This window comes from Chrysemys picta, chromosome 4 (assembly GCF_011386835.1).
Source record: "Chrysemys picta bellii isolate R12L10 chromosome 4, ASM1138683v2, whole genome shotgun sequence".
Lineage (NCBI taxonomy): Eukaryota > Metazoa > Chordata > Testudines > Emydidae > Chrysemys > Chrysemys picta.
Window position 1 is genome coordinate 7,196,006 of NC_088794.1, and position 283,379 is coordinate 7,479,384.

Below are 283,379 nucleotides of genomic sequence, written 5' to 3' on the forward strand. Positions count from 1 at the left end.
CAGGAACACTAACACACGTATCCCTAACACAATGATACCAGCTCAGCCAGCACTCCAGGATGCTTCCCCCTTGGCTGGACAAAGATGCCCCTCCTATGGACTTCCCCCTTTTTACATTGATACAAACAAGTTACATATTATGCACCTGATGTCGCTAGTTACCACCTGTGGAGATAAAAGAAGAGGGAGGCATGCGTCAGGCCCCTAATTGGGCCCTGGGTGATCGCTACTTCCCACCACCCAACACAGATGTAATGAGGTTGAGTAGTGCCCAGATAAAAAAAAAATTAAAACTACTGATTATTCTTCAAAAAAAGGTTTTTAATGACTTTCAATTATAAAGGCAACACAGTCAAAATAAGAAAAGCAAGAATAAAGACCAGCACTGAATAAGGATTAATATAAATGGTAAGTTATACTGAAGACAAGCACAAGTACATGTAAAGTTATTATTCATTAGCTATTTACTACTATCTTAACACTATAGTACTGGTACAACTTGAGATCAATTCTGCTCGAGCAACCAGACTTCTTTACTCCATAACCTTACCCGGCATTCGTCTGAAAATACGTTACCCTTCAGTCGGCCGTTTTTCGAACTGGCCAGGTACAGATGGTCGCGAAGTGCCCGTCCATGCAGTTCAGGGGGTGTGCGTCAGGTTTCCATTATGACCAAAACACACACAGTCCAGTGCCTTCATACTTTTTATCTGATCTGTCGGTCGTGTCTAAAGAGGCCAGCCAAATCTTTAATGTGGTTAGCATTGTAGCTTTAACTGTACAATTTATCATTGTTGACATTGAATTTCATTGTGTTGGCTGTAGGCCAGTTCTCCAATGTATCGAGATCCCTCTGAATTTTAGCTCTATCCTCCAAAGCAGGGGTAGGCAACCTATAACACGCATGCCAAAGGCGGCACGCGAGCTGATTTTTAGTGGCACTCACACTGCCCAGATCCTGGCCACTGGTCCAGGGGGCTCTGCATTTTAATTTAATTTTAAATGAAGCTTCTTAAACATTTTAAAAAAACTTATTTACTTTACATACAACAATAGTTTAGTTATATATTATAGACGTATAGAAAGAGACCTTCTAAAAACGTTAACATGTATTAGTGGCACGCGAAACCTTAAATTAGAGTGAATAAATGAAGACTCGGCACCCCACTTCTGAAAGGTTGCCAACCCCTGCTCCAAAGTGTTGGCAAGCCCTCTTGCTTTGTGTCATCTGCAGTCTAGATCAGTAAGCTCTCTCTTCCTACATCCAGGTCATTAATCAAGATGTTAAACAACACAGGGTCCAGAACAGATCCCTGCGGCACCCCCCTTGACACCTCCCTCCAATCCGACATCGTTCCTTTTGAAGAAGTTGGTTAAAAATAACATTTTAAAATTAGACTTGTTCTAAAACCTGCAAAACAAAAAGAGTGGCTGGGCTAGTGCTTAGGGTACTAGCTTGGCATATAGATGATATAAATTCAGTTGCCTGCTCTGCTACATATTTCCTGTGTGACCTTAGGTATGTTGCTTAGTTTCTCTGAATCTCAGTTCCCATCTGTGAAATGGGTACGGATGTGTGAGGGTAAATACATTAAGGATTATGAGTTGCATCTACAGCACAGGGGTAACGGGGGCTGCAGAGGCAACTTGGAGTGCTGAAGAATTGTTTCCCCACTTTCTAAGCAATCAGCCACTTAGCAAGCACATACCTTAGCCCCTTCCACTTTTCTCTAGCCTGCCTGCCCTTGGCAGAGCTCTTTGAGGGCTGGGTGCAGCTTCCTTTTGTGTAAATGGGGTGGCCTTTTACGTTCTTTTAGCACAAAGAGCTGGAGGCGGGGTGGGGGCGGAATCACTTGAAAGGCAGAAAGAACAGGAGTACTTGTGGCACCTTATTAGAGACTAACAAATGTATTATCAAGATAGCCCAGTACAGACAGTGTGATAAAAAGTTTGAAAATACTTACATGTATTATTCTTAGTTTGATAAGAAGTGTGAGAATATTTACATGTATTATTCTCACACTTCTTATCACACTGTTTGTACTGGGCTATCTTGATTATCACTTCAAAAGTTTTTTTTCTCTTACTTAATTGGCCTCTCAGAGTTGGTAAGACAACTTCCACCTTTTCATGCTCTCTGTATGTGTATATAGATCTCCTCACTATATGTTCCATTCTATGCATCCGAAGAAGCGGGCTGTAGCCCACGAAAGCTTATGCTCAAATACATTTGTTAGTCTCTAAGGTGCCACCAGTCCTCCTGTTCTTTTTGCGGCTACAGACTAACACGGCTGCTACTCTGAGACCTGTCATTGGAAGGCAGAAGTGCCAAGACTGGTCAAGTAAAGCTGCAGCCGTCCAGCACCCAGGGTTTGAAAACAGCCTCAGGCAGGCGTGGGCTCGAGGCAGAGGAAAGGGAAGTTCAGATTGAAAAAGATCAGGCTCAGATGTTTGTCGGAAATGCAGGAGATGCTGAGCCAGATAAACGCCCATGGAGAGAGAAGTTCAGACTGTTTGAAAAGGGTTATAAATCTGTTCATATAGAGGCCACTCTGCCACGCCCCATCCAACAGGCCACTGCATCTCAGCACCAGGCAAGGGATCCTCGTATAAACTGCCCCTGCACCCCACTCAGAGAGAGCTGCACCTCAGTGCCGAGCCAGGGCTCCTTGTGCGTTATTGCTGCATGGCTGATACCTAGCTACGGTATCCCACCCCAGAAGCAGCTGCATTTCAGCACTAGGTGAGCAATTCCTGGGCACTGTGGCTGTGCAGATAGCTTGTAACCCTACCCAGATGTGGATTCCCAGACAAAAAACTCTGTTAATGCAGAGTTATGGTTGCCCCGTGGTATCTCCTGCCCTTTCAGAGCATCGAGTTCAGCTAAGCTCAAACTTAACAAAAACCAAGAAATGAAGAGTTAAGGCACATGCCCTTGTAACCTTAACTCTGCCCCCTGGAGTTGGTAATAGCCAGTGGGAATTATCTGCATTCACTTCAGGTGCATTCACTGTGCTTGGTGCAGCTGTCTTGATTAGAGGGCACAGTTTGGCAGTGCGATGATTGTGAGAGGAGGCAATCTGGGGGGCCCTGCCCCTCTGAGATTGTGTGTGAGCCCCTCTCCCTGACCTCCGGATGTATGACCAAAGGAAAGAGGTGCACATGTCCCTAGGGAGATCCAGTCTGCCTTCTCAAGTGAGACCAGGTGCCCCTCCCCAATTCGCTTTTATAAGGGGACTGTTGGCCCCTTACTGAAACTTAGTGAGGGAGGAGGTGTTTTTTTTGTTTGTTTGTTTTTTGTTTTTGGTTGGCATCTCCCAGTATCAAAACAAAGGGGAAGGATCGATGGGAAATCAGGACCCTGAGACTGACAGTCCCCAGGCGCAATGGGAAGAGACCAACGCTCCAGGTCAGCCTTCCTCAGCGGCATGGGGCACGGGTCACTTGCTGGAGGATTCTCTGCACCTTGAAGTCTTTAAATCATGATTTGAGGACTTCAGTAGCTCAGACATAGGTTAGAGGTTTGTTACAGGAGTGGGTGGGTGAGATGCTGTGGCCTGCGTTGTGCAGGAGGTCAGACTAGACGATCGTAATGGTCCCTTCTGACCTTAAAGTCTATGAGTCTATGATTGACAGGGCAGGCCAATGCGGAGTCAGGGTCCCATCGTCCACATGAGTTGGAGCAGCCTGGGTGAGAGTGGAGGTGAGAGCAGGAGCCCGAGCTGAGCTGGGGAGCGGAGCCGCTCCAATGGGAGTAGAGGAGCAGCCCAAGGAGGTGCACTGCACGCAGAGCAGTAGCAGCAGTACTGAGGGAGAGTGGAAAAGGAGCTGGAGCCGGGGCTGGAGCAGTCCGTCTCCAGGTGCGGGGAGCAGTTGGCGAGAGCGAGGGGGACCCTGGGCAGCAGGCCCAGTACAGGGAAATGCCCCCAGCCAAGAGGCTTTGCAGACCAGACTTGGAGCGGGATTGTAACCCAAACGGGGAACTGACACTGGGGAGAAGGGCCCAACCACCTAGAGCCTGAGGGCGTGTGGCCACTGCCAGAGCAAGTGTCCGACCCGCATCATCCCTGCAGCACAGCCAGGCCCTGGGCCGGAGCCCGGGGAGGTGTGAGGAACAGACTGTGAACTTCCCCTACCTTCCAGAGACGGCTGTTTGTGATGTCCCCGTGCCCCGGAGCGGGGTGACGTGTTTTCCTTTAACCTTTCCCATTTTTTCCTTTTATTTTTCAATGAGTTGCTGTTTAATAAATCGTATTTGCTTTGAACTGTATGCAATGATCAGTGGGTCAGGGAAGCGTCTGGTGTGAAGAGAGCACCCCGGAGTGGGGACACCCTAGCCCCTGCCCTAAGTGATGGGACAAGACTGGGGGTCGAGCCTCCAGGAATCCTGGGCCCAGCCTTGTCGGGGTTTAGGAGGACTCTGCCACACAGGAGAGTGGAAGGGGAGCCCTCAAGAGCAGGGAGGCCTCTGGGTAAAGGAAGTGGGAGCGAGGACTCAGATCCTTTTGTTAGCCCGTTTCACCGGGATAGTGCAGAAACCAGGAAAGTTCCCCACAATAGTGGGACGATTCCCCCGCTTACACTTTATCATGGGACGAGGATCAGGCCATGATGTGAAATGTTTGGCGTGTGCAGTTGCATACAAGGCTGGTGAGAGAAATCTCAGCCCTGACGAGTCATAGCTGGCTGGCAGATCCCTTGGCTTTCTGCCTGCACACGCTCTAGGTAACCTGTTTGACGCACAGGTGTTAAGTATGTGCCTCACTAGAGAGCCAAACATTTTCAAATGCTGTTTGCAATGTGGGTCTCCCCAAAGGGGAATTGGGTGCCAGGCACTTGCTGGGCTAAACGCTGAGCGAGCATGGTCAGGGCAAAGGTTTGATCCTCAGATCTGTTAAAAAAAAGTGTCTAGACTTTCTAAGCAGTTTTATTGGGACGGGGATCGGTATCTCAGGACCCCCTTGATCACAAGATTAACTTCACCCTGCACATCCAATTTCAAGGTACAGTAACAACTGCCACGCCCCACCCCAGAAGCAGCTGCATCTCAGGGTTGGGTAAAGGAAACCAGTATAAACAGCTCCCACCGCCCATCCTAATGGTGGCTGCATCTCAGCACTCGGTGAGGGATCCCTGTGTAATCAACTCCCATGCTCCACCTCAGAGGCAGCTACATTTCAGCGCTAGCTGAGGGCTCCCTGTATGAACAGCCCCCTGTGCTCCACCCCAGATGCAGTTGCGTCTCAGCACTGGACAAGAGGTCCCTGTACAAAGGCACAGCCTGGAAAGGGCTTTGTTCTTGTGCAGGTTTACAGGCATGAAGAGATGAAAGATGGTCTCACTGCATATTTTCAAAGAGGAACAGGGTCTCCTGGCTCCATCGGTAGTTTCACCTCTTCCCCTTCTCTGTGCTGGATCAGAGAAGTGGTGTGCGTGGGGCCACAGCTGGGTCCCAGATTACAATCAGGGAAGATATAAGTCAGGCTGATTCACTGATTTCTCATCTGTCTGTATTTCCCAGCCTATTTCTGTATGTCTCACTCTCCGGCTTTGTTAATAATAGACATTTTGCCTTAACATTTCCCCCTATTGCTACCACTGGTGCTGAAATGCAGCTGCTTCTGGAGTGGGGCAAGGGGACTGTTGATACAGGGATCCTTTGTCTGGCACTGAGATGCAACCACTGTTTGGGGTGTTTGGGGAGCTCAGTCTGACTCTGATTTTCAGAGGGCGAGCACTGAGCGCTTTCGGGGGAATCACTTTCCATGTACGGGGGTCTCCCCCAATTTGACTCCCATAAAAATGGAGACACCCCTAATCACTCGCTGCTTTTGACAGTGATGGCCACTGAATCCTCAGAGTAACTGGCTAGAATCCCTGCTCTCTGCTTAGCCAGGTCTTCCACTCACCCCTCACCCTCTCCTTAAGTCAGTTATTTGCTTCTTTGATTCACCTCGGGAAACCTTTTCTAAAACCAAAGGAAACCCAGTTTGCTTTAGAGAAGTGACTGCTGTTAAAATGCCCCTTTAAAGTAATATTTTTATCCTTTTTTTTTTGAAGGGAGGGCGTGTCTATTGTAATTTTGGGGATCTTTATAAACACAGAGAGGGGAAGTAAAGGGATTGGCAAGTTTTCAACTTAGCAGGAAAGAGAGAGATCTTTTCTCCACAACTTCACAGGACATTATAACCCAGAGGTCTTTCTCCCACAGTTTCATGAGTTGTCATAACCCAAAGATCTCTCTCCTGCAGCTTTGTGAGTTGTCATAATGCAGAGATGTCTCTCCAACCGTTTCAATCATTACGAGGAGCTGAGAGAGACTTAATGCAGGAAATCTACTTGTGGCAGGATCGGGGCCTTCTCATTATGTAGCTTTTAAGGGAGGGGTGTTTGAAACAGGCCTGTGTTTTCTTCTTTTTTTTCTTAATTAATTTTTAATCCAATTCTGACAGTTCTCCGCTGATCAAAAACCTCAACAGAAAACTGTCTGGGGGTAAATAAACAATCGAAATAAGCATCGAGAACCAGAAGAAATTGACAATTTTTATAAAAACAAACAAACAAACAAACAAACAAACAGAAAAACACGTTTTTTTTTACCAGAATCAAAATCAAGGCCCCATTGTGATGGGAGTCCCCCTGTCCAGGGTACAAGGGCTATCTATACAGGGATCCTTCACCTGGCACTGAGATACAGTTATCTCAATTTGGTGTTTTTTTTGGTGGCAGTGGTGATGTAACAATCTGTAGTACCTATTTAGGTCACTAATCCATCGAGGTCTCAACTGGAGATTAGGACTTCCCACACCATATGCTGGAATCCAGGTTGGCCAAGATGTGGCCACTGACCAAGACTATGCTGATCATGTTGCCTTTCTCATGGAGAAGCCGGAGAATTTCAGCCTTGTCTTTCAGGGCTTCCAAGATGCTCCCAGTTGAACATCTTGTGGTAGAAGACCAAAGTCTAAAACCTCAGAGCTGGGCCACCAGAACCCCCCAGAGCAGGTCAGGTCAAGCACTGAGGAGAGTGTGGATGAGTTTATCTGCCTAGGCTGCATGCAGAGATCAGATGCCCTCTGATAATTAGGAAGCTATGAAGGCCATGTCTTGTCTATCAATGCAAAAACTTCTCTGCACTGAGACCAAGTTCAGGGTCTATCAAACCTGTGTCCTACTTGCATTAATGTATGGGTCAGAAACCTGAACCCTCTTATGGGCAGTCTTGTAGTGGCTAGAGAAATTCCATACGTGCTGTCAGCGTCAAATCCTGGCCATAAAGTGGTTTGACTTTGTGTGAAAATATCACAGTCTCACAAAGATCTGGCCTTTCTTCCTTTGTTCCAAGCAGCGTCGCATGCTCTTCAGCAATTTCACCAGGATGGATGGAAACCTCAGCTTATCATGTTCTCAACTCTCCATCGATGTGCAGAGGGGAGCACATCCTGACCCCACCTGGTGAATTCTCAAGATTAAACCAAATGTGGGAACTTCACTCTACAATGCCTGGGACAAGACCATCAACCATGGTCACTCTGGCTGGTGGGAACAGTCTTTAGTAGACTATGCATGTTTGATGATGATGATGATTGATTACCTATACAACTGTTACTAAAGGGTAAAAAGAAAGAGGCAGGTCCAAGGGTGTGTATGTGGGTGTGTTGGTTTCTGGACAGTTGTGGGTGGGGGAGGATCTCAATGCAGTTGTGTATAATTGTGTGTGTTTGTGTATGTGGTTCTCTCAGTGCAGTTCTGTCTGCGTAGTGCAGCTTTGTGCATGATTGTCTCATTGGGGAAACGTGGCGTTTCCACTGTGGATTTGTGTAAGGTTGTATCAGCTTAGAAGTGTGCAAGGTTGTCTGTGTGCTGGGATATATGTATATACATATCAATATCCATTGTGATTCATATCTCCATGTAATATGTTATAGGTCAGTGAGGCCTGGTATGAATGACGCGTGCTTGACATGAATACGTGCTTTGCAAGTTGGCAACCAAAGCAAGGACATAAGGCCAAGGACTAGTAGAACTATTTGTATAAAAACAATCTTGTTATGTTCCAAGAAAAATACAGAGAATCAGCAGAAAAGGAAACAACACCAGCTGGACTGATATAAAATTGTATACGAATTGGAGTCAATGGCATGCCTTGGATCATGGCAGCCCACCCAAGATTTTCTCTTTGGAGTTGAGTGGGTAGAAGGCCTAGTAAACAAAGGCAAAGAACCAATGATGCATCAGAATGGGTTATAAATGGTTGCCTATGATTTCTGCAAATCAGAGTCATTGATTAATCCAGAGTCCCGTGTGGATATAGATGTGGTTTTTGCTGGCTCCCCGCATCTTATGAACTTAGGATCAGAAAGAATCTCAACTGGCCTTTGGGACCATTCTAACCTTTGGACTCTGACATAGTATGTTTGGGGTGTGAACATGGAGTGAGTAAGGTTTGTTCTGTAATCAATAACGAGCATTTAGAGTATTGTCCAGTATCTGCCTGCTCCCCATCCCGTAGGGAGACCTCTATTGTGGGGTCCAACGTGTGGTGAAGAATGCGGAGGCGGGAGAGATATTAAGGAGTGATGGATTTTGAGACGGGGTCTTACAGTGTTGGGGGAGTCCTTATTTAAGACTAATAAGGGTGACTCCTTATTTGTGAAATTTGTAAAAATTTGTGCCAAAAAAACACGTGGGGAGGTACCATGTGGTGTTAGTGTTAGAATGTTAAAACACTGTTTAGGAAGAGAAGTAAAGGAGTGGAAGAGGCACCCCAGTGGACTAAAGTTAAAACCCCTTCTCTTAGAGAAGGAGATTATTGCATTTGGGACGTGCCCTTGGATGGAAAGTGCAGTGGAACCAGATGTAATATTTGATACCTTAGAAAACATGTTTGAGAAATATGTGCAGCTGTACAAGCCTAATGCCAGTAAAAAGCAAGCTGCCGTAGTATGGCTATTGTGGCAAGCTGTAAAAAAGGCAACTGCGTGTAAGGGGGAAGTCTGTGCAGAGTTACAAACATTACAGGAGAATTTTAAAATTTTCCAGGAAAATTTGGAGCAGGAAGTGAGGCTGGCACAGATAATGCAAACTCAGAACAAATGGGGAAACAAAATAGGGAATTGGAGAAAAGAATGATGGATTGGGAAAAGATCAAAGCAGACAAAGATAAATTAGACCAGCAAGTGATAGGAATGAAACAGTTAATTCAAGATTTGACTAAGGAAAAGGAAGAGGAGATCGCAAGTGTTTCTCACAGGCTGTGCCAGAAAACTGTAGCAGCATTGAAAAAACAAGTGAAAATACAGGAACTGCAGGTTGTGGCTGTGTGTCAAAAAGAGAGAGATTTGGATTTGGATTCCAATGATATTTGCTATGGAGAGGATCTGCGAGGGGGTCCAGAGAGAAGGGAATTTGATCAACCTCGAGAGGGGCTTTATACTAAGTTGAGGGAAGAAATAAGAAACTTCCTGGGAGAGCCTAAGCTAGGAAAGTCTGTAGCAGTGATCGAACAGAGATCAACCATTAAGGATACAGCGGGGGAGATCGTGTCAAAGGAGACACAAATAATTCCTGCGAGTTCATCAGACTTACAGTTGAGGTAAAGTCATTAGGCCCAGTGGATATAAAAAAATTAGCTACATGGCTAGTACAGTGGGCAGAGTTAGGAGGAACAGAGAATTTAAATATGAGTGAATCTTATAGGTTAATCAGGGCAGCTCCCACTGGAGAGATTAGACAGGCAGCAGATGGAGTGAAAAATGCTTTGGACAGGTAGCCAGAAACCCACCAACTGATACCATAATTTATTGTGCTGTTAAGAAAAGAGAGAAGTCAAAGACTCATGAAGGTATTATCCAGTGCAGATTACATGAAGCCTGGGGATTCACCCAGGATTACCTGTTAAAGAGAATAACATTGGGATTATTGGCTGGAGAAATACAACTGGTGACTAATTCCAGGGCAGAGGTCGCCAGACATCTCACAGCTGATTCTTTGATGGCAGTTGATTTGAATCAGAGGGAATTTTGGAATGACGTGTTTGAAGGACTGGATAGAAATTTATTAGGGATGTCTACTAATTTGGTGAAGCAAGCAGCCCAGGATGAGGGGTTAACTGTTATGAATGCAGTGGAGCATTGGATAGTTTGCCAACGAATGATGCCAGGAAAGCCAGGTAGAAGGATTGAAACCCAGAGTACCTTTTGATGAAGCAATAACATATTCAAATGAGAGTGCTTATAGATCAGGATACCATGAGAGAGGAAGAGGCCGTGGTAGAAGACAAAACACCCCACCCCAAAGAGGTAGAGGGTGGAATAATCAAAATGAGCCCCAGAAGGGAGCAGATGTGACTTGGAATATCGCTTGGAGGTATTTGAAATTGAGGGGAGTAGATATGGAAATGTTTAAGGAGCAGAAAAAGGTTGCAGCCGTGCAAGCTGAGGGTTCAGGGAAACCCGCTCTATGGGGAAGCCCCGATGACAAGTAGCTCCCACTGGAAATCGGCCCTCAGGAGTGGGAGATGGTAACTAGACTAAGATGGGATTCAAAGGGGAGGCCAAGGACAACTGTCACTGTGGGAGATAATGGACCCGAAGATCCCTATTGGATAGTGGGACTGGTGTAAATAGAAGTTGTGATTTGACTCGATATGTGTCAGAGATTATTACAGCAGCCTCCTTTATTGGGGAAGGGTGACAGGAAAAATGTATCATTCAATAGAAATAGCTACACTGAGAGAGAGTGGGGGATGTTTCTTGTAAAGAACAAATGCTTCAGATAGATCCAGCAGCTAAGCCAGTAATATTGGGGACTCCGTTTTTGAAGAGGAATCGGTTGGTTTTGGATTTAACTCATGCAGTTCTGTGGCGTGTGCCTGGCTGGACAGAAAGCGGCCTGACAGCCGGGTACATGCCAAGAACATGTGCTGCAGAAGCAGGGGAGGAGATTATATTGGATCAACAGGATGTGGGGAAAGGAGTTCCCCCGCGTAGGGATTAAGAATAAAGCGGAATGTGGTCAAATCGAAGCCTGTGTTAAAATCGTGGGGGACAAAGTGCCACCGCAGAGACAATAGAAATCTCCTGTGCCAGCAGAGGCAGGAATTGAGAAAACAATGGAATCATTAGAACAACAGGGAGAGTTTAAAAAGGGGAATTCCTCATACAATAGCCCAATTTGGCCAGTATTAAAAGCCTCAGGAGACTGGAGACTGACAGTGGATTTTAGACAAATTAATAAAGCTGCCCCCCCCCCCATGGCACCAATAGTAGCAGATCTACTTCAAGTGATGGCAAGAATACAGGGGGCCCCTAAATGGTTCCCTGTCATAGATTTGGCAAACTGTTTTTTCGCCATCCCATTGCATCCCGATTCCTGGGCCCGCTTTGCGTTGACTTTTAAGGGACAACAGTACTTGTTTAAAAGAATTCCCCAGGGCCTACACTGAGCTCCAGCTATTGCACACAAACATGTGGTGCAAATGCTGGATCAATTATCCAAAGAGGATCGGGAGAATGTCACCTCTTATGTAGACGACATATTAGTTGGGGGGACACTGAAGAGGAGCTGGCTGAGTGGACGAAAAAGTGTTGTAGACTCATCCAGGAAACAGGTTTCAAGGCTAATAAAGAGAAAGCCCAACTAGTGCAGAGGAGAGTGAATTATTTGGGGGTGACCCTCGGGGAACAAGGAATTCAGGTAGATCAACAAAAGGTGAAATCAGCAATGAATTTACCAAGGCCAGAGGATTCTCATGTGTTGAGGGTGATATTAGGAGGGTTTAACTATTTAAGGAAACACATGGACTTTTGACACTATAACTGTCCCTTGTGGTGTTTACTAGAAAAGAAAGGAGAGTGGGAGCGGGGGCCTGAACAAGAAAAAGCTTTCTGTCATTTAAAACAAGCCTTGCTGCAAGCATTGAAATTTCCAGATAAACAAGCCATTTGTGATTAAGTTGGCAGCAACCCAAGAAATTCTAGCCTCAGTACTAATGCAGGAGATTGACAGGAAGTTAATACCAGCCAGGCTCCCAGTAGAGAGTCAGGAGCCGGGCAGCACCCGGGCTTCCTGCGGGGAGTCGGATGGGCACAGCCCAGCTCGGAGTGAGGAGTGGGGAGCCCAGGCAGCAGCCCAGATGGGATCGGGGAGCTGGTAGAACAGGGGCTAGAACCCTCCACCCACCCCAGGCCACAACCCCAGCTTCTGAGTGGCTTTCTTGTCAATGTCCTGGCTCCAGCACAGAAAGAAAGGCCACCAGCTGATGTAAGTAGCCCTCAGTGTCTACACGGACACTGCGTCGCCCTAACTACACCGACATTAACCCTTCGCCTCTCGCCGAGGTGAAGTTATGATGTCAGCGTAGTACGGCACTTTCATCGGCAGGACAAGGCTGCAGTGTGGATACTGACATAATTACGTGGATGTAAGCTGCCTTACGTTAATCTAACTCTCTACTGCAGACCAGGCCCCCGTGTAGCCAGGGGTCTGTCTTTCTCTCCCTGTGTAGGTTTTCATGTCTCTCTGTTTCAGTGTAGGAGTGTGTGTGTGTCTCTCAGCGTCGCTTTGTGTTTCCCTGTCTGAGTGTAGTTGTGTGTTTGCGAATTTAGTTGTGTGCCTCTGCATGTCTCAGTGTAGCTGGGGGCTTGTGTCTGTCTCGGCGTGGCTTTGTGTGTCTTTTTGTCTGAATGGAGTTGGGTGTGTGTGGCTGGCTCAGTGTAGCTGTATGTGTTTCTGTCCGAGTGTATCTGTGTGGGACTGTCTCAGTGTCATTGTGCTTGTCTTTCTGCCTGAGTGTAGGCATGTGTGTGTGTGTCAGTGTATCTCTGTCTGTTTGTCTCTGGTCTGTGTAGTTTTGTGGTTCTGCCTCTCTCAGCGTAGCGGTGTGTCTGCCTCAATGCCACTTAGTACAGTAGAAGCCCAGAGTTTCAAACACCTTGGCAACACAGGTTGGTTGTAACTCTGAACAAAATGTTATGGTTGTTCTTTCAAACATTTACAACTGAACACTGACTTAATACAGCTTTGAACCTTTACTATGCAGAAGTAAAATGCTGCTTTTAACCATCTTAAATTAAATGAAACAAGCACAGAAACAGTTTCCTTACCTTGTCAAATCTTTTTTGAAACTCTCCCTTTATTTTTGAGTAGTTTGCGTTTAACACTATACTGTAGTGGTTTTTTTGTTGGTTTTTTTTTGGTCTCTGCTGCCTGATTGCACTTCCGGTGCCAAATTGATGTATCGATAACTTGTCAGTTTGTATCTCTGGTGTTGGTAATGCCGAGGTTCTACCGTATGTCCACCTATGTCAGTGCAGCTGTTGATGTGTCTGTCTGTCCATCTGTCTAATTCAGTTTAGTTTTCTTCCCTTCTTTCTTTGACTTCTCCCTGCATCTCCCCTGAGTCCAGTCCAGTCCCCTCCCCAGGGCTGGTCTCACCCTCCCTTCACATGACACTGATTGCACTTCTCTTTACTCTGGCACTCCGCTGCTTACGCCGCAGGCGGTGCCTTCAAATCTCACACCTCCTGGCACAGGCTTCCTGCACCCTTCACTGCCTTCCTTCACCCAGCCCAGGATGGACCCCCTGCCTCTGCTCATCTACCTGTGCACAGGTAAGTACTGGCCAGCAGGATGGGGTAAAGCTGAAGTCCCCCATGCAAGATGCCCGGTGTGTACATCTCCAGCAGGGGGATGGAAGCAGCTGGACTGTCAGGACACCTTGGTTCTGACCCTGGCTCTGAGAGAGGAGTGGGGTCTGGTGGGTAAGAGCAGGGAGGGGCTGGGAGTCAGGACTCCTGGGTTCTTTCCTTAGGACTGAGCAGAGGGTGCAGGCAGAGCAGGTGTTCCTCCCCCACTGAGCCTCAGCCCTTCTAGCTGGTTTGGGTGGGTAGCTTTGCCCAGGACCCCCAGCAGTGGGGTCAGAGCACTTCCCGAGAGACCCCCATCTGCCCAACTGCTCTGGTGCAGGCTGTGCAGAGATGCTGATCTCACCCAGCAATTTCCAGGAGTGGCTGGAGGGGATATCCAGGGGGACCCATCAGGGATCTGTAGGGGGTTTGGCTTGGGGGATTTGGGTGGGGAAAAGGGTAACATGGTTAGTTGGGGGTGGATTGGCACTGACTTAGCTTAACAGACCTCTCACACTGAACTCCTGTCTCCCAGCCCCACCTGCTCCAACCCACCAGAGCCCACTCCCCTCCCAGGGCTGGGGCGAGAACCTAGGAGTCCTGATTCCCAACCCCACTGGCTCACACCCACCAGACCCCACACTCCCTTTAGAAAGGAGTGTCTCTCTCCAAGTTTCCCAATTTGAGTTCTCTAATACAGACAATGGTCCTGACTCTCCCATCCCCCACCTCTCTAGACTTTTGGTCAGAGACGCATTTGTCCAAGTCACTCCCCCCCCCCCCACACCCTGTCCCAACACACCCCACGCAACTCCCTTGGGCCACCCACTTCCTCAGAGCGGTGGTGTCATCACAGCTGTGCTTTCTAGGGTGGAGGAAAGTAATTGTAACTTACCCCCTGCACTTGCCTGGGGATAGAACTCAGGAGTCCTGATTCCCAGCCCCACCCCCGCTCTAACCAGCAGACCTCTCTCCCCTCCCAGAGCTGGGGGTAGAATCCAAGAGCCCAGCACCACCTCCCCTGGTTCCCCTTCCCCAGCCTCTGCAGCGCCTGACTGGTGCCCCTCCCAAGTGGGTTGCACCAGAGGACGAGTTGTTTCCCAATTGCTTTGCAGAGCCTTGTAGGCGTGGGGGAGCCACTCTGGTACCAGCAGAGTCAGGACTAGGCAGAAGATGGAACAATTGCTTAGAGCTCCGAGCAGCTCAAGGGGGCCTAGGGTGACCAGATGTCCAGATTTTATAGGGACAGTCCTGATTTTGGGGTCTTGTTTTTATATAGGATCCTATTACCCCCCACCCCCGTCCCGATTTTTCACACTTGCTGTCTGGTCATCCTCAGGGGGCCCCCTATTTTGTTTTTTAGCATGTGTTTGTATGTGGGGGGAAATATGCCTGCTGAGGGCCCCGCCTGGAGACAGAGCAGCTTGGGACACTCCCTGTGAGCACACACACACCACACCACACACACTTCCTTCCTCTGGAAAGTCTTGCCAACCCACCCCCCGGACTCCTGGGTTCTACCTCCAGCGATAGGAAAGCAGTGGGGGCTAATGAAGGAGAGTGGGAGGGGGGTGGGGTGGGCATCAGGACTCCTGGGTTCTTCCCCTGGCTCTGGGAGGGGAGGGGGGTTTTGTGGGTTGTCATGGTTACTTACCAGAAGGCCTCACACTTTGGCCGAGCTCACTGAACTTTCTGGGGGCTCCTCATATTCTCCCAGCCCCCTCTCTTGTGGGACCCCCCTGAAGCCCTCCACCCCCTGCCAGGGGCTCTGTATGCCCATTATTCCCTTTCTCCCCTGTGTTCACCAATCCCCCATGATCTCTTTCCCGCTCCCCTTCCCCCATACAAGAGGACCCCAATCTCCCCCACCTGCCAAGGGTTCTGGGGGCTCCATTTCCCCATCTCCACCCCCATGCCAGGATCAAGTGTACATCCCCATTGCCCCCTTCTCTCCCCCCCCCCACGCCTTCTCTCTCACCATTCTCGGTTGATCGGTTGTTCAGGGTGTCACATGTGATGCCGGGATGAGGGATGGCGGAAGGTGTTCTAGACCGAGCTAGCCGAAGCTGCAGGCTCTGCTAACCAGATGCCAGGGGGTCTGTGTGTCCGCCATTTCCCTCCTTCCAGTTTTCTGGTTTTCCCCAAACCCACAGGGTTCTGCCCCCTTGAGACCTGAAACATTCCCTGAAATTTTGGACGTGATCAGATGTGACGTTCAAAGCGCATCATGACGCAGACAGACACACAGATACCCGGACTCCAATTCTACGTATTCCTGTAGGGCTCAGCCAGGGACCAGCACCCCACTGTGCTAGGGGCTGTACAAACACAGAGCAAAGAGATGTTAGAGCAGGGTGCGGGGGAGGGGCTGGGAGTCAGGACTCCTGGGTTCCATTCACTAATCTGGGAGGTGAGTGGGCTTTGGTGGGTTGGACCAGAGGAGGCTGGGAGCCAGTCCCACAGCCTGGAGGGGCTGGTGCCTAAGGCCCACCACTGGCCCCACTCTGCATAGGGGAAGCTCTAATGGATGAGTGTTTAACCCCTGCAGTGCTGGCACCAAGCCGTGGATTCAGCGTGGACGTGGAGGTACCCATCACCTTCAAGGAGGCAGCAGTGGGGTTTGGGCAGAGCGTGGTGCAGTTCGGGAGTGCCGGAGCCGGGGGGTAAGGGCCAAACGTGGGCTCAAGGCCCTACATGACTTCTGCCCACCCCTGAGGGGCCTGTCTGTCTGGGCTGCCCTGCCTGGCCCCCCCCCCCCAGTGATGATGGGGCGCCCCTGAGCCCCTCTTTTCTCTCTCCCACACAGGCTGCTCGTCGGGGCCCCACTACAGATGGGAGAAGTGAATGAAACTGGCAAAGTCTACAAGTGCGACCCGGGCTCCAGACGCTGCCAGGAGATCCCCATTCAGAGTAGGGCCACCCGCTGCTATGGGGTCCAGTGGGGCAGGCTGTGTGGGGAGGGGACTTGGAGCCAGGTCTCCTGGGTTCTATTCCAGTTTCTGGGAGCAGAGTGGGGTCTAGTGGTTTAGAGAGGTGTTGTGTGGGGAGGCTCGGAATCAGAATTTGTTCTGTGTCGAGCTCCGGGAAGGAAGTGGGGTCTAGTGGGTTAGAACAATGGGGGCTGGGAATCAGGACACCTGGGTTCCATTTCCATTCAATTGCAGGGGTATGTACAATGACTTCCTCTCCTCCGCCACCTATCTGGGAAGGAATTGAGTCAGAAGAGCCATGTGGGGGTGGGGGGTGGGGAATGACTCAGAGAAATGATGGGCTAAACATATCCAGCCACAAGATTTCTCAACCTGGTGCTGGCGTGTGTTTCCTCTCAGGGCCCCCGGATGCAGTGAACATGTCCCTTGGATTGTCACTGGCTGCCCGAGACTCCAATCTCCTGGTGGGTACCACATCCAGAGGGGTTGGGGGTTTCTGGAGTGGCTTGTTTATACCAGGGTATCACCCAGAATTAAGTTCAGTCATTTGCCCAGAATTCCACAGACTGGTCCTCCCCGCAACAATGTTTGTGAGATAGATTGTCAGCGTGGTGATGCCCTAGAGTGGGTGATAACCTGGTGATATCACAGCCACCTGAGCACCTGGGGAGCTACCATCACAAAGGAAGATGTGACCGCGGGATGTGAACGCCTGTGCGCTGTCACAGGGAGGTTGATAACTGGGTGACATTTGGAGGGAGGATGGATTGATATTGCAGGAATGGGTGAGGTCACCACAGCTAGAGCAACTGTGTGGTGATGTCATGGTGGGGATGGTAAGTGGGGGAGGTCACTCTGACTGGAACTGTGCATTTTCAAAATATTATTTATTGGGTGTATTATGGTAGTGCCCAAGAGCCCCAGTCATGGACTAGGACCCCTTTGTCCTAGGTGCTGTACAAACACAGAACAACAACACGATCCAAGGGTGCTTACAAGTGTAAGCGGGGGAATGGTCCCGCTATTGTGGGGAAATTTCCTGACTTCTGCACTACCCCGGTGAGGTGGGCAAGCGAAAGGATCTGAGTCCCCGCTCCCACTTCCTTTACCCAGAGGCCTCCCTGCCCTTGAGGGCTCCCCTTCCACTTTTCTGTCTGGCTGAGTCCTCGTAACCCCAACAAGACTGGGCCCAGGATTCCTGGGGGGCTCGACCCCCAACCCTGCTGTGGTTACCTAGGACAGGGGCTAGGGTGTCCCCACTCCGGGGTACTCTCTTTACACTGGGCACCTCCCTGACCCACTGATTATTCCATACAATTTAAAGCAAATACAAGTTGTTTAATTAACAATTAATTTAAAGAAAAGAACAAGGAAAAATGGGAAAGGTTAAAGGAAAACACATCACCCTGCTCTGTGGCAGGGAACATCACAACCAGTGTCTCTGGAATGTCAGGGCAGGTCACAGTCTGCTTCTTGTAGGTCCCAGGCCTCCTTCTTAGGCCCAGGCCGTGCTGCAGCGACGCTGCGGGTTGGACACTTGCAATGGTGGTGGCCACACACCTCCGGGCTTTGAGTGGTGGGACCCTTCTTCCCAGCGTCAGCCCCCCGTAGGGTTAAGGTCCCCCTCCCGGTCTGGCCTGCAAGGGCCCTTGTCTGGGGGTGTCTTTCTGTGCTGGGCCCTTTGCCCAGGTTCCCCCTTGGCCGGCCCCACTTGCTCACCACACCTGGCTCTGCGGCTGCAGCTCTGCTCCCAGCACAGGATCTGCTCTCCCCGGGCTGCGTCTCTGGCTCTGTGGCTGCAGCTCCACTCCCAGCACAGGATCTGCTCTCCCTGGGCTGCGACTCTGGCTCTGCGGCTGCACCTCTGCTCCCAGCACAGGATCTGCTCTCCCTGGGCTGCGTCTCTGGCTCTGCGGCTGCACCTCTGCTCCCAGCACAGGATCTGCTCTCCCTGGGCTGCGTCTCTGGCTCTGCGGCTGCAGCTTTGCTCCCAGCACAGGATCTGCTCTCCCTGGGCTGCGTCTCTGGCTCTGGATCTGGCACGGTTCTGCTCTCCAGCTCAGCTTGGGCCCCTGCTCTCTCCTTAGCTCGGCCCCACTCAGTCTGACTCAGGCCATTCCAGTTCACACGGAGGACGGGACCCCCTCTGGCCTCCTGACTCCCTGATTAGCCTGCCCGCCCTGTCAATCAGGCTGATCTGGAGCATTGGCCTCTCCCCATGGTTCCTGGGGACCGTCAGTCTCAGGCTCCTGATTTGCCCTCGACCCTTCCCCTTTTAGTGCTGGGAGCTAGCCAACCAAAACACCCCCACTGAATGTTAGTAAGGGGGCAACAGTCCCCTTACATTCCCCCTTGCTAAAATACTGCCACATTCACAATATTCACACCGGTACATCCGGGCCCCATGGTAACAACATAACCCATGTCATTTCTTTCTGACCTCCTCAGCCCTTGGCTCGCATATGCGATCACACGCTCGGCCCCCTCTTGCTTCTGGCTGAGCACCGCACCTAGGCCGTGCAGGCTCCCGTCTGTTGTCACTATAAATGGCAGGCTAAAGTCAGGATATGCAAGCACAGGTGGTGACATCAGCCGATGTCTTAATTTGTCAAAAGCTGTCTGACAGGCATCATCCCACACAAAACATTGATCCCTTCCCTTCCTTTGGGCAGGCTGGCCCACTAGTCCATATAGTGGTGCAGCAATGTGTGCAAACTTTGGAACAAATCGTCTGTAATAGCTCATGAAACCTAGAGCCTGCCGCACTTGCTTGGCATTCTTGGGGACCGGCCAATTTTCCAGCGCCCTGGTCTTCTCTTCATCTACCTGGATTCCATCCTTTGAAATTACATGGCCCAAGAATTTGACTTTTTCACGTAGGAGGCAGCACTTACTTGGCTTCAGCTTCAATCCATGTTCCTTCAATCGTGTGAAAACCAAGTCCAATTTTTCCATATGACTCTCAAAATCCTTGGAAAACACAATAACATCGTCCAGGTATATCAGCAAAGTGTCTAAGATATAGTCTCCTAACACCCCCTCCATTAGTCTCTGGAACGTAGCAGGTGCATTACACAAGCCGAATGGCATACGTGTCCATTTAAACAGCCCAAACGGAGTCGTCACTGCTGTCTTTTCCCGGTCTCGTTCTTCCACTGCAACCTGGAAATAACCAGAAGTTAAATCGAGGGTTGAAAACACTCTTGCACTTCCTAATGCATCCAGTGACTCTTCCACCCGGGGTAGCGGGTAGGCATCCTTGTGCGTTACCTCATTCAGTTTCCTGTAGTCACAGCAAAATCGCACCCCACCATCTTTTTTTATTACAATCACTGCGGGTGATGCCCACGGACTGTGGCTTTCTTTAAGGACACCTTGAGTCACTAGGTCCAGAATGTGTTTTTTTACCTCCTGGAACACTCGTGGTGAGATCCGCCGGTGTCTCTGTTTTATCGGGACAGCATCTCCAGTGGCTATTTGGTGTGTCACTGTGGTGGTGTAACCAAAGTCCCGCTCATCCCTGGAAAAGACCTCTTGATGTTTCTCCAGTAGCGCCCGCAAACGGCCAACTTGTGTAGGGGTTAGCTGTTGGAGGTCCACTTGGACTGGAATGGGTAGCTCTCCATCAGGTGCCGCTTGCGATGTGGTAACCTGTGTGCCTTTTTTTACTTCTATCACCCGCAGCTCATCCCCATTTTCTTCCAAGGCCACCCCCAATGGGGGCACCACTCCTTCAGGACGGTGTACCTCTGCCACTCTGGTTCGGGGGTACAATTTTATGGCCTTCTTACTTGAGTTTAACAGCCTGACTGGCACTTTTCCTTTGCTGGCATTAGCAAGTACATTTGCAACCAGGAGCCCATTAGGGAGACTGGCCCCAGGTGTTGGCTCGACAAGCACTCTGTATCCGTCAAAGTCGCTTGGCACCCGGCAGCGCCCATCAATAATCTTCTCACTCCAGGGAGGTATAACCACCTTCTGTCTCCCTGCCACCTTAACATAGCCAATTTGTCCCGTTGGACCCGGGAAACGTCCATGTCTCTCCACTTGGGCTAGTACCTGCTTCAGTGTAGCGTCCTTCCTAGGCTGCCCGTGACGGTTCATCTCCAGGGTTCCTTCTCCTACCAACAGTAATTCTTTCAGCTCTCTTATAATATTCATCCCGAGAATTCCCGGTACTCTGTTCTCCATTAAAGTCTTTCCTGAAGCTGTGTCCTTTAGGATAAAAATGCATTTCCCAGGGATTGTTCGACCCATGTACCCTACATCAGCTTCAAGACACCCCACCACAGGGATGGCAAGTCCATTAGCTGCCGTTAGCTGTACAAATCGGGTATTATGCATGGTCAGATCTCTCTCTTTTAAGTAGTTTCGGAAATATGATTCAGAAATAGTGGTGACTTCTGAGCCAGTGTCTATCAAACAGCGGGTTCTCACCCCTGCTATGGTTATATCCACTGTCAAGCAGTCCCCGAAAGCTCGGCCACAGAAGTCGTTGAATACACTAACATCATCAGGGTCCTTTTCCTTGCTGCTGACACACTGCCCTTTTCCTAGGGACAGCCGTAGAAACCCTTCAGTCCCCACTTGGCCTTCTGATGGTTGGCTGCTTGCTCCCGGTGCCTTTTGAATTTCAGGCGCCTGGGACTCCAGTCTCCTTCTCAGTGTACAATCTCGGCTAGTATGTCCTGGCCTTTCGCAAGTATAACAAATGTATCTTCCCAGCTCGTCCTTCAGTGGAGATCTTCGGGATCCTGGGGCCCTTGGATATCTTGGCATATTAGTGGGAGGTTTTCCTTTCATCACCTCAGTCATCACTTTCAGCATCTCCCCCTGCTGGACCGCCAGTTTTTGGACAGCTTCACTCAAGCTTTCCAATGTTAGCTGTGTTTGGGGCAGGGCCTTTTCCCCAGCAGCTGCATTCACAAGGCCGCCACTTCGTGTACGGGGGTTAGTCTTTGCTGTCTCTGCCACAGGAACTTCCTCTTCTTCTGACCACATAATAGCAGCCTGCATGAGTTCATGGAACTTCTTACTGGGCTCTTCCTTAAACCTCCTTTTCATTTCACGGCGGAGGGAATCATCCTGGAGCCCCAGCACTAACTGCTCTTTCAGAACCGTATCTGGGTCTGGAACTCGCTGAGGGTCTCGCCGCTCCACTCTGCTCATTTTCTCCTGGAGGTCATATGCATATGCCCGGATAGTTTCACCGGGCTCCTGCTTTCTCTCAAAGAACTCCTTTAGTCGGGTTCCAATAGGTACCTTGTCCCCATACACTTCTAGGAGGAGTTCAAATATCTTTTCCACATTTTTTTTGTCTGCCACTGCCATGAACTTTACTGTGGCCTTGGCCTGGCCCTTGAGGTGCTCCTCTATGAAGTCCACATGATCTTCTTCAGGTACTCTTAGCACACGCAGAGCCGCCTTCACAGACTTGACCCACTCCTCTACTGTAATGTCTCCTGGTCTAGTCGGGAAGCCACCAAACTCCGTGACCTTCCGCTCCCGTGGGACATAAATAGTAGGGGGTTTCTTAGCTTCTGCTGTCTGTTGCTCTATTACTGCCTTGGCCAGCGATAAGGCTTCTCTCTGTTCAGTTCTAGCTTGCTGTAATGCCTCCGCTTGGTCTGATAATCTGCGCTGAAGTTCAGCAAACTGGGTTCGTAGTTCTTCAATTCCAGCCATGGTAGGGTGCTCAACTAGGCCCGGACCATGCTACTAGAACTTAACCAGAAAACCAATGGGATGGACCCTGTGGATAGGATCCTGTTCGTGACGCCAATTATGTAAGCGGGGGAATGGTCCCGCTATTGTGGGGAAATTTCCTGACTTCTGCACTACCCCGGTGAGGTGGGCAAGCGAAAGGATCTGAGTCCCCGCTCCCACTTCCTTTACCCAGAGGCCTCCCTGCCCTTGAGGGCTCCCCTTCCACTTTTCTGTCTGGCTGAGTCCTCGTAACCCCAACAAGACTGGGCCCAGGATTCCTGGGGGGCTCGACCCCCAACCCTGCTGTGGTTACCTAGGACAGGGGCTAGGGTGTCCCCACTCCGGGGTACTCTCTTTACACTGGGCACCTCCCTGACCCACTGATTATTCCATACAATTTAAAGCAAATACAAGTTGTTTAATTAACAATTAATTTAAAGAAAAGAACAAGGAAAAATGGGAAAGGTTAAAGGAAAACACATCACCCTGCTCTGTGGCAGGGAACATCACAACCAGTGTCTCTGGAATGTCAGGGCAGGTCACAGTCTGCTTCTTGTAGGTCCCAGGCCTCCTTCTCAGGCCCAGGCTGTGCTGCAGAGACGCTGCGGGTTGGACACTTGCAATGGTGGTGGCCACACACCTCCGGGCTTTGAGTGGTGGGACCCTTCTTCCCAGCGTCAGCCCCCCGTAGGGTTAAGGTCCCCCTCCCGGTCTGGCCTGCAAGGGCCCTTGTCTGGGGGTGTCTTTCTGTGCTGGGCCCTTTGCCCAGGTTCCCCCTTGGCCGGCCCCACTTGCTCACCACACCTGGCTCTGCGGCTGCAGCTCTGCTCCCAGCACAGGATCTGCTCTCCCCGGGCTGCGTCTCTGGCTCTGTGGCTGCAGCTCCACTCCCAGCACAGGATCTGCTCTCCCTGGGCTGCGACTCTGGCTCTGCGGCTGCACCTCTGCTCCCAGCACAGGATCTGCTCTCCCTGGGCTGCGTCTCTGGCTCTGCGGCTGCACCTCTGCTCCCAGCACAGGATCTGCTCTCCCTGGGCTGCGTCTCTGGCTCTGCGGCTGCAGCTTTGCTCCCAGCACAGGATCTGCTCTCCCTGGGCTGCGTCTCTGGCTCTGGATCTGGCACGGTTCTGCTCTCCAGCTCAGCTTGGGCCCCTGCTCTCTCCTTAGCTCGGCCCCACTCAGTCTGACTCAGGCCATTCCAGTTCACACGGAGGACGGGACCCCCTCTGGCCTCCTGACTCCCTGATTAGCCTGCCCGCCCTGTCAATCAGGCTGATCTGGAGCATTGGCCTCTCCCCATGGTTCCTGGGGACCGTCAGTCTCAGGCTCCTGATTTGCCCTCGACCCTTCCCCTTTTAGTGCTGGGAGCTAACCAACCAAAACATCCCCACTGAATGTTAGTAAGGGGGCAACAGTCCCCTTACACAAGCTAAGTTTAAGACGAGACAACAGATAGATACAAGCAGACAGATGGGAGGAGAACAAGGAAACAATGAGATGATATTGGTCGATGTGATCGGCAGTGGTCTCAGCACACCAGTGGCCTCATTGTTGTTAAGTTTTGTTGTAGGCCTCCCGGCAAAGGAGAGCTTGAAGGAGGGTTGTGCAGGAGACAAGGCAGTAGTTTTGTGGCCGTTTCCAGGGAGCTCGTCCCAAGTGTAAGGGGTGGCGCGAGAGACAGCACAAAGGGGCTGGTTGGAAAACATAACAACTGGGCAATGGAGGCCAGCACGAGGGGCCAATCAGAGATGCGACTTGACAGCTCAACACAAACTGAGAGATGATAGGTCGGGGGGATGGAGGGGGAAGAGGCTGATAAGGGCCTAGAAAGGGAAGAGCAGCAGCTTGTGTTTGATGTGATAGAGAAGAGGGAGCTAGGGGAGGGCTGCAAACAGAGGGGTGACGTGGTCACAGCAACATTCTGATGGAGATGAATGGGGCATTGTTGCCATGGCAAGGGGTGAATGGCCTAGGACATCGTGTAAGGTGGTGGTAGCCAGGTGCCACTAGAATGACTTGCGATGGTGTTGTGAGGGCGACGGTAAGCAAATGACATCACCATGACTACCATGACTGTGACGATGTTCTGGAGGAATGGGGGTGACCAGACAATGCAATGAAATAGCAGGGAGGATGGTAGACCGGTGACATCACCATGGTGACAGTAACTGCAGAATGACATCACAGGGAGGGTAATGACAGTGCAGACATAACAGGGAGAGTAGCAACCTGCTGGGTGATGTTGACATGGCAACAGTGACTGGACGCTGCCATAGCAGGGACTGTGGGAACCAGGTGATGTCCCTGTGTGACTCCCCTGTCTCCTCTCTGGGAGTCTGAGTGCTGGGTCCTGGGGTCCCATCTTCCCCAAGGGGGTCCCCTGCCCTGGCAGGGCCTTTCTTTGCATATCCATGTGGGGGAGCAGGCCCTGGGCTCTCTGCTTCACCCCAGGGTTCTCATCGCCTATTGACCCCGTCCCTCTCTCGTGCCCCAGGTGTGTGGCCCCACAGTGCACCGGGCCTGCGGGGAGAACATGTACGTCAATGGCTACTGCTTCCTCCTGGACCAGAGCCTCCAGCAGCTTCGGCGCATCCCGGACACCCTGGCAGGTGAGGGGCAGCCCCCTGGGCAGGAACCAGAACTTGGAGGTCACGCGGGGAGGAGAGGAGATGGGTCTAGGCGGGCCCATGGGTCTGATATGGGTTGGGATAGCAGGCTAGGTCAGCTCATTGGTTTGATTTAGGATGTCAATAGGAGCTGGGAGTCAGGACTCCTGGGTTCTGTCCCAGTTCTGGGAGGGGGGTGGGGTGTATTTTTTTCATCCCAGTGCATGTCATGTTCTACTCTCAGGACCTCTCAATGTCAGGGAAGGGATGATATTGCGACAGAGGGGCCCATTGGTCTGATCCGGGGTTGCAGGGAGGGGGCAGGATACCAGGTTAGATGGACCCAGAAAAGCAGACTTTGACTCCCTCAGGGAATTGATGGGCAGGATCCCCTGGGAGAATAACATGAGGGGGAAAGGAGTCCAGGAGAGCTGGCTGTATTTTAAAGAATCCTTATTAAGGTTGCAGGAAAAAACCATCCCAATGTGTAGAAAGAATAGTAAATATGGCAGGTGACCAGCTTGGCTTAACAGTGAAATCCTTGCTGGTCTTAAACGCAAAAATGAAGCTTACAAGAAGTGGAAGATTGGACAAATGACCAGGGAGGAGTATAAGAATATTGCTCAGGCATGCAAGAGTGAAATCAGGAAGGCCAAATCACACTTGGAGTTGCAGCTAGCAAGACAGTAACAAGAAGGGTTTCTTCACGTATGTTAGCAACAAGAAGGTCAGGGAAAGTGTGGGCCCCTTACTGAATGAGGGAGGCAACCTAGTGACAGAGGATGTGGAAAAAGCTAATGTACTCAATGCTTTTTTGCCTCTGTCTTCACGAACAAGGTCAGCTCCCAGACTGCTGCACTGGGCAGCACAGTATGGGGAGGAGGTGACCAGCCTCTGTGGAGAAAGAAGTGGTTCGGGACTATTTAGAAAAGCTATATGAGCACAAGTCCACAGGGCCGGATGCGCTGCATCCGAGGGTGCTAAAGGAGTTGGCGGATGTGATTGCAGAGCCATTGGCCATTATCTTTGAAAACTCATGGCGATTGGGGGAGGTCCCGGATGACTGGAAAAAGGCGAATGTAGTGCCCATCTTTAAAAAAGGGAAGAAGGAGGATCTGGGGAACTACAGGCCAGTCAGCCTCACCTCAGTCCCTGGAAAAATCATGGAGCAGGTCCTCAAGGAATCAATTCTGAAGCACTTAGAGAAGAGGAAAGTGATCAGGAACAGTCAGCATGGATTCACCAAGGGCAAGTCATGCCTGACTAAGCTAATTGCCTTCTATGAGGAGATAACTGGCTCTGTGGATGAGGGGAAAGCAGTGCATGCATTATTCCTTGACTTTAGCAAAGCTTTTGATACGGTCTCCCACAGTATTCTTTCAGGCAAGTTCAAGAAGTATGGGCTGGATGAATGGACTGTAAGGTGGATAGAAAGCTGGCTAGATCATCGGGCTCAACGAGTAGTGATCAATGGTTCCATGTCTAGTTGGTAGCCGGTATCAAGCGGAGTGCCCCAAGGGTTGGTCCTGGGGCCGGTTTTGTTCAATATCCTCATTAATGATCTGGAGGATGGCGTGGACTGCACTCTCAGCAAGTTTGCAGATGACACTAAACTGGGAGAAGCGGTAGATATGCTGGAGGGCAGGGATCGGATACAGAGGGACCTAGATAAATTAGAGGATTGGGCCAAAAGAAACCTGATGAGGTTCAACAAGGACAAGTGCAGAGTCCTGCCCTTATGACAAAAGAATCCCATGCACTGCTACAGAGTAGGGACCGAATGACAAGGCAGCAGTTCTGCAGAAAAGGACCCAGGGGTTACAGTGGATGAGAAGCTGGCTATGAGTCAACAGTGTGCCCTTGTTGCCAAGAAGGCTAACGCCATTTTGGGCTGTATAAGTAGGGGCATTGGCAGCAGATCGAGGGACATGATCATTCCCCTTTATTCGACATTGGTGAAGCCTCATCTGGAGTACTGTGTCCAGTTTTGGGCCCCACACTACAAGAAGGATGTGGAAAAATTAGAGTCCAGCAGAGGGCAACAAAAATGATTAGGGGGCTGGAGCACATGACTTATGAGGAGAGGCTGAGAAAACTGGGATTGTTTAGTCTACAGAAGAGAAGAATGAGGGGGGATTTGATAGCTGCTTTCAACTACCTGAAAGGGGGTTCCAAAGAGGATGGATCTAGTCTGTTCTCAGTGGTACCAGATGACAGAACAAGGAGTAATGGTCTCAAAGTGGTAGTGGGAGAGATTTAGGTTGGATATTAGGAAAAACTTTTTCACTAGGAGGGTGGTGAAGCACTGGAATGGGTTACTTAGAGAGGTGGTGGAATCTCCTTCCTTAGAGGTTTTTAAGGTCAGGCTTGGCAAAGTCCTGGCTGGGATGATTTAGTTGGGGATTAGGTCTTGCTTTGAGCAGGGGGTTGGACTAGATACCTCCTGAGGTCCCTTCCAACCCTGATATTCTATGATTCTATGACCCATTGGTCTGGTATAGCTTTTTCTACTGGGTTTTTTCCATGTTTGTGGTGCTGAGTCAGGAGTCGGATGTATTTCTTTCCTGTCCCTCTCAGAGTGCCCCAGACGTGCCACAGACATAGCGCTCCTCATCGACGGCTCGGGCAGCATCAGACCTTATGACTTTGGAAAGATGAAGACGTTTCTTTCTGAGATCATGAAGCGTTTCCGCAGCGCCGACACGCAGGTAACAGGCAGAAGCTGAACCCTGACTACGTACCCTGCCCCTTGCAGTCAGTGCTGACCCTAATACCCCAGTGTGGCGCTAGGGGGCGCTGTGGTGCAGGGAGCAGCAATGGATTTTGCATCCAAAACCAGGAATAAATTCCTGTAGAACCAGCTACATCCTGACCGCCTGCCCCAGCCCTTAACTGAGTCTAATTCCTGCTTTTCTGAACTTCCACCCCTGGGTTGTTTTTCTCTTTTCTCCCCTGTCTCCTGCAGTTCGCCCTCATGCAGTACTCAGATGAATTTAAACAGCACTTCGACTTCTCACAGTACAGAAGGAGCAGGAACCCCGATAGTCTTGTCAGGTTGGTCGAGCAGCTCAGGGGAACGACGCACACAGCCAGCGCCATCAGGAAAGTGGTGTAGGTATTGCCCTCCTCCCCATGCTGACTTCACAGGGAATGGGCTGCAAGGACATACAAGCTAAGGGACAGGGACTCAAGACTCCTGGGTTCTATCCCCAACTGTGGGAGGTGATTGGGGACCAGTAGGTTAAAGCAGGGGGAGATGCTGGGAGCCAGGAATCTGGGGTTCTATTGCCAGCTCTGAGCCTCTGTTGCTTTAAGCAAGTCACGTCCACGCCCTGTGCCTCAGTTTCCCCTTCCGTAAAATGGGGACATGACAGTGGCCTCCTTCGTAAAGGACTTTGAGATCTGCAATGCCAAAGCAGTGGATGAGCACTAGGTGTTATTACGTATCAATAACCCTCCCATGCCTTCCCCACCCCCCTTTTCCAGGCGGGAGCTGTTCACCTCTAGGAAAGGAGCTCGGGATGAGGCCACCAAGGTTCTCATTGTGATCACAGATGGGGAGAAATATGAAGATCCACTTTCTTATTCAGACGCCGTCCCAGAGGCTGAGAGAGCTGGAATCATCCGCTACGCCATCGGGGTGAGCTGCGACTGTGCGGAGAACTTGTATGGATCTGAACCTGTGTCCAGGTTCCCATCAGATAAGGGAGAAGAACTGACCCTGGCTTGTGACCGGGTCAACGTGTGACATTAGAGGAGAGCTGGAGCTCCTCTATTGTTAAGGTTGATAGGAATTTTCCAGTTACAGGTCAGGTTTTCTAACTGCCCTATGGTCCACGTGCTGACTCAGATTGTTTTTGAAATGTGTTATGCCTCATGAGGATGCAGGTTAGGATTAGTGGTCCAAATTTGGGGTTACTTGAGTAAGGGGTTCCTGAGATACAGCCCCCCAGTTAAACAGCAAAATCACCAGTTCTTTTCTGCACACACCTGAAGCTCAAAAAGTGGCTCTGAACTTCCCCAAACTGATCTCAGTCACTTGACGTTTATCTCTGCAAGTGCACGGCCCCCACTGCCCCTCTGGGGGAGACGTATTCAAAAGATTATTAATCTTAGACACTGGATGCCTAGAATGGCACATGCCAAACTGCTGAGCCAAAGAGATTGAAATGAGCATCAAGATCTAGGGCTCTTGTGAAGCAAGAGGGTATTTATGTGGCTCAAGGTGACAGCAGGTTGCCATTCACCCTGAATTGGTCCCGTGCCCTGTGGGTTCAATTCTTGCTATTGGCTAATGTTCCTGTCATTCTGCAGTGTCTCCCTTTGGATTTTTTTGCCCTGAGATCAAAATTTCCAGCTGAAGAACCATATTTGAAAGTGCTCGAAAACCCACATGAATGCTCTGAATTTGCATAAGAGGTGTGGTCAAGGGAATCAGTATTTTTTAAACAGACAGCTGATGAAAGACAGTAAAGGAAAATGTAATAGTGTCTCCTGAACAATGGAACTGAGCGTGAACAATAGAATCATAGACTTTAAGGTCAGAAGGGACCATTATGATCATCTAGTCCGACCTCTTGCACAACACAGGCCACAGAATCTCACCCACCCACTCCTGTATCAAATCTGTGTCTGAGCCATTGAAGTCCTCAAATCATGGTTTAAAGACTTCAAGGTGCAGAGAATCCACCAGCAAGTGACCCATGCCCCACGCTGCAGAGGAAGGCGAAACCCCCGTGGGACCTCTGCCAATCTATCCTGGAGGAAAATTCCGTCCCAACCCCAAATATGGCGATCAGCTAAACCCTGAGCATGTGGGCAAGACTTACCAGCCAGACACCCAGGAAAGAATTCTCTGTAGTAACTCAGATCCACCCCATCTAACGTCCCATCACAGGCCATCGGGCATATTTACCGCTAATAGTCAAAGACCAATTAATTGCCAAAATTAGGCTATCCCATCCTACCACCCCCTCCATAAACTTATCAAGCTTAGTCTTGAAGTCAGATATGTCTTTTGCCCCCACTGCTCCCCTTGGAAGGCTGTTCCAGAACTTCATTCCTCTGATGGTTAGAAACCTTCATCTAATTTTAAGTCTGAACTTCCTGATGGCCAGTTTATATCCATTTGTTCCTGTGTCCACATTGGTACTGAACTTAAATAATTCCTCTCCCTCCCTGGTATTTATTCCTCTGATATATTTATAGAGAGAGCAATCATATCTCCCCTCAGCCTTCTTTTGGTTAGGCTAAACAAGCCAAGCTCTTTCAGTCTCCTTTCATATGACAGGTTTTCCATTCCTTGGATCATCCTAGTAGCCCTTCTCTGTACCTGTTCCAGTTTGAATTCATCCTCCTTAAACATGGAGACCAGAACTGCACACAGTATTCCAGATGAGGTCTCACCAGTGCCTTGTATAATGGTACTAATACCTCCTTATTTCTACTGGAAATACCTCTCCTGATAAATCCAAAGACCTCATTAGCTTTTTTCACGGCCATATCACATTGGCGGCTCATAGTCATTCTGTGATCAACCAACACTCCAAGGTTCTTCACCTCCTCTGTTACTTCCAACTGATGCATCCCCAGCTTATAACAAAAATTCTTGTTATTAATCCCTAAATGCATGACCTTGCACTTTTCACTATTAAATTTCATCCTATTACTATTAATCCAGTTTACAAGGTTATCCAGATCTTCCTATATGATATCCCGGTCCTTCTCTGTATTAGCAATACCTCCCAGCTTTGTGTCATCCGCAAACTTTATTAGCACATTCCCACTTTTTGTGCCAAGGTCAGTAATAAAAAGATTAAATAAGATTGGTCCCCAAAACGATCCCTGAGGAACTCCACTAGTAACCTCCCTCCACCCTGACAGTTCACCTTTCAGTATGACCCGTTGTAGTCTCCAGTTCCTTATCCACCTTGCAATTTTCATATTGATCCCCATCTTTTCCAATTTAGTTAATAATTCCCCATGTGGAACCGTATCAAATGCCTTACTGAAATCGAGGTAAATTAGATCCACCGTGTTTCCTTTGTCTTAGAACTCTGTTACCTTCTCAAAGAAGGAGATCAGTTTGGTTTGGCACGATCTACCTTTTGTAAAACCATGTTGTATTTTGTCCCAATTACCATTGACCTCAATGTCCTTAACTACTTTCTCCTTCAAAAATTTTTCCAAGACCTTGCTTACTACAGATATCAAACTAACAGGCCTATAGTTACCCGGATCACTTTTCCCCCCCTTTCTTAAAGATAGGAACTATGTTAGCAATTCTCCAGTTGTATGGTACAACCCCTGAGTTTACTGATTCATTAAAAATTCTTGCTAATGGGCTTGCAATTTCATGTGCCAGTTCCTTTAATATTCTTGGTTGAAGATTATCTGGGCCCTCCGATTTAGTCCCATTAAGCTGTTCGAGTTTGGCTTCTACCTTGGATGTGGTAATATCTACCTCCATATCCTCATTCCCATTTGTCATCCTACCATTATCCCTAAGCTCCTCATTAGCCTCATTAAAGACTGAGGCAAAGTATTTGTTTAGATATTGGGACATGCCTAGATTATCCTTAACCTCCACTCCATCCTCAGTGTTTAGTGGTCCCACTTTTTCTTTGTTTGTTTTATTCTTATTTATAGAAGCTGGGTTATTCCATTAACTTCCTTAATGCAGCGTTAAGGTTTCCCAGTGCTGCTTCATGCCCTTCCCGACTGTGGAGAGTGGCTGCACTTAGGCCTCTGAAATCCATGAAATACACAGTTAAGGCAAACACCCTCACAACCTTAACTCTGCGATCTTTGAGGCATACCCCAGCACACCAGGAACACACACAGGCCCTTACATAGGCTACAGAGTGCTGGGCGCAGAGCACGTGAGCACTAGGGGGCCAGGCCCATCACCTTCCGTTTGCCAAGGCAAAACTCGGGTTTAGAGTCATAGATTCCCAGGCCAGGAGAAACATTTGCAATAATCTAGTCTGAACTCCCGTGTAGCACAGGCCAGAGAACTGCCCCAAATAATCCATGCTGGAACCAGAGCAGATCTTTCAGAAAACCAGCCAGTCTTGAAATAAAAATTGCCAGAGATGGAGAATCCACCGTGGCACGTGGTGAGCTGCTCCAATGGTTAATTCCCATCATGGTTAAACCTGACACCATCTTTCCAGTCTGAATGGGTGTAAATTCCGCTTCCAGCCACAGGATCTTGTTCGACTTTTGTCTGCAGCTTTTGTCAGGCCCAGCGACCAGGAGGTGCCTGACTCCACTGCTGAACCGATTGCACACAACCCACCCAGACCAGCGTGGTGGTCCCAGCCCTTCACTCCTTGCCCTGAGGCGTCCCCCAGAGACATTGCAGCACTCACCCCTCACTACAGCCTGGAGATTGAGTCATGCAGGGCCCCAGAGTGCTGACAATCCCCATGGCAAGAAAACCCCTGTGCCCCACTGCTGATACAACCGACACAACTCGGTGCTGAAATGAGGCAGGCTCCATAACTCCAGGCACGAGGGCCCCTCTCCTCACATCACAGTGACACTTGTGCCAAGCTGCTCCAGCGGCCCCCCAACCCCCACTCACCAGAGCAGCACATGGCGCTGGCTGAGCCGTGCCTCTCGAGGGCCCAGCAGGGCTCAGGGCGGGTGGGTGTTGGTCCAGAGCTCTCGGCTGTGATTGACGCTGATGCCCTGGTCTCCCCTGTTCCTCCCTCTACTCCGTGAAGGTCGGCCAGGCCTTCTCCAGTGCTGCTGCCCAACGGGAGCTCCAGGAGATCGCCTCTCAGCCCAGCAATGAGCACGTCTTCCGGGTGGACAATTTTGACGCCCTCCAGGGCATCCAGAGCCAGCTGCAGGAGAAGATCTTCGCCATCGAAGGTACCAGAGCCGGGGGAGGGGACGCAGTGGCCCCGGGGCTCTAGAAATGGGTTTTCAAGGCCGAGATGGGACGGGGAGCAGCTGGGAATCCAGAGCTCAAATAGGCCCCAAATAGTCTCTCTTTCCCCATCCAACATCTATCTACTGATCTATCTCCATATATCCCCCAAATGCCTTTCTCATCCGGGGGCCACCGGGCAGGGGCCTGGCTGGCTCCAGGGGTTGAGGAATGGGATACGGGGACTTCTCTCTAGGGGGCGCTGGATCCAATTCAGCCTCGAGGTGGGGAGAAGGGCTGGCTCAGGGAATGGGACACGGGGCCTTTACCGTCTATGATGGTCTCTCCCGTGTCTGTCTGTCTCTTCTCCCAGGCACCCAGTCCCAGAGCGGCAGCTCCTTCCAGCTGGAGATGTCTCAGGAAGGATTCAGCTCCCTGCTGTCTCCTGTGAGTGATGCCTGGCCCCAGGGCGTCTCCCATGGTGCCGTGCGCTGGGGCCCTGACAGCGCTTTCAAGCTAAGAAGGAGCTGGTTGGCCTAGTGCTTGCAGGGGAGACAACCCTTTACTAGCCCAGAGTGCTGCGGGAGCAGTGCAGGGGACACCCTCCCCTCCCACTCAGGGTGGGCACTAGGGGGCTCTATGTGCAGCGGGGGCCAGTAGGGGCCCCGTAGGGGATGCTCACTCCCATGGCCATCAGCACTGACCCCAGTGTTCTAGCATGATGCTAGGGGGCGCTGTGCTGCAGATTCTGGCCTTGTCTAGTAAATACATTCTGCACTGTGGGTTTCCTGTAATCAGTCCCCTTTGCCGTGCGTGTCGGTTTAGGACGGACCTGTGCTGGGAGCGGTGGGAGCCTATGACTGGTCCGGCGGGATATACCTGTACGGGAGCAGCGGGGAGCCGAGCTTCATCAACGTATCCAGAACCTCCACTGACATGAATGATGCTTACCTAGGTAAGAACAAACCCACCGAGCTTCCCTTACCTATTTAAACAGCCCCCACACCCCACCCCAGAGGTGGCTGCATCTCAGTTCTGGGAAAGTTCTGTGCAGCACTGTTGTATGGCTGTTTCCCATCTCACCTCCCCACGTCCCTCTCTTCCTTTGAGGTTATTCGTCTCAGGTCATCACAGCCAATGGGCAGAGCAGCTACGTGGTCGGGGCCCCTCGCTACCAACACGCCGGCAAAGTCGTCCTGTTCAGCCGAGATACCAAGGGCGGGGAATGGACAAATAGATCGGAGGTGTTCGGAGAACAGGTATGGAGAGCATTACTGGTAATATGGAGTGTGGGTGTGAGAGAGAGAAGGCTGGAGGAAGCCTGTAAGATTTTGACATTGTGTAATATTTGTGTTTGGATCAGGGGCGGCCAAACTTTTTGGCCTGAGGGCCACATCGGGTTTTGGAAATTGTATGGAGGGCCGGTTAGGGGAGGGGGCCATGGCCCGGCCCCCACCCCCTATCCGCCCCCCGGGGACTCCTGACCCATCCAACCCCCCCGTTCCCTGTCCCCTGTGTGAAATGGGCAACTGGCTGCTTAGAGTAAGGCAGCCGTGCACATGCCCTGCCCTTGAGGCAGCAACATAAGGAAATTCTACTGCAAAAAATTTAGGCACCAAGTCAGGTTAGGCACCTATAGGGGTTAGCAGTAACCATGCAGAGGTTTTGTGGATCATAATGGCACCTAAGTCTGGGGGTTAGGCACATAAGCACCTTTGTGTATCTGGGCTAGAGAGACTCAGGCAAGGAAAAAACGTTGCTAGTGATATTAACAGTGTCTGGAAAGGATCATACTACACTAACAAAGTGAATTTCTCTAAGCTCCAACTGCCTATACATTCCAGCTGAACAGAATTTATAACTGTGGCTCAGTCAGTGAATAAACTTTACTCGTGCTAGCACAACCTCTAAAAAGAATTGCACCACAACTAGCATTCAGCATCTCTCCAAGATCTAACTGCCTATATATTCAGGAACACTTCCAGCGATAGCGCCACCTGCTGTGCAACAGGAGGGTGACTCTAAGGATGGAATGAGGATTGGGACTGAATCCTTATCCCCATAGGGTGAGAAGGGTCCCAGTGGGAGAAGAAGGAGGAAGTGACTAAATTGAAGGGGTTACTTATCTGCCTCTCCAGATCGGCTCGTATTTTGGGGGAACACTGTGCGCTGTGGACCTCGACAGAGATGGGAACACAGACCTGGTTCTAATTGGAGCCCCCATGTTCTATACACCTCTGAATGGAGGACGGGTCTATAATTGCCTGATTAACTGGCCGGTAAGAAAGAGGATGGAGCCAGAGGGAAGATGGATGGCCTGGGGTTCTTCTTTGCCTGGACTGCCATGGGGTTGTGATGCTGGGACAATTAGCATGGTAGTAGCAGGTGTGGTGCTCCAGGGAGCAGGGTGGGGGGATCAATAGGGGACGCTCTTCCCTGCCAGTCAGTGCTGGCCCCAATGCCCCAGAGTGGCAACAAGGGGCGCTGTGCTGCAGAGAGAGGGAAAGGGGGTCAGTAGGGGGCACTCTCTGCTGATAGTCAGTGCTGATCCTTTTCCCATGTGTCTCTTCGGATAGGGCCTGCAGAAGATGACACTGATCTGCAGTAAGACACTGCAAGGACAGACGGGGCAGGCGTTCGGGCGCTTCGGGGCCAGCATGTCTGAAATCGGGGACATCAGCGGGGACGGTCAGACGGACGTGGCCATCGGGGCCCCCATGGAGAATGACAATCGCGGGGCCTTGTACATCTTCCATGGGGGAAAGGGAGGCCTCAGTCCCCAGTACAGACAGGTGAGCCCAGCTCCTGCGGGGAGGGGTCACCACAGATCCTGAAAGAGACATCATGGGGCCCCATGGTCCCCTAGTGCCTATTAGCCTGTAGCAGCTACTTTCCCATCCCTCACCCTCTGCTGCCCCCTAGTGCCCATTATACAGTACAGCCGCCCCTTCCCCATCCCTCACCCTCTGCTGCCCCCTAGTGCCCATTATACAGTACAGCCGCCCCTTCCCCATCCCTTACTGCTCTCTCTGCCCCACAGCGCATCGAGGGGTCGCTGTTTCCCAGCAGGCTGCACTACTTTGGCCAGGCTGTCAGTGGCGGGACAGACCTGACGGGGGACGGACTCCCAGACATCGCGGTGGGGGCACAAGGGCAGATCCTGCTGCTGAGGTGAGTTACTCTCTGTCATTTCACTGCTCCACATGGCAGTCGCAGACAGCGACAATACATGGGGGTTTGGGAGCATGTGTGTGTCACTGCTGCCCCCTGCTGGAGAATGGCACAATGACAGCTCTGCTGCTCCCTTCTCTGTCCCCCAGCATCTCCTCTAGCAGAGCTGCGTGTCCATAACCCATCTCCCTGGGGTGCTGTGAGCACATCCAGGCTGGGTGGGAGGCTCTGGAGGGGAAGGAGGCCTGGCCCCATTGCAGGGAGCAGCTGGGTGATGGTTCTGTTCCTCCCATGGCAGGTCCCGGCCAGTGCTCAGAGTCAGGGTCTCCATCAGCTTCCAGCCCCCCACGATCCCCACCTCGGCCTTCGACTGCCAGGAGCAGGAGCAGCTCAACACGAAGGCCAGCAGTGCAAATGTCTGCTTCACCGTCACTAAGAGCACCATGGACAGCCTAGGTCAGACCAAACCCACCCCCCCGAGCCAGTCAGTCCCCTGCCCTGGGGTTGGATTAGAACCAGCGCCCTCTGGGGGGAAAGGCCCCATGTCTCATTCCCCACCCCCATGAGCCAGCTAGTGCCCCATCCTGTAACTGGATTGGAGCCAGTGCCCCCTAGAGGGGGAAAAACGTAATCCATTTCCACCTCTTGACCCAGCCAGTCCCTCTGTCCTATGGCTGGATTGGAGGTGGTGCCCCGTAGAGGGGAAAGCCTCGAATTCCATTCCCACCTCCTGAGCCAGCCAGTCCCAGCCCTGGGGCCAGATTAGAGCTGGTGCCCCCCTAGAGGGGAAAGGCCCCATGTTCTGTATCCCATTAATGATCCTGCTCTCTGTCTCTCTGACCCTCATTTCTCCTCTGTGGTAGGCAATGGGATCTCCAGCACCATCCATTACAGCCTGTCCCTGGACCCCGGGCGGACGAAGATCCGAGCCGCCTTCGACTCCACCGGCTCTGTCCTGAGCAGGGAGCTGCGGCTCGGCATTGAGAAGAAATGTGAGACGTATCAGATAAAGTTACCTGTGAGTGCTGGGGTCCTAACTCCTTCCCCTCCTGCTGTGTCTGCCCCTCCAACCCTGCCCCTTGCTCCCAAATCACCCAGATAACAAACCTCTCTATAGATCCCACCTTTGCTCATGGGTCCCTACGTGTCTCTCTGTCTCCCCAGCTCTGCCCTGAGGACACACTGACCCCCATCACCCTGCGTCTCAACTACACCCTGACGGGGGAGCCCATCGCTGCTGCCGGCCGCCTCAGACCCATCCTGAGTGAGGACTCCGCGCTGGTGTCTGCAGGCTCGGTAAGGCCTCCGGAGCCAGGCAGTGGTGACTGTCTGCAGAGGTTTTAGTGTGTGTGCTTTTGGTTACAGTGCCTGCGCAGACTGTATCAATGCTTGGTGCTAATGAGTGAGGTTGTGGTGTGGGTGAGTGTTTGAGGTTTTAGAGGTTGTGTTGTTGGTGACATTGTTGATTCAGACAGTGGTGATCTTGGTGAGGTTGTCGGCTGAGGTTGTAGTGATTGTGTTGGTAACGTTGATTTAAACTAGACTGTAGTGGTTGTGATGGCAGTGTGAGGTGAGGTTATAGTGGTTTTGTTGTTGTTGACATTGCTGGTTCAGACTATACTGATCTTGGTGACTGTGTGAGGCAGGGTTGTAGTGGCTGTGTTGTTGATGCTGATGTTGGTACAGAATATATTTGTGGTGGTGGCAGGAGCGGTGCCAGGGTTTTTGGCGCCCTAGGTGGGGGTCCTTCTGCGCTCCTGGTCATCGTCGGCAATTCTGAGGTGGGTCCTGCAGCGAGTCAAGGACCCGCCACAGAATTGCCGCCAAAGACCCTGAGCGCGGAAGGACCCCCCGCTGCCGAATTGCCGTCAAGGGTGGCAAAATGTCGCCCCCCCCAAATCCTGGCGTCCTAGGCTACCGCCTATGTTGCTTAAATGGAAGCTCCGGCCCTGGGTGGTGGGGAGATTGTAGTGATGTTGGTGAGTGTTGATTGAGGATGTTGTGGCTGTGTTGTAAGTTAGACTGTTAGGAGTGTACTGGTAGGTGGTTGCAGTTTAGACTGTAATGTTGGCGGAAGTGTAGTCTTAAGTAGAGTGGGTGAGTTATTGTGACAATGTTGGTTCAGATTGTGTTGATGCTAATTGTGGTTGTGGTTGAGACTATAGAGGTGTTGCTGACAACAATGGTTGTGATTGCAGTGTCCACATTGTTGGTAACAGTGTTGTTTCAGACTACATTTTTAGTGGTGGTTGATGAGATTGTAACAGTGTTGGTTACAGTGTTGGCTAAGATGGTAGTGGTTATGATGCTGGTAACAGTGTTGGTTAACACTTTATTGGCTGTTGTGGTGATGACAGAATTGGTCGTGTGGTTCAGTGTTAGCAGAGGTTGGTGCAGCTACATTGCTGGTGACACTGTCAAATCAGTATTGGGGCTGGTGGTGGTTGAGGCTGAGAATGCAGTGGTGCCAAGGACAGTGTTGGGGGTGGTTATTGCGGGTGTGTTCATGGTGACGGTGTTAGTTCAGACTGTACGGGTAGTGGTGGTAACAATTAAGGTGGTAGGGTGAGTGATAATGTTGACTGAGTTTCGCTCGCACCCATCCTGCTCTCTGATTCCCCCCCTCCCCCCCCCGGATCTCTCCCTAGCTCCCGTTTGAGAAGGACTGCGGCAGTGACAAAGTCTGCACTGATGAACTACAAATTTCCTTCAATTTCTCAGGGTAAGTCACCCCCTCTGCCTCCTCCCCCACACTCTATGGTGGGGCCCGTTTACTCCATGAGGACTCATATCATGCCATATTTTCATATGGCTTCTGAGTGCGCACCATTATAGGAAGGTCACAGAGCTGTCAGGGCACTGCTCTGAGGAAGCTCACCCCTTTCTCTCCCCCTTAGCTTGAGTACCCTGGTGGTGGGGGTCACCCCCGAACTCACCACCACCGTCTCCATCCAGAACCGTGGGGAGAATTCCTACAGCACCACGGTGCAGTTCTTCTACCCGGCTGCGCTGTCCTACCGCCGGGTCCTGCTGCTCCAGGTACCACCCAGTCCCCCCAGGAACTGCAGACATGGGGGGCAGGACACAGGGGATGGATGTGAGAGATCAGCTGGTGCAGAAAGCAGGCAGGGGCTCAGTAAGGGGTGCTGTGCTGCAGGGAGCAGGCCAGGGGCTTGTCAGAGGGGCGCTGTGCTGCAGGGAGCGGGCGGGGGGCTCGGCAGGGGGCGCTGTGCTGCAGGGACCGGGCAGGGGGCTCGGCAGGGGGCGCTGTGCTGCAGGGAGCAGGGGAGTGGCTCAGTAGGGGGCGCTGTGCTCCAGGGAGGGGATGGGGGGCTCAGCAGGGGGCGCTGTGCTGCAGGGAGCGGGCGGGGGGCTCAGCAGGGGGCACTGTGGCTCCATTTCTCACTGGCTGGTCCCTGTGCTCAGTCTAACAGGAGGGCCATGGCCATTAGGTGCAACTCGGCCGTGGGCTCCAAGGAGCAGACTCAGAGGAACAGCACCTGCCACATCAACCACCCCATCTTCTGGAGCGGGGCCGAGGTAGGGACGGGCCCTGGCCTGTGAATTCCCCAGGGGTGAGCCCAGCTGGGAGCAGAGAGGGGCAGTTCCCTGGGGTCAGCCCAGCCTATGACAAGAGATGTGCTGGGGAAAGCGCCCGGAGAGCCCGGCGAGTCAGTGCAAACAGAGCCCTGAGGTCACTCCGGGGCTCGGATCAGGCCCTGCCGGGACTGCAAACCAAGGGCCAGATTTGTGGGGCTGGAAATCAGGCCTCACTGGGGGAGAAAATAATGAGGGGAGGGGCTGTTCCCTTCCCCTTTGGGGTCCTTAAAAGAAGCGACTTGGGAGCGGGGGCGGGGGAGGCGACCATTGCTCAGTAAAAGACAAGGAAAGGGGAAGGAGCCAGCGTCATTGTCACGGCTGCCGCCGCACCCGTCCCCTCGGACCCAGCGTGACACCATTGGGCCTTCGTCATCCTGATCCTGAGAGGTGTCCTGACCCGACCGTGCCAGGGCCAGGGAGACGGACCCACCTGCCCCTGCCCCCAGTGAGATCCAGACACCACCTGGGACGGGAGACTTTGTCTCCCCACCCCCGTCCCATGGGCCCCTTCCCTTCCCCGCCGTATTTCTTCTCTTCCCGCTCCCCTCTGTCTAAGGAGCGTCTGGCTGAGCCGGCCAAGCCTGTGCGTTGTGCTCGCTGCTGTGAGCCTGCACCCAGGACGGCGGCTAAATCCAGCGTCCGCGCCAGCCCGAGGCTGGTACCGCTTGCCAGCTCTCGGCGCGGCTGATCCGGGGTCTCTGCGGCGGGGGGGCTGCCAGCGAGAGGCAGCAGCCGCAGCAGAAGCTGCATTTTCTCTCTGTGCTGCTCTTTGCTCTCCCCACTGGGGCCTTTGCCGGGTTGTGCCCTGGGAACCGGGGCTGGGCTTTAACCACAGCGCCCAGGCTGGCTCCAGCCCCTCCACTAACCTCCTCTCCTCCCCCAGCGGCCACGTATTGCGTCCAGTTATCGGTCAGACAGTGGGGGGAGGATAAAACGCTCTCTCCAGCGATAGGCACAGGGGGGAGGGGGGAGGATAAAAGCCTCATTGAACATGTTACATTGCAAAGGCCTTAGCTGATTTCTTCTGTGTCTGTAATAAAAGGATGGTGAATGGGGTGTTGCCACGGCACGAAGCCGGCTGAGGTCTCTGGATACCAAACCCCAAACCGGACTAATGCTGTTTAACGTTGGGCAGGGACAGGGTCATGTTAACACCTTTGCTTCTCTGGGCCCATTTATTCCATCTAAGTTCATACAACAGTCCCCCTGATCCCCTGTGCCTGCCCCGGCCCCGCAGTCTCTGGCAGTTCCCCAGGCCCTGACTTTCACCCCCTTGTGTTTTCCAGGCCGTCTTCGTCGCCACCTTCGACGTGTCCTCTGAGGCTGACCTGGGGGACAGGCTGCAGATGACGGCCAAGGCCAGCAGGTGAAGGGGGCTGTGCAGGGCCAGGGGGTGGGGTGGGGGCCGTGCACGGAGCAGGACAGGGCAGTGGCCTATAGTGCAGTCTCCCTGCACAGTTATCTGCCTGTGTCTCCTCACATCTCTCTCCTTTGCCCTCCCCTACCCGCAGTGACAATGGCGTCCCCACCACCGAGCGCATGATTCACCGGGCGGAGCTGCCAGTCAAGTACGGCATCTTCATCATCCTCACCAGGTAGGTCAGTGTGGAGACAGATGGGAGAGCGCCCCCTGCTGGGCCCCCTGTTCCCTGCAGCACAGCACCCCCTAGTGCCGCACAGGGTCATAGGTGCCAGCACTGATTGCAAGGTGAAAGCGTCCCCTACTGAGCCCTTCCCTGTAGCACAACGCCCCCTTCTGGACATGACACCCCACCACCACTCTCCAGCCCCATCTATCACACTCCCGCCTCTCTCGTTCCTTCCATCCTTTTCTTCCCCCAGTCTCGAGGAGTCGACCAAGTACGTCAACTTCTCCTCCAAGGAGGAAGGGACAAGTGTGCCAGTGACACATCGGTACGAGGTGAGGCCGGTGGCACAGAGTGTGAGGGGGGAGATGGGGAAAGAGGGAGGGAATGGAACTGGTTGAATGGGATCAAGTGGATTAAAGCACGGAAGGGTGGCGGTGGGGCAGGGCAGGGAGCCAGGACTCCTGGGTTCTATCCCCAGCTCCGGCAGGGAAGTGGGGTCTGAGGGTCAGAACGGAATCTGGGGATCAGAGCTCCTGGGTTCTCTTCCTGCAGTGCCCTATGGCGAGTCTGTTTCTTTCAGGTCAAGAACCTGCGGCAGCGAAGTGTCCCCATCTCGGTCACGTTCCAGTTCCCCGTGGAGCTGAGCGGGGTCCGGGTGTGGGACGCCTCTGAGGTCGTCCCCTCCAAGGTACCTGCCTCTCCCTCCCTTGTGTGTGTGTGAGATGGGCCCAGTGACACCTGCTCTGCCCTACAGTGCCCCCTGCTGGGACAGGCTGTTTAAAGGGGAAACACACCATGTCTCCACCCCCTAAACCAGCCAGTCACCTGTCCTGGGGCCGGATTGTATTCGGTGCCCCCTAGAGGGGAAAGGCCCCGAGTCCCTTTCCCACCCCCATTAACACCGTGTCTCTCTCCCTCCCCAGCCCCAGCTGGCTCAGTGCGCCAGTGAGGCTGAAACGCCCAGTTCAAAGGACTTTGTGAAGCAGATGAGCGAGCACCCCCTGCTGGTGAGTACAGGCTGGCATGGATCCAGCAGCCCCTTCTCCTCCGCACTAACACAGACAGCAAGTGGGGGGCTGAGCTGGGAGAGAGACCCCTGCTATAGACAGACCCAGACCCTCATGGCCATGCTGAGCCCCTGCACGTCCCCTGACTCACCCGGAGATATCCTTCCGCCCCCAGGACTGCTCCGTGGCCACCTGTAAGAAGATCCAGTGCAGAATCGCCTCCCTGGAAATGCAGAAGCCGCTGGAGTTCACGATCAAAGGGAACGTCAGCTTCCAGTGGGTCTCCAAGGTATGAGAGCTGCCTCTGCCTCCCAGCACCAGATGAGGGATATCCCTGCCCCCTGTGTGAACAACTCCTATTCCCCTCCCCAGATGTGGCTGCATCTCAGTGCCGGGCAACGGATTGCCCTTGTGTGAACAGCCTGTAAATTGCTCTGGGTCCCCATGGGAGGACACTCCGGGCTGGTTTGTATCATTTCCAGTCAGGGACGGTGAATTTCTCTGTTCCAGACACAGCAGCAGAAAGTGAGTCTGGTGAGTGAGGCCCGGATTGAATACGAGGAGAAGAAATACACCCAGAAGGAGGGATTCATCCAGCGCCAGGTACCAGAGTGACTGTGCCCGGGATAGAGAGAGCATCGGCTAGTGGTTAGAGCTGGGAGCCAGGACACCTGGGTCCTGTCCCTGCTCTGCAGGGAGAGTGGGGTCCAGTGGGTTAGAAGAGGGAGGGTGGATGGTGTCAGGACTCCTGTGTTCTCTCCCTGGCTCTGGTGGGGAGTGAGACCGAGTGGATACAATCGGGGTGGCTGGGTGTTAGGACTCCTGGGTCCCCATCTCACAGCTCCTCTCCCCCAGGTGCAGACGGTGGTGGAGCGCTCCGAGGTCTATAATTACCTGCCCATCATCGTGGGCAGCAGCGTGGGGGGCCTGGTCCTGCTGGCTCTCATCACCGCAGCCCTCTACAAGGTGAGGGGGGCAGGGCTTGGACCCCTCCCCCACTGCCCATCACCCTGGGGGCGGAGCCTGTGGCTCTCCCAGCTGGTGGGAGAGGGGAGAGGGAATTTACTTTGTGGGCTCCCACACCCCATCCCCATCCCCCCCCCCACCAGCTGTTCCTGTCTGGCTGGTTCTCACCATCTCTCCCCTCTCTGTCTCCTTCCAGTTCGGCTTCTTCAAGCGCCAGTACAAGCAGAGGTTGGAGGGTGATGGGGCCGAGCCGGCCCAGAGCGATGCCTCCCCTCCCCCCGACGCCCCCAAACAATAGCCCCGCCTACATCCCCTCCCCTGGGCTGCTTCAGATCCACACACCAACGTGACACGCTGGACTTGGAACATCCCTTCAGAGCCTCCATGGGGGGCTGGGACCAGGACTCCTGGGTTCTCTCCCAGCAGTGGGAGGAGAGTGGGGTCTAGTGCATTAGAGCAGGAGGGGCTGAGTCTCTCTCCACCTCAGTTTCCCCACTTGTAATGTGGGGATAATTATCCTGCCATTTTCTATTTATACTGGGAGCCGTTTGGCGCATGGCTTGACTCTCACTGTGAAGATGGCGCTCCCAGAGTAAAGGGGCGCCTTGATCTCAGCTGGGCTCTGTGCGGCATCAGGGTCCCTGTCTAAGTCAGGGCCTTGAGGTGCTACTGGGTAACATCTAATAAAGCCAAGCTCTCGGAGTCATTCGCCTGCCTTGCCTGAGGTCTCAGGTCGTTTCAAACCATCCCCAAATACAGCAGGTGCGTTTGTGGGTGGGAAAGGGGGATGTGGTGCGGTTCCGGGCCAGACTTCCAGGCTACGCGAGGGGATGAAATCACTTGCACAACTTATTGTCACTGGGTGCTCTGCTTGCCGCTCGACGGTGCCTCCTCCTGGCCACTCTGGGGATTACCTCTGCCCGGCTGACGCCCCTTCCAGTGGTTGCATCCTGTTACTCTCTGGCACTCTCAGCCCGCAGCCCCTCTCTCGCTGGCTGCTACCTCTTCATGACTTGCCCCTCCGGCCAGCTCACTAAGCGGGTTCCTCTGCCGGGGTAGGATACTTTCCAAATCTCTCCAGAGAAACCACACTCACCTGTCATCACACCCGCTGCCCTGACCCTGTCCCTCCTGCCATGACCCAGATAGCCTGCTAGCTGGCTGCCCCTGGCAGTACCCCCCAGCAGGGGAACCCAGACCTGCCCTCTTCTCTCAGTTCCACCCCAGGGCCCTTTACCAAGCAGTCAAGGTCTTCATCTTCCCTAACCTCACTGCTCTCACCCCAGGACCACTTTCTACCTTGCTTCCCTTCATCCTAGTCACAGTCCTCTCTCCTAGGTCTCATGGATTCCTACCCCTCCTTTCCTCTCCCTTCCCTGCCACGCCTCACCCTGCAGCTCTCTCTCTGGTACCAGTCTCTTGGCTTGATGTAAATCCTGCCTGGTCCCTCACAAATGAGCTTGCATCCAATTAGCAGCCTCCTCAAAGCCTAAATCTGTCCCGTTTGCCACTTAATTGGGTCTGCCTGGCCTAATTCAACCCGCTCAGGGCCGGTGTGGGAAGTAAGTCCCTTCACCCTGATTGAAAAGGACAAAACAAATTGACTCCCCAGCAGATTTCCCCCGTGGAACTCCATGTCACATGAGGTGAGGAGGCCAAGCGCTGTGGTTAGAGAGAATGAGAGTTTGGTATGGACACTGAGCTGTGTGAGGTCAGTTCATAGGAGCTGCAAGACCTAGCACAAAGTGATGGTAGCTAGCGATCAGTCTGGTCGTCTTATCGAAAGGAAGATAAACAGGTGACTTGGTTCTGGTGTTAGGAGAAAATCCCACGTTCTAAAGAGCTCTGGCCCTGGGCTCACCTCCCACGTTGCCTCTGACACCACTCCAGCCCCCAGCTGCACAGCCAGACCCCAGGCTCCAGCCACGGGCCCACCCCCCTCCATTGCCCCAACCCCCGCTGCTTCCTTCAGCCCTCCATCCAGCCCCCCCATCCTCCCTGCCCCACCCCCATCTAGGGCTTAATTTGTCTCCCAGCTTGCCGGGGCTGAGTAAGTCTGCCGTGAAAAGTGATATTAACAAATATACAGCTATCAGTTTTCACAGTAGCAGACTTACTAGCTAGCAAGTCAAAAAAATATCAACCAAAAAAGCAAAACATGCAAAGAATATTATTTGTGTTTTTATTCTGTTTAGGTCCAGTAAAGAATGAAGACAACTGTACATTATTTTTATTATTGAATCTCAAAAAAACATAAATAAATTACAGTGATTTGGACCTGGGTATGTGCATATTTGTTTGTTTTTCCTAAAATTAATTAAGTAGTTTAGGAAAAACTGTCAGAGCGGCCACCAGCAAGAGTTGGTGGCTGCACTCTGAGGCCACCAACAAATTTGTTGTGAGAACCCCTGTCAGGGTTCCCTCCCCACTCTGAACTCTAGGATACAGATGTAGGGACCTGCATGGAAGACCCCCTAAGCTTATTTCTACCAGCTTAGGTTAAAAACTTCCTCAAGGCACAAATTCTTTCCTTGCCCTTGGTATCGCTGCCACCACCAAGTGATTTAAACAACATTCAGGGAGGGCCACTTGGAGCCCTACGTCCCCCAAAATATCCCCCCAAGCCCCTATACCCACTTTCCTGGGGAGGCTTGAGAATAATATCCTCACCAATTGGTTACAAAGTAAGCCCAGATCAACCCCCCTGGGTCTTTGAGACACTGATAAATAATCAGGTTCTTAAAAGAAGTTTATTTAAAAAAAGATAAAAGAATCACCTCTGTAAAATCAGGATGGAAGATAACTTTACAGGGTAACAAAAAGATTCAAAACACAGAGGATTTCCCCTCTAGGCAAAACTTTAAACTTACAAAAACAGGAATAAACCTCTCTCTTAGCACAGGGAAAATTCACAAGCTAAAAAAAAGATAATCTAATGCATTTCCATGCTATTACTTACTATTTCTGTAATATTTGATGCTTAGTTCAGATATGGCTTAGGGAGATGTATTTTCCCTGCCCCTGGTTCCTCGCTGACCCGGAGAGAACAAAGGAACCCACAACAACAAACCTTTCCCCACAGATTTGAAAGTATCTTCTCCCCTTATTGGTCCTTTTGGTCAGGTGCCAACCAGGTTATTTGAGCTTCTTAACCCCTTACAGGTAAAGGAGGGATTAACCCTTTACCGGGTAAGGAGGGATTTTATGCCACCCTTAGCTGTATGCTTATGACAACCCCTGATCTAGTCTGACCGCCTGTCTAACACGGGCCATAGGACTGCCCTGAATTCATCCTGGTTGAAAAAGAGTAGTGGATCTTTCAGAAAAGAGCATCCAATCTTGAGTTACAAATTGCCACTGACGGAGAATTCACTGTGGCCCTTAATACATTGTTCCAAATGTTATTTACCCTCCCTATTAAGAACATTACACCGTATCATAGAACCATAGAAGATTAGGGTTGGAAGAGACCTCAGGAGGTCATCTAGTCCAACCCCCTGCTCAAAACAGGATGAACCCCAACTAAATCATCCCAGCCAGGGCTTTGTCAAGCCGGGCCTTACAAACCTCTAAGGAAGGAGATTCCACCACCTCCCTAGGTAACCCATTCCAATGCTTCACCACCCTCCTAGTGAAATAGTTTTTCCTAATATCCAACCGAGACCTCCCCCACTGCAACTTGAGACCATTGCTCCTTGTTCTGTCATCTGGTACCACTGAGAACAGCCGAGCTCCATCCTCTTTGGAACCCCCTTTCAGGTAGTTGAAGGCTGCTATCAAATCCCCACTCACTCTTCTCTTCTGCAGACTAAACAAGCCCAGTTCCCTCAGCCTCTCCTCGTAAGTCATGTGCCCCAGCCCCCTGAGCATTTTCATTGCCTTCCGCTGGACTCTCTCCAATTTGTCCACATCCTTTCTGTAGTGGGGGGCCCAAAACTGGATGCAATATTCCAGATGTGGCCTCACCAGTGCCGAATAGAGGGGAATAATCACTTCCCTCGATCTGCTGGCAATGCTTCTATTAATGCAGCCCAATATACCATTAGCCTTCTTGGCAACAAGGGCACACTGCTGACTCATATCTAGCTTTTCATCCACTGTAATCCCCAGGTCCTTTTCTGCAGAACTGCTGCTTAGCCAGTCAGTCCCCAGCCTGTAGCGGTGAATGGGAGTCTTCCTTCCTAAGTGCAGAACTCTGCACTTGTCCTTGTTGAACCTCACCAGATTTCATTCTGAACCCTATCTCTACCCTCCAGCATATCTACCTCTTCCCCCAGCTTAGTGTCATCCATGAACTTGCTGTGGGTGCAATCCATCCCATCATCCAGATCATGAATGAAGATGTTGAACAAAACTGGCCCCAAGAGAGACCCCTGGGGAACTCCAGTTATTTCCAGTCTGAATTGGTCTAGCTTCAACTTCCAGCCACTAGCACTTGTTCGAACTTTCTCTGTTAGACTAAAGAGCCCCCTGTTATGAAATTTCTGTTCCCCATGGATTAAGTCTCCCCTTAACCTGTTCTTTGTTAAACTAAATACATTGAGCTCCTTGAGTCTGTCACACGGGATTCCAGCAATGGTTACACCAAGGCCAAATGCAGAGGTACAATAACCTCTCTGCTCCTGCTCACGATTCCCCTGTTTATCCATCATGCCCTGCCATTCTTCCCTTCAGGGGCTCGGCCCCATGTCAGAAACCAGTGACATCAAACAAAGGTATCACGCATAGGCTCCGACTCCGCGGGTGCTCCACGGAAGAAAATTAGCAGGTGCTTAGTGCCTACCAGCAGCCAGCTCCCTCCCTTCCCCCTAGTGCCTCCTGTCCCCGGTGGCCCTGCCGATCAACCCCCCCCCCCCCAGCTCCTCCCGCCTGCTGCAATCAGCGGTTCCACGGCATGCAGGAGGTACTAGGTGGGAGGGGGAGGAGTTGGGAGGGGAGTGGAGAGGGCGGAACTGGGCCGGAAGAGGCAGGGTGGGGGCTTGGGAGAAGGGCTGGGATGGGTGTACGGCAGGGGTGGGGCAGGAGTGCGAAGAGGCGGGGAAGAGGTCGGGTAGGGATGGGAGAAGGGCTGGGATGGGGGCGGGCATGGGGTGGGGCAGGGACTAGGGGGGGAGGGGGCGGGTGGGGGCGGGGCCTGGGGCGGAGCGGGAGGTTGAGCACTCCTGGGGCCCGGAGGAAGCTGGCACCTGTGGTGTCACAGCTCCACAGGCCTGGTGCTCTCACACGGCTCTGGAACAGTCCCTGGGAGGAGCCCTTCGCGTGTCAGCCCCATTCGGGTCACGCTCTCTCACTGGGGTGAGCCACTTGGCTTCACCACCTCCTGGGACTGAACCACGGAGCCTTCAGCACCCCTGCGACACACCGCGAGCTCCCTGCAGCGAGTCTGCCTGAGTTGGACACCTGAGAGAGACGTGTACCCCAAAGGGAGCAATGCCGTGACCCCCACCTTCAGCAGCCGCAGTGACTCTCGGCCAGCACTGCAAAAACAGTGGGGTTATTAGATGTCTGGAACGCAGCCTAGAAACTCAGTGATCAGCCCAGAGCACAGAGCCCTCTGACCCCTTTTCTGTCCCAGTTCAGGGAGCCTCCTGCTTCCAGCAGCCCACACTGAACAACTCCCCACCGGGCCTCTCCTCAGTCCTTTGTTCAGTCCTCAGTCCCCAGAGCCGGCTCCTTCCGCAGCAAGCCTGCGCCCCAGCGCCCAGCACAGAAAGACCCCGGAGACTGATGTGCCGTCTCCCCACAGGGACGGAGGGGCACACTGGCAGGGTGCCGAGTGGAGGCTGGTCAGATCTCCTTGGGGGGCTGCCCGGGCTGCCCCCACCTTGGGGACACACGAAGGCAGACTTCCCAGTGTTCCCCTCTCCCCACACCAACACCCCCCGTGGCCAGGTGCCAGTGCCCTGGCTTGACCCCTACCTCACCCCAGGTGCTGGTGCTCCTGCCTCTGCCCCAGATCAGGTATCTCCCTCCACCAGGACCCATGGTGGCTGGTAGGTAGGACGAGGCTGGGGCGGGGAGTTCTGCCTACTCCCCAGCTTGCAGCCTAATCTTGAGCACGGTGGTAGCATCTCCAGCCCCTTCTGTGGGTCCTGGTTCTGTCTCTGGCCCCCGGGTGTGTGCACACCCCTGGTGGTGGTGGTGGTGGTGGTGGTGGTGGTGGTGGGGAGCACAACTGGGTCCTGCTCTCACCTCCACAACAGCAGTGGGGGTAGAAAACACTGGGGCAGGAGGAGAAACATAGATCCACTCTCCCCATATGTTCATTGCAGGGGCGATTGTTCCCCTCATTCTCCATGCCCTGCAGTGATTGCTACACCGAGCCCACTGAGCAAGTGACTGTGGCTCTAACCAGAATGAGCTGAGCTCCCCGCTTGGATCCATGCCACGTCCCTCAGGGCGTGTGCCCCATCATTTTCACCAGCGATAGTGACAGACGGATGCATACGTTTTCCACAGTTTCGCCATCTAGTGGCTGCGGTTCCCTGAGAGAGTCTAAAAGGAGATTTTCCATTAGCTCAGCAAGCAAGAGGCCGCATGAAAGCCCACACTCCCATTCCTGGTTCCTCCAGGTAGGCATGCAATTTAGCTCAGCTGGGAGAGGCTTGTGTGTCTTGGGTGTTTGAGGGTCCTCAGCCCCGCTCCCCAGGAGTGCGTGGAAAATTCAGCTCGGCTGGCAGAGCATTTAGTGTTGATCAACCAGGATTCTTCCCGTTCATCTGACTGTAAGGTCTGGCGTTCCCCCCTGTGCTGGGTGCTGCACCCACACCCAGTGAGAAACACTGCCTGGCCCAAGACAGAGAAAGGGGGGAAAGAGGCACAGAGCGGGGATGTGATTTGCCCAAGGTCATGCAGCAGGAGCCCGAAATAGAATGCAGGTCTCGGGAATACCAGTCCATTGGTCCACATGCAGCTAGAGTGGCTGGGACAGAGACCAAAGACAGATTAGAACTACCGAGGGGCAGCACAGAGACTGAACAGACATAAACGCAGTCGATGCTTATAACTGGGCCGAATTTAGGTGGATTTTCACGGGAATGGCAAAAGATACAAGGGCCTCCCATTTTGCGAGCCCCTGTTCCAAAGCGTGGGGGCCCCAGCACTTTTCAACAAAACAGCTGTAAGTTTATTTTTTTTAACATGGGCTAAACAATGTAAGAACAGAAGAACGGCCATACTGGTTCAGACCCATGGTGCATCTAGCCCAGTAGCCTGTCTTCCAACAGTGGCCGATGCCAGATTCTTCATAGGGAATGAACAGAACAGAGCAATTATCAAGTGATCCATCCCCAGTCGTCCGGTCCCAGCATCTGGCAGTCAGAGGCTTTGGGACACCCAGAGCATGGGGTTGCATCCTTGACCATCTTGGCTAATAGCCATTGATGGACTCCATAGACTCATAGTGTAGCAAGGGGGCATGGCCTCCCTCCAAGATTGACAGGGAGGAACCACCATCTGCTTCCTAGTGGGCAGAGCCAGGAAGACCACACCTACCCTGCCGGAAGCGTGGGGGCGGGACAAGAAGTACAAAAGTCGGGCCCTGCAGCTCATTTGGGTTGAAGCTCCTGAGGGAGACAGATACGTCTCCCCCACTGAGGAGGACTTCTGTGACATCAAGGACTCGCCTGAGCTTCCAGCCACTGAGGAGCTGCTGGGCCTACCATTGGCCGTATATCCCAGAGAGATGGAGGATGACCCCGGGATCCAGTTACATCCCGAGGGGAGGGGAGGCAGTAGCCCAGGGACAGCTGACTGTAGTCTGGCTGCATTGCTGCCTGAACCCAGGTCAGAGTATTGTGGCTGGATTCCCTGCTGACCCAGTAGCAGAACACTCCACCACTGTTAGTGCCCTGGGCTGGGACCCAATGGAGTAGGGTAAGCCCAGGTCCCCCTATCCCCCTGCTGGGAACCCCACCGCTGAGTGGCCGCCTCCCCACCTTAAGCCAGGAGGCCTGCATTTATCTGCTATCTGGCAGAGCCAGGATGTCAAAGTTCCTAGACTGATTACTGCTCTGCCCTGCCTGAGGGCCAGAGACCTTAGACATTTTGGTTCCCTGTCTTGCCTAAGGGCCTGGGCTCCCAGACTATTGACTATTCCGTCCTGCTTGAGGGCCAGAGCCCTAGATTGTTTGAGGCTTCCCCTGCCTGAGGGCTTCAGTCCCAGAGACTGATTACTGTCCAGCCCAGCTCAGAGGGCTCTGAGTGCCAGAGAAAGCTAATTTCTCCTTTTTCACACTGCCTTTCTAGGAACAGGACAACGAGGGGGCATGGCCTTTCTCCAAGATTGACAGGGAGGAACAGCCACGCACTCTTACACATCATAGAATCACAGGACTGGAAGGGACCTCGAGAGGTCATCTAGTCCAGTCCTCTGCACTCAAGGCAGGACTAAGTATTATCTAGACCAGGGGTAGACAACCTATGGCACGAATGCCGAAGGAGGCACGTGAGCTGATTTTCAGTGGCACTCACACTGCCCGGGTCCTGGCCACCAGTCCGGGGTCTCTGTATTTTAATTTAATTTTAAATGAAGTTTCTTAAACATTTTAAAAACCTTATTTACTTTACATACAACAATAGTTTAGTTATATATTATAGACTTATAGAAAGATCTTCTTAAAACGTTAAAATGTATTACTGGCACAGAAAACCAGTTTTAAATTAGAGTGAACAAATGAAGACTCGGCACACCACTTCTGAAAGGTTGCCGACCCCTGATCTAGACCATTCCTGACGCATGTTTGTCAAACCTGCTCTTAAAAAGCTCCAATGATGGAGTTTCCACAACCTCCCTTGGCAATTTATTTCCGTGCTTAACCACCCCGACAGGAAGTTTTTGGTAATGTCCAACCTAAACCTCCCTTGCTGCATTTTAAGGCCATTGCTTCTTGTCCTATCCTCAGAGGTTAAGAAGAACAATTTTCTCCCGCCTCCTTGTAACAACCTTTTATGTACTTGAAAACTGTTAACATGTCCCCTCTGTCTTCTCTTTTATTACAGACTAAACAAATCCAATTTTTTCAATCTTCCCTCATAGGTCATGTTCTCTTCTAGACCTTTAATAATTTTTGTTCCTCTTCTCTGGACTCTCTCCAATTTGTCCACATTGTTCCTGAAATGTGGTGCCCAGAACTGGACACAATACTCCGTCTGAGGCCTAATCCGCACAGAGTACAATGGAAGAATGGGAACGGTTTTCCAACCAGTTTTGGACCCACCTTATAGTTGTTCCATCTAGGCTGTATTTCCCTAGTTTGTTTATGAGAAGGTCATGCGAGACAATATCAAAAGCCTTACGAAAGTCAAGATATACCACATCTACTGCTTGCCCCCATCCACAAGGTTTGTTACCCTGTCAAAGAAAAGCTATTAGGTTGGTTTGACATGATTTGTTCTTGACAAATTCATGCTGACTGTTACTTATCACCTTATTATCTTCTAGCTGTCTGCAAATTGATTGTTTAATTATTTGCTCCATTATCTTTCTGGGTACTGAAGTTAAGCTGACTAGTCTGTAATTCCCAGGGTTGTCCTTACTTCCCTTTTTTTTATAGATTGGCACTACATTTGCCCTTTTCCAATCCATGAACTTATCTAATTCTTTTTTGAACCCAGTTATACTTTTGGCCTTCACAACATCCCCTTGCAAGGAGTTCCACAGGTTGACTGTGCGTTGTGTGAAGAAATACTTCCTTATGTTTGTTTTAAACCTGCTGCTTATTCATTTCATCAGCTGACCCCTGGTTCTTGTGTTATGTGAAGGAGTAAATAACACTTCCCCATTTGCTTTCTCTGCACCATTCATGATTTTATAGACCTCTATCATATCCTCCCTTCATTGTTTCTTTTCTAAGCTGAACAGTCCCAGTCTTTTAAAACTCTCCTCAGATGGAAGCTATTTCATCCCCCTAATCATTTTTGTTGCCCTTCTCTATACCTTTTCCAATTCTAACATATCTTTTTGAAATGGGGTGACCAGAACTGTATGCAGTGTTCAAGGTGCCAGTGTACCATGTATTTATATAATGATATTACGATATTTTCTTTCTTATTATCTCTCTCTTTCTGAATGGTTCCTAACATTCTGTTACTTTTTTGATTGCCACTGCACATTGAGTGGATGTTTTCAGAAAATTTTCCATGATGACGTCAAGATCTTTCTTGAGTGGCGACAGCTAATTTAGACCCCATCATTTTGTATGCACAGTTTGGATTATGTTTTCCACTGTGCATTACTTTGCATTTATCTATTTTGAATTTCATCTGCCATTTTGTTGCCCAGTCACCCAATTTAGTGAGATCCTGGGACACTTTGTACCTCATAGCAGCATCCACCCGCCCATTCACCACTGTCATATAATTAGAATATGTTTCCTACAAAGGATGCCTTGTGATCTATCATTTTATCATTGTTGAACATGAATATCCTGTTGGATTATATGTGCTATTATTGCATGGGAAGTTATGAAGTTTTCACTATGCGTGTGTTACTGAAATATATTGTGAGGTTGGGATCACCCACAATCAGAATAGCCAGACATGCTGATGGCTCATTAAAGGAAATCCACTCTCCCAACAGCCAACCCAGAAGACTTCTTAGAGAGCGCACATAGACAATAGAGACTGCTTGACCAGTGGGGGTGGACCCTCATGTCAAAAGTATAGATCTTTCCAGTAAGCTGGATGAAACTATAAAAGAGGGGAAGTGACATCATCACTTGGCCTCACCGCCCCCTCATGGCACTGATGGCTAAATGCAAGTTACCTACACTCTAGAAAACATTAATATCGGCATTGAGTTAACACTAATTGGAAAAACTGAAAGGTTAAAAATGGTGCACAGATATAAAGAGATGTTTTCTAGCAACTCAGAGGAGGCACGCTTGCTAGATCACTAGACAGATCACTAGACAGATCCACAAAGTGTTAAAATGTGCACCGAACTTTGCAAAAGCACCTGTGGGTAACAGTAAAATGTTTAGCAACGCTTGGGAGCTGAGTGGTCAAAACCCGAAGAGCACCTTGGGCACACCGCCTCTGCATTAGTCAGTGACTAACACTCCTGCAGTAAATTAAGGGGGGAAGTGTGACACTCTGTACCCCAAAGTAGCACCCTGGAACCTCCATATTCACCACTGGCCGGAGCAGCTGCAGTCCACAGCCCTGGCAGCTGGTGCCACTGGCCCCAGGCACCGCCCCTGCCAAGCAGCACCCCTCCCCAGATGCTCCTCCCCAGCAGCGGCCCCCTCACACACACCCAGCACCCCCCACCCCGAGATTTAATCAGGGGTATTTTTAATATAAGTCATAGACAGGTCATGGGTCGTGACTTTTTGTTTATTGCTCCTGACTTCTCCATGACTTTTACTAAAAATACCCATGACTAAATTGTAACCTCACTCATGAACTATCAATAGAGAGGCTCCAGCCAATTATCCGCAGCTCTTCACCCTTTCACCCCAGAACTGTATCACGTTCCACTGGTCAGAAGCCTGGCCAGTGTAAACTCATTACTTAGTGCTCCTCACTCCGTGTAGAATGGACAGGCGCCAGACTTCCTAATCTGAGCTGAGATTCTCCAAGCACTTCAACCAAAACCACACTCTTTTAGATAAAATATAGAACAGATTTCTTAACTACAGAAAGATAGATTTTAAGTGATTATAGATAGGAGGCGAAGAGATTAATGTTGGTTACCTAAGAAATAAAAATAAATTGGCAGTTTAAATTCTACCTTTAACAGACTAATCAAGGTTTGAATAAGACTCTCACACCACTGGATGTTACAGGCAACTCACAGTTCTCAGTACTCAGACTGAACTCCCTACCAGCCTGGGACCAATCTCCCTAGTTCAAAGTCTTTATCTGCCAGACGGTCTTCCAGGTGTTGAGATCTCAGAGGAGCATGATTCCTTAATAAAGTGAATTTTTTGTTACACAAATGCAGTTTAAGTTGCTTGACACCCCAGACAATGGTATAGATCGCTTTTTCAATGACAGCATAATTCTGGTCAGTGGGTGTGTGAGGGTAACTCTGGTAGACATTGTGAGGTGTTCAGACACAATGATCATGGGGCCACAGATGCAACTTTCATGAGTTGCGCAAAACTATGTCCCCTCTCCGCTCTAGTCCTCAATCGCTGGAGCTCGGCTAACACACGGCTCCACTCGCTCTCATAGCCCTCTGACCTTTCATAGAATCACAGAATATCAGGGTTGGAAGGGACCTCAGGAGGTCATCTAGTCCAACCCCCTGCTCAAAGCAGGACCAATCCCCAACTAAATCCTCCCAGCCAGGGCTTTGTCAAGCCTGACCTTAAAAACCTCTAAGGAAGGAGATTCCACCACCTCCCTAGGTAACCCATTCCAGTGCTTCACCACCCTCCTAGTGAAATTGTGTTTCCTAATATCCAACTTAGACCTCCCCTCCTGCAACTTGAGACCATTACTCCTTGTTCTGTCATCTGCTACCACTGAGAACAGCCGAGCTCCATCCTCTTTGGAACCCCCCTTCAGGTAGTTGAAAGCAGCTATCAAATCCCCCCTCACTCTTCTCTTCTGCAGACTAAACAATCCCAGTTCCCTCAGCCTCTCCTCATAAGTCATGTGCTCCAGACCCCTAGTCATTTTCGTTGCCCTCCGCTGGACTCTTTCCAATTTTTCCACATCCTTCTTGCAGTGCGGGGCCCAAAACTGGACACAGTACTCCAGATGAGGCCTCACCAATGTCACTCACTTTCTCTAGCTCATCTGCACTTTGCAGAGGTCTTTGCATATCCCGCTCAGCTGTCCTTTGTCTGAGATGGGCAGCTGCTTATGTTTTCTTTTATCACCACAAACAGCTTTGGTCGGAGAGCACAAAAGGGAGGGAAGTGCCACGACCACAACCGCGATGCTGCGGATGTGCAGCATCCAGGGTTTGGAAACAGCCTCATGCATGCACCAGATCTGCCTTTCTCGAGGGCAGACGAAAGGGAAGTTTAAATATAGAGATCAGTCCCCGGTGTTTGTAAGAAACGAGCAAGAGCTGGTGAGAGATAGAGACCGACGGGGAGAGAAATCGAGGCTGTAAGAAAAAGGGGCACCAGATATAAACTCTTTTTATACTAGATACAGCATCCGCTCCTGCCAAGCCTCACCTCAGAGGTGGCTGCATCTCAGTCCCAGGCATCGGATCCCTGTATAAACAGCCCCTCTACCCCACTCCAGAGGTGGTTGCATCTCAGCACCAGGGGAAGGATCCTTATGAACAGCTGGAGATCTCAGTTCTGGGTGAAACATCCCTGTATGAACAGCCCCCACCCCAGAGGCGGCTGCATCTCAGTGCCAGGCAAGGATCCCTGTATAAACAGACCTCATGCTGCACCCCAGAGGTAGTAGCAACAGGTGGGAATTTTAAGGCAAAAGGTCTAGTGCAGAGAAGGCCAGAGAGAGAGAGATGTAGAAATAGACAGGGAAATGCAGAGAGTCCAGAACTCAGTGAGTCATCCTGGTTTATAACTTCTCCTATTATAATCTGGAACTCAGCCCGGGGCCCTGCACCCCACTGTTCCCAGAACCAAATCAGCACAGCGTGGGAGAAAGGGATGTAGTAAAAGCTCAGATTGAGTTTTATGGAAAGAGGATTTGGCTCTTTCATACCCTCATGCCTGTCAACCTGCACAAGAACAAAGCACTTCCCAGGTTATGCATTTATACAGGGACCCCCTGCCCAGTGCTGAGATGTAGCTGTTTCTAGCATGGTGCACCATGGCCTATTGATACAGAGATCACTCAGCTAGCACTGAAATGCAGCTGCCTCTGGGGTGGGGCACAGGGACTGTTTATACAGGGATCCCCCACCCAGTGCTGAGATACAACTGGCTCAATTCAATAATTTTTTGTTGATACACCAGGCTATACAATGGCTACCAAAGTGTAAACAGACAGAGAGAAGCTCAAGAGTTGTGTTGTGTTGTGTGTGTGTGTGTGTGTGTTTTCTGGACTCTTGTGTGTGAATCTTGTCCCCTCCCCAGGGCGGGTCTCTCTCTCCCTTCGCAAGGCACCAATCTCTATTCTCTTTCCTCTGCACTCAGCTGCCTCCTCGGCAGTGCCCTCAAACCTCCCGGGACACCGGTCCCAGCAGTCAGCCCACCTCCAGCTTCCCCCCGTACCCAGCCCAGGATGGACCCCTTGCATCTGCTCATTTACCTGGGCACAGGTGAGTTGCCAGCCGGTGAGGTGGGGAAAAGCTGGGGCCCTGCGTGCACCTGCTCATTGCCTAACCTTCGAGAAGGGGAAGGGGAGCAGCTGGGCTCTCAGGACTCCTGGGTTCTGCCCCCAGCTCTGGGAGGGGAGTGAGGATACAGCGGGGAGCTCAGAACAGTCCCACAGCCAGGAGGGGCTGGCCCCTCAGCCCCCACCAGTGGCCCCTTCTCCATGGGGAAAACGGTAATATGTGGCTGTTTGACCCCTGCAGTGCTGGCACCAAGCTGTGGATTCAGCGTGGATGTGGAGGGACCCATCACCTTCCAGGAGGCAGCCAGGGGATTCGGGCAGAGCGTGGTGCAGTTCGGGAGTGCCAGAGCCGGGGGGTAAGGACCAAACACAGGCTCAGAGCCCTACAGTTACGTGCCTCATATCCACCCCTGAGAGGCCCATCTGGCTGGGCTGCCCTGCCTGAGCCCCTCCACTCAGGGGTGACGGGGCGTCCCCTGAGCTGCTCTCTCCCCCACAGGCTGCTCGTCGGGGCCCCGCTGCAGACGGGAGACGTGAATGAAACCGGCAAAGTCTACAAGTGCGACCCGGGCTCCAGACGCTGCCAGGAGATCCCCATCCAGCGTAGGGGCACCCTGTGCTGTGGGGTGCAGTGGGTTAGAGCAAGGGGATCTGGGAACTAGGACGCCTGGGTTCCATCCCCAAGTCTCAGAGGGGAGTAGGGTCTAGCGGGTGAGATCAGGGGAGGCTGGGAATCAGGACTCCTGGGTTCTAATTTCCATGCAACAATTTGCCATCACTTCCCCGCAGTGTGTGTGTGTGGGGGGGGGGATGCACAAGGCAGAGGGGGTGTGAAATGACTCAGAGATATGCAGGACTAAACATATCCAGTGACAAGGTTTCTCACCCTGGTGTTGGCGTGTTTCTCCTCTCAGGCCCCCCCGATGCTGTGAACATGTCCCTCGGATTGTCTCTGGCTGCCCGGGGCTCCAATCTTCTGGTAGGTACCGCCCCTTGGGGTGGGAAAGTGGCGCGGTCTGTGGGTTGTACCCAGGGGGTTGGGTCAGTCTCTGCCCCTGTCCCCCGGAATTCCACGGGATTCTCCTCCCGCCAGCAATGGGAGCGGGATGAAATGTCAGCACCGTGACATCATAGGCCCTGACTGACTGTGCACCCACCACATGCCAGATGGGTAATGTTAGCACAGGACTTGAGTGCCTGTGTGCTGCTGTCACCAGGAGGCTCACGGCTGGGTGACACCGAGGGGCGTGGGGGGGAGGAGGAGATGGGATGATATCACAGGAGGGGGTGATCTTCCCACAACAAGAGCTATGTGCACTAATGGCAAGTAGAGGGTGGTCACCGGATGATGTCACCAGATGATGTCACCATGGAACACAGCATTGTTACCATGGTGTGGGATGATTGACAATGCGTGTGTAGCCTGGTGCTAACCACTAGAATGACTGGACCATGGCCTTGTGCAGAAGATGGTAACTAGATAACAATGGTGTGACTATGGAGAGGGTGTGATGTTTGTCTGGGGGATGGTGGGACCCAGAATGGTGCACTGAAACAGCAGGGAAGAGGAGAACATCGCCATGGAGATAGTGACTGAGACGTGATGTTGTGAGGGACGGGGGTAACCGGGTGACATCGCCATGGGGACAGTGACTGTGCGATGACATTGTGAAGGGTGGGGGTAATTGGGCGATGTCACTCTGGGGACAGTGACTGGGCACGGCCATAGCAGGGAGCGTGGTAACTAGGTGATGTCCCCCATTCTCTCTCTGGGAGGCAGGTGCTGGGTCCTGGAGTCCTGTTTGCCCCATGGAGTCCCTGCCCCGGCGGGGCCTTTCCCTGCATATCCATGGGGGGAGCAGACTCCCCTCACCCCCAGTGCTCTTCTGAGGGGGCGCCCAGTGACCCCGTCCCTCTCTCGTGCCCCAGGTGTGCGGCCCCACGGTGCATCGGGTCTGCGGGGAGAACATGTACATCAATGGCTACTGCTTCCTCCTGGACCAGAGCCTCCAGCAGCGCCGGCGCATCCCGGACACCCTGGCAGGTATGAGGCAGCCCGGGAGCGGCACCAAGGGGCCACCCATGGGGGGGGGGAACTGGGCTAGATGGACTTTTTGATCTGATCTAGCTCTTTCCACTGAGTTTTCTCCATGTTTGTGGAGTTGAGTCAGGACGTACTTCATTCCTGTCCCTCCCAGAGTGCCCCAGACATGCCCCAGACATTGCGCTCCTCATCGACGGCTCGGGCAGCATCAGACCTTATAACTTTGGAAAGATGAAGACGTTTCTTTCTGAGATCATGAAGCGTTTCCGCAAAACCGACACGCAGGTAACAGGCAGAAGCTGAACCCTGACTACGTACCCTGGCCCTCACAGTCAGTGCTGACCCCAATGCCCCAGTGCGGCGCTAGGGGGCGCTGTGGTGCAGGGAGCAGGAATGGATTTTGCATCCAAAACCAGGAATAAATTCCTGTAGAACCAGCTACATCCTGACCGCCTGCCCCAGCCCTTAACTGAGTCTGATTCCTGCTTTTCTGACCCTCCACCCCGGGGTTGTTTTTCTCTCTTCTCCCCTGTCTCCTGCAGTTCGCTCTCATGCAGTACTCGGGTGAATTTAAACAGCACTTCGACTTCTCACAGTACAGAAGGAGCAGGAACCCCGATAGTCTTGTCACGTCGGTCGAGCAGCTCAGGGGAGCGACGCACACAGCCAGCGCCATCAGGAAAGTGGTGTAAGTATTGCCCTACTCCCCGTGCTGACTTCACAGGGAATGGGCTGCAAGGACATACAAGCTAAGGGACAGGGACTCAAGACTCCTGGGTTCTATCCCCAACTGTGGGAGGGGATTGGGGACCAGTAGGTTAAAGCAGGGGGAGATGCTGGGAGCCAGGAATCTGGGGTTCTATTGCCAGCTCTGAGCCTCTGTTGCTTTAAGCAAGTCACGTCCACGCCCTGTGCCTCAGTTTCCCCTTCCGTAAAATGGGGACATGACAGTGGCCTCCTTCGTAAAGGACTTTGAGATCTGCAATGCCAAAGCAGTGGACGAGCACTAGGTGTTATTACATATCAATAACCATCCCATGCATTCCCCACCCGCCTTTTCCAGGCGGGAGCTGTTCACCTCTAGGAAAGGAGCTCGGGATGAGACAACCAAGATTCTCATTGTGATCACAGATGGGGAGAAATCTGGAGACCCACTTTCTTATTCAGACGTCATACCTGAGGCTGAGAGAGCTGGAATCATCCGCTACGCCATCGGGGTGAGCTGCAACTGTGCGGAGAACTAGTATGGATCTGAGCCCGTGTCCAGGTTCCCATCAGATAAGGGAGAAGAACTGACCCCCTGGGTTGTAACTGGGTGAACATGTGACATTAGAGGAGAGCTGGAGCTCCTCTATTGTTAAGGTTGATAGGAGTTTTCTAGTTACAGGTCAGGTTTTCTGACTGCCCTATGGTCCACGTGCTGACTCAGATTGTTTTTGAAATGTGTTATGCCTCATGAGGATGCAGGTTAGGATTAGTGGTCCAAATTTGGGGTTACTTGAGAAAGGGGTTCCTGAGATACAGCCCCCCAGTTAAACAGCAAAATCACCAGTTCTTTTCTGCACACACCTGAAGCTCAAAAAGAGGCTCTGAACTTCCCCAAACTGATCTCAGTCACTTGACGTTTATCTCTGCAAGTGCACGGCCCCCACTGCCCCTCTGGGGGAGATGTATTCAAAAGATTATTAATCTTAGACACTGGATGCCTAGAATGGCACATGCCAAACTGCTGAGCCAAAGAGATTGAAATGAGAATCAAGATCTAGGGCTCTTGTGAAGCAAGAGGGTATTTATGTGGGTCAAGGTGACAGCAGGTTGCCATTCACCCTGAATTGGTCCCGTGCCCTGTGGGTTTGATCCCTGTTATTGGCTAATGTTCCTGTCATTCTGCACTGTTGCTTTTTGGATTTTTTTGCCCTGAGATCAAAATTTCCAGCTGAAGGGCCGTATTTGAAAGTGTTCTAAAAGCCACATGAATGCTCTGAATTTGCGTAAGAGGTGTGGTCAAGGGAATCAGCATGGATTAAACAGACAGCTGATGAAAGACAGTAAAGGAAAATGTAATTGTGTCTCCTGAACAATGGAACTGAGTGTGAACAATAGAAGCTGGGTTATTCCATCAACTTCCTTAATGCAGCGTTAAGATTTCCCAGTGCTGCTTCCTGCCCTTCCCGAACGTGGAGAGCGGCTGCACTTAGGCCTCTGAAATCCATGAAATACAGTTAAGGCAAACACCCTCACAACCTTAACTCTGCCCTCTTTCAGCCATGCCCCAGCACACCAGGAACACACACAGGTCCTTACAGATGCTACAGAGCGCTGGGCGCAGAGCACATGAGCACTAGGGGGCCAGGCCCATCACCTTCCCTTTGCCAAAGCAAAACTCGGGTTTAGAGTCATAGATTCCCAGGCCAGAAAGGACTTTTGCAATAATCTAGTCTGATCTCCCGTGTAACACGGGCCAGAGAACTGCCCCAAATAATCCCTGATGGAACCAGAACAGATCTTTTAGAAAACCAGCCAGTCTTGAGATAAAAATTACCAGAGATGGAGAATCCACCGTGGCCCGTGGTGAGCTGCTCCAATGGTTAATTCCCCTCATGGTTAAACCTGACACCTTCTTTCCCAACTCAATGGGTGTAAATTCCGCTTCCAGCCATTGGATCTTGTTCGACGTTTGTCTGCTGCTTCAGTCAGGCCCAGCGGCCGGGAGGGGCCAGACTCCACCTCTGAACCGACTGCACACAACCCACCTAGACCAGCGTGGTGGTCCCAGCCCTTCACCACTTCCCCTGAGGTGTCCCCTGGAGACATTGCAGCACTCATCCCTCACTACACCTTGGAGATTGAGTCATGCAGGGCCCCAGAGTGCTGACAATCCCCATGGCAAGAAAACCCCTGTGCCCCGCTGCTGATACAACGGACACAACTCGGTGCTGAAATGAGGCAGGCTCCATAACTCCAGGCACGAGGGCCCCTCTCCTCACATCACAGTGACACTTGTGCCAAGCTGCTCCAGCGGCCCCCCAACCCCCACTCACCAGAGTAGCACATGGCGCTGGCTGAACCGTGCCTCTCGATGGCCTAGCAGGGCTCAGGGCGGGTGGGTGTTGGTCCAGGGCTCTTGGCTGTGACTGATGCTGATGCCCTGGTGTCCCCTGTACCTCCCTCTACTCTGTGAAGGTCGGCCAGGCCTTCTTCAGCGCTGCTGCCCAACGGGAGCTCCAGCAGATCGCCTCTAAGCCCAGCAACGAACACGTCTTCCGGGTGGACAATTTCGACGCCCTCCAGGGCATCCAGAGCCAACTGCAGGAGAAGATCTTCGCCATCGAAGGTACCAGAGCCGGGGGAGGGGACGCAGTGGCCCCGGGGCTCTAGAAATGGGTTTTCAAGGCTGAGATGGGACGGGGAGCAGCTGGGAATCCAGAGCTCAAATAGGCCCCAAATAGTCTCTCTTTCCCCATCCAACATCTATCTCCTGATCTATCTCCATATATCCCCCAAATGCCTTTCTCATCCGGGGGCCACCGGGCAGGGGACTGGCTGGCTCCAGGGGTTGAGGAATGGGATACGGGGCCTTCTCTTTAGGGGGCGCTGGATCCAATCCAGCCTCGAGGTAGGGAGAAGGGCTGGCTCAGGGAATGGGACACGGGGCCTTTACTGTCTATGAGGGTCTCTCCTATATCTGTCTGTCTGTCTCTGCCCCCAGGTACCCAGTCCCATAGCAGCAGCTCCTTCCAGCTGGAGATGTCTCAGGAAGGATTCAGCTCCCTGCTGTCCCCTGTGAGTGATGCCTGGCCCCAGGGCGTCTCCCACGGTGCCGTGCGCTGGGGCCCTGACAGCGCTTTCAAGCTAAGAAGGAGCTGGTTGGCCTAGTGCTTGCAGGGGAGACAACCCTTTACTAGCAGTGCGGGGGCACCCTCCCCTCCCACTCAGGGTGGGCACTAGGGGACCCTATGCTGCAGCTGGGACCAGTAGGGGCCCAATAAGGGGTGCTCACTCCCCTGGCTGTTAGCACTGACCCCAGTGTCCCAGCACGATGCTAGGGGGCGCTGTGCTGCAGGTTCTGGCCTTGTCTAGTAAATACATTCTGCACTGTGGGTTTCCTGTAATCAGTCCCCTTTGCCGTGCGTGTCGGTTTAGGACGGGTCTGTGCTGGGAGCGGTGGGAGCCTATGACTGGTCCGGTGGGATATACCTGTACGGGAGCAGCGGGGAGCCGAGCTTCATCAATGTATCCAGAACCTCCACTGACATGAATGATGCTTACCTAGGTAAGAACAAACCTACAGAGCTTCCCTTACCTATTTAAACAGCCCCCGTGCCCCACCCCACAGGTGGCTGCATCTCAGTCCAAGATGAGTGTCCCAGTATAAACAGCACCTGTGCCGCATCCCAGAGGTGGCTGCATCTCAATTCTGGGAAAATTCTATGCAGCACTGTTGTATGGCTGTTTCCCATCTCACCTCCCCACGTCCCTCTCTTCCTTTGAGGTTATTCGTCTCAGGTCATCACAGCCAATGGGCAGAGCAGCTATGTGGTCGGGGCCCCTCGCTACCAACATGCCGGCAAAGTCGTCCTGTTCAGCCGAGATACCAAGGGTGGGGAATGGACACCTGGATCAGAGCTGTTAGGAGAGCAGGTATGGGGAGCATTACTGGTAATATGGAGTGTGGGTGATTTTGACATCATGTAATATTTGTGTTTGGCTTCACCTTCAGGAACGATTCAATCAGAGAGCCTCAGGCAGGGGATAAACTGGCTGGTTTAGAGAATTGCACCGCAGCTGACATTCAGCATCTCTCCCACATCCCACTGTTGTTACCTTCACTTAGGGTCTAGACAGAACTCATGAGACGGATATGGATGGAGGCCCAGACCCACCAAGGGACATAGATGTTGTGATGCTGCAGGGAGGCACCTACCCCTTCCAGCGATCCATGAAGCAGGGAAAGATAGGCGCTCTTCCACCTAGCTCACATGTCAGGCCTCATCCAGTCGGCATGCTGAGAGCCAACAAGATCTTCACAAATCAGTCAAAGGAGATGAGGGAGGGCCTCCCTTATAGCAAATTCATGGCCATGAAAAATGCATCTTGGACCATGAAATCTGGTCTACCCTGTGAAATCTGGTCTTTTGTGTATTTTTACCCTATACTATAAAAGTATCCTAATCTGTAGGGTAAAAGTATACAAATGTAAACAACATTTCCCCAACTGGCATTCCCTACCCAAAGAGGGTCCCAGTATTGCCACCCTTAATTCTGTGCTGCTGCTGGTGGGAGCGCTGCCTTCAGAGCTGGGCACCCGGCCAACAGCCACCGCTCTCCGGCCACCCAGCTGTGAAGGCAGCGCAGAAGTAGGGTGGCAATACTGTGACCTCCCACAATAGCCTTGCGACCCCCTTTTGGGTCGAGAGCCCCAGTTTGAGAAATGCTGAATCTTAAGGGCTTTGCTTGTTTATATTTGGTCGTTTTAATACATATTCATATTTTGTTACAACACTGTGAAATTTAAGATTTAAATATCGGAAACTGTGAAATTAAATATTTTTAAAATGCTGTGACCGCGAAATGTACAAAACTGGACTGTGAATTTGGTAGGGCCCTACTTATAGCCTGGGGCTTAGAGTCCTCACCTAGGTCACAGGCGACCACTGGTTCCAGCCCTTGCTTTGCTTGATGAGGAAGAAGATTTTAACCAGGTCTCTGCCACCTCTCAGGGAGTGCTCTGACCCCTGGGCTGTAGGGTGGTTCTGATTTGTACATGTTCTGCGGCCCAACTGATATTTAATTAGTCAATTAAAGTGGAACAACTTTAACAGGCGAGACTCAGGGAGCCCACATCAGAATATCCCACAGCTCAGGGGTTAGGGCTTTGACATGAGAACTAGCAACCCCCTGTTCAACTCCTTCTCCTCTGACCACACGTACCAGATGGTGCCCTGCAGGTGGAGTGCCTGTCTTCCCCCAGTTGGTGGATCATGCCGGGGTGTGATGGGAAATGGGCAACTGGCTGCTTAGAGTAAGACAGCCGTGCACATGCCCTGCCCTTGAGGCAGCATCATAAGTAGCTTCTACTGCAAAAATGTAGGCACCAATTCAGGTTAGGCACCTATAGGGGTCAGCGGCAGCCAGGCAGAGGTTTTGTGGATCACAGTGGCACCTAAGTCTGCGGGTCAGGCACATAAGTACCTTTGTGGATTTGAGCCAGAGAGACTCGAGCAAGGAAAAAAACATTGCTAGCGATATTAACAGTGTCTGAAAAGTATCACACTACACTAACAAAGTGAATTTCTCCAAGATCTAACTGCCTATAAATTCCAGCTGAACAGAACTTATAACAGCAAAAAGAACGAGGTTTTTACTTTGTGTAATGACCCATCTACTCCCAGTCTTTATTCACGCCTAATTTAATGGTGTCCAGTTTGCAAATTAATTCCAATTTTGCAGTTTCTCATTGGAGTCTGTTTTTGAAGTGTTTTTGTTGAATAATTGTGACTTTTGGGTCTGTAACTGAGTGACCAGGGAGGTTGAAGTGTTCTCCCACTGGTTTTTGAATGTTATAATTCTTGACGTCTGATTTGTGTCCATTTATTCTTTTGCGTAGAGACTGTCTGGTTTGGCCAGTGTACATGGCAGAGGGGCATTGCTGGCACATGATGGCACATATCACATTGGTAGATGTGCAGGTGAACAAGCCTCTGATGGTATGGCTGATGTGATTAGGTCTTATGATGGTGTCAAACAGAGACAAATACCTACAAGATCTCTATCAAGTCTTCTTAAAACTACAATACCCACCTGCTGAAGTGAAGAAACAGATTGACAGAGCCAGAAGAATACCCAGAAGTCACCTCCTACAAGACAGGCCCAACAAAGAAAATAACAGAACGCCACTAGCCGCCACCTTCAGCCCCCAACTGAAACCTCTCCAGTGCATCATCAAGGACCTACAACCTATCCTGAAAGATGATCCCTCACTCTCACAGATCTTGGGAGACAGGCCAGTCCTCGCTTACAGACAGCACCCCAACCTGAAGCAAATACTCACCAGCAACCACACACCACACAATAAAAACACTAATCCAGGAACCTGTCCTTGCAACAAACCCTGTTGACAACTCTGTCCACATATTTATTCAAGGGACACCATCATAGGAGCTAACCACATCAACCACACTGTCAGGGGCTCGTTCACCTGCACATCTACCAACGTGATATATGCCATCATGTGCCAGCAATGCCCCTCTGCCATGTACATTGGCCAAACTGGACAGTCTCTACGCAAAAGCATAAATGGACACAAATCAGACATCAAGAATTATAACATTCAAAAACCAGTTGGAGAACACTTCAACCTCCCTGGTCACTCAGTTACAGACCTAAAAGTCACAATTATTCAACAAAAAAACTTCAAAACCAGACTCCAATGAGAAACTGCAAAATTGGAATTAATTTGCAAACTGGACACCATTAAATTAGGTGTGAATAAAAACTGGGAGTGGATGGGTCATTACACGAAGTAAAAACTATTTCCCCATGCTAATTTTTCCCCTATGTTCCTCACACCTTCTTGTCAACTTTTTGAAATGGGCCATCCTGATTATCACTACAAAACTTTTTTTCTCCTTCTGATAATAGCCCACCTTAATTGATTACTCTCATTATAGTTGGTATGGCAACACCCATTTTTTCATGTTCTCTGTGTATATATATCTTCCTACTGTATTTTCCACTGCATGCATCCGATGAAGTGGGTTTTAGCCCACAAAAGCTTATGCCCAAATAAATTTGTTAGTGTCTAAGGTGCCACAAGTACTCCTCCTTGTTTTTGCTGATACAGACTAACACGGCTACCACTCTGAGAACTTACAATTGTGGCTCAGTCAGTGAATAAACTTTACTCGTGCTAGCACAACCTCTAAAAAGAATTGCACCACAACTAGCATTCAGCATCTCTCCAAGATCTAACTGCCTATATATTCAGGAACACTTCCAGCGATAGCGCCACCGGCTGTGCAGCGGGAGGGTGACTCTAAGGATGGAATGAGTATTGGGACTGAATCCTTATCCCCAGCGGGTGAGAAGGGTCCCAGTGGGAGAAGAAGGAGGAAGTGACTAAACTGAGGGGGTGGCTTCTCTGCCTCTCCAGATTGGCTCGTATTTCGGGGGAACACTGTGCGCTGTGGACCTCGACAGAGATGGGAACACGGACCTGGTTCTAGTTGGAGCCCCCACGTACTATACACCTCTGAATGGAGGGCGGGTCTATATCTGCCTGATTGACTGGCCGGTAAGAAAGAGGATGGAGTCAGAGGGAAGATGGATGGCCTGGGGGGTTTTCTTTGCCTGGACTGCCATGGGGTTGTGATGCTGGGACAATTAGCATGGTAGTAGCAGGTGTGGTGCTCCAGGGAGCAGGGTGGGGGGATCAATAGGGGACGCTCTTCCCTGCCAGTCAGTGCTGGCCCCAATGCCCCAGAGTGGCAACAAGGGGCACTGTGCTGCAGAGAGAGGGAAAGGGGGTCACTAGGGGGCACTCTCTGCTGATAGTCAGTGCTGATCCTTTTCCCATGTGTCTCTTTGAATGGGGCCTGCAGAAGATGACACTGAACTACACCGAGACACTGCAAGGACAGATGGGGCAGGCGTTCGGGCGCTTCGGGGCCAGCATGTCCGAAATCGGGGACATCAGTGGGGACGGACTGATGGATGTGGCCATTGGGGCCCCAATGGAGAGCAACAATCATGGGGCCTTGTACATCTTCCATGGGGGAAAGGGAGGCCTCAGTCCCCAGTACAGACAGGTGAGCCCAGCTCCTTCGGGGAGGGGTCAATGCAAAGCTCTGAAGAGACATCACGGGGCCTCACGGGCCCCTAGTACCTATTAGCCTGTAGCTGCCGCTTTCCCATTTCTTATCCTCTGGTGTCCCCTAGTGCCCATTATACAGTACAGCCGCCCCTTCCCCATCCCTCACCCTCTGCTGCCCCCTAGTGCCCATTATACAGTACAGCCGCCCCTTCCCCATCCCTCACCCTCCGCTGCCCCCTAGTGCCCATTATACAGTACAGCCGCCCCTTCCCCATCCCTCACCCTCCGCTGCCCCCTAGTGCCCATTATACAGTACAGCCGCCCCTTCCCCATCCCTCACCCTCCGCTGCCCCCTAGTGCCCATTATACAGTACAGCCGCCCCTTCCCCATCCCTCACCCTCTGCTGCCCCCTAGTGCCCATTATACAGTAAAGCCGCCCCTTTCCCATCCTTCACACTCCACTGCCCCCTAGTGCCCATTATACAGTACAGCCGCCTCCTTCCCATCCCTCATCCTCCGCTGCCCCCTAGTGCCCATTATACAGTACAGCCGCCCCTTCCCCATCCCTTACTGCTCTCTCTACCCCACAGCGCATCGAGGGGTCGCTGTTTCCCAGCAGGCTGCACTACTTTGGCCGGGCCGTCAGTGGCGGGACAGATCTGACGGGGGACGGACTGCCGGACATCGCGGTGGGGGCACAAGGGCAGGTCCTGTTGTTAAGGTGAGTTACTCTGTCGTTGCACTGCTGCACATGGCAATCACAGACAGTACCAGTACATGGGCGGGCGGGTGTGTGTGTGTGTCACTGCTGCCCCCTGCTGGAGAATGGAACAATGACCGCTCTGCTGCTCCCTTCTCTGCCCCCCAGCATCTCCTCCAGCAGAGCTGTGTGTCCATAACCCATCTCCCTGGAGTGCTGTGAGCATATCCAGGCTGGGTGGGAGGCTCGGAGGGGGTCTAGCCCCATTGCAGGGAGCAGCTGGGTGATGGTTCTGTTCCTCCCATGGCAGGTCCCAGCCAGTGCTCAGAGTCGGGGTCTCCATTAGCTTCCAGCCCCCCACGATCCCCACCTCGGCCTTCAACTGCCAGGAGCAGGAGCAACTCAACACAGAGGCCAGCAGGGCAGAGGTCTGCTTCACCGTCACTAAGAGCACCATGGACAGCCTAGGTGAAACCAAACCCACCCCCCGCTCCCCTCCCCACCAAGCCAGTCAGTCCCCTGCCCTGGGGTTGGGTTGGAACCAGCGCCCTCTGGGGGGAAGGTCCCATGTCTCATTCCCCACCCTGCTGAGCCAGCCAGTCCCTCTGCCCTATGGCAGGATTGGAGCTGGTGCCCCCTTAGAGGAGAAAGGTCCCATGTTCCATATCCCATTAATGATCCTGCTCTCACGTCTCTGACCCTCATTTCTCCTCTGTGGTAGGCAATGGGATCTCCAGCACCATCCATTACAGCCTGTCCCTGGACTCCGGGCGGACGAAGATCCGAGCCGCCTTTGACTCCACTGGCCCCGTCCTGAGCAGGGAGCTGCAACTCGGCATTGAGAAGAAATGTGAGACGTATCAGATAAAGTTACCTGTGAGTGTGGGGGGTTCCCAGCTCCTTCCCCTCCCGCTGTGTCTGCCTCTCCAACCATGCCCCTTGCTCCCAAATCACCCGGAGAACAAACCACTCTATGTATCCCACCTTTGCTCATGGGTCCCTACGTGTCTCTCTGTCTCCCCAGCTCTGCCCTGAGGACACACTGACCCCCATCACCCTGCGGCTCAACTACACCCTGACGGGGGAGCCCATCGCTGCTGCCGGCCGCCTCAGACCCATCCTGAGTGAGGACTCCGCGCTGGTGTCTGCAGGTTCGGTAAGGCCTCCGGAGCCAGGCAATGGTGACTGTCTGCAGAGGTTTTAGTGTGTGTGCTTTTGGTTACAGTGCCTGTGCAGACTGTATCAATGCTTGGTGCTAATGAGTGAGGTTGTGGTGTGGGTGAGTGTTTGAGGTTTTAGAGGTTGTGTTGTTGGTGACATTGTTGATTCAGACTGTGGTGATCTTGGTGAGGTTGTCGGCTGAGGTTGTAGTGATTGTGTTGGTAACATTGGTTAAATTAGACTGTAGAGGTTGTGATGGCAGTGTGAGGTGAGGTTATAGTGGTTTTGTTGTTTTTGACATTGCTGGGTTCAGACTATACTGATCTTGGTGACTGTGTGAGGCAGGGTTGTAGTGGCTGTGTTGTTGATGCTGATGTTGGTACAGAATATATTTGTGGTGGAGGGGAGATTGTAATGGTGTTGGTGAGTGTTGATTGAGGATGTTATGGCTGTGTTGTAAGTTACACTGTTGGGACTGTACTGGTAGGTGGTTGCAGTTTAGACTGTAATGTTGGTGGAAGTGTAGTCTTAGGTAGAGTGGGTGAGTTGTTGTGACAGTGTTGGTTCAGACTGTATTGATACTGATTGTGGTTGTGGTTGAAACTATAGAGGTGTTGCTGACAACAATGGTTGTGATTGCAACGTCTGCATTGTTGGTATCAGTGTTGTTTCAGGCTACTTTTTTAGTGGTGGTTGATGAGATTGTAACAGTGTTGGTTACAGTGTTGGCTAAGACGGTAGTGGTTATGATGCTGGTAACAGTGTTGGTTAACACTTTATTGGCTGTTGTGGTGATGACAGAGTTGGTCGTGTGGTTCAGTGTTGGCAGAGGTTGGTGCAGCTACATTGCTGGTGACACTGTCAAATCAGTATTGGGTCTGGTGGTGGTTGAGGCTGAGAATGCAGTGGTGCCAAGGACAGTGTTGGGGGTGGTTATTGCGGGTGTGTTCATGGTGACGGTGTTAGTTCAGACTGTACAGGTAGTGGGGGTGACAATTGAGATTGTAGGGTGAGTGATAATGTTGACTGAGTTTTGCTCCAATTCCCTCTCACCCATCCTGCTCCCTGATTTCTCCCCCCTCCCCCCCGGATCTCTCCCTAGCTCCCGTTTGAGAAGGACTGCGGCAGTGACAAAGTCTGCACTGATGAACTACAAATTTCCTTCAATTTCTCAGGGTAAGTCACCCCCGCTGCCTCCTCCCCCACACTCCATGGTGGGGCCCGTTTACTCCATGAGGCCTCATATCATGCCATATTTTCATATGGCTTCTGAATGCGCACCATTATAGGAAGCTCACAGAGCTGTCAGGGCACTGCTCTGAGGAAGCTCACCCCTTTCTCTCCCCCTTAGCTTGAGCACCCTGGTGGTGGGGGTCACCCCCGAACTCACCACCACCGTCTCCATCCAGAACCGTGGGGAGAATTCCTACAGCACCAGGGTGCAGTTCTTCTACCCGGCTGCGCTGTCCTACCGCCGGGTCCTGCTGCTCCAGGTACCACCCAGTCCCCCCAGGAACTGCAGACATGGGGGGCAGGACACAGGGGATGGATGTGAGAGATCAGCTGGTGTAGAAAGCAGGTAGAGGCTCAGTAGGGGGCCTTGTACTCTAGCAGGCAGGCAGGAGGGTCGGCAGGGGGCGCTGTGCTGCAGGGAGCAGGCAGGGGGCTCTGTAGGGGGCTCAGCAGGAGGCGCTGTGCTGCAGGGAGCGAGTGGGGGGCTCGGCAGGGGGCGCTGTACTGCAGGGAGCAGGCAGGGGGCTTGGCAGGGGGCTTGGCAGGGGGCACTGTGCTGCACGGGGCAGGCAGGGGGCTCAGCAGGAGGCGCTGTGGCTCCATCTCTCACTGGCTGGTCTCCCATGGTCAGTCTAACAGGAGGGCCATGGCCGTTAAGTGTAGCTCGGCCGTGGGCTCCAAGGAGCAGACTCAGAGGAACAGCACCTGCCAGATCAACCACCCCATCTTCTGGAGCGGGGCCGAGGTAGGGACGGACCCTGGCCTGTGAATTCCCCAGGGGTGAGCCCAGCTGGGGGCAGAGAGGGGCAGTTCTCTGGTGTCAGCCCAGCCCATGACAAGAGATGTGCTGGGGAAAGCGCCCGGAGAGCCCGGCGAGTCAGTGCAAACAGAGCCCTGAGGTCACTCCGGGGCTGGGGTCAGGCCCTGCCAGGGCTGAAAACCAAGGGCCAGACTTGTGGGATTGGAAATCAGGCCTCACTGGGGGAGAAAATAACAAGTGGAGGGGCTGTTCCCTTCCCCCTTTGGGGTCCTTAAAAGAAGCGACTCAGGAGCGGGGGCGGGGGGGTGACCGTGGCTCAGTAAAAGACAAGGGAAAGGGAAGGAGCCAGCGTCATTGTCACGGCTGCCGCCGCACCCGTCCCCTCGGACCCAGCGTGACACCATTGGGCCTTCGTCATCCTGATCCTGAGAGGTGTCCTGACCCGACCGTGCCAGGGCCAGGGAGAGGGACCCACCTGCCCCTGCCCCCAATGAGATCCAGACACCACCTGGGACGGGAGACTTTGTCTCCCCACCCCCGTCCCATGGGCCCCTTCCCTTCCCCGCCGTATTTCTTCTCTTTCCGCACCCCTCTGTCTAAGGAGCGTCTGGCTGAGCCGGCCAAGCCTGTGCGTTGTGCTCGCTGCTGTGAGCCTGCACCCAGGACGGCGGCTAAATCCAGCGTCCGCGCCAGCCCGAGGCTGGTACCGCTTGCCAGCTCTCGGCGCGGCTGATCCAGGGTCTCTCCGGCGGGGGGGCTGCCAGCGAGAGGCAGCAGCCGCAGCAGAAGCTGCATTTTCTCTCTGTGCTGCTCTTTGCTCTCCCCACTTGTGCCTATGCCGGGTTGTGCCCTGGGAACCGGGGCTGGACTTTAACCACAGCGCCCAGGCTGGCTCCAGCCCCTCCACTAACCTCCTCTCCTCCCCCAGCGGCCACGTATTGCGTCCAGAGCTGCTCAGACGAGTGGGGGACGATAAAACGCTGTCTCCAGCGACAGGCACGGGGCCGGGGCTCGGGGGACAGGGGGAGAATAAAAGCCTAGTTGAACACTTTATATTGCAAAGGCCTTAGCTGATTTCTTCTGTGTCTGTAATAAAAGGATGGTGAATGGGGTGTTGTCACAGCACGAAGTCGGCTGAGGTCTCTGGATACCAAACCCCAAACTGTTAACGCTGTTGGGCAGGGACAGGGTCATGTTAACACCTTTGCTTCTCTGGGCCCATTTATTCCATCTAAGTTCATACAACAGTCCCTATGATCCCCTATGCCTGCCCCGCCCCCGCAGTCTCTGGCAGTTCCCCAGGCCCTGACTTTCACCCCCTTGTGTTTTCCAGGCCGTCTTCGTCGCCACCTTCGACGTGTTCTCTGAGGCCGACCTGGAGTACAGGCTGCAGATCACGGCCAAGGCCAGCAGGTGAGGGGGCTGTGCAGGGCCAGGGGGTGGGGTAGGGGCAGTGGGTGGGGGCCATGCACGGAGCAGGGCTGCAGTGGACTATGGTGCAGCCTCCCTGCACAGTTATCTGCCTGCATCTCCTCACATCTCTCTCCTTTGCCCTCCCCTACCCGCAGTGACAATGGCGTCCCCACCACCGAGCGCATGATTCACCGGGCGGAGCTGCCAGTCAAGTACGGCATCTTCATCATCCTCACCAGGTAGGTCAGTGTGGAGACAGAGGGGAGAGCGCCCCCTGCTGGGCCCCCTGTTCCCTGCAGCACAGCGCCTTGTTGCGCTGCATGGGGTCATAGGTGCCAGCACTGATTGCAAGGGGAGAGCGCCCCCTGCTGTGCCCTTCCCTGTCGAACAACGCCCCACCACCACTCTCCAGCTCCATCCATCACACTCCCATCTCTCTTATTCCTTCCATCCTTTCCCTTCCCCAGCCTCGAGGAGTCGACCAAGTACGTCAACTTCTCCACCGAGGAGGCAGGGACAAGTGTGCCAGTGACACATCGGTACGAGGTGAGGCCGGTGGCACAGAGTGTGAGGGGGGAGCTGGGGAAAGAGGGAGGGAGTGGAACTGGTTGAATGGGATCTAGTGCATTAAAGCACAGATGGGTGGAGGTGGGGCTGGGCAGGGAGCCAGGACTCCTGGGTTCTATCCCCAGCCCTGGCAGGGAAGTGGGGTCTGAGGGTCAGAGCGGGATCTGGGGATCAGAGCTCCTGGGTTCTCTTCCTGCAGTGCCCTATGGCGAGTCTGTTTCTTTCAGGTCAAGAACCTGCGGCAGCGAAGCGTCCCCATCTCGGTCACGTTCCAGTTCCCCGTGGAGCTGAGCGGGGTCCGGGTGTGGGACGCCTCTGAGGTTGTCCCCTCCAAGGTACCTGCCTCTCCCTGCCTTTGTGTGTGTGTGAGATGGGCCCAGTGACACCTGCTGTGCCCTACAGCGCCCCCTGCTGGGACAGGCTGCTTACAGAGGAAACACACCATATTCCCACCCCCTAAACCAGCCAGTCACCTGTCCTAGGGCCGGATTAGAGCCGGTGCCCCCTAGAGGGGAAAGGCCCCGTGTCCCTTTCCCGCCCCCGTTAACACCGTGTCTCTCTCCCTCCCCAGCCCGAGCTGGCTCAGTGCGCCAGTGAGGCTGAAACGCCCGGTTCAAAGGACTTTGTGAAGCAGATGAGCGATCGCCCCCTGCTGGTGAGTACAGGCTGGTGTGGATCCCAGCAGTCCCTTCCCCTCTGCACTAACACAGACAATTTGGTGGGGGGGCTGGGCTGGGAGAGGGACCTCTGCTATAGACAGACCCAGACCCTCATGACCATGCTGAGCCCCTGCACACCCCCTGCCTCACCTGGCAATATCCTTCCGCCCCCAGGACTGCTCCGTAGCCACCTGTAAGAAGATCCGGTGCAGAATCACCTCCCTGAAAATGCAGCAACCGCTGGAGTTCATGATCAAAGGGAACGTCAGCTTCCAGTGGGTCTCCCAGGTACGAGAGCTGCCTCTGCCTCCCAGCACCAGAGTAGGGATATCCCTGCCCCCTGTGTGAACAACTCCTATTCCCCTCCCCAGAGGCGGCTGCATCTCAGTGCGGGGGAAGGGATTGCCCCTGTGTGAACGGCCTGTAAATTGCTCCGGGTCCCCCTGGGACGATGCTCTGGGCTGGTTTGTATCATTTCCAGTCAGGGACGGTGAATTTCTCTGTTCCAGACACAGCAGCAGAAAGTGAGTCTGGTGAGCGAGGCCCGGATTGAATACGAGGAGAAGAAATACACCCAGAAGGAGGGATTCGTCCAGCGCCAGGTACCAGAGTGACTGCGCCCGGGATAGCGAGAGCATCGGCCAGTGGTTAGAGCTGGGAGCCAGGACACCTGGGTCCTGTCCCTGCTCTGTAGGGAGAGTGGGGTCCAGTGGGTTAGAAGAGGGAGGGTGGATGGTGTCAGAACTCCTGTGTTCTCTCCCTGGTTCTGGTGGGGAGTGAGACCGAGTGAATACAATGGGGGTGGCGGGGTGCTAGGACTCCTGGGTCCCCATCTCACAGCTCCTCTCCCCCAGGTGCAGACGGTGGTGGAGCGCTCTGAGGCCTATAACTATCTGCCCATCATCGTGGGCAGCAGCGTGGGGGGCCTGGTCCTGCTGGCTCTCATCACCGCAGCCCTCTACAAGGTGAGGAAGGCAGGGCTTGGACCCCTCCCCCACTGCCCATCACCCTGGGGGCGGGGCCTGTGGCTCTCCCAGCTGGTGGGGGAGGGGAGAGGGTATTTACTTTGGGGGCTCCCAGACTCCATCCCCTCACCAGGCGTGAATCCATCTACTTCTGTCCGGCTGGCTCACACCATCTCTCCCCTCTTTTTCCTTCCAGTTCGGCTTCTTCAAGCGCCAGTACAAGCAGAGGATGGAGGGTGAAATGGCCGAGCCGGCCCAGAGCGATGCCTCCGCTCCCCTCAACGCCCCCAAACAATAGCCCCGCCTACATTCCCTCCCCATGGGCTGCTTCAGATCCACACACCAACGTGACACGCTGGACTTGGAACATCCCTTCAGAGCCTCCATGCGGGGCTGGGACCAGGACTCCTGGGTTCTCTCCCAGCAGCGGGAGGAGAGTGGGGTCTAGTGCATTAGAGCAGGAGGGGCTGAGTCTCTCTCCACCTCAGTTTCCCCACTTGTAATATGGGGATAATTATCCTGCCATTTTCTATTTATACTGGGAGCTGTTTGGCGCATGGCTTGACTCTCACTGTGAAGATGGCGCTCCCAGAGTGATGGGGCTGCCTTGATCTCAGCTGGGCTCTGTGCGGCACCAGGGTCCCCACCTCAGTCAGGGCCTCGCGGTGCTACAGGGTAACGTCTAATAAAGCCAAGCTCTCGGAGTTATTCACCTGCCTTGCCTGGGCTGATCACGGAGTTTCTATGCTACGTTCCAGACAGCTAATAACCCCGCTGTTTTTGCAGTGCTGGCCGAGAGTCACTGCGGCTGCTGAAGGTGGGGGTCACGGCATTGCTCCCTTTGGGGTACACGTCTCTCTCAGGTGTCCAACTCAGGCAGACTCGCTGCAGGGAGCTCGCGGTGTGTCGCAGGGGTGCTGAAGGCTCCGTGGTTCAGTCCCAGGAGGTGGTGAAGCCAAGTGGCTCACCCCAGTGAGAGAGCGTGACCCAAGCAGGGCTGACACGCAAAGTTGCTCCTCCCAGGGACTGTTCCAGAGCCGTGTGAGAGCACCAGGCCTGTGGATCTGTGACACCACAGGTGCCAGCTTCCTCCGGGCCCCAGGAGTGCTCAACCTCCCGCTCCGCCCCAGGCCCCGCCCCCACCCGCCCCCTTCCCCCCAAGTCCCTGCCCCACCCCATGCCTGCCCCCACCCCAGCCCTTCTCCCACCCCTACCCAACCTCTTCCCCGCCTCTTCCCACTCCTGCCCCACCCCTGTCGTACACCCATCCCAGCCCTTCTCCCAAGCCCCCACCCTGCCTCTTCCTGCCCAGTTCCGCCCCCTCCCCCGAGCGTGCCCCCACCTTGCTCCTCCCACTCCCACCTAGTACCTCCTGCATGCCATGGAACTGCTGATCACACTGGCCCAGAGCCACACCACATCCCCCTTTCCCTCCCACAAATGCACCCGCTGTATTTGGGGACGGTTTGACCCCTCTTCTGTCCCAGTTCAGGGAGCCTCCTGCTTCCAGCAGCCCACACTGAACAACTCCCCACCGGGCCTCTCCTCACTCCTTTGTTCAGTCCTCAGTCCCCAGAGCCGGCTGCCCCCTCCTTACGCAGCGAGCCTGCGCCCGAACGCCCAGCACAGAAAGACCCCGGAGACCGTTGTGCTCTCTCCCCGCAGGGTTGGGGGGGCACATTGGCAGGGTGCCGAGTGTAGGCTGGGCAGATGTTGGGGCGCTACCCGGGTTGCCCCCACCTAGGGGACACATGGAGGCAGACTCCAGGCCAGGGGAGGCTGATTGGCAAAGGATTGGGTGGGTGTGACTGGGGCCACCTCACCTCCCATTTTGCAAGCGCCTGCTCCAAAGCGTGGGGGCGCTAGCGCTTTTCAACAAAACAACTGTAAATTTATTCTTTTTAACATGGGCTAAATAATAGAAGAACGGGTATAGTGGGTCAGACCCATGGTCCATCTAGCCCAGTATCCTGTCTTCCAACAGTGGCCGATACCAGATTCTTTATAGGGAATGAACAGAACAGGGCAATTATCAAGTGATCCATCCCCAGTCATCCAGTCCCAGCATCTGGCAGTCAGAGGTTTAGGGACACCCAGAGCATGGGGTTGCATCCTTGACCATCTTGGCTAATAGCTATTGATGGACTTATCCTCCATAGACTCATAGTGTAGCAAGGGGGCATGGCCTCCCTCCAAGATTGACAGCGAGGAACCACCATCTGCTTCCTCGTGGGCAGAGCCAGGAAGACCACGCCCGCCCTGCTGGAAGCGTGGGGGCGGGAGAAGAATTACAAAAGTCGGGCCCTGCAGCTCATTTGGGCTGGAGCTCCTGAGGGAGACAGATACGTCTCCCCTGCTGCTGTAGGGGGACACTGAGGAGGACACTGAGGAGGACACTGCTGTAGGAGGACACTGAGGAGGACACTGCTGTAGGGGGACACTGAGGAGGACACTGCTGTAGGAGGACACTGCTGTAGGGGGACACTGAGGAGGACACTGCTGTAGGGGGACACTGAGGAGGACACTGCTGTAGGAGGACACTGCTGTAGGGGGACACTGAGGAGGACCACTGTTGCATTGAGGATTCGCCCGAGCGTCCAGAGCTGCCAGCTACTCCAGACATCAAGGAGATGCTGGGATTACCATTGACTGTATATCCCAGTGAGATGGAGGATGACCGCGGGATCCAGGTACACCCCGAGGGGAGGGGAGGCAGTAGCCCAGGGACAGCTGACTGTAGTCCGGCTGCATTGCTGCCTGAACCCAGGTCAGCGTATTGTGGCTGGATTCCCTGCTGACCCAGTAGTGGAACGCTCCACCACGGTTAGGGCTTGCATCCTCTTCTCAGCTCAGTTTACAAAGGCGAGTGTGTGTCCTCTCCACATTGAGGGACAGGCGGAGTCGGTAATGAACTTACACTGGCCAGGCTTCTGACCAATGCAAGACAGCACAGTTCTGAGGTGCATGACTGGGGAACTGGGTGGAATTAGCAGGAGCCTCCCTATTGATGGTTCATGAGAGGCTAAGAGATCATTCATGTAACTCAGCTGGGTGTGTCCCTGCCTGTGGATGGCTGTGTAAGTGCAGTGCCTGTCAGAGGTTTGTGGCTTGACACAGCATCACAGAGTGCGAGGGATACCCCAGATTGGAGGAAGAGGGGGCTCAGCGGTCCACAATCCCGGTTGCACCCTGGGAACCCTGTCACAGTGATGCAGCAAGCAGGGTGCAACGCACAGCTTGTTCTGAGTGAGATTTGCACTTCATACACTTGTGTAGAGACATGAAGTGAGACTTTAAGTGTGGTGGCTGAGACCAATCCAAGAGAAGGTTACCAGTTTGTGGTTTTCTGTTGTTTATTTCAGGAAAGGGAAGTAGGGAAAGATGAGTGAGAGCGATGCAGTTGCTAAGTTAGAGCCGTACAGACTCCAGGTGGCCGAAAGGGAGAGAAAACACCAGCGAACCTTGGAGCTGAAAGAAGCAGAGGCTGCCAGAGAGGAGACTGCACACAGAAGGGCTGTGGAAACACAGGGTGCCAGGGAAGCCGAAGCACATCAGCGGGCCCTAGAACTGCAAGCCAGAGAAGCTGACGAAAAGGAAAAAGTGCAAAGACACCAATTGGACTTGCTAAAGAAGCAGAACCAGAATCCTCCCACTCCACTGATTCCCCCCTCTCCAAATATCCACAAATGGGAACAACGGTGTCCTGAATACAGAGACAGATGATGTGGCACAATATTTAACCGCTTTGGGGAGGCTGTGTGTGATTCATCAGATTCCTGATGACAAGAAAATCCCCACTTTGGTTGCCAAGTTAACTAGTAAAACTCTGGATATACTCAATGAAATGCCAATTCAGGATGCTTTAGACCAGTGGTTCTCAAACTTTTGTACTGGTGACCCCTTTCACATAGCAAGTCTCTGAGTGAGACCCCCTTTGTAAATTAACAACACTTTTTAAAATATTTAATGCTGTGATAAATGCTGGAGTTTGGGATTCGGAGTGGAGGTTGACAGCTCGCGACCCGCCATGTAATAACCTCATGTCCCGCTTCGGGGTCACAACCCCCCATTTGAGAACCCCTGTTTTAGATTATAGTAAACTCAAAGAAACAGATTTCAGCGTACCCCTGAAACATGTAAGGTGACATTTAGCAATATGAAGAGAAATACTGGTACGAGGAATGGGGAATACATGAATGGGGAATACTGGTACGAGGAATGGGGAATACATGAATGGGGAATACTGGTACGAGGAATGGGGAATACATGAATGGGGAATACTGGTACGAGGAATGGGGAATACATGAATGGGGAATACTGGTACGAGGAATGGGGAATACATAAATGGGGAATACTGGTACGAGGAATGGGGAATACATGAATGGGGAATACTGGTACGAGGAATGGGGAATACATGAATGGGGAATACTGGTACGAGGAATGGGGAATACATGAATGGGGAATACTGGTACGAGGAATGGGGAATACACAAACCAGACAAAAGGTTTGATGGGAAAATGGGTGAGGGGCAATGGGGTTGAAAGCTTTGAACGAATGTTTGACCGTGTTGTTCAGGAGCATTTCCTAAGCAGATGTAAAGATGATGTTAACAGCGCCTAGGGGGACACGTGGACGAGATGGTGTCTCTAGCTCATGCCTTGCAGCATGTCCAGGCATCTATGGAAAGTAAACCACAGAAAGAGGGGTTTAAACCTGGTGGGAAGCAGGGTTCCTGTTTTACCCCTGGGAAGAAGGAGGGTGGCTGGGAGGCTGGGCACTCACCTCCCCAAAACCATTCCTCTATTCCCCATCCCAACTCTCCTGTGAAAACACAAGAGCTCAGAAGGTGCTATCACTGTAATTCCACTTGAGGAATAAATGCCCTCTGCTGGGAGCAAGCAGGCAGCAAATAGCCCATGTGAATGCTGCTGCCCTGAGTTCAGAAGCCTCAGACGCCTGCCACGTTTCAGACTGGTTTTGTGGGGTTAGCCGCCGCAGAACCAGGCAGGGAGCGTAGAAAGGCTGTCAGGACTAATGACAGGAAATCCCTTGCATGGGAAGATACAGATACAGCAATTTCTGTGGTTAAGCGGAGTATAATTCAAGAAGGTGACATATTGCCAGGACAGATGGAAGAGCTTTTATTAGCAGGAGGTTTCAGGACTCTTTTGCCTTTGGCCAAATTACACATCGAAACTGAGGGTTTAGAAAGTGGATTGAAGGTGGGGGTAGTGGAAAATAACCCACTGACGTGTTAATTGGGAATGATGTTTTCCACGTAGCTCTGGCTGTTAAGGTGTTTATGCACAGCAAGAAGGGATATTATGCTGGGACCCTTGAGGAAGAGGGTAAAGTCCCAGGAACTGCTGAAGGAAAGGGAAAGAGTCTTTAATTCCTTTGCAGCAGGGCGAAAAAACAGGTGTGGCGGAGGTTGACTCCTCCACTGCAGCTGAAGGCAACACCACCTCAGGAAGGGAAGGGGTGTAGTGCCTGTCCGTGAGAAAACTGTCCAGATTGTTAGCTGCCAGCACGTTTCAGCTGAACAAGGGATAGATCCCCCTCTAGAGAGCACAGAGAGATGTCCTAGAGGGGGCCCAGAGAAGGAAGGTGGGGAAAGAATAGTAGCACCTGAATGTCTCCTCGCTGGTCACTTGGGAGAGGATGCCCAGGACAGAGTGGCCGATGCAGCATCTGTGCACCCAGGCACACAGCCCGTGGCTCAGGGTTTGAGAGGGAACTGTGTGACCAACTTCCTGGAGGGGAGCAGACACACAGCTGACCTCTTGGGGATACAGAAAGAGGTGACGGAGGGTACCCCGATCCTGGTCCCAGTTCTTCAGGACCTTGGTCTTGATATGCTTGTGGAAAGTAACTGTGTCTCTTTAATTCAAGATGCAGTTCCCATGCCTGTGATAACAGAGGAGTTGATGCCAGGAAGTTTCCAGGCCGTGGTTGTTTCTGAGAATGCAAATCACCCAGCTAGCAGGGAGGAGAGGGACTTCCCCTGGGCTCGTAAAACACAGAAAGCAGCTTGGGGAAGGCTGCTGGGAAAAGGTGCATCTGATCAAAGAGTAGACACTCGTAGCCCAGAGATCAAAGATCACAACCCTCTAGGAAAAGGGGGCGGGGAAGGTCCCAGTGCTGGAGCAGGGATCACAGGGAAACCCCAAGAGGGAAGATGGATTTTTTGCATGGGCACAACCCTGGGGCTGGGAGACAGCTCCACAGAGGGCCAGGAACATGCCCCTACATCCTGGCCTCACCAGACCCTGGAGTACCAAAGCCCCAAAGATGCAATTGGATTGAGAACCTGTACTGAAGGGGACACTGAAGGAAAGAAAAACCAGTAACTGAACACATGCTAAGGTTCAGGAAGAAGTTGAAAGACACATTGGGTATTGAACAAACCAAACTGTCTAAACAGAAGGCACGGTATGATACAAATGCCTACCTGTGATGAAAGATTTGATGTTACTGATAAGTCTCATGACAAAGAATTTGGTTCTGATGGTAAATCCCTTGAAAAGGTGCAATATACACAATTGTGGAGACAAGTTTTTTCACCTGCTAGGAATGGTAAATAAGAACACACCCTGTGTTAAGAAGCCCTATGGTGACGCTGCTTCTCAGCTACTCCTGGTAAACAGGCTTGAAGCTTGGCACAGCAGAGAAACCATAATGAACCTGGTCTGCCGTGTGGAAGGGGAAACTGAGGCACACCACCTCATGGCATTGATGGCTAAATGCAAGTTACCTACACTCTAGAAAACATTAATATCAGCATTGAGTTAACACTAATTGGAAAAGCCGAAAGGCTAACTATGTTGCACAGATACAAAGAGATGTTCTCTAGCAACTCAGAGGAGGCACGCTTGCTAACTTTTGATATCACTAGACAGATCCACAAAGTGTTAAAATGTGCACCGAAGTTTGCAAAAGCACCTGTGGGTAACAGTACAGTGTTTAGCAACACTTGGGAGCTGTGTGGTCAAAACCTAAAGAGCACCTTGGGCACATTGCCTCTGCATTAGTCAGTGATTAACGCTTCTGCAGTAAACTAAGGGGGGAAGTGTGACACTCAGTACCTCAAAGTAGCATCCTGGAATTTCCATATTCACCACTGGCCGGCTGGCCGGAGCAGCTGCAGTCCAAGGCCCTAGCAGCTGGTGCCACTGACCCCGGGCGCCCCCCCCGGCCCAGCAGCACCCCTCCCCAGAGACCCCTCCCCAGCAGTAGCCCCTTCACACACCACCAGCGCCCCCGCCCCAAGATTTAATCACGGGTATTTTTAATATAAGTCATAGACAGGTCACGGGCTGTGACTTTTTGTTTATTGCCCCTGACTTCTCCATGACTTTTACTAAAAATACCCATGACTAAATCATTGCCTTACTCATGAACCATCAATAGAGAGTCTCCAGCCAATTACCTGCAGCTCTCCAACCTTTCACCCCAGAACTGTACCACGTTCCACTGGTCAGAAGCCTGGCCAGTGTAAACTCATTACTTAGTGCTCCACTCACTCCGTGTAGAATGGACAGGCGCCAGCCTTCCTAATCGGAGCGGAGATTCTCCAAGCACTTCAACCAAAACCACACTGTTTTAGATAAAATATAGAACAGATTTCTTAACTACAGAACGATAGATTTTAAGCGATTATAAGTATCAGGTATAAAGATGAAAGTTGATTGCCTAAGAAATAAAAATAAATTAGAGGAATGGTTTTGGGGAGGTGAGTGCCCAGCCTCCCAGACACCCTCTTTCTTCCCAGGGGTAAAATGGGAACCAGGCTTCCCACCAGGTTTAACCCCTCTTTCTGTAGTTTACTTTCAATAGGTGTTTAGCTCTGCTCAAAGGCATCAGCTAGAGAAGCCATCTCATCCACAGTGCTCACATTTTTGTCCCACAGGCACTGTTTCACATCACCTTTACATTTAATTAGGAAATTCTCCTGAGCAACAAGGTCCAAGTTTTCAACCCCTTTGCCCCTCCCCATTTTCCCATCAGCTCTTTCATCCTGTTTACATATTCCCCATTACTCATACCAGCATTTCCCTGAAGATTTCTAAATTTCACCCTGTATGTTTCAGGCGTATGGAGATGTACCTATACCCATCTCATAGAGCTGGAAGGGACCCCAAAAGGTTATCGAGTCCAGCCCCCAGCCTTCACTAGCAGGACCAAGTACTGATTTTGCCCCAGATCCCTAAGTGGCCCCCTCAAGGATTGAACTCACAATCCTGGGTTTAGCAGGCCAATGCTCAAACCACTCAGCTATCCCTCCCCCCACTATATGCCACTCAGGAATCATAAGAGAGAAGCCGAGCAAATCACCCTAGTTTCAGCCCTGCACCCCAGAACGGTACCATCTTGCACTGATCAGAAGCCTGACTAGTATAAGCTCATTACTTAGTTCCCTCCTCTTTTTGGAGTGGGCACGCACCAGCCTTTGTAATCTGAGCTGAGATTCCCCAAGCACTTCAACCAAAATCACACTGTTTTAGATAAAATATAGAACAGATTTATTAACCACAGAAAGATAGATTTTAAGTGATTATAAGTAGCAGGCATAGAGATCAAAGTTGGTTACCTAAGAAATAAAAATAAATTGGCAGTCTACATTCTACCTTTAACAGACTAAGCAAGGTTTGAATAAGATTCTCACCCGACTGGATGTTACAGGCAACTCACAGTTCTCAGTACTCAGGCTGAACTCCCTACCAGCCTGGGACCAATCTCCCTAGTTCAAAGTCTTTATCTGCCAGACGGTCTTCCAGGTGTTGAGATCTCAGAGGATCATGATCCCTTAATAAAGTGAATTTTTTTTGTTACACAAATACAGTTTAAGTTGCTTGACACCCCAGACAATGGCATAGATCTCTTTTTCAATGACAGCATAATTCTGGTCAGTGGATGTCATTTTTTTGCTTCAGTGTGCAATGGGGTGTCTCTTGCCTCCCCACTCTGTTTTACATCAGCGCTGCACCAAATCCAATAGTAGAAGCATCAGTGCACACCAGGAACGGTTTGTTAAAATCAGGATGGACTAAAACAGATAAAACTTCTTTTATATTCTGAAAACTTTTTTCACAGGCCTCTGTCCAGACTACCTTGTCCAGTTTTCCCTTTTTCGTACGATCTCTTATGGGAGCCACAATATCACTAAATCCCTTTACAAACAGAGGTTAATAGTTGGCCAGACCAATAAAGGACTGGGAGTTGCTTCTTTGTTTTAAAAGCGGCTTTTAATGGTTTCTGCTCTTAATGAACCGGAGTGAACAATCCATTGCCCAACCTGTGTCCTAGGTAGGAGACCTCTGCAGACCCCATCTTGCATTTGGAGACCTTGACAGTGAGATTGGCTTCTCTCAGCCTTGTAGCACAATGCCACATGGTACAAGTGATCTTGCCAGGAGCTACTGAAAATAGCCAAGTCATCTAGATAGGCTTTGGCAGATGTTTGTAACCCTGCAGCACCTCGTTAATAAGCATCATGAGGGTTGTGCCAGACTTCTTTCAATCCAAAAGGCAACACCTTCAATTCCTACAAACTATGAAAGCAGATTTTTTTTCCTGGGCATCAGCATCTAAGGGAATTTGCCAGTACCCACGAGTTAAATCCAGCGTGCCTATGAATTTTGAGGACATGGAAGACAGAAAATCAATTCTCTGCTGTGCTAACACTTCCTATGTGAGCTCAGGCAAGTCACTTTGTCCATGCCTCAGTTTCTCCATCTGTACAATGGGGATATTTACCTTCCCCCACAGGAGTGTGTGAGGGTAACTCTGGTAAACATTGTGAGGTGCTCAGACATGATGATCATGGGGCCCCGGATGCAACTTTCGTGAGTTTTGCAAAACTGTGTCCCCTCTCCGCTCTAGTTATCAATCGCTGGAGCTCAGCTAACGTACGCCTCCACTCACTCTCGTAAACCTCTGACCTTTCTCTAGCTCATCTGCACTTTGCAGAGCTCTTTGCATATCCCGCTCAGCTGCCCTTTGTCTGAGACGGGCAGCTGCTTATGTTTTCTTTTATCACCACAAACAGCTTTGGTCGGAGGGAAGTGCCACGACCACAACCGCGATGCTGCGGATGCGCAGCATCAAGGGTTTGGAAATGGCCTCATGCATGCACCAGATCTGCCTTTCTCGAGAGCAGACGAAAGGGAAGTTTAAATATAGAGATCAGCCCCGGTGTTTGTAAGAAATGAGCAAGAGCTGGTGAGAGATAAAGACCGACAAGGAGAGAAATCGAGGCTGTAAGAAAAAGGGGCACAGATATAAACTCTGTTTATACTAGATACAGCGTCCGCTCCTGCCAAGCCTCACCTCAGAGGTAGCTGCATCTCAGTCCCAGGCATGGGATCCCTGTATAAACAGCCCCTCTACCCCACTCCAGAGGTGGTTGCATCTCAGCACCAGGGGAAGGATCCTTATGAACAGCTGGAGATCTCAGTTCTGGGTGATACATCCCTGTATGAACAGCCCCCACCCCAGAGGCGGCTGCATCTCAGTGCAGGCAAGGATCCCTGTATAAACAGACCTCATGTCGCACCCCAGAGGTGGTTGTAACAGGTGGGAATTTTAAGGCAAAAGGCCTAGTGCAGAGAAGGCCAGAGAGAGAGAGAGACGTAGAAATAGACAGGGAAATGCAGAGAGTCCAGAACTCAGTGAGTCATCCTGGTTTATAACTTCCCCTGTTATAATCTGAACCCCGACCGGGGCCCTGCACCCCACTGCCCCCAGAGCCAAACCAGCATAGCGTGGGAGAAAGGGTTTTTTGGAAAGAAGATTAGGCTCTGTGGGACCATCTTTCATATCCTCATGCCTGTCAACCTGCAGAAGATCAAAGCAATTTCCAGGCTTTGTTTATTTATACAGGGACCCTCTGCCCAGTGCTGAGATGCAGCTGTTTCTAGGGTGGTGCACAGGGGCTGTTTATACAGGGATCCTTCACCCAAGGCTGAGATACAACTGTCTCAATTCAATAATTCTTTGTTGATATGCCAAACTATACAATGGCTACCAAAGTGTAAAAAGTCAGAGAGAAGCCCAAAAGTTGTGTGTGTGTGTGTGTGTGTTTTCTGGACACTTGTGTGTGGTGAGGGTAGTTATAGATGGGAAGGTCTCAGTGCAGATGTGTGTGGTTGCGTATGTGGTTCTCTCAGTGCAGTTCTGTCCATGTGGTACAGCTTTGTGTGTGGTTGTTTCACTGTGGGTGTGGGTGAGGTTGTATCAGTGGAGATGTGTGTAAGGTTGTGTTTGTGGCTGCCTCACTGTGGTTGTGTGTATGGCTGAGGGTGTAGTTGTCTCGGTGTGGGTTGTGTGGGATTGGCTCACTGTGGCTGTGTGAAAGGCTGCATGTGCCATTGTCACTGGCTTTGGCTACACACACAAGTTGCCCTAGTTTAAGTGGTATTGTTTCAATCAAACCAGCACAGACCCCCTGAGTGGACACTCTGACCTTGTGTAAGCGGGGGAATGGTCCCGCTATTGTGAGGAACTTTCCTGGCTTATACACGACCCCGGTGAAGTGGGCTAGCAAATGGATCTGAGTCCTCGCTCCCACTTCCTTTACCCAAAGGCCTCCCTGCCCTTGAGGGCTCCCCTTCCACTCTCCTGTCTGGCAGAGTCCTCGTAACCCCGACAAGGCTGGGCCCAGGATTCCTGGGGGGGCTCGACCCCCAACCTTGTCTTGGTCACTTAGGGCAGGGGCGAGGGTGTCCCCACTCCGGGGTGCTCTCTCTGCACTGGATGCTTCCATGGCCCACTGATCATTACACACAATTCAAAGCAAGTACAGTTTATTAAACAGCAATCAATTCAAACATTTAAGGAAAAAACGGGAAAGGTTAAAGGAAAACACGCCACCCCGCTCTCTGGCACGGGGACACTACACCCAGCGTCTCTGGGATGTCCGGGCAGTTCAGTCTGTTCCCCACAAGCCCCTGCCCAGGCCCCGGCTGTGCTGCAGAGACGTTGCAGGTCGGACACTTGCTCTGGCGGTGGCCACACGCTCTCAGGCTCTAGGTGGCAGGACCCTTCTTCCCAGCGTCGCCCCCGCCCCATCGGGGTTACGATCCCCCTCCGAGTCTGGCCTGCAGAGCCTCTTGGCTGGGGGCGTCTCCCTGCGCTGGGCCCACTGCCCAGGGTCCCCCTCCTCTCCCCAGCTGCTCACCGCACCCGGCTCCGGACGGCTCCAGCCCCAGCCCCAGCTCCAGCTCCACTCGGCCTCAGCACGGCTGCAGCTGCTGCTCTGCCTCCAGCTCCCTGGGCTGCTTGTCTGGCCCCCTAACTCCGGTGGCTGCAGCTCTGCCCCCAGCGCAGGTCTGCTCCCTGGGCTGCTTCTGTGACTCCGCTCCCAGCACTGACCTGCTTCTCTGGCCCAGCTCTGCTCCCCAGCTCAGCTCGGGCCTCTGCTCTCTCCTTAGCTCAGCCCCTCTCTGTCTGACCCAGGCCAGTCCAGCTCACACAGAGGACAGGACCCTCCTGACACCCTGACTAGCCTGGCCCCCCGTCAATCAGGCTGACCTGGAGCATTGGCCTCTCCCCATTGTTCCCAGGGACTGTCAGTCTCAGGGTCCTGGTTTCCCATCCACCCTTCCCCTTCCTTTTGGTACTGGGAGCTAGCCACCAAAACACCCCCACTGCGTTTTCATAAGGGGACAACAGAGCCCTGACACTTGGCTTAGGCGCGGCATATTGGCCAAGTGAAGCGAGACCCTACACTCAACGTGCCCTGAGTGTGGGGGGCCAGGGGCCCGGCTGGATCAGGCGGGGGGCGGCCGGGTGGAAAAGCTTTGCCTACATAAGCATCAAAGGGGTCACCTTCTAGCTGCAGCTCAGCGTACCTGTAATCCTGGTCAGGACTAACTTTCTCCTGTAGCCGTGCCCTCGCTGTAGGGGTGGGTCTGTCTTTCTCTCCCTGTGACTGGCTGGCTCAGGGCAGTTTTGTATGTGCCCGTGTCAGTCAGTGTTGCTGGTGGTGTGTCTGTCTCTTTCTTTTTTCTTTCACCTGAGTCCTGTCCCCTCCCCAGGGCGGGTCTCTCTCTCCCTTCGCAAGGCACCAATCTCAATTCTCTTTCCTCTGCACTCAGCTGCCTCCTCGGCAGTGCCCTCAAACCTCCTGGGACACCGGTCCCAGCAGTCAGCCCACCTCCAGCTTCCCCCCGTACCCAGCCCAGGATGGACCCCTTGCATCTGCTCATTTACCTGGGCACAGGTGAGTTGCCAGCCGGTGAGGTGGGGAAAAGCTGGGGCCCTGCGTGCACCTGCTCATTGCCTAACCTTCGGGAAGGGGAAGGGGAGCAGCTGGGCTCTCAGGACTCCTGGGTTCTGCCCCCAGCTCTGGGAGGGGAGTGGGGATACAGCGGGGAGCTCAGAACAGTCCCACAGCCAGGAGGGGCTGGCCCCTCAGCCCCCACCAGTGGCCCCTTCTCCATGGGGAAAACTAATATATGTCTGTTTAACCCCTGCAGCGCTGGCACCGAGCTGTGGATTCAGCGTGGATGTGGAGGGACCCATCACCTTCCAGGAGGCAGCCAGGGGGTTCGGGCAGAGCGTGGTGCAGTTCGGGAGTGCCAGAGCCGGGGGGTAAGGACCAAACACAGGCTCAGAGCCCTACGTTACGTGCCTCATATCCACCCCTGAGGGGCCCATCTGGCTGGGCTGCCCTGCCTGAGCCCCAGCACCCAGGGGTGATGGGGCGTCCCCTGAGCTGCTCTCTCCCCCACAGGCTGCTCGTCGGGGCCCCGCTGCAGGTGGGAGACGTGAATGAAACCGGCAAAGTCTACAAGTGCGACCCGGGCTCCAGACGCTGCCAGGAGATCCCCATCCAGAGTAGGGGCCCCCTGTGCTGTGGGATCCAGTGGGTTAGAGCAAGGGGGTCTGGGAACTAGGACGCCTGGGTTCCATCTCCAGGTCTGGGAGGGGAGTAGGGTCTAGTGGGTGAGAACAGGGGAGGCTGGGAATCAGGACTCCTGGGTTCTAATTTCCATGCAACAATTTGCCATCACTTCCCCCCAGTGTGTGTGGAGGGGGGGGGATGCACAAGGGAGAGGGGGTGCGAAATGGCTCAGAGATATGCAGGACTAAACATATCCAGTGACAAGGTTTCTCACCCTGGTGTTGGCGTGTTTCTCCTCTCAGGGCCCCCCAATGCCGTGAACATGTCCCTCGGATTGTCTCTGGCTGCCCGGGGCTCCAATCTTCTGGTGGGTACCGCCCCTTGGGATGTGGAAGCGGCGCGGTCTGTAGGTTGTATCCAGGGGGTTGTGTCAGTCTCTGTCCCTGTCCCCCAGAATTCCACGGGATTCTCTTCCCCCAGCAATGGGAGCGGGATGACTGTGCACCCACCACACGCCAGATGGGTAAAGTTACTACAGGACTGGAGTGCCTGTGTGCTGCTGTCATGGCTGGGTGACACCGGGGGCGGGGGGATGGGCTGATATCACAGGAGTGGGTGATCTTTCCACAACGAGACCTCTGTACGCTGATGGCAAGTAGAGGGTGGTCACCGGATGATGTCACCATCACCGGAACACAGCATTGTTACCATGGTGAGGGATGAATGACAATGCGTGTGTAGGCAGGTGCTAACCACTAGAATGACTGGGCCATGGCCTTGTGCAGAAGATGGTAACTAGATAACAATGGTGTGACTACAGCGAGGGTGTGATGTTTGTCTGGGGGATGGTGGGACCCAGACTAGTGCACTGAAACAGCAGGGAGGAGGAGAACATCGCCATGGAGATAGTGACTGAGACGTGATGTTGTGAGGGATGGGGGTAACCGGGTGACATCGCCATGAGGACAGTGACTGTGCGATGACCTTGTGAAGGGTGGGGGTAATTGGGCGATGTCACTCTGGGGACAGTGACTGGGCATGGCCATAGCAGGGAGCGTGGTAACTAGGTGATGTCTCCCATCCTCTCTCTGGGAGGCAGGTGCTGGGTCCTGGAGTCCTGTTTGCCCCATGGAGTCCCTGCCCTGGCGGGGCCATTCCCTGCATATCCATGGGGGGGGGAGCACACTCCCGTCACCCCCCAGTGCTCTCCTCAGGGGGCGCCCAGTGACCCCATCCCTCTCTCGTGCCCCAGGTGTGCGGCCCCACGGTGCACCGGGTCTGCGGGGAGAACATGTACGTCAATGGCTACTGCTTCCTCCTGGACCAGAGCTTCCGGCAGCGCCAGCGCATCCCGGACACCCTGGCAGGTATGGGGCAGCCCTGGGAGCGGCACCAAGGGGCCACCCATGGGGGGGGGAAACCGGGCTAGGTGGGCCCTTTGATCTGGTCTAGCTCTTTCCACTGAGTTTTCTCCATGTTGGTGGCGTTGAGTCAGGATGTATTTCTTTTCCGTCCCTCTCAGAGTGCCCCAGACGTGCCACAGACATAGCGCTCCTCATCGACGGCTCGGGCAGCATCATACCAGAAAACTTCAGAAAGATGAAGACGTTCATCTCTGAGATCATGAAGCGTTTCCGCAGCACCGACACGCAGGTAACGGGCAGAGGCTGAACCCTACTTACCCTGAGTCCTGCCTGAGGGCGAACTCCCAGTCCCCAAAAAGCAACAGAGGGTCCTGTGGCACCTTTGAGACTAACAGAAGTACTGGGAGCATAAGCTTTCGTGGGTCAGAACCTCACTTCTTTGAGGTTCTGACCCACGAAAGCTTATGCTCCCAGTACTTCTGTTAGTCTCAAAGGTGCCACAGGACCCTCTGTTGCTTTTTACAGATTCAGACTAACACAGCTACCCCTCTGATACTTGATCCCAGTCCCCAGTGTCCCAGTGTGTTGCAGGGAGCAGCAATGGATTTTGCATCTAAAACCAGGAAAAAATTCCCACAGAACCAGTAACATCCCGACTGCCTGCCCCAGCCATTAACTGAGTCCGATTCCCTCTTTTCTTACCCTCCACCCCTGGGGTTGTTTTTCTCTCTTCTCTCCTGTCTCCTGCAGTTTGCCCTCATGCAGTACTCGAACAGATTTAGAAAGCACTTCGACTTCTTCCAGTACAGAAGGAGTCGCGACCCTGATGACCTTGTCAGGGCAGTCGTGCAGCTCAAGGGTTGGACGCACACGGCCACCGCCATCCAGAAAGTGGCGTAGGTATTGCCCTCCTCCCCGTGCTGACTCCATAGGGAATGGGTTGCAAGGACATGTGAGCTAAGGGATAGGAACTCAGGACTCCTGGGCTCTGCCTCTGTCCCCAACTCTGGGAGGGGAGTGGAGACAAGTAGGTTAAAGCGGCGGGGAGGGTGGGGGGGGGGAATGCTGGGAGCCGGGACTCCGGGGTTCTATTGCCCGCTCTGAACCTTTGTTATTTTGTGACTTTAAGCAAGTCACATTCCCTCCCCGTGCCTCAGTTTCCCCATCAGTAAAATGGGGACATGACAGTGACCTCCTTTGTAAAGGACTTTGAGATCGGCAATGCCAAAGCAGTGGACGAGCACTAGGTGTTGTTACGTATCAATAACCCTCCCATGCATTCCCCACCCCCCTTTTCCAGCCGGGAGCTGTTCACCTCTGGGAGAGGCGCTCGGGATGAGGCCACCAAGGTTCTCATTGTGATCACAGATGGGAAGAAAATTAGCGACCTGCTTTCTTATTCAGACGCCGTCCCCGAGGCTGAGAGAGCTGGAATCATCCGCTACGCCATCGGGGTGAGCCGCGGCCGTGCGGAGAACTAGTATGGATCTTGGATCTGAGCCCGTGTCCAGGGACATTGTGTGTGTGGGGGAGGGGAGCGGGGGGGAGCAGTCCCATCAAGCACAGGAGGGCACCGGCACAAGGGTTTTGGAGACGAATGGAAGCCAGGTTGTAACTGAGCCGGGTGTGGCGCTGTAGCAGAGCTGGAGTTTCACTAGCCAGATTCTATCTCGTTAAGGCTGTTCCCCGCGCCCGCTATTGGTCAGGTTGAGCAGCGTTGTCTAGTCAAAGGTGGGGAATTCTCGCTGCCCTCCAGTCCACATGCCCACTCCGATGGCCTTGCCATTTTGTGTGCTGCCAGGGGATGCAGGGTAGGGTTAGTGACCCGCATGTGGGGTGACTTGACCCAGGGGTTGCTGAGACACATTCTCCCACCGACCCAGGATTGGACAAAATCACCCCGTTCTCAATACTGTTATTTCATTTTCTGCCCACACTTGGGGCTGAAATAATGGCTCTGGTCCTCCCCAAGCTGACCGGTCACTCAATCCTTATGTCAGCTAGTGCACGGCATCTATTATCCCGTTGAACCAATGATTGGCCTTAGAGTGTAGATTATCACAGCACAGCTCCAGTACATCCCACGCCCACACCCCAGAGTGGCACATGGTGCTGGCTGAGCCGGGCCTCTCGAGGCCCCAGCAGGGCTCGGGGCAGGAGGGTATTTGCCCAGGTTCTTGGCCTATGACTGACGCCGATGCCCTGGTCTCCCCTGCACTCTGCTCCATCCCATGAAGGTCGGCGATGCCTTCTCCAGCACTGCTGCCCAACAGGAGCTCCAGGAGATCGCCTCTGAGCCCACCAACGAGCACGTCTTCCGGGTGGACAATTTCGACGCCCTCCAGGGCATCCAGAGCCAGCTGCAGGAGAAGATCTTCGCTATCGAAGGTACCAGAGCCGGGGGAGGGGACGCAGTGGCCCCGGGGCTCTAGAAATGGGTTTTCAAGGCCGAGATGGGACGGGGAGCAGCTGGGAATCCAGAGCTCAAATAGGCCCCAAATAGTCTCTCTTTCCCCATCCAACATCTATCTACTGATCTATCTCCATATATCCCCCAAATGCCTTTCTCATCCGGGGGCCCCCGGACAGGGGACTGGCTGGCTCCAGGGATTGAGGAATGGGATACGGGGACTTCTCTCTAGGGGGCGCTGGATCCAATCCAGCCTTGAGGTGGGGAGAAGGGCTGGCTCAGGGAATGGGACACGGGGCCTTTACCGTCTATGATGGTCTCTCCCGTGTCTGTCTGTCTGTCTCTCCCCCCAGGTACCCAGTCCCAGAGCGGCAGCTCCTTCCAGCTGGAGATGTCTCAGGAAGGATTCAGCTCCCTGCTGTCCCCTGTGAGTGATGCCTGCCCCTGGGCGTGTCCCATGCTGCCGTGCGCTGGGGCCCTGACGGAACTTTCAGCCTAAGTAGCATCACGCTGGGTTAGTGCCTGAAAGGCAGATGGCCCTTTATTCGCCCAGATTGCTGGAGGAGCAGCATGGGAGGTGCTTTTCCCACAGTGCCTGAGAGTGGTGCTGTCCTGCCAGCAGGGGCCTCGGTACGAAGCGCTGTCTCCCCTGGCAGTCCCCAGTGCCATGCTAAGCCGTGCTGTGCTGCAGATGGTGGGGAGGTCTCGTAAATATTTCCTGTGCTGTCTGTTTCCTGTAATCAGTCCCCTTTGCCGTGCGTGTCGGTTTAGGACGGGCCTGTGCTGGGAGTGGTGGGAGCCTATGACTGGTCCGGTGGGATATACCTGTACGGGAGCGGCGGGGAGCCGAGTTTCATCAACGTATCCAGAACCTCCACTGACATGAATGATGCTTACCTTGGTAAGAACAAACCCACCAAGCTTCCCTTACCTATTTAAACAGCCCCCGCATCCCACCCCAGCAGCAGCTGCATCTCAGCACCAGGTGAGGGCTGCCTGAGTAAACTACCCCTGCACCCCACCCCAGAAGTGGCTGCATCTCAGTTTGGGGCAAGGGATCCCTGCGCAGCACTGTTGTATGGCTATTTCCCATCTCACCTCCCCACGTCCCTCTCTTCTTTTGAGGTTATTCATCTCAGGTCGTCACAGTCAATGGGCAGAGCAGCTATGTGGTCGGAGCCCCTCGATACCAACACACCGGCAAAGTCGTCCTGTTCAGCCAGGATACCAATGGCGGACAATGGACACCCAGATGGGAGCTGCAGGGGGAGCAGGTATGGGGAGCATTACAGACAATGTGGCGCATGTGTAGGGGTGAGGGGTGGGGGGACTGGAGGAAGCCTGTAAGGTTTTGACACCATGTGTTTGGCTTCACCTTCAGGAATGATTCAAGCGGAAAGATTCAGGCAGGGGATAAATTTGACTGGTTTAGAGAACTGCACCGCAGCTGATAGTCAGCATGTCTCCAGTGTCCCACTGCTCTTACATTCACTTAGGGTTTGTCTGCAGCGGTGCTGGTGTAGCACTTCAGTGAAGATGCTACCTACGCCAACAGGAGTGCTTCTCCCATTGGCATAGGTAATCCACCTCCCCAAGAGGTGGTTGCTACGCTGACAGGAGAATTCTCCTGTCAATCTAGCACTGACTACACCGGGGGTTAGGTTGGTTTAATTGCGTTGTTCAGGGTGGTGGGGGGGGGGAGATTTTCACACCCCTGAGAAACGTAGCGATACCGACCTGATTGTTTAGTGTAGACCAGGCCTTAGACAGAACTCATAAGACTAATACAAAGAGACTGAGACAGGGTTAAAAATTGCTGATAATATGCACGGTGTCTGAAAAGAATTTCACAACCAACACTGTACGTTTCTCCAAGGTCTAACTGCCTATACGTTCCAGCTGAACGGAATTTGTAACAGTGACTTAGTCAGCGTGGCTCAGTGAATCAAGCACAGCCTCTAAAAAGAAATGCACCACAACGAGCATTCAGCACCTTTGAAAGATGCTGCCGACCTCTGCCTATATGTTCACTTAGAAAGAAAACTTACAGGAATAGCACCACCTGCTGTGTGTAAAGGGCGGGTGAAGGAGAGGACGGAATGAACATGGGGATGGAATCCTGCTCCCAGCAGGGTGGGGAGTGAGGAACCCAGTGGAAGAAGGAGGAGAAAGTGACTAAAATGAAGGAGTGACTTATCTGCCCCTCTAGGTTGGCTCGTATTTCGGGGGTACACTGTGCGCTGTGGACCTTGACAGAGATGGGAACACGGACCTGGTTCTGATCGGAGCCCCCACATACTATACACCCCTGAATGGAGGACGAGTCTGTATTTGCTCGTTTAGCCAGCAGGTAGGAGAGACAAGCAGGGCCACGGGAAAGATGGATGGCCTGGGGTCGGTTTTACCTGGGCTGCCGTGGGGCTGGGATACTATGAAAATAAACACGGTGATACCTGGGCACTGTGCTCCTGGGAGCAGGGTCGGGGGCTCAGTAGATGCTCACCTGGCAGTGCGTGCTGGCCCCAATGCAGCACTAGAAGGTGCTCTGTTGCTGGGAGAGGCATGGGGAGGCTCAGTAGGGGGCCCTGACCCTCACAGTCGATGCTGATCTATTTTCCATGTGCTTCTTTGAATCTGGCCTGCAGGGGGCGACGTTGAGGCATAGGAGAACACTGCAGGGGCAGACGGGGCAGGCGTTCGGGCGCTTTGGGGCCAGCATGTCTGAAATCGGGGACATCAGCGGGGATGGATGGACAGATGTGGCCATCGGGGCCCCCATGGAGAATGACAATCGTGGGGCCTTGTACATCTTCCATGGGGAAAAGGGAGGCCTCAGTCCCCAGTACAGACAGGTGAGCCCAGCTCCTGGGAGGTGGGGTCAACACACATTAGTGAAGGGATGTTATAGGGGCCCCACGGTCCCCTTGTGGCCATTAGCCCCTTTCTTAGTCCTTACCCTCTGCTGCCCCTAGTGCCCATTATACAGTACAGCCGCCCCTTTCCCATCCCTCACCCTCCCCTGCCCCCTAGTGCCCATTATACAGTACAACCGCCCCTTCCCCATCCCTCACCCTCTGCTGCCCCTAGTGCCCATTATACAGTACAGCCGCCTCCTTCCCCATCCCTCACCCTCCACTGCCCCCTAGTGCCCATTATACAGTACAGCCGCCCCTTCCCCATCCCTCACCCTCTGCTGCCCCCTAGTGCCCATTATACAGTACAGCCGCCCCTTCCCCATCCCTCACCCTCCGCTGCCCCCTAGTGCCCATTATACAGTACAGCCGCCCCTTCCCCACCCCTCACCCTCCGCTGCCCCCTAGTGCCCATTATACAGTACAGCCGCCCCTTCCCCACCCCTCACCCTCCGCTGCCCTCAGTGCCCATTATACAGTACAGCCGCCCCTTCCCCATCCCTCATCCTCCGCTGCCCCCTAGTGCCCATTATACAGTACAGCCGCCCCTTTCCCATCCCTCACCCTCCGCTGCCCCCTAGTGCCCATTATACAGTACAGCCGCCCCTTCCCCATCCCTCACCCTCCGCTGCCCCCTAGTGCCCATTATACAGTACAGCCGCCCCTTCCCCATCCCTCACCCTCCGCTGCCCCCTAGTGTCCATTATACAGTACAGCTGCCCCTTCCCCATCCCTCATCCTCCGCTGCCCCCTAGTGCCCATTATACTGTACAGCCGCCCCTTCCCCACCCCTCACCCTCCGCTGCCCCCTAGTGCCCATTATACAGTACAGCTGCCCCTTCCCCATCCCTTACTGCTCTCTCTGCTCCACAGCGTATAGAGGGGTCGCTGTTTCCCAGCAGGCTGCACTACTTTGGCCAGGCTGTCAGTGGCGGGACAGACCTGACGAGGGACGGACTGCCGGACATCGCGGTGGGGGCACAAGGGCAGGTCCTGCTGCTGAGGTGAGTTACTCTGTCATTGCACTGCTCCACATGGCAATCACAGACAGCACCAGGACAAGGTGTGTGTGTATCTGTGTGACTGCTGCCCCCTGCTGGAAAATGGCACAATGACAGCCCTGCTGCTCCCTTCTCTGCCCCCCAGCATCGCCTCTAGCAGAGCTGCGTGTCCATAACCAACCTCCCTGGGGTGCTGTGAGCACATCCAGGCTGGGTGGGAGGCTCAGGGGAAGGAGGGGGCCTGGCTCCATTGCAAAGAGCAGCTGGGTGATGGTTCTGTTCCCGCCATGGCAGGTCCCGGCCGGTGCTCAGAGTCGGGGTCTCCATTAGCTTCCAGCCCCCCACGATCCCCACCTCAGCCTTCAACTGCCAGGAGCAGGAGCAGCTCAACACGGAGGCCAGCAGGGCAGAGGTCTGCTTCACCGTCACTAAGAGCACCATGGACAGCCTAGGTCAGACCAAACCCATCCCCCGCTCCCCTCCCTCCCTGAGCCAGCCAGTCCACTGCCCTGGGGATCGATCAGAACCAGCGCCCCCTAGAGGGGAAAGGCCCCATGTCCCATTTCCCCTTGAGGTTCCCGCTCTCAGTCTCTCTCTGTCCCTCGTTTCCCCTCCCCGTAGGCGACAGGATCTCCAGCACCATCCAGTACAGCCTGGCCCTGGACCCCGGGCGGATGAAGATCCGAGCCGCCTTCGACGCCACCGGCCCCGTCCTGAGCAGGGACCTGCGGCTCGGCATCGAGACAAGATGTGAGACGTACCGGATAACGTTACCTGTGAGTGGGGGGGGATCCTAATTCCTTCCCCTCCTGGTGTGTCTCCTCCTCCAACCCTGCCTCTTTCTCCCAAATCACCCAGAGAACAAACTTCTCTCTGGGTCCCACCCAGCCCCTGCCCCCCTTTCCCTTCAGGTGCCTGACGTGTCTTTCTGTCTCCCCAGCTCTGCCCTGAGGACAGCCTGACCCCCATCACCCTGCGCCTCAACTACACCCTGACGGGGGAGCCCATCGCTGCCGCCGGCCGCCTCAGACCCATCCTGAGTGAGGACTCCACCGTGATGACTGCAGGCTCGGTAAGGCTGCCAGGGCCAGGCAATGGTGTTTGTGACAGTGTTAAAGATGTAGCGGATGTGGGTTTGATTGCAGTGCTGGAGTAGCCTGTATTGCTGTTCTGTGGTGATGGGTAAAATTGTAATGTGGCTGACAGCGTTGGGTGAGGTTGAATTGGTTGTGTTATTGGTGATGTTGTTGGATAGTACTGCAGTGGTTTTGGTGATAATGTAAGCTGAGGTTGAAGTAGTTGTGTTAGTGATGTCGATTCAGATTGTAGCGATCTTGGTGACAGTATGGTTTGAGGTTATAGTCATTATGGTATGGGTGATGTTGGTTCAGACTGTAATGGTCTTGGTGGCAGTATTGGTTCAGGTTGTTGTGGCTTTGTTGCTTGTGCTGGTGCAGACTGTATTTGTGGTCGTGAGTGTGTTGAGATTGTAGTTGTATTGGTGACAGTGTTGGTTGAGGTCATAATGGTTGTGTTAGTTACTGTATTGGTACAGAATATACTGATGGGTGACAGTGGTTGTAGTGGTGTTGGTGACAGTGTAGTTTGTGATTGTTGTGTGTGACTATTTTTCAGACTCTATTGACACTCTATTATGGTTGAGATTGTAATTCTGTTAGTTACCATGTTAGTTGTAGTTACAGTGGCTGTGCTGGTAACTGTTGTTTCAGACTATATTAGTAGTGGTGGTTGGTGAGATTGTAATGGTGTTGGTTACATTGTTAGCTGAGGTTGTAGTGGTCATGTCATTTTACAGTGTTAGTTGACATTTTAATGTCAACCAACACTGGGAGAGGGGTAGCTCAGTGGTTTGAGCATTGGCTTGCTAAACCCAGGGTTGTGAGTTCAATTCTTTAGGGGGCCACTTAGGGATCTGGGGCAAAAACAGTACTTGGTCCTGCTAGTAAAGGCAGGGGGCTGGACTCAATGACCTTTCAAGGTCCCTTCCAGTTCTAGGAGATAGGATATCTCCATTAATCAAGGTAGTGGTGGAGGTGATGGTTGAGACTGTAGTGGAAGTGCTAGCATTGGCAGAGGTTGTTGCATCTATATTGCTGGTGGTGGTGTTAGTTCAGACTGTGTTGATGTTGATGCTGGTGGTGGCTGAGATTGTAGGGCACTTGTTGACAGTGTTGGTTGAGGCATAGTGGTTCTGTTGCTGGTGGAGCTGTCCGCTCAGACTGTTTTGGTGCTGGTGGTGGGTTGAGAATGCAATGGTGCAGGTAACAGTGTACGGGCAAATGCAGCCGTTGTGTTCTTGGTGATGCTGTTTCAGACTGTATTGCTGGTGGTGGTGATGATTAAAATTATCTGATGGGTGACAATGCTGGGCTGGCTGAGTTTTGCTCCAGTCCCCTCCTAACCATCCTTCCCTCCCTTTCCTGGGATCTCTCCCTAGCTCCCGTTTGAGAAGGACTGCGGCAGTGACCGAGTCTGCACTGATGAACTACAAATTTCCTTCAATTTCTCAGGGTAAGTCCTCCCCGCTGCCTTCCGTCCCAGATAACGTCCACCAGGGACCCATCTGGCTTGATCAGGCCTCAGATCTGCACCACCCAGCTGGAGACCTGCCCATATTTCCTTGTGGCATCTGACTGGGCACCGATATAGGAAGCTGTCAGCACTGGGGTCCCCAGCTGGGCACTTTTATAAGACGCTCGCATCACTGCCCCAGTGCGGCATTAGGGGCTATGTGGAGTTCCCATCTGGGCACTGTTATAGGGAGCTCACAGCACTGGTTTCCTCTGCTGGGCACTGCCTTGAGGAAGCTTGCAGCGATGCTGGGGCACTGCCTTCCCTGAGGAAGCTCACCCCTTTCTCTCCCCCTTAGCTTGAGCACCCTGGTGGTGGGGATCACCCCCGAACTCAACACCACCGTCTCCATCCAGAACCGCGGGGAGAATTCCTACAGCACCACAGTGCAGTTCTTCTACCCGGCCGCATTGTCCTACCGCCGGGTCCTGCTGCTCCAGGTACCATCAATCCCCCCAAGCACTGCAGACATGGGGTGCAGGGAGCAGGCAGGGGGCTCAGCAGGGGGCGCTGTGCTGCAGGGAGCAGGCAGGGGGCTTGGCAGGGGCGCTGTCGGCTGCATTTCTCACTGGCTCGTCCCCTGTGTTCAGTCTAACAGGAGGGCCATGGCCGTTAGGTGCAGCTCAGCCATGGGCTCCGAGGAGCAGACTCAGAGGAACAGCACCTGCCACATCAACCACCCCATCTTCTGGAGTGGGGCTGAGGTAGGGTTGCCCCCCATGACCCGGTGGCCTGACACTGCCCATCCCCTGCTTTCTCTAGCAGTTCCCCAGCCCCTGAGCCTGGCTCCCTCTCACCCCGTATGTGTTTTCCAGGCCACTTTCATCGCCACCTTTGATGTCTCCCCCAAAGCCGATCTGGGGGACAGTCTGCAGATCGCAGCCCAAACCAGCAGGTGAGGGGGGCGTGCAGGCCACAGAGGGCAGTGTGGGAGGCAGTGCGGAGGGGTAGCTGTGTAGGGCTGTGCAGTGGGGTGCATGGTTTAGTCCATTGATGGCAATGATATGTGGCGCCTGGTGCAGACTGCAGGTTAGTGCAGTGACGTATGGTCCAGTGAAATGCAGTCAGGTGTATTGCAGTGCTGTATGCTGCAGTGCAATACAGTGATCCAGGCGGCATTGCAGTGATGTATGGTGCAATGGCAGTTCCAATGTGAAATGCAATGGTGTGTGTGTGGGGGGGCAGTGGCATGCAGTGCAGTGATGCCAGTCACAGTGCCATTGAGTGGAGGGCACAGCAGCTCAGTAGCCTAGGATGCAGTGCAGCACAGTGATGTGTGGCAGTGCTGATTGACAGATGCTATAAAGCCAGGCAGAGCAGTGTGATGCAGCCCAATGCATGATGCACCATGCTGGCTAGTACGCTGCCCCAGGGCAGACAGCCGTGGTGAAATGGTTAAGGGCAGTGATGCATGCTAAGAGGCATTGTGCAATGCTGTATGCTCAGGGAAGGGCTGTGTGGCACAGTACAGTTACCTGTACTCCAGGGTGGTGCAGTGATCTATACCCAAAGCAGTGGAGTATGGTGCAGTACAGTGATGTAAACTGGAGGGTGATGCAGTGTTGTATAATCCACAGCACTGGCATATGGTGCATGAATTATGGTACAGCACACTGATGTATACTGCAAGGTGGTGCAGTGGGGTATAAACCAGAGCAGTGGCATACGGTGCTCCGCAGCAGAGTACAGTGAAGGGCAGTGACATATGGCGCAGTGCTGCAATGTAGGCTGCACCGTGGTGCAGTGATGTATAACCCAGACCAGTGGTGTATGGTGCAGTGATGTATGGTGCAGTGCAATGGAATATGGTGTTCTGCAGTGACATATATTGCAGTGCAGTACAGTGGTGTATAACCCAGAGTTGTGGTGTACGGTGCAATACAGTGACTTAGGGTACAGGGCACGGGTATTTCATGCAGGGCAGTGCTGTGTGGCACAGCGATATATGGAACAGAGCAGAAGTATGGTTCTTTGCAGTGCAGTCCAATACTGTGGAGAGCAGTGGACTCTGGTGCGTTCTCTCTGCAAAGTTAATTGGCTGTTTCTCTTCACATCTCTCTCCTTTGCCTTCCCCTCCCTCCAGTGACAATGGCGGCCCCATCACTGAGTGCATGATTTACCGGGCGGAGCTGCCGGTCAAGTACGGCATCTTCATCATCCTCACCAGGTAGGTCAGTGCGGAGACAGAGGGGACAGGTTGGAGAGCGCCCCCTGCTGAGCCCCCTGCTCCCTGCAGCACAGCGCCCCCTTCTGGACATGACACCCCACTGTCACTCTTCATTACACTCACCCACTCCTGTCTCTCTTGTTCCTTCCAACCTTTTCCTCCCCCAGCCTCGAGGAGTCGACCAAGTACGTCAACTTCTCCGCCAAGGAGGCAGGGACAAGTGTGCCAGTGACACATCGGTATGAGGTGAGGCCAATGGCACAGAGTGTGATGGGGGCAATGGGGAAATGGGGGAGGGCTCAGAAGAGGGGGATAGAGTAGAATTGCTTGAGTGGGGTCTGAGGGTTAGAGCAGAGAGGGGTGGGGGTGGCCTGGGAACCAGGACTCCTGGGTTCTTTCCCCAGCTCAGGGATGGGAGTGAGGTCCGTGGGTTAAATAGGAGGTTGGGGATCAGAGCTCCTGGGTCTCTTCCTGCAGTGCCCTATGGCGAGTCTGTTTCTTTCAGGTCAAGAACCTGCGGCAGCGAAGCGTCCCCATCTCGGTCACGTTCCAGTTCCCCGTGGAGCTGAGCGGGGTCCGGGTGTGGGACGCCTCTGAGGTCGTCCCCTCCAAGGTACCTGCCTCTCCCTGCCCTTGTGTGTGTGTGAGATGGGCCCAGTGACACCTGCTGTGCCCTACAGCGCCCCCTGCCGGGACAGGCTGCTTAGGGGGGGATAGGCCACATGTTCCCCCACCCCACTGTAGCCAGCCAATCCCCTGTCCTAGGGCCGGATTAGAGCCGGTGCCCCGTAGAGGGGAAAGGCCCCATGTCCCCTTCCCGCTCCCGTTAATACCGTGTGTCTCTCCCTCCCCAGCCCGAGCTGGCTCAGTGCATCAGTGAGGCTGAAACGCCCGGTTTGAAGGACTTTGTGAAGCAGATGAGTGAGCGCCCCCTGCTGGTGAGTACAGGCTGGTGTAGATCCCACCAGCCCCTTCCCCTCCGCACTAACACAGACAGCGAGTCGGGGGCTGGGCTGGGGGAGGGATCCCTGCTATAGACAGACCCAGACCCTCATGGCCATGCTGAGCCCGTGTACACCCCCTGACTCACCCAGCGATATCCTTCCACCTCCAGAACTGCTCCGTGGCCACCTGTAAGAAGATCCGGTGCAGAATCGCCTCCCTGGAAATGCAGCAGCCGCTGGAGTTCATGATCAAAGGGAACGTTGGCTTCCAGTGGGTCTCCCAGGTACGAGAGCTGCCTCTGCCTCCCAGCACCGGGCGAAAGATGCTTCCCATGTGAACTGCCCCTGAGCCCCTCCCCACAGGTGGCTGCATTTCAGTGCTGGGCAAGGGATCCCTGTGTGAACGGCCTGTAAATTGCTCTGGGTTCCTCTGGGACGATGCTCCGGGCTGGTTTGTGTCATTTCTGGTCAGGGACGGTGAATTTCTCTGTTCCAGACTCAGCAGCAGAAAGTGAGTCTGGTGAGCGAGGGCCGGATTGAATACGAGGAGAAGAAATACACCCAGAAGGAGGGATTCGTCCAGCGCCAGGTACCAGAGTGACTGCGCCCGGGATAGAGAGAGCATCGGCTAGTGGTTAGAGCTGGGAGCCAGGACACCTGGGTCCTGTTCCTGCTCTGGGAGGAAGTGAAGTCTGGTGTGTTAGAGCAGGGGCAAGTGATGGTGCCAGAACTCCTGGGTCCCCATCTCACGGCTCCTCTCCCCCAGGTGCAGACAGTGGTGGAGCGCTCCGAGGTCTATAATTACCTGCCCATCATCCTGGGCAGCAGCGTGGGGGGCCTGGTCCTGCTGGCTCTCATCACCGCAGCCCTCTACAAGGTGAGTGGGCAGGGCTTGGACCCCTTCCCCCACAGCCCATCACCCTGGGGGCGGGGCCTCTGGCCCTCCCAGCTGGGTGGGGGTGGAGAGAGGGTCCCACACCCCATCCCTCTGACCCACAATGTGAGTCTGTCCATCTGGCTCTCACCATCTCTCCCCTCTGTCTCCTACCAGCTCAACTTCTTCAAGCGCCAGTACAAGGAGATGACTGAGGACGCAAGGGATGGTGTTGGAGCCAGGCTGGGCCAGAACGACTCTGCCAATGTCTGCCTCAACCCCGACATCCCCAAACAATAGCCCCCTCCCCTTCCCCGCCCCGCCCCGCCCTGGGATGCTCTGGATCTGCCCTCCCCAACATCCGCCCCCCATGGACCGCTCTAGATCTGCACCCTGATGACCTACTTGCACTCAGAACATCGCCCTATAACAACCATGTGGGGCTGGGAGTCTGGTCTCGTGAGTTCTCTCCCCAGCTCTGGGAGGGGAGTGGGGTCTAGTGGTTAGAGCGGGGGAGGCTGGGAGCCAGGACTCTGGGGTTCTATCCCGAGCGGATGAGAGTTCTGGGCTATGCTAGATTAGGGGAATAATATGGGACGTGAAGCCTCTCGCGAAGCGATGGACGCTAAGGAGCTCAATGTGTTTGGTTTATTAAAAAGAAGACAGGTGCGATTGCTGTGTATTGTTGTGACCAAGCGGGAATTTTTCATATTTTGGATGACTATTGTGTGTGCCTCAGTTTCACCTATGTGGTGCATGGTTAACTGGGTGTGTGTGTGGGGGGAACGGTTTTTACTCTTTGCAGGTGTGACTGATGCCTGGCCTGGCCCCCATGTCCATGGAGAGCCTGAGGAGACAATGGTCACTCCAATTGCCCAGACATTTCACACCTAGCAACTGACGACCAGGGATGGCCAAACCCTCTGCAGGAAGCCAGCCGGGTGGGACCAGCTGGAGGACAAAGGGCTGGGGAGGGGCCAGGTGAGGTTGTTAAGTGTGGGCTGCTGGAGGCAGGAGGAGAAGCTTCCGGCCTGGGACCAAAGAGGGTTCAGAGGGCGAGTCTGGACCGACCCAGATGGACTGTGCTGTAACTTTCTGCTCTCTGTGCTAACCACGGGGTTTCTAAGCTGCGTTCCAGACAGCTAAGAACCCTCCTGCTTCTACAGAGCTGGCTGAGAGTCACTGCGGCTGCTGAGGGTGGGGGTGCCTTGCTCCCTTTGGGGGTACACCTCTCCCTCCGGTGTCCAGCTCAGGCCGACTCGCCGCAGGGAGCTCACGGTTTGAAGCGGGGCTGCTACAGGCTCCACAGTTTAGTCCCAGGAGGCAGGGGAGCCAACGGGCTCCCCCCAGTGAGAGAGTGTGACCTGAAGGGGGCTGACGCACTGAAGGGCTCCTCCCAGGGACTGTTCCAGAGCCGCACAAGAGCACCGGGCTGTGTGGATCTGTGACAATTATTATCTCCCCAGGGAGACAAGGCCGGGTACCGCAGGGCTCTCTACTCTCGCAGAGAAAAGCAGAACAAGAACCGACGGCTGGAAGCTGAAACCAGACAAGCGCCTACCGGAAATGAGGCTCCCGTTTTCCCCAGTGAAGGTGATTACCCCTTCGGACAAATTCCCAAGAGAAGCGGTGGATTCTCCATCTCTCGCTGGCTTCAGATCCAGACTGGAGGGGGCTTTGGCCAAACGCATTGGTCCATACAGGGAGACCGGGTGAAATCCTCCGGCCTGTTCTCTACAGCAGGTCAGACTGGAGCCCGTCGTCCAGCCGGAACAGCGACGAAGCCATGAAAACAATCCTCTGAAGAAATGTCCCCAAGGGTGGCTGATCCTCAAAGTGTCCACTGCAGGGTTCTCGCGCCTTCCTGGTGGCGGGCAGTGTCAGAGGCAGGGTGGGCCGCTAGGTCTGATCCAGCGAGACAGGGAGGTTCGGCTTGATGGGGCACGGGCCAGAGGTCTGAGAGCAAAGAGGGAGGAGGCTGTGGATTTCCGTGGTTCTACCCCCCTGCGCGCTGGAGAATTAGAGGATTAAAACCAATGAGCTCGAGCGGTGCTGTAAGGGGGCTGTCACAGCGCAGTGACCTTCCTGTCCCAGCAGCCTGGACACCTGGGTCCCCGAGCCCCATATATGTGTGCATCTGCAGCCCCGGGGATCACTGGCCGGCCGTGAGCAGGGCGCCAGCCAGGCACAGGGGAGACGCAGCCAGAGGCAGCCCCCAGGAGGGAGAGAAACAGCAGCAGAGGCAGGAAATCGGTGCCAAGAGGAAACGGTTGCAGGGACTCGTACCCTCAAGCTTTGAGGCCAGAAGGGACCATCGTGATCATCTTGTCTGGTCTCCTGCACATCGCAGGCCTCAGGGCCTCGCCCATCCACTCCTGCAATAGACCCAGAACCTCCGCCTGAGTCACCGAAGTCCTCAAATCGTCAAGTTACCGAGAATCCCCCTTTTGCACTAGTTTAAACCTGCAAGTGCCCCATGCTGCAGAAGGAGATGGTGAGGGGATTGGAGCTGACCCACAGGTGGGACAGGAGAACCCTCCTCCCCAAGCCAGCTCCGAGGCGACAATGGGGGTGGGCAGGGGTCTGTGCAGCTGAGCCCTGTGGGGGCCTGAGGAAACAGAAGTGATGGGGGCTGGGGCCAGAATTAATTGCTCAGCAGAGGTGTGGGCAGACATGGGGGTGACAGCTCCTGCAGCGGGATCCAAAATCAGGATGCCCAGGAGTGGGGTCTAGTGGGTTAGAGTAGGGGGGTGGATAGAGCTGGGCGTCAGGACTCCTGGGTTCCATGCCCAGCTCTGGGAGGGGAGTGGGGTCTAGTGGGTTAGAGCAGGGAGGTGGATAGGGCTGGGCGTCAGGACTCCTGGGTTCCATGCCCAGCTCTGGGAGGGGAGTGGGGTCTAGTGGGTTAGAGCAGGGGGTGGATAGGGCTGGGCGTCAGGACTCCTGGGTTCCATGCCCAGCCCTGACATTATCTTGTCATGTGACCTTGTCCACGTTCTCTCTTCCAGTCTCTGTGCCTCCATTTCTGTCTCTGGAGTAACAAGCCCTCCCTCGCTGCGAGACACCTCTCTTAGCTAATGGGACACAGTACAGACCCCAAAGCTTAACTGTCCCTTGACCTGACAGCTCCACTTTGGACATTGGTTTTTTCAGTCACTGCTGTAAAGTGGTTTGAGCCCTGTTCCGTTTGTACCTGGCTTCTTCACCCCCGTTTCAGTCTTATTAAATGGGGTAATTAAAAAAAAAAAGAATCAACAGAACGCTGGCCCTGGGGATCAAAAATCGGGGGGGGGGGTGTTAACCCTTTCTATCTGATATTCGATCTTTGTGCTCAGAGCTGTGCAGTGAATCTGAAAATCAAGCAAGGTGATAATTCCTCCTATTAGGAGAATGAAGGGTTAAATCCCCCGCTCTTCTGTGCTGGGAGCAGAAGCTGTAACAGCACAAGGAGTTTCCTGTCCCCCCCCCCCCCTCTCTGCCCCTCTCGGGGATCAGAGCCAGAACCACAGCTGGGCCCCCCACCTCCTAACCAGCTCTAGGATAGCATGGGAGGGAGGATCTGTGCAGCTGAGCTCAGCTGGGTACCCCTAACGCAGCCAGACCCCCTCCCCCCCTTTCCACCTGATGCCACCATGAGCTGGTTGAGTGAATGATTGAGCTGCAGGATGTTTATACAGGGATACTTCCACGGGCACTTAGATACAGCCACCCCTAGGGTGGGGCAGAGGGACTCTTTATGCAGGGATCCCTTGCCTGGTGCTGAGATGCAGCCATCTCTGGGGTAGGGCAAACTGGTGTCTAACAGCAACACTGCAAAAGACTTTAGGGCAGCAAGTGAAGAGGATCTCCATATGCAAGTGAAACCGTCATGGGAGATTTCAGGAGACAGAATGGGATTGCTGGAGCTGGGATTTGGCCATTTATCCCCTCCTGAGCCCACAGCAGCCAGACAGGTTCCCAGGCGGCCGTCCGGTCCCACCCAGGCTCTTGGTTCGTAGCGGGTGCCCAGACCCTGCTTGCCATGGGGACGTTCTAGTTCCCAGCTGGAGGGATCAGTGTCACCCCTGGAGGATGAACCCATTTTCCCTCCCAGCGCTCTGCGCTCACCCAGCCCGGCCCCCGGCGCCCCCATTTCAGGGGTAGCAATCAGTGTGGCAAAGTGCAGTCTCACACATGTCCCAGCCCTGGGGGCACAGAGGGGATCCCTGATCCAGGGGTTCCCACCCTGTGTCTCTTTCCAAGATGTTGAATGGGCCAGAATATAAATAAATCTCCTGGGAGACAGATCCACTCAGGTTTATTGTCACTAGGCCGGGGGAGCCGAGGGCGGGTGGCTCAGTGATGACCCCTTGCTTCTTCGTAGCCTGTGGGCAGGGGGTTGGTGTGGGGGTTGTGGAAGAGGCTGTGGTTCCCATCACCCCAGGGGAATGGCTGCAAAGAAAAAGAGGGGGTCAGGAGAGAGGGTGTCTCTGCACCTTGGCTTTCTCAGGACTGGCTGCGCTGAGGCCAGAAAACTCAGTGCACCTCTGAGCTCTCATTGCTATGGCTCAAACCCACAGGCCTGGTAGCCGGCCCCCTACCTGACAGCTAGGGTTGCCAACTGTCTAATCACACAAACCCAACCACCCTTGCCCCGTCCCCGTCCCATCCCTTCTCTGAGGTCCCACCCGCTCACTCCATCCCCCCCTCCCTCCGTCGCTCGCTCTCCCCCACCCTCACTCACTTTCACCGGGCTGAGGCAGGGGGTTAGAGTGCAGGAGGGGATGCGGGCTCTGGGCTGGGGTCGAGGGATTCACAGTGTGGGCGGGGACTCCGGGCTGAGCCTGGGGCAGGGGATTGGGGTGCAGGAGGGGGTGTGGGGTGCAAGCTCTGTGACGTTATCTGATTACAATATGACCCTATAGCGCATTGTTTCAACCACTGTTATATATTTGCAGCAAATCTCGTACGAAGGTTGTTGAGGGAGGTGTCTAGGAAAAGGTTATGTTTTGCTGGTTAGGATTATGCTGTCCGTATGCATGTATCATTTTTGTATGTGACGTTATAAGTATTGGAATATCCACCCACTTTATGGGGATTGTCTGCCCCATTCTTTGCAGTTCACCCTCACTGAGTGACCACCGCTATCCCCCACTGGGACACCGGTCACAGCCAGATCTGCCACGTAAGGTTCTGCAAAAATATTATAATTTGCCAGATAGGATAATCTTGTTTATCTGTTTGTATCACCTTTGTACTATAAGTTATAGATACATATGTACAGTAACTCCTCATTTAACTGCTTTGTCCACTGCTTGCAGAAAGAGCAGCCCGTTGGAGCGAGCTGGTGGGGGCTTGGAACCAGGGTAGACCGGCAGCCCCCCTATCCATGGGCGGCGAGTTCTATGGGCCCGTGGTGCCTGGGCACCAGTCATATTCCGGGCCCGGCTTCAGCAATGTTTGAGGCTGGGTCTCTCCCTCAGCCCCGCCTTCTGCCCCAGGGCACTCCCACCATGCGCTTTCCCCGGGCGATTTAAAACGGTCCAGGGCCCCCACCCCCACACCAGCAGCTCAGCAGAGCTGAGCGACTTCCTGCCTGCTCGCTCTATGTGGCTGCCAGCTCCTTCCTGCGGCCTCGGGGCAGGGTGGGTCTGTGTCTACAAGCGCTGCTCCCGGGAGCCTCCTGCTTGCTGGGGGCAGGTCCAGCTCTAGGTTTTTTGCTGCCCCAAAGCAAAAAAACCACAAACCTCACCAGAATGCAGCCCCTAGAATTGTGGACCCCAAGCACATGCTTGGTTTACTGGTGCCTAAAGCCGGTCCTGGCTGGCGGGGAGGGGGCTGTCAGGGTGTCCCCTCCCCCCCATCTCCACAGAGCAGGGCGGGGACACCACAGGGCTCAGGACAGAGGAATTTGCTGGCAGCAGCTGCTGTCTCAACTTGCTGATCTACTTGAAAAAGCAATGTACGTAGAGTGGGGCCAGCGTACTTAAAGGGGCAATTTGCGTCTCTCTCTCACACACAGGGTGTGTGTCTCTGTCTCTCTCTGCCATGCTCTCTCCCCTCCCTTGTAGAGTGTGAGGCTACATTAACAACAATGTCTTAACCCTTGAGGGCTCAGTCGAGTGCTAGTTCATCATTTAGCAATAAGGCATTCCCTGGGAAATATCCCACCCTCTGACTTCACCACCTCAACCAAGCTTCACAATCATCATTGCCGTGTACAGTAGTACATTGTTTGTTTAAAACTTATATTGTGTGTGTGTGTGTGTGTATATATAGATATAGATATAGATATAGTCTTTTGTCTGGCAAAAAGAATGTCCCTGGAACCTAACTCCTTCTATTTACATTAATTCTTATGAGGAAATTGGATTCGCTTAACATCGTTTCACTTAAAGTAGCATTTTTCAGGAACATAACTACAATGTTAAGTGAGGAGTTACAGTATGTCTGTATTTCAAACTTGTGCTATGCTTCTGGGTGACACCCCAGACAGTTTGGCATCAGCACTGCCTAGCCTGCTTGATAGCCCATTAAGGACCATCAACTAGACAACTGACCCATTGAGAGAAGGCAGCTACACCTTATAACTCAGCAAGGCATGCAGGGACATGCCTATGGACAGAACTCGGGTGCAGGAGGGGGTTCAGCGCTGGGGCAGAGGATTGGGGTGCGGGAAGAGGTGAGGGGTGTGGGCTCTGGCTGGGCAGCGCTTACCTCGGTTGGTGCCCGGTTGGCGGCGCAGTGGGGCTAAGGCAGGTTCTTTGCCTGCCCTGGCTCCATGCTGCTCCTGGAAGCAGCTGGCACATCCCTATGGCCCCTGCGGGGGGCAGGGGTCTCTGCACGCTGCCCTCGCCTGCAGGCACTGCCCCCGCAGCTCCCATTGGCCACAGTTCCTGGCCAATGGGAGCTGCGGAGTTGGCGCTCGGGGTGGGGGCAGCACGCGGAGACCCCCTGCTCCCCCTAAGAGGCCACAGGGATGTGCCAGCTGCTTCCGGAAGCCGCACGGGGCCAGGGCAGGCAGGGAAGCTGCCTCAGTCCCCTGTGCCACCAGACTTTTAGCAGCCTAAAATCTCCCAGTTTGGCTTGAGTAGCCTCCAGGAGATAGAGCCGGATTCCGGGAGACTCCCAGCCAAACCGGGAGGGTTGGCAACCCTTCTGACAGTCCAGCTCAGAGCCTCAGGCCCATCTATCCTGCCCAGTAGCCTGCCCTCTCCCTGACAGCCCAGAACAGCCTCGTGGGCCCACCTAGCCCAGTATCCCGTCCCCAGTGTCCTGCCCTGGAGCCGCCCCATGGGCCTGTGTAACCCAATTCCTTGTACCTTGGTGCGAATGCGCAGGTGGTGGTAGGGCACGAACTCCTCAGGCTTGTAGGGGTGATTCTCCATCTGCAGCCAGGCGTTCAGCATGCAGATAGCCACGCCAGGCAGCGCCACCACAAATGACAGGATCTTCCATGTCCTGGCTGCAGAGACAGTCACTGCACAGTGCATGACCCCTACACTGCCCTGGGGCACTGGGGTCAGCACTGACTGCCCGGGGAGAGAGTCCCCATCCCGCTCCCTTAGGGTGACCAGATGTTCCGATTTTATAGGGACAGGCCTTATTTTGGCGGTTTTTTTTTATATAAGCTCCTATTACCCCCACCCCCGTGCCAATTTTTTACACTTGTCATCTGGTCACTCTACGCTCCCTGCAGCACAGTGCCCCCTAGTGCTACATTGGGGTCAGCACTGACTGAGGGGAGAATGTCCCATTCTGATCTCCCCCCATAGTGCAGCGCCCCCTAGTGCTGCACTGAGGACATCACTGACTGCCCAGGGAAAGCATCCCCTACTGAACCTCCCGTCCTGCTCCCTGAAGCACAGCGCCCCCTAGTGCTGCACTGGGGCCAGCACTGACAGAGGGGAGAGTGTCCCATTCTGAGCCAACCCCATAGCCCAGCACCCCCTCGTGCTGCATTGGGGCTGGCATTGACAGAAGGGAGAATGCCCCCTACTGAGCCCCTCCCCATAGCACAGCACCCCCTTGTGCTGCACTGGGGCCACCACTGACAGAAAGGAGAATGCCCCCTACTGAGTCCCCCTGTCGCCCCCCCATAGCACAGCATTCCCTCGCGCTGCATTGGGGCTGGCATTAACAGAGGGGAGAGCACCCCCTACTGAGCCCCCCTGTTCCCCCCATAGCACAGCACCCCCTCGCGCTGCATTGGGGCTGGTATTGACAGAGGGGAGAGCGCCCCCTACTGAGCTCCCCTCTTCCCCCCATAGCACAGCACCCCCTTGCGCTGCATTGGGGCTGGCATTGACAGAGGGGAGAGCGCCCCGTATTGAGACCCTGCCATGCTCCCCCATAGCACAGTGCCCCCTCGCCGTTCCCAAACGGAAGCAGCAGAGGTCAATTTCAAAGTCACGCTCTGCCTGCAGCCTCCCCCTCCTCCTGGTGGGTAAATATAGCCCAGGCCTGACGCTCTGGCATCGCTCCAAGGCCCATTCCAACAGCAGCGCCAGCCAGGGCACAGCCCACCTGTCAGGGGAATAAATAACCCTCCTCAGCCACCTCCCAGCCCAGTTAGTGGGGGCCCGCTTCATCTTGGTGAGTCAGGGTGCCCTGCTGGTGCCGAGAGATGGGTTTGGAGCCCGCTCCTAAGGCACCCAACGCTTGACCGTGGGGAGACACTTATGGGACATTCCCGCCTGGCCCATGTTGCCCTGAAGCTGGCTGGGCTGGGGGGACCCTGCTGAATTTGGCTGCACAGGGATTACAGGGGGGGGTGGTTAGGCTAGAGGGAGGCTGGCTTGCAGTTATACTCCTATGCAGAACTTGGCAGATGTCCTCCACTGCTGGACCCCACTAAACCCTTTTGCCCTGGCTGTTCCTGTGACCAGATCAGCATCAACCAGGGACTAATGATCTCCCACTCCCAGAGCAGGGCAGCCCTGGGGCAAGGTTCCCCCCCTTTTCATCCCCACTCCACCCTCACTCATCTCTCACCTCCTGTCCCGTCCCCGTGGTGACCCCCGGCGCTGGCCGACGCCGTGGCTAAACTTCGCCCCTTGGACACCAGCGGGGTCAATCTCTGCCACAGGCTCATGTTGGGAGGAAGCAAGGGAGGGAAAACCAGCCAGCAAAGTCTAAAACGAACACTCAGCAGTGACCTCCTTCCCTTCACCTTCTGCTCTCCTCTGGTGGCTGGTCAGGGGCTTCCCACAGTTCTCCCGCCCCTGCCCCCCCATCCCCAGAGCTCATCTGACCCAGCGTGGCCAATGAGGCAGAGGCCAGCAGGATAAACATGCCCAGCTGGGGCTCCGTCCAAAATACTCTTCTCCCATCACGTGCCCGGGACAAGGTCTCTCTGAGCCTGGCATGGTGCCCAGCAGCCCTCTTGGATTCCTAGGGGCTGTAGTGGAGAGAGAGAGAGAGAGAGATCCTGGAGCACTGGGCAATATCTGAGGCCTGAACCATGTATTGAAGTAGCGGCTTATAAGTTTGTTATTTAGTACAGGAATTTGGTAGAGTTGTTGTTAGTGTTTTAGGTATTAGCTATTTACATAAATATATTTCCTGGCTCGAACAGATACACCCCAATCTCCTACAAGTTAAGACAGCTTGACAGAATAACGGCTAGGGATACAGTGCATTGGGGACATAACCTTGTATAAGAATCACATCTGTCCCGCATGATTTGATTCTCATAAGCGGTTGATGCTTACAAGCAGGGTAGAAGGAGTGATGTTGTCCCAGTGGTTCTGATCACTAGATCCGGTTGATTCTTATAAATGGAGTGAGTGCCCTGTATCAGGAACAAGGGGAGGTAACAAACAGATGTCAATATGTATGGTGGAGTGTGAGTTGTGTATTCCGGTTGTTTGTCTCAGTGTATAAATGTCAGGGTATTTTCTAATCCCTTTGTGCAGGCTAGACAACAGCAAAAACTTCCGCTGCTCCTAGGCACTCATGCACCAGTATACCTGTGACCACGGACACTAGGGTTACCATAAGTCCTCTTTTTCCCAGACATGTCCGGCTTTTCGGCAGTCAAACCCCTGTCCGGGGGCAATTGCCAAAAAGCCGAACATGTCCGGGAAAATGGCGGCTCTGCTCCTCCCCGACTCTTCGGCTCTGTTTAAGAGCCGGGCTGCCTGAGCGCTACCGGCTTCGGGCAGCCCCCGTGCCTCCGGACCCTGCGCCGCCGGAGCCCAGGAGGGGAAGTGCCCGGCTGGGGGCGCAGGGTCCGGAGGCATAGGGGCTGCCCAAAGCCTGAGCACTACCGGCTTCACGGTTTGCCGGGCAGCCTCCAGACCCTGCACCCCCTGCTGGGCGCTTCCCCTCCCGGGCACCAGCTGCGCTGGGGAAGCGCCGGCTGGGGGCGCAGGGTCTGGGGGCTGCCCGGCAAACCCTGAAGCCGGTAGCACTGGGGCAGCCCTTTCCCCGTGGCTGGGAGTGGGAGGGAGGAGGGGGAGGAGTTAGGGCGGGGAAGGGGCGGAGTTGGGGCGGGGCTAGGGTGGGGGAATGGGCGGGGCCAGGGCCCGTGGAGGGTCCTCTTTTTTTATTTATGAGATATGGTAACCCTAACAGACACTGGGACTGTGCCTAGGGGAGAAGAAACCTGGCCGACTGCCTTTGTCACCGAACCGTGCGTGTGGGCTTTCTTTATAAGGATCATCGAGGTCTACAGCATTAGCAGGCTGCCTGATCTGCTGCTCCAAGGACAGAAGCTCTGAGCAACCAAAACAGCGTTACTATGGCAACAACCTTCCCATCTTCAGCAACTTAACTACGCTGGTTGTACTACCCAGGTCTGCTGTACCAGCTATCGGCCTGGAGCTGGGAACAGCACACGGAAAGAACACACACACGCAAGCCAGCTGGGAACAGGGGCTATACTGAGGATAGACTGAATGAAGATTAATGGTAATAGAGGGTTGGCTGTCCTAGGGTTGGGAAAGGAACCCAGGAGTCCTGATGCCTGGCCTGCATTGCGCTAACCCGGGGGTTCCCAAACATTTCCCTGCGGCCTACCTGTGCAGCGGTGCTAGGCACTGGAGCCCGCTATTCATACCCTTGAGGAAAATCATAGTTTATATGGATGTAATAATCAAAATGAAGAACACTGTCAATAGACAATGCACACGTTTCGTTCTCATTTTAATGTCAACACTTGTCATGCTGGAAATCCCTAGCGGCCGGCACTCAACGAAATGCTTCAGGATCGGTGAAACCCAACCGTTTCACTCAAACCGCACTTTGCAACAAACGCTGGGAGCAAAAGGTGGCGTTCAAACAGGGAAAACAGAGGTTTGTGTAAAACTGAACAATAAGCCACACAATTGTGTTAACAAACTTTTTTAGAAAACCCACATAGCGTTACTAGATGCGTTTAAAACAAAATAGTTGTGCAACTTTGAACAATTTGTGCCCCTTGTCTTGCAGCATCCAGCTATCCAGGCTTTCAGGGGAGTAGCCACTCCGGTACCCAGCAGCCTCTGGGTCTGACATGGCCCCCAGCGCGCCTGCAGCAGCCTAAAGAAATGGCCAAATCCCAGTTCCCGTGACCCCATTCTGCCTTCAACATCCCCCACTGCAAATGGATACAAAAAACTCCTTCCCTTTCTGTCCTGAGCTCTGGTGGGGTGCTGCTGTTCGACACCAGCTTGCCCTACCCAAGAGGTGGCTGCATCTCAGTGCTGGGTTAGGGATCCATACGTAAATAGCCCCCGCGCCCCACCCCAGAGGTGGCTGCATCCCTGTGTATAGAGCTTGCCGCGTCATGTAAGGGCAGTGTAAGGAGGAAAGGGGGGTATGCCGAGTGGGTTGGGGGGGGTCTTTGCTGGACCCACCTGCACAATCTCCCCCCCCCACTGGCTTGGTTGGGGGTCCCCACTGGGCTCAGCTGCCCTGCAGCTCTGCTGGAGGGTGCCTCTCCATTCCCAGCTATGGCTCAGGCTGCAATACTTATTCCCTGCAGGAGCCGGGGGCACCCTGCAGATCCAGCCCCTTGGGCACCAGGTGCTGCCAGCATCCCCAGCAGCCTCAGCGCCCCGGGTGCAGGAGGCTGAAACAGGAAGATCCCATGCTGCCCTGAAGCTAACTGGGCTGGGGAAGAGAGGGGGGCACTGCAGGGCTCAGATGCGCAGATCCCCACCCTGCCGCTCCAGAGCCGGCTGTGGTGTGGGGTATTTGTCTCTGGTACCAGCCGCAGCTCAGGCTCTGATCCCTTTGTCACTGCAGCCAGCACAAGGCCAGGAGCCAGCCCTCAGTCAGCGCCTCCCTGCGGGACCCTTCTGCACTCCAGGACCAGGAGCCAGGGCATGGACCAATCAGCTGTGGATACAGGAGAGGGACCAGTCGCTGCTAGGTCTGGACTGCAGAACCCCGGACTTTGACTCTTAGTTCAAAATCTCCTGCCCCGCCCCAAGCAGTGCGGCTGTGTAGGGCACCGGAAATTGGGGGCACCCCAGGGTCTTAGTGTCCAAACTTCCACCTCTTCTGATCCCTGGTCTGACCCTTCCTGCAGGCTCCCACCACAGCTGGCTGCTGCAGCCCGGTGAGTCTTCCTCTGCAGGGGATCTAGTACTTAAAAGTGAAAAAGCCTCCAGCCTGCCAGACCTATTAGCACAACACTGAAACTGTTAAAGAGCCATTCAAGAGGTCATGAAAGCATTTAACAAGCATTTGCTAACCCCCAGGTATATACTGTCAGTTTATGAATTTACTGATAAAAACAAAAATGAGAAGTACTTGTGGCACCTTAGAGACTAACAAATGTATTTGATTATGCTCAAATTCATTTGTTAGTCTCAACGGGGCCACAAGTTCTCCTCGTTCTTTTTGCTGATACAGATTAACACGGCTGCCCCTCTGAAACCTGATAAAAACAGTTGTGCATTACTGTTGTGCATTACTCAGCTCTTCTGAGTTAAGATCAAGTGTTTCCTCAGTACATGTCAGTCTACGGGACCTTAGTTTCAAATTTGCTTTAAAAATATTTCATTAGTGTGTTGCTGAAGATGATAAAATCATATCTCTAAAAAATCCTTGCATCGATTTTTAGATGCACAATCTGAATATTCATCTTTAGCCTTAAATGCTTGGATCTTCAGACATCTAGTTTTTTAAATAAAACCTTCCAAAGACCCCCCTTATCTAAAACACACATGCAAGCCCAGGCTGATGTCCGGGCAGAGGAGCACTAGTTTAAGAATACTGCATAGGGCTCCATAAATCCTAAGGATGGCCCTGCCCAGGAGGGCGAGCGGAAAGGAGGTCACGTCCGGGCATGGACCCTAACAGCCCCACCCCACATCTTGCTAGTTTGTTAATTTCAGCGCAATAAGGGGCCAGCGAGACACAGAACTGTCCCCTGACAATGTTAAACAGTTAAGCAGGGTTGAGGGTTTGCGGTACAGAAACCTCGGGCTGCTTTGTTCCCCGGCAAACAATCGAATCCTCACGCTGCAGCTTGGAAATTTATTGATCAGGATACGCAAAAAAATAATTCAAAACAAGACAAAGTATTTTGAAAGTGAGCATTAAGCAAAACAATCGTAAGCAAAACTTGACGTTCCTTTTTTCAGAGAGGATATTGGTAAGAGTCTCTCATTCTGGCTCATTTCTTAGCGGGGAAGACGGTTCGTTCTTTTGTTGAGAGCTGTGAGTTTTGTGGTTACTTTCCCTGCTTTTAACAAAACGGATGCAGAGGGAAGTGGAGGAAGAGAACAGATAATAAGGTGGGAGAAATACAGCTTTTTGTTGGTGTTTTCAGGACACAAGACAGCTGGTCTGTCATGGACAGATGCTCTCTGGACTGGCAAGTCGGTCAGGATAGCTGTTGTTCTGGACCCTGACTCATTTTCCGGCTCCTGGTCATCATCTGGCTGGTCTGGGCAGGTCCTTTTCTTCACCAGTCCTTCCCTGAGTGGCTCTCTGATCCCATTGTGCTGGTGTCATGCCTTGCAGTTGGTTACAGGATCAGCTCAAAGACACAGAGAGAGAGAGATAGGACAGGCGGAAGATAGCAGGGGATGGAAAGGAACACACAAGGGAAAGGAAAACAGCAGAATCCTCATGTTTATCAACCTGGTGGCTTGGTGGACTGGCAGTGATGTCCGGGTGTCCCCTCTGGTGTGCTGAGCTCTGGGTGTGACAGTGACCTTTGAGGCTCATCACCACTCCCCTCTCTGGATTCTTTCCAGGCAAATGATAACCAAATCCATGCCTATGCAGGAACCCACCACAGTCCAGGGTAGGCCCCGATGCACATCATTTTCTATGTGAAAACAGTCCTTCATTCAGTCAACATGTTACCCCCTCCTCCAGGCAGCTGTATAACCATGACGAAGGTAGACTTGTTTCTGATAAAATAATCTGAGAATTTCTTCCCTCTTTCCATTTGTTGGTTAGCGTACAGCAAACTAAACTGTTGGTAACCTGGTGATAAAAAAAAAGGGAGCGTTAGTACAGTGGATCTCTAAACAATTGCTTTTCTGCCATTTCATATTTGGACTGTTGGATCGAAAAGCTAAATAACTAAACATACAAGAAAATGATTTCTAGCTGCTTGACTTGTCTGTAGATGAACTAATTAATTTTAAACAAATCACAAGTCTCTTACAATAATGTAAACTGGCTTTGCCAAAATGTTGTTCTGCTGGATGGTGTATTATTATCCAAATGCCAAATCCGTCTCAGCCCGTGAGCTCTCTCAAACAATAACTGCTCAGTTTTAAAGTACGTTTAGTTCCTTACTCCTTACCTGGCTTCTTCAGGAGTTTGGCTGCCACCATCTCCATGAATTTGTCAGTGGTCATATTGTTGAATTCCTGCTCTTCATTTGCCACATCTATGATGCTTTTTCTGCCCTCCACCCCTTCTACAAACACCTGGAACAGGATAGACATCCTCACGGCTCTTCAGTCAGATGGCAACTGAGCCAGTGTGTTCGCTTCTCCTCAACAAGTCTCGGAAGCTTTCACTTTCACTGTTTGTGATGCATTTTTAAAGAAACACCGTCTGCATTACTGAGCTGTAAAAACAGGCATTAAGAAATGTTTTCCAGAGCAGCCATTGGGGTGGATGCTGGAACAGCTCTCTAGGGTCTGGGTCTGGGTCTGGGTCTGGGCCTGGGAGTGGGGAGAGCTGGGTGACACTGTAGATACAGATTTAACACTGGTGAAAGGATTCAATATGATTTAGCTGTTAGCTGAAGTTGGTGTGCGCATGGGTTTGGGTTGAGCTGGTATTAACGAGACAGCATGACCTTGTTTTGCAAAAGTAAGGACTCTGCTGAGCCAAACGGTCTTAAGCTCTTCAGACTTTTTCCACAAAAAGACAAAGCCGTGTTATCAAAACCCCCTCTCAGTTCTTAACACTGTTTTGCAGGACAGCGGAATATAGAAAAGTGCTCACGGGCTACCCCCGGCCCCTCCCCTTGTGCCCAAGGCCCCATCCCATATGCCCCCTCTTCTGCCCCCCCTTCCCTGCCAGAGCTCAGAGCACCCCCACCACAGCCCCCCATCCCAGTGCCAGGTGGCCAGCCTCGGTGCTCTGGGCTTGGTGTGGGAGGCAGGCCAGCCAGCCCCAGCCAGCCTGGGCTTGCCAAGGCAGAGCGCTCTGGGAACCGCAGGAGGGGACCGGGCCTGGGAGCAGAGTGTGGGCAGGGCCACGCTAGGCTGTTTGGGAAGGCACAGCCTATCCCTACCTACATAACGATACCCGCTGCTCGTGTTCCCGGAGCTCTGAAAGGGGAGGGGCGCATGCCTGCAGGGCAGCCGAGTTCAAAACACCCAGCAGAGCCATTACGGTGGGTATTGTGGGATACGGAGGGAGGTCAGTTCTGGGGATATAACAAATGGCAGTGTCGACACTGATGCTTTGTTGCTTTAACTTTGCCGCAAAAAGCTCTATGCCTCTCCTCGAGGTAGCTTGATTTTGTCAGAAAACAGCAGAGTTTTGCTGTCAAAAGTACCTTTGCAATGTGTCCACCTCCACCATTTTGTCGGCAAAAGCTGCCTTTTGCCAACAGAACTGTGCAGTGTAGACAAGGCCGGAGCCTCAGGGTTTTTCCCCTTCTCTGCTGCCCCAGCTGCCCCAGCAATCTTTAGAAACAGGTGCCCTAAGCCCCTGCAAATGAAAGTAAGACAATCAGTTTTCTAATGTAACTGTAATGTAATCAAGTATCAGAGGGGTAGCCGTGTTAGTCTGAATCTGTAAAAAGCAACCGAGGGTCCTGTGGCACCTTTGAGACGAACAGAAGTATTGGGAGCATAAGCTTTCGTGGGTAAGAACCTCACTTCTTCAGATGCAAGACTTGCATCTGAAGAAGTGAGGTTCTTACCCACGAAAGCTTATGCTCCCAATACTTCTGTTAGTCTGTAATGTAATGTAATGTAAAAAAAAAATGTTTGTTTTTTTTTCTCCTGCTGCTAATAGCTCATCTTAATTAATTAGCCTCTTAGAGTGGATAGGGCAATTCCCACCTTTTCATGTTCTCTGTATGTGTATAGATCTCCTCACTATATGTTCCATTCTATGCATCCGAAGAAGTGGGCTGTAGCCCACGAAAGCTTATGCTCAAATAAATTTGTTAGTCTCTAAGGTGCCACAAGTACTCCTGTTCTTCTAATGTAACTGATGTTCCTACCAAGCCTTTCTCACTCAGGGACAAATCCTACCATCCTCATTCAGGCAAAAATAACTTATTAGCTTCCAAGGAGTTTTGCCTAAGGACTACATGATTTTGCTAAAGTGGCCTAGGGAATAAAAGGTCATTTTTTAAAAACAAATTGCAACGTGGCTACAGGCAGCGGTGCTTGATCACAGCCAGTTGTTTTCTTCTTGATGCAGCTCTAGTTGGTGAAACGTGGAGAAGGAGATCTAATCTACGAATAAAAAAAGAGAAAAATGAAAGTAAGTTTTAAGTTTCATTTTCCTTGCTGGGTGGGGCAGCGTTTCCAGGAATTAGAGCTGTTTATCAGAACAGTGAGACCATGAACAAACATTAATTTTGGACACGCCTGTAAAGAGACAGGCCGAAGCCTGGAGTTCCCCTGCATGTATTAGACCCAGCCCCAAGGGCGGAGGCCCACAAATGCAATTATCCAGCCCAAGGTTATGCTTCCTGGGAAGCTCAGGGGGGTTTCTGTGGATTCATCAGGGCTATGCAGGGTTCATGTTTGCAAAGTAACCACAGTAGTGTTTCCTTGAGAATGCCCAGGGAATTGTATGGAGCATTTAAAACCCAAATGTGCCCTATAGTGCTCATACCTCATGCTTGCCTTTGTACCATTTGAATTCCTCCACTAATCACACCAGATAAACTGCATTTCTCTCAATCAAAAACCAGATATTCGCCCACCTGTGGTTTCCCTGCTGTAATCAACCACCTCCCATTTCCCATTGGCCCCCCTCACTGTAGCAAAGCAAGTCTGTCTTCTGACTGCCTAGGCAGAGTAGGTGCATCTATGCAAATACGCTCTGCTCCCGAGATCTTTTCGCCAGTTCCTCGGGGGAAGAGCTCATTCATATCCTGGCTTACCTATATGTGTCTGATTATTGTGAAGGGGTGTGTTACTGCATGAATAAATGGGGTTAGTCCAGGAAAAGGGTGTCTGCAAGTCAAAGAACAATGGCTTCAGATAGTCACCCAGCTACCAACACTTAAAGGACAATTCAGGGGCCATTTGCTCTGATGTTTCTACCTTGGGTCCCTAGTGAGCCCAGCCAACAAGTTTGGCAAGCAGGGGGCTGTTCCGGGGTGCAATAAAACAGGGTCTAATTGTGGTGCTGTCTCTCTCAGTGCGTAGGTCATTGATCTTCTGGAGTTGTATCAGTTTTTCTCAGGAACCCCCCTGGTGTCTGTTTCTGTCTCAGGCCTTTTCGCCAAAGGGGGAAAAGTCTGGTTCTCCATTCCTCTGGAATCTCCACAGCTAGCAGCATGAATTATAAAATGCTCATGTCCATTGACCTAACCTGGTCTTCTCAAGCCCAGGCATTTCTTTTATTATCTAGAAAAAAACATCCACTTTAAAAGTCTGTATCCAAAAATGGAAGAGATTCTCTGTTCAGGCCAAAGAAAAGGGCCTAATGCCTGATTCCTCATCAGGTGTATTCATATTGGACAATTTGATGCATTTAAAAGTCTAGAGCTGTCTCTCATGTCCCTCTGGCTGGCATAGCAGCTCAGCATAAACCGGAACAGGGAGCTAGTGTGTCCTCTCACAACAGTGTCTCAAAGTTTCAGAAGTGCCTCCCCATTTCCTGTTTTGCACTGAGAGAACGGATATGTTTTGGGTTGTATTATCGAGCGTGTTGTGTGTAAGGGACAAGAGCAGGGTGATGAGCTAGGTGCTCTGTGAAAAGTGGCAGGAGGAGAGAGATGAATGCTTGGGATTTGGTTGGAGGGGGAGAGTGAAATGTTGTAGATGTAAAAAGTAAAATGGATTTGTGGGACAGAGACAAGGGGGTGAGAAGAGAGGCCGGAGGGAGCTGGCAATAACAGGAGGTAGAGAGAGGCAGTAGTTGGGGCATAGATGGCTAACAGGACAAGGACAGATGTAGAGGGGGGTGAGCAGGGAAACAGGTGCAGAAGGGATAGAGGACCCAAGCCCTTTGGTCATAATCAGTCTATTTTCAGCTCTTAGTGCAGTCAGTTCTGGCCTCCCCCTTCCACACTTAATCACTTTCCCCATCTTGGCCCATTTCCCCCGCAATCCATTCAGCTTTTGTACCTCCAACCCTCCTGCCCACTTTGCGCGGCTCTTGCTCTATCTGTGTCACACCCCAGCACAGATCAGTACGTGCATTTCATGCAGACTGGATTTTGCTCTGTTAACGTTGGCAGGTTTGCTGTAGTGAGGATGTGAGGGTAAACACCACGCAAACGTGGCAATCTTTGGGTTGTACACATCCCTAAACATCAGTGGTACTGGAACAACCAGACCTTCACACACCTCTTCTGTTTCTCCAGTATTTGGGAAATGAAGATTGGCACAGGGGCTGACTTTTATTTTTGCTGGTGAGTGCTTTCTGCCTTCCGGTTTCACCATGCACCATATACATACTCCTGCCATATACTGGTGACTCGTGGGTATTTTTGTGGGGGGGGGTGCTTGAGCCCCAGAGCACCCATGGAGTCTGCACCTACGAACACAGGTGGCATCAGTCAGCAGCGAGATGATGGGACCACAGAATGTCCACCTGTGGGGACTCCACACAGACTGCTAGTCAGTGCTCACACCTCTGAGAGCAGGCATCCTCACAGGTGGGTCTGACTGGGCCTGGACTGGGGTGGGCCTGGGGAGGGGCTCGTCTCCTCCTCAGCTCTGGTGGGGCTTGGCTGGGCTGAGGGAGGGGCGCCTCTCCCTGGCAGCTCTGGTGGAGCTGGGCCAGAGGAGGGGCGCCTCTCCCCACCTGTGCATGGCCCTTGAGAGCCTGCTGCGCGACTGCACAGCTTACAGGGAACATAGACATCTGGTGACCCTATGGGGAGGGGAGGCAGATCTGACAAGGAGTTGGGAAATGGGGGAAGAACTGGAAATGGCTGGGCTAAGACTGGGACAAGGAGATGGGGAGTGGGAGTGGGGATTGTGAATGGCAAGGTGGGGAGACTGGGACTGGGGTGAGGAATCTGGAGGATTGAGACTGGGATCAGAAACCTCAGAAGTAGAAACTGGAGCTGGCTAAATGAGGAGACTGAGAGGGGACTAGGAGCCACTGGTGTAGTGGAGACTAGGACTGGAACAGGGCAGAAGGGGTCAGACTTCGGGGCTATGGATCGAAGAGTCTTTGTTCACTAGAGCAGTGGGTTCTCAACAAGGGGCACGTGTAGCCCTGGGGGTACTCAGAGGTCTTCCAGGGAGTACATCCAGTCATCTAGATATTTGCCTGGTTTTCCAACAGGCTACATAAAAAGCACAGTCAGTACAGGCTAAAATTTCATACAGACAATGATTTGTTTACACTGCTCGATATGCTACACACGGCAATGTAAGTACAATAGTTATATTCCTGTTGATTTATTTTTTAATTATATGGTAAAAATGAGAAAGTAGCAATTTGTCAATAATAGTCTGGCTGTGACACTTCTGTATTTTTGTGTCTGATTTTGTAAGCAAGCGGTTTTCGAGTGAGGTGAAATTTGGGGGTACGCAAGACCAATCAGACTCCTGAAAGGGGTCCAGTCGTCTGGAAAGTTTGAGAACCTCTGCACTAGAGAACACTCTCCTCCAGGACGTGGACGGGAACCCAAGACTCCTAAGACTCCCCATTCCTCTGCTGTTTGCGAGACACTGGGAATGAGTGACAGGGATGGATCACTTGATGATTACCTGTTCTGTTCATTCCCTCTGGGGCACCTGGCATCGGCCACTGTCGGAAGACAGGATACTGGGCTAGATGGACCTGTGGTCTGCCCCAGTATGGCCGTTCTTATGCTGTCAGCAAACATCTGTGAAGCCCACAGGCAAACTGTCGAATTCCCCTGTAGTGCTGGTCCATACAGAGAATGACCGCCTCTACAGCTGTCAGTCAGTAACACCATTAGCTCAAGTGGCAGGGGATCTAGAGGTTCCAACTCTGCTGTTGAACCATGTGAGTGTCAATATGATGCCAACTGATGGAATTCTGTTTTTGCCGTTTGCTTTTTTGACAACTAGAAAATGGTACACAACGATTATGTTAAAAGAACTTTATTTAGGTTCCAAAGTCAGTGCCAGAATTGTAATGTTTCCAGTCCCGTTTTGCAGACTCAAAATGTTTAAATAATTCAAACAGCCTTTGGCGAATCATCTGGATTTTTTATGCTTATTTGAAGAAAACTGAATTTCTAAACCATCTGAGATTCACACATTTCTCTAAAAACCTGTTAAATCTACAAGAAAATTACATAATCACTTTCTATCAAGGCATTGGTTTTTGTCACTTTAAAGTTTTGCCCAGAGGGGAATCCTCTGTGTTTTTAATCTGACTGCCCTGTAAAATTGAGGTTCTTACCCACGAAAGCTTATGCTCCCAATACTTCTGTTAGTCTTAAAGGTGCCATGGGACCCTCTGCTGCTTTTTACAGATTCAGACTAACACGGCCACCCCTCTGAAACTTCCATCCTGATTTTACAGAGGTGCTTCTTTTACTTTTTCTTTATAATAAAGTTCTGTTTTTAAAAACCTGATTGGTTTTTAGTGTCCTAAAAACCCAAAGGGCTGGTCGGTGCTCACCTTGGTTACTCTCAAGCCTCCCCAGGAAAGGGGGTGAAGAGGCTTGGGGGGATATTTTGGGGAAACAGGAACTCCAAGTCGTCCTTTTCCTGAATCTTTGTCTGACTCACTTGGTGGTGGCAGCAGTACTCATCCAAGGACAAGGAAGGATTTGTGCCTTGGGGAAGTTTTTAATCTAAGCCGGTAGAAATAAGCTTAGGGGGTCTTTCATGTGGGTCCCCACATCTGTACCCTAGAGTTTAGAGTGGGGAGGGAACCGTGACAGCCCCCCGCCAAGAAAAGCTCAGGACCCACCATACTAACATCAACCATCTTGTCACAATGTATAAAGCTTTTATCTTCTGTGTTCCTAAGTGTTGTACATGGACCAAAAGCAATGGTGAGCAGGCGTGGAATTATCTAGGAACGGTAAAAAATTCTCAGTCAAAACTGTTTATTGACAGAAAATTGGGTTTTCAACTAACCCGAGTTTTCCATGGAATGTGTCTGCCTTCTGTGGAAAATTACAAACTTATTCACTGAAAACCAAAATGTTCTCCCCCAAAACCTCAAAAGTTTAATTTTTCTGTTTTTCACAAAATGAAACGTTAAGCAGAAAACATTGACCAAAAAAATTATGTTTTTTTTTTTTTTGTAGTGGTGAAATTTTGCACAGGAAGAAAAAAATCTGACCAGTTCTAGTAGTATCCTCTTGCATCACAAAATTTCAAGCATACTATAAGCAGATAGCATTCTGCTAGTAGATGGGCACAAACATTAAATTTCACCAAAACTTCCTAGAAGTGTCATTTTAAAATCTCAAAGATCTAATTCAATTTATTCAACACTTTAGAACAGGAGTCAATTTGTCAATGAGCTTTAATGCTAAACCTCTGAAAGCAAGAAATTTTTTGGAGATACAAAGCAAAGCAAAATCCATCTTGCAGTGAGATGCTAACTAGTCTTAACTATGAAGAGTCTACTGTTTTGTGACAATAGTGGATATCTGCAAATCACTTTCTTCAAGCACTGAACAGAGAATATTGCTGTACTGGAATAAGGAAGACCCATAGTTTAACTTCCACAGTGAGGCCAGCATGACACATTGTACGTAGACCAATTTATTCACAGCTTCACAATGGATTATAGTTAGAAATTTGGTATGTTTGGTATGTCTTAACCAGCCCCCACTATTCCCAATGAATGGCAAGCCTGAACTTTCTTACCCATGAAAAGAGTAAGACTGATTAATACTGGGTTCAAAAGGGACTCTCCAGGTTGTGTGTGTTAGATTGCAGTACTGTGTGTGAAAAACTGGACATGTTTCACACGCCCCTATCCCTGTGGGGAAGGTTGGAGGACTGCACAGAAATAGCGGTTTTTCATTCAGTTAGACAAAATACTTTAAAAGCCAAGATCGAACCTCTTTATCCTAAGCCTATGAAAATAAAAACACTTGTATTTGGTTTTGTTCAAGCTTGGTTCAGTCTTAGCCACTTTGTAGAGAGGGGAAATACAATTATGATTATGAATGTATATTTGCTGTCTAGCAAAATCTGAGTATCTGTTAATTGCATGGGTTCTCCAGTATCATGAACAAGCTACAAAAATAGCATATCTATTTTATATTACAAGCATTTTCTTTTTTTACGTATGGCTTAAATATCAGGTGTAGCAGACCTATAATATTCGCCTCAACACACACTATCCTTACTGGAAAAAGTGTCATTGGAGGGGGTGGGCTTGTCCTGACTCTCGATCAATCTCTTATCTGTCCATCAAGCTTAATTTGACAGGAGGGATAACATTGCATTTGGGAGGATTGCAGTGGAGCTGAGTACTGACCCTGGGGCATTTCCTAATCTCCCTGCCCTGTATGGCTGGAACAATTTTGCTTATTTCTGAGCCCATACCGGAATTCGTGTTTGTTTTGGAGCTAGTGGTTTTGCACAGTATTGAAAATAGGCACCACGTTTGCTGGCTTGGCAGTTACGAGCAATTTCAAGGCAAGCGAAACAAAATTCAACGTGACATTGTGGACATACCATATATTTGCACTTTTCCATGTGCTCAATGAGTCGCCCACAGGTGGGACAAGCACGGATGGAAGGACAGTTTTTTATTTCACTTCCCGGAAGATCCTTCAGCTTGCAGTTTGCTAAGACTTCCAGGGACTGGTTCTTGCATCCCACATTTTCACACCTCTCGGATGGTGCTCCAGCACCTTTCCAGGGCCTCAGGCACTGCCAGCAGAACTCAAAGGCTTGCCCCTTCAGCGAATGGCAGAGGATACAGACCACCCTCAGGTTTTTCAGATCTTGGCGTTCCACATAGCTGTGGCAGTTGGGACACTTGGCGAAAAAACAAATTTCAGACATGAGTGAGAATGTTATTCCATCTTTTTAAAAAGAAAGTGACACAAAATGGTATTTACATAACTTCTGGAGCTCCTTCCCATTTTACAGACCATTGTAAAGATGAGCGTGTGCCCTTTTGACTTTTTCATGATTTATAATGAAGGCCTGAAAGGGTATTTTCCTCTCCAAAAACACTTATTTGCCATAGAAATATCAGGAACATCAAGTCTTAGGCCTTGTCTACACTATACAGTTTTGTCAACAAAAGTCAGCTTTTGCCGACAAAACAGTGGAGGTGTACACCCTGAAATGCTCCTCCTGCGGATGGAACTCCCCTGCTATGTTGACACCATAAAACCATCTCAACAAAAGGCACAGGGCTTATGTCGGTGCAGGTAGGGCGATACAATGTCTGTGTAGACACTGCATTCCTTACATCGTCATTGGCTGTCATTCTTGTCAATTTCACAGTTCTGCTGGAGCCGTGATATGGACAAGAAAGCTGCTCCCAGCTCCAGAGCTGGGTTGCTGCCTGGTCTCTGCTCCAAGCCAGGCTGCCACCCAGGCTCCCAGCTTGGGCTGCCATCCGGACTCCCTACTCCCCACTGGGAGCCCTGCTGCCCCGCAGGGTCTCAGGTATCCACTTCCCACCGGGAGCACTGCAGCCGACTGGACTCTGGGCGTGGATCTCCCCACTGGAGGCGAGAAGTCCCAGGTGGCTTCCCCCACCCCCCCACCCCCGGCTAAGAGCAGGGAGGTGAGAAGCTGGGGGCAGGCTGGGCTTGGCTCTCAGCTCCCTGCACCTTGGCTCTCAGCTCCCTACGCTGCCTCTTGTCAGTCGGTGGGCGCGCTCCTGGTGAGGTCGCGCATCACCGACAGAAGGAAGGTAGTGTGGACATCAGCAACTGTGAAGCTGAGCCCAGAGGGGAATCCTCTGTGTTTTAAATCTTTTTATTACCCTGTAAAGTTACCTTCCATCCTGATTTTGCAGGTGTGATTCTTTTACTTTTTTTCTTTTTAATAAAGTTCTTCTTTTAAGAACCTGATTGATTTTCAGTGTCCTGAAGACAAAGGGTCTGGTTGTGCTCACATTGCTAACCGATTGGTTGGTATATTATTCTCAAGCCTCCCCAGGAAAGGGGTTGAAGGGGCTTGGGAGGGTATTTTGGGGGGATAGGGATTCCAAGTGACCCTTCCCTGAAATTTTGTGTAAATCACTTGATGGTGGCTGCAATACCATCCAAGGACAAGGAAAGGAATTTGTGCCTTGGGGGAAGTTTGATCCTAAGCTGGTAGAATATAAATTTAGGGGGTCTTTCATGTGGGTCCCCACATCTGCACCCCAGCATTCAGAGTGGGGGGAGGGGAACCCTGACAGCCACTGACCAAAGTCAGGCCATGTATTAAAGCAGAGGCTTACAAGTTCACTGTCCGGTATATGAACTTAGCTAAGGTACTGCTAGCATTGCTAAAACACAGGCACTCCTCAGAAGTACTAGGCACCGGAGATGATTAGCACAGGCACGTCCTGACCTAGCACAAGATAAGAGGGTTTGGCAGCAGTGATGAATAGGGATGTTATGCCTGGAACATCAGGGTAGTAGAAAGAGCCTGGAACCTGGGGCCTGGTGCAAGGCCTGAAGCCTGAACCAAAGTCAGCAAAAGCTATGCTATGAGCACAAGTCAAGCCCTATCAAAAGCAGACATTTGCCTGCAAGTTCACTGTCTGATACATGAACTTGGCCCAGACACTGCTGGCATTGCAAAAAGCACACTGAATATGTAACCACATTCCAGCAGGCCAGCACAAGTATACCACAACGTAGCACATGATAAGATGGTTTGACAGAAGTAAAGAAGTGGGATGTTTTGTCTGAGACTTCAGGAGAAAGGTAAGAAACATGGATTGGTAAATCAGATGAAGGAGAAAACAGTAGGGTTAACAAAGCACCTTAGGAGACAGGAGATGCGACCTGATCACAGAGGAGTGGATAAAAAAGAATTTCCAAGTGAAAAACTGAGGGTATGTCTACACTACGAAATTAGGCCAAATTTATAGAAGCTGTTTTTTTATAAATCGTTTTTATACAGCCGATTGTGTGTCCCCCCCACACAAAATGCTCTAAGTGCATTAAGTCGGTGGACTGCATCCACAGTACCGAGGCTAGCGTCGACTTCCGGAACATTGCACTGTGGGTAGCTATCCCACAGTTCCCGCAGTCTCCGCCGCTCATTGGAATTCTGGATTGAGATCCCAATGCCTGACGGGGCAAAAACAGTGTCGCGGGGGATTCTGGGTACGTCGTCAGCCCCCCGCCCCCCGTGAAAGCAATGGCAGACAATCGTTTCGTGCCTTTTTTCCTGGGTTACCTGTGCAGGTGACATACCACGGCAAGCATGGAGCCCACTCAGCTCACCGTCACCATATGTCATCTGGGTGCCGGCAGACGTGGCTCTGCATTGCTACACAGCAGCAGCTAATTGCCTTTTGGCAGTAGACAGTGCAGTATGACTGGTAGCCGTCATCGGCGATCTGGGTGCTGGCAGACATGGGGCTGCATTGCTACACAGCAGCAGCTCCTTGCCTTTTGGCAGCAGATGATGCATTACGACTGGTATCTGTTGTTGTCGTATTCCTCAGTGATTTTGGTCAGAGGCACCTGGGCAGACATGTTTTGTCTCCTGGAGACTCAGTCCTGCCGGCAGTCCTATTGCACCGTCCTGATGATGATGGTTAGCAATCGTAATGCAGCATCTTCTGCCAAGCACCCGGAAGATGCCGATGGCTATCAGTCATGCTGCACCGTCTGCTGCCAGCCTAAGATGTAAAAGATAGATAGAGTGGATCCAAACAGTAAATGGACCAGATTTGTTCTGTATTCATTTGCTTCCCCCTCCCTCTGTTAAATCAATGGCCTGCTAAACCCAGGGTTTTGAGTTCAATCTTTGGGGGGGCCATTCTGTGAGACAGTTGTTTGTGTTTCTCCCTGATGCACAGCCACCTTTGTTGATTTTAATTCCCTGTAAGCCATGTTGTCACTCAACCCTCCCTCCCTCCCTCCGTCAGACAATAGTTTCGTGCCTTTTTTCAGCCCAGATGCCATAGCACTGGGATCATGGAGCCCGCTCAGATCACCACGGCAATTATGAGCACTATGAACACCATGCGCATTGTCCTGGAGTATATGTAGAGCCAGAACATGCCAAAGCAAAACCAGGCGAGGAGGCAATTGCAGCGCGGTGACTAGATTGATGAAGAAATTGACATGGACATAGACCTCTCACAAGGTACGGGCCCCAGCAATGTGCAAATCATGGTGTTAATGGGGCAGGTTCATGCCGTGGAATGCCGATTCTGGGCCCGGGAAACAAGCACAGACTGGTGGGACCGCATCGTGTTGCAGGTGTGGGATGATTCCCAGTGGCTGCGAAACTTTCGCATGCGTAAGGGCACTTTCATGGAACTTTGTGAGTTGCTTTCCCCTGCTCTGAAGCGCCAGAATACCAGGATGAGAGCAGCCCTCACAGTTGAGAAGCGAGTGGCGATAGCTCCGTGGAAGCTTGCAACGCCAGACAGCTACCAGTCAGTCGGGAATCAATTTGGAGTAGGCAAATCTACTGTGGGGGCTGCTGTGATTCAAGTAGCCAACACAATCAAAGACCTGCTGGTATCAAGGGTAGTGCCTCTGGGAAATGTGCAGGTCACAGTGGATGGCTTTGCTGCAATGGGATTCCCTAACTGTGGTGGGGCGATAGACGGAACCCATATCCCTATCTTGTCACCGGAGCACCAAGCCAGCGAGTACTTAAACCGAAAAGGGTACTTTTCAATGCTGCTGCAAGCCCTGGTGGATCACATGGGATATTTCACTAACATCAATGTGGGATGGCCGGGAAAGGTACATGATGCTCGCGTCTTCAGGAACTCTGGTCTGTTTCAAAAGCTGGAGGAAGGGACTTTCTTCCTCGACCAGAAAATAATTGTTGGGGATGTTGAAATGCCTATCGTTATCCTTGGGGACCCAGCCTACCCCTTAATGCCATGGCTCATGAAGCCGTACACAGGCAGCCTGGACAGTAGTCAGGACCTGTTCAACTATAGGCTGAGCAAGTGCATAATGGTGGTAGAATGTGCATTTGGATGTTTAAAAGCGCGCTGGCGAAGTTTACTCACTCGGATAGACCTCAGCGAAACCAATATCCCCATTGTTATTGCTGCTTGCTGTGTGCTTCACAATATCTGTGAAAGTAAGGGGGAGACATTTATGGCGGGGTGGGATGTTGAGGCAAATCGCCTGGCTGCTGATTACACGCAGCGAGACACCAGGGCGGTTAGAAGAGTGCAGCAGGGCGTGGTGCACATCAGAAAAGCTTTGAAACTAGTTTTGTGACTGGCCAGGCTACGTTGTGAAACTTCTGTTTGTTTCTCCTTGATGAACCCCCCCCCCCACCGGTTCACTCTACTTCCCTGTAAGCTAACCACCCTCCCTTCCCCCTTCGAGCACCACTTGCAGAGGCAATAAAGTCATTGTTACTTCACATTCTTGCATTCTTTATTAATTCATCACACAAATAGGGGGATAACTGCCAAGGTAGCCCGGGAGGGGTGGGGGAGGAGGGAAGTGCTGGGTGGGGTGGGGGAGGAGGGAAGGACAAGAACACACTGCACTTTAAAACTTTAACACTTACTGAAGGCCAGCCTTCTACCCTGGGGTGGAGTGGCCGGGTGGCCAGAGCCCCCCCCCCCCCCCACCGCATTCTTGGGTGTCTGGGTGAGGAGGCAATGGAACTTGGGGAGGAGGACTGTTGGTTACACAGGGGCTGTAGCGGCGGTCTCTGCTCCTGCTGCCTTTCCTGCAGCTCAACCATACGCTGGAGCATATCAGTTTGATGCTCCAGCAGCCGGAGCATCGACTCTTGCCTTCTGTCAGCAATCTGACGCCACCTATCCTCTTCAGCCTGCCACTTGCTCTCTTCAGCCCGCCATCTCTCCTCTCGTTCATATTGTGCTTTTTTGCACTCTGACATTGTCTGCCTCCACGCATTCTGCTGTGCTCTGTCAGCGTGGGAGGACATCTGGAGCTCCGAGAACATATCATCCCGAGTCCGCCGTTTTCTCCTTCTAATCTTCACTAGCCTCTGTGAAGGAGAAACATTTGCAGCTGGTGGAGGAAAAGGGAGAGGTGGTTAAAAAGACACATTTTAGAGAACAATGGGTACACTCTTTCACATTAAATTTTGCTGTTCACATTACACAGCACATGTGCTTTCGTTACAAGGTCGCATTTTTTCCTCTTATATTGAGGGCCTGCCTGTTTGGTGTGAGAGATCACTCACTCAGTGACAGGCAACAGAATTCGGCTTGCAGGCAGCCATTGTAAGCCACAGTCTTTTGGCTTTTTTAACCTTCATAACGTGTGGGAATGGTTTCAGACAGCAGCGCCCTCATTTCCCATACCAAGCACCCATTGGGATGGCCATTTAAAATGGGTTTGCAATGTAAAAGGAGGAGCTGTGGTTTCCGGGTTAACATGCAGCACAAACCCAACTAACCCCCCTCTCTGGCTTTGTGGTAGGCTTGCCTTAGCTCCTTAATTTTCACGCGGCACTGCTGTGCGTCCCTGTTCTGGCCTCGGTCCTTCATGCCCTTTGAGACTTTTTCTAATGTTTTGGCATTTCGTTTACTGCAACAGAGTTCAGCTAGCACTGATTCGTCTCCCCATATAGCAAGCAGATCCTGTACCTCCCGTTCGGTCCATGCTGGAGCTCTTTTGTGATCCTGGGACTCCATCATGGTTACCTGTGCTGATGAGTTCTGCTTGGTCACCTGTGCTGTCCATGCTGGGCAAACAGGAAATGAAATTCAAAAGTTCGCGGGGCTTTTCCTGTCTACCTGGTCAGTGCATCTGAGTTGAGAGTGCTGTCCAGAGCGGTCACAATGAAGCACTGTGGGATAGCTCCCGGAGGCCAATAACGTCGAATTCCGTCCACACTACCCCAAATCCAACCTGCAAAGGCCGATTTTAGTGCTAATCCCCTCGTCGGAGGTGGAGTAAAGAAATCAGTTTAAAGAGCCCTTTAAGTCGAAAAAAAGGGCTTCGTCGTGTGGCCGTGTCCAGGTTTAATTTGATTTAACGCTGCTAAATTCAACCTAAACTTGTAGTGTAGACCAGGCCTGAGAGTAAGTGGGCTAACACCTACAATTGATGCTTAATTGATTGATTAACTGCATCAGAGAAGGGCACTCTTGCAATCCATTTGGCATGCAGACAAAAAGGAACAGACTCTGGAGGAACAAATTCAGGTTTTGCAAGAGCAGGTGACAACCCCCACTCTCCTCTCAGAACCAGGATAAAGCCAGAGGTACGGGTTCCTAACTGCTTTAACCCCCAGAGTCCCACTCCTTGCTCCGAGCTAATAATTTAACCTTTCTCTAATATTTTTACATACCAGTTCAATTTTCCTTTATACCCTCTCTGTTTGCGAAACATGCTGTGGCTCCCTGTACGTTAAGATACCTTGATAGAGTTAATTAATCTCTCTGGCTCCCTTCCCAGGTTGCTTTTTCCCTACTTCTGCTCACTTCTGTCCTCTGGTTTAAAAGTTATAATTATTACAGAAACCACCATCTCTGGAAAAAGACAAAGCACCTAAAAACAAACAAGGTAAAAACTTACTTTAAAAAAGCCCAGTAAATTAACCATTTTAACCCTTCAGGAATGCCACAGCTGGAATTACTCCGAACTTTCTTGACGATATGGTTCCCAAGCAACAGAAATGGAGACTCTGCTTCTAATCCTAACTACTGACCGCTATTTGAAACATGTGTTTTCCTTATTTCCATAGAGTAGAGTTTTTTAAATGATGTAATGGAAAGTAATGGAAAATGCATTAAATTACTTAATTAATACAGCAACATGGGCAAACACCAATATCAATTGTTATTAATTCTTATGAAAAGTTTTAAATAAAAAGATAACTTGCTTATATAGATGTCATTGCCTGTTTTTTAGATTATGTATTAATTATATTGATTACTTAAGAATTTTTAGTTATTACTTTGAGGGTTGCCAGGTTTTTGCCCCAAGATCAGGCCCAGTATTATTCAAATTACTGTATAGCTGGAAACCCCGATGTGCACAGTTGCAACACTCACACCAGAGGAACCTTTTTATATTTACAAATATAGTTTATGAATACATTTAGCACAGTCACAAACGCCCCAACTTAGTAAGATAGACAGAGATACTACAGAATGTAATCTGCACATCCATACACTCTCATCATTTTTTGTAGAACAATCTGAAATGTTAGCCAATATTTTTTATTACCATTAACTTTATTATTACCAGTGACCATTATTTTGGCATCTTCCAAGGACTAATTATTTTTTACCACCCCTAGGCTGGGATGCCACTTTTATTATATGTTACGGTGATGCTGCTACATTTGATGAATATTTAGTAGCCGGGGGCGGGGGGGAATATTTGTATTTTTTTTACCTCACTAATGCTGGAGTGGTTTTTTAATAGGTTAGTATATTAATGATTTTAACTTCTTATTATATACGTTAATTTGTTACCATGGCCCTTTGGTGATTAGGTATGAACTTAGGAAAGCCCCTAGGCCAACCTGCTTTAACGCATTCTTTATGTTAAAGGTTGCAGCCGTACATGGACCTTATGCTTTAGGTCATCACCATCTATCTAGGTGAAAGGTCCCAAACATTTGTATGAGAACTTTGCTTTACTTCAGCATACAGGCTGGGGGCTGCAGGTCCCTGGTCTTACAGCCAAAATGTATTCTAATATAAACCTATTATAATAAAACAAATAATCAAACCCATAAGAAAATAAGAAACATATAAAAATATATATACAGGCAAGCCTTGATTTACACTGTGGTTATGTTCTTAAAAAACACTGTGCAAATAGAAATTGTGTAAAAAGATACCAAGAGTCTATGGGAAATAAGGGTTTAGGTTCCAGGCTCACAAGATGAATGTCAGGAGGGTGGAGTGGAGTAAGCTCCCTGACCCCGCTCCCTGGCAGAAGCACTGGGCGGGCAGAGCGGGACAATCCCCCAACACCGCTCACGAGCAGCAGTGCCAGATGGAGCAGGGCGAGCTCCAGTGCCCTGACCCCACTCCTCGGCTGGAGCACCAGGAGGGCGGAGCGGGGCGAGTCCTCAACCTCACTCCCCAGTTGGAGTGGTGGAGCGGGGCAAGTCTCCGATACCGCTCCCCGGCTGGAGTGCTGGGTGGCAGAGCAGGGCGAGCCCTCATGGCCAGGGTGTACACCTGGGACAGGCCCTGGCTAGAGATTCCATGGCCCCCCTCAAGGCTGGCCTTTCCCTCTCCTACCCCCGTCATTTCCCGCCCACCCAAGTGTGGGGTCCTGGCTATGCCACTGACTTGCACATCTTGACCATTGTGCTAAATGTGAATCCCTACTGTGTACAAAAAGAAAGGGTCACAATTAATTGACTGTGTGTAACTGAAACTGCAAAAAAATATCATGTAAATGGAGGCCTGACTGTAGTCAGGTAAGCAGTGCTTTAATGCTACTGTGTTTCAGTGGGATCCTAATGTCCCAGATGAGGTAAGCTTGTCGGAGATGAAGGACAGATCCTACACTACTTAGGTCTCACTTGACTTTGTTCTTCTTCCCCTGGACTAGTCAGCTGCATGGCCACTCTCGTGGTCCTGGTCTCTGCAGGAACTGGTAGACATCTTCAGATGTCCTAACAATCCTCTTAAGGTACAGTCAGAGATGTTTCTTTCCGAGCTAGGGTAATTCTGCCTTTCAGAGTTCTGAGGGATCAGTCCCCATATTATACTGACTAAAGGTTAAGAACTTTTAATTTCCAGCCTCAGCTGTCTACCCTGAATATTCTTGGTAGCTGCACACAAGTTCAAATCAAACCCAGGCTCACACCCATGGGCGGTGTGGGTGAGGTAGGCATGGGAAGGCTCTGTCTTCCCAAACAGCCTGACATGGACTCACCCATGCTCCACTACCAGGCCCCCTCCTGCCTGCTGTTCCCTGTGTCACAGGCTGAGGTAGGCAGGCTGGGGGCCACGGTGCACACGAAATCCCCCAGGCTGTGGCAGCGCCAATCCATTCGTCCTCCCTGCTTCGGGACCGCGCTGCCCACCCAGTGCTGCAGCCCTGCAGCCCACCTGCCCACCCACCAGTGCTGGGGCTTAGGGCGCTCTCACTGGCCTGGCGCTGGGGTTGGGGCTCAGGGAGCCGGCAGCTGAGGGCAGGCTCTAGGCTCTGGCGTGGGAGGGAGGGCAAAAGAGGCGGGGCCTCAGGAAGAGGGGGAGGGGCCGGGGCTAGCCTCCCACAAGGGCTCATTCACCTTCTGCCCATGCTCACACCAATTTCAACTAAAATCATATTGAATCCTTTCACCAGTGTTAAACCTGTATCTACAGTGTCACCCAGCTCCCCAAGACCAGGCCCTACAGAGCTGCCCCAGCATCCACTGCATTGGCTGCTCTGGAAGACATTTCTTAATGGCTGTTTTCATGGCTCAGTAATGCAGACGATGTTTCTTTAAAAATGCATCACAAACAGTGAAAGTGAAAGCTTCAGAGACTCGGTGGTTAGGCAAAGTGAACGCACTGGCTCAGTTGCCATCTGACCAAAGAGCAGTGAGGATGTCTATCCTGTTCCAGGTGTTTGTGGAAGGGATGGAGGGCATAAGAAACAGCATAGATGTTGTCAGGGTTCTCCCCCGCACTCTGAACTCTGGGGTACAGATGTGGGGACCCGCATGAATGACCCCCTAAGCTTATTCTACCAGCTTAGATTAAAACTTTCCAAGGCACAAATTCCCTTCCTTGTCCTTGGACAATATTTCTGCCACCACCAAGTGATTTACACAAAAATTCAGGAAAAGGTCACTTGGAATCCCTATCCCTCCAAAATATCGCCCCCCCCCCAAGCCCCTTCACCCTTTTTCCTGGGGAGGCTTGTGAATAATATACCAACCAATTGCCTTAGAAATGTGAGCACAGACCAGACCCTTTGTCTTCAGGACACTAAAATCAATCAGGTTCTTAAAAGAAATTTATTATAAAGAAAAAAATAAAAGAATCACACCTGCAAAATCAGGATGGAAGGTAACTTTACAGGGTAATAAAAAGATTTAAAACACAGAGGATTAAAAAACAGGAATAAAACTCTCTCTGTAACATAGGAAAAATTCACAAGCCAAAACAAAAGATAATCTAACACATTTCCTTGCCCTACTTACAATTTCTGTGGTTTTAGATGGATTATTCCAGGCATATTTTCAGGAGATGTTGTACCTGCTTGGCTTCTCCCTCCATCCAGAGAGGGAACAACAAAAGAGAACAACAAACAAATCCTCCCTCCCTCCCCCCGGTTTGAAAGTATCTTCTTTCCGCATTGGTCCTTCTGGTCAGGTGCCAACTAGGTTATATAGTCATGACAGATGTGGTAGATACCCCTCCTGCACCCCCCAAATCGCCCTCCAGCACCCCTAAAAACCCACCAGTGCCTCCTGGATACCCTCTCAGTACACACACCTCTCCAGCTCCCCCAAATACCCTGCCAGCACCCCCAGGTATCCCTCTCAGTACACACACACCCCTCCAGTATCCCCAAATACCTCTTCCAGCACCCCCTTTCAGTATACACACTCCCCTCCAGCACCTCAAATGCTCCAGCAGGTACTCCTTTCAGGACACAGACACCCCCTACTGTAACCCTCTCCTCCCTCCTCCACCACCACCCTTTTTGGGAATCTGAAATATGTTAACCCTAGGCAAGGTAGAGAGAGAGAGAGGTGGGACCAGAGTGACTTCAGGGTGCTGGCTAGGAAAGTGGGAGCCAGAGACCGGCTGTGCGGTTCAGGGGGAAGTGGAGCACAAAGAAAAGGAGAGAGATTCCGGGAGCCGGCAGAGGAAGACAAGGGCCAGAGAGAGGCAGTATTGACTGATTGACTGATGCAGTTATTCCTTTGTATGGATTTTAGGATGGGGCTAACATCAGGCTTATACCAGCGATTCACTTGCAACCTTCACTGCTGTGCGCTGGCCACCACTCCATAACATCTAAACTAGTGAAGGCTTGGTAATTGCTAGCGCTTGTGGTTGCAAAGATAATCTTACAGCCAGAACTAAGTGCAAACCAGTCCGGTGTTCAGCAGACAGCTTGAACTTACAGCTGAGAGGCGTTAACTCCCCTCCCTCCTGCGAATCATATCAGAGCATTCAAATGTCATCGTTAAACTGTAGAGTTAACATCAGCGTTAATTAGTTCAGTGCTGAACTTCTGTTGCTGACGGGAAGCAGTGAAGCCTAGTTCTGAGGCTGCTCGCTTGTCAGCTCCTGTTAGCTTCAGTTTCTTTAACCCCTGGGGCTGTCTCCCCCCTCCCCCTACCCGGGGATCATTATTGTTAACAATAAACCACAACCATCTCCCCCACACTACCCTAATGGCTTCTATGTCTTCTGTATAGTTAGGATTTCTTCCCTCCGGACCCCTTAGAATGATAGACTCATAGAAGATTACGCTGGAAAAGACCTCAGGAGGTCATCCAGTCCAACCCCCTGCTCAGAGCACCTGGCTTGCACAAACATTGATTGTGTCTCACACATACACCCTTCGCCTCTGCAAACAGGTGGCCTGATGATTCCATAGCCATGCATGACTCCCTCTGAAGCCTAGATTTTTATAGCTCATGTTAAAATGCTTTGCCTGAAACACCCCCTTTCAAAGACTGGTTTGTACTGCAATTTGAAAATGGATCAGCTGTGTGTGTAATGGTAACAGTTCCTCCCAGTGGACAGTCTGGTTAATTTCATATTAGATATTCCTATAGAAACAGCTCACACATTAGACTGATTTTTCCTCGCTTCATTTTCTATACTTATCTATAGAGGGAGCTGGCTTTCCCTCTACCAAGGAGGTACACATCGCTTTATCAAAATCTTCCATGCAATGGGGAGCACAGAGCAAGCTCCATGCAGCTCACGCAGATGCCAGAATGCCGCAGAGACAAAGCAAGATATCCCTGGCTTTATTATAATCTGCTGAATTATGATAAAATCCACATGACAGATTAACTCTGGAGAATGTTAAAAGAATGAAGAGACTGAGCAGCAATTTAGAAGTACCTTAGTATATAGAAATCGGGACGCCAAGGCCAGATTCAGTTATGAAGGACAGGATTAAGATGTAGCCATGACTTGTGAGAGCGTTCAGAAGTGGGGATGGATAAGGAATACAAGAGTGCATGTGAGTTAGATAGGGGAATGGTGGGTGTGATTACAACTTGAATAACACTTGGAAGGTGGTAAGGTGATAGGGAATAGCCAGCATGGATTTGTAAAGAAGAAATCATGTCAAACCAATCTGATAGCTTTCTTCGATAGGATAACGAATCTTGTGGATAAGGGAGAAGCTGTGGATGTGGTATATCTAGACATTAGTAAGGCATTTGACACGGTCTCGCATGATATTCTTATCAATAAACTAGGCAAATACAATTTAGATGGGGCTACTATAAGGTGGGTGCATAACTGGCTGGATAACTGTACTCAGAGAGTTGTTATTAATGGTTCCCAATCCTGCTGGAAAGGTATAACAAGTGGGGTTCCGCACTGTTTTGGGACCGGCTCTGTTCAATATCTTCATTAACGACTTAGATATTGGCATAGAAAGTACGCTTATTAAGTTTGCGGATGATACCAAACTGCGAGGGATTGCAACTGCTTTAGAGGACAGGGTCATAATTCAAAATGATCTAGACAAATTGGAGAAATGGTCTGAGGTAAACAGGATGAAGTTTAACAAAGACAAATGCAAAGTGCTCCACTTAGGAAGGAAAAACCAGTTTCACACATACAGAATGGGAAGAGACTGTCTAGGAAGGAGTACAGCAGAAAGGGATCTAGGGGTTATAGTGGACCACAAGCTAAATATGAGTCAACAGTGTGATGCTGTTGCAAAAAAAGCAAACATGATTCTGGGATGTATTAACAGGTGTGTTGTGAGCAAGACATGAGAAATCATTCTTCCGCTCTACTCTGCGCTGGTTAGGCCTCAGCTGGAGTATTGTGTCCAGTTCTGGGCATCGCATTTCAAGAAAGATGTGGAGAAATTGGAGAGGGTCCAGAGAAGAGCAACAAGAATGATTAAAGTTCTTGAGAACATGACCTATGAAGGAACGCTGAAAGAATTGGGTTTGTTTAGTTTGGAAAAGAGAAGACTGAGAGGGGACATGATAGCAGTTTTCAGGTATCTAAAAGGGTGTCATAAGGAGGAGGGAGAAAACTTGTTCATCTTAGCCTCTAAGGATAGAACAAGAAGCAATGGGCTTAAACTGTAGCAAGGGAGGTTTAGGTTGGACATTAGGAAAAAGTTCCTAACTGTCAGGGAGGTTAAACACTGGAATAAATTGCCGAGGGAGGTTGTGGAATCTCCATCTCTGGAGATAGTTAAGAGTAGGTTAGATAAATGTCTATCAGGGATGGTCTAGACAGTATTTGGTCCTGCGATGCGGGCAGGGGACTGGACTCGATGGTCTCTCAAGGTCCCTTCCAGTCCTAGAAATCTATGAATCTATGAATACATTTCATTCAGACTGTAAAAGGAAACCCTGGGCTGAACAGGAAGTGACTAAAGAACAGGAGCTGAGACTATCCCAGGATTTTTCAGTGACGGTCATTTTCCCAAGGGGAATCAAGTTCATCCTCCCGCCCTGCCCCAACATACAATCATCTGGCTAGGCTGAATGCACGAGAGCAGTCTGGGTGCTCTAAAGCCCGTCCCATTGTACTTTCGTACACTAAGTATTCGCAAAAATGTATCTCAAAGCCTCCAGCCCCAGACAGAACGTTGACTTAGGAAACTCACAAGGCTCTGTATTAGGGGAGACTCATCAGCAGAATGGGAATTGGGGGAGAGGGGCAGTTTCCAACATTCTTCTTGGGCTTCCTGTATCATTTTACCTCGTTCTAGAAAGAGAAGGAGAGAACAATCCCCCTGGACTAACACTAATGATCATTTACTATAAGGAGTGCTTTATGAATGCTTGTCACGGCCCTCCAAGGTCTTTGTTATGGTGCAAGGAGACCAGAGGCCAAGTGACCAGCTCAGCTTTACAGCGGGGGAGCGGGGGGTGTTGAGTGTGGCTGGATGACTTGCTATTTAAAAAAACAACAAGAGCTGCTTTGAAAAAAAAAGTCTTCATATTTTATCATTAAGGAGGCACAAAATGAACCCACCAGCCCTCTACCAAGATGATGGATGGGAATTTAGGAACTTTAATGAGACTATCTGGGAAACACATTTCTCTAGGAGCTGAAAGCCCATAGTAGGCTTGAGGAATGACTGTGGGTGAGCCTACGCCATGGACTGCTTAGATTAATTATGTCATGGAAGTGATGACATTGGCCTTATAGCACTAAAGTGCCTGGACTTCTTGTCTTTCCTGAGTGGCACAGACATTATGTCACACTGTTTAGTGGACACAGCTTTCCAACAGCGGTCCCGCCAGTGCCAAACACCGAGAGAATATAACCCCTTTACTCCCACGTGAGAGTCCTGTTTACACATCTCTGGCATGCCAGGGTACAATCCAGGCTAATGAGCAGCTCTGTCACCCCCCGGCCCTGCAGCCTTGAGTGTCTTACAAAGTCTCACTGAAATAACTCCCACCTGGGCCACTCACAAACAGCCTAAGAGCGTGCAACTCACACCCTGAGTGTGTGTGTGTAACTGCAGCCTGCCAGCCACACCTGGGTTACACTCTGGCTCTCACCAGCCGGGTTATACAGCAGGGTGACCCCAGCACACACCCAGTCTTAGATTTTCTCCCAGAAATCTATCCTGTACTGCCCAGCTCTCTCTTGGACCCTACAAATCATATTAAGTCCATCATTCCTGTAAGATTATTCCTGTGCCCACAAATTACCACCCCAAATCAGAGTTACCCAGACACTTCCATTCAAACACACTAGACTAGATAAAAGAATAAAACAAGTTTATTAACTACAAAGAGAGAGATTTGAAGTGAACCCAACTAATGAGGAATAAAAGTCAGAAATGGTTACAAAGAAAATAAAGATGAAACATTGACTAGTGCCTAACTTAAATTATATCCTACTCAAGCAAAGTTTCTCACCACCTGCTTTCAGCTGCCTTCCAGATCAAACTGTGTACGTCAGGCCCTCTTCCTCGGCATCCAGTGAATACTTCCTGTCTCTCTTCAGGTGCAGTGAATGCCATGGGCAGGGAAGGAGGGGTTGTTCCTCCTTTTTATAGTTTCAGTCTCACTCTTGAAAAACATTTCCAGCTGGGCACTAGGACACACAGAGTTTATGTGGAAGGACGTTCACAGCTGGCTTTTCCTCACACGATTGAGCTTCCTTTGTTTCCCTCCCTGATTGATGACAGTTTTCAGATTAAATGCAAATTCAGGGAGGCACATTCCTTTCTCGAGACCACACCTGGTTGCCAAGTTCTGCGTGCGCAAGGCTGTGGGGTTGGGAACACAGGTCAGTATCATCATACAGGGAAATCTTATAAAGCTTTACATGCAATGTTGAGACACATAGCTTATCAGGACAATACTGATCAACAACTTGTGAGTTTTCGAATTATACCTCACAAGGCATACTTTGTACAAAGATTATTACAATAGTACGTAGGGTGTGAATACAGGAACGTATTTGGTCCCAGCCTCATTACTACATGTGGCAGGGAGTTCCTCAGGCTAAACCTGCAGAACAGAGGCTTTTATTTTTTTTCCTTTTCAATCAGATTTAAAAGTGATTTCATTCCCTTGTGTGGTGTGGAAGGTAGGACAGCACAGCCCCTGTCAGTCCCACAAACACACACCCACAGTATTGTGAGACAGTTTGAAGTGACCTGAGACTTCAGACCAGGCAGGCGAATGACTCTGAGAGCTTGGTTTTATTGGAAGTAACCCAGTAGCACCTCAAGGCCCCAACTGAGACCAGGGCCCCCATTGTGCCGGGTGCTGCACAGACCCTGGCCGAGAGCGAGCCCCTGCTGTGCCGAGCGTGGGTCAGACACCGACCTAGAACGGGCCTCCTGCTCTAACCCACTAGACCCCACTCCCTTCCACAGCTCCTGGGATAGAGTCCAGGAGTCCTGGCTCCCAGCCCTGCCACGGACGCTCTGGTTGGGAGGTTTCAAGTTCAGCAAGGGACATCAGGATATGGATTCGGAGCATCCCACATAGTGTTGCCACCTGGATGATTTTTAACTGGCCTGGCACTTTTTGTCCTGCCTTGCCTGTTGCCAGTGAAAAGATTTAACGTCTGGGGATTTAATGTCCCTCTGCCAGACGTGAGTGTGGACAGCCACACGTGCAGTGAATTTGTATCTACCATGCAGGACACGTGGCCGGGTGTGCAGCTGGCCCTGCTCAGCCTGTTGAACCACGGCAATTTCTCTCAGTGCCAGGACGTGAGCTGGACTCACAGCTCACCAACAGGGAGGGGCAGGAGCAGGGTGGGAGAGGCAGAGTCTCCTGGGAGGGGATGCTGGGGGGAAGGCTCCCTCCTGGGCTGAAGCTCCTGGGAGGCGCTGGGTGTGGGGGGTTAATGATGGGCAAGGCAAGGGCTCCTTGTGCAAGAAAGAACGGCTGTGGTCACAGCTGTGGGGAAAGGGGCCAGAACCTCACCCCTGTTCACCACTGAACATCTCTTCTATTCACCCAACGGGAATGTCATTTATCCTTTATGTATTTGTTAGAATCTCACCAGGGCAGGAGAATGCAGCTCTGAGGATCTGTCATTCCCTAACAGAACACAGTAATACCTATATAGCGGTTCGGGGGTTTTGGGGGTCGATTTTGTTGCCCACTCACTCCGCGTTTTAGGTAGGCTTGGGACGATGAGATTTTTAGCGGTAATTGTCAGCAAACATCAGTTTCCCCGCGCACGCCTCCAAACCAAGGGGAAACGTTTCCATCGATAACAATCAAAATGTGCAGCTAGACAAAGAAAGAAAAATGCTCCTGGAAAACTTTCTAGTGTCCCACCTTATTGTGTAGAAAACTTTCAGCCGTGCTGGTGTCACTGGGGCTGCTTTCAGGATAATTACTTTGTACAATTTGTCATGTGATGTCGACAATTTGTGTTTCTAAATGTTATAAGTAGGCTTGGCAGAATTCTTTTTTAAAATAATTTCCATGCACAGTACTGTTTATTTCTAAGCAAAAATTTTTGATGTTTTTCATTTAAATTTTCAGTTGTGGAAAATTACTGTGGGGGTGGGGAATCAAACCGTAATTCTGTAAAGACAACAGACGTTGATTTTAAAAGGTCACATTTTATAACTATTCAAACACAAATTATTAACAGCATGTGTATAAATATACAAAGTAAATAGCCTTAAATCAAACTCCAATATGTTCTCAAGCAGAATTTTTTTTTATTATTAGTGATGGAAATATTTTGCCAGCAGTTTGCCTGTGTGTGCCTAATTCAGTATTTATCAATAAAAATCCATCCTTCCCAGCATAGCTATAAAGCTTTAACTTTTTGAATCTCAAGCTCTACTGCCATTAAATAACTGTCTGACCTTCACATATGGCCTGACCCCCGACACACACAAATTCCCACAACCCGTGAAGAAGCCGAGCTGGAAGGAGACAAAGGGGGGAGAGCCAGACAGACACAGGCAGATGGCCAAGGAGGGAGAGGGACGGGCTGTGGGAACCTCCAAAGGAAAGACCCTTGTCCCTTTTCCACCAGCTGGGAGAGCCACAAGCCCCGACCCCAGCGTGATGGGCTGTGGGGGAGGGGTCCAAGCCCTGCCCCACTCACCTTGTAGAGGGCTGCGGTGATGAGAGCCAGCAGGACCAGGCCCCCCACGCTGCTGCCCACGATGATGGGCAGGTAATTATAGACCTTGTAGCTCTCCACCATGGTCTGCATCTGGGGGAGAGGAACTGTGAGATGGGGACCCAGGAGTCCTGGCACCATCACCCTCCCCGCTCTAACACACCAGACCCCACTTCCTCCCCGAGCAGGGACAGGACCCAGGAGTCCGGGCTCCCAGCTCTAACCACTGGCCGATGCTCTCTCTATCCCGGGCGCAGTCACTCGGGTACCTGGCGCTGGACGAATCCCTCCTTCTGGGTGTATTTCTTCTCCTCGTATTCAATCCGGGCCTCGCTCACCAGACTCACTTTCTGCTGCTGAGTCTGGAACAGAGAAATTTACCGTCCCTGACCAGAAATGACACAAACCAGCCTGGAGCATCGTCCCAGGAGGACCCAAAGCAATTTACAGGCCGTTCACACAGGGATTCCTTGCCCAGCACTGAGAGGCACGGGGCTGTTCCCATTGGGTGGGTCCCTCCCCTAGTGCTGGGAGGCGGAGGCAGAGGCAGCTCTTGTACCTGGGAGACCCACTGGAAGCTGACGTTCCCTTTGATCATAAACTCCAGCGGTTGCTGCATTTCCAGGGAGGCGATTCTGCACCGGATCTTCTTACAGGTGGCCATGGAGCAGTCCTGGGGGTGGAAGGATATCGCCGGGTGAGGCAGGGGGCATGCAGGGGCTCAGCATGGCCATGAGGGTCTGCGTCTGTCTATAGCAGGGGTCCCTCTCCCAGCTCAGCCCCCCACTTGCTGTCTGTGTTAGTGTGGAGGGGAAGGGGCTGCTGGGATCCACACCAGCCTGTACTCACCAGCAGGGGGTGCTCGCTCATTTGCTTCACAAAGTCCTTTGAACCGGGCGTTTCAGCCTCACTGGCGCACTGAGCCAGTTGGGGCTGGGGAGGGAGAGACACGGTGTTAATGGGGGTTGGAAGGGGACATGGGGCCTTTCCCCTCTAGGGGGCACCAGCACCAATCTGGCACCAGGGCAGGGGATTGGCTGGATCAGGGGCAGAGGAACAGGTCTTTTCCCCCTAGGCAGCCTATCCCAGCACACAAGGGAGGGAGAGGCAGGTACCTTGGAAGGGACAACCTCAGAGGCATCCCACACCCGGACCCCGCTCAGCTCCACGGGGAACTGGAACGTGACTGAGATGGGGACGCTTCGCTGCTGCAGATTCTTGACCTGAAAGAAACAGACTCACCTTAGGGCACTGCAGGAAGAGAACCCAGGAGCTCTGATCCCCAGGCCCCGCTCTAACCCTGAGACCCCACTCCCCTGCCAGAGCTGGGGATAGAACCCAGGAGTCCTGGCTCCCTGCCCACCTCCATCCCTCAGTGCTCTAACCCACAAAATCTGACTGAGGCAGTTCCACTCCCTCCCTCTAGCCCTGTATCCCCCCTAACACTGTGCACCACCGGCCTCACCTCGTACCCATGTGTCACTGGCACGCTTGTCCCTGCCTCCTTGGTGGAGAAGTTGACGTACTTGGTTGACTCCTCAAGGCTGGGGAGGCAAAGGATGGAAAGAAGGTGAAAGTTGGGAGTGTGATGGATGGGGCTGGAGAGTGGGAGTGGGGTGTCATGTCCAGAAGTGGGCGCTGTGCTGCAAGAAAGGACTCAGTAGGGGGCACACTCCCCTTGCAGTGAGCGCTGGAACGTATGATTAAGTGCAACACTAGGGGGTGCTGTGCTGCTGGGAACAGGGTGGGGGCCCAGCAGGGGGCGCTTTCCCATCTGTCTCCGCACTGACCTACCTGGTGAGGATGATGAAGATGCCGTACTTGACCGGCAGCTCTGTCCGGAGAATCATGCGCTCAGTGATGGGGCCGCCATTGTCACTGGGGAGAGGGGGAGCAAAGGAGACAGATGTGAGGAGATGCAGCCAGTTAACTGTGCAGGGAGGCTGCACCACAAGCCTCTGCACTGTCCTGCTCCATGCCCGGCCCCTTCCTACTGCCCCCCAGCCCACCCCTGGCCTTGCACAGCCCCCTCACCTGCTGGCAGTGGCTGTGATCTGCAGCCTGTCCCCCAGGTAAGCCTCAGAGGAGACGTAGAAAGTGGCAACAAAGATGACCTGGAAAACACACGGGGGTTGAGAGAGCCAGTGGGCTCGGGGTCTGGGGAACTGCCAGAGACTGCGGGGGCGGGGCAGACACAGACAATGGCTGGGGGCCTGTTGTATGAACTTAGATGGAATAAATGGTCCAAGAGCGGCAAAGGGCGTTAACATGACCCTGTCCCTGTCCAACGTTAAACAGCGTTAACCTGGTTTGGGATCCAGAGACCTCAGTCGGCTCCGTGCCATGGCAACACCCCATTAACTATCATTTTAATGACCCCAAATGGGGGAGGGAACAGCCCCTCCCTTTGTTCTTTTCTCCCCCAGTGAGACCTGATTTCCAGCCCCCCAAGTCTGGCCCTTGGTTTCCAGTCCCGGCAGGGCCTGACCCCAGCCCCGGAGTGACCTCAGGGCTCTGTTTGCACTGACTCGCCGGGCTCCCCGTGGCGCTTTCCCCAGCACATCTCTTGTCATGGGCTGGGCTGACCCCAGGGAACTGCCCCTCTCTGCTCCCAGCTGGGCTCATCCCTGGGGAATTCACAGGCCAGGGCCCGTCCCTACCTTGGCCCCGCTCCAGAAGATGGGGTGGTTGATGTGGCAGATGCTGTTCCTCTGAGTCTGCTCCTTGGAGCCCACGGCCGAGCTACACTTAATGGTCATGGCCCTCCTGTTAGACTGAGCACAGGGGACCAGCCAGTGAGAAATGGGGCCACAGCGCCCCCTGCTGAGCCACTCCCCTGCTCCCTGCAGCACAGCGCCCCCTGCTGAGCCCCCCATCCCCTCCCTGGAGCACAGCGCCCCCTGCCAAGCCCCCGCCCGCTCCCTGCAGCACAGCAGCATACGCCCCCTGCTGAGCCCCCCACCCGCTCCCTGCAGCACAGCGCCCCCCGCCGAGCCCCCCGCCCGCTCCCTGCAGCACCGCGCTCCCCTCCCGCTCCCTGCAGCACAGTGCCCCCCGCCGAGCCCCCCGCCCGCTCCCTGCAGCACAGCGCCCCCTGCCGAGCCCCCCGCCCGCTCCCTGCAGCACAGCGCTCCAAACTGAGATCCCCTACTTAGCTGCACACCCACTCATTGCAGCACAGAACCCCTTGCTGAGCCCCTGCCTGCTCCCTGCAGCACAGCGCCCCTTGCTGAGCCCCTGCCTGCTCCCTGCAGCACAGCGCCCCTTGCTGAGCTCCCAAGCCGCTCCCCATGGCACAGCGCCCCCTGCTAAGCCCCTGTCTGCTCCCTGGAGAGCAGCATCCCTTGCCAAGTCCCCTGCCCACTCTCTGGAGCACAGCGCCCCCTGCAGAGGCTGCCCCTCATGCCCGGTGTGCATTGGGGTACCTGGAGCAGCAGGACCCGGCGGTAGGACAGCGCGGCCGGGTAGAAGAACCGCACCCTGGTGTTGTAGGAATTCTCCCCATGATTCTGGATGGAGACGGTGATGTTGAGTTCGGGGGTGACCCCCACCACCAGGGTGCTCAAGCTATGGGGGAGAGAAAGGGGTGAGCTTCCTCAGAGCAGCTTCCTCCCTGGCTGCTCTGTGAACTTCCTCTAGCAGTGCCCAGCCAGGGACTCCAGTGCTGCAATCTTCGCCACAGCAGTGCCCCCCACCCAGGATCCATCAGCACTGGAAATCCAAGGTGTGATCAAGCTCGACGGGTCCCCCCATGGCGGGTGATTTTGCAGGGAGGATTCAGTGACTTACCCAGAGAAATTGAAGGAGACTGCTAACTGGTCATCGCAGCGGCCATCCGCGCCGCAGTCTTTCTGAAATGGGAGCTGGGGAGGGCAGGAGGGCAGGGGTTAATGGGGAGAGGGCTGCAGCATCATCTGCCAGAGCAACATTGCAGGGACCCAGGGGCCCTCCAGTTACCCCAGCACCTCCCAGTCCCCTGCACAGGAGACAGTTGAACCCATCATCGGACCCACCCTTGCCACCCACCCACTCACCCACACCCCTCCTCCCCATTCCACCTCCCGGCTCCAGCCAACAACAGTATCACACTTCTAGGGGTGCCAGGGCAGGGGGCCTGCCTGGCTGGCGGGGGAATGGGGAACAGGGCATGAGGCCTTTCCTCTCTAAGGGGCCCTGGCCAAAATAAGTTTTGAAAATTTTTCAGCAAAAATCATTTTTTTAGCCAAAAATCTTTTTGGTTTTTTGGACAGAAATTCTGGGAACTTTGAGGAGAAGTTGGAATGTTCCCACCTAGGGGAAACAGGTCCCTAGCCAAGGCAAACTGGGCATCCATCTCTGTCGCCCTCTAGTGTCCATACTCTGTAAGGGGTTTAGGAAGCTGCTGCTGGTTCTGCACTTTTCAGTCTCTCGCTTTTGAATGGCAACATCACTGGTTCGATCCCTGCAGCAGACCCACCGTGGGGCCTGTCTCTGGCACCTTACCGAGCCTTCAGACACCAGCACAGAGTCCTCGCTCAGGATGGGTCTGAGGTCGCCGGCGGCAGGGATGGGCTCCCCCGTCAGGGTGTAGTTGAAGCGTAGGGTGATGGGGGTCAGAATGTCTCCGGGACAGAGCTGGGGAAACAGAAACACGTTGGGCCCCTGAATGGAAAGGGAAACTGGGATCCAGAGAGACGTTTGTTCTCTGGGTGATTTGGGAGCAAGGGGTAGGGTGGAGGGGCAGACACAGTGGGAGAGGAAGGAGCCGGGATACCCAGCACTCACAGGTAACATTATCCGGTACATCTCACATTTCTTCTCAATGCTGAGCTGCAGCTCCCTGCTCAGGACAGGGCTGGTGGAGTTGAAGGCGACTTGGATCTTCGTCCGCCCGGGGTCCAGGGCCAGGCTGTACTGGATGGTGCTGGAGATCCTGTCACCTATGGGGGAGGGAAAATGAGGAACAGAGAGAGACACAGCGGGAACCTCAAGGGGAAATGGGACACGGGACATTTCCCCTCTAGGGGGAGCTGGCTCGAGTCCAGCCCAAGGCAGGGAACTGGCTGGCTCAGAGTGCAGGGGAGCGGGCGATGGGTTTGGTCTGACCTAGGCTGTCCATGGTGCTCTTAGTGACGGTGAAGCAGACCTCTGCACTGCTGGCCTCCGTGTTGAGCTGCTCCTGCCCCTGGCAGTTGAAGGCCGAGGTGGGGATCGTGGGGGGCTGGAAGCTGATGGAGACCCTGACTCTGAGCACCGGCCGGGATCTGCCATGGGGGGAACAGAACCATCACCCAGCTGCCACTGCAATGGGGCTAGGCCCCCTCCCTGCCCTGAGCCTCCCACCCAGCCTGGATGTCCTCACAGCAACCAAGAAAGAAAAGGTATGGGTTCAGAAGAAGATGCCAGTTCTGGGAGGGAGTTTGGGAGCAGGAGGGAGTTTGGGGTGATGCACAGCCCCTCACCACCACACTCCCTGGACACACTATGCCCAGCACCCCCACCCACAAATCCATAGTGCTGTGAACACTACCACTTCCCTCACCCTCAGCCCCACCTCAGCCAAGAGGAGCAAGGGCAGGGGAGGAATCAGGGAGACATGTGGGAGCATCAGGGGGAACTCAGACTCAAACTTTGCTGGAGCCGGGCCCCCAGGCCCGGAATATTTCTGGAGCCCAAGCACCACGGGCTCATGCAAGTCACTGGCCCTGCAGCAAAGCTATTATTGTGCCTTTCTCCAGTACAGGTGAGACAGACAGACAGACACACAATGTATTGCTACTGTGTGCAGCCTTCACTACACTACAGATAACTGAGCTTAATGAAGCATGGCAGATTACTGGTTCTCATTCTCAAAATGTTGCCTCAAAGCCTCCCTGATTCAAATAGCCCCCATTGTGCCCCTCCAATAGCCATGTTATCTGGCTGCTCAAAATCAGCATCCAGGTGATCTGGCTCAGCACTCCACCCCAGGCAAGCTTTTCACCCTTAGCCCCACAGGCAGCTCTGAGCATTGGAATGTTTTCCTCACTAAGATCTAACCTTCCCTAAAGGCATCGCCAACGCGCTTTTAATGTGCCAAAGGCACATTCCACAGTCATTCTGCATCTACTCAGTCTGTTGTTGAAGCACTCCTTGCTGCTGTCCAGGTTTCCCATTTAAGGCTCCATGAGCCATGGGAGAAAGGGATATGCTCGTCATCTCAGAGCTGCATAACAATGTGATCCCACAAATCAGTGCTTGTTTCCCAATATCAAAAGTGACGGTCCACTGTGTTCAGCTGTTCCATGAATGTCAAAAGTAATCTGGTGTTGGTTCTTTCCAGGGCACAGAGCAGGTCAGGCAACTCTGGTTCAGATTGGGAGCTCATGATATACTGCATGACCATCCACGATGCGTGTGTAACAGTGACCACAACAGTAGAGATCAGTGCAGGATTCATCTTTTCAGACAGAGGTGGCAGGTGCACAGTAAACAAGAACCATTGAAAAATGCCACAGAATGCAGTCAAAAGCCCATGGAATGCTGGGACGGAAAGAACTGCATCATGGGACATTGATTCCACACCCATGATGCACTGCGATCCACTTCACCTTCCAACACCTAGCTGTGGAATGTGGTGAGTAGCACACTGAGATTGGTCCCACAGTGCACTGCTCTCACTCTCAGTGCTACAGCACCAAGTGTGGATGCGCTCTGCTGACACAAGGACCGTAGTGTGGACATGGAATAGCGATGAAATTATAACACTTTTAGGTCGTCAGCATAACATGTATTGAAAACACTCTGTAGTGTAGACAAGGCCTGAGACTGTCATGTGGAGCAGTGCAATGACACAGAGTTACTTACCTCAGGAGCAGGACCTGCCCTTGTGCCCCCACCGCAATGTCCGGCAATCCATCCCCCGTCAGATCTGTCCCGCCACTGACAGCCTGGCCAAAGTAGTGCAGCTTGCTGGGAAACTGGGACCCCACTATGCGCTGTAGGGCAGAGAGAGGTGAGTGTACTATATAAGGGATGCAGAAGGGGTGAGTGTACTATATAATGAGCACTAGGGGGCACCAGAGGATAAGGGCTAGGAAAGGGGTGAGTACACTGTATAATGGGCACTAGGGGGCTGTGGGACCCCATGGTGTCCCTTCAGGGCTGTGTACTGACCCCTCCCCATAGGAGCTGGGCTCACCTGTCTGTACTGGGGACTGAGGCCTCCCTTTTCCCCATGGAAGATGTACAAGGCCCCATGATTGTCATCCTCCATGGGAGCCCCGATGGCCACATCCGTCTGTCCGTCCCCGCTGATGTCCCCGATTTCAGACATGCTGGCCCCGAAGCGCCCAGACACTTCCCCCGTCTGCCCATGTAGTGTCTTGGTGCAGATCATCGTCGTCCCCTGCAGGCCCAATCCACATGGAAAAAGGATCAGCACTTGCTGTCATCAGAGAGTGATCCCTACCAAGCTCCTTCCCCTCTCTCAGCAGCACAGTGTGTGTGTCCCCTCCCGACTCTGGGTCTTGGGGTCAGAACTGACTGGGAGGGAAGAGCGCCCCCTACTGAGCCTCTACCCTGCTTCCTGGAGCACCATGCCCCCTACTGCAATACTAATTGTCACAGCATCACAGCAGTTCAGGCAAACAAGAACCCCCGGCCACCCATCTTCCCCATGGCTGCACTCCTCTTTCTTACCGGCAAGTTAATTGGGCAGATATAGACCCGTCCTCCATTCAGAGGTGTACGGTACAAAGGGGCTCCGATTAGAACCAGGTCCGTGTTCCCATCTCTGTCGAGGTCCACAGCACACAGTGTACTCCCGAAATACGAGCTGTCCTGGAGAAGCAGATAAGCCACCCCCTCAATTTAGTCACCTCCTACTTCTTCTCCCACTGAGACCCTTCTCACCCTCTGGGGATACGGATTCAGTCCCAATGTTCATTCCATCTTTAGTCTCACCCTCCTTCAGTGCAGCCAGTGGCGCTATCTCTGTAAGTGTTCTTGAACAGACAAGCAGATAGACCTTGGAGGGCCGGGGTTGCTGAATGCTAACTGTGGTGCAATTCTTTTTAGAGGTTGGGCTATCACAAGTCAAGTTCATCACTGACTGAGCCATTGTTATAAGTTTTGTTTAGGTTGCATGTATAGGCAATTGGAGCTTAGAGAAATTCACTTTGTTAGTGTAGTGTGATCTTTTTCAGCCACTGTTAATATCACTAGTAATATTATTTCCTTGCCTGAGTCTCTCTAGCCTAGATCCACAAAGGTACTTATGTGCTTAACCCCCTGGACTTAACTGACTCTGTGAACCGCAAAACCTCTTCATGGTTGCCGCTGACCCCTGTAGGTTCCTAAACTGACTTGGTGCCTACGTTTTTGCAGCAGAAGCTCCTTTGTTGCTGTCTTAAGGTCAGGGCATGTGCCTTACTGTCTTACTCTAAGTGTGCAGTTGCCTGGTGCCCATTTCCCCCTGCCCCCATCCCAGCATGCTCCACAAACTAGGGGAAGACAGGCGCTCCTCCATCTAACTCCTCCTCCACCTCCGGTCGGTGTGGTCAGAGAAGAAGGAATTGAGCAGGCACCTGCTATTTCTCAGTTCAGTGCTCTAACCCCTGAGCTGTGGGATATTCTGATGTGGGCTCCCTCAGTCTCCCCTATTAAAGTTGTTCCACTTTAATTGACTAATTAAGTATCAGTTGGGCCACAGAACATGTGCAAATCACAACCACCCTACAGCCTGAGAGAGGGCAGCTACCTGGTTAAATCTTTCTTCCTAATCAGAAAAAGCAGAGATTTGAACCAGGGGTCACCCATGTACTAGGTGAGAACTCCAACCCCCAGGCTATATGGGAAACCTCTCTTGTCTCTTCCAGCTCATTTGTGAATATCTTGGCAGCTCTGAGCATGCCTATTGGATGAGACCTAACATGTGGGGTAGGTGAAGAGTGCATGTGTCTCTCTCCCCGGCCCACCATTTATTTATTGCTGGCAGAGGCAGGGGCCTCCCTGCAGCAGTCCAATGCCTAAGTCCCTTAGTGGGTCTGGGTCTCTGTCTGTATCCACCTTATGAATTCCATTTGGATTGTAAGTGAAGGTAACAGAAGTGGGATATTGCAGAGATGCTGAATGTCAGCTGCGGTGCAGTTCTCTAAACTAGTCAAGTTTATCCCCTACCTGAGGCTCTCTGACCGAATTGTTCCTGAAGGTGAAGCCAAACACAAATATTATATGATGTCAACAGTTTACAGGCTTCCTCCAGTGTTCTCCTCTCACACCCACAATCCACATTACTTGTAACACTCCCCATACCTGCTCTCCCAACAGCTCTGCTCTGGGTGTCGATTCCCCACCCTTGGTATCTCGGCTGAACAGGATGACTTTGCCAGTGCTTTGGCAGTGAGGGGCCCCAACCATGTAGGTCCTCTGCCCATTGGCTGTGATGACCTGAGATGAATAACCTCAAAGGAAAAGAGAGACATGGGGAGGTGTCATGGGAAACAGCCATACAACAGTGTGACGGGTTGCACCACCCCAACTGGGATGCCACCTGATGTCCTGGGTTTTCACTGAGCCTCTTCTGCTCCATCAGCCTGGATTCCCTCTCCCTGTTTTCCTGAATTAGGCTCTCCAGTCTTGTGCAGCACATACACACAGGTAGGGCCACACCCAGCGCCAGACACAGACTGAAATCAGCTCTATGTGAGAGGACTCAACTGGAACTCACGTGCACACCCTTTTGGGCAATAAACTCGAAATAATACTGTCTTACACTGTCCAGAGAGATCTGCACAGCGCAAGCTCCTAAAAATTCACCCTCTCCCTCAATGTGGAGAGAGATGTGCACTGCTTCTTGCACCCCCCAGGTATGAATTGTACAAACTGGGTTATACTATAAACAAGAAATAACTTTATTAACTACAAAGGGTAAATTGTAAGTGATTATAAGGGAAAGCAAACAGAACAAAACAGATTACCTTAATAAATAAATAAAACCTTCAAACTGAGCATAACACACTAGATAGGTAGGATACTAATTAGTAGATTCTCACCCTGAGTGATAAACAGGCAGCACATTCTTAAGGCACAAGTTGCCTTGGCTTTTCCAGGTTTTCATACTCATGCTAAAAATCCTTCTAGCCTGGGACCAGCACTTCCCACAGTTCAGTCCTTGCCCCTCAGATATTTCCAGGTGTGTTGTTGTAGGGAGTGTGGCAAATTGCCGGCACTAGTATGATGGGTCTTGCGCTTTCTCTTCTTGGGGGGGTGGGGTTCAGGGTACCATTTCTTGCCCCTGAACTGGAATATTAACTGCCCCACTAGTGTCCTAGAGGAGGGGAGTGGAGAGGGAGGGACCCGGTCCCGCCCTTTACTAGCGGTTCCTTCCCCTGGGTTACTTCCCTCTCCTGCCCTTCAGCTTGTGGGGGCTTCCTGCCCTCCCTCTGCACAAGCCAGGTGCCCTTTTACCTAGGGTCTTGGTCTTCTTAGCCCACCGCAGCACTTCTCCAAACTTTCCTCTGCTTCCCTCAAAAGTGCTCTCTGCTCCAACACCAATCCACTCTGTTTCTACTCCTTCAAACTGCTCTCTGCTCCAACACTAATCCTCTCTGCTTCAACTCCTCCCTTGTCCGATTGAAGCAAGGGGGTTTTATCAGGTGACTGGCTTCAGGTGCTTTAATTAATCTATAGCAAACTTTCTTCCCTGTACAGGGTATAAGGCTCCCTTCTAACCCTCTCCTGCTGCCCTCTGGCCATGCTGTATCACAAGAGAGTGAGGTCCCCCATGCTATCATTGTCCACTTTGTATATCTTCTTCCCACTTGCTGGAAAGCTCTTTTGCTGTGACCTGGGCCAAACAGTTCCCATTGTGTAGTGCTATCTCTGAGAGGTTTGTATTGTACCCACTTCCTGGGGTAATCCATGTGCTTATGTGAATTTCCTCAATAAGCCAATAACACTGTTTGGCCATTTTACCATTGTACCTAAAAGGCTGCTTGTGGGTGTTGTTAACCTCACCACACGTTTCAGTAGCACATACGTAGCCAAACTTCATAACTTCACATAGAACGATAACACATACAATCCAATGAGATTAATGTTCAGCAGATCAAGACTTTGAGAATAATCCCTCACAAGACATACTTTGTACAAACCATATCCTAATTACATGACAGTGGTGAATATTGGGGTGTCAGGGTGTCACAAACAGTGCTACACAGAGATCCCTTCCCCAGAACTAAGGTGCAGCCATCTCTGGGGTGAGGAGCAGGGGCTGTTTAAATAAGTAAGGGGAAATCTTTGGGTTTGTTCTTACTGAGAAAATCATCATTCTTGTCCCCAGAGGTTCTGGGTATGTTGATGAAACTCATTTCCCACTGCTCCTGTACAGGTATATCCCACCGGACCATTCATAGGCTCCCACCACTCCCAGCTCTGGATTCCCAGCAGCTCCCCGTCCCGCAGAATCATAGAAGATTAGGGTTGGAAGAGACCTCAGGAAGTCATCTAGTCCAACCCCCTGCTCAAAGCAGGACCAACCCCAACTAAATCATCCCAGCCAGAACTTTCTCAAGCCTGACCTTAAAAACCTGTAAGGATGGCGATTCCACTGCCTCCCTAGGTAACCCATTCCAGTGCTTCACCACCCTCCTAATGAAATAGTGTTTCCTAATAGCCAACCTAAACCTCCCGCACTACAACTTGAGACCATTGCTCCTTGTTCTGTCATCTGCCATCACAGAGAGCAGCTGAGCTCCATCCTCCTTGGAATCCCCCTTCGGGTTGTTGAAGGCTTCTATCAAATCTCCCCTCACTCTTCTCTTCTGCAGACTAGACAAGCTCAGTTCCCTCAGACTTTCCTCATAAGTCATGTGCCCCAGCCTCCTAATCATTTTTGTTGCCCTCCGCTGGACTCGCTCCAATTTGCCCACATCCTTTCTGCAGTGGGGGGCCTAAAACTGGATGCAATACTCCAGATGTGGCCTCATCAGTATCTAATAGAGGGGAATAATCACTTCCTTCAATCTGCTGCCAATGGTCACACTAATGCAGCCCAATATGCCGGCCATCTCGACCTTGAAAACCCATGTCTAGAGCCCCAGGGCTACTGTAGCTCCTGCCCCGGCTCTGTTACCTTTGAAGGCGAAGAACTTCTCCTGAAGCTGGCTCTGGATGCCCTGGAGGGCGTCGAAATTGTCCACCCGGAAGATGTGCTCGTTGGTGGGCTCAGAAGCGATCTCATGGAGCTCCCGTTGCCCTGCACTGCCGACCTTCATGGAGCAGAGGGAGGTACAGTGGAGACAAGGGCATCAGCGTCAGTCACAGCCAAGAGCCCTGGGCACATATCCACCCAACCTGAGCCCTGCTGGGCCCTTGATAGGCACGGCTCAGCCAGTCCCTTCTGGCCTGGGAATCTATGACTGTAAACCCGAGTTTGTTGATGAAAGGCAGCTTACGTCGACCTAACTCTGTAAGCGGCTACACTAAAATGTAGCTCCCACCCATGTAACTCGCCCACTACACCGACTTCATAACTCCACTTCCACAAGAGGCATTGCTTTTAGGTCAATGTCGTTAAGTCGATGCAGTATCCATATAGGCACTGTGAGGCTTACGTAGCCTAAGGCTCCGGCTGTTGGCCCCAGGCGGTGGGGCTTCAGCCGCACAGTGCCCTGCACTGACAATTAAATTGGTACAAGGCCCCTGGTGAGGACGCGCACCACCAACAGGAGAGTAATGGGGACATGAAAAACCAATTTAATTACTGCGGTGGCTGTGTGACGACATAACTGAATTTGAGTTAAGTGTGTCGTGTAAACTTGCCCTTTGTCTTGCTGCTGATGCCCAATTCAATCTCTTTGGCTCAGCAGTTTAACGGAGATAAATGTCAAGTGACTGACACCAGTTTGGGGAGGATCAGCACTATTGTTTGAGCCCCGGTGGGATGCAAAAAAGACTTTATAAGAACCGGGTAACTTTTCTTTTTAACTGGGGGGCTGTATCTCAGAAACCCCTTGATCAAATTTAGACCACTGATCTTAACCTGCATTTCCATGAGGCAGACCAAATTTTATGACAATCTGTGTCAGCACGTGGACCGCAGGGCAGTCAGAAAACCCAACCTTTAACTAGAAAGTGCCGCTCATCCTGAACAACAGTGGAGATCCAGCTCTCCTATACTGTCACACGTTGACCCAGTTACAACCCAGGGTCAGTTCTTCTCCCTTATCCGGTGGGAACCCGGACAGGCGCTCAGATCCATACTAGTTCTCCGCACGGCCGCGGCTCACCCCAATGGCGTAGCGGATGATTCCAGCTCTCTCAGTCTCGGAGATGGCGTCTGAATAAGAAAGCGGGTCTCCAGATTTCTCCCCATCTGTGATCACAATGAGAACCTTGGTGGCTTCACCCCGAGCTCCTTTCGAAGAGGTGAAAAGCTCCCGCCTGGAAAAGGGAGGTGGGGAATGCATTGGAGGGCTATTGATATGTAATAACACCTAGCGGTCGTCCACTGCTTTGGCATTGCAGATCTCAAAGTCCTTTACAAAGAAGGTCAGTGTCCCCACTTTACTGATGGGGAAACTGAGGCACAGGGCAGGGACATGACTCGCTTAAAGTCACACAGCAACAGAGGCTAAGAGAACCCCAGAGTCCTGGCTCCCAGCATCCACCCCCCTCCCTCCCCGCTTTAACCTACTAGTCCCCACTCCCCTCCCACAGCTGGGGATAGAACCCAGGAGTCCTGAGTCCCTGTCCCTTAGCTCGCATGTCCTTGCAGCCCATTCCCTGTGGCGTCAGCACGGGGAGTAGGGCAATACCTACACCACTTCCCGGATGGCGCTGGCTGTGTGTGTTCCTCCCTGAAGCTGCTCAACCCCCGGGACAAGGTGATCGGGGTTACAACTTCTCATGTACTCCATGAAGTCGAAGTGCAATTCAAATTTATTGGAGTACTGCATGAGGGCGAACTGCAAGGGGAGGAAGGGGAGAACAGAGAAAAACAATCCAAGGGATGGAGGGTTAGAAAAGCAGAAATCAGACTCAATTAAAGACTGGGGCAGGCTGTCGGGACGTAGTTGGTTCTGCAGGAATTTTTTCCTGGTTTTGGATGCAAAATCCTTTACTGCTCCCTGCAGCACAGCGCCCCCTAGCACCGCATTGGGGCATTGGGATCAGCACTGACTGCAAGGGGCAGGGTAAGTAGTCAGGGTTCAGCCTCTGCCCGTTACCTGCGTGTCGGTGCTGTGGAAACGTTTCATGATCTCAGAGACAAACGTCTTCATCTTTCCAAAGTCCACAGGTGCGATGCTGCCCGAGCCGTCGATGAGGAGCGCTATGTCTGTGACTTGTTTGGGGCACTCTGAGAGGGACAGGAATGAAGTATGTCCTGACTCAACTCCACAAACATGGGAAATCCATGAGAAAGAGCTAGACCAGACCAATGGGCGCATCTAACCTGATATCCTGCCATGTGCTGGCCACCCGGATCAGACCCTCCCGGCCGGCCCCTCTGTCGTAACATCACCCCACCTGCCTCCTAGAGCAGTCCTGAATCCTAGCTCCTACTGACATCCTGAATGAAACCAATGAGCCCACCCAGCCTGCTATCCCACTCCCCATCAGACCCTGGGCCCCTCTAGACTCATCTCCCCTCCACATCCCCATGGTCCGTGTACCGACCCACAAACCCAGGGTGTAAGTCCCCCCCACACACCCCTGTGTCACCCCTCACCCGGCTGGTGTCCAGGATGTGCTGGAGTTGCCAGAAGCTCTGCTGCAGAGGGAAGCAGTAGTGACTGACGTACATGTTCTCCCCACAGGCCCGGTGCACCATGGGGCCAGATACCTGGAGCATGAGAAGTCACGGGATCAGTAGGTGCCCCTCTGAACAGAGCTCTGAGCGTGGGGGATAGAGCCTGGGGCCTGGTCCCCACCCCACATGGATATGCAGGGAAAGGCCCTCCAAGGGCAGGAACCCCCTTGGGGCAGGCAGGACGTCGAGACCTGAGGTCTCAGCACCTAACTCCGAGAGGAGACAGGGGAGACACACGGGGGCATCACCTGCTTACTACACTCCCTGCTACAGCAGTGTCCAGTCACTGTTGCCATGGCAATGTCACCCACTTGCCATGCTCCCTGCTATGTCCATGTACAGTCACTGTCACCATGGCAGCAACCCAGTAACAATGCTTCCTGCTACCTCAGCACACAGTCACTGTCACCATGGCAACATCAGCCAGTTGTGGCCATCCCTCACAACATCACCTCACGATCACTGTAGCCAAAGCGAGGATACCTGGCTGCCACCATTCCCCACTGCATCCTTGTGCTGCCCCTCCAGTTACAGGAGTTACCAACAGCCCTCACACAGTTATCGTGTAGTCATGGGGACGTCACCCAATTGTCACCTCTGAACCATTGCTTCAGTCACGCTGACATGGCCCAGTTACTACCATCCATGAGTAGTGGGGTTTGTGGGGGAGGGACCCCAGTCCCAGCACCCATTTCCCCTAGGTGTGGTACCTACCAGAAACTCGGAGCCTCGGGCAGCCAGAGACAAACCGAGGGACATGTTCATGGCACTGGGGGGCCCTGACAGGGGAGAGATGCACACCAGGCTGAGCAAATAAACTCCACTCCTGTCCCAGAGCGGAGGATAGAACCAAGAATTCCTGACTTCCAGCTCTAACCCACTAGACCCGCCTTCCCTCTCAGAGCTGGGGACAGAACCCAGGAGTCCTGGCTCCCACCCCAATCCTATTGCTGCCCCCCACAGCACAGGGTGCCCCTACTCTGGGTGGGGATCTCCTGGCAGCGTCTGGAGCCCGGGTCGCACTTGTAGACTTTGCCAGTTTCATTCACGTTTCCTGTCTGTAGCGGGGCCCCGATGATCAGCCTGTGGGGAAAAAGAATGGGGGCTCATGGGATGCCCCAAACACCCAGGGGACTGAGGCCCAGGGGAGGCAGCCCAGCCAGACATGCCCCTCACTGATGGGCACAAGTCATGTGGGGTCCCATGTCTGGCTCTTACCCCCCAGCGCTGGCATTCCCGAACTGCAACACACTCTGCCCAAACCCCTCAGCTGCCTCCTGGAAGGTGATGGGTCCCTCCACGTCCACGCTGAATCCATGGCTCGGTGCCAGCACTGCAGGGGTTAAATAGTCTCCAGTTAGACCTTCCCCTATGGCTAGGTCTACACTACAGGGTGTGGGGGGGTCGACCTAAGATACGCAACTTCAGCTACATGAATAGCGTAGCTGAAGTTGCGTATTTTAGGCCAGGGAAAACTGAGCTCCCTCTGGGAGACTCCAGCAGGAACCATCCCTCTACTGATGCTCAAGCCATGAGAGACCCATCAGACCCTAACACTATGATCAAGGATGTGGGTATAACTATATTTGTAAATTGTGCTTAGGTCTGTATAGAATTTCTTTGTGCTTGGGTAATCATAACCAACTTTAATAAAACATCAAATAGATTAGACCTTGTACTAGTGAATTATAGATGGTCATTACCTTTGATCTTTATGTGTTCCTATGGACTCTAAATTTGAAGCAAGTAACAGAGGTGACGTTCACTCTGTTAATCTTGAAACTGTAGGCGCGAGAGCCAAACCCACAGTGGTGTCACACCAGATTACAAAATGTACTTTAAATAAAATAAAAGTCCACAGACAGAAGGGACCATTGTGATCATCTAGTCTGACCTCCTGCATAACACAAGCAAGAGAACTTCCCATGCATTAATTCCTGATAGAACCAGAGCAGATTTTCCAGAAAAATGTCCAGTCTTGATTTAAAATGTCCAGTGATGAAAAATCCCCCACCACTCTTGGAAAACTGTTCCAATGGTGAATTACACTTGCTGTTAAAAATGTCGGCTTTATTTTCACAGGCCATGTCTACACTACCACTTATGTCGGCAAAACTTATGTCACTCAGAGGTGTGAAAAAACCACCCCAAGTGACATAAGTTTTACTGGCATCAATAGTAATTTGCAGAATGCGATGGCAGCAGAAGAGCATCTCCCGTCGACATAGCTACCGCCGCTCATTGAGATTGTTTAATTACGTTGACCGGAGAGCTCTCTCCCGTCAGCATAGAGCGGCTACACAAGTGATCTTACATTGGCGCACCTGCATCGGTACAGCTGTGCTGCTGTAAGATCGCTAGTGTAGACATGGCCTTAGATTATCTAGTGTCAACTTTCAGCCATTCGATCATATTAGACATTTATCTGCTAGATTAAAGAGACCAATGTTAAATATTTGTCCTCCTCATAGCTACTCAGACTGGGATTAAGTCAGACCTTAACCTTCCCTTAACTAGATTGAGCTCCTGGAGTCTATCACTATGGAGCAGGTTTTCCAATCACACAAAACACCAAACAGCCACTGCATGGTTACACTGAACTCCGACCACACAGAGTAGCTAACTCCCCTGATGCAAAGCTCCCCGCATGGGAATGGCTGGGAGAAGTGTGTGAGTGGGGAAACCCCTCCCCGACTGGCTGTTCTTCCCCACATCCCCACCTCCTGGAGAAAGGCAGCCAATCAGGGCTTCTGCAGAAGGCAGGTAGGGCTGAGAGGAATTGTGGGAGAGAAGTAGGGAGTGTAATAATCTCTCAGGTTGGCTCTGCTCTCCTCCCCCTTCCCCCGCCTGCTCCATTCCTGTAAGCCCGGACCTGGGAAGCAGAGTCCCCTGCTTGGAGCTGCCCCCTTTAGGCTTGGAGGCAGTAAAGACTCTCCATATTTGCAGGAGGAGCAAATGTGGGGCAAGGCGGGATGAAGAATTGTGGGGCTGGTGGGTGGGGTTGGAAAATTGCAGGGCTGGCTGTACAAAAGGGGTGCTGGGAGAGTGGGGGCAGGCTCCCCCAATCTTCTCGTCTTAGGCCTTGTCTCCCAGTGTGCCTCAAAGCCCCAAGTCTGTCATCCTTATTCTCAGCCACCACAAAGTCTGCCCTCCCCCAGGCCCTGCGAGGTCCCAGCCTCACAGACAGAGCAGACGTGACTTTGAAGCAGGAGAAACCTGTGGTGACTTTATAGCAATTACTGTGCCAACCACGTCCACTTCCTGCCCACCAAACGGGATGGGGGAGCAGGCAGATACTGGACACAGTGTTGCTATATAATACTTTAAATACTTTTTATTGTTTACAAAATGGATCATATTTATTTTACATTTATACCCCAAACATACTATACCAGAGCCCAGTAGTTAGACGTTTTGATGGTTAGTTGGGGTTTAGTTTAGTTACAAGGTGCGGGGAGTTCACAAATACCACACCATATATAAACAGGGCTTTGGATTATTGAAAGACTTGAAATTGCAAATGTATGAAGCTTTTATTAAAAATTTACTTTGTGACATTATTAGTTTTTTGTTTTTGTTGTTTTGGGCCTTTGTTTTAAAGAGACAACTTTGGGCAGGCTGCCATGATCCAAGGCACGCCATTTTTTAAATGTTTATACATTTTTATAGCAGTTCTACTGGTGTTATTTCCTTACCTGCTGATTCTTGATTTTTTTCAAGGACATAACAAAGTTGTTTGGTACAAATAGGTTTTGACCGCTTGACCTTTAAGTTCTTGCTTTGGTTGCCAAAATGCAGGTCATGGACTCAGTTTTCAAACACACGACAGCCACACTAGACCCCATGGCCTATAACATATTACATAGATATATAGATGTTTAATATCCCAATATTCTCCCTTTTGATACATGATTAATAACATTAATTATTATATTACTTTATAATTTTTAAGCCATTTAATTTTATATATTTGTAACCCTTGTGCCCATCAGAGTTGGCAGCAACAAGGGCCGGTTCCTTTTCAATAACATAACGCAAAACTGGCTCGAGCCCCCACTCAGTGACCTGGGACAATTACATACACCCCCCTGGGCAATTCTAAGAGGCAATACTTCCGCTCTCACAAGCACAGAGTCTGTGGGCATGGCTACACTTGCAAACGTAGAGTGCTTTGAATTAAACCAGTCTTCGTAGAGTGCAGTAGGGAAAGTGCTTCAGTCTGTCCACACTGACAGCTGCAAGTGCACTGTCATGGCCACATTTGCGGCACTTGCAGTGACATTGGGAGCGGTGCATTATGGGCAGCTATCCCACAGAGCACCTCTTCCCATTCTGGCACTGTGGCTTGTGGGAAGGGGGCAGGGAGTGTGGGGCATTCTGGATCCTGTCCCAATGCCCCGTGATGCATCGGTTCGCATCCCAGCATTCCCTTTGCTTCCATCCACATTTGGCACCATCTTTCACCATTTTTTCTACTGAGCGCTCCATCTTCCCTTTCGGTCTGCGGGAATGGAGCCCGAACTGCTGAGGTGTATGGTGACGAGTCTCGACAGCACATCACGTTTGGCAGTCGAGTTACTCCTTAGGATCCAAAGTGACAGTGAGAGCTCTGACGATGATATCGACTGCCTTGAGGGCAGGGCAGTAGAGTTCAAAGTGATGACCAGAGTGGCTAGCACAGGCATTGTGGGACACTTCTGGAGGCTGATCAGAGCGCACTATAGGACCAGAGCATCCACACTGGCGCCGTGGCGTTCCAGCGGGGGCACAGCAAACGTTATTCCACTCCCCAAGGTGGAATACCAGCAGTGCTGTAGCCCCAGAGTCAGAGCGCTCTACGTGCCTTGCCAATGTGGACAAGGAGTGAGCTAGTGTGCCTGGGGCTCCTTTATTGCGCTGTAACTCGCAAGTGTAGCCAAGCCCTGAGTGTAGCAAAAGCCTTTTAATAAAGGGGGAAAACAATGCGGCATTATGTTGAGGAAACACCACAAACAGGATTCAAAACACAAGCCATGAGGAAAAGACCCTCCCCCAAGTAAGTCTGGCAGTGTCCTTTTCTCCTCAGGGTCTTAAGTCCAGCAACCCAAAAGTCACCCAACCCACAGTTGCTGTCCTTGGTCTGTACAGCCCCAGAGTTCAGAAGTTCATCTGCAGAGTTCACCTCTGAGCCTGGGTGGAAGTGCAGGGAGGTATGGAGGCACTATACACTCTCCACTGCTCGAGCCCTCGAGGGCCAATTGCCACACCTCTCTGTGGGGTTCTGCTTCAGTCCTCTCCGCCAGCCGCCCAGCTGGCCACGCCAATCCGCTAGCTGTTCTGCTAACCGTACCGCTCCGCCAGTTGGCTGTGCCTCTCCGCGCCCCATCCACCAATATGTCTTCAGCCCCCCCCCCCACACACACACACACTTCACATAGCTCTCAGTGATTTCAGCTGTTAGTAGGGGAGCCTCGGTGCTGGTGCACCTGGATAGTCCTCTTGCATCAGAACCACTAGCCCGAAGTAGGTCTAATGCTTAGACCTAGGTATCAGTGATTTCGGCTCAGCAGCCAAAGTGACCATTTAGGCCAGCAGTCCCATCATGCTAGGCAGGGTGGCTGTGCCCGGGCAAACAAGATCAACTCCTGAAGTCCTTTTCCGCAGCTCACCACCAGATGTCAGGGGAGAGCTCATTCTGACTCTGCTTACATATTATTTGCCTGAGAAGTTTTTGTGGCTTTTTTATTTGGCAGTATAAACATAACATAATAAAAGTTAATAAAATTATGAATACAAATAACATAACCATAGGATGTAACATTAATATGGGGAAAGCTGTAAAGCTTGGAAGACCATTTTTTAAAAACATTATACCAATGGTGGACTGTTAGTTTTTGGGGTATTGTTTTTTTTTTTTTAATTTAATATTTGACCATTGTGGACTGGAATGTTTTTTTTTTTAACTGAGCACATTTACATATAATTCACTTTGTGATGTCATTAGTCTTGTGTGTCTGTTGTCTTTGGCCTTCACCCTCTTTTCCAAAGAGCTAGCCCTGGGCAGGCTGCCATGATCCAAGATTCACCATTTCCTCCAATTCTTATACATTTTTATAACAGTCCTGCTGGGGTAATTTCCTTATCTGCTTTGGTTGCCAAAATGCAGGTCATGCACTCATATTTCAAACGCACAACAGCCACACTAGGCCCCATAGCATATATCATATTACATATTATATCCCAGCAAGGGAATCCATCACTACCCTTGGTAAATTGTTGCAGTCACTAATTACTCTCGCTGTTAAAAATGTTACGCCTTATTTCCAGTCTAAATTTGTCCACCTTCAACTTCCAAGCCATTGGATTGTGTTAGACCTTTATCTTCTAGACCAGGGGTTCTCAACCTTTTTCTCTCTGAGGCTATAAAAATTCCAGGGCCGTGGGGTGGGGGGGTGCGGAGGTGCCTCGGGCACAGGTGTATTTTGGCTTCTATTTGGGGGGACGGGACAGTGGGGCTCAAGCCCCAAATAGCAGGGTCCACCTCCACCTTCTGACTCACCTCAGTAGGCCACCCAGTCTGTATGGGTTGGGGGGCAACCAAAAATTATAACGCAAAGGTGGGGAGCTTAGCTCAAAAAGTTTGAAAACAGCTCAGGGTGCAGGGAGAGGGGAGTTAGGGGCTGTGTGTGGGCAGGGGGGTACTCAAGGTGCAGGGAGGGGGTAGCTAGGGCTGTGTGTGGGCAGGGGGTAGCTCAGGATGCAGGGAGGGCATAGCTTAGGGTGCAGGGAGACGGGTATTAGGGACTGTGCTGGGAGGACTCCCCTGCGGTCCCTGTTCCCGAAGGGGTCCACGAGCCACAGACCTGGGGGGCTCTTACTGGCTGCCACTGCGGGAGCAAAGGGGGCTCGGAGCTTCAGTCTAGGGCACCAGCAGGAGAGGCAGGACTGCTGCCTGCTCCATGCACCAGTCAGAGCAGCAGCTGTCCCACATTGCCGGGCTCTGGCTTCCCACCGCTGACCTGGCCAGGGACAGGGCGTGGAGGGAGGTGTGGAGCTGCCCCAGGACTGCCATGATTTTGTGCTGCAGTTGAGGGAGGGGCAATGCCCCCATGTCCCCAGCTCTGCCCATGCGCTCAGGGCTTCTGCCCTATAGGGAGCACCGGAGCTACGGAATTCAGTCCAGTGCCTCCCGCAGCTTCAGACCCACAGAGGGATGCCAGAAATTGGGGCTTCAGCCCCACACCTCCCCCTGTTTCAGCCCCACAGGGGGGATCAGGGCTTCAGCCGCAGCGTCCTGCGGCCCCCTTGAAAAGGCTCATGGACCCCCTGTAGGCCACAGACCCCCGGTTGAGAACTGTGAAATCTGGTCTTTTATGTGCTTTTACCTAATCCTATACAAATGTCATGGGGGAGACCAGCATTTCTCCAACTGGGGGTCCTGACCCAAAAGGGTGTTGCAGGGGAGTCACAGGGTTATTTTAGGGGGGTCACAGTAGTGCCACCCTTACTTCTGTGCTGCCTTCAGAGCTGGGCGGCCAGAGAGGAACGGCTGTTGGCCAGGTGCCCAGCTCTGAAGGCAGCGCCGCCTCCAACAGCCGCACAGGAGTAAGGGTAGCAGTACCACAGTCCTGCACCACACAATAATCTTTCGACCCACCCACCCCCACAACTCCTTTTTGTGTCAGGACCCCTACAATTATACCACTGTGAAATTTCAGATTTAAAGACCGGAAATCATGAAATTTACGATTTTTAAAATCCTGTGACCATGAAATTGACCAAAATGCTAGACTGAAGAATCCATCATCAAACATTTGTTCCCCAGGTAGGTATTTATAGACTGAGATAAGCACTTCTTAGTCTTCACTTCATTCATCTAAATAGTGATCGATTGAGCTCCTTGAGTCTCTCAGGCAGGTTTTCTAATGTTTCGATCATTCTCATGGCTGTTCTCTGAACCCTCTCGAATTTATCAACATCCTTCTTGCACTGTGGGCTCCAGAACTGGCCACAGGAGTCCAGCAGAGGTCACACCAGGATCAAATACAGAGGTAAAATAACCTCTCTGCTCCTACATGAGATTCCCCTGCTTACGCATCCAAGGATTGGCTGCAGCATTGCACCGGGAGCAACTTGGACCAGGCAGTTCTTGGTCTCTCTGCTGAGTCTATCAATTAGTGCAGGGTGGCCTGATAAGCTTGTGCCATGGGAACCACAGCTGAGACCCTCCAAACTCATGTCATACAAGAAACACCAAACAGCCAATCAGTGGCAAAAGTGAATCCCTAACGCAGAGCGTAGCCAACTCCCCTAAGGCAGAGCTCTCCTCCCTTCTGCCCTCTCCATCCCTGCAAGCCCAGGCCTGGGAAGGAGAATCCCCTTGGAGCCGCCCCCTCCAGGCCTGGGAGATGGTAAAGACCCTCCTGAGCTATAGAAGGAGCAGATACCGGGCAAAATGGGGCTGGGTGAGGGCCTGGGGGCAAAGGGAGGGCAGGGAGGAGCTGAGGTTGCCTCCCCCATTCTTTCCTTCATCCCCTTTCAAGCCCCATCTCCCAGTCTGTCCCCGCTTCCTAGCCCATCCCACTCATCCTCAGCCACCCCAAAGTCAGCCCCCCTCCATTCCCTGACGGGTCCAGGAGAGATGTGACCTTGAAGCAGGGGGAAGTGGCTGTGGTTTTACACAAAGATAAAGCAACTGCAAACACTGCATCCACTTCACACCTGACAGACTCTCCTCACACACACACAGCAGAGAGTGGGAGTCATACCTGTGACCCACTCCCATCCCAGAGAATCTGGAGGGAACAGAACACAGAGGGAACGGAACCCAGGAGTCCTGATTACCAGCCCTCCCCCACACCAGACACGAGAGCCCCATTCCTCTCCCAGAACTGAGGAGAGAACCCACAAGTCCTGATGCACAGGCCTCCTGCTGTACCCCATCGACCCCACTCCTCCCCCAGAACCAGTCAAGGAAAGGACCCCAGAGTCCTGAGCATCCAGCTGCTCCCATCCCCCTGCCACAGGGGTACTCGCTGGGCACCCAGGTGGAGCAGCCCAGCTTTTCCCAGTCATAGAATATTAGGGCTGGAAGGGACCACAGAAGATCATCTAGTCCAACCCGCTGCTCAAAGCAGGACCAATCCCCAGACAGATTTTTGTCCCAGATCTCTAAATGGCTCCCTCAAGGATTGAACTCACAACCCTGGGTTTAGCAGGCCAATGCTCAAACCACTGAGTTATCCCTCCCCCCAAAGCTGGCACTTACCTGCACAGAGGTAGAGGAGCAGAGGCAGGGGGTCCATCCTGTGCTCAGTGAGGGATGTGTGTGGAGCGGGGATGCTCTTATAGGTTGTGTGAAGTTCAAGGGCGCTGCCTGGAGAGGAGGCAGCAGAGCTCAGAGGAAAGAGAAGTGCTATCTGAAAAGAGAGAAACACTGCCAGGGGTGGAGGGGGGACTCAGGGTGTTATAGGGCGGGAATAGAATGGAGAAGGTGGAAAGAAAAAGTCAACTACACTGAAACACCCAACTAGTCAGACACACACACAGCTGTGTGGAGACAGATGAAAAACAAACAAATAAAACGATCAAACACACACACACCCTGAACTCCCCCATACCTCTCCCCGTCCATGCCAGTGGTCAGTTAGTCATTTTCCACCATCTCCCCCCGCCCTTTGTAAATTCAAACAATAGTTTCTAATCTTGGGGAAAATACTGCACACACACCTAACCTGAAACAAACACACACGCAACCAGACAAATAGACAACTGGACAGAGACACAGACACACACAGCTACACTGAGACAGACAACAGATACACAATTAGAAACACAACTGCAGTGAGACATGCACACAGCTAAACGGACACACTCACGAACTCAGGGCTACACTTGGGCATAGGCAGAATATGTAGGTGCATAGGGCAGGACACCTGAAAATGTGGGGCCCTCTGGGTCTTAATATCCACCCATCCGCCTCCAACTATGTCTGTTTTATGGCTGCTGCACTCTGATGAATCCCTGGTAATCCACCTCCATGAGAGGCACAGAGCTTTCTGCGCCAGGCTGAAGCACTGCGGTGCCAGTATGGACGCCATGGTCTATTATTGTGCTCTGATCGACCTCCAGGATGTGTCCCACAATGCCTGTTCTAGCCATGCTGGTCATCAGTTTGAACTCTACTGCCCTGGCCTCAGGTGACCAACCCTCAGACCTGCCCTTTAAATTCTCTGGGAAATTTGAAAGTCCCCTTCCATGGAGTGCTCTCAGCGCATCTTTCCAGGTGACCATGCCTCCACACGCCAGCATGGAGCAATGCGGAGGTGCTGGACCTCATCAGTGTTTGGGGAGAGGAGGCTGTCCAGTCCCAGCTGCGCTCCAGCCGTAGGAATTATGATACCTATGGACAGATATTAAGGGCCATGACCGAAAGGGGCCATGACCTGGACACACTGCAATGCAGGGTTAAAGTGATGGAGCTGTAGGATGCCTACCACAAGGCGCAGGAGGCAAACTGCCTATCCAGTGCTGCACCCGTGAGCTGCCGGTTCTACAAAGAGCTGGACGTGATACTTGGGGGCAACCCCACCTCCATTCTGAAGAGCACCATGGACACTTCAGAGGCCGTGCCAGCCCAGAGTGCAACGAGCCAGGATGAGGAGGAAAGTGGGAGCGAGGGTGCTGAGGAGGAGGGGTGCCCGGAGCCAGAGTATGACTCGCCATCCCTAGATGCATGCAGCCAGGAGCTGTTTTCAAGCCTGGAGCAAGCTTGCCAATCACAGCATCCGGTGCTTGGGGAAGAACAAACAGCAGAGGAGGTGCCCGGTAAGTGGCTTTGATTTTGTGAAGGGAGTTGTTGGATGTGGGTTTTTGGGTTGTTGAAAGAAGAGGGGGAGAGAAAACAATCCCTAAGCACAACTTGTTCCGGTTGACTCCTGTCGGTTAACCACGACCAACTTGATATCCAGTTTTGCGGTCACAAGAGAAAACCAACGAGTAAACAGAAATTACACTTTGCATGCTGGTATGTACACACACTTCTTGACAGCGATGATCGCTATGAATGCAAGTCAGCAATGATTGGTAGAGAACTTGCACATTATAACATGGATGTCACAGCCTTAAGCGAAACACACATCTCTGGTATCAGCCAGTTTACAGAGGTTGGAGGAGGTTATTCATATTATTGCGTGGGTCATCCTGAGGGGCGTCCAAGACAAGCAGGAGTTGGCTTTGCCATCAAGATGTTACTAGTTCCCCAGTTTGAATCCCAGCCACACACGCCATCAGTCCTCACCTCATGACTGCAAAGCTTAGACCGACTGGAGCATGGACAGTGCCTGGTACTTGTTAGCACATACGCACCCACATTGCCTGCTGCAGACAATGAAAAGGAGACTTTCTACGAGAGCCTGAATTCAGTGATCTCGTCATTACCTTTTAATTCCAAGCTATATATACTCGATAGATTTTAATGCTAGAGTTGGTCAAGACTCCACCACATGGCACAAGGTGCTTGGACATCATGGCATTGGAAGGGAGAACTGAAATGGCACCTGTGACGATGTATCCCATAATGCTTTATGGAAATATGACATAACTGGAGTATGTTTTATGCTACATGTGCCATATAACTTATCTCTGTGAAGGCTATGGTCTACTGAATCTATTTATCCTAGTTGTACACATATATCATTTTTGTACTTGAAGTTATGAATATTCACTATATGCTTGCTTGATTTCTAAGTAAGCTTTGTAAGGCCTTTGGTCAGTTCCTGGAGAAAGGAATTCACAAAATTAAGTGCAGGACAAACACCAACTAAATCATCCCAGCCAGGGCTTTGTCAAGCCGGGCCTTACAAACGTCTAAGGATGGAGATTTCACCACCTCCCGAGGTAACCCATTCCAGTGCTTCACCACCCTCCTAGTGAAATATTGTTTTCTAATATCCAACCTAGACCTCCCCCACCGCAACTTGAGACCATTTCTCCTTGATCTGTCATCTGCCACCACTGAGAACAGCCTAGTTCCCCATCCTCTTTGGAACCCCCCTTCAGGTAGTTGAAGGCTGCTATCAAATCCCCTCTCACTCTTCTCTTCTGCACACTAAATAAACCCAATTCCCTTAGCCTCTCCTCATAAGTCATGTAACCAAGCACCCTAATAATTTTCATTGATTTCCGCTGGACTCTTTCCAATTTGCCAACATCTTTTCTGTAGTGGGGGGCCCAAAACTGGACGCAGTACTCTAGGTGTGGCCTCACCAGTGCTGAATAGAAGGGCATAATCACTTCCCTCAATCTGCTGGCAATGCTCCCTACTAATACAGCCGAGTATGCCATTGGCCTTCTTGGTAACAAGAGCACACTGCTGACTCATATCCAGCTTCTCAGCCACTGTAATCCCCAGGTCCTTTTCTGCAGAATTATCTCTCAGTCTGTTTGGAAAGAGCCCAGCACTCCATTGATCACTGCTGCGGATACTGTGCTTAAGGCTGTTGACAAGTTCTGTTACCTTGGAACTGTACTCTCCTCCAGTATAAACACTGTTGATGTTGTAATTGCTCGACTAGCCAAAGCCAGCACTGCTTTTGGAAAATTGACCAAATGCCTATGGAAACTTTATACGAAGGTAGCAGTTTGTCAGGCAGTTGGACATTCACCAGTTGTCCTGACTGTCCTGTTGTGTGTATTGGAGTCATGGACCATATATCGCCACCGCGTTTCAAAACTTGATCAGTTCCATATGTGCTGCCTCAGGCAGATTGTCCATGTGAATTGATGGGACAGAATTCCAAACACGGAGGCCCTTAAGCTGTGTGGTATCATGGGCACGGAAGCAATGCTTATGAACAAACAGTTTCGCTGGATTGGTCGTGTTATAAAGATGGATGACACATGGATCCTGAAGATGGTCTTCTACTGCCAGCTTGTTTGTGGAAAATGCTCCATTGGCTGTCAGTATAAGCACCGTAAAGATGCGTTAAAGGCCAACATGAAGTCATGCAGCATATCTCCCAATGATCTGGAAATGATATCTCGGGACAGATGGTTCTGATGGCAAACTATTACACAGGCTCTCAAACGCTTCGAGAGTGAATGTATCCAGACATGACAAGAAAAGTGTAGGGTTCAAAAAGAGTGCACGGCACCCGTAGGTGGCGGATTTTTATGTGACATCTGTGATTGGATTTCCCGATCGAGGATTGGCCTAGTCGCTCACCAACGGTGTCATAGAAGGTAGCACCAGCCCCGGCGACCAGCCCTATCCCTCGGCCGCCCCCCCCCGCAAGGGGCAGGGCTGTCCCTGGGGGGGGAGGGTGGGGCTCCAGAAAACTCCCTCCACCCCACTTTTTAGCCTTTCCCCCTGCTCCACCCCCAGCTCGCCCCCATTCCACCTCTTCCCCAAGCAACCCCGCACTTACTGGCAGCGTCAGGAAGTGGAGCAACCTTCAGCCCGCTCTACTGCGCCAGCTCCCAGCCGCGGTGCTCCGCTTCCCGCCACTGCCGGTGAGTGGGGTGGGGTGATCCCTTCCCCCAAGCCCCCTCCCCTGAGCAACATGGCTGGGGCCGGTGCAAGTGAAATGGAGCGGGCTGCTCCTGACCCCCGGGCCACTCTGGGGCCCCCAAGATACCCTCCCCTCCACAGCTCCTGCCTCCCAGTCCCTTGGCAGAGAGGCCTGGGGCCCCCCCACAATCCCCCACAGGGGGGCTACATAGGACACCCAAATGGCTAGGGACGGCCCTGCGTGGCTGTGCCTGGCCTGGGGCTCCTCCAGGCAGGTGTGGCAGGCTCAGGGATTCAGCCAGCCCAGGGCTCCTCCCAGCCGGGTGGAGGGATTGTGGCTCTGGCCATGGGGGGGGAAGGGGTTTTGGGATTCCATTCGTGGTGGGGGGAGGTAGATGGGACAGAGACAGTGGCTAGCCTCCCCAAAGGGGGGTTCCACCCACCACCCATGGTGTTATCCCTTTTGCATTGAGGGGTTAGTCGGTATTCAAGGTCTTGTGGGTATTTTCTGTTAGAAGGCTAAATTGATGATGGCGTCAGGGATTTCTTTGACACTATCCTGTTTGTTTTCAATGAACATGGAAAGTCCTGTTTCCCTGGACACAGCAGGAATCAAACAGCCAGAGGCAAAGGTTTGTATACATTTTGGAGGTGCCCAGAACGGGTCCAAGTCCCGCACCCAGACACACACACACCTGCCTTGTGAGGGTGGGGGGTGAAAACTCTGGCTCTGGGGTAGGGCTGGGGATGAGGGTTTGGGGGTGTGGAGGGGCTCAGGGCTGGGACTGAGGGTTGGAGTGCAGGGGTGCAGGCTCCGCTAGGGGTGCAGGCTCTGGGGTAGGGCTGGACAGGGGATACATCGGTCGGTTGGGGTGTGCACACGTGTATGGAGATCCTTCCCTGTACAGTAATTAAGAACCTGTGAATCTCCGCAGGTGGGAAATGAAATGACTTGGCCCCAGGGAAGCAAGTGGCAAATGCCACTGTAGCACCCAGATCAGTTTCAACTGTCGGGAAAACACATTGCAAAGCTCTTTTGGTGCCCCTTGTATCTCTATTCCCGCTATTCCCACACAGGTTTTGTCTTTGCTGGCAAGCAGATCCCCGGGGGCGATCGCTGTGTGTATGTGAGAGGGCTGATGAGGACAATGTGGTCCCCTTGGCTGAGGGAATGCACCCCAGAACAAGCAGTGGACAGGGGAGATCCGAGGAGCTGTTGGGGAAGCGCTGTGTGTTAATACCAATGGGTGCAGATCTAAGTTTAGAACAACCTGAGGTTTTAAAAATAGACTGACGGATGCTGTCAACTGCTCCAGCGATTTATGAACTAGGCATTAAATTTGTCAGCTCCAGTCTTGTCGCAGTGACAGGAGCTCAAACTTTGTACAGTTTGACTTGTGCAGCAGGCAGGCTGCCCCAGGGCTCGGGCTAGAGAGGAGGATTCCTGCCCCCCTCCCCGCACTCACCCAAGCCCAAAGTCCACTCTGAGTCACCTGCTGGGGGGGGGGGGGGGGGAGCTGCCATGCTCCTCCCCTCTGCAGAAACAGCAGTCAGCCTCAGAAGAGTAACCCTAATAAATGAGCGTACCCCAAAGTAACGGGCGAATCTGGTAACATTTGAGCAGTAGCTTCTATGGTTTCAGCTCGCCATTTCATAACAGAGCTTGATGGTTTGTTTCTGACATGTATCCTGAACAAAGGGCAGTTTGAATGAGGGTTTATCCGACCTGTAACAAAACCCTCCCCTCTCGGAAAAAAAAATAATTTAACAAACCATTGATACAGTCTTAGGTATTTACATATTGACATAGCTCCTTTCTGTCAGGATGGTTTTCACACCAACTCCAATTTGATCTTACAAAATATTGCATAGAAGTTGGGAGTGTTCCTGCTGTGAGCAGACAGCGTCACCTCCCCATACTACAGTAAAAACTATCTTCCAAGGTGGCTGTGTTTGCCAAATGATTTTCCAGTCATACCCTACGCTGATATCTAGGTCCTCTATTTGGGAAGCTTTTTGTTGTTCTGGAGTCCACTCCTGCAAACCATGCCCCCTGCCATTCACTGATCCAACAGATGAGCCAAGAAGATTTGCATTTCTGCAAGTTATGGGGAGAGAGAGGAGACAGCCATTTCTTCCTAACCACACCCATCCCCCTGGGGCACCAATTCTTTGCTCTCTGCTTGGGGCAGTGTTTGCTGTTCCCATCTGAACAAAGCCATCTAGCCATGCGCCCAGGCCTGCACGTGATTGTGCTGGGATGAGCATATGAAGGAGTGAAGGGGCATGGATATAGGAAAGCTAATGGTAGGTGGTTGATTACAGCAGGGAAACCAGACTTGGGCAAATATCTGATTTTTGATTGAGAGAAATGCAGTTTATTTGGACTGATTAGTGAAGGGGTGTTTGGTATTCAAAAGGTACAAAGGCAAGCATGGGGTATGCGTACTATAGAGGGGACATTTGGGTTTTAAATGCTCAATACAAGCCCCTGGGCATTCTGAAGGAAAGGTTTGGGTACTGTGTGGTTACTTTGTAAAAATGAACCCTGCATAGCCCTGATGACTCAGAGCCCACAAAAAGCCCCTGAGCTCCTCAGGAAGCATAACCTTGGGCTGGATAATTGCGTTTGTGGGCCTCCACCCTTGGGGCTAATACACCCAGGGGAATGCCAGAATTTGGCCTCTTTACAAGCATGTCCAAAATCCAGTGTTTGTTTATGGAAGCACTATTCTGATGAACAGCTCTTAATTCCTGGAAACCCTGCCCCAGCTGCCAAGTAAAATGAAACTTAAAACGTACTTTCATTGTTCTCTCTTTTTATGCATAGATTAGATCTACTTCTCCACTTCTCACCAACCGGAGCTGCATCAAGAAGAAAACAGCTGGCTGAATCAATCACAGTTGTCTGTAGCCATGTTGCAATTAGTTTTCTTTTTAAAATGACCTTTTATTTCCTAGGCCACGTTAGGAAGATCATGGCAAAGCTCCTTGGAAACCAATAGGATTTTTGCCTGAATACGGATTGTAGGATTTGTCCCTGAGTGAGAAAGACTTGGCAGGGCCATCAGTTATGTTAGAAAACTGATTGTCTTACTTTTATTTGTAGAGGCTCAGGGCACCTGTTTCTAGAGATTGATGGGCAGCTGGGACAGCAGAGGATGGAAAGACACCTGAGTCTCAGGCTATTGCACTGAGAATATTATAGCAACAGGTGCTTAGAAGATTGTCAGTTTGGCCCCAGCTTCCAGTATCTAATCTGAGTCTGGAACGTTAGACTCTCCCTCTCTGCCTCGGGTAAGTAAAGACTTAACCCAGAATAAGGTGCAAAACAAACCACGATTTACTGAGGGAAGTGTACAGAAAGTAGGGAAACCCAGTGGAAGAGATAAATAACAAACGCCTCAGAGGTTTCACCATACAGGCATGAAGCCTGGATCCCAACTACCCTTGGTGACACTCTGGGTTTTATACTTGCAGGTCCTGATGGCAGAGGCAAGCAGAAGATGGACGGCAGCTGATGACAACTGGAACCAGTTCCCAGGCAATCCATGGGCTCCACTTCTACTGTCCCAATGTAGCTTGAGCAGGAGGAACACAGAACCAGAGCAGATGATGTGGCTCAGGATCACTCTTCGATCTTCTCCAGAAAAGTGATGCTGGTGTTGATGGTCCTCGACGCCCACACAAAGTGACTGTTCTCTGGCTGCCTCTGTGACGGACAGCGATAGTTGCTGTGCCCAGCGCCCTTAAGTAGTCTCAGTGGCGTAAAAGTTCTGAGGCTCTGGATCTTTCCGGAACCTTCTTCCCTTTTCCCGCCTTTCAGGGAACAGAGCGCCAAAGTCCATAGTGGTGGACTACCAAGATTGGGTCCAAGCCATAAATGTGTTCCACAGTACACATGAATAATCCTGACATTAATTAGAATAACAGTGACTTTAACAAAGCATTAACATATTATAACAGATGCATGAAAAATACCCTTACAAGGCCTTGTCCACACTACACAGTTGTGTCAGCAAAAGCTGCCTTTTGCTGACAAAACAGGGGAGGTGTGCACACTACAAAGCTGCTTTTGTCGGCAAAACTCGGCTGTTTTGCTGACAGAATAAAACCACCTCGACGAGAGGCATAGACCTTTTTGCGGCAAAGCGTCAGTGCAGATGCTGCCATTCGTTATATCACCAGAACTGACCTCCCTCTGTATCCCACAATGCCCACCGTGACCGCTCCAGCCCCAGAGCACCCACAGAGTTGGTGCCTATGCCCCCCATCACATACTTCCCCAACACACACACTCCCCCACCCCACAAACTCCGTATCACACACACTCCCACCTTCCCCCCCACATACACTTCAGTTGAAAAGCAGCTGCCAATCTAGCAGATGCCCATGGAATGATGAGATTGAGAAACATCCATCATGTAATGCTGTACCTGCCCCACGAGGCACTGCAAGCCCTTCCCAAAGCACTCTGTGGCCAGTTGCATTGTGGGATAGCTACCCATGGTGCACTGTTCTGTATCAATGCATGAAAGAGCTGCTAGTGGGGATGCGCTCTGCTGACACAAGGAGCATAGTGTGGACATGCAACGGTGGTTTAATTAAAGCGGCATAACTTCTGTCAACAAAATTCTGTAGTGCAGACATAGCCTCAGACTGTTCCTGCCTTTCCCCAGGGAGAAAAATCCATTGGCTTGAACGTTGTTCCTATGCTGCAATTTTCCTTTTTGTAGCTTTCCCACAGACCCTGTTGTATATACATATGTCCCTACATAGACACATCTCCTTACCCCTTTCCTTTTTATTTATTTTTCAATTCCACATTTAGTCAGACTGCTAGGGCCAGATTTTCATACAATTCAAGCACATGTTGTTACCATAATTACACACTCAGGTGTGTTAAAAGCAAGTGCAAATTGCCAATTGTGTTGTTCCTTTACGTGTGTTATTGCAGTAGTTAATTGGGTGATTACATATGCACTTTGCACAGATAACTGCACCCTACGTCTAATTGCAAATGGAGCTCTAGGGCTACAGATACCTTCTGAAATATAAGACCCAACACCAGATTTCTTAACGTGGTCTGCATATGTAGTTCCCACGTGGATTCTTATTGCTTTAGTTAACTTCCACTGTCCCAACATGAGAACTGGAAATGCCATCAGAAATTATCTTCTGCACCTTTCAGTTTCCAGGCTGCTTACTGAACATTATATCAGATAAGCCACAGTAGATACCTCCTGTCACTCAGGCCCTCTCTATGGTGTAGCTTCTTGCCTTAAACTATTTCCAGCCTTGATACCATGGGTCGCAGCCAGTGAGAGGCGCATCTCTGAGAGCTCTAGAGGGGACAAAGCTCCAGGGACTCCAGGCGTTGTTACCACCACATCGTCTGAATCTGCTCACAGCAGGATCAAGCTCGGCCACCTCTTCCACCACAGCTGCTGTTGTGGCAGCCACACCAGGTCAATTCTCAGTCCAGGCACAAGGGCCCATTTTGAGTGTGGGCCTGGTGCCACGGTGCCAATTGAAACCCGATGTTGGTGGCAGTTCAATCATGGGAGGTTTCCCACCAATTGCCAGGGTAGATGCTGCAGACCTGAGCTCTCAGCTCACCCCCGTGAATACTGACTTACAGGTTTAGCTCTTTACTTACTCAGCCACTTTCACTGTGTGGGAAAAAATCTAGCCAGACGAGCCCCCATAAAAAGGCAAAGTGTACTCCAGCTCAGGGGAGTGGTTTCTAACTGCTACCCCCAACGCGTTGGTATGTATTGCAATAAACAGGCCTCAGACTTGAGTCTCTGATCAAAATGATGCGTGGGTAACTTTTTCCACAACAATTTGGGGACTCGTCCGGGATCACTCGACATCCCACTGGACCGGAGGACTGCGGACCGCTTCCACACCGACCCCAGGCACCAGGTAAGAGACTGTTGTCTCTATTTGGGCTCCGGTGGGGAGCTGCCTGTAGGCTCTGGGTTTAGGTGAGGACGCGCTGTGATCCGAACCTTTGTTGTTAGATTCATTTGCCTGATGCCTGTTCTTTTATACTGGTTAACTGTCTGTCTCGTATTTTGTTTCCCCTGGTTGAGTTTTCGCTTGTTTGTCTGCTAGGAGCTATTCGACTTCCGGGCACTGGTCCCCCCGGAGGACGAAGGTCAGTCACTACTGACCCCGGGGACAGAAGCCTGGAGTGACCGGCGGGTTGGCGATAAGTCCCACTGGCAATAGGCCAGCAAGTGGAGAGTGCCATAATGTTGTCCCGAACTAGGTGTGTCGTGTGATTGTGGGTCGTGAGGTGACCCGGCCCTTGTTTTCCACTTGGTACCTTAGGCCCCCTCCTCGCTCAGAGAGCAAGGAGGGCCCGGGAAACCGCCCACAAACTCCTAGGCAGTAGGGTAACCTATCCCGTTCTCTTGAAGGCGGGCCGGTGCTCTCTGCTGAGGAAGGGGTGTGCGGGGACCGTGCCTTTCCTAGCCCTTCTGGTCTGACTGACCTACGACTGAGTTCCTCCCCTGATTTTCCGCTTGGAGCGGTGGGCTCCCTCCCCTGACTCGGAGAGAAGAGGAGTCCCTGGAAATTGCCCGCCGTACCGGAGGCAATAGGGTTTCCTATCCCGTTCTCTTGAAGGTGGGCCGGTGCCCTTTGCCGAAAGGGGTGTGTGTGAGGACCGCCCTTATAAAACCCTCCCCATTGGTGTGAATGTTGGGGAATTGGCCTCGCCTAAATGAGGGGGCCTGGGCTTATAGCGCTGATTACGTGTTATGTGCAACCTGTCTAATGTGAAAGTCCTTACACGTACCCCTAAGACAGTCTCCCCGTATTGAAAAAAAATGCTCCCCGTGTGCCATTTCACAGGCATTGGCGCTTCGGGTCAGGAGACCTTGGAGTCTGTGCATGCACCTTGGTCTCCCAGGGAATTGTACAATCTGCTGTACCCCCAATGGTGTGTACCTGGATGTGCCTGATCCTGCTTACAATAAAGTCCTGGCAGTTTTGCAAAAGGACACTCTAGAGGGGGAGACCGACCCCAGCCCTTCCTCGTTGCAACAGGAACTGCTGGCTAAGGCCCCCCCCTTTTGTGGGCTGATCATGCCAACCCGGTTGGGCACATTGGGTCTGTCCAGCCGGCTGGAATTCACCCAGACCCAGCAAAACCCTTTCCCAAAGTACCATAGTACCCTCTCTCAAAATAAACCAAGAAAAAAAATGAATCCCCTCCTTAATTTAGCTAAAAGTATAAATAAATAAAAGGGGTGTTAGCCAAAAAAGCCCACCCTCCTTGCTGAATTGGTAGTAAAACAATGCCTGTGCCCATGGGAAAAAAAGTGAACCAGCAAGAAAAAAGGATCGGGCCCAGACAAGCAGGCAGCCACAGTTGAAGGAAGTTAAAAGAAAGAAAGTAAAAAAGTTAACTCTGTAGTTACTGGAAAAAAATTAAGCAGTGACACTACGTACAGATGTTAAAAGAAGGTGTTATAAAAAGAAAATTCTTGGTTTCTTTGCAGCCATTCCTTTGGGAACGTCTGTAAGTAATCCAGGCAAAAGGTTATTTAAGTAAAATCATTTAACTATAAACAAGTTATTCAAATTTGCAAAAAAAAAACCACTCCTGGTGTGTACAATCTTTGTTTTATAAGTTTAAAATAAATTGGTGTTGCTTTGGGGTTGTAAAACCAAAAAATACTTTTGCCAAACAAGGTAAACTAGTGTTGTTTAATTTTGGTATTTAGCATTTAATCCTTAAAGTAACTTAATGCTTTACAAAATTTAAATTGTTTTAAATAAAACCAAAGCTGTGGCTGCAGCCGGGCAGCCAAAGCCAGGAAAGCGGTAAGGGTTCTTGGACGAGTTGCTGCAACAGTTTGGGCAAAGGTGTTTCTTGGTTTGCCGGAGCTGTTGTGGTGCTTGGTTTAGGAATTTTGTGCCACAATTTGGCACACCTAAACAAACTGTAACAAGTTGTGTGCAGCTTTATCAATATGGCCAAATGCCTTTTAAGACCACTCTAAATCAAAAGGCCAAACTCAGCCTTCATAAATTTCTAACAGGATCGCCCGATGTAACTACCCTGCTGGCCCTGGCTCAAATGAACATCCATTTAATAAATAACACAGTGCTTAATTATTGCCAGGCACTAACGAAATGTGTTAGGTCTTTTTATATACAGCAGCCCTGCCACTCGCTGAAACCAGGAGACTGGGTCTACATCGAGGTCCATCAGCAGAGAACTGCCCTGGCCCCATGCTGAAAGACCCTTATCAAGTCCTGTTAATTATCAACACCGCTGCAAAGTGCTAAGAATTGACTACCTGCCCATGCTTCTTACTGTAATGGCCCTCCGACTGATGATCGGTCTATCTTCCCTTCTGGCGTTGTTGCTCCTTCTGGACAGCAGGAGTGAAGGACAAGGTAAAGAGCTGGTAACCTCTCCTTTGTCCGCTGACAAACCCACTCAGCCTTTGGATTTTGCTAGAAAACAATCTCTCCACCTGAGGACATAATAAAGCCTCCAACCAAGCAAGGTGATTGTGCTAGTAACCCCTCCCTTGCTGCCTCATTGCCGGGCAACTAAGTGAACGGAAGACTACGAAATCTCGAAGAATAGCTTGTGGAAGCTAGCCAAAACTACCTGAAAATGAAACTTAATATTCCTCAGCCTCTCCTCCTTAACAAACTTGGGGTGGGGAGGGGAAAACTAATATTTTTCTAAATCTTAGCCAATCACTAGCCTCCGATTTAGCCTGTATCATATTGCAGTATACCCCTACTTATACCATTAATATTAATGCCTCTTTGCCCTTTGTAAAGGGGTTTAACCAACAGATGTGATATAATACTTCACAGGGGAAAGATGTGTCAGTGTGTTAAAACACCGATAAACTGTAATTAATGCCACATTAGGGACCATTAAGTTCACACTGTCCTTATCCAGTTTTCAAATTATATATTATCTCCGCCCTTAGTGCAGTAACCCAAAAACTTCTAACAAAAATGGTGTTTAGTATTGCTAAGCTGGGAAGTTTCAGAGCAGCAGCCGTGTTAGTCTGTATCCGCAAAAAGAACTGGAGTACTTGTGGCACCTTAGAGACTAACAAATTTATTAGAGCATAAGCTTTCGTGGGCTACAACCCACTTCTTCGGATGCATGTAGCCCACGAAAGCTTATGCTCTAATAAATTTGTTAGTCTCTAAGGTGCCACAAGTACTCCTGTTCTTTTTAAGGCTGGGAAGGCATCGCAGTGGGATCTGGCTTGTTTGGAGGTTCAGGACTCTCTGAATGACCAATTAAAGGCCATCTGGAGTGACCTCGACCATCAGACCTGACCCACTGCCCTGACAGCCAATTCAGGAATACCATCCAATTGTTGCCATACAAACGTACATACGGATGTCTGCAGTGCTCATTCCAAGCATTCGAAGGAATGTGGGCTCCCACATATCAAATCCTGCCAGGTCCATAAGAAGGATGCATGTAAAATTGGGTAATTGGGTGGGGAAGCCTTACATGCCCCCGAAAGGGCCATGCACCCCAACTTCATAGTCAGCAGTGATTCAGCCAGCGAGGTGAAGCAGGAGGGTTTATAGTCGTCTGGAACACGGCGTAGAACAGATCTTGTTAGCACAGAAAGCAGGAAGATTCAGCAAAGTCCATCCATTAAATCGCCAGCTTCAGTCTGGTCATAGCCACAGGAGCTCAAACTTTGTACAGTTTGACTTGTGCAGCAGGCAGGCTGCCCCAGGACTGCGGCCAGAGAGGACTCCCCCACCTCCCGGCACTCACCCAACCCAGACTCCACTCATCCCACCTGGAGAACCAGAGTGCAGTATCCAGCCTGACTCATAAAAGACCTCCCCCGCCAGCCTCTGCTTGAACCAAAGCCCATCAGAAAAAAGACTTTCAATATGCAATGAAATGTCAGTGGGAGACACACCTAAGCCCCTCCAGACGAGGTGACAGGATTAAGGAAACTCCCCTAACCTCATTTGCATCAAAGCTGGGACAGGGAGGCATCTCCATTAGCATACAGCAGGGAGAACAGAGATTCCAAGGCAAGAACCGCACGGAACTCTGGGACCAGGAAAGCAGGGAAGCACTGCATCATGGGGGATCTCCAGATGTTAATGAACCTACACCTGCACACACCCACTTATCAGATCAATTCTAGTAATAAATCCTTTGTTGGTATCCAAAATACTGAAGCTGCCTAATTGCATTATGAGCTCCCTTGAAGGAGCATCACCAATAGCCAGGAATGATCAGTTCCTATTGTCTAGCCTGAACAAAACAACTTTGGTATTCTCCCTTGAGCCATCAGTTTATCAAACAAATCTAGTGTTATTTCCCTGCAAAAACCTCTACCCACTCTCAAGTATGGGCTCTGATGCCTGGAACCAAATTTTACATCAGTTCCATTAGGACTTAACCTTCCCCTGATTGTTTGTGCTGGGGGCTCTGCCTGTCTCCAGCACCACCTGGGAACCCTGATGGATTCATGCTTCACGGAATGGTGAGAACCCACCACCCTCTCTCTAGGTACAGCCTTCTGACCATGACGTGTGTGATCAGTTATAGTTTGCTAAACCTAACTTTTGTAATCAAATATTACTGTTTTGTTTGTTTGGCTCCCCTTGTATGGTTACTATGTAGTAGTAGGATTTTATGTTTCTATTTTGTATAATGAAGGATAAAAATGTAGTATGTATTAAATGTATTAATGTATAATATGATTTGATTGTATTCTGCCAGCCACCCTTTCTGAAAGCAGAAAGGAATGGCCTCTGAGCCATTGGTAAAGATGCATCAGCCAGAATCTTGTATCTGAAGCTGATTTCAAGGCAGCAATAGACCTTTAGGGTCACCTCTTATTTAAGAATGCAAGAATTGGTTTCTCCTGCATTTCAATTAGATGTTCCTGTACGATTATTCAAATATGCTGTCTTGTTTTGTGTGTGAAAGAGGAATGTGTGTGTAGGAAAATAAGTGTGAAGGCCATCACCAGGCTAGATATTCTAGGGAGGAACTAAGGACAGACTAAAGGCACCAGGAGATTGCAATGTCAGAGGAGGGCAGATTGATGATTCTAAAGATGAGGCAGGCACCTATTAATCAGGACGAAGATAGCTGTGATCAAAACCAGCATGGGATAACTCCCTGAGAGACTGATGAAAGAGCAAGATATAGGATGAGAAGAACAACTTGAGAAAACAAACACTGATTACAGCATGACAATGCAAAACTCATTGGTCCCAATGAAGGAAAATTACTATATAAACCAGGTGCTTTGCCATTGAACTTTGGGTTCGTCCTGCCAAGACTTCCCCCGGAGCATCGTGTCACGACTGACAGAACCCGGCTCCTCCCTGCCCGAGATCAATCTAGCTGGCCACTCGATTGCTCCGGACCCTGGACTGGTAACTATAACATCAACTGGCGGGACAGTGTGTGTGTGTGTGTGTGTGTGTGTGTGATTGAATGCATATGCTAACTATTGTATTGTTAATAAATGCGGCGTATTGCCTTTTCCCCTGAAAAAGATCCCATGTGCTTCTTATAAGCATAACAACTACCAAGAAATAAATAACTTCCATGGTTAAGTTGGTTGCTTCCCCCCCCTCTCCCTTGTGGGTGCTTTTGGCTTCCCCATTCACTCTGCAGCACCACTCCTCACACCTGAGCTAAAGATCCCTGCAGTGCCCCCCAAAATCCTGTGGGGTTGCCTCTCAGGTGAGTTAATAACAGAACAATTGTAACATGAAAGTGGGGCTAGGGACATGCTGAATTGGAGCATCTGAGGGTGGAATCTTGGAAGTGCTGCTCGACCCAACCTGCTGAGTCCAGGGACGTATAAGGGGTCAGCTCGGGAGTGCTGATCATCAGGGTCTTCTCAGATGCATTCTGTTAATGTGTGTGTGCTCAGCTGATTCTAGGGCTGGAAGAACCCAGCCCTGGGGAACCGAGGTCCTGCAGGATAGCTCCATTGGGAGGAAACTGGCAGAAGGGAGAAGTAGAGCTCCATATGAGAACACAAGTGACACAAGCAATACATTGATAGAATTACACAACCCCTGCCTTAGAAGAGTAACTCTAATAAATGAGTGTACCGCAAAGTAACGGGCAAATCTGGTAACATTTGAGCAGCAGCTCCTATGGTTTCAGCTCGCCATTTCATAACAGAGCTTGATGGTTTGTTTCTTACATGTATCCTGAACAAAGGGCAGTTTGAATGAGGGTTTATCCGACCTGTAACAAAACCCTCCCCTCTCAGAAAGGAAATTATTTAATGAATTACCATTGATACAGTCTTAGGTATTTACATATTGACATAGCACCTTTCTGTCAGGATGGTTTTCACAGCAACTCCAATTTGATCTTACAAAATATTGCATAGAAGATGGGAGTTTTCCATCCATGAGCAGACAGCACCTCCCCATACTACAGTAAAAGCTATCTTCCAAGGTGGCTGTGTTTGCCAAATGATTTTCCAGTCATACCCTATGCTGATATCTAGGTCCTCTATTTGGGAAGCTTTTAGTTGTTCTGGAGTTCACTCTTGCAAACCCCCCATTCACTGGTCCAACAGGTGAGCCAGGACCATTTGCATTTCTGCAAGTTATGAGGAGAGAGAGGAGACAGACATTTCTTTCTAACCACACCCATCCCCTGGGGCACCAATTCCTTGGTTTCTGCTTGGGGCAGTGTTTGCCGTTCCCATCTCAGCAAGGCCATCTAGCCATGTGCCCAGCCCTGTGTGGGATTGTGAAATTGTAGCTCTGCACTGCTGCTAACCACACAGCAAGTTGCCCCTCAGGGTTCCTGACTCTAAAAAGCCATTTCAGAGACACATGCTCTGTCCTGATCATAAACCTCCTCCCATCCAAACCGTGCTGAAAAAGTTCTATAGATTTTTCTACTGCCAGGAGCTCCCTCAGACTGGTGCCATCATTTCTCTCTGGCAGACTTGGACTTTGGCTGTAATAAGCTCCAGCCCTCCCCAGTGCTTTGTGTTATTGTCAGCAGTGTCCCCGATCCATCTGTGTCCAATATGAAAGGGGGTTTGAAACCTGAGTAGGCCCAGACAGGAGCAGTCACGGGAGCCTTTTTCCAACTCTGAGAAGGCTACGTCGCTTTCTGCTGGCCACTGGAACGTCTCACCCAGCCTACACAATGGGTTTGCAACACTGGCACCACCACAGACAACTCTTCTGCAATAGGAGCAGAGCCCTACAAAGGGATTTAGCCATTTAAATAACCAGAGCCTGGTGTGATGGGTTCTCTCATCGGGACCCCCTTGGGACTGTCACTGGATGTGCTGAGATACCACTGAGCCTAACCCCTCTGCCAACCTGGGCACCCCTCAACTCTGTCTTGCTGAGCCAGACCTTTCAGGCCTCCTCCAGCACAGACAGAGGGACTGGGCCACACCCCTCTACAGAATACAGACACAGAGATCAGCTCTGGGCAGACTCAGTTAAAGGGACTTGCCTCAGCACCCCAGTGCACAGCCCTTCTGGGAGCCTGAACCCCAGATCAATTTGTCTCACACTGTATAAAGCTTCATACAGCATCAGTTCATATTATTTGCCCTCTTTCTCGAAGTAAAGAGAGATATGCACAAACTGTTTGCCCCCCCAGGTAACAATTACTTACATTGGGTTTATTAATAATAAACGTGATTTTATTAAGTATAAAAGGTAGGATTTAAGTGATCATAAGAAGTAACAAACAGAACAAGGTAAGTTACTAAGCAAAATAAAACAAGCACGCAAAGCTAAGCTTAATACACTAAGGAACTGGTTACATGTAATCTTACCCTCAAAGATGTTCTAATAAGCTTCTTTCACAGACTAGACTCATTTCTAGTCAGATATATAGGGAGCTTGTTGGTGGGGGCTTGAACAGATGCAAGGAGCCCGTGGCATGTGCTATGAGCTCTGCTTGCAGAAGCAACAAAGGTGTGAGACCCTCTTCTATGTGTACACACATACACACACACACACACACACAGCTCTATGCTTGAGAAGGCAAGATCAAAGAAATGCCCTGATGCGTGGAGTGAAGGTGGGGAGGTTTGGGATGATCCGTAGTCACTTGGGGAATTTGTTCCAGCCTGGGACCAGCCCCTGAGAAAGTTCTGTCTCCTCTATTGTATTATTATTTATTAGGAGAACGATGGTAGGAATTAGGACAACCCCAAGCATGGGGCAGGTCCCCATTGCTATAGGCACTTCATAGTATTTCTCAAGTGTATTACTGTAGTGCCTAGGAGCTGCAATCATTGGTCAGGATCTTATTGTACTAGGCACTGTACATTATTTACTGGGTGAATTATGGTAGGACCTGGGATATTTGCCCTTGGACCACACCCCCACCCTGCTAGGCACTGTACAGAGGCAGAACAACAAGACCCAGAGGGACAGACTTGTTAACCCTAATCCTTATCCTGGAGCTTGACATGTTTTTCCAATTCCCTGGGCCCAGGCCTTGGAGCTAAGGACAAGCTTTTCAACCAGGTTCAATATTCTCAGGGTATGGAAATTAAGCCAGATTCAGGTGGGTATGCATTTATGGTGCAGTGCTCCACTTTCAACGTGGGTGAAACCCAACAGGAACAAGACCCTCCTTTTCTGGAATCGGAGCATCCGCACATGGCATCATTCAGGAGTTGCTCCTGAAGGGAAGTCGGTGGAGGGAGTGGACAGGTCTGATGCACACTCAATATCCCGCACTGCAGCGTTCTGTACCAGGGGCATTGGAAGCAGGGGAGTTGCCAGTGGTTGCACTCTGGGTCAGGAGAGGCCCCTCGCCCTCCACAGCGTCCTTCACCCTCTGCTTGTACTGGCGCTTGAAGAAGCCGAACTGGAAGGAGACAGAGAGGGGAGACGGTGAGAGCCAGACAGACACAGGCTCATGGCCGAGGAGGAGGAGGGATGGGCTGTGGGAACCTCTGAAGGAAACACCCTTGTCCCTCCCCCACCAGCTGGGAGAACCACAGGCCCTGCCCTCATAGCGATGGGCTGTGGGGGAGGGGTCCAAGCCCTTCCCCACTCACCTTGTAGAGGGCTGCGGTGATGAGAGCCAGCAGGATCAGGCCAGCACGCTGCTGCCCACGACCTCGGAGCGCTCCACCACTGTCTGCACCTGGGGGAGAGGAGCTGTGAGATGGGGATCCAGGAGTCCTGGCACCATCACCCGCCCCTGTTCTAAACCCCCAGACCTCACTTCCTCGCAGAGTAGGGACAGGACCCAGGAGTCCTGGCTCCCAGCTCTAACCACTAGCCAATGCTCTCTCTATCCTGGGCGCCGTCACTCTGGTACCTGGCGCTGGACGAATCCCTCCTTCTGGGTGTATTTCTTCTCCTCGTATTCAATCCGGGCCTCGCTCACCAGACTCACTTTCTGCTGCTGAGTCTGAAACAGAGAAATTCACCGTCCCTGACTGGAAATGACACAAACCAGCCCGGAGCATTGTCCCAGGGGGACCCAGAGCAATTTAGAGGCCGTTCACACAGGAGCAATCCCTTGCACAGCACTGAGATGCAGCCACCTCTGGGGAGGGGCTCAGGGGCTGTTCACATGGGGGGATCCCTCGCCTGGTGCAGGGAGGCAGAGGCAGCTCTCGTACCTGGGAGACCCACTCGAAGCCGACGTTCCCTTTGATCATAAACTCCAGCGGTTGCTGCATTTCCAGGGAGGCGATTCTGCACCGGATCTTCTTACAGGTGGCCACAGAGCAGTCCTGGGGGTGGAAGGATATCGCCGGGTGAGGCAGGGGGCGTGCAGGGGCTCAGCATGGCCATGAGGGTCTGGGTCTGTCTACAGCACTTGCTGTCTGTATTAGTGCAGAGGGAGAAGAGCTGCTGGGATCGGCACTGGTCTGTACTCACCAGCAGGGGGCGCTCGCTCATCTGCTTCACAAAGTCCTTTGAATCGGGTGTTTCCACGTCACTGGTGCACTGAGCCAGCTCAGGCTGGGGAGGGAGAGACACAGTATTAATGGGGGTGGGATTGGGACATGGGAACTTCCCCTCTAGGAGACACCAGCACCAATCTGGCACCAGGGAACAGGACTGGCAGGTTCAGAGGCTGGGGAATGGGTCTTTCCCCCTAGGCAGCCTGTCCCAGCAGGGGGCGCTGTAGGGCAGAACAGGTGTCACTGGGCCCATCTCACACACACACACAAGGGCAGGGAGAGGCAGGTACCTTGGAGGGGACGACTTCAGAGGCGTCCCACACCCGGACCCCGCTCAGCTCCACGGGGAACTGGAACGTGACCGAGATGGGGATGCTTCGCTGCCGCAGGTTCTTGACCTGAAAGAAACAGACTCTCCAAAAGGCACTGCAGGAAGAGACCCAGGAGCTCTGATCCCCAGCTCCCGCTCTAACCCTCTAACCCCACTCCCCTGCCAGATCTGGGGATAGAACCCAGGAGTCCTGGCTCCCTCCCTGTCTCCACCCCTCCATACTCTAACCCACTAAGTCTAACTCAGGCAGTTCCACTCCCTCCCTCTTGCCCTGTCTCCCCACCTCACACTCTGTGCTGCCATCCTCACCTCGTACCGATGTGTCACTGGCACGCTTGTCCCTGCCTCCTTGGTGGAGAAGTTGACGTACTTGGTCGACTCTTCAAGGCTGGGGGAGGAAAAGGATGGAAAGAAGGAGAGAGACGGGAGTGTGATGGATGGGGCTGGAGGGTGGGGGTGGGTGTCATGTGCAGAAGGGGGCGCTGTGCTGCACGAAAGGGCTCAGTAGGGGGCGCTCTCCCCTTGCAGTCAGCGCTGGCACCTATGACCAAGCGTGGCGCTAGGGACACTGTGCTGCAGGGAAGAGCTCAATAGGGGGTGCTGTGCTGCAGGGAACAGGGGGCCCAGCAGGGGGCGCTCTCCCCTCTGTCTCCACACTGACCTACCTGGTGAGAATGATGAAGATGCCGTACTTGACTGGCAGCTCCGCCCAGTGTGATCAAGCTGGTGTTTTTGCGGGGAGGATTCGATGACTTACCCAGAGAAATTGAAGGCGACTGCTAACTGGTCATCGCAGCGGCCATCGGTGCCGCAGTCCTTCTGAAACGGGAGCTGGGGGGAGACCAGGAGAACAGGGGTCAATGGGGAGAGGGCTGCAGCACCATCTGCCAGAGTGACAGTGCAGGGACCCAGGGGCCCTCCAGTTACCCCAGCACCTACCAGTCCCCTGCACAGGGGACAGCTGAACCCATCATCAGCCCTGCCCTTGCCACCCACCCACCCACTCACCCATACCCCTCCTCCCCCTTCCAACTCCCGGCTCTGGCCAGCAACAGTATCACTCTTCTAGGGGTGCCAGGGCAGGGGGCCTGCCTGGCTCACTGGGGGATGGGGAACAGGGCATGGGGCCTTGCCCCTCTAAGGGACCCTGGCCAAAATAAGTTTTGAAAAATTTTCAGCAAAAATCATTTTTTTAGCCAAAAATATTTTGGTTTTTGGACAGAAATTTGGGGAACTTTGAGGAGAAGTTGGAATGTTCCCACCTAAGAGAGACAGGTCCCTAGCCAAGGCAAACTGGGCATCCATCTCTGTCGCCCTCTAGTGTCCATACTCTGTAAGGGGTTTAGGAAGCTGCTGCTGGCTCCAAACTTTTCAGTCTCTCGCTTTTGAATGCCAACATGACTGGTTTGATCCCTGCAGCAGACCCACCGTGGGGCCTGTCTCTGGCATCTTACCGAGCCTGCAGACACCAGCGCAGAGTCCTCGCTCAGGATGGGTCTGAGGCCACCGGCGGCAGTGATGGGCTCCCCCGTCAGGGTGTAGTTGAAGCGTAGGGTGATGGGGGTCAGAATGTCTTCGGGACAGAGCTGGGGACAGAGAAAGACACGTTGGGCCCCTGAAGGGAAAGAGGAACTGGGATCCAGAGAGAGGTTTGTTCTCTGGGTGATTTGGGAGCAAGGGGTAGGGTTGGAGGATCAGACACAGTAGGAGGGGAAGGAGCCGGGACACCCAGCACTCACAGGTAACATTATCTGGTACGTCTCACATTTCTTCTCGATGCTGAGCCGCAGCTCCCTGCTCAGGACGGGGCCGGTGGAGTCGAAGGCGACTCGGATCTTCGTCCGCCCGGGGTCCAGGGCCAGGCTGTACTGAATGGTGCTGTAGATCCTGTCACCTATGGGGGAGGGGAAATGAGGGACAGAGAGAGACACAGTGGGAACCTCAAGGATAAATGAGACATGGGGCCTTTCCCCTCTAGGCAGAGCTGGCTCCAGTCCAGCCCCAGGGCAGGGGACTGGCTCAGGGGGGAGGGGAGCGGGGGGGTGGGTTTGGTCTCACCTAGGCTGTCCATGGTGCTCTTAGTGACGGTGAAGCAGACCTCTGCCCTGCTGGCCTCTGTGTTGAGCTGCTCTTGCCCCTGGCAGTCGAAGGCTGAGGTGGGGATCGTGGGGGGCTGGAAGCTGATAGAGACCCCGACTCTGAGCACCGGCCGGGACCTGCCATGGGGGGAACAGAACATCACCCAGCTGCTCCCTGCAATGGGGCCAGACTCCCTCCCGCCCCTGAGTCTCCCACCCAGCCTGGATGTGCTCACAGCATCCAAGGGAGAAAAGTTATGGATTTGCAGCTCTGCTAGAGGAGATGTGGGGGGCAAATAAGGGAGCAGTAAAGCAGGGGCAGAAGGTTTGTATAACTTTTGGTGAGGCCTAGAACAGGTCCAAGACCTGTTCTTCCCCTCACCCCGTCACACACACACCTGCCTAAGACTCCTGAAGGGAGTTTGGGTGCTGGTTGCGGGCTCTGGGCTGGGGCAGAGGGTATAGGTTCAGGAGGGGGTACCATTTCTGGGAGGGAGTTTGGGAGCAGAAGGGGGTTTGGGGTGCCACACAGTGCCCCCCCAACACATTCAGAGGACACGCTATGCCCAGCACCCCCATCCACAAATCCACAGGACCCTGAACACAACCACCCCTGCACCAGTACTCCGCCGCCCTCAGCCCCACCTTAGCCAAGAGAAGCAAGGGTAGGGAAGGAACCATAGAGGCATGTGGGGGCAGCGGGTGGAACTCGGACCCAAACTTTGGTGGAGCCGGGCCTCCAGGCCCAGAATATCCCAGAGCACCACGGGCTCATGCAAATCACCGGCCCTGCAGCAAATCTATCATTGTGCCTTTCTCCAGTACAGGGGAGACACACACACACACACAATGTATTGCTACTGTGTGCCGCCCTGTCTTCACTACAGATAACTGAGCTTAATGAAGCATGGCAGATTACTGGTTCTCATTCTCAAAATGTTGCCTCAAAGGCTCCCTGATTCCAATAGCTCCCTTGTGCCCTTTCAATAGCCATGTTATCTGGCTGCTCAAAATCAGCATCCAGGTGATCTGGCTCAGCGCTCCACCCCAGACAAGCTTTTCACCCTGAGCCCCACAGGCAGCTCTGACCATTGGAATGTTTTCCTCACTAGAATCTAACCTTCCCGAAAGGCATCGCCAACGCACTTTTAATGTGCCAAAAGCACATTCCACAGTCATTCTGCATCTACTCAGTCTGTTGTTGAAATGCTCCTTGCTGCTGTCCAGGTTTCCCATTTAAGGCTCCATGAGCCATGGGAGTAAGGGATACGCTGAGACTCCCAGGATCACGATGAGCATTTCAACATCCCCCCACTGGAATCTTTTGGTCTGGAAAGAAAGTCCCTGCTTGCAGCTTTCTGTGCAGGCCGGTGCTCCTGAAGATGCGCACGTCATGCACCTTCCCCGACCACTCCACGTTGATGTCAGCAAAACACCCACGGTGTTCTACAAGTGCCTGCAGTAACATGGAGAAGTGCCCCTTTCTGTCGATGTACTCTGTCACAAGATGGTCCAGGGCTAAAATTGGAATATGCATTCCATCTATTCCCTTCCCGTAGTTAGAGAATCCCATTTCCACAAAGCCATTCACTATTTCACGTACATTGCCAAGAGTCATGGTCCTTCGTAGAAGGATTCGATTAATGGCCCTGCACACTTGCATTAACGCAGCCCCTGCAATGGACTTGATGACTTCAAACTGATTCACAACTGGTAGCAGTCCAGGGTTGCCAGCTTCCACACTGCAATCACCACGCACTTCTCCACCGAGAGGGCAGCTCCCATTTTGGTGTCCTGTCCTCATTTTGCACTGCAGGGCTGGGGTGAGCTCTGTACACAGTTCCAGGAAGGCGGTTTTCTGCACCCATTGCTTGTCATCTCAGAGCTGCATAACAATGTGATCCCACCAATCAGTGCTTGTTTCCCAAGCTCAAAAGCGATGGTCCACTGTGTTCAGCTGCTCCATGAACGCCAAAAGTAATCTGGTGTTGTTTCTTTCCATGGCACACAGCGGATCAGGCAACTCTGGTTCCTGTTCAGATTGGGAGCTCCTGATATACTGCATGACCATCCACGATGTGTTCGTAACAGCGACCACAACAGTACAGATCAGTGCAGGATCCATCTCTTCAGACAGAGGTGGCAGGTGCACAGTAAACAAGAACCACTGAAAAATGCCACAGAATGCAGTCGAAAGCCCATGGAATGCGGGGATGGAAAGAACTGCATCATGGGACATTGATTCCACACCCATGATGCACTGCGATCCACTCCACCTTCCCACAACACCTAGCTGTTGAACGTGGTGAGCAGCACACTGAGGTAGGTACCCACAGTGCACTGCTCTCCACTGCTACAGCACCAAGTGTGGATGCGCTCTGCTGACACAAGGACCGTAGTGTGCACATGGAATAGCGATGAAATTATTGCACTTTTAGATTGCCGGCATAACTTGTATTGAAAATACTCTCTAGTGTAGACAAGGCCTGAGACTGTCGTGCGGAGCAGTGCAACAACACAGAGTTACTTACCTCAGCAGCAGGACCTGCCCTTGTGCCCCCACCGCAATGTCCGGCAGTCCATCCCCTGTCAGATCTGTCCCGCCGCTGACAGCCTGGCCAAAGTAGTGCAGCTTGCTGGGAAACAGTGACCCCACTATGCGCTGTAGGGCAGAGAGAGCAATAAGGGATGCAGAAGGGGTGAGTGTACTATATAATGAGCACTAGGGGGCACCAGAGGATAAGGGTTAGGAAAGGGGTGAGTATACTGTATAATGGGCACTAGGGGGCGGTGGGGTCCCATGCTGTCCCTTCAGGGCTGTGTACTGACCCCTACCCATAGGAGCTGGGCTCACCTGTTTGTACTGCGGACTGACTCCTCCCTTTTCCCCATGGAAGATGTACAAGGCTCCATGATTGTCATTCTCCATGGGAGCCCCGATGGCCACATCCATCTGTCCGTCCCCGCTGATGTCCCCGATTTCAGACATGCTGGCCCCGAAGCGCCCAGACACTTCCCCCGTCTGTCCATGTAGTGTCTTGGTGCAGATCATCGTCGTCCCCTGGAGGCCCAATCCAAAAGACACGTGGGGAAAGGATCAGCACATGGTGTCGTCAGAGAGTGATCCCTACCAAGCTCCTTCCCCTCTCTCAGCAGCACAGTGTGTGTCCCCCCTCCCAACTCTGGGGCCTGGGGCCAGAACTAACTGGGAGGGAAGAGCGCCCCCTACTGAGCCTCTACCCTGCTTCCTGGAGCACCTTGCCCCCTACTGCAATACTAATTGTCACAGCATCACAGCAGTTCAGGCAAACAAGAACCCCCGGCCACCCATCTTCCCCATGGCTGCACTCCTCTTTCTTACCGGCAAGTTAATTGGGCAGATATAGACGCGTCCTCCATTCAGAGGTGTATGGTACAAAGGGGCTCCGATTAGAACCAGGTCTGTGTTCCCATCTCTGTCAAGGTCCACAGCACACAGTGTACTCCCGAAATACGAGCCGTTCTGGAGAGGCAGATAAGCCACCCCTTCAATTTAGTCACCTCCTGCTTCTTCTCCCACTGGCACCCTTCTTACCCTCTGGGGATAAGGATTCAGTCACAATGTCCATTCCATCTTTAGCCTCACCCTCGCTCAGTGCAGCCAGTGGCGCTAGCTCTGTAAGCGTTCTTGAACAGACAGGCAGCTAGATCTTGGAGGGACGGGAATGCTGAATGCTAACTGTGGTGCAATTCTTTTTAGAGGTTGGGCTATCACAAGTCAAGTTCATCACTGACTGAGCCACTGTTATAAGTTTTGTTTAGGTGGCATGTACAGACAATTGGACTTAGAGAAATTCACTTTGTTAGTGTAGTGTGATCTTTTTCAGCCACTGTTAATATCACTAGTAATGTTATTTCCTTGCCTGAGTCTCTCTAGCCTAGATTCACAAAGGTACTTATGTGCTTAACCCCCTGGACTTTAATGTCTCTGTGAGCCGCAAAACCTCTGCCTGGCTGCCGCTGACCCCTGTAGGTTCCTAAACTGACTTGGTGCCTAAATTTTTGCAGCAGAAGCTCCTTTGTTACTGTCTCGGCAGGGCTTGTGCCTTTACTGTCTTACTCTAAGCATGCGGTTACCCGGTGCCTATTTCCCCCCCACATCCCAGCATGCTCTACAAACTGGGGGAAGACAGGCGCTCCTCCATCTAACTCCTCCACCTCCGGTCGGTGTGGTCAGAGGAGAAGGAATTGAACAGGCACCTGCTATTTCTCAGTTCAGTGCTCTAACCCCTGAGCTGTGGGATACTCTGATGTGGGCTCCCTCAGTCTCCCCTCTTAAAGTTGTTCCAGTTTAATTGAGTAACTAAGGCTACATCTACACTACAGGGGGGAGTCGATTTAAGATACGCAAATTCAGCTATGTGAATAGCGTAGCTGAATTCGACGTATCGCAGCCGACTTACCCCGCTGTGAGGACCGCGGCAAAATTGACCTCCACGGCTTCCTGTCGACGGCGCTTACTCCCACCTCCGCTGGTGGAGTAAGAGCGTCGATTAGGGGATCGATTGTCGCGTCCCGTCGGGACGCGATAAATCGATCCCCGAGAGGTCGATTTCTACCCGCCGATTCAGGCGGGTAGTGTAGACCTAGCCTTAGTATCAGTTGAGCCACAGAACATGTGCAAATCACAACTGCCTGAGAGAGGGCAGCTACCTGGTTAAATCCTTCTTGCTAATTAGGCAAAGCAGGGATTTGAACCAGGGGTCACCCATGTACTAGGTGAGAACTCTAATCCCCACTCTATAAGGGAAACGTCTCTTGTCTCCTACAGTTGGTTTGTGAATATCTCAGCAGCTCTGAGCATGCCTATTGGATGAGACCGAACATGTCGAGTAGGTGAAGAGTGCCTGTGTCTCTCTCTCCCCTCCCCCCATTCATCGATTGCTGGCAGAGGCAGGTGCCTCCCTGCAACATCACGATGCCTAAGTCCCTTGGTGGATCTGGGCCTCTGTCCGTATCCACCTCATCAGTTCCGTCTAGACTGTAAGTGAAGGTAACAGAAGTGGGATATTGGAGAGATGCTGAATGTCAGCTGTGGTGCAGTTCTCTAAACCAGTCAAGTTTATCCCCTGCCTGAGGCTCTCTGACCGAATCGTTCCTGAAGGTGAAGCGAAACTCAAATATTACATAATGTCAAAAGCTTACAGGCTTCCTCCAGTGCTCTCCTTCTCTCACACCCACAATCCACATTACCTCTAACACTCCCCATACCTGCTCTCCCAACAGCTCTGCTCTGGGTGTCGATTCCCCACCCTTGGTATCTCTGCTGAACTGGAGGACTTTGCCGGTGCCTTGGCATAGAGGGGCCCCGACCATGTAGGTGGTCTGCCCGTTGGCTGTGATGACCTGAGATGAATAACCTCAAAGGAAAAGAGAGACATGGGGAGGTGACATGGGAAACAGCCATACAACAGTGTGATGGGTTGGACCACCCCATCCAGGATGCCACCTGATGTACTGGGTTTTCACTGAGTCTCTCCTGCTCCACCACCCTGGATTCCCTCTCCCTGTTCTTCTGAATTAAGCTGTCTGGTCTCGTGCAGCACACACACACAGGTAGGGCCACACCCAGCGCCAGACACAGACTGAAGTCAGCTCTATGTGAGAGGACTCACCCGGAACTCACGTGCACAACCTTTTGGGCAATAAACTCGAAATAATACTGTCTTACACTGTACAGAGAGATTTGCACAGTGCATGCTCCTAAAAATTCACCCTCTCCCTCAATGTGGAGAGAGATGTACACAGCTTCTTGCACCCCCCAGGTATGAATTGTACAAACTGAGTTATACTATAAACAAGAAATAACTTTATTAACTACAAAAGGTAAATTGTACGTGATTATAAGGGAAAGCAAACAGAACAAAGCAGATTACCTCAATAAATAAAGAAAACTTGCAAACTCAGCATAACACACTAGACCGGTAGGATACAAATAAGCAGATTCTCACCCTGAGTGATAAACAGACAGCACATTCTTAAGGCACAAGTTGCCTTGGCTTTTCCAGGTTTTCATACTCAGGCTAAAAATCCCTCTAGCCTTGGACCATCACTTCCCACGATTCTGTCCTTGCCCCTCAGATATTTCCAGGCATGTTGTTGTAGGGAGAGTGACATCCCCCATGATATCATTGTCCCCTTTTTATATCTTCTTCCCACTCGCTGTAAAGCTCTCTTGCTGTGACCTGGGCCAAACAGTTTCAATTGTGCAGTGCTATCTCTGAGAGGTTTCTATTGTACCCAGTTCCTAGGGTAATCCATGTGCATATGTGCATTTCCTCAATAAGCCATTAACACTGTTTGGCCTTTTTAGCATTGTACCTGAAAGGCTGCTTGTGCGTGTTGTGAACTTCACCACACATTTCAGTAACACATACATAGCCAAACTTCATAACTTCACATAGAACGATAACACATACAATCCAATGAGATTAATGTTTAGCAGATCAAGACTTTTAGAATAATCCCTCACAAGACATATTTTGTACAAACCATATCCTAATTACATGACAGTGGTGAATATTGGGGAGTCGGGGTGTCACAAACAGTGCTACACAGAGATCCCTTCCCCAGAACTAACAGGAAGCCCCCTCTGGGGTGAGGAGCAGGGGCTGTATAAATAGGTAAGGGGAAATCTTTGGGTTTGTTCTTACCGAGGGAAGCATCATTCATGTCCCCAGAGGTTCTGGGTATGTTTTGGAAACTCAGCTTCCCACTGCTCCCGTACAGGTATATCCCACTGGACCAGTCATAGGCTCCCACCACTCCCAGCTCTGGATTCCCAGCAGCTCCCCGTCCCGCAGAATCATAGCATATCAGGGTTGGAAGAGACCTCAGGAGGTCATCAAGTCCAACCCCCTGCTCAAAGCAGGACCAATTCCCAACTAAATCATCCCAGCCAGGGCTTTGTCAAGCCTGACCTTAAAAACTTCTAAGGATGGAGATTCCACCACCTCCCTGGGTAACCCATTCCAGTGCTTCACCACCCTCCTAGTGAAATAGTGTTTCCTAATATCCAACCGAGACCTCCCCCACTGCAACTTGAGACCATTGCTCCTTGTTCTGTCATCTGCCACCACTGAGAACAGCCGAGCTCCATCCTCTTTGGAACCCCCCTTCAGGTAGTTGAAGGATGCTATTAAATCCCCCCTCACTCTTCTCTTCTGCAGACTAAATAAACCCAGTTCCCTCAGCCTCTCCTAAAAAGTCATTTGCCCCAGCCTCCTAATCATTTTTGTTGACGTCCGCTGGACTCTTTCCGATTGGCCCAAGTCCTTTCTGTAGTGGGGGGAGAGGTCCTAAAACTGGATGTAATACTCCAGATGTGGCCTCACCAGTGCCAAAGGGAGGGGAATAATCACTTCCCTCGGTCTGTTGCCAATGCTCCTACTAATGCAGCCCAATATGCCGGCCATCTCGACCTTGAAAACCCATTTCTAGAGCCCCAGGGCCACTGTGGCCCCTGCCCCAGCTCTGTTACCTTTGAAGGCGAAGAACTTCTCCTGCAGCTGGCTCTGGATGCCCTGGAGGGCGTCGAAATTGTCCACCCGGAAGACGTGCTCGTTGCTGGGCTTAGAGGCGATCTCCTGGAGCTCCTGTTGGGCAGCAGCACTGGAGAAGACCTGGCCGACCTTCACGGAGTAGAGGGAGGTACAGGAGAGACCAGAGCATTGGCATCAGTCACAGCCGAGAGCCCTGGACCAACACCCACCCGCCCCGAGCCCTGCTGGGCCCTAGAGAGGCACGGCTCAGCCAGTGCCATGTGCCGCTCCAGTGAGTGGGGGGTCGATGGAGCCTGGAGTTATGGAGCCTGCCTCATTTCAACACCGAGTTGTGTTGGTTGTATCACCAGTGAGGACAGGGGTCTTCTTGCCATGGGGATTGTCAGCAGTCTGGGGCCCTGCATGACTCAATCTCCAGGGTGTAGTGAGGGGTGAGTGCTACAATGTCTCCAGGGGATGCCTCAGGGCAATGGGTGAAGGGCTGGGACCACTGCGCGAGTCCGGGTGGGTTGTGAGCTGTCGGTTCAGCGGTGGAGTCAGGCACCTCCCGGTTGCTGGGCCCGAAGTAAGCAACAGACAATGTTCGAACAAGATACAGTGGCTGGAAGCGGAATTTACAGCCATTCAATTTGGAAAGAAGGTGTCAGGTTTAATCATGAGGGGAATTACCATTGGAGCAGCTCACCACGGGTCGCAGTGGAGTCTCCATCCCTGGCAATTTTTATCTCAAGACTGGCTGGTTTTCTAGAAAATCTGTTCTGGTTCCAGCAGGGATTATTGGGGTCTTTTCTCTGGCCTGTGCTACATGGATGCTCAGACTAGATCATCGCAAAAGTCCCTTCTGGCCTGGGAATCTGTGACTCTAAACCCGAGTTTGTTGATGAAAGGCAGCTTACGTCGACCTAACTCGGTAAGCGACCTCGGTAAAATGTAGCTCCCACCCATGTAACTTGCCCACTACACCGACTTCATAACTCCACTTCCACAAGAGGCGTTGCTTTTAGGTCAATGTAGTTAGGTCGATGCAATGTCCATATAGGCACTGGATGGCTTACATAGCCCGAGGCTCCAGCTGTTGGCCCCTGGTGGTGGGGCTTCAACCCCACAATGCCCAACACTGACACTTAAATCAGTACAAGGTCCCCTCATGAGGACGTGCACGGCCGACAGGAGAGCAATGTGGACATGAAAAACCGATTTAAATACTGCGGTGGCTGTGTGATGACATACGTTAATTTGATTTGCCCTTTGTCTTGCTGCTGATGCCCATTTCAATCTCTTTGGCTCAGCAGTTTAATGGAGATAAATGTCAAGTGACTGAGATCTGTTTGGGGAGGATCAGCGCTGTTGTTTGAGCCCCAGGGTTGTGCAAAAAAGACTTTATAAGAACCAGGTGACTTTGCTGTTTAACTAGGGGGGGCTGTATCTCAGAAACCCCTTGTGCAAATAATCCCAAATTTAGACCACTCATCTTAACCTGAATTTGCATGAGGCAAACGAAATTTTATGACAATCTGAGTCAGCACATGGACCGTAGGGCAGGCAGAAAACCCCAACCTTTAACTAGACAGTGCCACTCAACCTGAACAACAGAGGAGCTCCAGCTCTCCTACAATGTCACACGTTGACCTGGTTACAACCCAGGGTCAGTTCTTCTCCCTTATCTGATGGGAACGTGGACAGGGGCTAAGATCCCTACTAGTTCTCTGCACAGCCACGGCTCACCCCGATGGCATAGCGGATGATTCCAGCTCTCTCAGCCTCGGGGACGGCGTCTGAATAAGAAAGTGGGTCTCCAGTTTTCTCCCCATCTGTGATCACAATGAGAACCTTGGTGGCCTCATCCCGAGCTCCTTTCCCAGAGGTGAACAGCTCCCGCCTGGAAAATGGAGGGTGTAGAAAGCATGGGATGGTTCTTGATACTTAATAACACCTAGCGCTTATCCACTGCTTTGGCATTGCAGATCTCAAAGTCCTTTACAAAGGAGGTCACTGTCATGTCTCCATTTTACTGATGGGGAAACTGAGGCACAGGGCACGGACATGACTTGCTTGAAGTCACAACACAACGGAAGCTCAGAACTGGCAATAGAACGCCAGAGTCCTGGCTCCCAACATCCCCACCCCACTTTAACCTACTAGTCCCCATTCCTCTCCCACAGATGAGGATAGAATCCAGGAGTCCCAAGCCCCTGTCCCTTAGCTTCCATATCCTTGCAGCCCATTTCCTGTGGCATCAGCATGGGGAGGAGGGCAATACCTACACCACTTTCCGGATGGCTGTGGCCGTGTGCGTCGCTCCCGTGAGCTGTACGACCGACCTGAGGAGGCGATCGGGGTCACGACTCCTCCTGTACTGTAAGAAGTCGAAGTGCTCTCTAAATCTGTGCGAGTACTGCATGAGGGCAAACTGCAGGAGACAGGGGAAAAGGGAGAAAAACAACCCCCGGGGTGGAGGGTAAGAAAAGCAGGAATCAGACTCAGTTAAGGCCTGGGGCAGGTGGTCGGGATGTAGCTGGTTCTGCAGGAATTTTTTCCTGGTTTTGGATGCAAAATCCATTGCTGCTCCCTGCACCACAGCGCCCCCTAGTGCCGCACTGAGGCCAGCACTGACTGCGAGGGGCAGGGTACATAGTCAGGGTTCAGCCTCTTCCCGTTACCTGCGTGTCGGTGCTGCGGAAACGCTTCATGATCTCAGAGAGAAACGTTTTCATTTTTTCAAAGTCCTCACGTGCGATGCTGCCCGAGCCGTCGATGAGGAGCGCTATGTCTGTGACATGTTTGGGGCACTCTGAGAGGGACGGGAATGAAGTATGTCCTGACTCAACTCCACAGACATGGGAAACCCATCAGAAAGAGCTAGACCAGACCAATGGGCGCATCTAACCTGATATCCCACCCCCTGCCGACCACCTCGATCAGACCCCTCGGCCCCTCTGTCATAACATCATCCCGTCCCTGCCATGGAGGGTCCCTGAGAGTAGAGCATGACATGCACTGGGATGAAAAAAATACACCCCACCCGCCTCCCAGAGCTGGGACAGAACCCAGGAGTCCTGACTCCCAGCTCCTACTGACATCCTGAATCAAACCTATGGCCCACCTAGCCTGGTATCCCACCCCCTGTCAGACCCTGGGCCCCTCTAGACTCATCTCCCCTCCACATCCCCATGGTCCATGTACCCACCCGTGAACCCAGGGTGTAAGTCCCCCCACACACACCCCTGTGTCACCCCTCACCTGGCTGGGTGTCCAGGATGCGCTGGAGTTGCCAGAAGCTCTGCTGCAGAGGGAAGCAGTAGTGACTGACGTACATGTTCTCCCCACAGGCCCGGTGCACCATGGGCCACGAGAAGGACAGGATCAGTAGGTGCCCCTCTATACAGAGCACTGAGGGTGGGGAAGAGAGCCTGGGGCCTGATACCTCCCCCACACCTCCCCACTATGGATATGCAGGGAAAGGCCCTGCCAGGGCAGGGGCCCCCTCGAGTCAGACAGGACCTCGGGACCCCAGATCCCAGCACTGAACTCTGAGAGGAGACAGGGGAGACACACGGGGGCATCATCTGCTTACCACACTCCCTGCTACAGCAGTGTCCAGTCACTGTTGCCATGGCAATGTCACCCACTTGCCATGCTCCCTGCTATGTCCATGCACAGTCACTGTCGCCATGGCGGCAACCCAGTTACAACACTTCCTGCTACCTCAGCACACAGTCACTTCACCATGCCAACGTCAGACAGTTGCCTCCGTCCTTCACAACATCACCTCACGATCACTGTAGCCAAAGTGAGGATACCTGGCTACCACCATTCCCCACTGCATCGTTGTACCACCCCTCCAGTTACAGGAGTTACCAACAGCACTCTCACATTTATCGTATAGTCATGGAGACATCACCCAATTGTCACCTCTGCACCATTCCTCCAGCCACACTGACACCGCCCAGTTACTACCATCCATCAGTATTGGGGTTCAGAGAGGGAGTTGTGCCCTGGAATGATGAGGGAGCAAATGCAGAACCCCAATCCCAGCACCCATTTCCCCTGGGTGTGGTACTTACCAGGAACTCGGAGCCACGAGCAGCCACAGACAAATGGAGGGACATGTCCATGGCATCAGGAGGCCCTGACAGGGGAGAGATGCAAACCAGGCTGAGCAAATAAACTCCACTCCCATCCCAGAGCGGAGAATAGAATCGAGAATTCCTCACTCCCAACTCTAACCACTAGACAATCCCTCTAGCCTGGGACCATCACCTCCCACAGTTCAGTCCTTGCCCCTCAGATTATTTCCAGGTGTGTTGTTGTAGGGAGAGTGAGGTCCCCCATGAAATCATTGTCCCCTTTTTCTATCTTCTTCCCACTTGCTAGAAAGCTTTGTGGAAGCAGGGAAAGTAAGAAACGGTTTAAGTACCGCCATTTAAGTGTCAGACACAGAACAACTGTTGAGCTAAGTCTTAGCCCAATATCGTGAGACCTGTAGAAGCCGGGCTCACGTCAGAAGCGAGTTGAAACCTGCAGAATAGTCAGTGTGAACCAGTCTTGAGATAACGCTGTTTTGAGAAGCGAAAGTGAGAAAATGCTGGAATAGATAGAAAATAGTCTAAATAAAACATAGATGTTTTTTAATTAATGCACATCACAAAGAGGTATAAATGCTTGTGTGATTTTGCTTGTACTTTGGAGAAACTGAGGCAGACATGCTCTCTACCAGCTGTATTCTTCCCTTGCAATTGCTTGAATAAAGCTGTCTCTGAGTTTGTTCCTTCCAACCTAAGAGTGGAGTTTTGTTTCTTCCACAGCTCTTTTGCTGTGACCTGGGACAAAGAGTTCCCATTGTGTAGTGCTAGCTCTGAGAGGTTTCTATTGTAGCCAGTTCCTGGGGTGATCCATGTGCTTATGTGCATTTCCACAATAAGCCATTAACATTCTTTGGCCTTCTTACCGTTGTACCTGAAAGGCTGCTTGTGGGTGTTGTGAACCTCACCACACGTTTCAGTAGCACATACGTAGCCAAACTTCATAACTTCACATAGAACGATAACACACACAATCCAATGAGATTAATGTTCAGCAGATCAAGACTTTTAGAATAATCCCTCACAAGACATATTTTGTACAAAACATATCCTAATTACATGACAGTGGTGAATATTGGCGTGTCAGGGTGTCACAAACAGTGCGACACAGAGATCCCTTTTTCAGAACTAAGATGCAGCCACCTCTGGGGTGAGGAGCCAGGGCTGTTAAACAGGTAGGGGGAAATCTTTGGTTTTGTTCTTATCGAGGTAAGCATCATTTAGAGGTTCTGGATATGTTGATGAAACTCATCTTCCCACTGCTCCTGTACAGGTATATCCCACTGGACCAGTCATAGGCTCCCACCACTCCCAGCTCTGGATTCCCAGCAGCTGCTTGTCCCACAGAATCATAGAATATCAGGGTTGGAAGAGACCTCAGGAGGTATCTAGTCCAACCCCCTGCTCAAAGCAGGACCAACCCCAACTAAATCATCCCAGCCAGGGCTTTATCAAACCAGGCCTTAAAAACCTCCAAGGATGGAGATTCCACCACCTCCCTAGGTAACCCATTCCAGTGCTTCACCACCCTCCTAGTGAAATAGTGTTTCCTAATATCCAACCTAGACCTCCCCCACTGCAACTTGAGACCATTGCTCCTTGTTCTGTCATCTGCCATCACTGAGAACAGCCGAGCTCCATCCTCTTTGGAACCCCCCTTCGGGTTGTTGAAGGCTGCTATCAAATCCCCCCTCACTCTTCTCTTCTGCAGACTAAATAAACCCAGTTCCCTCAGCCTTTCATAAAAAGTCATTTGCCCCAGCCTCCTAATCATTTTTGTTGACGTCCGCTGGACTCTTTCCAATTTGCCTAAGTCCTTTCTGTAGTGGCGGGGTCCTAAAACTGGATGCAATACTCCAGATGTGGCCTCACCAGTGCCAAATAGAGGGGAATGATCACTTCCCTTGGTCTGCTGCCAATGCTCCTACTAATGCAGCCCAATATGCCGGCCATCTCGACCTTGAAAACCCATTTCTAGAGACCCAGGGCCACTGTGGCTCCTGCCCCAGCTCTGTTACCTTTGAATGTGAAGATCTTCTCCTGCAGCTGGCTCTGGATGCCCTGGAGGGCGTCGAAATTGTCCACCCGGAAGACGTGCTCATTGCTGAGCTTAGAGGCGATCTCCTGGAGCTCCCGTTGGGCAGCAGCGCTGGAGAAGGCATCGCCGACCTTAATGGAGTAGAGGGAGGTACAGGGGAGACCAGGGCATCAGCGTCAGTCACAGCCGAGAGCCCTGGACCAACACCCACCCGCTCCGAGCCCTGCTGGGCCCTAGAGAGACACAGCTCAGCCAGCGCCAGGTGCCACTCCGGTGAGTGGGGGCCGCTGGAGCCTGGAGTTTCAGCACAGAGTTGTGTTGGTTGTATCAGCAGTGAGGACAGGGGTCTTCTTGCCATGGGTATTGACTCAATCTCCAGGGCATAGTGAGAGGTGAGTGCTGCAATGTCTCCGGCGGATGCCTCAGGGCAAGGGGTGAAGGGCTGGGATCACCACGCTAGTCTGGGTGGGTTGCATGCAGTCGGTTCAGCGGTGGAGTCAGGCACCTCCCGGTCACTGGGACCGACAGAAGCAGCAGAGAATGGTCAAACAAAGTCCAATGGCTGGAAGTGGAATTTACACACATTCAGAATGGAAAGAAGGTGTCAGGTTTAACTGTGAGGGGATTTAACCATTGGAGCAGCTCACCACGGGCCATGGTGGATTCTCCATCCCTGGCAATTTTTAACACAAGACCGGCTGGTTTTCTAAGCGATCTGCTCTGGTTCCAGCAGGGATTATTTGGGGCAGTTCTCTGGCCTGTGCCACACGGGAGCTCAGACTAGATCATCGCAAAAGTCCCTTCTGGCCTGGGAATCTATGACTCTAAACCCAAGTTTGTTGATGAAAGGCAGCTTACGTTGACCTAACTCTGTAAGCGGCTACACTAAAATGTATCTTCCACCCATGTAACTCGCCCACTGCACCGACTTCATAACTCCACTTCTGCAAGAGGCGTTGCTTTTAGTTAATGTAATTAGGATGATGCAGTGTCCATATAGGCACTGTGTGGCTTACGTAAGTGCGTCGTGTAAACTTGCCATTTGTCTTGCTGCTGATGCCCATTTCAGTCTCTTTGGCTCAGCAGTTTAACAGAGATAAATGTCAAGTGACTGAGATCAGTTTGGGGAGGATCAGAGCCGTTGTTTGAGCCCCAGGGGGCTGCAAAAAAGATTTTATAAGAACCGGGTGACTTTGCTGTTTAACTGGGGGGCTGTATCTCAGAAACCCCTTGTTCAAATGATCCCAAATTTAGACCACTCATCTTAACCTGCATCCCCATGAGGCAAACCAAATTTTATGACAATCTGAGTCAGCTCATGGACCGTAGGGCAGGCAGAAAATCCAAACTTTAACTAGACAGTGCCGCTCAACCTGAACAACAGAGGAGATCCAGCTCTCCTATAAAGTCACACGTTGACCCGGTTACAACCCAGGGTCAGTTCTTCTCCCTTATCTGACGGGAACGTGGACAGGGGCTAAGATCCATACTAGTTCTCTGCACAGCCGCAGCTCACCCCGATGGCGTAGCGGATGATTCCAGCTCTCTCTGCCTCAGGTATGACGTCCGAATAAGAAAGTGGGTCTCCAGTTTTCTCCCCATCTGTGATCACAATGAGAACCTTGGTGGCCTCATCCCGAGCTCCTTTCCAAGAGGTGAACAGCTCCTGCCTGGAAAAGTGGGGTGGGGAAGGCATGGGAGGGTTATTGATACTTAGTAACACCTAGTGCTCGTCCACTGCTTTGGCATTGCAGATCTCAAAGACCTTTACAAAAGAGGTCAGTGTCATGTCCCCATTTTACTGATGGGGAAAATGAGGCACTGGGAGGTGCTGTGACTTGCTTAATGTCACAAGAGAGGCTCAGAGCTGGCAATAGAAGAGTCCTGTCTCCCAGCATCCCCCCCCTCCGCTTTAACCTTCTAGTCTTCAGTCCCCTCCCACAGCTGGGAATAGAACCCAGGAGTCCTGAGTCCTGGTCCCTTAGCTTCCATATCCTTGCAGCCCATTCCCTGTGGAGTCAGCATGGGGAGGAGGGCAATACCTACACCACTTTCCGGATGGCTGTGGCCGTGTGCGTCGCTCCCGTGAGCTGCACGACTGAACTGAGGAGGCGATCGGGGTCGCGACTCGTCCTGTACTGTAAGAAGTTGAAGTGCTCTCTAAATCTGTGCGAGTACTGCATGAGGGCGAACTGCAGGAGACAGGGGGGAAGAGAGAAAAACAACCCCAGGGGTGGAGGGTAAGAAAAGCAGGAATCAGACTCAGTTAAGGGCTGGGGCAGGTGGTCAGGATGTAGCTGGTTCTGCAGGAATTTTTTCCTGGTTTTGGATGCAAAATCCATTGCTGCTCCCTGCAGCACAGCACCCCCTAGCGCCGCACTGGGTTATGGGGGTCAGCACTGACTGCAAGGGGCAGGGTAAGTAGTCAGGGTTCAGCCTCTGCCCATTACCTGCGTGTTGGTGTTGCGGAAATGCTTCATGATCTCAGAGAGAAACGTCTTCATCTTTCCAAAGTCCACAGGTGCGATGCTGCCCGAGCCGTCGATGAGGAGCGCTATGTCTGCGACATGTTTGGGGCACTCTGAGAGGGACAGGAATGAAGTACATCCTGACTCAACTCCACAAACATGGGAAACCCATCAGAAAGAGCTCGAGCCAAACCAATGGGCGCATCTAACCTGATATCCCGCCCCCTGCAACCACCCTGATCAGACCCCTCGGCCCCTCTGTCGTAACATCATCCCATCCCTGCCATGGAGAGGTCCTGAGAGTAGAGCATGACATGCACTGGGATGAAAAAAATACACCCCACCCGCCTCCCAGAGCTGGGACAGAACCCAGGAGGCCTGACTCCCAGCTCCTACTGACATCCTGAATCAAACCTATGGGCCCACCTAACCTGCTATCCCACTCCCCATCAGACCCTGGGCCCCTCTGGACTCATCTCCCCTCCACCTCCCCAATGTCCGTGTACCCACCCGCGAACCCAGGGTGTAAGTCCCCCCCATACACACCCCTGTGTCACCCCTCACCTGGCTGGGTGTCCAGGATGTGCTGGAGTTGCGAGAAGCTCTGCTGCAGAGGGAAGCAGTAGTGACTGACGTACATGTTCTCCCCACAGGCCCGGTGCACCATGGGCCACGAGAAGGACAGGATCAGTAGGTGCCCCTCTATACAGAGCACTGAGGGTGGGGAAGAGAGCCTGGGGCCTGATACCTCCCCCACACCTCCCCACTATGGATATGCAGGGAAAGGCCCTGCCAGGGCAGGGGCCCCCTCGAGTCAGACAGGACCTCAGGACCCCAGATCCCAGCACTGAACTCTGAGAGGAGACAGGGGAGACACACGGGGGCATCATCTGCTTACCACACTCCCTGCTACAGCAGTGGCCAATCACTGTTGCAATGGCAATGTCACCCGGTTGCCATGCTCCCTGCTATGTCCATGCACAGTCACTGTAGCCATGGCAGCAACCAAGTTCCAACTCTTCCTGCTACCTCAGCACACAGTCACTGTCACCATGGCAACATCAGCCAGTTGCCTCCATCCCCGACAACATCACTTCACAATCACTGTAGCCAAAGTGAGGACACCTGGCTACCACCATTCCCCACTGCATCGTTGTACCACTCCTCCAGTTACAGGAGTTACCAACAGCCCTCTCACACTTATTGTGTAGTCATGGGGATGTCACTCAATTGTCACCTCTGCACCATTCCACCAGCCACACTGATGCAACCCAGTTACTACCATTCATAAGTAGTGGGGTTTCGGGAGGGAGCTGTCCTCTGTAACAATGAGGGAGAAAATGTGGGACCCCAGTCCCAGCACCCATCTCATTAGAGTGTGGTACCTACCTGGAACTCGGAGTCTTGAGCAGCCAGAGACAAACCAAGGGACATATTCATGGCATCGGGGGGCCCTGAAAGAGGAGAGATGCACACCAGGCTGAGCAAATCAACTCCACTCCTGTCCCAAAGCGGAGGATAAAATTGAGAATTCCTGACTCCCAACTGCTACACGGAGATCCCTTTCCCAGAACTAAGTTGGAGCCACCTCTGGGGTGAGGAGCAGGGGCTGTTTAAATAGGTAAGGGGAAATCTTTGGGGTTGTTCTTACCCAGGTAAGCATCATTCATGTCCCCAGAGGTTCTGGGTACGTTGTGGAAACTCAGCTTCCCACTGCTCCCGTACAGGTATATCCCACTGGACCATTCATAGGCTCCCACCACTCCCAGCTCTGGATTCCCAGCTTCTCCTCGGCCCACAGAATCATAGAATATCAGGGTTGGAAGAGACCTCAGGAGGTCATCTAGTCCAACCCCCTGCTCAAAGCAGGACCAATCCCCAACTAAATCATCCCAGTCAGAGCTTTGTCAAGCCGGATCTTACAAACCTCTAAGGATGGAGATTCCACCACCTCCCTAGGTAACCCATTCCAGTGCTTCACCACCCTCCTAGTGAAATAGTGTTTCCTAATATCCAACCTAGACCTCCCCCACTGCAACTTGAGACCATTACTCCTTGTTCTGTCATCTGCCACCACTAAGAACAGCCGAGCTCCATCCTCTTTGGAACCCCCTTCAGGTAGTTGAAGGCTGCTATCGAATCCCCCCTCACTCTTCTCTTCTGCAGACTAAATAATCTCAGTTCCCTCAGCCTCTCCTCCTAAGACATGTGCCCCAACCCCTTAATCATTTTCGTTGACCTCCGCTGGACTCTTTCCAATTTGCCCATGTCCTTTCTGTAGTGGGGGGCCCAAAACTGGATGAAATACTCCAGATGTGACCTCACCAGTGCCAAATAGAGGGGAATAATTACTTCCCTCGATCTGCTGCCAATGCTCCTACTAATGCAGCCCAATATGCCGGCCATCTCGACCTTGAAAACCCATTTCTAGAGCCCCAGGGCCACTGTGGCCCCTGCCCCAGCTCTGTTACCTTTGAAGGTGAAGATCTTCTCCTGCAGCTGGCTCTGGATGCCCTGGAGGGCGTCGAAATTGTCCACCCGGAAGACGTGCTCGTTCCTGGGCTCAGAGGCGATCTCCTGGAGCTCCCGTTGGGCAGCAGCGCTGGAGAAGGCCTGGCCGACCTTAATGGAGTAGAAGGAGGTACAGGGGAGACCAGGGCATTGGAGTCAGTCACAGCCAAGAGCCCTGGACAAATACCCACCCGCCCTGAGCCCTGCTGGGCCCTCGAGAGATACGGCTCAAGGAGAGTTGGGGGGAAGGGGGCTGCTGGAGCCTGGAGTTATGAAGCCTGCCTCATTTCAACACCGAGTTGTGTCAGTTGTATCAGCAGTGGGGCACAGAGAGCTTCTTGCCATGGGGATTGTCAGCACTCTGGGGCCTTGCATGACTCAATCTCCAGGATGTAGTGAGGGGTGAATGTTGCAATGTCTCCAGGGGATGTCTCAGGGCAAGGGGTGAAGGGCTCAGACCACCATTTTAGTCTGGGTGGGTTGCGTGCAGTCGATTCAGAGGTGGAGTCAGGCACCTCCCATCGCTGGGCCCGACAGAAGCAGCAGACAAAGGTCTAACAAGGTTCAATGGCTGGAAGCGGAATTTTTACCCATTCAGTTTGGAAAGAAGGTATCAAGTTTAACCATGAAAGGAATTAACCATTGGAGCAGCTCACCATGGGCCGCAGTGGAGTCTCCATCCCTGGCAATATTTAACACAAGACTGGCTGATTTTCTAAAATATTTTCTCTGGTTCTAAAAGGGATTATTTGGGGCAGTTCTCTGGCCTGTGCTACATGGGAGCTCAGACTAGATCATCGCAAAAGTCCCTTCTGGCCTGGGAATTTATGACCCTAAACCTGAGTTTGTTGATGAAAGGCAGCTAACGTCGACCTACCTCTGTAAGTGGCCTTGCTAAAATGTAGCTCCCACCCATGTAACTCGCCCACTGCACCAACTTCATAACTCCACTTCCACAAGAGGCGTTGCTTTAGCTCAATGTAGTTAGGTTGATGCAGTGTCCATATAGGCACTGTGTGACTTACGTAGCCTAAGGCTCCGGTTTCTGGCCCCAGGCGGTGGGGCTTCAGCCCCAAAATGCCCTGCACTGACAGTTAAATCAGTACAAGGGCCCCGGTGAGGATACGCACCGCCGACAGGAGAGTAATGTGGACGCGAAAAACCGATTTAACTACTGTGGTGGCTGTGTGACCACATAACTTAATTCGAGTTCAGTGTGTCATGTAAACTTGCCCATTGTCTTGCTGCTGATGCTCATTTCAATCTCTTTGGCTCAGCAGTTTAATGGAGATAAATGTCAAGTGCCTGACACCAGTTTGGGGAGGATCAGAGCCGTTGTTTGAGCCCCACGGGGTGCAAAAAAGACTTGATAAGAACCGGGTGACTTTGCTGTTTAACAGAGGGGGGGCTGTATCTCAGAAACCCCTTTTTCAAATGATCCCAAATTTAGACCACTAATCTTAACCTGCATCCCCATGAGGCAAACCAAATTTTATGACAATCTGAGTCAGCACATGGACCGTAGGGCAGGCAGAAAACCCAACCTCTAACTAGGAAGCTCCGCTCAACCTGAACAACAGAGGAGCTCCAGCTCTCCTATAATGTCACACGTTGACCCGGTTACAACCCAGGGTCAGTTCTTCTCCCTTATCTGGTGGGAACCTGGACATGGGCTCAGTCTCAGATCCACACTAGTTCTCCGCACAGCCGCGGCTCACCCCGATGGCGTAGCGGATGATTCCAGCTCTCTCAGCCTCGGGGATGACGTCTGAATAAGAAAGCGGGTCTCCAGATTTCTCTCCATCTGTGATCACAATGAGAACCTTTGTGGCTTCATCCCGAGCTCCTTTCGAAGAGGTGAAAAGCTCCTGCCTGGAAAAGTGGGGGGTGAAGAATGCATGGGAGGGTTATTGATATGTAATAATAATATATGGAGATATACCTATCTCATAGAACTGGAAGGGACCCTGAAAGGTCATTGAGTCCAGCCCCCTGCCTTCACTAGCAGGACCAAGTACTGATTTGGTTCCCGATCCCTAAATGGCCCCCTCAAGTATTGAACTCACAACCCTGAGTTTAGCAGGCCCATGCTCAAACCTCTGAGCTATCCCTCCCCCCAAAATATGTAATAACATGTAGCCATCATCCACTGCTTTGGCATTGCAGATCTCAAAGTCCTTTACAAAGGAGGTCGCTGTCATGTCCCCATTTTACTGATGGGGAAACTGAGGCACAGGGCGGGGACATGACTTGCTTAAAGTCACACAGCAACAGAGGCTCAGAGCTGGCAATAGAACGCCAGAGTCCTGGCTCCCAGCATCCCCACCCCACTTTAACCTACTAGTCCCCATTCCTCTCCCACAGATGAGGATAGAATCCAGGAGTCCCAAGCCCCTGTCCCTTAGCTTCCATATCCTTACAGCCCATTCCCTGTGGCATCAGCATGGGGAGGAGGGCAATACCTACACCACTTTCCGGATGGCACTGGCCGTGTGCGTCGCTCCCATGAGTTGTACGACAGACGCGAGGAGGTGATCGGGGTCTCGACTCCTCCTGTACTGTAAGAAGTCGAAGTGCTCTCTAAATGTGTTTGAGTACTGCATGAGGGCGAACTGCAGGAGATGGGGAAAAGAGAGAAAAACAACCCCGGGGTGGAGGGTCAGAAAAGCAGGAATCAGATTCAGTTAAGGGCTGGGGCAGGCGACCAGGATGTAGCTGGTTCTGCAGGAATTTTTTCCTGGTTTTGGATGCAAAATCCATTGTTGTTCCCTGCACCACAGCGCCCCCTAGTGCCGCACTGAGGCCAGCACTGACTGCGAGGGGCAGGGTAACTAGTGAGGGTTCAGCCTCTTCCCGTTACCTGCGTGTCGTTGCCGCAGAAACGCTTCATGATCTCAGAGAGAAACGTCTTCATCTTTCCAAAGTCCTCACGTGCGATGCTGCCCGAGCCGTCGATGAGGAGCGCTATGTCTGTGACATGTTTGGGGCACTCTGAGAGGGACGGGAATGAAGTACGTCCTGACTCAACTCCACAAACATGGGAAACCGTTCAGAAAGAGCTAGACCAGACCAATGGGCGCATCTAACCTGATATCCCGCCCCCTGCAACCACCCTGATCAGACCCCTCGGCCCCTCTGTCGTAACTTCATCCCGTCCCTGCCATGGAGAGGTCCTGAGAGTAGAGCATGACATGCACTGGGATGAAAAGAATACACCCCACCCGCCTCCCAGAGCTGGGACAGAACCCAGGAGTCCTGACTCCCAGCTCCTACTGACATCCTGAATCAAACCAATGGGCCCACCTAACCTGCTATCCCACTCCCCATCAGACCCTGGGCCCCTCTAGACTCATCTCCCCTCCACATCCCCATGGTCCATGTACCCACCTGTGAACCCAGGTGTAAGTCCCCCCACACACACCCCTGTGTCACCCCTTACCTGGCTGGGTGTCCAGGATGTGCTGGAGTTGCGAGAAGCTCTGCTGCAGAGGGAAGCAGTAGTGGCTGACATACATGTTCTCCGCACAGACCCGGTGCAGCATGGGGTACCCCTTTGAATAGAGCACTGAGGGTGTGGGATAGAGCCTGGGGCCTGAGCCTCCCCCCATGGATATGCAGGGAAAGGGCCTGCCAGGGCAGCGGTCCCCTTGAGGCAGACAGGACCTTGGGACCCCACGGGGCCATCACATGCTTACCACAGTCCCTGCTATAGCAGTGTCCAGTCACTGTTGTCATGGGAATGTCACCCGCTTGCCATGCTCCCTGCTATGTCCATGCACAGTCACTGTCGCCATGGCGGGAACCAAGTTACAACACTTCCTGCTACCTCAGCTCACAGTCACTGTCACCATGGCAACAACAGCCAGTTTACCTCCATCCTTACAACATCACCTCGCCTTCACTGTAACCAAAGTGAGGATACCTGGCTACCACCATTCCCCACGGCATCGTTCTACCACCACTCCAGTTACAGGAGTTACCAACAGCCCTCGCACAGTTATCATGTAGTCATGGGGACGTCACCCAATTGTCACCTCTGTACCATTGCTCCAGTCATGCTGACGCTGCCCAATTACTACCATCCATGAGTACTGGGGTTTGGGGAGGGAGCTGTCCCCTGGAATGATGAGGGAGAAAATGTGGGACCCCAGTCCCAGCACCCATCTCATTAGAGTGTGGTACCTACCAGGAACTGGGAGCCTCGAGCAGCCAGAGACAAACCGAGGGACATGTTCATGGCATCAGGGGTCCCTGACAGAGGAGAGATGCACACCAGGCTGAGCAGATAAACTCCATTCCTGTCCCAGAGCAGAGGATAGAACCAAGAATTCCTGACTCCCAGCTCCCCCTGCTATAACCACTAGACCCCCCCCCCACACACACACACACAGCTGGGAATAGAACCCAGGAGTCCTGGCTCCCAGCCCCACCCCCCACTCTCAGAAATGGTCACAGAACGCAAGAGTCCTGACTCCCACCCCAATCCTATTGCTGCCCCCCACAGTACAGGTTGCCCCTACTCTGGATGGGGATCTCCTGGCAGCATCTGGAGCCCGGGTCGCACTTGTAGACTTTGCCGGTTTCATTCACGTTTCCTGTCTGCAGCGGGGCCCAAACAATCAGCCTGCGGGAAAAAAGTATGGGGGGCTAGGGGATGGCCCACACACCCAGGGGACTGAGGCCCAGGGGAGGCAGCCCAGTCAGAAATGCCCCTCAGCATTGGGCACAAGTCTTGTGGGGTCCCACGTTCAGCCCTTACCCCCCAGTGCTGGAATTCCCGAACTGCAAGACGCTCTGCCCAAACCCCTCTGCTGCCTCCTGGAAGGTGATGGGTCCCTCCACGTCCACGCTGAATCCACGGCTCGGTGCCAGCACTGCAGGGTTAAACAGTCACCAGTTAGAGCTTCCCCTATGGAGACCAGGCCAGTGGTTGGGGCTTTCTGGCTATGGGACTGAATTCCAGCCCGCTACTCTAACCCACCAAATCCCACTCCTCTCCCAAAGCCAGGGATAGAACCCAGGCGTCCTGACTCCCAGCTCCTCACCACCTGCTCCCGGCTGTCTAGCCCTCAAGGGCTATTTGATGCAAATCATTCCCCACATTCATTTGCATAGCGCCACTGCCAGACACTCCCATTTAAATATAAATATCATGAGTCGAGCACTACGAAATTCAAAGTCCATTTTGGTCAATTTCACGGTCACCGGATTTTAAATATCATAAATTTCATGATTTCAGCTCTTTAAATCTGAAATTTCACAGTGTTGTAATTGAAGGGGTCCTCACACAAAAGGAGTTATGGGGGTGGGGGGGTCGAAATGTTATGGGGGGGGGGCTGTGGCACTGCTACCCTTACTCCTGTGCGGCTGTTGGAGGCGGCGCTGCCTTCAGAGCTGGGCATCTGGCCAACAGCCGTTCCTCTCTAGCCACCCAGCTCTGAAGGCAGCACAGAAGTAAGAGTGGCACTACTGTGACCCCCCTAAAATAACCCTGTGACTCCCCTGCAACAGCCTTTTGGGTCAGGACCCCCAGTTTGAGAAATGCTGGTCTCCCCCATGAAATTTGTATAGGATTAGGTAAAAGCACATAAAAGACCAGATTTCACAGTCTGGGTCATGTTTTTCATGACTGTGAATTTGGTAGGGCATGAGTGGATTCAGCGCTGGTGAAGGAAGTCCTAGATTTATCTCCATCTGCTTTCCTGATGCTGATGCATAGCAGATGCCCTTCCTGTATGGACAGAAGGGACAGATCAGTCTTCATAGATTGATAGACTCTATGGCCATGTAGCCAGTGATTTTAGTTATTATTCACTTGTTGTATGATGTTATGATTATGTTATATCATATATATTCTTTTCTATGTTAACTAGAGTTAATTTGTAGGGTTATAAAAGTGTAAGCTAATTACTCTAAATACTGAACTAAGTACTAGAGATGACTAAAACAAGCTGAAATGTCATAGCCTGTAGGTTAAAGCCTGCAGGATTTTAGCTTTTGTTGTGCAAAATTACCCAGAAGATTAATATTAGATCATTAAAATACCATAAAGGTGCATCTGTCTCAGACATGTGTCTTAACCATGGGATACAGCTTGTGTGTCAATGCTAATGAGAATAAAGGGAACTTACCCAGCTTATAGAAAATTGGGGTTCATTAAGTTTCCAGGGGAGACAGACCAATAAGGAAAAAGAGATTGGACACTTTTATGGACACACACAGATTGTAGGTGTAGACAGAATCACAGTATAAAAAGGGGATGCCCGGAATGGGAAAACTGAGCTCCCTCTGGGAGACTCCAGTAAGAATCATCCCTCTACTGATGATCAAGCCATGAGAGACCCATCAGACCCTAACACTATTGTCAGGGATGTGAGTATAACTATATTTGTAAATTGTGCATCGGTCTGTATAGAATTTCTATATGCTCGGGTAATCATAATTAACTTTAATAAAACTTATAAAATAGTCTAGACTTTGTACTAGTGAATTATAGATGGTCATTACCTTTGGTCTTTATGTGTTCCTAGAGACTCAATTTGAAGCAAGTAACAGAGGTGACTTTCACTCTGTTAATCTTGAAACCGTAGGCGCGAGAGCCAAACCCATGGTGGTGTCACACCACATTACAAAATGTACTTTAAATAAAATAAAAGGCTACAGCTAGAAGGGACCATTGTGATCATCTATTTTGACCTCCTGCATAACAGAAGCCAGAGAACTTCCCCTGCATTTATTCCTGATTGAACCAGAGCATATCTTGCAGAAAAATGTCCAATCTTGATTTAAAATGTCCAGTGATGAAGAATCCACCACAATTCTTGGCAAACCGTTCCAATGGTGAATTACACTTTCTGTTAAAAATGTCGGCTTTATTTTCAAAGGCCATGTCTACACTACCACTTATGTCAGCAAAACTTATGTCACTCAGGGATGTGAAAAATACCACCCCTGAGCGACATAAGCTTCACCGGCATCAGTGGTAATATGCAGAACGCGATGGTGGCAGAAGACCACCTCCTGTCGACATAGCTACCGCCGCTCATTGAGATTGTTTAATTACGTTGACCGGAGAGCTCTCACCCATCAGCACAGAATGGCTACACGAGTGATCTTACATTGTCACGGCTACATCGGTACAGCTGTGCTGCTGTCAGATCGCTAGTGTAGACATGGCCTTAGATTGTCTAGTGTCAACTTTCAGCCATTCGATCATGTTAGACCTTTACCTGCTAGATTAAAGAGACCAATGTTAAATATTTGTCCTCCTCATAGCTACTCAGACTGGGATTAAGTCAGCCCTTAACCTTCCCTTAACTAGACTGAGCTCCTTGAGTCTATCACTATGAGGCAGGTTTTCCAATCCTTTCGTTAGTCTCCTGGCACTTCTCTGACCCCTCTCCAATTTATCGACATCTTTCGTGAATTGTGGACACCTGAACTGGACACACTATTCCAGCAGCAGTCACACCAAGGCCATATACAGAAGGAAAATAACCGCTCTGCTCCTACTCGAGGGTCCCCTGTTCACGCATACAGAGATCGCATTAGCCCGTTTGGTCACAGCATCGCATTGGTAAGTTTGTGTCGCAGGAGCCAGAGCTGAGACCCTCCAAACTCATGTCACACACAAAACACCAAACAGCCAGTGGATGGCTACACTGAACCCCAACCACACAGGGTAGCTAACTCCCCCCAATGCAAAGCTCCCCCATGGGACCAGCTGGGAGAAGGGGGTGAGTGGAGAAACCCCTCCCCGACAGCTGTCCTTCCCCACATCCCCCACCTCCTGGAGACAGGCAGCCAATCAGGACTTCCAAAGTAGGCAGCAGGGCCGAGAGTAATTGTGGGAGAGAAGTAGGGAGTGTAATAATCTCTCAAGTAGGCTCTGCTCTCCTCTCCCTTCCCCCGCCTGCTCCATTCCTGCAAGTCTGGACCTGGGAAGCAGAGTCCCCTGCTTGGAGCTGCCCCCTTTAGGCTTGGAGGCAGTAAAGACTCTCCAGATTGCTAGGAGGAGGAAATGTGGGACAAGGTGGGGTGCAGAATCGTGGGGTTGGAGGGCGGGGTTGGAAAATTGTCGGGCTGGCTGGACAAAAGGGGGTGCTTGGAGAGCGGGGGCAGGCACCCCCAATTTCCCCTTCTTAGGCCCCGTCTCCCAGTGTGCCTCAAAGCCCCAAGTCTGTCATCCTCATTCTCAGCCACCACAAAGTCTGCCCTCCCCCAGGCCCTGCGAGGTCCCAGCCTCACAGACAGAGCAGACGTGACTTTGAAGCAGGAGGAACCTGTGGTGGCTTTATAGCAATTACTGTGCCAACCTCGTCCACTTCCTGCCCACCAACCCCATCCCCAGCCCACATCCTACCAAGCACACATGCCACATGGAGGGGGAGAGTTATACACACCCCCATGCCCTCCCAAAGAGACCCAACAAATGCCCACATTTCAGTGCCGGATGAGCGAATCGCTGTACAAACAGCTCCTATGCCCCACCTCAGATGTGGCTGCATCCCAGCGCCAAATAATTTCAGGGATTCCATGCCAGCAAAATATGGATTTCATGTGCATTGTAACATGTTTTGATGCGGTATTTTCTAATAAAACAACCTCTGGAGAATGAGAATTATAATCCAGTGTCAAAACATAGTCCTCACCTCTGTATGTAAATAGAGCCACACCAATTTTAGACCATGCCCTGAACTGTTCATTGGTTATCAACATAGCCTCTTTTACTCTGTTTAGATTGGCACTGGGGGCCCGTTTTACACATTTTAACAATTTCTCTCTCTCTCATTGTTCATTTGTGGCCAATACCGTATTTCTCCGGCTCTCCACTTACATTTCTCCATGTCCAAGCGTCTTTCATGTCCTCTTGTGAGCATGTCAGCTTGGATCATGTTGATATGTAATGTCTTGGCCACCCGATGTTAATAGCCTCGAATACCCTCTGTAAACTCTCATCATTAGCTGTAGCCTCAACAAATTCATTCCAAAACCTTTCTGAGACTGAGCACCAGACCACACACCCCTCTCAGAGCTGGGGATAGAGCCCAGGAGTCCTGACTCCCAGATCATTCAAGCTTCCCTTTTGTCTAGCCCTTGAGGGCTATTTTACATGTATCATACCATGCATTCATTTGCATAGCAGCAGAAACTCCCACGTGAAGCCTAAGTATCATGAACAGATTTAGCACTGGTGAATGAAGCCCTTGATTTATCTCTTGCTGATCCGGATTCATAGGGGGAGGCGACGAACACTTTCTTTAGGGTAGCAGGGGCAGATCAGCCTTCATAGAATTACAGAACATAATGCCAGGAGGAACCGCTTTGAGCATCTAGTCTGACTTCCTATGTAATGCAAGCCAGAGAGCTTCTGTGAATTAATGCCTGTTTGAACCAGACTGGAACATTTAGAAAAAGATTCAGTCTTGATTTAAAATTTCCAGTGACAGGGTGTTAGACACTCAGCAGGGGCCTTTTTACGGGATGGGGGAGCAGGCATATACTGGACACAGTGCTGGTATATAATACTTTAAATACTTTTTATGGTTTACAAAATGGATCTTAGTTAGACGTTTTTATGGTTAGTTGGGGTTTAGTTTAGTTACAAGATACAGGGAGTTTACAAGTACCACACCACATTTGGATTATTGAAAGATGTTAAATTGCAAATGTGTGAAGTTTTTATTTATAATTTACTTTGTGACATTATTCTTTTTTTGTTTTTGTTGTTTTGGCCCTTTACCCTTTGTTTTAAAGGGACAATTTTGGGCAGGCTGCCATGATCCAAGGCACGCCATTTTTTATATTTTTACACATTTTTATAACAGTTCCACTGGTGTTATTTCCTTATCTGCTGATTCTTCATTTTTTCCAAGGATATAACAAAGTTGTTTGGTACAAATAGGTTTTAGCCGCTCAACCTTTAAGTTCTTGCTTTGGTTGCCAAAATGCAGATCATAGACACAGTTTTCAAACACACGACAGCCACACTAAACCCCATGGCCTATAACATGTTACATAGATACATAGTTTTTTTATATCTCAATATTCCCCATGTTGATACATGATTAATACCATTAATTATTATATTACTTTATAATTTTGCAAGCCATTTAATTTTATATATTATTTTCCTTAGAACTTTTTGTTGCTTTTTTATTTGGCACTATAAACATAACATAATAAAGGTTAATAAAATTATTAATACAAATAGTATAACCATAAGATGCAACATTAAAGTTGGAAAAACTGTAAAGCTTGGAAGACCATTTCTTAAAAACATGATGCTAATGATGGACTGTTAATTTTTGGGGTGGTCTTTTTTATTTTATTTTAATATTTGACCATGGTGAACTGGAAGGTTTATTTTTTTAATTGAGCAGATTTAGACATAAATCACTTTGTGATGTCATTAGTCTTTTTGCCAAAATGCAGGTCATGCACTTCAGTTTCAAACACACAACAGCCACACTAGGCCCCCATAGAGGATATCAGATTACATATTATATCCCAACAAGGGAATCCACCACGACCCTTGGTAAATTGTTGCAGTCACTAATTACTCTCGCTGTTAAAAATGATACACCTTATTTCCAGTCTAAATTTGTCTAGCTTCAACTCCCAAGCCATTGGATTGTGTTAGAACTGTATATTCTAAACCAGGGGTTCTCATCCTTTTTCTCTCTGAGACCCCCCTCAACATGCTATAAAAATTCCAGGGCCCGGGGGCGGGGGGGGGGGGGCAGAGGGGCCTTGGGCACAGGTGTAGTTTGACGTCTATTGCGGGGAGACAGGGGACAATGGGGCTCGAGCTCCACATAGCAAGTGGGGAGCTTAGCTCAAAAAGTTTGAAAACAGCTTAAGGTGCAGGAAGAGGGTAGTTGGGGCTCTGTGTGGGCATGGGGGTAAATCAAGATGCAGGGAGGGAGTAGCTGAGGATGCAGGGAGGGCATAGCTCAGGGTGCAGGGAGAGGGTAGTTAGGGGCTGTGTGTGGGCAGGGGGGGTAGTTCAAGGTGTAGGGAGAGGGGTATTAGAGACTGTGCTGGGAGGACTCCCCTGCGGTCCCTGTTCCCAGAGGGGTCTGCCAGCCCCAGACCTGGGGTCTCTTATCGGCTGCCACTGTGGGAGCAAAGGGGGCTCGGAGCTTCAGTCTAGGGCACCAGCAGGAGAGGCAGGACTGCTGCCTGCTCCATGCACCAGTCAGAGCAGCAGCTGTCCCACATTGCCGGGCTCTGGCTTCCCGCCTCTGAGCTGGCCAGGGGTGGGGAGTGGGGGAAGGTGTGGAGCTGCCCTGGGACTGCCCTGATTTTGTGCTGCAGTTGGGGGGGGGGCAAAGCCCCCATGTCCCCAATACTGCCCAAGCACTCAGGGCTTCTGCCCCACAGGGAGCACTGGCGCTCAGGGATTCAGCCCTGCACCTCCCCCTGTCTCAGCCCCACAGGGGGGCACCAAGAAAAAGGGATTCAGCCCCGCACCTCCCCCAGCTTCAGCCTCGCAGGGGGATGACAGAGCCCCGCAGCCCCCTTGAAAGGGCTCGCGGACTCCCTTTGGGCCGTGCACCCGTGGTTGAGAACGGTTGTGCTAGACTAAAGAGTCCATCATCAAACATTTGTTCCCCGGTAGGTATTCATAGACTGAGATAAGCACTCCTTAGTCTTCACTTCATTCATCTAAATAGTGATCGATTGAGCGCCTTGAGCCTATCAGGGAGGTTTTCTAATGTTTCAGTCATTCTCATGGCTGTTCTCTGAACCCTCTCGAATTTATCAACATCCTTCTTGCACTCTGGGCTCCAGAACTGGCCACAGGAGTCCAGCAGAGGTCGCACCAGGACCAAATACAGAGGTAAAATAACCTCTCCGCTCCTACACGAGATTCCTCTGCTTAGCATCCAAGGATTGGCCACCGCACAGGGGGGAGGGATCGCTCAGTAGGGGGGAGGGATAGCTCAGTGGTTTGAGCATTGGTCTGCTAAACACAGCGTTGTGAGTTCAATCCTTGGGGGTCCACTTAGGGATCTGGGGCAAAATCACTACTTGGTCCTGCTACTACTTTCAGGGTCCCTTCCAGCTCTAGGAGATAGGTATAGCTCCATATATTACATAGCACCGGAAGCAACTTCACCCAGGCAGTTCTTGGTCTCTCTGCTGATTCTATCAATTAGTGCAGGGTGGCCTGGTAAGCTTGTATTGTGGGAGCCACAGCTGAGACCCTCCAGGGCTATAGGAGGACCAGATATGGGGTTGGTTGGGTGGGGGCAAAGGAGCTGAGGGTGGGGGAGGAGCTGAGGTGGCATCCTCCTTTCAACCCCCATCCCCCAGTCTGTCCCCCCTTCCCTTCCCATCCCATCCCCCTCATCCTTAGCCACCCCAAAGTCTGCCCCCCTCCATTCCCTGATGGGTCCAGGCCACACAGGAGAGACGTGACATTGAAGCAGGAGGAAGTGGCTGTGGTTTTACAGCAGGATTGCACAATTGCAAACACTGCATCCACTTCACACCTGCTGGACCCTCCCCCCACATCCTACCGAGCAGACATGCTCCCACAGAGAAAGGGAGTCACACCTGTGACCCACTCCCATCCCAGAGAGTCTGGGGGGGAACAGAACACAGAGGGAACTGAACCCAGGAGTCCTGATTACCAGCTCTCCCCCACACAAGACACTAGAGCTCAATTCCTCTCCCAGAGCCGAGGAGTCCTGATGCACAGGCCTCCTGCTGTAACCCACCTACCCCACTCCTCTCCCACAGCCAGCCAAGGAAAGGACCCAAGAGTCCTGAGCATCCAACTGCCCCCATCCCCCTGCCAGAGGGGTACTCACTGGGCACCCATGTGGAGGAGCCCAGCTTTCCCCAGTCCCTCTGGCTGGCACTTACCTGCACACAGGTAGAGGAGCAGAGGCAGGGGGTCCATCCTGCACTGGGTGAGGGGTGTCTATGGAGCGTGGATGCTCTCGTAGGACGTGAGAGGTTCAAGGGCGCTGCCTGGAGAGGAGGCAGCAGAATGCAGAGGAAAGAGAAGTGGTATCTGAAAAGAGAGAAACACTGCCAGGGGTGGAGCGGGGACTCACAGTGTTATAGGGCGGGAATAGAATGGAGAAGATGGGGGGGGAAAGTCAACTACACTGACACACCCGACGAGTCAGACACACACACAGCTGTGTGGAGACAGATGAAAAACAAACAAATAAAACCATCAAACACACACACACTGAGCTGCCCCATCCCCCTCCCCCTCCATGCTATTGGTCAGCTAGATTTTCCACCCTTCCTCCCCCCCCATCCTTTGTCAATTCAAACACCCTCTAGTTTCAAATCTTGGAGAAAATACTGTGCACACACCTAACCTGAAACAAACACACATGCAGCCTGCCAAACAGACAACTGGACAGAGACACAGACACACACAGCTACACTGAGACAGACAACAGATACACAATTGGAAACACACCTGCAGTGAGATATGCACACAGCTAAACAGACACACTCACGAACTCAGGGCTATACTTGGGCATACACAGAATATGCAGCTGAATAGGGCAGAGCACCTGAAAATTTGGGGCACCCCTGGGTCTTAATATCCACCCATCCACCTCCTCCTATGCTTGTTTTATGGCTGCTGCAGCCTGGTGAGTCTTCCTCTGGAGGGGATCTAGGCCTTGTCTACACTAGGAAGTTGGAGCGCATTAAATCAGCCCTGGGCGCCATAACTCCTGAGGTGTCCACACTGGCAAGGCAATTAGAGCGCCCAGACCCTGTGGCTGGAGCGCCCCTCGTAATCCACCTCCACGAGAGGCACAGAGCTTTCTGCGCCTGGGCTGAAGTACTGCAGTGCCAGTGTGGATGCCCTGGTCTATTACTGCGCTCTGATGGACCTCCAGGACTTGTCCCACAATGCCTGTTCTAGCCACTCTGGTCATCAGTTTGAACTCTACTGCCCTGGCCTCAGGTGACCAACCGTCAGACCCAGCCTTTAAATTCTCCTGGAAATTTGAAAGTCCCCTTCCGTAGAGTGCTCTCAGCACATCTTTCCAGGTGACCATGCCTCCACGCGATCCCCAGCATGGAGCAATGCCGAGGTGCTGGACCTCATCAGCGTTTGGGGAGAGCAGGTTGTCCAGTCCCAGCTGCGCTCCAGCCGTAGGAATTACAATACAAAGAGCTGGACATGATACTTGGGGACGACCCCACCTCCAGTCGGAAAAGCACCATGGACACTTCAGAGGCCGTGCCAGCCCAGAGTGCAACGAGCCAGGATGAGGAGGAAAGGGGGAGCGAGGGTGCTGAGGAGGAGGGGGGCCCAGAGTCAGAGTATGACTCGCCATCCCTAGATGCATGCAGCCAGGAGCTATTTTCAAGCCCGGAGGAAGCTTGCCAGTCACAGCATCCAGTGCTTGGGGAAGAGCAAACAGCAGAGGAGGTGCCCGGTAAGCGGCTTTGATTTTGTGAAGGGAGTTGTTGGGTGTGGGTTGTTGGGGCGAGGAGGGTTGCAGAAAGAAGGCTTGGCTGTGTGCATGCCTAGATGCGGAATAGGACGTTGATTTACTCTCTCACATCGCGGTAATCGGCCTCAGTGATCTCATCGAAGGTCTCATGCAGAAGCTGGGCACTTCGCTTATGCAGGTTCCTTGGCAGAGTTACTGTGCTCCTTGTCCCAGTCAGGCTAACATGTCCGCGCCACTGTGCCATGAGGGGCGGGGGGACCATTGCTGCACACAGGCAAGCCACATAAGGGCCAGGGCGGAAGCCGCATTCTTGCAGAAGACCCTCCCTTGCTTCCCAGGTCACCCTCAGCAGCGAGATATCTTCCAGGATGAACCCAGCCTGTGGAAAATGTGGTGACAGTGTTGAGTGTAGGGGCCCCATGCAGCTGTTGGCTCTCCCCAAGACACAGGACTCCAGGGGACAGTACAGCCCTGGAACAATCAGTTGCCCCTGCCCCTGTGGCTACTCACCATTTCAGGGCTCCTGTGGGTTATGTGCGCTCGCCTTGGGACAGGCAGTTTGTGCTATTGTGTGAACTGCAAAGCTTAGACCGACTGGAGCATGGACAGTGCCTTGTACTTGTTAGCGCATACGCACCCACATTGCCTGCTGCAGACAATGAAAAGGAGACTTTCTACGAGGGCCTGAATTCAGTGATCTCGTCATTACCTTTTAATTCCAAGCTATATATACTCAGTGATTTAATGCTAGAGTTGGTCAAGACTCCACCACATGGCACAAGGTGCTTGGACATCATGGCATTGGAAGCGAGAACTCAAATGGTTCCCTCCTTCTTCAAACTTGTGCGCACCATGAGCTTGCTATTGCAAGCATGTTCTTCCAACAAGCAAACAAATACAAAGCGACTTGGATGCACCCTCGGTCTAAGCATTGGCCTATGATTTCATTTCATTACAAAACAAAGAGACATCTCTGATGTTAAGCTGACTCGTGCAATGCATGTCACTGGCTCCCAGTCTGACCATTGTATAGTACACAATGTCATCTCCTTGAGCCTCTTTCCACCAAAACATCATCATTCTGCTGTGTGCCAGAAGGAGTTGGATGTAGATAAACTTGAAATGCCCAAGACATGAGCATTGTTTCAACTCAGTCTTGATGCCTCCTTAGCCATCAACAATGAAGGTCCAGAGCAGCCAGTCACTATTGGGGGGGACTGGATCAACATCAACGAAACAACCTATAACACTGCTGTCGAAGTACTGGGTTTCCGAACACGCAAACACAAGGACTGGTTTGACGACAAGGATAAAGATGCCTGTTCTCTTCTTGACGAGATGCATGTGACATACCTGGCTTGGATTAACAATAAACAGAAAGCCTCCAGGAAATCAGCAAACATTTGAGCTAAGCAGAAGGCACAAATCAAATTACGGCGAATGAAGGAGGACTGGTGGAAATGTAAAGAGGTCAAACATCAAGATGCAGCTGACAGACAGGATTTTAAAGCATTCTATGATGGGCTGAAGGCAGTCTCTGGGCCGTCCGATGCTGGCTCTACACCAATGCGCTCTGCTGAGGACAGCACTCTGATTACAGATAGTACTGAAATCCTTGACTGCTGGGCCAAACATTTTCGCAATGTATTAAATCAGACACCAACTCTTGACAGCAGCGTTCTTGAAAAGATTCCTCAGTGGGCTAATGATTCACAGCTGGTTACACCCCCAACTCTCGACGAGGTACAAAAAGCCGCCAAGGAGATGAAATCTGGAAAGGCACCTGACGGTGATGCGACCCCATCAGAGATTTACAAAGCTGGTGGTGGCCAATCGATGCGCCATCTCACCCATTTATTCATCGTCATTTCGGAGAAAGAGCAAGTTCCACAGGACTTCAAAGATGCACTGATTGTACAGATATACAAAAGCAAAGGTGAGTGTGCATGCTGTGCCGACCACCGAGGCATCTCACTGCTGTCTCTAGCTGGTAAGATCCTGGCCCGCATCCTCTACAATTGGCTCTTCTTACATGTGTTCACAAATGGCATCATTCCTTAAAGTCAGTGCAGAGTTCGTGCTCGTTGGGGCACTGCCGATATGATATTCACTGCCAGGCAGATCCAAGAAAAATGCAGAAAGCAACAGCAGGATCTCTACATGATTTTCATCGACCTGACCAAGGCGTTCGACACGGTCAACAGAAACCGGCTTTGGAAGGTACTTGGGCGAATGGGCTGTCCTGAAAAATTCATCAATATAGTTCGGTCCTTTCATGATGGTATGCTGGGTCCTTCCCTTGACAATGGAGAGACATGGGTACCTTTTGGAATATCAAATAGTACAAAGCAAGGATGTGTCCTTGCTCCTCTCCTGTTCAGCATCTACTTTTCGATGATGCTGTTCATTGCTTTCAAGGATTGCAAGTTGGGCATACGCAATTCAGTTCCAAACTGATGGCAGCATCTTCATCCTCCGAAGAATTCAGGCTCACATCAAAGTGTTCACTACAACCATCTGTGACCTCCTCTTTGCTGATGACTGTGCATTGTTGGCTCATTCAGTCAAGGATGCAAAGAAACTTTTTGCAAAGACAACGAGGAGTCCTTGTGGCACCTAGAGACTAAGAAATTTATTTGTGCATAAGCTTTTGTGGGCTATAATCCACTTCATCAGATGCATGGAGTGAAAAATACAGTAGGCAGGTATAAATACACAGCACATGAAAAGATGGGAGTTGCCTTACCAAGTGGGGCGGGGGTCAGTGCTAACAAGGCTAATTCAATCAGGGTGGATGTGGCCAATTCTCCACAGTTGACAAGAAGGCCTCCTGATACAGACTAACACGGCTACCCCTCAGAAACTTTTAGATCGTTTTGTTACCTCTGCTCTCCATTTTGGACTCACAGTGAGCCTCAAGAAGGCAGAGATTATAGAATCATAGAATATCAGGGTTGGAAAGGACCTCAGGAGGTCATCTAGTCCAACTCCCTGCTCAAAGCAGGACCAACACCAACTACATCATCCCAGCCAGGGCTTTGTCAAGCCTGACCTTAAAAACCTCTAAGGAAGGAGATTCCACCACCTCCCTAGGTAACCCATTCCAGTGCTTCACCACCCTCCTAGTGAAATAGTGTTTCCTAATATCCAGCCTAGACCTCCCCCCCTGAAACTTGAGACCATTGCTCCTTGTTCTGTCATCTGCCACCACTGAGAACAGTCTAGATCCATCCTCTTTGGAACCCCCTTTCAGGTAGTTGAAGGCTGCTATCAAATCTCCCCTCACTCTTCTCTTCTGCAGACTAAATAAGCCCACTTCCCTCAGAGTCTCCCCATAAGTCATTTGCCCCAGCCCCCTAATAATTTCCATTGCCCTCCGCTGGACTCGCTCCAATTTGTCCACATCCTTTCTCTAGTGGGGGTCCCAGAAATGGATGCAGTACTCCAGATGTGGCCTCACCAGTGCTGAATAGAAGGGCATAATCACTTCCCTCGATCTGCTGGCAATGCTTCTGCTAATACAGCCCAATATGCCGTTGTCCTTCTTGGCAACAAGAGCACATTGCTGACTCATATCCAGCTTCTCATCCACTGTAATCCCCAGGTCCTTTTCTGCAGAATTATCTCTCAGTGTTTGGAAAGAGCCCAGCACTCCAGTGATCACTGCTGCTGATACAGTGCTTAAGGCTGTTGACAAGTTCTGTTACCTTGGAAGTGAACTCTCCCCTGTATAAACACTGATGACGTTGTAACTGCTCATGTAGCCAAAGCCAGCGCTGCTTTTGGAAGATTGACCAAACGCCTATGGTATGACCCTGATGTTAAACTTCATAGGAAGGTATCAGTTTGTCAGGCAGTTAGACAGTCACCAGTTGTCCTGATTGTCCTGTTGTATGGATCAGAGTCATGGACCATATATCACTGCCACATTTTGAAACTTAATCAGTTCCATATGCGCGGCCTCAGGAAGATCGCCCATGTGAACTGGTGGGACAGAATTCCAAAAACAGAGGCCTTTTAGTCGTGTGGTATCATGGGCACAAAAGCAATGCTTATGAACAAACTGTTTCGCTGGACTGGTCGTGTTATGAAAATGGATGACACGTGGATCCTGAAGATGGTCTTCTACTGCCAGGTTGTTTGTGGAAAATGCTCCATTGGCTGTCAGTAAAAGCACTATAAAGATGTCTTAAAGGCCAACGTGAAGTCATGCAGCATATCGCCCAATATTCTGGAAATGATAGCTTGGGACAGATGGTTCTGGTGGCAAACTATTATACGGGCTCTCAATCGCTTCGAGAGTCAATGTATCCATATGGCAGATTTTTATGTGACATCTGTGACTGGATTTCCCGATTGAGGATTGGCCTAGTCACTCACCAAGGGCATCATAGAAGATGGCTCAGTCCATATATAAACAGCCCCCACCCCCTCTACAGAGACAGCTGATGCCCATTCACTCTGTGGTGCAGAGGAAAGCAGACAGGAGAGTTTGTCAGTTCAGAAAAAAGGGGGAACTAGAGATGCTTCTAATATCTGCAATTCTTACCTGCAGGGCCAGCCTTGCGGCTGGGTCTGGGGAGGGGAGGGGAGGGAAGGGGAGGGGAGGTGCGGTGTGGCTGTGCCTGGCCTGAGGCTTCTCCAGGCAGGTGCAGCAGGCTCAGGGCTTCAGCCAGCCCAGGGCTCCTTCGGCTGATGGGGGGGGGCACTCAGGGCATCTCCGGATGGGGGGATTGTGGCTCTGGCCATGGGGGGGAAGGGGTCTTGGGGTTCTGGTCATGGTGGGGGGAGGTGGATATGGCAGGGGCTATCCTCCCCAAAGGGGGGTTCCATACACCACCCATGGTGTTAATCCTTTTGCATTGAGGGGTTAGTCAGTATTCAAGGTCTTGTGGGTATTTTCTGTTAGAAGGCTAAATTGATGATGGCGTCAGGGATTTCTTTGACACTATCCTGTTTGTTTTCAATGAACATGGAAAGTCCTGTTTCCCTGGACACAGCAGGAATCAAACAGCCAGAGGCAGCAGGTTTGTATAATTTTTAGTGGTGCCCAGAACGGGTCCAAGCCCCGCCCCCCCCTCCACACACCTGCCTTGAAAGGGTGGGGGGGTGAGGACTCTGGCTCTGGGGTGGGGCTGGGGATGAGGGTTTTGGGGTGTGGAGGGGCTCAGGGCTGGGACAGAGGGTTGGGGTGTGGGGGTGGAGGCTCTGTTGGGGGTGCGGGCTCTGGGGTGGGGCTGGATAGGGGCTACATCGGTCGGTTGGGGTGTGCGCACATGTATGGAGATCCTTCCCTGTACAGTAATTAAGAACCTTTGAATCTCCCCAGGTGGGAAATGAAATGACTTGGCCCCAGGGGAGCAAGCAGCAAATGCCGCTGCAGCACCCAGATCAGTTTCAACTGTCGGGAAAACACATTGCAAAGCTCTGATTTAGCTGCCCCTTGCCTCTCTATTCCTACACAGGTTTCATCTCTGCTTGCAAGCAGACCCCTGGGGGCGATCGCTATGTGTATGTGAGAGGGCTGATGAGGACAATGTGGTCCCCTTGGCTGAGGGAATGCACCCCAGAGCAAGCCGCGGGCAGGGGAGATCTGAGGAGCTGTGGGGGAAGCGCTGTTTGTTAATACCAATGGGCGCAGATCTAAGTTTAGAACAACCGGACGTTTAAAAAATAGACTGACAGACGCTGTCAACTGCTCCAGCGATTTATAGCTAGGCATTGAATGGTCAGCTCCAGTCTTGTCACAGCGACAGGAGCTCAAACTTGGTACAGTTTGACTTGTGCAGCAGGCAGGCTGCCCCGGGGCTGGGCCAAAGAGGACTCCTGCTCCCCCTCCCAGCACTCACCCAAGCCAAGAGTCCACTCCGAGTCGCCTGCCGGGGGGGGGGGGGGGGGGCTGCCATGCTCCTCCTCTCCTCAGACACAGCAGTCACCTGCCACCGGCCCTGCTCCCTTACAGCCAGGCTGCAACGGCACCAGCCAGCGAGGGAGAGCACAGAAGAATTGTAATGTAAAAGTGGGGATAGGGACATGCTGAATCAGAGCATATGAGGGTGGCAGCTTGGGAGCGCTGCTCGACCCAGCCTGCTGAGTCCAGGGACAGATAAGGGGTCAGCTTGGCAGTGCTGATCAATGCAGTCCTCTCAGATACATTCTCTTAATGTGTGTGTGTCTGATTCTGGGGTGGGAAGAACCCAGCCCTGGGGAACCGAGGTCCTGCAGGATAGCTCCATTGGGAGGGAACTGGCAGGAGGGAGAAGTAGAGCTCCGTATGAGAACACAACTGACACAACCAGTAGAATTACCAAACCCTAATAAATGAGCGTACCCCAAAGTAATGGGCAAATCTGGTAACATTTGAGCAGCAGCTCCTATGGTTTCAGCTCGCCATTTCATAACAGAGCTTGATGGTTTGTTTCTCGCATGAATCCTGAACAAAGGGCAGTTTGAAATAGGGTTTATCCGACCTGTAACAAAACCCATCTGTCAGGGATCCCTCCCCACTCTGAACTCTAGGGTACAGACGTGGGAACCCGCATGAAAGACCCCCTAAGCTTATTTCTAGCAGCTTAGGTTAAAACTCTCTAAGGCACAATTTTTCCCTTGTACCTTGGATTAGATAACGCTGCCATCACCAAGGGATTAGACAAATCTCAGGGAAAGGACCACTTGGAGTTCCTACTCCCCCCTAAAATCCCCCCAAGCCCTACACCCCCTTTCCTGGGGAGGCTTGAGAATAAACAAGATGAGCACAGACCAACCTTGCGGTTTTTTAGGACAGAACTTTATTAGAAAGAAAAAAGGTAAGAGAAGCACCTCTGTAAAATTAGAATGGAAGATAATCTCACAGGGCAATCAGATTCAAAACACAGAGGATTTCCCTCTGGGCAAAACTTGAAAGTTACAAAAAGAACACCAGGAATACACCTCCCTCTCAGCACAGAGAAAATCACAAGCCAAAATAAAAGTAAGCTAACGCATTCCCTTGCTAGTACTTACTAATTCTAATGGAGTTGGATTGCTTGCTTTTTTGATCTGTCTTTGGTAAGCATACAGAACAGGCAGACAAAGAAGAGACAAAACAAAGCCTTTACTCCCCCTCCCCCCAGATTTGAAAGTATTGGTCCTTTTGATCAGGTGCCAGCTAGGTTACCAGAGCTTTTTAACCCTTTACAGGTAAAAGGATTTTGTGCCTCTGGCCAGGAGGGATTTTATAGTACTGTATACAGGGAGGTTGTTACCCTTCCCTTTATATTTATGACACCACCCCTCTCAGAAAGAAAATAATTTAATACATTACCATTGAAACAAAATTAGGTATTTACTTATTGACATAGCACCTTTGTGTCAGGATGGTTTTCACACCAACTCCAATTTGATCTTACAAAATACTGCATAGAAGATGGGAGTTTTCCGGCCATGAGCACACAGCATCCCCTCCCCATACTACAGTAAAAGCTATCTTCCAAGGTGGCTGTGTTTGCCAAATGATTTTCCAGTCATACCCTACACTGATATCTAGGTCCTCTATTTGGGAAGCTTTTTGTTGTTCTGGAGTCCACTCCTGCAACCCCCCCCCCCCCCATTCACTGGTCCAATAGATGAGCCTAGAACATTTGCATTTCTGCAAGTTATGGGGAGAGAGAGGAGACAGCCACTTCTTCCTAACCACACCCATCCCCCTGGGGCACCAATTCCTTGGTCTCTGCTTAGGACAGTGTTTGCCATTCCCATCTCAACAAGGCCACGTAGCCATGTGCCCAGCCCTGTGCAGGATTGTGCTGGGATAAGCACATTAAGGAGTGAAGAGACATGGATACAGGAGGGCTAAAGGGAAATGGGAGGTGGTTGTTTACAGCAAGGAAACACCACTTGCGCAAACATCTTGTTTTTGATTGAGAGAAATGCAGTTTATTTGGACAGATTAGCGGAGGGGTGTTTGGTATTCAAAAGGTACAAAGGCAAGCATGGGGTATGCGTACTATAGGGGACATTTGGATTTTAAATCTCAATACAAGCCCCTGGGCATTCTGTAGGAAAGGTTTGGGTACTGTGTGGTTACTTTGTAACAATCAACCCTGCATAGTCCTGACGACTCAGAGCCCGCAGAAAACCACCTGAGCGTCCCAGAAAGCTTGGGCTGGATAATTGCATTTGTGGGCCTCTGGCCTTGGGGCTGGGTCTAATACATCCAGGGGGACTCCAGGCTTTGGCCTATCTCTTTACAAGCATGTCCAAAAATCCATGTTTGTTTATGGTGTCACTGTTCTGATGAACAGCTCTTAATTCCTGGAAACCCTGCCCCAGCTGGCAAGTAAAATGAAACTTAACACTTACTTTCATTTTTCTCTTTTTTTATTTGTAGACTAGATCTTCTTCTCCACTTTTCACCAACCGGAGCTGCATCAAGAAAAAAAATCTGGCTGTAATCAATCACAGTTGCCTGTAGCCATGTTGCAATTAGTTTTTTTTTTTAAAATGACCTTTTATTCTCTAGGCCACTTTAGCAAGATCATGGCAAAGCTCCTCAGAAACCAATAGAATTTTTGCCTAAATACAGACTGTAGGATTTGAACCTGAGTGAGAAAGACTTGGCAGGGACATCAGTTACATTAGAAAACTGATGGTCTTACTTTTATTTGTAGGGGCTCAGGGCACCTGTTTCTAGAGATTGATGGGCAGCTGGGACAGCAGAGGATGGAAAGACACCTGAGTCTCAGGCTATTGCACTGAGAATATTATAGCAACAGGTGCCTAGAAGATTGTCAGTTTGGCCCCAGCTTCCAGTATCTAATCTGTGTCTGGAACGTTAGACACTCCCCCACTGCATCGGGTAAGTAAAGACTTAACGGAGAATAAGGTGCAAAACAAAGCACGATTTATTGAGGGAAGTGTACAGAAAGTAGGGAAACCCAGGGGAAAAGATAAATAACAAATGCCTCAGTGGTTTCACCATACAGGCATGAAGCCTGGCTCCCAACTACCCTTGGCGACACTATGGGTTTTCTAAGTCCTTTTATACTTGCAGGTCCTGATGGCAGAGGCAAGAAGAAGTTGGACGGCAGCTGATGACAACTGGAACCAGTCCCCAGGCAATCCATGGGCTCCACTTCTACTGTCCCAATGTAGCTTGAGGAGAAGGAACACGGAACCAGAGCAGATGTTGTGGCTCAGGATAACAGGATCTTACTCGCTCTGCTGGCAGCTCGCCGGCCAGCTGCTCACTGGTCTCCACCGCTGCCCTGCTCCCACCTACTCACTGCTCCCACAGCCAGCTGTCTGCTCCCACCGGGCAGTCTCTTAGTGCTTTTAGCTCTGTGTAATCTGGGCAGAAACACAGTCTTGCCACAAGTGATTTTACCGCTTAATGATATCAGCTGTTGGATAGAAACAGTCCTGTCATGGGTGGTTTCACTTCTGATTAAGCAATTTAAAAATAACACAGCTGAACAATGAGGAGAAATAGGTTGAACAAGTCTTACAACAGACCTTTTAAAACATACAAGCTGCTGGGAGCCCTGTTCCCTCCTTTCTTACTTTCATAGGGCTCTGACTTTCAAGCCCTTGTCTTACCGAGGTTCTTTAAAGTGAGAGTGACTCCCTCCTTTGGGACAGGTTAAGCACAGTCCTGCTTTTCTGTATTCCCACAATAATGGTGACCATATTTCACTACCCCTGCATTCAGTACTAACATAATTTGTGACCCAACACCAGCCAAGCTGATTACAATGAGTAAAACACCGCTCCATCAGCTGAATATCTAGCAAATCTAAGCAAAGCAGGAGCAAAGTTTATTTACATAAACATACCCAGGGTCTCTGCCCCCTCCCCAGCTAGGTGTCAGAGGAGCAACATCCTGGGAAATGCCCAATTTAGGGATCTGTGTGGGGAAGTCAAAGTGCCCCAGACCGGCTGAGTACCACCCTGGAGGGTAGCACTCTGACTGGCCTGTGGACTGTGGTGCAGCCCTGATTCAAGGGATTTGGGTTGGATTCCTGGCTCTGTCCAAGACCCGGTTCGCTCTGTGCCTGCTCGGTGCCATGGAAGAAAGGAAGCGCTTCTGTGGATCTCAACAGCAGGAGGAGATCCCATCCCTTCCTGCTGCCAAAGCACCAGCCCCAGCCTCACAAGTCAGAGAGGAATCTTTATTGCGTGAGCGTGGTAGAGGGTCTATGACACACAGCTGTGTAGATCTCAATCCACCGCTGCCTGTGGAGTCAGTGTCCCACTCCCCATGTGTGACTCTCCCCGGGGATACCAACAGTTGTGAGGAACCTGCCCTTAGCATGAAGCAGCCATGGCCATGCCGGCAGGGGGTCAGCTCCCTGACTCTCCAAGCCACAGGCAACACACACCCTCCCCTCTCGGCCCACGAAGGCTCTGATGTCTCTCCTCAGCTTAGAGAGAAGCACAGTCCTTCGAGCCTCCCCTGGGAGTGCCCAGTCCCTGGTCACTCACTGAATCACCAGGCCTGCTGTTCCCATAGCAACAGTACACCCAGCGCACTGGTTACCCCTTGAAGCACAGCTCCATGAGACACACAGCACCTAAAGTCTTTTATAGAGGAAGCCATTCTAACGAAGGGCAGAGAGTCAAAGGGTAGCAAACAGGACACAACAGGTGACAGGTGCACTAAAATCCTAATGTGTTCCAAAGCTTCAGTGCAACTAACAAGATCCCCCCTTGGCTCAGAAGGTACTGCTGCCCCCAAAGTCCTCTGCCAGCATGGTTGAAACCCTCTTTCCATGAATCAACACTGGCAACTTGTCTTTCTAAATGAAAGATGCCAGGGTGTCTTTCTGCACCCCCAGATACACCAGCTCTGGCCTTTGCTCTCCACCTGAAAACATGGTTTTCCCACATCTTTCACACACACACACACACACACACACACACACACACACACACACACACTTACTTTTTACCTCTTCTTGTAAATTTTCCTTCTGTAGTCATATGAACATAAGAACAGCCGTACTGGGTCAGACCAAAGGTCCATCCAGCCCAGTATCCTGTCTGCTGAGAGCGGCCAATCTCCGGTGCCCCAGAGGAAGTGAACCTAACAGGCAATGATCAAATCCCCACAAGCTCTTCATTAGCATTCGACTCAGTGTGCAAAAAGGCATTGACTGTAAGACACACACAAAGCAATGGGCAGTTAGGGCAATAAGTAGGACCCTAGCAAGTTCACAGCCATGAAAAATGTGTCATGGACCGTGAAATAAAACCTTCCTTGTGAAATCTGATCTCCCCCGTGCTTCTGGGAGTGCCCCAGCTGGAGGATCCGAGCTGTCAGTCCTGGCTGGGGCTGGGAAGGAACAGGACTTCCTCTTCACCTGCACGGCTGCTCTGATGGTGGGGGGCGGAGATCAGACCCAGATCCAGTTACCTTTTGAGTTGGGACCTCCATGGTTACAACACTGTGAAATTTCAGATGTAAACATCTGAAAATGTGAAACTGGCCAATTTGAAAACCTTCTGGCCACGAAATTTATCAAAATGGACTGGGAGTGTGGTAGGCACTAGAGATAAGTGACTCCCACCTCCCAGCTGGAGAAGTGTGTCTGGAGGGACGCTGCCTCTAAGAGACCTGCCTTTAACCACAAGGCCTAGAGAAAATAATACCCAGGACATATACCATATCCCCAGGAAGGGGCTATATTCCATCACTCCAGCCCAGCCCACATCCCACTGGTGGGGTTCCCCCACCCCCAACCCAGACAGCTCCGAGGTAGCACAGGGAAGTTCATGTAGTCAAGTGAAAAATTCCCTGGTGGTTGCAGCATGACTAGTGGTCCTTTATTGTTTCAACCTTGGGGCAGGGTGCCCTCTGCTGGGAGATTAGAGGAATGTAAATTATCAAGGAGGTAGCGGGCTACTGTTTCTGCCAATTCCCATCTTGCAGGCAATACTGGGACAGTATTTCAGAAGAGAAGGTTTATGGGGGACCCTCAGCAGCCATCCTGGCCAGACGGAGCTCTCCTGATACAACAGGAGGTGGAGGGTTGAGCTAGACTGCTCCAGGACTTGTCCCCTTTTGCAGGGTTAAAAACAGACAAGTGGCTTCATAGCGTGCTGTGAGCCATCCAGGCCGCTGCCCCGTGTACTGGAATCTCTGACACCGCCCCCCCCTCCCTTGCAGGGCATGCAGCCCAAATCCCCACCAGTAGGTCCTGAGGAACATTTCCCCATGTTGCCCCCAGCAGAGAACAGGGCCAGGGGCTAAAATCAGGGAGTGTTCTCTGTACAGAGCCCTCATAGATAGAGCTGAGCAAATAATAGAATGAGGGGGAGTGGTTCCCTGGCAATTCCAGGAAAAACTAACAGGAAAATTTTCAGTTCAGGTCATACTGAACATGAAGTTTTCCAGCTAATTGAAAACTTTTTGATCCTCCCAAAATCATTCAATGCCAGGCTTTTGTTAAAAGCAAAGGACATGATTCCCAAAAACAGCCAGAGAAGGAGGAAGAGGGGGTGGCTCAGGGGTAATGCTACGTGTCCTGAACATCTGAAGGGACTGGGGGAGATGAAGGGATATTATTACATGTTCTGAACATCTGGAGAGGAATGTCATCATCTGCTGAACATCTGGAGAGACTGGGGAGTGTTGCATGGGATGAATATCTGAAGATACCTGAAGTGCTGAACAGATGATCTGGTGAGCCCCCAGAGAGTCCCCATGGGCTGTGGCAAGCTGAGGGTCCCTGCTCATCACACATATTGTCTAGACTCTTATCAGACCGTGTGGGATGGCTCTGGGTGTAACCTATGCCAATTCATCAATGTATAAGCAGGAAAACCTCAAGTAGGAGTAGAGAGATTATTTTATCCCTATATTTGGCGCTGCTGCGGCCTCTGATGGAATACTGGGTCTAGTTCCGGTGCCAAAATTCAAGAAGGAAGTTGATAAATTGCAGAGGGGACAGAAAAAAGCCACAAGAATGATTGAAATGATAGACTCAAGGAGCTCGATCTATTCAGCTTAACAAAAAGAAGGTTGAAGGTGACTTGATCCCAGTCTATAGGTATCTACATGGGGAACAAATATTTAATAATGGGCTCTTCAATCTAGCAGACAAAGGTATAACGTGATCCAGTGGCTGGAATCTGACTCTAGACAAGTTCAGACTGGAAATAAAACACGTTTTTAACAAGGAGAGTAATCACCCATTAGAACAACTTAAGAAGGGTCATTCTGAATTCTTCATCACTGCCAATTTTAAAATCAGAATTAGATGCTTTTCTAAAAGCTCTGCTCTAAGAATTACTTTAAGGAAGTTCTATGGCCTGTGTTACACAGGAGGTCAGCCTTGACTATCACAATGGTCTCTTCTGGCCTCGGATCTGGATTTCTGAACAAAACCACGGCTCTACAGTACAGCTCCAGCACCGGTCACCACCATGCTCCAGCAGGGTTCCAATGTCTCTTGCCATATCCTGGCTCTCTGGGACAGCTCCAGCATCTCTCGCCATGCCCCAGCTCTTCAGTACAGCTCCAACACCCTTCTAGCACTATATGAAGCACTTTATGAATGCTTGTCACGGCCCTCCAAGGTCTTTGTTATGGTGCAAGGAGACCAGAGGCCAAGTGACCAGCTCAGCTTTACAGCGTGGGAACGGGGGGTGTCGAGTGCAGCTGGAAGACTTGCTATTTAAAAAAACAAGAGCTGCTTTGAAAAAAATGTCTTGATATTTTATCATTAATGAGGCAGAAAATGAACCACCAGCCCTCTACCAAGATGATGGATGGTAATTTAGGAACTTTAATGAGACTATCTGGGAAACACATTTCTCTAGGAGCTGAAAGCCCATAGTAGGCTTGAGGAATGACTGTGGGTGAGCCTACACCATGGACTGCTTAGATTAATTATGTCATGGAAGTGATGACATTGGCCTTATAGCACTGAAGTGCCTGAACTTCTTGTCTTTCCTGAGTGGCACAGACATTATGTCACTCTGCTTAGCGGACACAGCTTTCCAACAGCGGTCCCGCCAGTGCCAAACACCGAGAGAATATAACCCCTTTACTCCCACGTGAGAGTCCTGTTTACACATCTCTGGCATGCCAGGGTACAATCCAGGCTAATGAGCAGCTCTGTCACCTCCTGGCCCTGAAGCCTTGAGTGTCTTACAAAGTCTCGCTGAAATAACTCCCACTTGGGCCACTCACAAACAGCCTAAGAGCGTGAAACTCACACCCTGAGTGTGTGTGTGTGTGTAACTGCAGCCTGCTAACCACACCTGCGTTACACTCTGACTCTCACCAGCTGGGTTATACAGCAGGGTGACCCCAGCACACACCCAGTCTTAGATTTTCTCCCAGAAATCTATGTCCTGTACTGCCCAGCTCTCTTGGACCCTACAAATCATATTAAGTCCATCATTCCTGTAAGATTATTTCTGTGCACACAAATTACCACCCCAAACCAGAGTTACCCAGACACTTCCATTCAAACACACTAGACTAGATAAAAGAATAAAACAAGTTTATTAACTACAAAGAGAGAGATTTGAAGTGAATCCAACTCATGAGGAATAAAACTCAGAAACGCTTACAAAGAAAATAAAGATGAAACATTTACTGGTGCCTAACTTAAATTATATCCTATTCAAGCAAAGTTTCTCACCACCTGCTTTCAGCTGCCTTCCAGATCAAACTGTGTACGTCAGGCCCTCTTCCTCGGCATCCAGTGAATACTTCCTGTCTCTCTTCAGCTGCAGTGAATGCCATGGGCAGGGAAGGAGGGGTTGTTCCTCCTTTTTATAGTTTCAGTCTCACTCTTGAAAAACATTTCCAGCTGGGCACTAGGACACACAGAGTTTATGTGGAAGGACGTTCACAGCTGGCTTTTCCTCACACGATTGAGCTTCCTTTGTTTCCCTTCCTTCTTGATGCCCATTTACGGCTTAAATGCAAATTCAGGCAGGCACATTCCTTTCTCGAGACCACATCTGGTTGCCAACTTCTGCGTGAGCAAGGTTGTGGGGTTGGGAACACGGGTCTGTATCATCATACAGGGAAATCTTATAAAACTTTACATACAATGTTGAGACACATAGCTTATCAGGACAATACTGATCAACAACTTTCAGGATAATTACTTTGTAGAATTTGACATGTATTGTCGACAATTTGTGTTTTTAAATGTTAAAAATAGGCTTAGCAGAATTCTTTTTAAAAATAATTTCCATGGACAGTTCTGTTTATTTCTAAGCAACATTTTTTTATTTTTATTCATTTAAATTTTCAGTTGTGGAAAATTACTGGGGTGGGGAATCAATTCCCTAATTCTGTAAAGACAACAGAAATTTATTTTAAAAGGTCACATTTTATAACTATTCAAACACAAATCATCACCACATGTCAAAATATACAAAGTTAATAGCCTGAAATCAAACTCCAATATGTTCTTAAGTGGAAAATTTCAATTATTAGTGATGGAAATATTTTGTCGGCAGTTTGTTGTGTTGTGATGAATTCAACATTTACCAATAAAACTCCATCCTTCCCAGCATACTTATAAAGCTTTAACTTTTTGAATCTCAACCTCTACTGCCATTAAATAACTGTGTGACCTTCACATATGGCCTGACCCCCGACACACACGAATTCCCACAACTGGGATCATTTACATTGATAAAAATGGGGGTGGGAGGCTTAAAACCCAGAATTTTCCACATCAAAATTTAAATCAATAGAAGTCTAAAAAAAATGCCTAGAAAAATAACCTCAGTGTTCTCCATCCAAATTATAAAAAGGTAAATAGAATTCTGCCCAGCGTAATTTGTGTGACGATTGGCTCTAGTTGGCACTAGGACCGCTTTTGTTGGTTGGGGGATGGGCAGTGGCCGGTCTCTCTGCATCTTGGAGGTGGCAAACATAATGGGGTGGGGGTTGATTTGGAGCAACCCAGAGGGAAGCAAAGCTGGGGGGTGCCAACATTGGCAACTTATGCCTGTTGGGGAGAGGAACAAGAGGGGGGCAGAGTGAGGGTGCCCAGCTTCAGCAATTAAAATTTGGGGGTTCTGTGATCCATCTAGGGGAGCGCATGGGGGGCTATTGTTTGGGGGCATTGGAAGCAGGGGAGTTGCCAGTGGTTGCACTCTGGGTCAGGAGAGGCCCCTCGCCCTCCACAGTGTCCTTCATCCTCTGCTTGTACTGGGGCTTGAAGAAGCCGAGCTGAAAGGAGACAGCCGGGGGGAACGGTAAGAGCCAGACAGACACAGGCTCATGGCCGAGGAGGAGGGACGGGCTGTGGGAATAGGGTGACCAGATGTCCCAATAAAATCGGGATCGTCCCGATATTTAGGCGTTTGTCCCAAAGATCGGTCAGCTTTTTTTTTTTTTTTCCTCCTCTGGCAGCACTCTTCCCCCCCCCCCATGTGTCCCGATATGGTCTTCCTCTCCTTCCTCATTCAGACCTTCTATAGCCATGTCTTCAGTACCACTCTGTCACCAGTCACTGTATGTGGTTCTAGTCTCAGCTCAAAGTTCTAAAGCCAGCAGATACCTGATCAATTCTGACAACTCTCTCCCTCAGCCCCCATCCTGCCATTTGAGCAAGCCACTTGCAAACACCATTTCCCAAAAGTGAGCACTTAGCCCTTGGGAATCTGAAGACACCAGCCTCTCTCCCTCTGCTCCCATCTACATGCTCGTCTACTTCCTGGTCACCACCACCTCTCCCCAGGCTTGTTTCCTTTCTACTTTGGACAGGCTAGTCTCCTGCTGCAAGCCTGACCTGCTTCTTCTTTCCCTGCTCCCCTTGACATTCCTTTCCTACTGGTGACCTCTGTTCCTTGAGGTTAACTCCAGTTTCTTTATCTGCTCCTAGCTTCACAGAGCCACCTGCAGCTTCTCTGGCTATAGCCATGGGGCCAATTGCCAGAGGCCAGCCTTAGATAGCTGCAGCTGCTAGCAAGAGAGGGGTGGCAATTCCAAGGCTGAGCATGCTTGAACCTTGCAACGGCGGCACTAGGGACTCTAAATCCTCAGCGCCGGCCCTAGGCAGCTGCAGACTCTGCAGTTGGGCGCTTCCCTCCTCTAGGCCCTGGCTTTAAGTACCTGAGATGCCCATCACCTGCAGCAGAGGCCACCAATTCCCAAGCGCCTCTCAGCTAGCACATAGTCATGCAGGAAGTGCAGCCTGAATGATTTTGGAGGTTGAGGTACCAGGAGGTTCCCATCCCTGAGCAGCAGTTCTGCAACAAGCGCACATGCCCCCCCCCCCCATCCCCTGCTGTGAGGCCAGGACCCTGTGAAGACAGTGGAGTTACCCTCTGTATAACCAGTTCTGTCCAAAGCCCGGTGAAGTGAGTGGGAGTCTTTTCATGGTCTTTAATGGGCTGTGCATAGAAGCAAAGGACCCCATTCTAGACTCTGGGAGCAAAGTGCATTCTATGCTGCATTGGTTTACTATTGTAACAGGAAGGTCTCACATTACCTAGTGAATAAGCAACACCTCCTACAACACCTAACTTTTTCGGAGAGGCTTCCCACCAAATTACTAAATGTCAACCTGCTTCGCTTACAAGGGCTGAAAATATCAGGTAGTATGACATGCATCCGACGAAGTGGGCATTCACCCACGAAAGCTTATGCTCCAATACATCTGTTAGTCTTAAAGGTGCCACAGGACTCTCTGTTGCTTTTTACAGATCCAGACTAACACGGCTACCCCTCTGATACTCAGGTAGTATGGTTACAAAAACAAGGCACTTCTGAATTCAGCAGGAATTTGGGATGTGCACAGAACACAGACAGGATTGGTTCCCACATGGTTACAGAACTGCAGTAAAGTGGAACGATTTTAAGCTTGTGTGACTGGAGGATATCTAGATGCATATTATAAGACTGTCCTACATAAATGAGGAAAAGTTGAGGTGCCTTTATTATTCTTTTGTTCCATTCTTTGTTTCTATGGGGAATTTGCCAATGCAATATCACGGTCTTCTTTTTAAACAAACAAAACAAAATAAATGGTAATGGCTGTTGAAGATAGTAATTCCAGTCCTACTTAGCACTGCAAAGACCCCAGCATTTGTTGCTCAATTTTATCCTACTTTTTCTACAGCAAGTTACAGTGGATCAGTATCTTTGATTTGGGAGAAATGAAGTAACAGCTGCCCAAATTGAGCTTGAGCACTCCTGAATTGTGAGAGCGTTCAAATCTGGAAGGCAGGTGCTGGATTCCCTTTCTGAATATTGGATAAATCTGGAAAGGAAAAAAGTCAATTTCTGCTTCCATGGCTTAGAAGTGGAAATCCTCCTACGTGCCTGGTACTGTATCTAAAGCTGCCCAGGTCCTCTAGTAGAGCCTCCACTCCCTTACTTTTCATTTTAATTTCTCCTAGTGGAGTCCACCTCCCTCCCTTGCTAGGCTTCAGATAGAGAGGTGCACCGTCCATTCATTCCACCCAGTTCCTTCTTTGGGGGCTGCCAGGCGAGGTCACACCACTATCCCTAATCCAGTCTGGGGAAGTCTTCTGAGGGTGATATCTTCTACTCCTTGGGCATACTTGTTCCCCACTCACAATGCCATCCCCGTCTAGCAGCAAGCTTTCCATTCACAGCAAGCTGCAGTGCACGGGGTCTCAGTTTCCCCCCCCCCCTTTCCTGTTGAGAGCAGCCAAGGGAATGCTGGGAAATGTAGTTCCTTCCCTGCTCCAGGGCAGGCTCTTAGGCAGGGAGCTGGCCAAGGAACTACAGATCCCAGGGCCCCCTGGCTTCTGAGCTCACATGCTAGATCCTGCTGCTCAGAGGCTCGGCTTGTGCAGCGCTGCAAGAGGGGAGGAAGCGAGTGTTATGGGCCCGCTTCTGAGCTGGGGCTCGGCGCCATGGTAAATCCGGTACTTGGAGAACCACAGGCCTCGCCCTAATAGCGATGGGCTGTGGGGCGCGGTCCAAGCCCTGCCCCACTCACCTTATAGAGGGCTGCGGTGATGAGAGCCAGCAGGATCAGGCCCCCACGCTGCTACCCACACTGATGGGCAGGTAGTTATAGACCTTGGAGCGCTCCACCACCGTCTGCACCTGGGGGAGAGGAGCCGTGAGATGGGGACCCAGGAGTCCTGGCACCATCACCCGCCGCTGCTCTAACACACTGGACCCCACTTCCTCCCAGAGCAGTTACAGGACCCAGGAGTCCTGGCTCCCAGCTCTAACCACTAGCCGATGCTCTCTCTATCCCGGCACAGTCACTCTGGTACCTGGCGCTGGACGAATCCCTCCTTCTGGGTGTATTTCTTCTCCTCGTATTCAATCCGGGCTTTGCTCACCAGACTCACTTTCTGCTGCTGTGTCTGGAACAGAGAAATTCACCGTCCCTGACCAGAAACGACACAAACCAGCCCAGAGCATCGTCCCAGAGGGACCCAGAGCAATTTAGAGGCCATCCCTTGCCCAGCACTGAGATGCAGCCATCTCTGGAGAGAGGTGTGGGGGATGTTCATATGGATGTGGGATCTCTCTCCTGGTGCTGGGAGAGAGAGGCAGATCTCGTACCTGGGAGACCCACTGGAAGCCGACCCTTCCTTTGATCATAAACTCCAGCGGTTGCTGCATTTCCAGGGAGGCGATTCTGCACCGGATCTTCTTACAAGTGGCCACGGAGCAGTCCTGGGGGTGGAAGGATATCACTGGGTGAGGCAGGGGATGTGCAGGGGCTCAGCATGGCCATGAGAGTCTGGGTCTGTCTACAGCAGGGGTCCCTCCTCCAGCCTAGCCCCCAACTCACTGTCTGTGTTAGTGCAGAGGGGAAGGGGCTGCTGGGACCAGCACCAGCCTGTACTCACCAGCAGGGGGCGCTCACTCATCTGCTTCACAAAGTCCTTTGAACCGGGCGTTTCAGCCTCACTGGTGCACTGAGCCAGTTGGGGCTGGGGAGGGAGAGAGACACGGTGTTAATGGGGGTGGGAATGAGTCATGGGACCTTCCCCTCTAGGGAGCACCAACACCAATCCATCCCCAGGGCAGGGGACTGGCTGGCTCAGGGGCTGGGGCAGGGGTCTTTCCCCCCTAGGCAGCCTGTCCCAGTAGAGGGCGCTGTAGGGCAGAGCAGGTGTCACTGGGCCCATCTCTCTCTCTCTCTCTCACACACACACACACACACACACACACACACACACACACGGGCAGGGAGAGGCAGGTACCTTGGAGGGGACGACTTCAGAGGCGTCCCACACCCGGACCCCGCTCAGCTCCACGGGGAACTGGAACGTGACCGAGATGGGGACGCTTCGCTGCCGCAGGTTCTTGACCTGAAAGAAACAGACTCTCCATAGGGCACTGCAGGAAAAGAACCCAGGAGCTCTGATCTCCAACCCCCACTCTAACCCCACTCACCTCCCAGAACTGGTGATAGAACCCAGGAGTCCTGGCTCCCTGCCCATCCCTACCTTTACCCCTCCCCCTCAATGCCCTAACCCACTAGATCCCATTCAACCACTTCCACTCCCTCCCTCTTGCCCCATCTCCCTCCTCACACTCTGTGCCACCAGCCTCACCTCGTACCGATGTGTCACTGGCACACTTGTCCCTGCCTCCTTGGAGGAGAATTTGATGTACTTGGTTGACTCAAGTCTGGGGAAGAAAAAGGATGGAAGGAAGGAAGGAGAGAGACGGGAGTGTGATGGATGGGGCTGAAGAGTGGCGGTGGGTGGGGGCGCTGTGTTGCAGGGAACAGGATGGGGGCCCAGCAGGGGGTGCTCCCCCACTCTGTCTCCGCACTGACCTACCTGGTGAGGATGATGAAGATGCCGTACTTGACCGGCAGCTCCGCCCGGTGAATCGTGCGCTCGGTGGTGGGGCCGCCATTGTCACTGCAGGGAGGGGAGGGCAAAGGAGAAGATGTGAGGAGACGCAGGCAGGTAACTGTGCAGGAAGACTGCATTATAGGCCACTGCACTGCCCTGCTCCGTGCATGGCCCCCACCCCACCCCCTGGCCCTGTAGAGCCCCCTCACCTGCTGGCCTTGGCCGTAATCTGAAGCCTGTCCCCCAGGTCAGCCTCAGAAGAGACGTTGAAGGTGGCGACGAAGACAGCCTGGAAAACACACGGGGGTAAAAGTCAGGGCCTGGGGAACTGCCAGAGACTGCGGGGGCGGGAAAGGCACAGTGGATCGGGGAACTGTTGTATGAACTTAGATGGAATAAATGGGCCCAGAGAGGCAAAGGTGTTAACATGACCCTGTCCCTGCCCAAAAGCATTAACCTGATTTGGGATCCAGAGACCTCAGCCGGCTCCATGCTGTGGCAACACCCCATTAACCATCATTTTAAGGACCCCAAATGGGGGAGGGAACAGCCCCCCCCCCTTTGTTCTTTTCTCCCCCAGTGAGGCCTGATTTCCAGCCCCCCTAGTCTGGCCCTTGGTTTCCAGCCCTGGCAGGGCCTGACCCCAGCCCCGGAGTGACCTCAGGGCTCTGTTTGCACTGACTCTCCAGGCTCCCCGGGGCGCTTTCCCCAGCACATCTCTTGTCTTGGGCTGGGCTGACCCCAGGGAACTGCCCCTCTCTGCTCCCAGCTGGGCTCACCCCTGGGGAGTTCACAAGCCAGGGCCCGTCCTTACCTCGGCCCCGCTCCAAAAGATGGGGTGGTTAATGTGGCAGGTGCTGTTCCTTTGAGATTGCTCCTCTGAGCCCTCTGCTGAGCTGCATTTAATGGCCATGGCCCTCCTGTTAGACTGAGCACAGGGGACCAGCCAGTGAGAGATGAGTCCTCCATCCACTCCCTGCAGCACGACCCCACCTGCCAAGCCCTCACCCAGTCCCTGAGGCACGGCACTCCAAACTGAGTCCCCTGCCCACTCTCTGCAGCATAGCATCCCCTGCAGAAACCCCCTCCCCAATTGCAGCACAGCACCCCCTGCAGAGTCTGCCCCTCATGCTTGGTGTGCATTGATGGTACCTGGAGCAGCAGGACCCGGCGGTAGGACAGCGCAGCCGGGTAGAAGAACTGCACCCTGGTGTTGTAGGAATTCTCCCCGTGGTTCTGGATGGAGATGGTGGTGTTGAGTTCGGGGGTGACCCCCACCACCAGAGTGCTCAAGCTAACGGGGAGAGAAAGGGGTGAGCTTCCTCAGGGCAGTGCCCTGGCTGCTCTGTGAACTTCCTCTAGCAGTGCCCAGCCAGGGACCCCAGTGCTGCGATCTTCACTACAGCAGTGCCCGCCACCCAGGATCTATCAGCACTGGAAATCCAAGGTGTGATCAAGCTGGACGGGTCCCCCCATGGCGGGTGCTGTTGCTGGGAGGATTCGGTGACCTACCCAGAGAAATTGAAGGAGACTGCTAACTGGTCATCGCAGCGGCCATCCGTGCCGCAGTCCTTCTGAAACGGGAGCTGAGGGGAGACACAGGAGAGCAGGATCAGAGTGGGTGGGGAGAGGGCTGCAGCACCATCTGCCAGAGCAACACTGCAGGGACCCAGGGGCCCTCCAGTTACCCCAGCACCTCCCAGTCCCCTGCACAGGGGACAGCTGAACCCATCATCAGCCCCGACCTTGCCACCCACCCACTCACCCATACCCCTCCTCCCCCTTCCAACTCCCGGCTCCAGCCAGTAACAGTATCACACTTCTAGGAGTGCCAGGTCAGGGGGCCTGCCTGGCTCATGGGGGGATGGGAAACAGGGCATGGAGCCTTTCCCCTCTAAGGGGCCCTGGCCAAAATAAGTTTGGAAAATTTTTCATCAAAAATCATTTTTTTAGCCAAAAATATTTTGGTTTTTGGACAGAAATTTGGGGAACTTTGAGAAGTTGTAATGTTCCCACCTAGGAGAGACAGGTCTGTAGCCAAGGCAAACTGGGCATCCATCTCTGTCGCCCTCTAGTGTCCATACTCTGTAAGAGTTTTAGGAAGCTGCTGCTAGCTCCAAACTTTTCAGTCTCTCGCTTTTGAATGGCAACGTCACTGGTTCGATCCCTGCAGCAGACCCACCGTGGGGCCTGGCTATGGCACCTTACCGAGCCTGCAGACACCAGCACAGAGTCCTCGCTCAGGATGGGTCTGAGGTCGCCGGCAGCAGCGATGGGCTCCCCCGTCAGGGTGTAGTTGAGGCGCAGGGTGATGGGGGTCACGGTGTCCTCAGGGCAGAGCTGGGGAGACAGAGAGATGCATTGGGCCCCTGAAGGAAAAGGGAAGCTGGGCGCTGGGTGGGACCCAGAGAGAGATTTGTTCTCTGGGTGATTTGGGAGCAAGGGGCAGGGTTGGAGGATCAGACATAGTGGTAAGGGAAGGAGCCGGGACACCCCCACACTCACAGGTATTGTTATCCGGTACGTCTCACATTTCTTCTTGATGCCGAGCCGCAGCTCCCTGCTCAGGACGGGGCCGGTGGAGTCGAAGGCGGCTCGGATCTTCGTCCGCCCGGGGTCCAGGGCCAGGCTGTACTGAATGGTGCTGGAGATCCTGTTGCCTACGGGGGAGGGGAAATGAGGGACAGAGAGAGACAGTGGGAACCTCAAGGGGAAATGGGACACAGACCCCTTCCCCTCCATGGGGCCCTGGCTCCAGTCTAGCCCCAGGGCAGGGAACTAGCTGGTTCAGAATACGGGGGCAGGGGTATGGTCTGACCTAGGCTGTCCATGGTGCTCTTAGTGACGGTGAAGCAGACCTTTGCCCTGCTGGCCTCTGTGTTGAGCTGCTCCTGCCCCTGGCAGTCGAAGGACGAGGTGGGGATCGTGGGGGGCTGGAAGCTGATGGAGACCCCGACTCTGAGCACCGGCCGGGACCTGCCATGGGGGGGAACAGAACCATCACCCAGCTGCTCTCTGCAATGGGGCCAGGCCCCCTCCCTTGTTCCCCAGAGCCTCCCACCCAGCCTGGATGTGCTCTCAGCACCTCAGGGAGACAAGTTATGGATATGCAGCTCTGCTAGAGGAGATGCTGGGGAGAAGAGAAGGGAGCAGCAAGGCAGGGCAGCAGGTTTGTATAATTTTTGGTGGTGCCCAGAACAGGTCCACGTCCTCCCCCCCCCACACACACACACCTGCCTGCCTAAGGCTTTCAATGGAGTTTGGGTGCTAGGTGTGGGCTCTTTGCCTGGGGCAGATGGTATGGGTTCAGGAGGGGGTGCCAGCACTCCCTGGACACACTAGGCCCAGCACCCCCACCCACAAATCCACAGTGCCCTGAACACCACTATCCCTGCACCAGCACTCCACCACCCTGAGCCCTATCTTAGCCAAGAGGATCAAGTATGGGGGAGGAATCAGGGAGGTGTTTGGGGGCAGCAGGTGGGACTCGGACCCAAACTTTGGTGGAGACAGGCCCCCAAGTCAGGAATATTCCTGGAGCCCGAGCACCATGGGCCCATGCAACTTGCTGGCCCTGCAGCACAGCTATCATTGTGCCTTTCTCTAGTACAGGGGAGACAGACAGACAAAATGTATTGCTACTGTGTGTGGCCTTGTCTACACTACAGATAACTGAGCTTAATGAAGCATGACAGATTACTGGTTCTCATTCTCAAAATGTTGCCTCAAAGCCTCTCTGATTCAAATAGCCCCCATTGTGCCCCTCCAATAGCCATGTTATCTGGCTGCTCAAAATCAGCATCTAGGTGATCTGGCTCAGCACTCCACCCCAGGCAAGCTTTTCACCCTTAGCCCCACAGGCAGCTCTGACCATTGGAATGTTTTCCTCACTAAGATCTAACCGTCCCTAAAGGTATCGCCAACGCGCTTTTAAATGTGCCAAAGCACATTCCACAGTCATTCTGCATCTACTCAGTCTGTTGTTGAAGCGCTCCTTGCTGCTGTCCAGCTTTCCCATTTAAGGCTCCATGAGCCATGGGAGTAACGGATATGCTGGGTCTCCGAGGCTCACGATGGGTATTTCAACATCCCTCACTGGAATCTTTTGGTCTGGAAAGAAAGTCCCTGCTTGCAGCTTTCTGTGCAGGTCGGTGCTCCTGAAGTTGTGCATGTCATGCACCTTCCCAGACCACCCCATGTTGATGTCAGCAAAACACCCACGATGATCTGCAAGTGCCTTCAATAACATGGAGAAGTGCCCTTTTCTGTTGATGTACTCTGTCACAAGATGGTCCAGGACCAAAATTGGAATATGTGTTTCATCTATCACCCTGCCACAGTTAGGGAATCCCATTTCTACAAAGCCATTCACTATTTCACGTACATTGCCAAGAGTCATGGTCCTTCGTAGCAGGATTCGATTCATGGCCCTGCACACTTGCATTAACGAAGCCCCTGTGATCGACTTCACAACTTCAAACTGATTCACAACTGGTACAAGTCCAGGGTTGCCAACTTCCACATTGCAATTGCCACACACTTCTCCACTGAGAGGGCAGCTCTCTTTTTGTTGTCTTTGCACTGCAGGGCTGGGGTGAGCTCTGTACACAGTTCCAGGAAGGTGGTTTTCCGCATCTGAAAGTTCTGCACCCACTGCTCGTCATCTCAGAGCTGTATAACAATGTGATCCCACCAATCAGTGCTTGTTTCCCAAGCTCAAAAGCGACGGTCCACTGTGTTCAGCTGCTCCATGAATGCCAAAAGTAATCTGGTGTTGTTTCTTTCCATGGCACACAACAGGTCAGGTAACTCTGGTTCCTGTTCAGATTGGGAGCTCCTGATGTACTGCATGACCATCCATGATGTGTTCATAACAGTGACCACAATAGTAGAGATCAGTGCAGGATCCATCTTTTCAGACAGAGGTGGCAGGTGCACAGTAAACATTGAAAAATGCCACAGAATGCAGTCGAAAGCCCATGGAATGCTGGGACGGAAAGAACTGCATCATGGGACATTGATTCCACACCCATGATGCACTGCGATCCACTCCACCTTCCCACAACACCTAGCTGTGGAATGTGGTGAGTAGCACACTGAGATCGGTCCCACAGTACACTGCTCTCACTCTCATTGCTATAGCACCAAGTGTGGATGCGCTCTGCTGACACAGGGACCGTAGTGTGGACATGGAATAGCGATGAAATTATTGCACTTTTAGATCGTCGGCATAACTTGTATCGAAAATACTCTCTAGTGTAGACAAGGCCTGAGACTGTCGTGCAAAGCAGTGCAACACCACAGAGTTACTTACCTCAGCAGCAGGACCTGCCCCTGTGCCCCCACCGTGATGTCCGGCAGTCCATCCCCCGTCAGATCTGTCCCGCCACTGACAGCCTGGCCAAAGTAGTGCAGCTTGCTGGAAAACCGTGACCCCTCTATGCGCTGTAGGGCAGAGAGAGCAATAAGGGATACAGAAGGGGTGAGTGTACTATATAATGAGCACTAGGAGGCACCAGAGGATAAGGGCTAGGAAAGGGGTGAGTATCCTGTATAATGGGCACTAGGGGGCGGTGGGGCCCCATGGTGTCCCTTCGGGGCTGTGTACTGACCCCTCCTCATAGGAGCTGGGCTCACCTGTCTGTACTGGGGGCTGAAGCCTCCCTTTTCCCCATGGAAGATGTACAAGGCTCCATGATTGTCATTCTCCATGGGAGCCCCGATGGCCACATCCGTCTGTCCGTCCCCGCTGATGTCCCCGATTTCAGACATGCTGGCCCCGAAGTGCCCAAACACTTCCCCCATCTGCCCATGTAGGGTCTTGTTGCAGATCATCATCATCCCCTGCAGGCGCAATCCAAAAAGACACATGGGGAAAGGATTAGCACTTGCTGTCATCAGAGAGTGATCCCTACCAACTCCTTTCCCCCTCTCAGCAGCACAGTGTGTGTCCCCCCTCCCGACTCTGGGGCCTGGGGTCAGAACTAACTGGGAGGGAAGAGCGCCCCCTACTGAGCCTCTACCCTGCTTCCTGGAGCACCATGCCCCCTACTGCAATACGAATTGTCACAGCACCACAGCAGTCCAGGCAAACAAGAACCCCCGGCCACCCATCTTCCCCATGGCTGCACTCCTCTTTCTTACCGGCAAGTTCATCTGACAGATATAGACTAGTCCTCCATTCAGAGGTGTACGGTACAAAGGGGCTCCGATTAGAACCAGGTCCGTGTTCCCATCTCTGTCGAGGTCCACAGAGCACAGTGTACCCCCGTAATACAAACCAATCTGGAGAGGCAGATAAGCAAACCCCTCAATTTAGTCACCTCCTGCTTCTTCTTCCACTGGGACCCTTCTCACCCTCTGGGGATAAGGATTCAGTCCCAATGTCCATTCCATCCTTAGCCTCACTCTCCTTCAGTGCAGCCGGTGGCGCTATCTCTGTAAGTGTTCTTGAATGGACAGGCAGGTATATCTTGGAGGGCGGAGGATGCTGAATGCTAAGTGTGGTGCAATTCTTTTTAGAGGTTGGGCTATCACAAGTCAAGTTCATCACTGACTGAACCACTATTATAGGTTTTGTTTAGGTGGCATGTATAGGCAATTGGAGCTTAGAGAAATTCACTTTGTTAGTGTAGTGTGATCTTTTTCAGACATTGATAATATCACTAGTAATGTTATTTCCTTGCCTGAGTCTCTCCAGCCTAGATCCACAAAGGTACTTATGTGCTTAACCCCCTGGACTTTACTGCCTCTGTGAGCTGCAAAACCTCTGCCTGGCTGCTGCTGACCCCTATAGGTGCCTAAACTGACTTGGTGCCTAAGTTTTTGCAGCAGAAGCTCCTTTGTTGCTGTCTCAAGTACAGGGCTTGTGCCTTTACTGTCTTACTCTAAGCATGCGGTTGCCCGGTGCCCATTTCTCCCTCCATCCATCCCAGCCTGGGGGAAGACAGGCGCTCCTCCATCTAACTCCTCCTCCACCTCCGGTAGGTGTGGTCAGAGGAGAAGGAATTGAACAGGCACCTGCTATTTCTCAGTTCAGTGCTCTAACCCCTGAGCTGTGGGATATTCTGATGTGGGCTCCCTCAGTCTCCCCTGTTAATATTGTTCCACTTTAATTGACTAATTAAGTATCAGGTGGGCCACAGAACATGTGCAAATCACAACCACCCTACAGCCTGAGAGAGGGCAGCTACCTGGTTAAATCCTTCTTCCTAATCAGGCAAAGCCGGGATTTGAACCAGGGGTCACCCATGTCCTAGTTGAGGACTTTAACCCCCAGGCTATAAGGGAAACATCTCTTGTCTTCTCCATCTGGTTTGTGAATATCTTGGCAGCTCTGAGCATGCCTATTGGATGAGACCCAACATGTGGGGTAGGTGAAGAGTGCCTGTGTCTCGCTCTCCCCTGCCCTCATACATCAATCACTGGCAGAGGAAGGTGCCTCTCTGCAGCATCACAATGCCCAAGTGTGACGAAGTGGGACTGTTCTTAATGTTTCCTCTGAATACTGTAGGGGTGCCTCAGTTTCCTCTATGCATTTCTTAAGTCTCTAGGTGGTGGGATAAGTGGGTGTAATTGTTGCAGAGCAGAGGGCCGGTGTGTATCAATGGCCGACTCTGTCTCCTGGCAATTAATGGCCTGGGCCCTTCCCCCCTGCAAGGTGATAGCTAAAGGTGTTGGAGAACAAAGGAATCAGGTGACCGCCTGGCCCCGAAAGGGACAAAGCAGAGGAAGAGGGGCTGGAGGGTGAGTCAGTTTGGAGCTAGCTGGGGACGAGGAGTGAAGTGCAGACGTGGGTGTCTGGCTCACTGCCCCCCAAAATGGACCCGGCTGAGGGGTCCTGTTCTCTGTACCTACAAGCTCTGTTTTAGACCATGTTCCTGTCATCTAATAAACCTCTGTTTTACTGGCTGGCTAAGAGTCATGTCTGACTGCGAAGTGGGGGTGCAGGACCCTCTTGCTTCCCCAGGACCCTGCCTAGGCGGACTCACTGTGGGAAGCGCATGGAGGGGCAGAGGATGCTGAATGCTCCAACATCAAACCCAGGAAGGTGGAAACCGTGGGAGCTGCTTGCCCTGGAGATAGTCTGCTCACAGAGAGGAGACTTCACCAGAGTCCTGCCTGGCTTTGTAGGGAGCAGTTCCAGAGCATCGCCCGGGGACTCCATGACACTAAGTCAGTTGGTGTATTTAGGCCTCTGATGGTATCCGCCTTATCAGTTCTGTCTAGACTGTAAGTGAAGGTAACAGAAGTGGGATATTGGAGAGATGCTGAATGTCAGCTGCGGTGCAGTTCTCTAAACTAGTCAAGTTTATCCCCTACCTGAGGCTCTCTGACCAAATCATTCCTGAAGGTGAAGCCAAACACAAATATTACATGATGTAAAAAGCTTACAGGCTTCCTCCAGCACACTCTCTCTCTCTCTCTCTCTCTCACCCACACTCCTCTTTACCTGTAACACTCCCCATACCTGCTCTCCCAACAGCTCCGATCCGGGTGTCCATTCCCCACCCTTGGTATCTCGGCTGAACAGGATGACTTTGCCTGTGTCTTGGCATAGAGGGGCCCCGACCATGTAGGTGGTCTGCCCGTTGGCTGTGATGACCAGAGATGAATAACCTCAAAGGAAAAGAGAGACATGGGGAGGTGACATGGGAAACAGCCATACAACAGTGTGATGGGTTGGACCACCCCATCCAGGATGCCACCTGATGGACTGGGTTTTCACTGAGCCTCTCCTGCTCCACCACCCTGGATTTCCTCTCCCTGTTCTTCTGAATTAAGCTGTCTGGTCTCGTGCAGCACACACACACAGGTAGGGCCACACCCAGCGCCAGACACAGACTGAAGTCAGCTCTATGTGAGAGGTCTCACCTGGAACTCATGTGCACACCCTTTGGGGAAATAAACTCAAAATAATACTGTCTTACACTGTCCAGAGAGATCTGCACAGCGCAAGCTCCTAAAAATTCACCCTCTCCTCAATGTGGAGAGAGATGTGCACTGCTTCTTGCACCCCCCAGGTATGAATTGCACAAACTGGTTATACTATAAACAGGAAATAACTTTATTAATTACAAAAGGTAAATTGTAAGTGATTATAAGGGAAAGCAAACAGAATAAAGCAGATTACTTTAATAAATAAATAAAACCTGCAAACTGAGCACAACACACTAGACCGATAGGATACAAATTAGCAGATTCTCACCCTGAGTGATAAACAGGCAGCACATTCTTAAGGCACAAGTTGCCTTGGCTTTCCCAGGTTTTCATACTTAGACTAAAAATCCCTCTAGCCTGGGACCATCACTTCCCACAGTTCAGTCCTTGCCTCTCAGATATTTCCAGGTGTGTTGTTGTAGGGAGAGTGAGGTCCCGCATGAGATCCCCTTTTTATATCTTCTTCCAACTCACTGGAAAGCTCTTTTGCTGTGACCTGGGCCAAACAGTTCCCGTTGTGTAGTGCTATCTCTGAGAAGTTTTGTACTGTACCCACTTCCTGTGTAATCCGTGTGCTTATGTGCATTTATTCTATAAGCCATTAACACTGTTTGGCCATTTAAACATTGTACCTGAAAGGCTTCTTGTGGGTGTTGTGAACTTCACCACATGTCTCAGTAACACATACATAGCCAAACTTCATCATTTCACATAGAACGATAACACATACAATCCAATGAGATTAATGTTCAGCAGATCAAGACTTTTAGAATAATCCTTCCCAAGACATACTTTGTACAAAACATATCCTAATTACATGATAGTGGTGAATATTAGGGTGTCAGGGTGTCATAAACAGTGCTACACAGAGATCCCTTCCCCAGAACTAAGATGCAGCCATCTCTGGGGTAAGGAGCAAGGGCTGTTTAAATAAGTAAGGGGAAATCTTTGGGTTTGTTCTTACTAAGGGAAGCATCATTCATGTCCCCAGAGGTTCTGGATATGTTGATTAAACTCAGCTTCCCATTGCTCCCGTACAGGTATATCCCAGTGGACCAGTTATAGGCTCCCACCACTCCCAGCTCTGGATTCCCAGCAGCTCCCCATCCCATAGAATCATAGAATATCAGGGTTGGAAGACACCTCAGGAGGTATCTAGTCCAACCCCCTGCTCAAAGCAGGACCAACACCAACTAAATCATCCCAGCCAGGGCTTCGTCAAGCTGGGTCTAAAAATCTCTAACAATGGAGATTCCACCGCCTCCATCGGTAACCCATTCCAGTGCTTCACCAACCTCCTCGAGAAATAATGTTCCCTAATATCCAACCTTGACCTCCCCCACTGCAACCGGAGACCATTTCTCCTTGTTTTGTCATCTGCCACCACTGAGAACAGCCGAGCTCCATCCTCTTTGGAACCCCCCTTCAGATAGTTGAAGGCTGCTATCAAATCCCCCCTCACTCTTCTCTTTGGCAGACTAAATAAACCCAGTTCCCTCAGCCTCTCCTCATAAGCCATGTGCCCCACGCCCCCTAATCATTTTTGTTGACCTCCATTGGACTCTTTTCAATTTGCCCACGTCCTTTCTGTATGGGAGGCCCAAAACTGGATTCAATACTCCAGATGTGGCCTCATCAGTGTCGAAGAGAGGGGAATAATCACTTCCCCCTATCTGCTGGCAATGCTCCTACTAATGCAACCCAATATGCTGGCCATCTCAACCTTGAAAACCCATTTCTAGACCCCAGGGCCACTGTGGCTCCTGCCCCAGCTCTGTTACCTTTGAAGGTGCAGATCTTCTTCTGCAGCTGGTTCTGGATGCCCTGGAGGGCGTCGAAATTGTCCACCCGGAAGACGTGCTCGTCAGCGGGCTCAGAGGCGATCTCCTGGAGCTCCTGTTGGGCAGTATCACTGGAGAAGGCCTGGCCGACCTTAATGGAGTAGAGGGAGGTACAGGGGGACCAGGGCATTGGAGTCAGTCACAGCCAAGAGCCCTGGTCCAACAGCCACCTGCCCTGAGCCCTGCTGTTACTGCAGTCAGTGTGTGTGTGTGTGGGGGGGGGGGAAACGCGCTGGAGCCTGGAGTTATGGAGCCTGCCTCATTTCAGCACCGAGTTGTGTCGGTTGTATCAGCAGTGCGGCACAGGGGTCTCCTTGCCATGGGGATTGTCAGCACTCTGGGGCCCTGCATGACTCGATTTCCAGGGTGTAGTGAGGGGTGAGTGTGGGCAATGTCTCCGGGGGATGTATCAGGGCAAGGAGTGAAGGGCTGGGACCACTGCGCTAGTCTGGGAGGGTTGTGTGCAGACTGTTCAGCGGTGGAGTCAGGCACCTCCCGGTCACTAGGCCCAACATAAGCAGCAGACAAAGGTCTAATACAGGGGTAGGCAACCTATGGCACACATGCCGAAGGCAGCACACAAGCTGATTTTCAGTGGCACTCACACTGCCCAGGTCCTGGCCACCGGTCTGAGGAGCTCTGCATTTTAATTTAATTTTAAATGAAGCTTCTTAAACATTTTAAAAACCTTATTTACTTTCCACACAATAGTTTAGTTAAATATTATAGACTTATAGAAAGAGACCTTCTAAAAACGTTAAAATGTATGACTGGCACGCGAAACGTTAAATTAGAGTCAATAAATGGAGACTCGGCACACCGCTTCTGAAAGGTTGCCGACCCCTGGTCTAATAAGATCCAGTGGCTGGAAGTGGAATTTACACCCATTCAGATTGGAAAGAAGGTGTCAGGTTTAACCGTGAGGGGAATTAACCATTGGAGCAGCTCACCACGGGCCGCAGTGGATTCTCCATCCCTGGACATTTTTAACTCAAGACTGGCTGGTTTTCTAAAAGATCTGCTCAGGTTCCAACAGGGATTATTTGGGGCAGTTCTCTGGCCTGTGCTACATGGGAGCTCAGACTAGATGATTGCAAAGGGCCCTTCTGGCCTGGGAATCTATGACTCTAAACCCGAGTTTGTTGATGAAAGGCAGCTTACGTTGACCTAACTCTGTAAGAGGCTACACTGAAATATAGCTCCCACCCATGTAACTCGCCCACTGCACCGACTTCATAACTCCACTTCCACAAGAGGCGTTGCTTTTAGGTCAATGTCGTTAGGTTGATGCAGTGTCCATATAGGCACTGTGTGGCTTACATAGCCTGAGACTCCGGCTGTTGGCCCCTGGCAGTGGGGCTTCAACCCCACAATGCCCAACACTGACAGTTAAATCAGTATACGGTCCCCTAGTGAGGATGCACACCGCTGACAGGAGAGCAATGTGGACATGAAAAACTGATTTAATTACTGCGGTGGCTGTGTGACGACGTAAATTAATTCGACTTAAGTGTGTCGTGTAAACTTGCCCTTTGTCTTGCTGCTGATGCCCATATCAATCTCTTTGGCTCAGCAGTTTAAGGGAGATAAATGTCAAGTGACTGACACCAGTTTGGGGAGGATCAGAGCTGTTTGAGCACCGGGGCTGCGCAAAAAAGACTTTATAAGAACGGGTGACTTTGCTGTTTAACTGTGGGGGGGGGGCTGTATCTCAGAAACCCCTTGTTCAAATGATCCCAAATTCAGACCACTAATCCTAACCTGCATCCCCACGAGGAATACCAAAATTCATGGCAATCTGAGTCAGCACATGGACTGTAGGGCAGTCAGAAAACCCAACCTTTTACTAGAAAGTGCCGCTCAACCTGAACCACAGAGGAGCTCCAGCTTTCCTATAATGTCACACGTTGGCCCAGTTACAACCCAGGGGGTCAGTTCTTCTCCCTTATGTGATGGGAACCCCCTCCCCATCCCCTGTCCTTGGACACGGGCTCAGATCCATACTAGTTCTCCGCACAGCCGCAGCTCACCCCGATGGTGTAGCGGATGATCCCAGCTCTCTCAGCCTCAGGTATGGCATCTGAATAAGAAAGTGCGTCATTGTATTTCTCCCCATCTGTGATCACAATGAGAACCTTGGTGGCTTCATCCCGAGCGCCTCTCCCAGAGGTGAACAGCTCCCGCCTGGAAAAGGGGTGGGTGGGGAATGCATGGGAGGGTTATTGATACATAACACCTAGCACTTGTCCACTGCTTTGGCATTGCCGATCTCAAAGTCCTTTACAAAGGAGGTCACTGTTATTGCCTCCATTTTACCAATAGGGAAACTGAGGCACACTGAGGGTCTGTGACTTGCTCAGAAGCTCAGAGCTGGCAATAGACCCCTGGAGTCCTGGCTCCCAACATCTCCCTCCCCACTCTAACCTACTAGTGCCCACTCCCCTCCCATGGTCAGGCACAGAGCCCAGGAGTGATGCCCAGTCCCCCTGCTCTAACCACTAGTTCCAAATTTCTTCCCACAGCTGGGGATACAACACAGGAGTCTTGAGTCCCTGTCCCTTAGCTCACCTATCCTTACAGTCCATTCTCTGTGGAGTCAGCACGGGGAGCAGGGCAATACCTACACCACTTTCCGGATGGCTGTGGCCGTGTGCGTCGTTCCATGAAGCTGCTCAACCCCCTGGAGAAGGTGATCAGGGTCACGACTCCCCCTGTACTCCATGAAGTCAAAGTGCAATTTAAATTTATTGGAGTACTGCATGAGGGCGAACTGCAAGGGGAGGCAGGGGAGAAGAGAGAAAAACAACCCAAGGGATGGAGGGTTAGAAAAGCAGAAATCAGACTCAATTAACGACTGGGGCAGGCGGTCGGGACATAGTTGGCTCTGCAGGAATTTTTTCCTGGTTTTGGATGCAAAATCCTTTACTGCTCCTGTGATGCTGCACTCTATATGATTTTATAAAAATATGCTAATGAATGCGAATATAATGGAACTGGGATACGCTTCGTGCAAAAGGTCTCTTGTAAGGTATCATTACAAAGCTTATAATCTACTGAGTGTGGTCATCCTATTTGTATGTATTTATCATTCTTGTATCTGAAACTAGAAATATAAAAATATAACTCTGATGGCCTATTGTAATTGTGTAAAGTGTGGGCCATTAATGGTGGTTTGGAATCTTGATGGCTCCCATCAACCAGGGCAACTGACTGTGGATGGCTGGGAGAAATGAAGGCTTGGGGTCTCACAGGATATGTGACTATGTCACCTGGTACTGAAATCCATCTTTAACCTGGTGCTTTTCCATTTAGAAAGAGGAGTGGGGACCCAGAGAGGGACAAAGGATTCCCGCCTCGTGCAAAAGCCATATAAGGGGGTGGAACAGAACAAAAGGGGCTGTAATCAGGAGAAATCTTCTAGCTACCACCTGAGCTGGAACAGGGCTGTACCAGGTGAAAGGATTGTGCCCAAACTAGGAAGGTATCCAGTCTGTGATAGAAGCTTATTGAAACATCTGAGGGTGAGGTTGTATCTGTATTCAGTTTTCTTACTGGACTAGGCTTAGACTTGCGTGTTTTATTTTATTTTGCTTGGTAATTCACTTTGTTCTGTCTGTTACTACTTGGAACCACTTAAATCCTACTTTTTGTACTTAATAAAAATCACTTTTTACTTATTAATTAACCCAGAGTATGTATTAATACCTGGTGGGGGGCAAACAGCTGTGCATCTCTCTCTATCAGTGTTATAGAGGGTGAACAATTTATGAGTTTACCCTGTGTGACAAAATGGCCAATGTTAGTATGGTGGGTCCTGCGCTTTCCTTAACAGGGGGCTAAGATACCACCTCTTGCCCCTGCTCTTGGGCACTAAGGGCCCCCACTAGTGGCCTGGGATGGTGGTAAAGGAGGGAAGCAGAGGCAGCCCCTCTCAACCCCTGTGGGTTCTTACCCTCTTCCCCCTTGGGTGGGGTACTTTCCCTTCCTCAGAGTTTAAGGACTGAGTCTCCCTCCCCTGCTGGGGCAGGGTCTCCCTTACTTTGGTTCTCTGATCTTTCGAGTCTTACAGCACACCTCCACGCTCCAGTCCTGTCTCCTTCTGCCTGAAGCAGGAGGTTTTATTAGGTTCCTGACAGGGCCTTAATTGACTGCAGGTCCTCCAATTAACCTGTAGCCATGCTCCCGAGTTTACAGGGAACCATGCCTTAATTAGCCTTGGGCTTATATATTTCCCCTCTACCACTCTCCCACTGCTCCCTGGCCCTCCCTTATTACATCTGTATAAGCTTTATACAGGTAAAATGGATTTATTCGGGGTTTGGACCCATTGGGAGCTGGGTATCTGAGTGTTGGAGACAGGAACACTTAAGCTGTTTTCAGTTAAGCCTGCAGCTTTTAGGGGATGTGGTTCAGATCTGGGTCTGTGTTGTAGCAGGCTAGCATGTCTGGCTCAAACAAGGCAGGGTTCTGGAGTCCCAAGCTGACAGGAAAACGGGCTCAGAGGTAGTCTCAGCACATCAGATGGCAGTCCCAAGGGGGTTTCTGTGACCCAACCCATCACAGCTCCCCTTGCAGCACAGTGCCCCCTAGTGCTGCACTGGAGTATTGGGGTCAGCACTGACTGCAACAGGCAGAGTAAATAGTCAGGGTTCAGCCTCTGCCCATTACCTGCGTGTCAGTGCTGTCGAAACGCTTCATGATTTCAGAGAGAAACGTCTTCATCTTTTCAAAGTCCACAGGTGCGATGCTGCCCGAGCCGTCGATGAGGAGCGCTATGTCTGTGACATGTTTGGGGCACTCTGAGAGGGACAGGAATGAAGTACGTCCTGACTCAACTCCACAAACGTGGGAAACCCATCAGAAAGAGCTAGACCAGACCAATGGGCGCATCTAACCGGATATCCTGCCCCCTGCCAGCCACCTCAATCAGACCCCTCGGCCCCTCTGTCGTAACATCATCCCTTCCCTGCCATGGAGAGGTCCTGAGAGTAGAGCATGACATGCACTGAGATGAAAAAAATGCATGCACCCCACCCCCCTCCCAGAGCTGGGGACAGGACCCACGAGTCCTGTCTCCCAGCAGCCCCTGCTCTAACACAACAGACCCCACTCCCCTCACAGAACAGGGGACAGAACACAAGGAGTCCTGACTCCCAGCTCCTAATGACATCCTGAATCAAACCAATGAGCCCACCTAGACTGGCATCCCACCCCCTATCAAACCCTGGACCCCTCTAGACCCATCTCCCCTCCACCTCCCCATGGTCCGTGTACCCACCCGTGAACCCAGGGTGTAAGTCTCCCCCACAAACACCCCTGTGTCACCCCTCACCTGGCTGGGTGTCCAGGATGTGCTGGAGTTGCGAGAAACTCTGCTGCAGAGGGAAGCAGTAGTGACTGACGTACATGTTCTCCCCACAGGCCCGGTGCACCATGGGGCCGCACACCTGGGGCACAAGAAGGCACGGGGTCAGTAGGTGCCCCTCTGAACAGAGCACTGAGGGTGGGGAAGAGAGCCTGATGCCTGATACCTTCCCCCGCACCCCATGGATAGGCAGGGCAAGGCCCTGCCAGGGCCAGGGCCTTCTTGGGGCAGACGGGACCTCGTGACCCCAGGTCCCAGCACCTAACTCAGAGAGATGACAGGGGAGACATACGGGGGCATCACCTGCTTACCACACTCCCTGCTATAGCAGTGTCCAGGCACTGTTGCCATGGCAATGTCACCCGCTTGCCATGCTCCCTGCTATGTCCATGCACAGTCACTGTCGCCATGACGGCAACCCAGTTACAACGCTTCCTGCTACCTCAGCACAGTCTCTGTCACCATGGCAACATCAGCCAGTTGTCTCCATCCCCCACAACATCACCTCACAATCACTGCAGCCAAAATGAGGATACCTGGCTACCACCATTCCCCACTGCATCATTGTACCACCCCTCCATTTACAGGAGTTACCAACAGCCCTTGCACAGTTATCATGTAGTCATGGGGACGTCACCCAATTGTCACCTCTGCACCAGTCACACTGACACCACCCAGTTACTACCATCCATGAGTAGTGGGGTTTTGGGGCTGTCCCCTGGAATGATGAGGGAGAAAATGTCAGACCCCAATCCCAGAACCCATTTCTGCTGGGTGTGGTACCTACCAGGAACTGGGAGCCTTGGGCAGCCAGAGACAAACTGAGGGACATGTACATGGCATCAAGGGGCCCTGAGAGGGGAGAGATGCAAACCAGGCTGAGTGAATAAACTCCATTCCTGTCCCAGAACGGAGGATATAACCGAGAATTCCTGACTCCCAGCTATAACCACTAGACCCACCCCCCAGCTGGGGATAGAACCCAGGAGTCCTGGCTCCCAGCGCCATCCCACCCCCGCTTTAAGCCACTAGACTCCCCTTCCCTCTCAGAGCTGGTGACAGAACCCAAGAGTCCTGGCTCCCACCCCAATCCTATTGCTGCACCCCACAGCATAGGGTGCCCCTACTCTGGATGGGGATCTCCTGGCAGCGTCTGGAGCCCGGGTCGCACTTGTAGACTTTGCCGGTTTCATTCACGTTTCCTGTCTGCAGTGAGGCCCCGACGATCAGCCTGTGGGGAAAAAGTATGGGGGGCTCAGGGGATGCCCCACACTGCCAGGGGACTGAGACACAGGGGAGGCAGCACAGACAGACATGCCAATCAGTGTTGGGCACAAGTCATGTGAGGTTCCATGTCCGGCCTTACCCTCCGACTCTGGCATTCCCGAACTGCAATAAGCTCTGCCCAAAGCCCTCAACTTCCTCCTGGAAGGTGATGGGTCCTTCCACGTCCACGCTGAATCCATGGCTCGGTGCCAGCACTGCAGGGGTTAAACAGTCTCCAGTTAGAGCTTCCCCTATGAAGACCAGGCCAGTGGTTGGGGCTTTCTGGCTATGGGACTGAATTCCAGCCTGCTACTCTAACCCACCAAATCCCACTCCTCTCCCAAAGCCAGGGATAGAACCCAGGTGTCCTGACTCCCAGCTCCTCACCACCTGCTCCCAGCTGTCTAGCCCTCAAGGGCTATTTTATGTAAATCATTCCCCACATTCATTTGCATAGTGCCACTGCCAGACACTCCCAGAATAGAGCGCTACCAAATTCAAAATCCATTTTGGTCAATTTCATGGTCAGAGGATTTTAAAATTCGGAAATCTCATCATTTCAGCTCTTTAAAACTGAAATTTGATAGTGTTGTAATTGTAAGGGTCCTCACGCAAAAGGAGATGTGAGGGTGGGGTGGTCGAAAGGTTATTGGGGGGGGCTGTATCACTGCTACCCTTAGTTCTGTGCTGCTGCTGATGACGGCACTGCCTTCAGAGCTTGGCATCTAGCCAACAGCCATTCCTTTCTCGCCGCCCAACTCTGAAAGCAGCACAGAAGTAAGGGTGTTACTACTGTGACCCCTCTAAAATAACCCTGTGACTCCCCTGCAACACCCTTTTGGGTCAGGACCCCCAGTTTGAGAAATGCTGGTCTCCTCCATGAAATTTGTGTAGGATTAGGTAAACGCACATAAAAGACCAGATTTCACAGTCTGGGACATATTTTTCGTGACCGTGAATTTGGCAGGGCCCTAATCATGAGTGGATTCCGCGCTGGTGAATGAAGTCTTAGATTTATCTCCATCTGCTTTCCTGATGCTGATGCATAGCGGATGCGCTTCCTGTATGGACAGAAGGGACAGATCAGTCTTCATTAGATTGATAGACTATATGGCCATGTAGCCAGTGATTTTAGTTATTATTCACTTATTGTTTTGCATTATGATTATGTTATATCATATATATTCATTGTACATTAACTAGAGTTAATTTGTAGGATTAAAAAGTATAAGATAGTTCCTCTAAATACTGAGCCAAGTACTAGAGATGACTAAGATAAACTGAAATGCAAGAACCTGTACGTTAAAGCCTGCAAGACTTTAGCTTAGCTATTTTAGGCCTTGGAGACAAGAAATGATGACATAAGTGACTCAAAAATAACCCGATGCCCAAGACTATGGGAAAAGAGGTACCAAGTGATAATATTGTGCAAAATTACCCAGATTAATATTAGATCATAAAAATACCACAAAGGTGCATCTGTCTCAGACATGTGTCTTAACCATGGGATACAGCTTGTGCGTCAATGCTAATGAGAATAAAGGGAACTTACCCAGCTTATAAAAAAATGGGGCCCATTAAGTTTCCAGGGGAGACCGACCAATAAGGGAAAAGAGGGTGGACACTTTTATGGACACACACAGAATGTAGGTGTAGACAGAATCACAGTATAAAAAGGGGATGTCCAGAATGGGAAAACTGAGCTCCCTCTGGGAGACTCCAGCAAGAACCATCCCTCTACTGATGATCAAGTCATGAGAGACCCATCAGACCCTAACACTATTCTCAGGGATGTGAGTATAACTACATTTGTAAATTGTGCTTAGGTCTGTGTAGAATTTCCATATGCTCAGGTAATCATAACTAACTTTAATAAAACTTATAAAATAGATTAGACCTTGTACTAGTGAATTATAGATGGTCATTATCTTTGGTCTTTACGTGTTCCTAGAGACTCTAATTTTCAGTAACAGAAGTGACTTTCACTCTGTTAAGCTTGAAACTGTAGGCACCAGAGCTGAATCCACGGTGGTGTCACACCACATTACAAAATGTACTTTAAACTTCCACACAAACTGCCACGTTGCTGGACTTTACAAAAATGAGACAAGCCATTTACAATGCACACTTCACTTCTCTACAGAGGAAAAAGGACAGTAAACTATCTAAACTCCTACATGCCACAGGGGGCTACAACAGTGGTACCCTCAACTCACCTAACAATATTGTTAATCTATCCTACCACACACCCATCTCAGGGACTCTCATTCTGCCACCCCACCCCCACAAACACGATACAGTTCTGCGGTGATCTGGAAGCCTACTTTCATCGTCTCCGACTCAAGGAAAATTTTCAACACACCACTGAACAGTGCACTGACCCACAGGAACCCTCCAACCAACACTACAAGAAGAAGAACTCTGCGTGGACTCCTCCTGACGGTCAAAACGACAGACTGGACCTCTACATAGAGTGCTTCTGCCAACGTGCACAGGCTGAAAGTTTGAACAAACAGCATCACTTGCCCCATAACCTCAGACGTACAAAAGGCAACGCCATCCGCAGCCTCAGAAACAACTCAGACATTATAATCAAAGGGGCTGACAAAGGAGGTGGTGTAAAAAAACACACCCCTGAGCGACATAAGCTTTGCCGCCATCAGTGGTAATGTGCAGAAAGAGATGGCGGCAGAAGAGCCGCTCATTGAGATTGTTTAATTACGTTGACCGGAGAGCTCTCGCCCATCAGCATAGAGCGGCTACACAAGTGATCTTACATTGTCACGGCTGCATCGGTACAGCTGTGCTGCTGTAAGATCGCTAGTGTAGACATGGCCTTAGATTTTCTAGTGTCAACTTTCAGCCATTCAATCATGTTAGACCTTTACCTGCTAGATTAAAGAGACCAATGTTAAATATTTGTCCTCCTCATAGCTACTCAGACTGGGATTAAGTCAGACCTTAACCTTCCCTTAACTAGACTGAGCTCCTTGAGTCTATCACTATGAAGCAGGTTTTCCAATCCTTTCGTTAGTCTCCTGGCACTTCTCTGACCCCTCTCCAATTTATCGACATCTTTCGTGATTTGTGGACACCTGAACTGGACACACTATTCCAGCAGCAGTCACATCAAGGCCATATACAGAAGGAAAATAACCGCTCTGCTCCTACTCGAGGGTCCCCTGTTCACGCATACAGAGATCGCAATAGCCCTTTTGGTCACAGCATCGCATTGGTAAGTTTGTGTCGCAGGAGTCAAAGCTGAGTCCCTTCAAACTCATGTCACACACAAAACACCAAACAGCCAGTGGACGGCTACACTGAACCCCAACCGCACAGGGAAGCTAACCCTCCCGATGCAAAGCTCCCCCATGGGACCAGCTGGGAGAAGGGGGTGAGTGGAGAAACCCCTCCCCGACAGCTGTCCTTCCCCACATCCCCCACCTCCTGGAGACAGGCAGCCAATCAGGACTTCCAAAGTAGGCATCAGGGCCAAGAGTAATTGTGGGAGAGAAGTAGGGAGTGTAATAATCTCTCAGGGTGGCTCTGCTCTCCTCTCCCACCACCTGCGCCATCCCTGCAAGCCCGGCCCTGGGAAGCAGAGTCCCCTGCTTGGAGCTGCCCCCTTTAGGCTTGGAGGCAGTAAAGACTCTCCATATTTGCAGGAGGAGCAAATGTGCGGAAGGTGGGCTGTAGAATTGTGGGGATGGTGGGCAGGGTCAGAAAATTATGGGTCTGGCTGGACAAAAGGGGGTGCTGGGAGACCGGGGGCAGGCTCCCCCAATTTCCCCTTCTTAGGCCTCATCTCCCAGTGTGCCTCAAAGCCCCAAGTCTGTCATCCTTATTCTCAGCCACCACAAAGTCTGCCCTCCCCCAGGCCCTGCGAGGTCCCAGCCTCACAGACAGAGCAGACGTGACTTTGAAGCAGGAGGAACCTGTGGTGACTTTATAGCAGTTACTGTGCCAACCTCGTCCACTTCCTGCCCACCAACCCCATCCCCAGCCCACATCCTACCAAGCACACATGCCGCATGGAGAGAGAGAGTCATACACACCCCCATGCCCTCCCAAAGAGACCCAACAAATGGCCACATCTCAGTGCCAGGTGAGCAAATCGCTGTACAAACAGCTCCTATGCCCCACCCCAGAAGTGCCTGCATCCCAGCGCTAAATAATTTCAGGGATTCCATGCCAGCAAAATATGGATTTCATGTTCATTATACCATGTTTTGATGTGGTATTTTCTAATAAAACAACCTCCAGAGAATGAGAATTATAATCCAGGTCAAAACATAGTCTTCACCTGCGTATGCAAATAGATCCACACCAACTTTAGACCACACCCTGAACTGTTCATTGCTTATCAACATAGCCTATACTATACCAGAGCCCAGTAGTTAGACGTTTTGATGGTTAGTTGGGGTTTAGTTTAGTTACAAGGTTCGGGGAGTTTACAAGTACCACACCATATATATATATATATATATATATATATATATAATATAAACAGGGCTTTGGATTATTGAAAGATGTTAAATTGCAAATGTGTGAAGTTTTTATTTATAATTTACTTTGTGATGTTATTAGTTTTTTGTTTTTGTTGTTTTGGGCCTTTACCCTTTGTTTTAAAGAGACAATTTTGGGCAGGCTGCCATGATCCAACACACGCCATTTTAAAAAAATTTATACATTTTTATAGCAGTTCCACTGCTGTTATTTCTTTATCTGCTGATCCTTCATTTTTTCCCAAGGACATAAAGTTATTTGGTACAAATAGGTTTTGACCACTTGACCTTTAAGTTCTTGCCTTGGTTGCCAAAATGAAGGTCATGGACTCAGTTTTCAAACACACAACAGCCACACTAGACCCCCATGGCCTATAACATATTATATAGATGTATAGCTTTTTTATATCCCAATACTCCCCATGTTGATACATGATTAATACCATTAATTATTATATTACTTTATAATTTTGCAAACCATTTAATTTTATATATTATTTGCCTTAGAATTTTTGTTGATTTTTTTATTTGGCAGTATAAATATAACATAACAAGGGTTAATAAAATTATTAATACAAATAGTATAACCATAGGATGTAACATTAAATTTGGAAAAGCTGTAAAGCTTGGAAGACCATTTTTTAAAAACATTATACCAATGGTGGACTGTTAATTTTTGGGGTGGCGTTTTTAAAATTTTAATATTTGACCATTGTGGACTGGAAGGTTTACTTTTTTTAAATCATCAGATTTAGATATAATTCACTTTGTGATGTCATTAGTCTTGTGTGTCTGTCGTCCTTGGCCTTCACCCTCTGTTCCAAGGAGACAGCCCTGGGCAGGCCACAATGATCCAAGATGCACCATTTCCTCCAATTCTTATACATTTTTATAGCTGTCCCACTGGGTAATTTCCTTATCTGTTGATTCTTCATTTTTTTCCAAGCTGTTTTGTATGTAAGCAAAGTCAGAATGAGCTCTCCCCCGACATCTGGTGGTGAGCTGTGGAAAAGGATTTCAGGGGCTGATTTCATGCGCATGGGCACACCCACCCTGCCTAGCATGATGGACGGCTTGCCCAAATGGTCACTTTGGCTGCTGTGGGATCCCCCGTCTCTTTGTGATTGGGGCAGGAGTAATAAAGTGTTGTTATCCTGGTTATGTGAATCAAGGACAGAAGAACTGTACTTGGCATTTTATGACTGAGGGACTCACCCTCAACTAAGCAGCACTTGCTAGGCAAGGGACATGGGTTACAAAGCCCAGGGAATTGAGAGAGAGGCTGGGGACAGATATTTGTTCTTGGCAGTATGGGCCCTGTTTGAGGGCTGTAAAGACCACTTTCATCCCTCATTTCTCCACGGTGTAATAACAAAATTAAGTTTGACTCAATTAGGAGTCTTGTTACATACCGCAGAACTAAAGTCACTGATATGTAGGTTCAACTAAATAGAATCTACTTTGGGCTGTGTTGGGGGGTGCTGAAGACATATTGGTGAGCTAGCAGGATGGCTCGTGGAGTAGGGTTACCATACGTCCTCTTTTTCCCGGACATGTCCGGCTTTTCGGCAGTCAAACCCCCGTCCGGGGGGAATTGCCAAAAAGCCGAACATGTCCGGGAAAATGGCGGCTCTGTTTAAGAGCCGGGCTGCCTGAACGCTACCGGCTTCGGGCAGCCCCGTGCCTCCAGACCCTGCGCCGCCGGAGCCCGGGAGGGGAAGTGCCCGTCTGGGGGCGCAGGGTCCGGAGGCAAGGGGGCTGCCTGAAGCCGGTAGCTCTCGGGCAGCCCGGTTCTTAAACAGAGCCTCCAGCGGCTGCGGCTCTGTGTAACTGACACTGTGTCAGTTACACACAGCCCCGGCGGCTGGAGGCTCCAGCCGCCCCCGCTCTGTTTAAGAGCCGGGCTGCCCAAGCGCTACCGGCTTCGGGCAGCCCCCGTGCCTCCAGATCCTGCACCCCCAGACGGGCACTTCCCCTCCCGGGCTCCGGCGGCGCAGGGTCTCCAGGCACGGGGCTGCCTGAAGCCCGTAGCGCTCGGGCAGGCCGGCTCTTAAATAGAGCCGCGGGGGCTGGAGCCTCCAGCCGCCGGGGCTGTGTGTAACTGACACAGTGTCAGTTACACAGAGCCCCAGCCGCTGGAGGCTCTGTTTAAGAGCCGGGCTGCCCGAGAGCTACCGGCTTCGGGCAGCCCCCGTGCCTCCGGACCCTGCGCCCCCAGCCGGGCACTTCCCTTCCCGGGCTCCGGCGGCCCAGGGTCCAGAGACACGGGGGCTGCCCAAAGCCGGTAGCGCTGGGGCAGCCCGGCTCTTAGAGCCTAAGAGGAGCAGAGCCTCCAGCTGCAGAGGCTCTGCTCCTCTTTGGCTCTGTGTAACTTATACAGTGTAAGTTACGCAGAGCCGCCGGAGCCCCGGAGGGGAAGTGCCCGGCTGGGGGCGCAGGGTCCGGAGGCATAGGGGCTGGCCAAAGCCCGAGCGCTACCGGCTTCACGGTTTGCTGGGCAGCCTCCAGACCCTGCGCCCCCGGCTGGGCGCTTCCCCTCCCGGGCTCCAGCTGCGCTGGGGAAGCGCCGGCTGGGGGCGCAGGGTCTGGGGGCTGTCCGGCAAACCGTGAAGCTGGTAGCACTGGGGCAGCCCTTTCCCCCTGGCTGGGAGTGGGAGGGAGGAGGGGGCGGAGTTAGGGTGGGGGAAGGGGCGGAGTTGGGGCGGGGCTAGGGGTGGGGAAATGGGCGGGGCAATGGCCCGTGGAGGGTCCTCTTTTTTTATTTATGAGATATGGTAACCCTATCGTGGAGAGATGTGGGCAGCTGGAGGAGAGGACTGGAGGAGACTCCCACAGAGAAGCGTGGCAATCGGCTGTTGAGGGCTCGAGCAGCAGAAAGCGTGAGGTGTCTCCATGCCTCCCCCCCCCCCCATTTCAACCCAGGCTGGGAGATGAACTCTGTAGATGAACTTCTGAACTCTGGTGCTGCACTGACCAAGGGCAGAAACTGTGGGTAGGGTGACTTAGGTTGCTGGACTTAAAACCCTGAGGGGAAAAGGACACTGCCAAACTTACTGGGGGGGGGGGGGTTGAGTCTTTTGCTCATGCCGCATCATTTCCCTATTTATTAAAAGGCTTTTGTTTCCCTCAGACTCTGTGCTTGTGAGAGGGGGAAGTATTGCCTCTTAGAGGCAGCCATGGGGGTGGTATGTAATTGTCCCAGGTCACTGGGTGGGGGCTCAAGCCGGTTTTGCATTGTGTTGTTGAAAAGGAACCCCTAGATACTGAACCCGGCCCTTGTTGCTGCCAACTCTGATGGGCAGAAGAGTTACGTGTACAAATAGGTTTTGACTGTGTGACCTTTAAGTTTTTGCTTTGGTTGCCAAAATACAAGTCATGCACTCAGGTTTCAAACACACAACAGCCACATTAGGCCCCATAGAGAATATCATATTATATCCCAACAAGGGAATCCACCACGACCCTTGGTAAATTGTTGCAGTGGTTAATTACTCTCGCTGTTAAAAATGTTGTGCCGTATTGCCAGTCTAAATTTGTCTAACTTCCAAGGCTTAAGCTTGTGTTAGACCTTTGTATGCTAGACCAGGGGTTCTCATCTTTTTTCTCTGAGGCCTCCCTCGACATGCTACAAAAATTCCGGGGAGGGGGGGCAGAGGGGCCTTGGGCACAGGTGTAGTTTGACTATTTTTGGGGGGTATGGGGGACAGTGGGGCCCAAGCCCCACATAGCAGGTGGGGGGGCTTAGCTCAAAAAGTTTGAAAACAGCTTAGGGTGAAGGAAGAGGATAGTTAGGGGCTGTGTGTGGGCAGAGGATAGCTCATGGTGAAAGGGGGTAGAGGGGTTAAATCAAAATGCAGGGAGGGGGGTAGCTCAGGATCCAGGGAGGGAATAGCTCAGGGTATAGGGAGAGGGGTATTAAGGACTGTGCTGGGGGGATGCCCCTGCAGTCCCTGTTCCCAGAGGGGTCTGCCAGCCATGGACCTGGGGCTCTTACTGGCTGCCACTGTGGGAGCAAAGGGGGCTTGGAGCTTCAATCTAGGGCACCAGCAGGAGAGGCAGGACCACTCCTGCTGCTGCCTGCTCCATGCACCATCCACAGCAGCGGTCTCACATTGCTGGGCTCTGGCTTCCCACCTCTGACCTGCCCGGGGCGGGGAGTGGGAGGTGTGGAGCTGCCCTGGGACTGCTGTGATTTTGCACTACAGTTTGGGCGAGGGACAATGCCCCCATGTCCCCAATTCTGCCCCTGCGCTCAGGGCTTCTGCCCCACAGGGAACACCGGAGCTCAAGGATTCAGTCCTATGCCTCCCCCAGTTTCAGCCCCGTATGGGGGGACATTGGAAATCAGAGCTTCAGCCCTGCAGCTCCCCCCATCTCAGCCCTGCAGGGGGATGCCGGGGATTGGGACTTCTGCCGCAGGGCCCCGTGGCCCCCTTGAAAGGGTTGTGAACTCCCTGTGGGCCACAGACCCCCGGTTGAGAACCGCTGTGCTAGACTAAAGAGTCCATCGTCAAACATTTGTTCCCCAGGTAGGTATTCATAGACTGAGATGAGCACGTCTTAGTCTTCACTTCGTTAATCTAAATAGCAATAGATCGAGCGCCTTGAGTTGATCAGGCAAGTTTTCTAATGTTTTAATCATTCTCATGGCTGCTCTCTGAATCCTCTCAAATTTATTAATATCCTTCTTGAAGCGTGAGCTCCAGAACTGGCCACAGGAGTCCAGCAGTGGTCACACCAGGACCAAATAAAAAGGTAAAATAACCTCTCTGCTCCTACCCCAGATACCCCTGTTTATGCATCCAAGGATTGGCCACAGCATTGCGCGGGGAGCAACTTCACCCAGGCAGTTCTTGTTATCTCTGCTGATTCTACCACTTAGTGCAGGGTGGCCTGGTAAGCTTGTGTCATGGGAGCCACAGCTGAGACCCTCCAGCACTATAGGGGGACCAGATATGGGGCAAAATGGGTCTGGGTGGGTGGGGGAAAGGAGCTTAGATGGCATTCCCCATTCCCCCCCATCCCTTTTCAGACCCCATCTTCCTGTCTGTCCCCCCTGCCCAGCCCATCCCCCTTACTCTCAGCCACCCCAAAGTCGGCCTCCGTCCATTCCCTGACGGGTCCAGGCCTCACAGACAAGAGACGTGACCTTGAAGCAGGAGGAAGCGACTGGTTTTACAGCAGGACTGAGCAATTGCAAACACTGCATCCACTTCGCACCTGCCAGACCCTCCCCCCACATCCTACCGAGCACACACACCACAGAGAAAGGGAGTCGCAGTGTGACCCACTCCCATCACAGAGAGTCTGGGGGGGGGGAGGGGAAGAGAACAGAAAAGAGGGCACTAAACCCAGGGGTCCTGATTACCAGCCCTCCCACCACACAAGACACTAGAGCTCCATTCCTTTCCCAGAGCCAAGTCGTCCTGATGCACAGGCCTCCTGCTGTAACCCACCAACCCCACTCCTCTCCCACAGCCAGCCAAGGATAGGACCCAAAAGTCCTGAGCCTCCAGCTGCCCCCATTCCCCTGCCAGAGGGTTACTCTCTGGGCACCCATGTGGAGGAGTCCTGCTTTCCCCAGTCCCTCTGATTGGCACTTACCTGCGCACAGGTAGAGGATCAGAGGCAGGGGGTCCATCCTGTGCTGGGTGAGGGGTGTCTATGGAACGTGGATGCTCTCGTAGGACGTGTGAGGTTCAAGGGCACTGCCTGGAGAGGAGGCAGCAGAGCTCAGAGGAAAGATAAGTGCTATCTGAAAAGAGAGAAACACTGCCAGGGGTGGAGCAGGGACTCAGGGTGTTATAGGGTGGGAATAGAATGGAGAAGAATGGGAAAAAAGCCAATTACACTGAAACACCCAACTAGTCAGACACACACAGCTGTATGGAGACGGATGAAAAACAAACAAAATGACTAAACACCCACACCCTGAACTCCCCCATACCCCTCCATGCCAGTGGTCAGCTAGACATTTTCCACCCTCCCCCCCCCCCCTTTTATAAATTCAAACATCCCTCTAGTTTCAAATCTTGGGGAAAATACTGCGCACACACCTATCCTGAAACACACACACACACAACCAGACACAGACAGACAACTGGACAGACAGACACACACAGCTACACTGAGAGACAGATACACAATTAGAAACAACTGGAGTGAGATATGCACACAGCTGAACAGACACTCTTACAAACTCAGGGCCATCCTTGGGCACACGCAGAATATGCAGCTGCATAGGGCAGGGCACCTGAAAATTTGGGGCACCCCTGGGTCTTAATATCCACCTCCTCCTATGCCTTTTTTATGGCAACTGCAGCCTGGTGAGTCTTCCTCTGGAGGGAATCTAGGCCTTGTCTACACTAGCAAGTTGGAGCACATTAAATCAGCCATAACTCCTGAGGTGTCCACACTGGCAAGGCATATAGAGTGCCTGGAACCTGCAGCTGGAGCGCCTCTCGTAATCCACCTCCACGAGAGGCATAAAAGTTTCTGCGCCCGGGCTGAAGCGCCGCAGTGCCAGTGTGGATGCCCTGGCCTATTACTGTGCTCTGATTGGCCTCCAGGATGTGTCCCACAATGCCTGTTCTAGCCACTCTGGTCATCAGTTTGAACTCTACTGCCCTGGCCTCAGGTGACCAACCATCAGACCTGTCCTTTAAATTATCTGGGAAATTTGAAAGCATATCTTTCCAGGCCACCATGCCTCCATGCGCCAGGTGATCCCCAGCAAGATCCCTACTTATACAGCCCAATATGATGTTGGCCTTCTTGGCAACAATTGCACACTGCTGACTCATAACCAGCTTCTCATCCACTGTAATCCCCAGGTCCTTTTCTGCAGAATTATCTCTCAGTGTTTGGAAAGAGCCCAGCACTCCAGTGATCTCTGCTGCTGATACTGTGCTTAAGGCTGTTGACAAGTTCTGCTATCTTGGAAGCGTACCCTCCTCCGGTATAAACACTGTTGACGATGTAATTGCTCGATTAGCCAAAGCCAGCGCTGCTTTTGGAAGATTGACCAAACGCCTATGGAATGACGCTGGTGTTAAACTTCATAGGAAGGTAGCAGTTGGTCAGGCAGTTGGACAGTCACCAGTTGTCCTGTTGTATGGATCAGAGTCATGGACCATATATCGCTCCACATTTTGAAACTTGATCAGTTCCATATGTGCTGCCTCAGGAAGATCGCCCATGTGAATTGGTGGGACAGAATTCCAAACACGGAAGCCTTTTAGCTGTGTGGTATCATGGGCATGGAAGCAATGCTTAAGAACAAATAGTTTCTCTGGATTGGTCATGTTATGAAGATGGATGACACGTGGATACCTAAGATGGTCTTCTACTGCCAGCTTGTTTGTGGAAAACACTCCTTTGGTGGTTAGTATAAGCCAGTGGTCCCCAACATGGGGCCTGTGGGTGCCATGGCGCCCGCCAGAGCATGTATGTGCACCCATCTACTGGCTGTTGGACTGCTAGGGGCAGATTTTCATACAATTCAAGCACACGTTACCACAATTACACTCAGGTGTGTAAAATGCAAGTGCAAATTGTCAATTCTGTTGTTCCTTTATGCGTTATTGCAGTAGTTAATTGGGTGATTACAGATGCACTTTGCACAGATGACTGCACCCTACGTCTAATTGCAAATGGAGCTCTAGGGCTACCTATATCTTCTGAAATATAAGACCCAACACCAAATTTCTTAACGAGAACTGCATATGTAGTTCCCACATGGATTCTTATTGCTTTAATTAACTTCTACTGTCCCAACATGAGAACTGGAAATGCCATCAGAAATTATCTTCTGCATCTTTCAGTTTCCAGGCTGCTTACTGAACATTATATCAGATAAGCCACAGTAGATACCTCCTGTCACTCAGGCCCTCTCTATGATGTAGCATCTTGCCCTAAACTATTTCCAGCCTTGATACCATGGGTCGCAGCCAGTGAGAGGCGCATCTCTGAGAACTCTAGAGGGGACAAAGCTCCAGGGACTCCAGGTGTTGTTACCACCACATCATCTGAATCTGCTCACAGCAGGATCAAGCTCGGCCACCTCTTCCACCACAGCTGCTGTTGTGGCAGCCACACCAGGGCTAGATCAATTCTCAGTCCAGACACCAGGGCCCCTTTTGAGTGTGGGCCTGCTGCCATGGTGCCAATTGAAACCGGATATTGGTGGCAGTTCAATCATGGGAGGTTTCCCACCAATTGCCAGAGTAGATGCTGCAGACATGACCTCTCAGCTCACCCCCTATGAATACTGACTTACAAGTTTAGCTCTTTACTTACTCAGCCACTTTCACTGCAAATTTCAACACCAACATCTTGGTGCTTCATCGTGTGGTGTTCCAGCAGATGGGCAGGGGTCAGTGCATTACCTGCATGGATTTTTGTTGCACAATTCTTGCAGAGCATGCTGGAAAGAATTTTTCAAAAGCAATTCGTTTACCAGATTTTAAGCTAAAGCTATTAACAATTCTGTCTGTTAGATGCAGACGTGATCATTCCCACTAGAAGGCTAGGCCAAAATACTCACTGTGGGCAGATTCTACCACCCCTCTCCCCCCACATTCTGTAGCTCTCTTCCTCTGCAGGGAGAACCATTGGAATGATTCATAATTTTTTTTCTTTTTTACAGAAACAATCTGGCAATTCTCACATGATTTCATTAAATGTTGTGTTTGTCATGGGTGCACAGGGTTGGTGCTCTGGAACGGCTCTGAATGAAGTTCAGACAGGACCCTCTTGCAGTGCCAGGGCACACTCTCCCTTGGCTTCAGCATCTCCTTGGATCTCTTCCGACCTTGGAGCAGTCAGCACCCCTGTTCGTGTGCATGAGCGCCCCACTGTGGGGAAGCCTTACATGCCCCCGAAAGGGCCATGCACCCCAACTTCACAGTCAGCAGTGACTCAGCCAGCGAGGTGAAGCAGGAGGGTTTATAGTCGTCTGGAACACGGCGTAGAACAGATCTTGTTAGCACAGAAAGTAGGAAGATTCAGCAAAGTCCATCCATTAAATCGCCAGCTTCAGTCTGGTCATAGCCACAGGAGCTCAAACTTTATACAGTTTGACTTGTGCAGCAGGCAGGCTGCCCCAGGACTGCGGCCAGAGAGGACTCCCCCACCTCCCGGCATTCACCCAACCCAGACTCCACTCGTCCCACCTGGAGAACCAGAGTGCAGTATCCAGCCTGACTCATAAAAGACCTCCCCCGCCAGCCTCTGCTTGAACCAAAGCCCATCAGAAGAAAGACTTATGAAAAGCAATGAAATGTCAGTGGGAGACACACCTAAGCCCCTCCAGACAAGGGTGACGGGATTAAGGAAACTCCCCTAACCTCATTTGCATCAAAGCTGGGACAGGGAAGCATCATCATTAGCATACAGCAGGGAGAACAGAGATTCCAAGGCAAGAACCGCACTGAACTCTGGGACCAGGGAAGCAGGGAAGCACTGCATCATGGGGGATCTCTGCTCCAGATGGTAATGAAGCCATGCCTGCACACACCCACTTATCAGACCAATTCTAGTAATAAATCCTCTGTTGGTATCCAAAATACGGAAGCTGCCTAATTGAATTATGAGCTCCCTTGAAGGAGCATCACCAATAGCCAGGAATGATCAGTTCCTGTTGTCTACCCTGAACAAAACAACTTTGGTATTCTCCCTTGAGCCATCAGTTTACTCAAACAAATCTAGTGTTATTGCCTTGTAAAAACCCCCTACCCACTCTCGTATGGGCTCTGATGCCTGGATCCAAATTTTGCATCAGTTCCATTAGGACTTCATCTTCTCCTGACGGATTATGCTGGGGGCTCTTCCAGTCTCCAGCACCCCGGACCCTCTGCTACCACCATCACCTGTGAACCTTGATGGTTTTATGCTTCATGGAATGCTGTGAACCCACCTCTGTCTCTCTCTCGGTGTAGCCTTCTGACCACGACTTGTGTGATCAGTTATCGTTTGCTAAGCCCAACATTGTAATCAAATTTAAGTTCGATTTAATATTATAACTTTTGTTTGTTTGGCTCCTATGGTTACTATGTAATAATAGGATTTTATGTTTATATTTTGTATGATGAAAGATAAGGATAATAATGTAGTATGTATTAATGTATATTAATACATACATTATTATCCTCTGAGCCATTGGTAAAGATGCATCAGCCAGAATCTTGTGTCTGAAGCGGATTTCAAGGCAGTACTAGACCTTTAGGGTCACCACTTGTTAAAGAATGGAAGTATTATTTTCTCCTGCATTTCAATTTGATGTTCCTGTACAATTGTTCAACTATGCTGTCTTGTTTTGTGTGTGAATGAGGAATGTGTATAGGAAAATAAGTGTGAAGGCCATCACTGGACCAGATGTTCTAGGGAGGTACCGAGGACAGACTAATGGTGCCAGGAGATTTCAACATGCCCATACTGAAATGTCAGAGGAGGGCAGATTGATGACTCTAAAGATGAGGCAGGCACCTATCAATCTGGACAGAATAGCTGTGATCAAAACCAGCATGGGGTAACTCCCTGAGAGACTGATGAAAGAACAAGGATGAGAAAAACAACTTGAGAAAACAAACACGGATTACAGCATGATGATGCAAAACTCATTGGTCCCAATAAAGGAAAATCACTATATAAACCGGGTGCTTTGTCATTGAACTTTGGGTTCATCCTGCCAAGACTTCCCCCGGAGCATCGTGTCGCAGCCGACAGAACCCGGCTCCTCCCTGCCCGAGATCAACCTAGCTGGCCACTCGATTGCTCCGGACCCTGGACTGGTAACTATAACATCAACTGGCGGGACAGTGTGTGTGTGTGATACTGAATACATATGCTAACTGTTCTATTTTTAATAAACACAGCGTATTGCCTTTTCCCCTGAAAAAGATCCCATGTGCTTTTTATAAGCATAATAACTACCCAGAAATAAATAGCTTTCATGGTTAAGTTGGGAGAGGGAGGGGGGGGGGAGCAACTATGTGGCTGTTTTTGGCTTCCTCATTCACTCTGCAGCAACACTCCTCACACCTGAGCTAAAGATCCCTGCAGTGCCCCCCAAAATCCTGTGGAGTTTGTCCCTCAAGTGGGTTACTAACAGAACAATTGTAACATTAAAGTGGGGATAGGGACATGCTGCAGCAGAGCATATGAGGTTGGCAGCTTGCAAGTGCTGTTCAACGCAGCCTTCTGAGTTCAGGGACAGGTAAGGGGTCAGCTTGGGAGTGCTGATAAATGCAGTCCTCTCAGATGTGTTCTCTTACTGTCTGTGTGTGTGTGCGCGCGCTCGCTCATCTGATTCTGAAGCAGGAAGAACCCAGCCCCGGGGAACCTAGGTCCTGCAGGATAGCTCCATTGGGAGGGAACTGGCAGCAGGGAGAAGTAGAGCTCCATATGAGAACACAAGTGACACAAGCAGAACATTGATAGAATTACCACCACCACCACCCCCCACACACCCCTCCCCGGAACAGTAACCCGAATAAATGAGCGTACCCCAAAGTTACGGGCAAATCTGGTAACATTTGAGCAGCAGCTCCTATGGTTTCAGCTCGCCATTTCATAACGGAGCTTGATGGTTCGTTTCTTACATGTATCCTGAACAAAGGGCAGTTTGAATTAGGGTTTATCCGACCTGTAACAAAACCCTCCCCTCTCAGAAAGGAAATAATTTAACAAATTACCATTGATACAGTCTTAGGTGTTTACATATTGACATAGCACCTTTCTGTCAGGATGGTTTTCACACCAACTCCAATTTGATCTTACAAAATATTGCATCAGAGATGGGAGTTTTCCTGCTGTGGGCAGACAGCGTCCCCTCCCCATACTACAGTAAAAGCTATCTTCCAAGGTGGCTGTGTTTGCCAAATGATTTTCCAGTCATACCCTATGCTGATATCTATGTTTGCTGTTTGGGAAGCTCTTTTGTTGTTCTGGAGTCCACTCCTGCAAACTCCCTATTCCCTGGTCTAACAGCTGAGCCAGGAACATTTGCATTTCTGCAAGTTATGGGGAGAGAGAGGAGACAGACACTTCTACCTAATCACACCCATCTCCCTGGGGCACCTATTCCTTGCTCTCTGCTTGGGGCAGTATTTGCCGTTCCCAGCTCAGCAAGGCCATCTAGCCATGCGCCCAGCCCTGCGCGGGATTGTGAAATCATAGCTCTGCAGTGCTGCTAATCACACAGCAAGTTGCCCCACAGGATTTCTGACCCTAAGGAGCCATTTCAGAGACACATGCTCTGTCCTGATCGTAAACATCCTCCCATTCAAGCCGTGCTGAAAATGTTATGTAGATTTTTCTACTGCCAGGAGCTGCCTCGGGCTGGTGCCATCATTTCTCTCTGGCAGACTTGGACTTTGGCTGTAATAAGCTCCAGCCCTCCCCAGTGTCAATGGTGCCCTCAAGCCATCTGTGTCCAATATGAAACGGGATTTGAAACCTGAGTAGGCCCAGACAGGAGCAGTCACGGGAGCCTTTTTCCAACTCTGAGAAGGCTACGTCTCATTCTGCTGGCCACTGGAACGTCTCGCCCAGCCTACACAATGGGTTTGCAACTCTGGCACCACCACAGACAACGCTTCTGCAATAGGAGCAGAGCCCTACAAAGGGATTTAGCCATTTAAATAACCAGAGCCTGGTGTGATGGGTTCTCTCATCGGGACCCCCTTGGGACTGTCACTAGATGTGCTGAGATACCACTGAGTAACCTTTCTGCCAACCTGGGCACCCCTCAACTCTGTCTTGCTGAGCCAGACCTTTCAGGCCTCCTCCAGCACAGACGGAGGGACTGGGCCATACCCCTCTGCAGAATACAGACACCGAGATCAGCTCTGGGAAGACTGAGTTAAAGGGACTTGCCTCAGCACCCCGGTGCACAGCCCTTCTGGGAGCCTGAACCCCAGATAAGTTTGTCTCACACTGTGAGAAGTTTCATACAGCATCAGTTCATATTCACCCTCTTTCTCGAAGTAAAGAGAGATGCACAGACTATGGTAACAATGACTTACACTGGGTTTATTAATAAACAAAAGTGATTTTATTAAGTATTAAAGGTAGGATTTAAGTGATCATAAGAGGTAACAAACAGAACAAAGTTACTAAGAGGTAATTTTATTCCTGTTTTGTAACTGGGAAGCAGAGTCAGAGGGGAATCCTCTGTGTTTTAGATCTTTTTATTTATCCTGTAAAGTTACCGTCCATCCTGATTTTGCAGGTGATCTTCATTTACTTTTTTTTTTTAATAAAATTCTTCTTTTAGGACACTGAAAATCAATCAGGTTCTTTAAAAGCCATGGATTTGGTCTGTGCTCACTTTGTTAACCTATTGGTTGGTATATTATTCTCAGACCTCCCCAGGAAAGGGAGTGAAGGGGCTTGGGGGGGGATATTTGGGGGGAGATAGGGCTCCAAGGGACCCCTCCCTGAATGTTTGTTTAAATCACTTGGTGGTGATACCATCCAAGGAAAGGAATTTGTGCCTTGGGGAAGTTGTTAACCTAAGATGGTGGAATATAAGCTTAGGGGGTCTTTCATAAGGGTCCCCACATCTGTACCCCAGAGTGGGGAGGGAATCCTGACATGGTGGGATCATTTTGAAGCAGAAGCATAGACCTTAGGATGTTAAAAGGACACTTTTTAGCTGAAAGTAGCTGGAGGTTTTTTTTCCCTCTGCCTGAGGGCAGAGTAGTTAAGTTCCTGCAAGGGAATTCACAACCTGTTTCCCCGCCCCCCCAGCTCTCAGGTTAGGCTAGACTAAGCACAGGAAGGCTAGGATGATGGAAAGTGAGGTCCAAAAGAAACTAGAATTAACCAGATTAGAAGCTGAAGAGAGTCAGAAAGAACAAATGGCTTTAAAGCACTTGGAGTAGGACACAGAGGAGAAGAAGGAAGCAAAATGCTTGGAGGCAGAGACAGCCAGGGAGGAGGCTACCCATAAAAGAGCTCTGGAATTAAAAGGCCGAGAAATATGGGCCCAGATTTAAGCCCAGAAGCATTAACTGGCTGTTATGGGGTTGAAAAGACTGAACCCTTCAGCAGCTGGCACCACTTCCCCAAAAGTCCACAAATGGGAGCAACTATGTCCACAGTATGATGAATCTAGTGATATTGCTGAATATTTCATCACCTTTGAGAGACTGTGCACCCTCTCTGAAATTCCTGAAGATCACAAGATAACCACATTGGTAGGAAGATTCACTGGAAGAGCTCTGGACATATTCAACAAGATACCTATTGAGGATGCTTCTGACTACAGTGTGACAAAGTTCCAAGCCTGTATTATTGGGTCCCACGCTTCCAAGTGGATTCAGTGGTCTCAGGTACTCACTAAGGCCCCAATGTGACCTTCCTTTCACAGGGTAGCAGCAAGAGTCACAGCCTATTGAGTTACTTTCCTCACAAGCCAGTATGGGAGATGGGAAGGGGAAATACCCCACAGCCTTTGTTACTCCATAGAGATCAGTAGGCACAGTTCAGCCTCTTGCCTGGACTGAGTCCTGCTTCCCCTCTCAAGAGGATCTCTGTAGAGTAGGGGGGAGGGGAGAACCTGGGCCCACCCTCTACTCCAGGTTCCAGCCCTAGGACCCTAATGGTAGCAGCTATTGGTAGCTTTCCCTTCACTACTGATACTGCTCTGATTCCCTGGGCCACTTCCCTATGATCCCCTTTTCCCAGTTTCACCTTTACTTCAGGATATCAGCAATGCTGTTTCTGCTCCAACACCTTTCACCGAGGCTCTCTCTTGAGAGAGAGAGAGAGCGAGCGCACTGGAAATGAGAGCTTTTAAGCAGTATGCGTGGGACCTTAATTGGTTCCAGCTGTCTCCATTAGCCTAATGGCCTTAACTGGTTAATTGGTGTCAGGTGGCTTGATTGGCCTGGAGTAGCTTTTGGTTGGCTACCCAGGGAATAGGGACTTGCTCATTTTGAGGCTGCCTTCCCTTCCCCTCTGGCCTGGAGGAAGGTGGAAGGATGTTATGCCTGCTAGGCCCTGGGCTCTCATTGCAGCTGCTACTGCTCCAGCTACTCACCTATCTGGACCAGACAACTCCCTCCCCACTTCTCTGTTACTGGGTTGCTGGTGCTGTTCCTGCTGCAGCCCCCGGGGGGGCTGGCCCGGTCCCCAGAGGAGGGGCATGAGGGACCCCAGCCCCAGCTGTTGCTGCTGTGGATGTCACCACCTGAGAGGGGTCTTCCTGCCTGACCACTGGAGCTGCTTCTGTGTTTTCTGCCTGGGAGTTGCTGGAGCCTCGAGGTGGAGAAGAAGAGGCTCGTTTGCTGCTGGGGGAGTGTGCAGGGACTCTGCAGACCAGTGTGGAGGGGGCCGTCTAAGACTGAGTAACTTTCAAATTGCTCTTGTGATGGGAGTCTTGACTGTGTTTGTGGGGATAGTGGGGGTGTGGTGTGGAGCCTGCCCCCTGGTCCGTCTGTGTCCCCCCCACCCCCACCACTGTCGCTGCCCCCTCCACCACCCCCATCTGCCACCGCTCTTGCCTCTGGGACTCCGCTGCTTGCTTTGCTGGCCATGCCCTTTTGCCACCATCTGGGCCTGAGGCAGCAGCCAACACAAACTGACTCTTTGTGGGTGCATGTGCCCCCCCCGGACTGCTCCCCCCACCCCTGCAGAAGACCCCCAGCTTTGCCCTTATTACCTGCCCCCTGCAGCCTTTGCTCCCGCCCATTGCCCCAGCCTCTCAGCAGCTTTACTGTGTTTGCCTGCCCCACCCTTTTCCCGCTGCAGTTCTGTTTGCTTGTTCGCCCCTTAGCTTCCCTATCCTACCTCCATCCTGGTTGTTCCCCCCCGCCCCACCGAGGCCCCCCCTGCCCTGATTAGCCCCTCGCTCCATGCGCCTTCCCATGTGCTTGTGCCCCTCCCCTATTTCAGTTTGAACCCCTGTATCACTGCACC

At 51.5% G+C, this 283,379-nt stretch overlaps 4 protein-coding genes, 1 long non-coding RNA gene and 2 pseudogenes across 8 annotated transcripts; 2 read left to right on the top strand and 5 right to left on the bottom strand.

The window, feature by feature from the left end:
- The first annotated feature begins 9,116 nt into the window (after positions 1–9,116).
- On the top strand, positions 9,117–108,147 carry LOC101933870 (uncharacterized). Its single transcript, XM_065591000.1, has 60 exons — positions 9,117–9,595; positions 13,536–13,613; positions 16,435–16,538; positions 16,958–17,022; positions 24,759–24,873; positions 27,448–27,578; positions 27,836–27,981; positions 28,357–28,510; positions 32,601–32,751; positions 33,123–33,196; positions 33,575–33,704; positions 33,860–34,008; positions 67,496–67,636; positions 67,944–68,150; positions 68,747–68,877; positions 69,167–69,324; positions 69,578–69,732; positions 69,881–70,012; positions 71,120–71,193; positions 71,369–71,510; positions 71,882–71,995; positions 73,344–73,423; positions 73,579–73,662; positions 73,891–73,969; positions 74,218–74,325; positions 74,562–74,645; positions 74,824–74,937; positions 75,159–75,251; positions 75,504–75,614; positions 75,811–75,897; positions 88,518–88,836; positions 89,093–89,207; positions 89,350–89,453; positions 89,763–89,827; positions 90,713–90,827; positions 90,983–91,113; positions 91,575–91,720; positions 92,125–92,278; positions 93,062–93,212; positions 93,588–93,661; positions 94,006–94,135; positions 94,360–94,508; positions 95,444–95,584; positions 95,880–96,086; positions 97,020–97,150; positions 97,442–97,599; positions 97,769–97,923; positions 98,088–98,219; positions 99,606–99,679; positions 100,038–100,179; positions 100,330–100,443; positions 100,555–100,634; positions 101,823–101,906; positions 102,074–102,152; positions 102,412–102,519; positions 102,761–102,844; positions 103,021–103,134; positions 103,347–103,439; positions 103,617–103,727; positions 103,902–108,147. The coding sequence occupies exons 1-60, from the start codon at positions 9,129–9,131 to the stop codon at positions 104,022–104,024; spliced, it is 7,641 nt and encodes a 2,546-aa protein (XP_065447072.1). The 5' UTR covers positions 9,117–9,128; the 3' UTR covers positions 104,025–108,147.
- Positions 56,095–60,022, top strand: LOC135983334 (integrin alpha-D-like). 2 transcript variants are annotated; one of them, XM_065594449.1, is made up of 7 exons: positions 56,095–56,228; positions 57,158–57,282; positions 57,541–57,655; positions 58,214–58,278; positions 59,229–59,343; positions 59,498–59,628; positions 59,886–60,022. In XM_065594449.1, the coding sequence occupies exons 2-6, from the start codon at positions 57,246–57,248 to the stop codon at positions 59,562–59,564; spliced, it is 399 nt and encodes a 132-aa protein (XP_065450521.1). In that variant the 5' UTR covers positions 56,095–56,228; positions 57,158–57,245; the 3' UTR covers positions 59,565–59,628; positions 59,886–60,022. The 2 variants fall into 2 exon arrangements, with proteins under 2 accessions (XP_065450521.1, XP_065450522.1); XM_065594450.1 differs by lacking the exons at positions 58,214–58,278; positions 59,229–59,343; positions 59,498–59,628; positions 59,886–60,022 and adding an exon at positions 57,799–58,201 and having other exon boundaries at positions 56,101–56,228.
- LOC101933053 (cytochrome c oxidase subunit 6A2, mitochondrial) lies at positions 108,005–112,923 on the bottom strand. Of its 2 annotated transcripts, none has more exons than XM_005313765.5 (3): positions 112,698–112,923; positions 111,026–111,183; positions 108,005–108,155 (listed from the first exon to the last, which is right to left on the bottom strand). In XM_005313765.5, exons 1-3 carry the CDS (start codon positions 112,795–112,797, stop codon positions 108,060–108,062), a joined length of 354 nt encoding a protein of 117 aa, XP_005313822.2. In that variant the 5' UTR covers positions 112,798–112,923; the 3' UTR covers positions 108,005–108,059. The 2 variants fall into 2 exon arrangements, with proteins under 2 accessions (XP_005313822.2, XP_005313823.2); XM_005313766.5 differs by having other exon boundaries at positions 111,026–111,168; positions 112,698–112,919.
- A 4,236-nt stretch (positions 112,924–117,159) lies between these two features.
- Positions 117,160–127,349, bottom strand: LOC135983337 (uncharacterized). 2 transcript variants are annotated; one of them, XR_010600919.1, is made up of 3 exons: positions 119,671–119,685; positions 118,459–118,728; positions 117,160–118,133 (listed from the first exon to the last, which is right to left on the bottom strand). It is a non-coding gene; the product is annotated as an uncharacterized LOC135983337 (long non-coding RNA). The 2 variants fall into 2 exon arrangements; XR_010600918.1 differs by having other exon boundaries at positions 118,459–127,349.
- Positions 127,350–142,256: 14,907 nt separating this feature from the next.
- LOC103306024 (integrin alpha-X-like) lies at positions 142,257–169,746 on the bottom strand. The gene is made up of 27 exons (XM_065594245.1): positions 169,127–169,746; positions 161,098–161,212; positions 160,859–160,962; positions 159,799–159,912; positions 159,296–159,426; positions 158,889–159,034; positions 158,357–158,510; positions 157,201–157,336; positions 154,380–154,528; positions 152,766–152,906; positions 152,266–152,472; positions 151,932–152,062; positions 150,192–150,349; positions 149,871–150,025; positions 149,589–149,720; positions 148,896–148,969; positions 148,532–148,673; positions 147,767–147,880; positions 147,141–147,220; positions 146,901–146,984; positions 146,572–146,650; positions 146,222–146,329; positions 145,956–146,039; positions 145,666–145,779; positions 145,376–145,468; positions 145,089–145,199; positions 142,257–142,767 (listed from the first exon to the last, which is right to left on the bottom strand). The coding sequence occupies exons 1-27, from the start codon at positions 169,161–169,163 to the stop codon at positions 142,690–142,692; spliced, it is 3,171 nt and encodes a 1,056-aa protein (XP_065450317.1). The 5' UTR covers positions 169,164–169,746; the 3' UTR covers positions 142,257–142,689.
- A 17,285-nt stretch (positions 169,747–187,031) lies between these two features.
- On the bottom strand, positions 187,032–223,504 carry LOC101948131 (integrin alpha-D-like; annotated as a pseudogene).
- Positions 223,505–239,886: 16,382 nt separating this feature from the next.
- LOC135983336 (integrin alpha-D-like) lies at positions 239,887–273,323 on the bottom strand (annotated as a pseudogene).
- Positions 273,324–283,379: the final 10,056 nt, after the last annotated feature.

Coding starts and splice junctions, on each gene's coding strand:
- LOC101933870 (XM_065591000.1), top strand. CDS start 9,129: ATGATGGATTGGGAAAAGATCAAAGCAGACAAAGATAAATTAGACCAG. Junction 75,615..75,810: donor TCACCGCAGCCCTCTACAAG/GTGAGGAAGGCA, acceptor TTTTCCTTCCAG/TTCGGCTTCTTCAAGCGCCA. Junction 94,136..94,359: donor CATGAATGATGCTTACCTTG/GTAAGAACAAAC, acceptor TCTTCTTTTGAG/GTTATTCATCTCAGGTCGTC.
- LOC135983334 (XM_065594449.1), top strand. CDS start 57,246: ATGGACCCCTTGCATCTGCTCATTTACCTGGGCACAG. Junction 57,656..58,213: donor GGGAGTGCCAGAGCCGGGGG/GTAAGGACCAAA, acceptor TTCTCCTCTCAG/GCCCCCCCGATGCTGTGAAC. Junction 58,279..59,228: donor CCCGGGGCTCCAATCTTCTG/GTAGGTACCGCC, acceptor CTCGTGCCCCAG/GTGTGCGGCCCCACGGTGCA.
- LOC101933053 (XM_005313765.5), bottom strand. CDS start 112,797: ATGAGCCTGTGGCAGAGATTGACCCCGCTGGTGTCCAAGGGGCGAAGT. Junction 111,184..112,697: donor CCACGGGGACGGGACAGGAG/GTGAGAGATGAG, acceptor TGCACTGTGCAG/TGACTGTCTCTGCAGCCAGG. Junction 108,156..111,025: donor ACCTGCGCATTCGCACCAAG/GTACAAGGAATT, acceptor TTTTCTTTGCAG/CCATTCCCCTGGGGTGATGG.
- LOC103306024 (XM_065594245.1), bottom strand. CDS start 169,163: ATGGACCCCCTGCCTCTGCTCCTCTACCTCTGTGCAG. Junction 158,511..158,888: donor AGCGCCATCCGGGAAGTGGT/GTAGGTATTGCC, acceptor TCCCTTTTCCAG/GCGGGAGCTTTTCACCTCTT. Junction 142,768..145,088: donor TCACCGCAGCCCTCTACAAG/GTGAGTGGGGCA, acceptor CCAACCCCACAG/CCTTGCGCACGCAGAACTTG.